Source organism: Canis lupus, chromosome 12, assembly GCF_011100685.1.
Source record: "Canis lupus familiaris isolate Mischka breed German Shepherd chromosome 12, alternate assembly UU_Cfam_GSD_1.0, whole genome shotgun sequence".
NCBI lineage: Eukaryota > Metazoa > Chordata > Mammalia > Carnivora > Canidae > Canis > Canis lupus.
This window is the reverse complement of record NC_049233.1, coordinates 44,057,134-44,297,648: the sequence shown is the minus strand read 5'-3', so window position 1 is coordinate 44,297,648 and position 240,515 is coordinate 44,057,134. Positions and strand designations below refer to the sequence as shown.

Sequence of the window (240,515 nt, the reverse complement as noted above, 5' to 3'; positions counted from 1 at the left end):
GATACTTCTCCTTAGTCCCTACAAGGTCTCCTCTATCAATTAATGCCACTCTTTATTTGTTTCTTACTATCAAAGAATTCCATGGGCAGTGCTTCAGGCTCTATAAGGACATGAGTGCATTTGTCTCCCTTGGATTACTGGCTATTCTGATCATTTAGACCTACATCTTCTTGGACTAATTTCCTACAGTCATCTGTTTCCTTTTTAAAGGACAATGTCAAGGCTCAAGGCCAGAAACACATGGCTGTCAGCCAAAACCAGAATTGGTCTATAGGGTAGAGCACTAGCAGTTGTTGATAGAAGGCATGTGTGGGTGTGTTTGTGTGTATTTGTGTATACTAAGGGCACCTGTTTATAAATCTCTGGTGAAAGGAATCTTATAATTGTTGGGCTCTACTTCCTTTACCTTGCATTTTGTCGATTATGAAGTATTTGTTCCGAGTGCTAATTATCTAGCCAGTGAGGGAGGGACAATAACAATCTAATAAATAAATATGCCATAATGTTCATATTAACCATTTATATTTGACTATGTGTTTATTTAGCAATGGGAACTTTCAAATGTTTTTGGGTACCAGCATGTTATATGCTTGAACCTAATTAACTCCCTTCATTCTAATTTACTTATGTCTGCTATCCTTAAAAGAAATGTCATTTGGCCTAGCAATCACTAAAGAAAATTAGATTTAAAATATAAATAACCTGTTTTGAGAAAAAAAATGTTTACAAGAGGGAATAATTTCTGAACTATTTCTTGAAATGACAAATAACATACACCTATATGTGATATATATACATACATATATGCATATATTTATATAATCTTTTCTATCAAAGATCCTAAAGTTTTAACCGAATCAAAGCTTCAAGATCTACAAAATTCCCAATGACAAAAAAAAACCAAACCAAAATAAAGCAAAACAAGGGCAGCCCTGGTGGCCCAGTGGTTTAGCACCACCTTCAGCCCAGGGTGTAATCCTGGAGACCCCAGATCGAGTCCCGCGTCAGGCTCCCTGCATGGAGCCTGCTTCTCCCTCTGCTTGTGTCTCTGCCTCTCTCTCTCTCTCTCTGTGTCTGTCATGAATGAATAAATAAAATCTTTAAAATAAAACAAAATAAAACAAAACAAAATCTCATTAGACAGGAAGGATAAAGCCAAATTGTCTTGAAATGAAATGTATGCTACATGGGTCATCTGCTCTAGGGTCACAAAATCAATTTGCCACAAGATAAAATAATTTCAATCAAGCATTTTTAATTAAACTAGTTTACTACAGCACCCCATTACCCTAATTAAAGAACTAAATCCGGTATTTATAGATACTTCTTAGGAACTTCAAAAATAGATAACAGCAATTATACTTAAAATCCCCTATTAAAACAAAATCTTAATACCCAACAGATTAAAGTAAGTTATTATAAGAAGGAACTCCACAATGTTCATTGTTTTTTGCTGCTTATGCTGTGCAACACTTCAAGGGTCATGAGAAGACAAACCAGTGATTCAGAACATTCCTTTGGCATAACATTCCTATATCCTTGTAGTTTGCCACAGATCATTCAATTAAAGCAAAAAGACTTGAAGGATTATAAAAATATCTGAATATCTCTGTTTATACTATTACTCCAAGGACGTGAGTGCTATCCTATGAAAATCGATGACATAGGAAGCAATAAATATGCTATAATTTTGGAAATTTTTGAAACTAGGTCTTTAATAGTCACAGAAAACTCCTAGTTCAGAAACCATCTTCGCAAGAATAAAAAAGTTCACTTTAAAATATGTCTGAAGTATATCTTTCATTCTCAAAGACCAGAAATTATGTGAGCCGATAACTATTTCTCCAGGTTCTGTAATGTTCCTTCAACATTCCTTCTGAGGATTTAAATGGATTTAATTTTTAGTGGAATGAAATTTAATAAAACCATTCCTCATTGCAAAATGTCAGTTACTGGAATAGTGACCATAACACAAGCTTTCAGCTTTTCATCCAACTTTTTATTACTACAGGATTTGATAGTAACACGTTTTTCAAGCTTCCCCTTTTCATCCTTAAAGAGCAACTTTCTTCATTTTAGCTGTCATTCTAACACCTCGCCCAGCCCTTTCTCATTCCTAAGCATAGCAGCCCAGTCAATCATAAGCATGATACGAAAGAGAAGTAACAAGTAGGTTCTGCAGGTTCGAAAGCATGCCAAGTTTTGGATTTCTTGAGACCGCAATTTGAGTTATTGACTTTCAAGATTGGGCTAGGTGTTAAAAGACATCAGTCCAAACTCTCACCTCCTATGTAATATCCCCACAGATCATATCAGCAAGCTAAACCAGTCGATTCCAAGGATTTCATCATCTTCCATGACAGACCATTTTGCTTTGAGTAGTACTAACGTGCATTATAAATTATAGTTAATTCTATAAATTTAGATCTGTTTTTCCACAATATTCACTGATAGGGACTCCTGGATCTGTCCACAGAAAAATCTAGTCTGTCTTCTCCAAGACAGCACTTAATATTTTTTAATATAAATATGCTATCTACCCATGTTGCCTTTTCGTTTCCGAATTAAACATTGGCACATTTTGCAATTCCATTCCCTCATCCTTTCTTATGTAAATGTACTCTAACTTGCCTATATCCATCTTAATAAATGTGGCTTCCAGAACAAACAAGTTTCAGATACAGTCTGATCAATGACAACTGACAGAGGCTATCACTTTCCTGTTATAAATCCTCTTCTTGTGTTTTTACTTTTTTTTTTTTTAAGATTTTACTTATTTATTCATCAGAGAGAGAGAGAGAGAGGCAGAGACACAGGTAGAGAGAGAAACAGGCTCCATGCAGGGAGCCCAAAGTGGGACACGATCCTTGGTCGGCAGGATCACACCCTGGGCTGAAGGTGGTGCTAAACTGCTGAGCCACCAGGGCTGCCCATTGTATTTTTACTCCTAATATGGGATTTGCTCTTTGAGGAGTAATATCAAATTGTTGTTTTATTTTGAATATACAGTTTATTCAACTCTCTGGGCTTTTTTATCTGATATATTGTCAGTACAGTCTCTTCAATCCAATAGTTATCTTTTTGGCCCTATATGAAGAAATTTTTATTTTCTTTTGTATTAAAATTAATAAAAAAGAATTGGAAAATGCTTAAATAGCCACAATTTCACCAATGTAAGCATGTCAAGTAAACTCGTTAAATTTTTCCCTAAGTCTTTCTTATATGCATAATAGTAATTACATCATAGATCTATCTTGAATTATTTCATTTTACATTATGTCATAAGCATATTTCCATATTTCTAAATGGATTCCAAAATTTTCATCTTTTTAAAGTTTTCTACAAATTTTTCATGAAGTTGATATGCCACAGTTCCATTAAGCATTTCTAGTTTTTATTATTATAAATAATTCTATTTATTTCATTAGAATTAACTCCCAGAATTATAAGGTTGGATGAATCCCTCTATGAATCTACATTACTATTGTCAAACTGGAAGGAGATGCTTCTACTAGTTTTCTCTAACTCTCCAGGAATGAGCATTTGAAGATATCTTTGTTCCTCTCAGATTACTCAAAGGATATTCTGGATATTGAGTTTAACTTCTTTTTTTTTTTTTTTTTAAAGATTTTACTTATTTATTTTAGAGCAAGAGAGAACAGGGGAAGGGGCAGAAGGAGAGGGCAAGGGAGAGGGAGAAAATCTCAAGCAGGGATCCCTGAGTGGCGCAGCGGTTTAGCGCCTGCCTTTGGCCCAGGGCGCAATCCTGGAGACCCGGGATCGAATCCCACGTCAGGCTCCCGGTGCATGGAGCCTGCTTCTCCCTCTGCCTGTGTCTCTGCCTCCCTCTCTCTCTCACTGTGTGCCTATCATAAATAAATAAAAATTTTAAAAAAAAGTTCTTTAAAAAAAAAAAATCTCAAGCAGACTCCCTGCTGAGTGCAGAGCCCCATAAGGGGCTGGATCCCATGACCCTGAGATCATAACCTGAGCCAAAATCAAGAGTCAGATGCTCAACTGAGTCACCCAGCTGCCCCCTGAGTTTAACTTCTTACTGTTGGAAAATAGAGAGCTATTATTGTCCTTGTCTAGTTTACAGGGAATTCCCTAGCAATGCTGTGTGAGTATCTGTTATAAATTGGCCTCAGGGATCCTGGCTCCCGGTGCATGGAGCCTGCTTCTCCCTCTGCCTGTGTCTCTGCCTCTCTCTCTCGATCTCTCTCTCTCTCTGTGACTATCATAAATAAATTAATTAATTTAAAAAATTTAAAAAAAAATAAATTGGCCTCAGATTACCTTTCCAGGGTCATTTCCTCCTAGCAGGAGTAATAACCTCTGCCTGCCTGTCCTGTGTCCTGGTTAGCCTCTTGTACATGCACCATGGGTGAGAGATCTTCAGTAAGCATGAGTAAGATACACAATTCACCACATTGTTTCATAATCATTGTCTACACATCTGTCTCTCACCTAGACTGTGACTAAGGTTTTCAAGGCAAGTCTGAGGTCTTCATTTTTCTAGCTCTGGTACCTACAAGTGTACCTAAATTGAAGAGTTAGTGTTTTATGACATAATAGAGGAAGATACCCATTCCATCGTGTCTACAATGGTATCTCGTTATTTTTAAAATAGTGGTATCTTGTTATTTTTTAAAGATGTATTTCATTGGTTATTATTAGGGATCCCTGGGTGGCGCAGCGGTTTGGCGCCTGCCTTTGGCGCGTTGGGCTCCCTGCATGGAGCTTGCTTCTCCCTCTGCCTGTGTCTCTACCTCTCTGTCTCTCTCTGTGTGACTATCATGAATAAATAAATAAAATCTTTAAAAAAATACTGAGTATTTTTCCATGCTTACTCAATCATTGAATCACCTGTTGTATGATTGACTAGGTTCTTTGCCCATTTATATGCTGAGATAGGCCTTTTGTATTTCTCTCATCAATCCAAATGTTCATTTAATTTATTTTTATTTAGCAGATAGTTATGCAGCATTGATTATTTTTCAGGTATTGTTCTAAGTGCTTTATAAACATTAGTTCATTTAATCATTGCAAAAAACCTTTGAGACTGCTACTATCAGAGGTGCAGAGAAATTAAATAGTTTGTCCACTAGTAAGTGGCCGACCCAGGATATGACTCTAGAGACTTCAGAGTAAGAAATACTCCAAAGTGGGCCCCAGACATCCTCTTACCCACTGACTCCTTCCCTCCCTCTCCCCACATGCAATCCTGATTGTGGAGATTTTGCTTTTGTTTCCAGAACGTAATTTATTTTCCCTGTTAGGACTGACATTCACTTATCTATAGGACTAACTTTCTGCACAGCTTTTCCAGCCTCCACTGCTGGGGATTATGCCACTCTTTCAGCCAGACTTCCTGCTCACCTCAGTCAGACCTCTTGGATGCTCCTAGGCAGACCGTAGGCTCCACTGAGAAACTCCTACTGCCTTGCCCCAACTATAAGACGGAACCCTTAGTGACAAGAAAAGGTTTCTTCTGATCCTGAGCTTACCTCCCCTTTTGAGTGTCATAATCTTAAACTGCTGTTTACACCCACAGAGATCATGGTATCCCTTAGTTAATGCAGAACCCTTCCTCTGAGGCACAGCACAGGTAGACAGCTGCTTAAACCCCCAGCTTTGCATCCTCTGCCACTTCCTGGTAGTTCCCATTGGCCACTGCCCCACGCAGAGATTCCAGCCTGCATTGCTGCATTGAGAAGATCTATTGGTCTTTTTCTTCATGTTCTGTTCTCTTAAAGTTTAGAAATTTGTCAAACTGTAAGAGACCGTGGGATTGGAAGGCAAGTGGTCATGCACTTTCTTTAAAGTTCAATTTCATTAATTTTGACCAATTAATCTACCTTTTGGCATTCTTCCAAATATGAATTCCCTTTCTTAATATATTCACATTAGCAAATTTATCATCTAAAACTTGATAAAAATGGCTCTAGTGTTTTCATCCAATTTGCTGGCTCAAAATTATTGTCAAATGTAAGATCCCTTACACATACCCAGAATCTCCTGTCTCACTTGAGCATGTACAAATCTATATAGGTGTCTTGTAACCCAACCCACTCTTCTCTCTCCCATCCATTATGTTGTCATAAGAGATTTTGGAAAATGTCTTCCTGAAATCCAGGTAGATTGTTTACACAAATGTGCCTGATAAAACAATTTATTTGCATTGAGAAAGGAAAAAATATCCCCAGGGATTTTGTGATATATATGTTTCATTGTTTTACCTTAACTGTATTTCTCTTCTGTATTTATTTGGAAGCTGTAAAGTTATGGGATATCCCTAAATGGCTATTGATCTTCATTTCATCCTAACAGTCCCTGTAGGCTTCAGAAGTAGGGCTATCTACTTACTAAGGTCCCTAGTTTTATAGTTTCCCTGAGGTTCCTCTAAGTCTGATAAATTTTCTCAGAGCCATAAATACTTCACAAGGTAGAATTGACCATTATTTTTTTTTAATTCATCAGCTGTTTCTTGATCACTAGATTTGCATAAAAATAGCTTTCCACTAAGTATCGTAAGTAGGTAGATTATTTCTTTAGAGGCATCAAGAAATAGTAGGAATTATTTTGAGAAGAATACCAGGGAGTCCTTTCCTTTTTGTAAAAAAATGGTTTTGCTCCTTTCACAACAACTGATTTCAGTTGTTTATAAAAATAGATCCCAGGTGGCTTCTGTCTTCCTATGAAAGACCCTCACCGTTTCCACTCCATCATTTCATTGACCTCTTTAAAAGTGATATCAAGTGAAACTGGAAGCACAAAGTTCCAGGTACATTTAACTAGCAGATCAGTGGTGTCATCCCTTACAGAATTCAATTCGGCCTCAGACACTATTTTGTATTGCAAAGTAATTTTTTTTTAAATATTTTATTTATTTATTCATGAGAGAGAGAGAGAGAGAGAGAGAGAGAGGGGCAGAGACACAGGCAGAGGGAGAAGCAGGCTCCATGCACCGGGAGCCCGACGTGGGATTCGATCCCGGGTCTCCAGGATCGCGCCCTGGGCCAAAGGCAGGCGCCAAACCGCTGCGCCACCCAGGGATCCCTACTAGAAAGTTTAAAATGAGAAAGCTAGTGAGGATTTTAGTTTCTTAAACGCAGTGTTGTTGTTGTTGTTGTTTTTCTTCACTAATTCACTAGCAGGACCAAGTGAACAACTGTTTGCTGGTATGAAAGGTATCCTTTTACTTTAATATGTCATCAAGAGTAACATGTTCAAAATGTACTCTCTCAGTTTTAATTGTCAAGTGCTATATCGTTTGTGTGTTTTCCTGTATCACGTATTGTATTGTAAAAGTAAACTAGCAAAATATACAACTAACTCGGTAGTCAAACCATTAGAGTTCAATTTAGTAATGCTTGTAAGTGGGCAATTAACACCTTTGTATACTTTGCTAGAGTCGGTTTCATTGTGGCGTTAATCAAAATTGTCATAATTTTATTTTAATGTAGGCATCAAGCAAAGAAATAAAATGAAAACATTGTCAAAAAGTTATTTGTGGACACTTTAGAAAGCATTAATGATTCCATTTATATGTATTACAGAGTAAGGAGTGCAGTGGAAAATGTTAAATTCCCACAGTGTAGTGGTGAGTAAATTTTACCCTGTGGCAATACTAATAGCTGGGTAAAACAAATGTGCCCTTTTGTTGTGTGCTAGCAGAATTACTGTGTGTTCATACATCAGAATTTGTGACACCTCACACTCTTGGGAAGCTTAGAATGTTGAAAGCTAGTGGATGAAAGAATATTATCTAATACACCAACAATTCAAATGCACACTTGATAAAATGGTTTCTAATAGCGTAACAACGCACAGAATGAGATCTTTAGAATTCCACAGTAGCAGGTGTTGGATATATAAATATACATCCCAAACTGGACATTTGGCTTCTCTCTAGTTGCTTCCCCTCTTCTGTTATTCCTTTTTTAAGGCACTGACCTTATTGCTTATTCAAGAACAAGTTACCTGAAGTGACTGTCATGTTCTTCAGATTAGAATAATAAATGCATATTATTTTGGGCTACTATGAAATCCACTTAGAATGCCTTTTAAGTAGATGAATGCTTTACTCTTAAATAGATGGCTTTTTCCACTGTAAGAGCTTCATCTATCTGATTATTTTAGTTGTAGAATCCATTGCCTACTATACAATCCTCTGATTAACAGTTCTATGAAAAATATATTTTGTGCAATTATACTTTTGACAAAATGGCTTATTGGCTCATGAGGGTCATCATCTGCTTCTAAACAGGATTTTTTTCAAGAGTTGAGAAATGTCATATGCCAGATAACCAAATAGACATCTCCTCATTCATTTCATTTTGAAGAATTGGAATATCACTTTATGGTCTGTACTTCTATCCTACATGCATAGTGTTTGATAAGACTCACTTCAAAGATTTAATAGTGTTCAGAAACTTCCAAATAAATTCTAGTTAACTAGCTCAAACTAGGCTGCAAGTGTAACAGAGCAGGGCCAGATCTACTTACTTACTATATATGCAACATTTAGGATAGAGTCTAGCACATTACAGGATATCAGGAAAGGCATTTGGTTTGCAAAAAATTATTTACTTGTGATTGTAAAAGGCAAAACTGCAGTGCAACAAGAATCTAAGAATACGGGATAGATACTTTGGTAAGTGGGATGTTGGGAAGTTAGTCAGCTAAAAAAAAAAAAAAAAGTCCAGGGAATTGTTACATGCTGAGAGAAATGCCTGTTGGAAGGCTTGAAAATGGGCAAGCCACTGGTACTTGAGAAGGAATTAAAATAAATCCAGCATGTCTGAAGCAGACTAAGCAAAAAGAGAAAGAGGCAGGGACTGAGGTTGAGGCAGGGGTGAGATCACAGAAGTTGAGGCAGGGGTGAGATCACAGAAGTCATAAAACATCCTAAAGAGATACATTATCCTAAAGCAATAGGAAGTCAATTGAAGGTTTAGGCAAGGGAATGACATCATCCATATAAATATATAAACATAATGAGGGCTGTTCAAAAGGACATTTACAAGAGTAATTATCAATGTATTGTATACCAGTGGGTCATTTACCTTCTTCAAGTCTTTACCCAAATGCCCTTTGTCCACGAACTTTCCACTTTTGACCACCCTAAGATTACATGACCATTCATCCCATACCAGTTCCCAGATCTTGCTTACTCATCTTTTTTCCTGTAGCACTGGAACCTTTTAACATTTTAGACAATTTATTTACTTATTAGTTTATTGCCTGTCTTCTCTTACTAGAGTATAAGATCCACAATGATTTTTTTTTTCCCTAGGAAGTACTTGGCAGATGAGCTTTCAACAAATATTTGTTGACTTAAAGCACATCACATTATTATTTAAAGCTATGTTGTAAGATGGTTTATCTATCAGTGTTTATGACTGAACACACTCGGTTTAAAAACACAGTTTCCTAACTATGTGGTCTGTAGGCAAAGCATATATTATAATTTAAATCTTAAACATGAAAATTGCTGCTGCAGCAGAAATTCATCATCTGCTTATTCGAGTTTATGAAAAAACATTTTTAGTTGGTTTTTAAAAATTGAACAGGTTTTAAGAAGAAAAGATTATGAAACTTGGGTCAGGAATCATGAGTCATAGAGACAGCTTAGCTATTTTACAAAGGTGTTGCATATTTCTATCAAAATTTACTGTTATGCTGACAAAATTATAGCTTTTTCACAACATAGCAGAGATTAACCCTTTGATCATTTACTTTTGAATAATTGTAACCTTACTTGAAGGTGTTTTAAGGACTAATAAGCAGTTGGCAAGTTACAGCTTGTGGCAATGTTTAGAATTCCTTGGAGAAAAGCCAGTTGATTTGTACAAAGTGCCAGGCAGCCTGCCTTGAATTTCCCTGTGTGTCTGACCTCATCTAATCAGAAGGACCCTTAGAGTTTCCTGGATTATTTCACAAATTAAAATTTTTCTGAAAAATCCATTCTTTTTGTCAATGTCATTATTACTCATAATTTCCCATTCATTCATTTATTAAACTCATTTGTTGAGCATCTACTACATTTTAGGCACTGTGTTAGTTATTGGTCCATTCATTTGTTAGCTCACTGGCCAAACATTTATTTATTTTTATTGAGGAGAGACAAAGATTTTAAGAAGTTACATGGGACAATTGCATAGTCTGGAAATTAGCTGTAAAAACGTGAAAAGAGTTAAATAGGTAGAAAAAGACAAATATGTCTTTTTATGAAAAGAATGAAAATGAAAGATTTTTATGAAAAGAATGCATCTCAAATTAGCTCCAGTTTAAAAAATTATTTTGGCTGTAAATAAGGTTGAAGGCAAGAAGGTGAGATTATTATTGAAAATCTTCTTTGTATTGAATGTACATAGATATATTAAGCCAAACATAGACACCAAAAAGTAATTATAATATTTCAATTGTATGAGGAAACATGTTCACGTATTATTAATAGTCTGCCTTCTAAACCATTTGAAGATAACTTATACATGAAACCACAGTGCAAGATAGTAAGACTAAAACAGGGCAGAGTTTTTGCTGAGCTTGATGTCTTGCCCCTATACCCATTTTTAGAAATTGGGCTACTTTGTTCATATTTGCAAAATCAGTGCTATTCCAAGTCTGAATCACGCCAGGTAGTATTTAAGAATGCATTTAATCCCTTTCCTATATTTCTCTTACCAGCTCTCCTACCAATGTTAGAATCCTGCCTCTAAAAAAAAAAAAAAAAAAGAAAGAATCCTGCCTCTACCCTTGGCCTACTCTACCCTTCACTGGGCTCTGCTCCCTCACAGAACACTTATCTGGGTACTGCCTGCTTAGTCCTTGGCTCACCATGGATAACAGATACCTAGCATTTTCTGGCACATTGTTAGCCTAGTATGTGCAATTTGGGCTTATGCACCTGTGTTTTGAACCCCAACATGGGATCAGGTCCTTATCCTATTTTTTTAAACTTTCTGTAGCTGAAGCAGCCTGAATAAGACATCAGAATACATGCTTTCAGCAACAGTTAAACAATATATTCTACATAAACTTGCTTGTAGTTAATAAAAATAGACATAGATTGTACCAGAACATTCTCCCACACCTGTAAGAAAATCTTTCATTCCATCAGCCCAGGATATCCTTCAGCATCATGAAGGTCATTCGTGTTCTTTTATTTCTCAAATAATCCTGCGAGGTGCTGTTCTTCTTGAAGTTTCCATGTAGAAAGAAATTTGGAATGAGCACATCTTTACTGACCTGATTTCACACAAGCCTCTGCGAGGTAGCCTTATCACAATCAGGACCTCACATCTATTCTGTGGGGCTGGAAGCCACAGTATTATTGTTTGATGATAGGTGACTTGGCTTTCTAAATTGAGGAGGCTGAGATGAAGCTGGTAAAGTTTAAAACTGGCGAGGTATCCAGCTTCAGAGGTAACTGTCTAAACTCCCAGATGACAGTAACAATTAAAATCATCTATCATAACGACACATAATGTCACATCAGGATTTGAGATGGCCACAATGGAGAACAAAGTGGTAACCGAGACTCTTGAGCAATGAGTTCCTTGACTGTAGACAGACTTGTATCATTAAGGTGATTCCTTATACACACAGCTATAGGAAGTGAAGCAAATGAGAATGAGGATACAGAAATGCCTCCACGGGGATCCCTGGGTGGCGCAGCGGTTTGGTGCCTGCCTTTGGCCCAGGGCGCGATCCTGGAGACCCGGGATCGAATCCCATGTCAGGCTCCCGGTGCATGGAGCCTGCTTCTCCCTCTGCCTGTGTCTCTGCCCCTCTCTCTCTCTGTGACTATCATAAATAAATAAAAATTAAAAAAAAAAAAGAAATGCCTCCATGATTGCTAGCAGAAGCTCAAACAACTGCAACTAGAGAAAGAACAGGAGATATGTTAAGGACTTACTGATGCCTGGTAAGTGGCAAGGCTGTAGGCTGCTGGGGGATGATAAACCTTGAAAGATGATGTGCTTGGGCAGATATAATTACCATCAAGGGTTTATGAGAAAGAGATTGTATATCTGAGGCAGGTCTCAAATGGAAGCAGCCACACCAACCATTATTATAGTTGGAAATCAATCAACAATATTTATATACACAGTTCAGAATGGACTATGGCTCCCTAATAGGGACCATGTGGTAATGATAATCAATAACATCTCCAAGTGCAAAGGACAGCACCCAGCAGTAAACCATGCAGCTGCCAGATAATGTCCCTCACTGGATATCACCAGGCCAAGGGCTAAAATCCCCAACAAAACTTCAAAGATACAAGCAGTATGTATATCTCTAGTATGTAATGAAATGTATACATCTTCAAAATTTTATGGTCTATTAATAAATATTTTTATGCTCCTAGGAAACAATGCTGCATAAATACTAAGTTTATTGACTTATTCATTTGACTCATATTTCATTGCTTTTGCCCTCAAAATGGAAGTTTTAGGATTTTCTTAATGTTCATTCTTTTTTAACAGCAAAATCCTGAGTGAAGTTGACAGGGGTTGTAGAATAATAAAGTCCGTGACAATAACAAATTGGCTGTCTCTTCATATCTAACAGATATAAGAGCTGCACCACTGACACTGATTCAGGTGTCATTAAACCAAATGCTCATCTTTTATAATGCCCATTTAGAAACATCAATACAGAGACATAACAAGCATCCAAGTCTGTAAGTGATGAGTGATGATGCCAGAGAATTTCCTGTGTTTTGTTTTTTATGACTACATCTAAAATCATTCACAATGACAGTAGAATTTAAACCAGTTTTAGGTCAAAAACAAAAATTTAAGGGGAAGTTTTCCATTGATCAAGTCAATAATGGCCATAAATTTGGAGAATTGCAACAATCCACTCATCTTTAGTTTCTCCATAGGAAATAATTGGCACTCTAGTATTTTTTTTTACCTACTTCCTACTTAAAAGTGAAAATGTGGGGGTGCCTCGTGGCTCAATCAGTAAAGCGTTTGACTCTCGCGTTAGCTCAGGTCATGATCTCTGGGTGGTGAGATGGTGCCCTGCATCAGGCCCTGCACTCAGCAGGGAATCTGCTTGAGATTTTTCTCCACTCCTTCTGCCCCTGCCCCCCTCTGCTTTTGCTCTTTTTCTAAAAAAGTAAATAAATAAATAAAATCTTTTTTTTTATGAAAATGTGATGCTGTGCTGATAATTTGGTTCTCCAAACTAACATTTCTTTAAAAAAGGAAATTATATATTTTGTTTCATTACACTTTTATTTGAGGGTTAATTTGGGAACATTCTAGGACGAGGCTAACAACTATTAGAACAAACTATATATGTAGAGTTCTCTAATTTGCTAAGCCTCCCATGACAATGTTCTGTCCATTATAATGACTCTCAAATGGCTAAAGTCTAAGTCGTTGGACAAAGAAGAATACTCAAGGCAAGTAGAAAAACAGTATCATTCAATGGATTATTCTCTAAAAAGCGTAAGGTCTTCCTTATTCCAGTGAAAATTAGTTTAAACAGTAACACAGCCATTCATTCTCATCTGGTTATACTGAACATCAAATAGCCTAAACTTTCCATTTCTCTTTAATGTTGTCTTTACTGGAGACACAGAAATGGTTGACTGATATAATTATAGTTGATAATTATATAATTATGATTATAGTTGATCTAAGTAATGATTTTTGCAAGAGAACTTTTAAAACCAGCCAGTAATGCATATGTTCCAGTTACACAATTTGATGAGTGTGAGACCAGGTCTTCACTCAGCACACTGCTGTGCCCCCAGAGCTTTACAGAGACAAATGCATGGCCTTCTATACACTAATGCAATGGATTATCAGATGGAGCCCAAGTCACTCACCCTAAGCAGCCCAGAATGTAAAGTGAGCTGTAGACAAATACAAACAAAAATAGAGGAGAAAATAAGATCGTGAGAGGAAATCTTAGGTTTTCTAAGGTGAGGCACACTGGCTCAGCCCTCACATGCTTTTAAGTTAGTTTATTTGTGAAAACTTCCTTCGCCAGACACACTTTTCTGATTAATCCTCTTATTTCTCAGAGAAAATTCTTCTCACTCCCAAAAATTTCCTTGACATTATCTCTCTAGATTGGGAAAAAAGACAGAAGGAATGGCTGTTTGTTATAGGATTATTGCATAATGATTATTTGTATATGCATATATTTTCTACTCTATTTTTCTGGGAAGAGTAGGAACTCAGTCCAACCCATGATGACATTTGAAGTTATCTGGGTTTACGTCTCAGGAGCTAGGTAAATTATTAGTTTATTTTCTCACTTTAGAAATGATATTAGTAGAGTAATATATCAGAGAACTGTATAAACTTGGATCATAGTTCCAAATAAGATAATAAAAATATAATATAACCATAAATTAACAAAATAATAACATCAATTACTCCATTAACAACTACTCACTGAGTACTATTAATCACACTTATTGGGCTTTCATTGTGTGCCACACACTGTGTTATTGGCTGTATATGTCATTATCACATTTGCTGATAATAACAATCCTTCAATGTAGATACTATAATTGTGCCCATTTTGTATATGAAGAAACTAAGCCTTAAAGGCTGCAGAATTTGCCCAAAGTCACACAGCTAGTAAGAGCGAATGCTAGGAACTGAAACCAGGGCTTGTCCAATTCCATAACCTAAGATATTAGCTACCATACTTTCCAGCGCACACATTTTAACAAGGACTTTTCTGACTAAGGGACAAATTAATATAATGAAATGACAGTCTAGCATAACACTATTATATCTTTATTAGAAGCAATAGGTTCAGTGCAAAGAATACTGGATTAGAAATTTGGCAACTATAGTTTAGGACTGGTTGTGCCATTTCTTCAGTGTGACAGAGGAAGTCACTTAAATTCTCTAGTCTTAAAGTTCCTCATCTGTAAAAAGGAGGCTAACATAGACAATTTGGGGAAGATTTGCAGGTCATGATATAACTTGCTATGAGGTCTTAAGGGGTGAGTAGTTTACCTGATATGGAAGAGAATATTCAAACTAGAGTAAATAATTCATTATGTTATCTTAATATATGCCCAAGTCATTTTCTAAATCAATTTCCAATTATTTTTCAGTAGTTCTCAATGAATATTAAGTGAATCACTTAACCTCAAACTTCTGAGAGAACAGGTTGCTCTTTACAGGTTCTTCACAAATGTTTACTTTTGTATATCACTATGACAGTTAGTCTCCCAATGAACTTCCCTTTAATAGTCTCCTCTCTCTAAATCTGGGCTGTCTCTGTGACTTGCTTTCAGCAAGGTTTCAGCTGAAAGAATATAACAGAACTGATGCTGTAGGACCTTGGACTTAGGTCATAAGAAACCTTAAACTTCTACCAAGGTATTTTGGAACATTCCACCTTGGGATGTTCTCTCTTAGAAGCCAGCCACTATGTAATAAATGTGACATCCCTGGACTCTCATATGAGGAGCCAAGTCACATAGAGATGCCCTATATTGGTGTTTTGGTCCAAACCTCAGCTGAGCTCAGTGAGCAGCCAGCATCAACTGCCAGACATGTGAATGAGTAAGTAAGTTATCTTGAGAGGTCCAGTAGAGACTTCCAATGATTACAGCCCTGGCTGTCATCTGATGGCAACCAAATGAAGGACTTCAAAGGAAAACCACCCAGCAGAGCCCTGTTAATTCACAAAACTGTGTGAGAGATAAACAATTATTTAAGACAAGATTTGTTATCAGTAACCAGAATATTAGGAAACCAGAATGGCCATATTAGATTTAAAACAGAACAGGGAAGCAAAATGAAGATACCAAATTATTTTCATTATTATATATATAAAATGTACATGTTCCTACAAATATGCTGGTTGCCATGGAATTTATTTGTTTGTTTATTTTAAAATTTAAGGGTTTTTTTGAGAGAGAGAGAGAGAGAGAGAGAGAGAGAATGCAGGTGCAAATGTGGCCAGAAGGGCAGAGGGAGAAGAAGAGAGAGAGAGTCTTAAGCAGGCTTCATGCCTAGCACAGAGCTCGATGCAGGGCTCAGTTTCACAACCTGGGCCAAAATCAAGGGTCAGATGCTTTACGAACTGAGCCACCCAGGCGCCAAGAATTTTAGCCCATTCTTCACTAAAATTTATTGGATGCCATTTATTGTGTTCCTGGGCCTTCAAAAGGAATACACTGATAAGGAATCATTTTTCTTCCTCTCAATGCATTTCTATCTTTTGATCAATTTTCTTTCTTTCAATTTCATATACAACATTTAAGGTTGTATTTCTAGGTTTTCCTAGATAGAAGAACCTGGCATTTCTTTTTTCTTTTTAAGAATTATTTTATTTATTTGAGAGAGAGAGAGAGAGCGCACATACAAGTGGGGAGAGAGAAAAGGAGAGGGAGAAAGAGAATCCTTAAGCTGACTACCTCCTAGGCATGGAGCCTGATGTGGAGCTCAATCCCAGGACATAAGATCATGACCTGAGCCAAAATCAAGAGTTGACTGCTTAATCAACTGAGCTACCGAGGTGCCCCAAGAACCTGGCATTTCTTAATCTTTGACACTGAAAATATTCTATTGTTTTCAAAGCTCAATAAGACCTTCTTCCAAAACATTTCAAAAGTTGGTTCTACACTTTACATAATTTACTAATTTGTATGTGACGCTTTTATAGTTTGCAGATTTTCAAATATTTTTCTACAACTATCCATGACAGAAGGATGTCCATGAATGGAATACCCTCCCGTGCATAGCACCAGCAACATGCGTCGTACATCAGAGACAGACTATGGCTTCCCATACTTCACAGTGCTGTACTTAAATAACTACATGTAATTTCACACTATTATAGGATTGACCATGAATCTACTCCAATTTAATTTTGAAAAGAAATTACTCACAGACTATATTATTTTGACCATTACTAGAAACATGTTACTTGCTCCAAACCTCTTAACTAATAGCAATATATGTGACATGGCATTACTTTTGGACTGCTGGAGAATCACTATTCTACACTATTTCCTTATTTCATGAAAATTGTCTAACTTATCTGCATAATGCTGTTCATAATGTTCTCTTATCCTCTTAATGTCTGTGGGATCTATTCTGCCTTTCATTCCTATCATTGAAAATTTATGTCATCTCCTTCTTTCTTTGATTAGTCTGGCTAATAATATTGTCCTTGATCAATTTCTTTTTTTTTTTTAACAGCTCTTGGTTTCATTGATTTATCTATTATTTATTTGTTTGTTCACTGATTTTTACTCTTATTTTTATTTTTTCCTTCTTTCTCCTCATGCTGAATTTCATTTGTTCTTTTTCTAGCTTTTTAAGATTGAAACTTACATAGTTACTTTTAGGTCTTTCTACATTCTGACTACAAGCATTTGCATCCTCTAAATTCCTTCTAATCACTTCTTTATCTGCATCCTACAAATTTTGATATGTTGCGTTTTCATTATCATTCACTTCCAAAGTAAATTTTCCCATGGGAAAGTTAGGCCCATGGATTATTTAGAATGTGTTGTTCAGTTATCAAATATTTAGGGATTCACAGGTATCTGTTATTTATTTTTAGTTGATTTCCACAGTAGTAAGAGAATATAGTTTGCATGACTGTAATTCTTTTAAGTTTATGAGACTAGCTTTGTGGCCCGGACTGTAGTCTATCCTGGTGAATGTTCCATATGTTCTTGAAAAGAATATATCCTACCGTTGTTGGGTGGAGTTCTTTATAAATGTCAATTAGGTCAAATGTTTATATGGTTATTTCAAGCCATCCATACTCTACTGATTTTCTATCTACCTGTTCTGTCAATTACTAGGAATGTTGAAATCCTCAAATATAATTGTAGATGCGTCTATTTCTCCTTTTAAAGCTCTTAGGTTTTTTTTTTTTTTTTTTTTTTTTTTTTAGCTTATTTTGAAGCTCTGTTCCTGGGTATATAAACATGTAGGATTGTTACATATGCTTGATGAAGTTTTATCATTATGAAATGTGCCTCTTTATCCCTACTAATATTCCTTACTCTGAAGTCTACTTTGTATGATGTTAATATTGCCAATGGAGCTCTTTTTATCAGATTTATTAAGATATAATTTACATACAATAAAATTCACCAATTTTAAGTGTAGAAATTGATAAGTTCTGAGAATATATGGGGTTGTGTAATCATCACTGTTATGATGTAGAACATTTGCATCACTCCAACAAGTTACCTTCTGTCCCTTTGTGGTCAGTCTCTTCCCTCCACTCCTGACATCTGATATGCTTTCTTACTCTATAGTTTATCCTTTTTTCAAAATATTATATAAATGGGATCACAACATGTAGCATTCGGTGTGTGGGCTTCTTTGATTTAGCAAAACGCATTTTCATCCACTGTTGTTAGTTTGTTCTTTGTTATTCCTTAGTAGCGTTCCATTGTGTGGACAGACCACATTTTGTTTACCCCTTGCCAGCAGAAGAGCAGTTGGGTTTCTTTCAATTTGGGGCCATTCAAATTTGGGTGCATTTTTTAAAAATGGAAATGTCTCTTTATTTGACTTAGATAAATATCTAGGTTTTCTACTGCTAGACCACGGTAAGAACAGTATCTGAAACCGAGGAATGGTGGTCTTAAGCTATCTTTCTTTACTCAGCCCACTTTTAATTAATGCTAGAATCAGTCCCCAAAGTTAGAAAATCATGACTTCATAACGAACACTCTAACAGGTAAAAGCAGTACACCACAAAACCTTGATACCTATAGGCAGACATTTTAAGCCCTTAAGGTCCAATAGAGGCCACCTGTAGCCAGAAAAAAGAATGTCAAGAAAATTCACAGCTTAAGTTCTGATCTTGATTCTACTCTGAGAATGTCAAAGTTTTTCAAGATTACAAGAAGTAAGTCTTCGAAAAGGTGAACACGTGAAACTATTAACCCTGTTTAGAAATTCATGTATGCAACTGAAATATACCCAAGACATTCAAACATTATATTTAACTGGTAGACGTTACTTTTCAAAGACACAAAGAGCTTTCCCTACACACCCAAATAATCACTGTGAATATAATCTGGGCCTTGACTGATTGATGGCTTTGTTCATTATTCGCGCTTGCGGCCGACCTCTGCATCCATTTAAGATCAAAGTGGCTGGAATTACCTGCCCACCCCGGCTTCCAAGCGTAACTGAAACAAGTAGAGGAGCTCCAAGGCCTCGAGGCGGAGGCACAGGTAACGGCGAGGTTGGCCCGAGGGGTCTGACGTTTAGATCGCCCTGCCCTTCCCGGCCGCCGCTGCCTCCGAGTCAGAGACAGAACGTCGAGGAGCGAGGGCTGCGCTTTGCCGGGCCGCGCGCGACGACGCCCTGGCCGCCCCGGGCCTTCCCCGCGGCCCCCGCGAGCCCGGGCAGCCGAGCTCCCACGCCCCCGCCGCCCTGCACGGAGCCCGCAGCAGCCGGGCAGGTGTGCTGGGTGCGCGCGCACGCACTGCGCGCCGGGTGCGGGTCTCGCCGGCGGAGGGTTGGCTGGTGGGCGTCGGCCTCCCTGCCAGCCCGCCTCCTCCTTCTCGTCTCGCGCCGGCCGGGGATGCTCGCGCGCGGCGCCCCCTTGCCTGTAAGCCGGCGGTCCCCGGGGCGGGGGGGGGGGGGGGGGCGCGGGTGAGTAGCTGGGAGGGGGCCGCGAGGCGCTCGGCGGAGAGCTCGCCCGGGTTAGTCCGCCGCCGTCACCTGACTCGTTGGAGCAGCCACAGCTGAGGTGGGGGCGGGGATGGGAACGCGGCGCGGATCGCTAGAGGGACGCGGCAGCGGCGGCGGCGGGCGGGTACAGGCTCCTGCGCTCACGAGCGGCGGGCGCGGGGACCCCGGAGCTGCGGGCGGGGGGGCCGGGCTGGGGCTGGAGGCATCTCGCCCCGGGGCACCGGGTCCGCGCGCGGCCGCACACACCCACCCGGCGCGGCTTCCTTGGGCGGCCGGGTCCGCGCATCCTGCGGCGGGAGGCGCCGCTCCTGGGGCGGGGTGAGTACCCGCGGCCGCGGCTCGGCCCCCTCCCCCGCGCCGGGGCAGCGCGCGGATCCGGGGAGGATAATCCTAGGGCGCCGAGAAGGGCAGCGGCCGGTGACAGCTCCGCGGCGCGCTCGGGTGCGGGCGGGGGGCTGGGCCGCGCTGTCAGCCCCGGGAAGGGCGAGGCGCCCGGAGACTCGGGCGCCTCCGCAGAGCCCCCGGGGCGGCCCCTGCGGCGGGGATCGGGGGCGCGGGGAGGGGACTCGGGCGGAGGGCCTCGGCGGCGGCGAGGCAGGAAGGGGAGGCGAGGGCAGAATATGGCGCAATGCTAGGCTAATCTCCACCGCGCCCGAGGGAGGACGAGCCCACTGCCGCAGCAGCGCGAGGAGGAGGACGAGGGAGACGCTCGGGGCTCGGGCGTCCGATCCTACCCCGCGGCGGCGGGCCCGCGAGAGGTGGGCACCGGGGGGCGCGGCGCCCGGGGAATAACCCCGACGCACCGCGGGGATCGGGTTGCGAGCGAAGTGCCGACTGCCCGGGGGGTGCGGCGGGGGCGGGGGCGGCTGGGCGCGTGGGACCTCCGGGACGGTGTCTCGAGCCTGGGGCCCTGACGGACCTGCTCTTGCGGGAGACCCCCCAGATCGCGTCCCGCCGGCGGGGCTTGGCGCGCCCCGGCTCCTGGAGGTGGTGCCAGGGCGGGGACGGAGGAGAAGGGAGCCGCCGTGCGGCTGGAGGAGGCAAGGCCGGGGTCCTCGCAGGGCAGGGTCTGCGGGTGTAAAGCAGGACCATCTCCCCTTCTTTCCCCGCAGAAGAGGAGGTGATAGACGTGGCCGGAGAAGATGTCGGGCCAAACGCTCACGGATCGGATCGCCGCCGCTCAGTACAGCGTGACAGGCTCCGCTGTTGCGAGAGCGGTCTGCAAAGCCACCACTCATGAAGTGATGGGCCCCAAGAAAAAGCACCTGGACTGTAAGCATCTTTTTATATAAGTGGGACATGCGCACGGCAGAGGCGCCCTGGATGCCGGCGTGCGGCCTGGGCTTGCTGTCGATAATGCTGCAGCTTGCAGAACTCCCAGCTGGGCTGCCCCTGAGCTCGAAATCTCCAGACGTGGAGGTGTTGCCTGGGGTCAACCCTGAAACCTTGTGTATGAGCCATTTTTTTTTCTCCTGTTGACCTCTAAGGTCTTGGTGGAAGAAAAAAAAAATATGTGTTAATATTATAAAATACTGAGAACATGTACATTCTGGATTAGGCACTTCTCACTTTTTTTTTTTTTTTTTTTTTTGCTCCTCACCCCACCCCTTTGTCCACGTTACAGGAAATTAGAGGTTATACAGTCATACACCCCTGCCCCCCCCCCCCAAAAAAAAAAGAATGAGAAAGATGAAATCATAAAAGGTCAAACTTGTCACCCTAGTTTTCCAAATGCATTTTTGGATAGTTTTAAAATAGTGTTTTCTTTTTCAGTGTGGCTGCTGAGATTTCATGTGTGAGTGTGGGTGTGTGAGTGTATGTTGTATGTAACCACAACAAACTAAAATAAATTCAAGCTATTGAGTGAGGAAATGGGACTTCAGAGATCATGGCGATTTCATTTTACACATCCTGGCACACTTCTTTGTCCCTTTCTCAGAAACTGCTGGGCAGAGTGACTATGCTGTGGTCACAAAATGGATGTGCTTTCTCAGCATTCGAGATGGTGCACTTTTACAAGAAAATATTTCATTCATGATGCTTTTTCTTTTTATTGGTTATTTGATGGAAAAGGGCTTTATTCCAGTTTGGAATCTATGTATTTCTGATGTAAATTTAGCATTTGATGAACATAGTAAATATTTTGTTGTTGAAGGAAAAATAGGGACTTAGAGAAAGGCTTTCCCTGGCTTTAGGTAGTGAGGTTCTTTATAGGGAAGGCTACATCAGAGTATGTTCCATAGTTGCTATGCAGTCTTTTTTGGCCTGGTTAGCACCTACTTTGTTTTATGATGCCTGTTGGTAAAGATCAGTGTTGGCATAAGAGACACAAAGTGTAGGGCACCTGGGTGGCTCAGTGGTTGAGCGTCTGCCTTTGGCTCAGGTAGTGATCCTGGGGTCTTGGGATCCAGTCCTGCGTCAGGCTCCCCACAGGGAGCCTGCTTCTCCCTCTTCCTATGTCTTTGTCTGTGTATGTGTCTCTCAGGAATAAATAAATAAAATCTTAAAAAAAAAAAAAAGAAGGTACACAAAGTATAGCCATACCTATTCCCCATCTGACTTCCCTTGCCCGTTTTCTGGGTTTCTTTTGCTTTGGGTCTTCCCCCCATGTGCAGCTGAGAAAATGGCACTAGTGTTAGAATTGACTTTAGTCCTATTGTCTGTGCAAGCATAGCTTGATGAAGCTTACAGCTGGACATTGTAAGGCTTATCCAGCCTTGTGAGGCTGTTGTGCCATAAAATTGAATAATTTTGCTTCTAGACGCTTGTCTGAGGGGAAAATACCATTACTCCTTTCCTGAGGGAATTTTTAACAAAATTTGTTGATTATGGTATCATGGGTTATATATGCAGTACAGGATGGAAGAGGCCATCAAGGCCAGGGCACCTAACAGAAGTGGAAATTATAAATTCATGACCAGCTCATTTTGCTGCAGCATGCTGAATCATTTAGCCATCTTTCCATCAGTTTCCCCAACTCTGGAAAGATGACTCATGTCTTAAAGGTATGTGTTAGTCTAGCAAATGCTTTTAATAAAAAAGCTATAGGTTATGGATTTGCTAAGTGCTATGAAAATCTTAGATCAACATATCGATACATTTCATAGAACATTCACAGGTTTGAGCATTTCATTAAAACATCATTCAGATAAAGACTCACTCTTCCATATCTAAATATTTAGTCGCTTTAATATTTTAGATCAGGATGGTCTTTTAAAAATTTTCAAGGTGGGAATCTCCAGAATGATTTAGTGAGTGGAGGAATTTGAAGATATGGAACATAAGGGGGAGATTCTGTGTTTAGCAAGCAGATGAAGCAGGAATTGGTATTGAATTATTAATGTGAATAAAAAATCATAACGGCTAAACATTTATTGAGCAGTTACTATATGCCAGGCACTGGGCTTTTACACTATTAATTTATTGCTGCTTAACAGGTTCAGGGAAGGTAATTAACTTTCACAGCTTTTAACCACTGCACTTACCTGTTGTCTGGTTTTTATTTAGTAATATTTTCTATTGGGTGTGGAAAAAAAGAAAAGTATTAGCCTGAATGGTTTAATCTCCAAAATACTCATCCTGTTTGTATGGCTTTGTGTGAAATCAAGCAACACAACCCATGACCTTATTGCAATCTCTGTAATATATATGGAGAATTTTAAATTTGGTCACTTAAAAAAATGAGCAAGAGACAAGCACTTTTCAGTATTAGTTTTTCTTTTTAACATTTTACTTTTTGAATAAGTAATAAATTAACTGCATTTAAAACCAACCTTAGGGCAGAATTTGGAAAGACAGCTATTTGCATTACTGATGCGTCCTATTTTAAGAAAAAAAATTATATGGAAAATTTGAAAATACAAGTATTGTTGTATTTATATGTGTTGTAAGAGGGCATCTTTCTTGGAATTCCTTGTGAAGTTCTTTTAAATAACAGTAGACTAACTTAGTAATTTATTCACAGGTTTTCAGTAACACACCAGTTATAAAAGTGAATCATACCTATTATTAGAACATGCAGACATATAACTAAGTTTCCCTATAGGCACTGAAGCATTCTTAAGTAATGTTTTAGTTTTAAAAATATTAAATAGTAGTTGAGAGGAAAAGAGCACAATGTAGAGTTGGGGATTTGAGACAAAAAAATTTAAACTTTTAATTTGATTGGTGTATAACTTTTTAGTTTGGAATTTACGTTGGAAGATTATAAGATTTGAGTTTATGGTTTTGTGATTTTTCAGATATTGAGTTAACTGAATGGTTAAAAGATAATTCTGGTTTAAAAGATAATTCTTTTTCTCTGTAGGTTGATAGACAAGGAAAATTACTTAATTCTTGGGATTTATGAAATTATGCTTAATGATATATGATTTAAATGTTTACAGGAATGATTTGGTAACATCTGGGGACAGAATTATATGCGGTGAAAGGTAGAGATAAACTCCAGACATACAGTCTCAGATTTTTTTTCCCCTTCTTTTCAATAACAGTAAGTTTCTTAGAGGAAAAATATATTCAGAAAAGCTTTACCACAATCGCCAGTTACATATTAAATTTAAAATAAATTTAAAATAAAATAGAATATTTTTAATATTCTAAATGATTATATATCTTAAGGTACTTTTGGATTATGTAAAACTTTTATTCCATACTTTGCTATAATAATGTTGCTGCTAGCACATGAAAATTAATAAACACCTGACCAAAGTTAATTTGACATTAATTTTTCTGGGGCCACCTGCACATCCTTGTTCCTTTTCCCTGTAACTTTGTGTACCTATTTGGTAACGCATAAAACATCCAGGATTCAGCAAGTATTTACCTTGGTTACAACTATCGTACATTTCAGTTGCTTTTCCTTTTCTGTTTTGTAGTTGATGGCCTAAAGGATAGCCCAAATCAAATAAAGGGGTAAGATCCAGTAAGGAACCTAATATCTACCCAAGTGCTGTGTCACAGTTACAGAGCAACCAAAAAATAGAGTCAATCCAATGTAATACCTGCAGGGAGAAACTTGGAAAGTTAGACAGTTCTAGTATAGGATTCGCTTCTGTTAAGAGCTTTTACCAACAATTTCTATATATGCTATGTTGTTAAACTAAAACATCTTTATCAAAATTCAGACATAGACATTACTGTTAATATCACACCAAACCTCATGAAAAGCCAAATTAGTTATCAGTAATGCAATTTTTCCCCATTCTAAATCTCTTGAGGGTTTTTAATAATGAACTTATGCCACATAATAAGCAAATGATTCAAGTTCTAAATCATATTTTGAGAGATACTGACTGGCATTTTATAAATGATTCCTATCCTCCCAAATATTTAGGGCACCTGAGTGGCTCAGTTGGTTGGGCAAAACTCTTGGTTTCAGCTCAGGTTGTGAACTCAGGGCAGTGAGATTGAGCCTGATGTCAGTCAGGCTCCGCACTCAGCAGGGAGTCAGCTCGACATTCTCTCTGTGCCCCTCCCCCTGTTCACTTGCTCTCTAAATAAATAAATAAATAAATAAATAAATATTTAAAAAATAAGATTCTATTTCTCATTAGAAATATTATGGTAAAAGAAATGGGAGATACGGTCTCTGTTTTGACTCAAGGCAAATATTGGCAAGTTACCACAAAATTCCTGCTGCTTTAATTTTATTCATAAAGTACCTGCAAATTAGCAAGACATTTTGTCAACAGAATGAAAATTTAACCCTAAATTTAAATAAATTAGTTAATTAAAATAAATATATTGGCTATAACTAAGCTTGCTTAGGATAAGTAAAATATATTTTGATTTATAGAAATGCAATTTGCACACTAATTCAGTTGATACCATATCTATATTTGTGATAACTTAATAAAGCTTTCTATATTACACAGATCCAGAAAGCAGGCAAAGATTATTGAATAAAATTAATTGGATCAATGTATAAAAGTTTGCTGACCACTAGAGTAAATTTCAGCATAAGAAGTGTGCTAATTTGTTGTAAATACATTTTGCTTTTATTCTAGTTCTCATTTCACTATTTGTTATCGACTAAATATACCCTCTCATTTTTCTATTCCAAGGCATGCTCTGTTCTTCTTAATGATTTCACCAGAAGACTGAGCCCAAGCATGGAGATAGAGATAGTATTTTTTAGGCAGTTTAGAAGAGCTGGGGGAAATACACTTTTGAAAAAGCATTCGAGTAGATGATCATTGATTGATAACAGCAAATCTTTAAGGGGTCCAGTCTGTATGGTCCTGTGACGTTCCCAGATGACACTCAGCATAATAGGAGGTGGGGCAGAGAGATCCTGTGAGGTTCAGGGGTTGGCAGGAGCAGATGAAGCAGAAGAGTGGCAAAGAGTCTCAGGTAAATAGCAGGGAGCATGCTTTAGAAATGACTTAAAATAATTAAACAGGCTTTATATCAGCTAGTGGAACAATAAGGATTTTTTTTCTGGATCTTTTTACTTCCATATTTTCAGGGATATCTTTTTATGTGGTATAATGTTAATTCTGTTTGGGTCACTTTAGATATTGGTGATCAGTGTGGTTAGCATATACTTTCTTAGAACTAGTATAAAATTGGTAATTCAAATCAATTTTTTACATATTGTAAAAATTGAATATATGGAAAAAATATAAAACTATGGGTAAATTCATATCTTAATTGCTATATTAGCTTATAGCATTTTAGATTAAAATCTTGATTTTTGGTACATTGCCATATGAGTTTTAATGTTTAATAAATGGCTGCTGAAGTCTTACTTGTAATTTAATCTGTGCACTTAGTTGCTATGGATCCATCTCTTAGCTTTTCACAAATAAATACCCTTTAAATATCTTACCTCCTCTTTTCAGATTGATTGATGCTAGGATAGGGTGTTCTTGGAGCTTATCTAGGTTTCAATAACTTGGTAAAGAAGGTCAGAAGTGACATATAACCCTCTTCCCCGAGGACCTAGGATGCTTTTCTTACAGAGTTGTATTTTAAGTGACTCAACTCCTGAGCCAGTTGCTACTGACTGAGCCTTTAAATATAATCATAGTTCAGTTAAATAATTTGAAAAGTCACATTTCTTGCCACATTCTTCAGTTCTGCCTTGTTGGCAATTTTTTCTCTTTATAGAGAAACATTGCTTATAAAGGGAAATGTTGGCTGTCTGTTTTTTCTTAGGTGTTTATGTAATGTGCTCTATGTTTTGTTCCTTGTAAAGGGGAGAATAGTAGAATGGCATACCCAGTGTCAATTGCATGATGACCTATGGGACGTGATGGAGTCTTCCTAGTAGCAGCTGGGTGAAAGAACAAGCCAGAGAGAGAATTGTGCCCTGAAGCCCACAGCCGTATTACAGCTGGGTTCTTGCTCATTCTTTATTTGTTCCAAATGTGTGAGGGTCTGCACATATATATATAAACGTCCTCTATTACACATCTTTAAGAAGGATCTAATGTTTCCCAAAGAATTTTGTGATATGCCACTCCTGGTTTCTCAAGAAAGAAAGATGCATCTTTGCTTCTTGTGGTTTTGCTTTTTGGCCTGATCATTATTCTCCCAGGGTTAGCACTTGTATTTTAAATTATAACTCTCTTCCTTTCTATATCAGTTATTTTGTCATCTGTATTTTAATCTCTTCTTCTCTCTCTCTTATAACCATTTTCACGTATCTCCATTTAAAACAAAGCCACCTATACGCAACTCTCCTTGGACTCTGACCTCTTCCAGCAACCAACCTGTTGTCCCTTGTTTTTCTTTCAGACCCAAGCTTATTGAGACAGAAGTTCACCACCCAAAGAAAACAAACACAAGTCTACCCTTCTTCAGATATTCTGTGTCTTTGGCTTAATATGTGCATGAAATAATAGGATTGCTATTAGGTGCCAAGCATTGCCAACCCAACTGGCCAAAGCCAGTACTTTAAGAGTTATCCCTCATCTCTCACATCCAGTGAGCGCTCAGTTGTTAAAAACTCTGAAATCTCCTTCTTAATTATTTATGCTTTGCTTTAGATCAGTGATGACCTCATTTGTGGGTTTTTTGTTGTTTGTTTTTTTCGGTTTTTGTTTTGTTTTTAAAGATTTTATTTGAAAGAGAATGCGTACACAAGTAGGATGGAGAGGAGTGGCAGAGAGAGAGAGAGAAAGAGACAGAGACAGAGAGAGAAAAGGAGGCTCCCCACTGAGCAGGGAGCTGGATGTAAGGCTCAATTCCAGGACCCTGGAATCATGACCTGAGTCGAAGACAGACAGTCGACTGAGCCACCCAGATGCCCCATAATAAACCTCATTTGTAAAATGAAGATTAGTAATAGTACCTCCCTTATCTTTGGTGAGGAATAAATGAGACAACACATGGAAAATACCTAGTCCAGAACTTGACACACAAATGTGCAAGGAACATAAGCTTATTACTATCACTGTTACTGTTAACCATTACTGGTACAATTGCACTAGTAGTTGGTGCTATTGTTGCCCCTACTAGTACCGTTACTGCTGTTACCACCACTGTAACAACAGATATGTTCATTAGTGATTTGCCCTTACCACTTCTCCATGCACGTTTTTTGCTTCCTGCTTTCAGTTGCTTCAGTCTTTACATTAATTCCAGCTTTCTCTGTCTATAGTTTGGAAGCTTAAAACATATTATTTCTGTTTTTTTAGTGATCACTTTTAAAAATTTAATCTGCCTACTTAAATTCTAAAGTAGAACAGTATCTTTTTATTTCCTCCCAAAGAAAAGAAACTTAGAAACTACTCCATTCACCCACTTCTTTCTTACATGCTATGTTGTCTGGTATTTTAATTCTAACATAATCTTAACCCCCCAAACTAGACGTTGTTCGATACAGGCAATGTTTATGTCAGTAAATCCTCCTCGACTTCTTTTTTCACCATTTCTTCATTATGCCTAGGGTTTTCCTGAACTGTATCCATTTGAAGCTCCTTCAGTGAGCCTCTTTAGTTGTCAACTTTGATTTTGTCTAAAAAAAAAAACTTTTTTGTGCATATTTTTGAAGAAGAGTTTATATACACAAATCTAGATTGACAATTATTTTTTCTTTGAAGATAATTTCACTCTTTTGGCTTCTGTTATTCCTTTTAAGACTTTATCTATGAGTCTACCTGCCTTTAGGTAATCCTATTTTGTGACAGCTTTTATAATCTTGTTTGTTTTGTCCTTCTGTAGTATATGAGTGTGTAGATGTAGCTTTCTGATTTTTTTAATTTTAATTTCAGTATAGTTAATATACTCGTGTTATATTAGTTTCACATGTACAAGATAGTGGTTCAACACTTGTAGACATTACTCAATGCTCATCATAAGTGTACTGTTAACCCTCTTCATCTATTTCATCCATCCCCCACGCCCATCTCCCCTCTGGTAACCACCAGTTTGTTCTCTATAGTTAAAAGCCTATTTTTTGGTTTATCTTTTATGTTGTTGTTCTTTGTTTTGTTTCTTAAATTCCATGTATAAGTGAAATCATATGATATTTGTCTTTCTCTGACTTATTTATTTTAGCATTATACCCTCTAGATCCATCCATGCATGTTGTTGCAAATGGCAAGATTTTGTTATTTTTTATGGCTGAGTAATTCCATTGTGTGTATATATACCACATCTTCTTTTCCATTTATCTATCAGTAGATACTTGGGCAATTTCCATAATTTGGCTATTGTAAATAATGCTGCAGTAAACATCGGGGTTCATATGTCTTTTGAATTAGTGTTTTCATATTCTTTGAATAATTACCCAGTAGTGGAATTACTAGATGATATGGTAGTTTACTTTTTATTTTTAGGGAATGTCCTTATTGTTTTGTATAGTGACTATACCAGTTTATATTCCCACCAACAGTGCAAGAGAGTTCCTTTTTCTCCACATCCTCACCAACACTTATTGTTTCTTGTGTTTTGGGCTTTAGTTGTTCTGACAGGCATGAGGTGATATCCACTATGGTTTTGATTTGCATTTCCCTAATGATAAGTGATGTTGAGCAGATTCTCACATATTTATTGGCCATCTGTATGTCTTCTTTAGAGAAATACCTGTTCATGTCTCTATTTCTTTAATTGGATTATTGGTCTTTTTTAGTGTTATGTAAATTCTTTATGTATTTTGGATACTAACCTTTTACTGGATATGTCATTTCCAAATATCTGCTCCCTTGCAGTAGGTTGTCTTTTAGTTTTGTTGTTTCCTTCACTGTGCAGAAGCTTTTTATTTTGATGTTCCAGTAGTTTATTTTTGCTTTTATTTCCTTTGCCTCAGGAGACACATTTAGAAAAATATCACTATGATTGATGGATGTCAGAGAAATTACTACCCATGCTTTCTTCTAGGATTTTTATGACCTCATGTCTCACATTTAGGTCTATTAATCCATTTTGAATTTATTTTTAGTGTATGGTGTAAGATAGCTTCATTCTTTTGCATGTAGCAGTCCAGTGTTCCCAACATCATTTATTGAAGAGACTGTCGTTTTCTTATTGCATATTCTTGCCTCCTTTGTTGATTAATTGGCGATATATTTGTGGGTTTATTTCTGGTTGATTCTGTTCCATTGATCTATGTGTCTGTTTTTGTACCTGTACCATACTGTTTAATTACTACAGCTTTGTAATATATCTTCATATCTGGGTTGTGATACCTTCAGTTTTATACTTGTTTTTCAAGATGCTTTGGCTATTTGGGTTTTTTTTAAATGGATCTATATATATTTTAGGATTGTTTGTTCTAGTTCTGTGAAAAATCCTGTTGGTATTTTGATAGGGATTACATTAAATCTATAGATTTCTCTGGGTAGTACAGAAATTTTAACAGTATTCTTCAAATCCATGAGCATGGAATGTCTTTCTAGTGCTTTGTGTCATCTTGAATTTCTTTCATCTGCATTTTATACTTTTCAGAGTACAGGTCTTTTACTTCCTTGGTTAAGTTTATTTCTAGGCACTTAATTATTTGTATAATTGCAAATGGAATTATTTTCTTAATTTCTCTTTCTGCTACTTCATTATTACTGCATAGAAATACAATAGATTTCAATATATTGATTTTGTATCCTGTGACCTTACTTAATTCATTTATCAGTTTTAGTAGTTTTTTGATGGAGTTTTTAGGGTTTTCTATATATAGTATCATGTCATCTTAAACTAGTGAAAGTTTTACTTCTTCCTTGCTGGTTTGGATGCTCGTATTGATTATTGCAGCTAGGACTTTCAGTACTATGCTAAATAAAGTGGTAAGAGTGGGGATGATCTTGTTCCTGATCGTAGGGGTAAAGTTCTCCATTTTTCGCCATTGAATATATTAGCTGTGACTTTCATATATGGCCTTTATTATGTTGAGGGATGTTCTCTCTAAAACTGCTTTGTTGAGAATTTTTATCATGAATGGATGCTGTACTTTGTCAAAGGCTTTTTTTGCATCTATTGAAATAATCATATGGTTTTTATACTTTTTGATGTGATATATCATATTGATTGATTTGTGAATATTGAACCACCTTTGCATCCCAGGAACAAATCCCACTTGATTGTAGTGAATGACTTTTTAATGTATTGTTAGATTTGGATTGGTAATATTTTGTTGAGGATTTTTGCATCTGTGTTCATCAGAGATACAGGCCTATAATTCTTTTCATTAGTAGTGTTTTTATCTGGTTTTCATATGAGAGTAATGCTGGCCTCATAGAATGAATTTGGAAGCTTTCCTTCCTCTTAGATATAGCTTTCTTTTATTTATCCTCTTTGGGACTTGTTGGGTTCCCTGAATCTGAAAATTCATTTCTTTTATCAGAGCTGGGAAATTCTCAGTCTGTTTTATTACTGATTGTGGCCTATACCCATTTTCTTTTTTGTTGCCTTCAAATATGATTATATATACACTAAACTTTCAGATCATATCCTTGTATCTCTAAATCTACTCTTTGTCATTTCAGATGCTTTATTCACTGTTTAGCATGCTTTGTTTTCCAGATATGTTCTAGTTAATTCTCTCTTTAGCCATGTCTTTTCTGCTTTTACTCATCCTTGGTTTTTAATTTCATTCCTTAATATTTTTCATTTTTGAAGTTTTTCAGATTTGCTCTTTTTTGGGGATGACCTATTTCTTACATTTTTTAGTTCCTCTTTTGTTTCTTCACCATTTGAAACACAACTCATTTCACGTTCTGTATTTCATAGATCCATTACATGAACCTCTTTGTTTGCTATGATCTTTGCCTGACCCTCAATCATGAAATGTTTCCTCGTGTGTTTGTCATTTTGGACTTCATCTGAGGTAGTCCTGAAAACTGAGGATAACCTAGAGAGACTTGTATTTGCTTCTATCAGATTCCACAAGTGCTACTGTCCTGGGGGCACCTTAAGTTGATTTCTGCTATTGGAGTTTCCCATCTAGGGCAGGTCTAGGTCCATAATTACAAAGTCTGAAAAGCTCAGAAGACCAAAATCCTTTTTTGTAAATCACTTGGTAGCAAAATCCGTACTACGTACCGTGAAAGTTTGTATGTTGAACTATAGAAATATTGTTGTATCATAGAATGCTGTCCAGATTAGACTGGGGTGTTACTTAATGTGTATGGTGTATGTACCATATTACTTTTGTAAAATCTGGAGTCGTTAATTCTGAAACACATATGGCTCTGAAAGTCTTGAATAGAAGAGTATTAATTTGTAGCCTAATATGAGTCACAAACTTGGGCAGGGGGATTTCTATGATTACAAAAGCCCTAAAGATTTCTTTTCTTCCCCTTCATTTCCCCAAAACCTAGACTAAGTGGGACAAGCCTTTCTGTTGACTTCCTTTGCAGCAAAGTGTTCTCTTTTGTTTTTGTTATTTCTCCTGGTTTTACAAAGGTAGTAACTCTTTGAGGGTCCCAGCTTTCTGTAAAGGTCTTTATTCCAACTTAACCACCTTGCTAGTCTCAAAGAACTTGTTTTCTGTTCCCCATAGGGCTCTTAAAATCTAAGCCTTCCGGCCACTCAGATTAACACTTGGCCTCAAGGAGTTTTCTCTTCCGTATCACTTTACCATGTGTTTTTCCACATCCTCTTTATGTTTTGGGCTGGAGCATCAGTTTTATTTTCTTGTGAGTTCACCCAGATAAATGGAAGGATGCCAGTAATATTTATCTAAATTATCAGATATGTTTTTTTCTGTATGCTAGAAATGGAAGCAACCTGCTTCCTATCCACCATTCTTTCCTCTTCTTCCACTCCCCATACACACCACAGTTCCTTTCTGAGAAACTTTGACATTCATTAGGTTCACTATCCTCTGTATTACTTCTGGGCTCTTATATTTTAAAAATCTCATTTCTAAAACTTAGCTTTAGTCATTCCTTCTCAGGACATGTATCCCTGTCATATCACACTCATGGGGTTGTAGTGGGATCTTGTTTAGTGGAATTTTTTTTCCTTTAGCCTGCAGTTTCATTGAGGTTGCCTTATCCCTGACACCAAACATAGCATGGCAGTATATTTGGGTAAACATTTGCTGAATGATTTTTTTATTACAGATTTCATATTTCCCAAATTTTAGACTTTTTTTTGGTTCTTAAAAACTTTTTCTTCAAAGATTTTACATTTACTTGCTAACCTTTCAGAAGAGCAAGGAGTTAAACTTGATCCATTTTCTCTCAAGGTTTTGAAAGCCATAGAAATGTAATATTGAAGGAAAACAAAAGAAACATTACATTGCTTAATGTACATAGCTATACATTTCCTGATAGTCTTTCAATGCTTGTATCCTCGTGACACGATAAAAATTTCACCAGGGGGTATGGTTCAGTTGGTTAAGTGTTCAACTCTTGATTTCAGCTCAGGTCTTGATCTCAGGGTTGGGGATCTGAGCCCCACATTGGGCTCCATGCTAGTTGTGGAGCCTACTTTAAAAAATTTCACTGGGGTAAAATTATGTCCTTGATATGAAAAGATTTTTTTGGTTGTGGATTTAAAGCATATGCATACTTCTCTTAGTGTATATCATCAATAATTAGGTAGTAGGTGATTATTAATATTAGAGAAAATTCTTCACTAGCCTTTATTGTGTGTATACGTGTGTACCCATTTGCTTTAGTTTGTTTTGAGTTAGAGTTAGGTAGCACTGTTTTTTAGTATCTGCTTTATCACAAGTACATACATTATGACAGGTAGGCATAGTTATGGAAGAAAAACATTATTTTAAAGTAGCTATATACCCTTAATTTCCTTTAAAATGATGTTCACTATATAGATGGTGATACTAACATGATAGTATTACCATTAGAAACATGAGGATTTTAGAAAAGCTCTGAAGAAAGGAGACAAGCTTTAGTTAAAATTTTGGGTAGTTTTGCTTTTGGAAAGAGAGCAATAACTGTTAGCATATTTAATTTGGCTTTTAATGACCTGTTTGTAGAAATTAGAAACTACTTTCAATATTGAGGCTTTCAGTAACTTATTTAGCACAATTTCATTATTTATTCATTTAACAAATATTTAGGTATTTACTAAATGTCAGGAATTGTTCCCGGAGGCAAGAGTACCATGGTAAACAATATAGACATAACTCTTAGCAACTTAGTATGGGAGACAGTCCTTTTACAAGTGACTCAAAAGGAATTAAGTGTTAACAGGGGAAGTGAAGACTCCAGTGGAGGTACCTTGCAGAAGTGGTGTTTAAGTCTAGACCTGAAAAATAAGTGGACTACCTAGGTGAGATGTGACCAGGAGCTGCTGAACACTCTTATCTAAGAAGAAGTTCAGAGGGAACAAGACACATTTTAGGAATTTAAAGTAGTGAAAGGTTACTGGAAAACTGAATTTAAGAAGGCCAAGAAGGTTAAAGAAGACCTGAGTTGTGAACCAGGATCACCTATGGAGGGCTTTCTAGGCTGGAGAGAATCTTCATTTTCACAGATGAGGAATCTAAGTTCCAAAGAGGCAAAAATCATACATTCTATATTGGTTAATTCTGAATAATTCTTATCTATCTTTCTTGAACAGGTGCCCTATTGGGTCATTGCCTTGTTCACCTAGTTCTGATTGCTGTTATTGGTGCCAGGAAATATCTGTGTGAATCATGTAAATGTAAACATATTTAAACATAAATGCATACACACACTTTAATAGTCTGAATTCAAACTCACCATAAATGCAAAACAAACTGAGGGCACTTCTGACAGAGTGAACAGTCATGAAGCAGTCCCTAATGGCACTCCAGGGCTCATCTTGCCAGCATTTCCTTTTTGTCTTTTCCCTCTTCTTGTCTGTTGCTTGGTTCTTGGGTCATGGTGCTAACACCAGAGAATGTTACCTATGCCATTAGTGATAGTGAAGACTAAAAAGATTACAGACTCATGTAACTTAGTTGAAAGTCTTCTAAAATCTGTTTCTTAAATGAGCTTTAGAGGCCATTTAGTTTGGTCTTAATTATTTGGTGACATAATTTATAACATTCCTTAACTATCACCACTGAAATAATGGAGTTTTATAATCAGGCTTAACTATTAATGCAAAACAAAAGTAACCCCCCTCATCACTATATATATTAAGTATATTTAAGTATGTTTATGCCATACTTCACTGGGTTTGTTAGTCTATTAATGCCCAAGAAAAAACTTAAGTTATTAAAATTGAGGTTAAGGAAATATCCAGGTGAAGAATTTTATCTTTTCCCTGTTCTCTCTAAAACTAATTGTTTTCACATTATCAACCTCTTAGAATTCTTTTCCTTAAGATAAGTATTAAAAATATCAGAAAATACTTTATTATTTTTCCTTAAAAGCTGAAAGAGAATATCAGAAAATTTATAATAGCTTCAAACTCTACACTTTACAGATTCCCCATCATCAGATTCAGTTAGACCATGGCTTAACAAAGTTTTGTTATTTTTGTCTCCCTAACTCAATAGGATTGCAGGGTGTTCATGTTTTTATGGGCTCTTCACTAAGCATTTTAACATTTAATATTCTGGTTTTTGCCTGCCTTGAGTGAGAATGAGTGCACCCTTGGAAGGTTCCACAGAAGGCTGATTTGAGGCAATGCCAAGAAACAGGCTGAACCCACTGTTTACCACCTGCATCTCCTCATGTCTTTGTGGTCCTATACTTCATTTTTATCCCCAACGGAGCTCATCATAGTTCCAAAGGAGTCACTTAGCTTTTAGTTATACTTTATTGCATTTTATGAAGAACTGTGTGCTGCAGTAACATTACTCTGTTTAGGGTAATGTCTGTTCTCTGCATTTCAGTGGAATACTGAAATTCTTTAGCCCTTCTATGGACTGTGCTAATCATTTCATGCAGTAATGCTGTGAATCTAAAAAGAAGTGCTTTGTAGTACAACCTGAAATCTGGCATTGTGTTGCCCCCAGCTATGGTTTTCTTTTTTAAAATTCCCCTGGCTATTCGGGGTCTTTTCTGATTCCACACAAATCTTAAAATAATTTGTTCTAACTCTCTGAAGAAAGTCCATGGTATTTTGATAGGGATTGCATTAAACGTGTATATTGCCTTGGGTAACATTGACATTTTCACTATATTAATTCTGCCAATCCATGAGCATGGAATATTTTTCCATCTCTCTGTGTCTTCCTCAATTTCTTTCAGAAGTATTCTATAGTTTTTAGGATATAGATCCTTTACCTCTTTGGTTAGGTTTATTCCTAGACAGCAAAGGATACAGTCAACAAAACTAAAAGACAACCTACAGAATGGGAGAAGATATTTGCAAATGATGTATCAGATAAAGGGCTAGTTTCCAAGATCTATAAAGAACTTATTAAACTCAACAGCAAAGAAACAAACAATCCAATCATGAAATGGGCAAAAGACATGAAGAGAAATCTCACAGAGGAAGACATAGACATGGCCAACAAGCACATGAGAAAATGCTCCGCATCACTTGCCATCAGGGAAATACAAATCAAAACCACAATGAGATACCACCTCACACCAGTGAGAATGGGGAACATTAACAAGGCAGGAAACCACAAATGTTGGAGAGGATGCGGAGAAAAGGGAACCCTCTTACACTGTTGGTGGGAATGTGAACTGGTGCAGCCACTCTGGAAAACTGTGTGGAGGTTCCTCAAAGAGTTAAAAGGAGACCTGCCCTACGACCCAGCAATTGCACTGCTGGGGATTTACCCCAAAGATTCAGCTGCAGTGAAACGCTGGGACACCTGCACCCCGATATTTATAGCAGCAATGCCCACAATAGCCAAACTGGAAGGAGCCTCGGTGTCCATCGAAAGATGAAGGGATAAAGAAGATGTGGTCTATGTATACAATGGAATATTACTCAGCCATTAGAAATGACAAATACCCACCATTTGCTTCGACGTGGATGAAACTGGAGGGTATTATGCTGAGTGAAATAAGTCAATCGGAGAAGGACAAACATTATATGTTCCGTTCATTTGGGGAATATAAATAATAGTGAAAGGGAATAGAGGGAAGGGAGAAGAAATGGGTAGGAAATATCAGAAAGGGAGACAGAACATAAAGACTCCTAACTCTGGGAAATGAACTAGGGGTGGTGGAAGGGGAGGTAGGGGGGATGGGGGTGGATGGGTGAAGGGCACTGAGGGGGGCACTTGACGGGATGAGCACTGGGTGTTATTCTGTATGTTGGCAAATTGAACACCAATAAAAAATAAATTTTTTATTGAAAAATAAATAAAAAGTGCTTCCTCAGTTGAGTTCAGCATTACTTTTTCAGATGGATAAAAAAGAGTATAAATTGGGCACTCAATTGGTAGGAGCGTAAATTGGTGCAAATTTTTGGGACGGAAAATTGGCAATATTACTCAAAACTCTTCAAAATTGATGGCTGTAAATTTATCTCAAATAACTGGCAAAATAGGCAAAAGTATGATTTCAAAGCTGTTTGTTGCAACATTGTATGTAGGAATACAAAATTGAATACACCTAAGTACTTTATTCAAGAATGGTGGTGTATCCAAACAATATAATACTGGGCAACCTTGAAAAATGATGTTGTTAAAGTATATCTGATATGTAAAGCCAATTTATTGGATACAATCTAATTTTCTTTTTTAAAAGTACCATGATACATATTTTAGTAGACTATATGCCAAAATGTTATCTGTGGGTTGAAGGATTTTCACTTCCTACTTTATACCCATATCCATGACTATTGTGATTATGGGTTACAGGAATATAGATCAAACTAGTTTGGGCAAAGGCAGGGCCATATTTTGGCCCTTATGACCAAGCTGAGGGAAAGGCAGGTTGAATTGGGCCTCTCTGGTTCTTATTCAGGATTCTCCTCCCACCTCATTTCTCTTGCCTCCGTTTCACAGAATAGTGATTGAGCACATCCTTCATTCTCACAAACTTAACTTTCTTAGTGAGCCTGGAAACATGATGGCTCACAGGCTTACATTACCACAGCCTTACCAAAAGAAAGGGATTCTCCTTTCTAGAGTTTTACAAATTCACAGGGAAGAGTTCTGATTTGCTTTATTCAGGTCATGATTTATCATTGTATGTGGCATGATACTGTGGTTGTCGATCTTAACCAGAACTACCTTGTTGGGAATCCCTAGAGCTAGTGGCTTGATACAAGTTTTATTTTTTACCCACATCTCAGTCTGCTATGGATGGTTCCTTCTATCTAGGGAGTCTCACCAAGGGATTTCAGAGGCCTCCACTACATTCTATGCATCTGTCTGACAGAGGAAGGAGACAGAAAGGGCGAGGTGTGAGAGGCTGTTATTGCAGGGGAAGATTTGCGTCCAGGCCTAGACATCATTTAGCCTATATTCCATTGGCAAGAACTCGGTGGCCTCACTAGGAGAAAGTGGGAGATGAAGACTGGCTGCAAATCCAGGGAAAGGAAATGGGATATGATCACATAGCGTTGATTCTACCATGTCCACGGAAAAAGAAAGTGTATTATGGCTTGTCACCTATATCTTAAAATACTTATTGCATGCCACCTAGATCTCTAGGGATTTTGCTGCTATAAGTAATGTGATCAGTAATAAGCTAGCTACTGTTAATTTTTCTTTCAGTGAGACCACATGAGTCTGGAAATGGATGACTAATGGCCAGCTAGTAGACTCATTGCATATTTCTCCATCCTTGGCAGACATTGCAGATTGATCCTGGCACAATTTTCTTCAAAGTTTGATTTTGCCTCCTAGTACATTCATAGACAATGCTCTGGATTTCTGCTATCAATGATATTTGGCACTTAAGATGGAACACATTTGCCATCCCTTGTCTAGGGAGTTTATCCATGCTAGACAGTAAGGCAAAGCATTTGCTGGATTTATCTAACACTATGGATTGGCACTCAGCTTGGATGGTTCCAAGGGCAGAATTCATCCGACAGTGACTTTGTCTTGGGATGCCTGGGTGGCTCAGCGGTTGAGCGTCTGCCTTCGGCTCAGGGCATGATCCCAGAGATTCCTGGTCTTTAAAATCAAGCAGTTTAGTGATTTGTGTGGGTAGGCTATGGGAGAAGTTCTTCCTTGCTCTGTTTAATTAGTTGCCTTAAATTATACAAAGCATATCTTACTTTTAGTACCAAGAAATTTTCTTTTAGTTGTTACTTAAGTACCTACATGGATATGGTTTCTTCTTTAATGTAAGATGCTTCTTTATTCACTTTTTTTTTTCTTTTTTCTTTTTTTTTTTTTTTTTTAAGCAGGCTCCATGCAGGGAGCCCGATGTGGGACTCGATCCCAGGACTCCAGGATCACGCCCTGGGCCAAAGGCAGGTGCTAAACCACTGAGCCACCCAGGGATCCCCTCACTTTTTTATGTATAAGTACATTAACTGTCTTTTCCTATAAGGTTTATTTTTTATTTTTAAAGATTTTATTCATATATTGTTGAGAGAGAGAGAGAGAGGCAGAGACACAGGCAGAGAAAGAAGCAGGCTCCATGCAGGGATCCTGATGTGGGACTCAATCCTGGGACTCCAGGATCACGCCCTGGGCCAAAGGCAGGTGCTAAAGTGCTGAGCCACCCAGGGATCCCCTTCCTGTAAGATTTTAATGAAGAAAAATGAAGGGGCTTTCTGGGGTGAAGGAGAGGCTCACCCATCAGCATCATATGCTCTTAATTGCTGCCATCCTCACAAACCCCTGTGAGCTCAATACTTGTATCCTTAACAGAGAAGGAAAACAAGGCCCGAACTGGTTAGGGAACTCATCCAAGGTCCCATAGATAATGAGGGGGAGAAGTCAGGATATTTTTTTTTTTTTTTTTTTGTGGTAGGGAAAAGCAATTACCTTTTTTTTATAATAAATTTATTTTTTATTGGTGTTCAATTTGCCAACATACAGAATAACACCCAGTGCTCATCCCATCAAGTTCCCCCCTCAGTGCCCGCCACCCAGTCACCCCCACCCCCCACCCTCCTCCCTTCCACCACACCTAGTTCGTTTCCTAGAGTTAGGAGTCTTCCATGTTCTGTCTCCCTTTCTGATATTTCCTACTCATTTCTTCTCCCTTCCCCTCTATTCCCTTTCACTATTATTTATCAGACGTTGTAACTATAAGACTTATGGGGGCATTTTCCTTTGCATTGTGTTTCTTGCTTGCTGTCTGTTATCTCAAGTGTCAGAGTAGCAATAGTCCAAAATAAAACCAGTTAAAGCACCATGTGATTGTTTTAGGGAGGAAAAAAAGAGGGTGAGATATAAAGGCAATTCATTAGTAAATTAGCTAGATAGGCAAAAGCCTTGCCAAAGACCCTTCTCTGGCTAATGGGAAAAAAGGTGGAGGGGGCTCAGTTCAAAGGAGCCCAGCCTCACCCCTCGTCACTTATGTCTTTTGATAACTTGCTGCTGAAGCCCTTACTATATCATATGTGTTAATTAAGGACCTTGGGAGGTGATGGAAGGTACAGCAGAAGGAACACTGATTTGTGATCAGAGGACCCAATGTAATTCCAGGCTCTGTTGCTTTCCAGCTATGACCTTGTCCAGATTAACTTCATTTCTTTGGGCCTCAATCTCTTTTTTCTAAGGCATCCTGGGGATACGGTAACACTTGAAAGAATAGATTTGTTAAAAACAGGAATAATGACAACAAACTTTGACCCTAAATTACTTTACAAATTATTGTTATTAGAGGCAAAAGCCTTTTGGGCCCCAACAATTATCTTCCTAGATACTTTTCAGGTCCTGTATGCAGCAGTAACTATGCAAAAGGAGCCCACCTTCAGCTGCTCTGTGCTGGTCTTGCATTACTTAAGAGATAATAGTTTATTCCTAGGAGGTTCAAAAAAGGAATGGGGCAGTTAAAACCTCACTATCTGGTTTCATGATCTTGTTTTGTTCTCTTGACAAATGTTAGTACTAATTATAAAAATATCAGTGTAACTTTGATTAAAATCATCTCTTAGCATTTTTTTCTATACTAAGCTTTTCAAATATACTTTTAGTAAAAGAGGGTATTTGCTTCTTAAAAATAATGATAGTTGTCCAAGGACATGTTTAAGACATAGGAAGTGACAGAACTGAAATATGTGGAGTGACTTTATTGTTGGACCTACATTCTTTATTGTTAGCATTTTGCACTGCTTTCAGGTTATAGTTGAAGATGTGAGTAGAAAAAAAAGAAATGGAGATACATAAGATAGACTGTTTTTGCATTAAGCATTAATGAATTGCTCTTAAGGAAAGTGTTTTGGTTTTTTTAAGATTTATTAATTTATTTTAGAGAGTGAGAGCGTGAGAGTGAATGGGGGCAGAGGCAGACGGAGAGGGGAAGAGGATCCCAAATTGACTCCGAGCTAAGTGCAAAGGCTGATGTGGGGCTCCATCCCGTGACACAGAGACCATAACCTAAGCCGAAATCAAGAGTCAGGTACTCAACAACTGAGCTACACACAGGTGCCCTAAGAAAAGAGTTTTTTTAAGATTTAGAAAAAAATTTTGAACTGGTAGTAAAATTGATTTAAAAGTAAGATTGTTTTTCACGGTGAATCTCAATTTATATTGTATATACTAATAGTGAAATATGTTTGAAAGACTTGGACAATTTTTAATACTATTAGAAACATGAACAATACTTAGTACTGTGTAACAAAGTTTAATAATGTTTAGGATATTATGTTTATTGTTTGAAGATATTTTGAAAAACTGCTAGCTGAGTAATTGAATTACTTTAAATTTTACATGTAAGAATTTCATCCTTCTAACTAACAGTAAGCTGTATGATTATGGTTAAGAATTTTTAACTATTAATAAATTAATGGACCAGATACAATATAATTTGAGGGAAGTTGTAATTATTAGAGTTTGTCAAAATCTCAAACAGGTTATAAATATGAGCTATTTTATTTTGAAACATTTTTTTTGCATTTGTTTAATTAATTAAACTGTTAAACTTGGCCAGCTGCTTTGAAAAGTGTGAAAGGGGCAAACATTTGCCTAGACTCAGGTGTACTATTCTTGAATTAAACCTTTAATCTTAAATCCAAAAATTAACTGTCAGTAGTAGAATATTGGAATTGAAACACATAAAAAAGAATATTAGCAGTTTCTGCATCATAGTATGATCTGTTATGTATGTCAAATCTTGGTTGTCTTATGTAAAACTTAGTTATTTTGTAGTTTAAATAGTTTTCTTTATTTTTTTATTTTTTTTTAAAGATTTTATTTATTTATTCATGATAGTCACACACAGAGAGAGAGAGGCAGAGACATAGGCAGAGGGAGAAGCAGGCTCCATGCAGGGAGCCCAACGTGGGATTCGATCCAGGTTCTCCAGGATCGTGCCCCGGGCCAAAGGCAGGCGCCAAACCGCTGCGCCACCCAGGGATCCCTAAATAGTTTTCTTTATATTATATGAAAGTTTTTAGAAAAATTAATGTCTGTTCCATACTCATTTAACAGTTATTTTTGGACTGTTAATATGGGAACCAAACTAATATTACACATCTCAGTTTTCTTACAGTGCATACAGAAGATATAAAACTGAGGGGTGTTAGGACAGAAGATGGAAAAGAGGAAATTGCCAAAGTTGTAAGACTTACTTGTCTCTCTTGAGTCAAAGATTCACTATTCCTGTCTCCAAACTTCTGTGAAAATACATAGGATTTTCTAATGTTGGCCCTCTCTTTCTTTGAAATTAATGTCAATCAATCTGGATAAAACCAGCCAAACAAAACATGTTCAGTGTAACTTTTGCTTTAATAAAGAATTGAGTATTTTATTAATAACGTGTAATTAGCTGAACAATGTTTTCTTAGACCTGCAAATCTTTATTCAACAAGTGCTTCCTAACTAAGTTTGAAATCTCAAAATATGTTATAGTTTCTTCTGAATTATACAGCAAAAGAAAGATGAAATGACAGATCTCTTAAAAAGCTGTACTGAAGGAGAAGTACTTCAGAAACATGTTACATTTGTTTTGAGTAATAGTATTGCTTGTTTCTCAAGGAGAGATATGTTCATGATGGCAGTATTAGGAACCAGTCCCTGGAAAAAATTAAAATTATCAAGTTATTGTTCTATGTCTATAATCATTAGGAAAATCCTCAATATATGATCATCTCTTTTCCCCTTATGTTTAAGAAAACTTATCTGAGAGTATTTTCTGTATTAATTACAAATGCAAAGAAAATTTTAATGAATTATTTGGAGATAGTGTAGAGGAAATAGGAGGAAACTATTGTTTAATTAAAAATGTTAATATATATAATGACAATAAGGTAAATGAAATGGAAAGGAAGTAAAAAGGGAAAAAATAAAGATAGTTATAGTAAATCACTGAAGATAAAATTCTATATCCTGAAGGAAAGGTGGGGAGTTAAGTATCAGAATGTATAGGACAGGGATCCCTGGGTGGCGCAGTGGTTTGGCGCCTGCCTTTGGCCCAGGGCGTGATCCTGGAGACCCTGGATCGAGTCCCACGTCGGGCTCCCGGTGCATGGAGCCTGCTTCTCCCTCTCCCTCTGCCTATGTCTCTGCCTCTCTCTCTCTCTCTCTCTCTCTCTCTCTCTCTCTCTATCATAAATAAGTAAAAAAAAAATTAAAAAAAAAAAAGAATGTATAGGACAGAAAATAGAGGTGAAGCACCTAATGTGAAGAAATAGGAGGTTTGGAGACAAACATTTGACATAGTTTAATAGAAAATCAAACATAATATTTATATCCATACTTTTTTTGAGGGTTGATGTCAAAAATTATTTTCTAAATTTGAAACCTCATTCTTTTTTTTCCTGTCTTTTCTCTTGATTATTAGATAACAGAGTGAAAGGAGCCCTATCATATGAAATAAGCTAATACTTACCAGATTTTTAAAAATATCTATCCCAAAGTTATTTGGAAATTTCCATTTTTAATGCTTGTTAATTTTTTTCTAGTAATCTTTTTTTTTTTACCATTTTTTTTTTATGTGAGCAAAATGTATCAAGGTTCATTTATCATTGCTATAAATGTTTATTGAAGACCATAGTATATCCACTAGGGTTGATTTTCTTGCTCTCATGGTTGTATAATTTGGTAGGAGAGCCAAAATGGAATTTTTAATTTCTAGGATTTAAGTGGATGATTATTTGAAAGCTGTGCCATGTAGTCTCGTATATACATCATAAAGACCACAATATATTCAAATATATTCAAATATGTAGGGCTGGCTTCAGCCATGATGGCTGCTTTGTCATCAAGCTGTTTTCTCTGCTACCAGCTTCTCTTTCTTCTGGTGGTTCTAAATGTCTTCACCCCTAATGTTGCAGACAGAAAGAGAGAGGATGTTCAAAGCCCCACCCCAGCCTTGAAGGGTGGCACACTTGAAGTTGAAAGATCTCGAATAGGTACCTTTGCTACATCTGAGCAACACTTAAGGCTTCCCTCAGGGCTTCAGTAAGCAGAGGGTGCAAATTAGTGAGGTGCTTTGGAAAACAGGTAAGACAAGCAGCCTCTACTGAGAGCCTCATAGAATAGATATATAGGCAAACTTGTAATGATTCATCATTATAAATGATACAGTGAAGGTATGGTGGATATATTGGGAGAGCACAGAGGAGGGAATGGCCAATTTTGCTTGAGCATTGTCGGGAGAGGCTTTTCTAAAGTATTAATGTTTGGCTGGATATTGGGGGATGAATAAGTTTGCCAGACAAAGAAGCATGATGGGCAGGACATATTTAGTGTGTAGTGAAAAGAAAAGAGAAGTAGAGTGGAGCAATATAGTAAAGGATCATAGAAGGGAACCCTAACTTTTATATAGTAGTAACAAGCCAGTGCTGAGTTTTAAATAGGAGTGTACCGTTATCAGATTTATTTTTTAGGAATATACATGTGGTTATGTAGAAGACAGGTTCCTTAGGGAGAATCAAGATCAGATCAAGAGACTGAAGTGAGTCAAGGGGTAATGAAGGCCTACACAAGGACATTACCAAGGGCATAAAATAGAGAGGCTGGATGGGAAAGGGATTCTGCTACAGAAGCAATGGGCTTGTATCTGAAGGGGAAGGAGAGCTAGGAGGCTACCTAACATTTTTAGCTGGGCGAACTATGGAGGCAAAATTATGCATTTGAAAACATTTTCAGACCCTTAGACTCAGCACATCCAAGACTGGACTCTTCATCTTGGCCCCAGACCTGATTAATCTCACGTCAGTCATCTGAATCTCAGTTGACAGCAGCTTCACCCATTCGGTCATTTGTCATTAAAGTCATTCTTGACTCTTATTTCCTACCCTGTATTTACTTAGAAAAACCAGTTGGCTCTATCTGCATAACATATATAGATCCAACCACTTGTCACCACCTCCACTGCCACCATCCATTCCCAGCCACCATTTTCTCTCACCAGGATTACTGCCATAGCTGCCCAATTCTGCTTCCATCTTCCCCTATCCCCAACAATGTATTCTCAACACAACAGCTAGGGTAATTCTTTTAAATCTAATTCCAGTCATGGCACTGCTTTGCTCAAAATCTCTACTTCACTCACCCGCAAATCTAAAAGCCATTGTAATGACCTTCAGGGCCCTGTAGGATCTGGCCTCTGCCCTCTTCACCACACACTGGGCTCCAGACACATTGGTGGCCTCTCAACTGTTTCTGAGCAAGTCAGGGAGGCCCTTTTATTGGTACCATCTCTTCCCTCTGGCTCAAATGCCCTTTCCCAAATATCTGCATGGATAAGCATGATGGTCTCTGCTTGAGATGAGTTAACAAAATAGTAGGAGAAAAAGAAATATATGTAGAAAGAACATTATTAACCATATCATTAATTATATTTAAGTTCTTGGTGATATTGGTATGATTTGGAAATTCTCAACACAGTTACATTGTAGTGGAATTTTAAGTGAACTTCATAACAAACGTGACTCATTTAGGATATTATTTCCTGAGGAGCATGGAATAACTTGGTATATATTTCTTAAAATGATGTCTTTCCTTGTCACAGTTTAGGTAAAAACAGTTAATCTATGACATAAACATGTTCACTTGAAGTAGCTGATATTTTATCACAGATCCTCTGAACACATCACTCTGTTTAAATTATGAGAGCTCATCAAATCCCAGTAGCAACTCAACAAGCTAAAGAGTTAACAGCTTCAGTGAAGCACAGACTACCTGGCTAAGTGCAATAAAGCAATAAATTCATTCTTCAGTATCAAAACTTGATAAACTTGGCCTTTATCAATGACTTAAGTATTTACATAAGAATTATTAGCCAAGAAAGCCAAAACCTAGTAACATACCTTATTATTAAAATGTACATTGTAAGTGCCTATTTGGACTTTCACGCCTATCAACAAAAGAAAAGGCATTATTGTTAATTAGCCAGACGTGCAGTTGTGAACATGTTGGTTAAGAGTGCCTCACGTTATTTCTAATCTCTATGCAAATTGGCTTTTATCTCATCCTTACTCAGTTGTATTCCATGTGCAACAGCACTAAAGAGAAGTTTGATTAAGCTCTACTAATTGAAATTAGAGTTGGGAAATTTAGTGTCAGCCATTGAATCATTCCATTAATCCAAATGGTTGTAGTCATTGTCCTAAAGGATGTTTAGGCTCTAATATATTACACCCGAAATTCAACCAAGCTATCTAAAGACAATATAAAAGTAAAGTATGAAAGTGATTTTATCCCCATTTAATGGCCTGGACCCAAATTGGGCTTTAAATTTAAGTTAACTTATTTGCTGGATTAGTCACTAAAGACCTACTAGCCACAATTTAAGCACAAAGCTTTGTCAGTGCTTTGAAGAAAAGAGATTCTTTAATATTAAAATTCTGATGAACTCATTACACTCTACTCCCTGTTGCTAAATACCTCTGGGGCCAGTAACTTTTTAAAAAGTAAATGGTGAATTTTATTATAAGCCATATAAATATGACCACCTTATTCAGAAGAACAATTGATATAATAAAAATAGTGGTTAACAAGTAGTCAGCTTCCACCTGAGAGACTTCATCTGATTTTGAAGAACTTGCATAGGCCTGATACAGGAAGAACCTAAGTAAAAGACATAAGAAAAAAAAAAATTAGTGCTGACTGTAGGATATGAAGGAAGGCTTGAGATCAAGGCAGAGTGTGTTCCAGTTACACAACAAATGCTTAATGAATAGGTCTCAACCTGTGTACCAGGTACCATTCTAAATGACTAGGGGTATGTCTGAACCAAGCAGATGAAAATGCTTCCTTCATAAGTTTATATTTGAGGTGGGAAGTAAGACAGTCCATGAGCAATACACACAAATAAATAGAGTAAGATGTTAAAGACAAAAAATTCTGTAGGAAAAAGAGATGAAAGCACAGGTGTCAGGGAGGTGTGGGGGGGAGTTGCCTAGGTGGCTCAGTTAGTTAAGTGTCTGACTCTTGATTTCAGCTCAGGTCATGATCTCAGGGTGGAGATATCAAGCCCTGCATGGGCTCTGTTCTCAGCGAGGAGTCTGCTCTAAGATGCTCTCCCTCTGCCCCTTACCCTACTGGCACACACACTCTTTATCTCTCTGAAATTAAAAAAAATATTTAAAAAAATCACAGATGTAAGAATTCATTAGGTGAGGCCTTGAGTATAAGATAAAAATGACTGGATTTTATGTGTAGGTGACAGGCCATTGATGTTTAGAGCAAGAGAATGATTGGCTCAATGAGATGTATTGGGGACATTGGTCTTCTCAAACGTAGAGGGAATTGGAGGGATGAAAATCCACGTGGTAAGACTATCTGAAAACACCAAAGCAGGTCTAAAGGCTTAGTAGGTGGCACGTACAGGGAAATTGGAAAGAATGGATAGAGTAAAAGACATGAAGCTTATAATAACTTAGTGTGGTGATAAGGAAAATGAAAGAGTGAAAGACGGCAGGTTGCCTGTTTAGATTTGCCCTACAGAATGGTTAAATAAGAAATTAAGCAATGTGTGATAGTCTTCGATCTGCTAAAAGAGGGATGGTACCTCTTTGTGTTGGACCTCACTTTAATTCTTTTTAATAACATTGAGATGAATGTTTTTGGACAAGGAAAATCAAAGTGTTTATGATTTCTTTGATTCTCTTTCTTCATCCGTGCCAAGCACGCATTAGGCATTGCTCCTACTGCTTATAGCCTCTGCCAGAAATAAGATGTCTTCCAGCATGGAATGAACTGATGCAATTCTCTGTATTTGGGGATAGCATAGAGGGGTTTCCTCCCTTCCAGTAGTCATGCTCTGAGGGCATGACCAAGCAACTCTGTCTGTGTGGGGTGTGTTCTGACCCTTATTATAGCTTTCTTGAAAGCATAAATTTTGGGCTTGTGGCATCCAATCATAATTTTTGTCTTGTTTACACAGCGAGGGACAAGTTTTGCTTCTTTTTGTAACAGGAACTTAGAGCAGCAAACAAGTATGATCTTTAAAAAGAATTCTAGCTAGCAAGGTCTATGCAGATATTACATGTCCTTCTCCCTTTTCTGCCACATGTTGATTATCTTCTGGAAAAAGAGACACAGATCTTGGTGTAACTCATTTTAAGAATAATTGTCATGATTTTCTCCCTCCATCTGTTCCTTTGAGAAAGAGGAATCATTACATGGTGACTCAGGGTTTCTTGCAACTGTTTTTAATGTCAGTGTGATATTAGTTTCTGATTTTTTAAAAAAAATAATGGATAGAGCTCCAGGAATTGAGTTACTAACACTAGTTTTGAGGATAAGGAGAAAAGAAGCATTATTATGTTTCTTTCAAAAAAAGTTTTACTTTATATCCACTATATTTCAGAAATTTTGCTAGTCATGTCTTCCAGAGCTCACATTCAATTTTTTTTAATTTATTTATTTATTCATGAGTGACACAGACTGAGAAAGCTAGGCAGAGGGAGAAGCAGGTTCCTCTCAGGGAGCCTAATGCAGGACTCAATCCCAGACCTTGGGATCACCACCTGAGCCAAAGGCAGGTGCCCAACCGCTGAACCACCCAGGTGTCCCATAGAGCTCACATTCTAGTAAGCACACAGATATGTGAATAAACCTGCATGATGTCGTAAGATGAGCTCTAAAGGTAAGTAAAAAGACCATGGAAAGGACTACTTGGCAAAGTCCAAGGAAGCTCCCAAAGAAAGTATTGTGTGAATATCCAGGATGAATGGGAGCCCTAGAGTGGACAGGAAGAAGAGAATGCCAGACCTGAACAACAGCATTTACAAATACAGATGTAAAGTTGCACACGGGACTCTCATTTTTGAAGGCAGGCTATTTGTGAAGAAGTAGCAGGATGTGATGGAGGTTGGGCAGCAGGAGCCTGTTGTCAGCCTTTCTCAATCAGGGCTCCTCATCTGAACTACAGTACATAGAACATGGAGTAGAACTCAGAGTCAAGAAAGGGATTTCATTCTTTGTCCTCAGAAATGGACTATGTTATTAAGCATGTGTTTAAAGGATACAGAAGGGGGGCTCTGTATCTTTTTTCAGTGGTTGAGCATCCGCCTTTGCCTCAGGTCGTGATCCAGAAGTCCTGGGATTGAGTCCCGCATCAGGCTCCCTGTAAGGAGCCTGCTTCTCCTTCTGCCTATGTGTCTCTGCCTCTCTCTGTGTGTCTCTCATGAATAAATAAAATCTTAAAAATAAAATAAACAGAAGCGAGGGTATAAGGAAAGAAGATAAAGATGTAGGGAGTAAGTAGGGAGAAAGGCCTAAGGGGGGTGGAAGCCCAGAATGAGCTGTGGCCAGAAAGGAGGGGAGGGTTCATCTTTCTCCAAGGTTGAAGAGAGAAAACAGTGGACTGTCATGTCACCAAATGGAAGGGAGATCTAGAGGGTGTTAGAGTTTAAGGGAGCTTTGGTTGTCCTGTAGCTTAAAAGCACATTGCAGTGTACTTGTTACTCCCACTTTTGTGACTCGATAATGTGAGTTCTGTGACCCATAGAGCTTCACATTTAAACTCCATATTTCAAGGATTTTTGAGTCCAGGATTCCTACCACCACTCTGAATTTCAGAACACTTGTGGGGAGTGGTAGACCATAATTAGTCATCCTTGGAACAAGTTATTGGTATCAGAGTTTATTGCTGACTAATAGGTAACTGTCTAATCTGTTTTGCAACCCTAGCTGTCATCTGGAATAGACAATTGCTGCTCAGAGTATATGCCCTTCATTATCTGCTTTCTGTAGAATTTTTCACCTCCAACAAGTGCAATTCTTTCTCTTTCCTCATCTGTGTTTCCTTTGATGCTGTGTGTGCATATGAGTTGTCTAGTCATCTTTGTTATATTGCCAACCATAGATGAGTCTTCTATCTTCTGTATATACAGAGACTCATCATTTGTCTTTATTTTGGGAATCTAAACAAATAGGAAAAAGGAGCTGAAGAGAAACGTGGGAAAATAGGCATCTCTCTCCTTGGACTGCAGGGTCAAAACAGCTCTGGGGCTGTGTGCATAGCCTCTACAGAAGCAGTGACTGCTCTTGAGGAAAATGAAAATGAAGTCAGTAGCACCCAGAGACCTTGGGAGAAAAAGGCAGCAGGAATAGAATACTTCAATAGGATTTTGTGAGAACCAACCATTGCTACAGAAAGAAATTACTAGGTTGAATTATATGAAATTGCTGATGATGTTAAGCCTTTTTTTTTTTAACTGAGACAACAATGGTAATTTTGGAGAGTTCAACTGAATATGTTCTTGATTCTAAATATACTTGTAAACTTTTGTATCATAACCCCTTCAAAAGCTGGGAACTGCTGCCCTTGATTAAGTGTGAGTCTCTTTTTCTATAAATATTAGTTATAACAGTAAATGTTGACAGTAAATGCTGTATATTCCATTCTTAGAGACTGTTACTCATACATCATGGTCATTTGCCCATAACTGAAACTGGAGAAAATACTGAATATAAGCTGGGACAGCCTCCCAGGGGCCCTACACTAACCTCATTTGAGCTCCTGAGATCTCCAAACTCTTATTCTAGGCAAGCGGTCCTCCACAGGGGGACGTTTTGCCCCAAAGGGGGAAGTTGACAATATCTGGAGATGGTTTTAACTGGAGGAGGGAAGGTGCTACTGCCAGCTCATGGGTAGAGAACAGGGGAACTGCTAACCATCCTGCAGTGCACAGGACAGCATGCTCCCTGCTACCACTCCAACCAAGAGTTATCTAGCCCAAAATGTCTTAGCTCTGAGTGTGAAAGAGATGTTAAGGTGTCTTTATAAAGAGCTATTAAGAATGAATAATAATAAAGCATTATCTGAGTAACAGGAAAGGTGGTTATATTTAAATTTATCTAAAGGAGTGGACATGAATAGTATATTCATATTAATAGTATTCTGATGCCAATTACAACATTGAAGCTTTGTAAATCTGAAATATCACTTTTCTCTAGGACAATGTTCTGATTAATATTTAAGTTCCCTAGGTGTCTTTCCAAAGCCTGTAGTAATCATAATGTACCTGAAGTATAGTGAAACTTAGGACTAATTCACCAATGAAACTAACCGTTGTTGCAATATTTTTAGGGTTAAAGACAGTGAATTCCATTATGAGTCATCAGAAAGATATTTCCCTCCTGGCCCCCTAATCTATTGTGGAACTAGGGACTTAATTCTTTCTTTCTGGCTCTTGAATGGAAGAGAGTCTCTGTTAGCCTGGTAGGGGTTCTCTGCTATTCAGGGCTGGGAGCAAAAGAAGAGAGAGAGAGAGGACCTGGTATTTCAGGGGTCAACCTACTGATTTACCTTGCTGCTGCTGCCACCTGTTATATCTGAATTTCTGATCATTCATTACTTTTCCCCCCTTCATCCACTTACCAGTAAATGTAGTCTCAGCAACTTCTGTTCAGTGCACCTAAAATAAATATAGAACCCTTTCTCAATTTTTCCTCTTATTTTTTTCTCTTAGGAATTAAGGATCTGTATGGAGGAGAGGCTTACATATTCTTTTCTTTTTTTATAATAAATTTATTTTTTATTGGTGTTCAATTTACCAACATACAGAATAACACCCAGTGCTCATCCTGTCAAGTGCCCCCCTCAGTGCCCATCACCCATTCACCCCCACCCCCCGCCCTCCTCCCCTTCCACCACCCCTAGTTCATTTCCCAGAGTTAGGAGTCTTTATGTTCTGTCTCCCTTTCTGATATTTCCCACACATTTCTTCTCTCTTCCCTTATATTCCCTTTCACTATTATTACATATTCTTTTCATTTCACTTTAATATTCTTTTTTTTTCTTTTACTGCAGATAAAGATAAGGTATATTTATATAATAAAAATGTGTTAGGGATCCCTGGGTGGCGCAGTGGTTTAGCGCCTGCCTTTGGCCCAGGGCGCGATCCTGGAGACCCGGGATCGAATCCCACGTCAGGCTCCCGGTGCATGGAGCCTGCTTCTCCCTCTGCCTGTGTCTCTGCCTTTCTCTCTCTCTCTCTGTGACTATCATAAATAAATAAAAATTTAAAAAAAATGTGTTAAAAACTAAAGTTGTCTTCCTTGCTATTACAGAAGGAAAATAGAATTAGATGTTTTTTGGACATTTCCTTCTCGGAAATTCCATAAAGTGTTCTGAAAAATAAAAATAAAACTTCAGTTAAGGTCAAGAAGATAGGATAACGTTGGAAAGTGTTGCCGAGGAATCCTGCCTAGGGGAGAGGCAGGAGTGGAAAGTAGGTAAAATCTAGCCCTGTACTAGCCTTGGAGTGAAAGATGGATATGATTTTGGGAGACATTCTAGAGATTAGGCTATAGCTACAGCAAAGGGGAGAAGTCCTGAGTGTCTGCAGCAGGAGTTGCCATTTTGGGATATTGTTTATTTTTAGGAAACATAAGCTGCACATATGTTGGTAGGGAGCTTGATTGGAACAGAAAACCAATGTCTTCTTTCTGCTGATGGGTCCTGACTATGAAATACTGCTTTTCTTTATAGCCTGGAGAACACTCTAAAAGGAGGTGTCGAATGTAAAGAGTTAACTGAGATTGAGGTGGCTAGTCCTTTCTGAGGACAGAATAGGAAGTGATGGGCTGTAGTCAGAGCATGAAGAATTTAGGTTAGGGGTTGATGAGTGTTGGGATATGGCACATTTACTAACGTGCCTAATTCTTCTTGAGACCCCTAGAATACTGTTTTGTAATAATTTAAATGTAAACCCCTTATGATTATTTTTAGACCTAGGCTCTGTGAAAAAACAAAATCAGAACTTTAAGATCATGAAGTAAATGGGACATGAGTGAATTTACCTGATGCACCTGAAGACTAGACACAAGTAGTTGATCATCGTGTGCAGTAGAAGGAAATCAGAAACCCAAACCACACGTATCTTCTAAAATCTTCCTGGCAACAAAGTCAGCAGAGGCCATCCTTCCAGCAATTACTGCCAACTTAGAGAACTGGCTCAACATTCTTTGTGGATTGCCCAGAACACCAAGATCTTCTGTTTCAGTGGCCTGTTACAAATGTCATCTTCCACATCTGTAGTACTACCTACTTTTTTTTATAGTACTACCTACATGTCCTTTTAAAGTTCTGTTCATATAAATTGTCATCTGCTTCTTAAAGCATGGAATTCTTTTGAGAACCAGGTGATGGTTTATAAGAAAACACTCAAGAGAATAAAACATAAAAGCAATGTAGTATTATGGTTAGTGGACATATATGATTATTTCTACCTCTTGGATGAAGACTCTAGGCTAAAGAAATCCAGTGACTTGCTTAAACGTTACATGGTTAATGCCAGAGCAGGCTGTGTATGAATCCTAAAAGACAAAAAGATAGACTTTCAGTTTTTGTCCTAGTGATTTTCTACCACCAGAGTCTTAACTAGAGTGAACTGAGGATGCAGTATTGGCACATGGATTGCGTACTTATTTCCCAGACCCTAATCTCACACAGTAGTGTATGGTACATGGCCCTGGACTCAGATTCATGCAGGCAGGTGGCTGGGCAATTAAGCTGGCTCCTTGAAGCTTTGTGACTTATGATGCTGCACTGAGGAGGCAGTATCTCCTTTACTCCAGTGGGTCAGAGGATTCATAGTAATTTTATAACATTCACTTTGAAAAGTTTCTGATGCCTGCCCCTCAAACTGACTCATATTTAGAACACTTTAGAGTATAGAGTGCCATGATGCCTTAAATGATTGACATAACTCTGAGGACATCCTTTTATGTGCCCCACAGACAACAGACATACCTTTGGGTGTAGTTCAAACATTACACAAGGCGTGGCATTCTCTGCGGCTAAGAGTGAAGTCCAAGAAGAGAATGACAGAGTAGGGTAAAGTGGGTAGAAAGAGAAACAACAAAAAAAAGCACATGCCTTCCTCTACACAGATTCTCTTTCTTTTCTTGCTGCATTTAGGTCTCTTTACATGTTATTTCCTTCAGGATGCCTTTTCTCGTCACCCTGTCTGAAATAGTACCCAGTATTATTCTCTACCCCTTATTTTTATTTTCTATCACAGTACTTATCTCTGCTGCACATGTGCTAAGCATTCAGTAAATATTTGTTAATGAATGAATGAAATTAATTAACAAAGTATGCCAAGTTATTTTGATACATGTGGCCAGACAGTGAATCTAATTAGAATTATGTGTATCCAACCCTTAGTGTGGATTATACTATGTGTATATCTATATATAAACATTTATTATTTATATACTGATGACTTTTACGTATATATGTAAATATATAGATAGATGCTTTGATGTCCATCCCTTAGGTATCAGGCTCTGCTAGATTTTGCTTGCCTTACCCACTTTAATAAAACAGCTGTCAGATAGGTGCCATTATTTTCTCTATCATAGTAATGCAGAAATGGAAGTTAAGAGAAGCAACTTTGCTCAAGGTCACACAGTTATTAAACAGATGGTAATTGAACTGGATGGATCTGGTCTCATTCCAAAACCTTAACTGAATGACTTAACTCTGCTGTATACTGCATCTCCTTATTTTGAACCTGCCAAAATCCTATAGAGGAACAAACAGTATAAGAAGGGTATTTTTGTAGTACAAAGGACTACAAAAAAGTCATAAAGTATACATAATTTTCTTTGAGATGAAAAAAAAATAGTTTACCTAGTTTAGAAAGTTCATATTGTAGTAATATAAAAATACAAATAAAGTTTTTATGTATCTATATTGACTAAATTAAGTGAAAAAAATTTAAAGCTCACATTTCATGCATTTTTATTTAAAGGAGTATTTATTTGAAGAAGGATACTGTTGTTAAGTTTTGTTCATCATATCAGGCAGATTTGCAAACTGCTCCGCATCAATTTCTGTAAAGCCACTAGTACTTATTCTTTTGGTTCCTGTTCCATTCAGCCTTGTTGTCTACAGTTAACAGGTGAGGGTCATCAGCTCTCACTCCTGCTGTCCCACCTTTGCTGTCATTTATGCAGCTCTCAGTGCTTCTCCGTTAGGCATTGCTCCCACCTCAACCCTCATGAGGCCATTTCATTCTACATGCCCAGCCCTGCCTAGAGTGGACATAATTCTCCCAGCACCTCTCCTCAATCTTTGGGATGTCTAACCACCTGCTTCATATTTTTGTTCTGATTATTTTCCATTCTTCCCCATGCTGCCTCAGAAGTTGTATATGCAAAATTTATATTTTATAAAATTATTTCACATTATTAGGTCTTCTTTCTGCATTGCAGAAGGATGTTATCTTTTTCTTTCCCAAAATGTGATCCTTTCATCTGTGCTTTTTCTCCTAGTTCCTATAACCAACTCACCTGAAACAGAGCTTCTACACAAAGGACCCCTTAATCTAAGGGAAGGCACTGCTGGGGGTTGTTGAACTTGTAAAAGAGCAGAAATAATGTGATTTTTAGAAGCAGGGAGATACTTAAATGATACTAAAGCTGGAAGACGCTGTAGAAGTCATGGGCCTCATTCCTTCTATTGTGTTTTGTTGCAGTTTGTATCACTTAGGATTGTTTGGCTGTAACAGAATATCCCAAGTCGGAAATTAATAAGCTAATTTACTATCTTCCTTAACAAGTCTGGAGGTGGGGCAGTTCCAGGGTTTGATTAGCAGCTCAACAGCACCAACACAGACCCAGGTGCTTTTCATGTTTCCCCACTGCTGTCTCCAGCTCACTCCCATCTCAAGATGACCATTATGTCTCATGCATACACATGATGTCCCATGCCTACACAACTGTATTCTTCAAGGAGAGGAGGCCTATTTCCACTCTGTTAATTACAAAACGCTGTTTATTTCTTTTTTCTTTTTAATTTTTTATTTATTTGTGATAGTCACAGAGAGAGAGAGAATGAGGCAGAGACACAGGCAGAGGGAGAAGCAGGCTCCATGCGCCGGGAGCCCGATGTGGGATTCGATCCCGGGTCTCCAGGATCGCGCCCTGGGCCAAAGGCAGGCGCTAAACCGCTGCGCCACCCAGGGATCCCAATGCTGTTTATTTCAAAGTAAAAAGTTTTCTATGGTGACCAAACAGACTGCCCCTCATATGTCCATGTCTAGCTACAAGGGAAAGAGGGATTGCATGTATCTGGCATATTTTTGCTTTTCTGATGTGTGGGCCAGGCAGGAGGAATGGGTGGCATTTGCTGCGAAGGAAGAAGAGAGAAGGAAATAGGTATTGATGAGGCAATCATTAATGTCTGCCTTTTATACTGAACCCAAACAACCTCAGACCATCTGCATCATTATCTTTTTGTATTGTTCAAATTTGAAAGATCGCCTTCTATTTTCAGATGTTTGAACACTCCAATGTTGTTAACTAGTAGGAGGAAAGGGAGAGAGTAGAGAAGAAGAAAAGATATAAATTTAAAAGAACATTTAATGAATTTACATCGAAGTTAGATCATGTGGCAAATACTCTGAGATGTTATTTCTGAAATCTATATTAGTGTATCACTGGACATTGTTCTGTAGCTTCTCATTTTCTTTTTTAGGGGGGTGAATTTAGAAGATGATTGTAAGATAAAGTAATGATCAATCTTTGTTCCCCTTTCTGACATTCAGTCTAAGGAAAATTGCAGTTCTGGTGGGGTGTGACAAGAATCTTGAAATTAAACTTAGAGATTTAAAAATGGAACATAAGTTCCCTTTCTAAATTTAGGCTGCTGATAAAAGTATATATAAATCCATGACATAGAAAGTAACTCTAATTTGGTGATCCAGTTGTATCCAGTAAGAATTGTGGAAAGAATTACACCTTTACCACCCACTATCAGTTTAGTATGAAAGTACACTGAGGCACAGAATGCTAAGCCAGTCATAGCCATGTCATTTACTGAGTGTCTTTTATATGCCAGAGCCTGTGTTAGGGACTAGGGATCAAGAGATATAGATATGACCTCATTCCTACCTTTTGGACCCTGAGCTCCAAGAGAGCAAAGACATGTAAATTAACAATTATAATTTTGTGTAATAAGGCCTATAATGAAGGTGTGTAAAGATTAGCACACATGACAGTGTCCTGTAAGGTAGTTCATATTACTCCAATTTCTAGTTAAAATATAGAGCCACAGAGTGGCCAAATTAACTTGTCCATAAGTTGCAGAGTTCAGTTGTAAACCAGGTCTCTGGCCCCAGGTCAGTGTTCTTTGCCCCACCCTGCATGAAAGAGAGAACTGAAGTCTCTTCTCCATTTGAGGGCGGTATCAGAAGAGATTTCCTGGAGATTATAGTATTTGAGATGACTTTAAAAGATGAGATCTCAAAAGAGTGAAGGCAGAGACATTCTAGGCAAGAAGAACACCATGAAAAGGTATTGATACAATGTTGCTGGTGTACAGATGGTAAAAAAAGGGTAGGAAAGTAACTGTGCCTTCTGATAGGAGCTCTTTAACTCAGGATTGAGGTAACTGTATTTAATTCAGTGGATAGCAGGAAGTGGGGGGTTGGTGAGTAGGTAACTGCCAAGATCATAAGTGTACACTTGGCCAGTTGTTTTTCCACAAGTTATCTAGTTGTAGACTGGAGGCTAGTTGTAGGCTAGAGAACAGTTTATAGAGAAGTCCAGGAAAGAGGTAACAAGGACCCTGTCATGTGCTACCTTTTGACATGCTGGAAGTGGTTGAGAGTCTCATGTAGTAGTGGAAAAAGAAGTAAGTGATCACAAATTTGAGAGCTATTCAGGTTTATCGCTATTTTCTTATTTTAGTGAGCAGTTCTTTACAGTTCTCCAAAGTTAAAGTCCTTTTTCCACTCATATCTATTTCTTTTATTCTCTTATTCTGTTGATTATCTTGCCTTAGAGGGATTTTCTAACATATTTTCAGTTACTTAAAACTATCAAAAAAGAAGACTTATACTTTGTGGCAAGATGGAGTAACAGGGTCTGTAACAGGGTCTGTACCCCCCTGCCTGAAACAACCGAGAAACTGGACAAAGCTTTATCAAATAACTGTTGGACATCAGGCATTAGGGCTCAGTGATCCCTGTGAGATGGAGAACAAAGTGAGTTCTAGGATTGTCCCAGCTTACTGTCAAGAGAGGGGGTCCAGACTGTAGCACAAGATGGAGGACCCCACCTAAATTGGGGCCTCCTCTGAATTGCAGAGATGGAGCTGAGTCTTTAGGAAGATTCATACAATTGAAATGACTTTACCCAGACTGATCAGAAAGAAAAAGACTTAAATTACCAATAACAGGCAATTATGAGATGACATCGCTACTGATTCTACAGACCTTAAAAGGGCAATATGGGGAATGCTACTAACAACTTGAAGCCAGTATAACAACTTATATGAAAAAGACAAATGTGTTGAAAAGCACAAGCTACCCAGACTCAGTGGTTAGAAACATTCTTTCAAAGATAACTCCAGGCCCAAAAGACTACCAAATATTTTAAAAAAGAAATAATCCCAATTCTATACAAACTCTTCTAGAAGATTGAAGATGAGAGAATTCTTACTTTAAGACCCCATTATTCTCATTGCAGAACCAGACAAAGGTATTACAAAAGAAACTATAGGCCAATATCCCCCATGAACATAGATATAAAAATTCTTTTTAAAACAAATTTTTATTTAATCTCTACACCCAGTGTGGGGCTCAAACTCACGATCCTGAGATCAAGAGTCACACATTGTGACTGAGCCAGCCAGGCACCCCGATCATAAAAATTCTTAACAAAATTTTAGCAAATTAATCCAATGGCAGAAAGATAAAATATCATGACCACAGGAGTTTATCCCAAGAATGCAAAGCTTGTTTCACATTTGAAAATACTCAATGTATGGCACCTGGGTGGCTCAATCGGTTAAGTGTCCGACTCTTGATCGGGCTCAGGTCATAATCACAAGGTCATGGGATCAGCCCCAAGTCGGACTGTGTGCTCTTTGCAGAGAGCTCTGTGTGCTTTTCCCTTTACTCCTCTGCCTTGCACTTTCTCTCTCTCTCTCAAATAAATAAATAAAATCTTTAGTAAAAGAATAAAATTAATTCACCATTGTAATAGAAAAATAAAAACAATGTGATCATCTCAGTAGATACAGAAAATATATTTGACAAAAATCCAATATCCATTTATAGCAAAAACTCTCAGAAAACTAGGAATAGATGGAAATTTCCTTAATGTGACACAGGATAGCTGTAAAAAACCTACTGCTAACATCACATTCACTAGTGAAAAACTGAATAAACTGAATTTTTTTTCTGATTAAGATCTGGAAAAAAGAAAGACATGTTCTTTCTCACCACTCTTCAAATTGCAATGGAGATTCTAGCCAGTACCAATACCATAAAGAAAAAAAAACAAGAGGAGGAGGAAAAGTTATCAAGGTTGCAAAGAAGTAAAAACTAACTTTATCAGAGATAATGTCATCTCTGTAGAATATATGATATAATCTGCAAAAAAGAACTGATGAGTTAAGCAAAGTTGTGGGATACAGTCAATATACAAAAGTAAGTTGTATTAATATTCACAATGAACAATTAGAAATTGAAATGAAAAAAGAAACAATACCATTTACCATATCATCAAAATGTGTGCAGTATTTACCTGACAAAATATATGTAAGATCTGTATACTGAATACTGCATGAGATTGCTGGGACAAATTAAAGCAGATCTAAATATACGGAGAGACAGACCATGTACATAGTGGGAAGACTCAGTATTGCTAAAGTGCCGAATCACCTCAGATCTATGTAATCAACACCATCCCCATCAAAATCCCAGCAGACATTTTTTTGTTAAAAGTGATAAGTTCATTATAAAACTTAATGGAAATACAAAGGACTTAAAAAAACAAAAACTACTTTGATAAAGAACAAAGTTAGAGGGCTAACACTACCTGATTTAAAGAATTATTAAAATTTACATTAACAAAGATAGTGTGGTGTTGGTATAAAAGCAGACAGATAGATCAAAAGAACAGAGTAAGTCCTGAAGTAGACCCCAAGATATGTGGTTAATTGATTTTTTTTTTAAGATTTTATTTATTTATTCATGACAGACACAGGGAGAGAGAGAGAGAGGCAGAGACACAGGCAGAGGGAGAAGCAGGCTCCATGCAGGGAGCCCGACATGGGACTTGATCCCGGGTCTCCAGGATCACGCCCTGGGCTCAAGGCGGCGCTAAACCACTGAGCCACCAGGGCTGCCCGGTTAATTGATTTTTGAGAAAGGTATAAAGTGGGAAAGAAGAGTAGGAGAGAATAATTTTTTCAACAAATGGTGCTGGAACAGTTTGATACGTGCAAAAAGAAAAACCCTATATCCATACTTCATACCATTTATTAAAATTAACAATGTATTATAGATTTAAACATACATAAACATACAACCCTAAAACTATAAAACCTCTAGAAGAAACACAGGAGAAAATATTTGTGACTTTGACTCAAGCAAAGATTTCTTAGATATGACACAAAAGCATTGAACCCTTAAAGAAAAACTTAGTAGATAAGACTTCATCATAACTGAGGATATCTCTTCTTTGAAAGACACTGTTAAGAGCATGAAATGGGAAGCCATAGACTTAGAGAAAATATTTGCAAATTATATATCTGATAGTGGACTTGATCCAAAATAGCTCAATAATTAGGAAACAGTCCAATAAAAATGGGCAAAGAATTTATGCCTACGACAAATAAAGTAACAAAAAATAGATGAAAAATATGTTCAACATTAGTACCATTACAGAAATGCAAAGAAAAACCATCATTAGATGCCATATCACACCTGTTAGAATGGCAAAAAAATAAACTGGACTGCCCATACACTGCTGGTGGGAGTGTAACATGATACAACCATTTTGGAAGTAGTTTGGCAGTATCTTAAATATTTACTTTGAAGTGATTTAAACAGTCTACTCCTAGGCAGTAACCCAAGGAATTGAAAACATATGTTCATGCAAATCCTCGTACACAAATGTTCATGGCAGCTTACTTGTAATAAGCAAAAACTGGAGTCATTCCAAATATCCATCAATAGGTGAATGAATAATTTGCTCTGTCCATATAACACAATATACCCAAGTAATAAGAAGGAATGAACTATTGGACCTATTGATACCTGCTAGATGAATCTCAAAATAATTATCCCGAGTGAAAGAAGCCAGAACGTCTCTTCTGCCTCCCCACCCCCCAAATGGACTATTCTCCTTATTAGAGAACTTTTATTGTATTAGAAAATACAAACTGATTGTGTATTGCTGACAGCAAATTGTTGGTTGCTAAGGTACAGCAGCAAAGAATGGTGAGGGGTAGGAAAGAAGAGTTATAGAAAGTATCCAGGAAAACTTTGGAGGTGATAGATATGTTCATTATTTTGATTTTGATGATAGTTTTATGGATGCATGTTTGTCAAAACTTAAAATATCCTTTAAACGTCTAGGTTTTTTTTTTTTTTTGTATGTCAGTTGTGCTTCAATAAAGCTATTTTAAAACCTATCTTTTAAAAGATATCAGATCTGTCTCCCCAAGTTCAGCTAACACTTTGAATTCTAAAGAACTCTAAGGACAGGTATTCAGCATTTAGATTCTTACAGTTTTAAGAACTTTTTTTCTGTGTTTCTCTCTATTCTTTGTTTTAATTTTTGAAATTCTTTAATAGAAACCCTTTATTTGGTGAGCAAGTAAAGCAGTAGATACTTCTATAAACTACTAGTGAGAATATAAATGTTGCAATGACTATGTAAAAACATCTTGTAAGGTTAAATATGTGGATACTCTACAACCTAGCAGTTCTCTTTTTAGATACATACTAAGAATAGCAACTCTCAAACTGGTCTCAGGATACCTTTGTACTTTTAAATTATTGAGGAATTCAAAGAACTTTCATTTATGTAAGTTACATCTTTAGATATTTAATGTATTAGAAATTGAAACTGAGGAAATTTTAAAATATTTTTTATTTTAAAATAGCAATAGTAAATCTATTGACATATTAATACAAATAATACTTTTAAGGAAAATATTTGTTTTCCAAAGCAAAAAAAATATGAAAGGAGTGGTATTATATCCTAATACTTCTCTTTCATGTCTTGCTCAATAGAAGACAGATGCTCATATCTGTTTCTTTCTTTTTTTTTTTTTTTTTAATGTATGATAGTCACAAAGAGAGACAGAGAGAGGCAGAGACACAGGCAGAGGGAGAAGCAGGCTCCATGCACCAGAAGCCCGATGTGGGATTCAATCCCAGGTCTCCAGGATCGCGCCCTGGGCCAAAGGCAGGCGCTAAACCGCTGCGCCACCCAGGGATCCCACTCATATTTGTTTCTGTATTCAATCTATTGGGATATTTGTGTTAGTTGAAGTATATAGGGAAAATCCATCCTCACACAGATACACAGTAGGAAAGGGGAGAACTATTTTAATAGCTTTTTCAGAAAATTGTGGATATCCTTTTTAAATACTTTTTAATACACTTTTTAATATTTTTTATACACCATAACTCTTTAAGTGATAGTTTCTTAAATTTAAATCACAGTATTGATTCTGAAACTACATCAGTGGATTTTTTTATGTACTCTGTTACATTAAGATCCATTAGTATTAGTTTGTCTTTACTTTGAATTAATCAAATGTATTGTTTTATAACTTTACATACTAGTCATTTAAAAAATACCAGTTCACTGAGATATGTCTTCCAAAATGTTGTTGTATTTCATTATATAATATCAACAAGTGATACTCATTAATGTCACCAACAGTCTTATCAGAAAACTGGAAAATTGTGAAGCTTACTGTAGCAGACACAAGTTTGCTAAAATTCCAATTTTTACTTGAAAGATTGAATTTTATCATTGGCAATCAGTACTGTCATTTGTTTTCTTTGATGTGACAGGCTCACTTTATTGTTGAGAGCTGAATACCAGGTCAGAACTACCATGGATTGAAGTCTATCAGTCATTCTTTCAAGTAAAAATAGTGGTCTATGTGAGTAGTTAGTTCAGCTTACAATTCGAACACACAATTGCTTTTTCTCGAGACAGCCATTAATCTATGTTATACATCAGAGGTGTTTCATGCACACTTCCCATTTAGTGACAGAACAAAATCAGCAAACTTTTTCTCTAAAGGGACAGAGAGTAAATGTTAGACTTCGTGGACCACTGAATTTAGTTTGAGTTGAGTGTTGTAACTGTTCATTTATGTCACTGTGGCATGAAAGCAGCCTTAGACAATATGCAAACAAATGGGCATGGCTGTGTTCCAATAAAACTTTATTTACAAAACAAGAAGCAAGCCAGATTGCCCAGCAAGTTGTAGTTTGCCAACCCTTGACACAGAATATTAAAAAGATGACTACTTTAAGGTCAAGATTGATTGATTGATTGATTGATTTTTAAAGATTTTATTTAGGGGATCCCTGGGTGGTTCAGTGGTTTAGTGCCTGCCTTCGGTCCAGGGCATGATCCTAGAATCCCGGGATCGAGTCCCATATTGGGCATGGAGCCTGCTTCTCCCTCTGCCTGGGTCTCTGCCTCTCTCTCTCTGTGTCTCTCATGAATAAATAAATTAAATCTTTATTCGTTAAATCTTTATTCATGAGAGACAACACAGAGAGAGAGAGGCAGAGACACAGGCAGAGGGAGAAGCAGGCTCCATGCCAGAAGCCTGATGTGGGACTCGATCCCGGGACTCCAGGATCACTCCCAGGACCATGTATTTATTCATGAGAGACACAGAGAGAGAGAGAGACAGAGACACAGGCAGAGGGAGAAGCAGACTCCATGCAGGGAGCCCGATGTGGGACTCGATCCCGAGTCTCCAGGATCAGGCCCTGGACCGAAGGCAGGTGCTAAACTGCTAGCCACTCAGGGATCCCAAGGTCAAGATTTAATACAATTTATATCTTCTGCTTCACCAAGAGTATACCTGTCAGTAGCATTGTATCTGGTCATTCTTCCGTCTCCACTCCAGCACCCGTCTTTACCTCTCCTTGTTGTATGACCCTCTTCTTTGAGGCTAACTCTGACATCTGAGCCTTGAATTCTAGAGCTCTTTCTGCCTCTAGACTTTCCCATAAGTGATCTCTACTCTCCTTTTACCCTCACTTCTTTTTGGCTTTTCCTGCTCAGTCCTGAACGTGCTTAAATGTCTCCCTTCGTTAAACCATATAAACAAAAACAAAAACCCTTTCTTTGAAACTCTCCCCTTTATATCTAGTCTATACTTGAGCTTTATTTCCTTCCCACGGGAGCAGTCCCATAGTTGTACATATTCTGTTCCTGGGGTTCAGCTTGTGAGGACCCTGTAGTATTTGACATTGGTGATTCCCTAATTGCGTCTTGAATTTTTCAAAGCTTGTTTCTTAATTGACTTTCACTATTTCACTTTCCTGGGCTTCTGTTTACCATCTGACTGTTATTTCACTCGTCTTCTATTCATCTCTTAAATGTTGGTCTTTCTTAGCTTTGATCCTTACATGTTTACTTATTTATTTCTATTGTTTCTTTGTAGGATCTTTGGGTTACCTCTTCTACTAACATGATTTCAGCTCCCATTTCATTTCTGATGACTCCCAAGTTTGTATCTAGGCTAAATGTTTGTCCTGAACTTTAGAACATGCTTCTAGTCCCCTATCAGACATCTCAACGTAGATCTGCAGCAGCTATTTCAAATATTTGTGTTCAAAATAGCTTGTCTCCTTTGAAACCAACTTCCCTCCCTTTTCAGTAAAAACAAAAAGCATTTACTGAACCCCAAACCAGAAATCTGAAATTGTTCGTGATTCATTTTCCCTTCCCCTCTAATACCATTTGCACACCCGGAAATCCCATCAGTTGAGCCTCCTGAACTGAATATCTTTCTGCTCCATTCATTATGTCCCTCTATTTCCACTCCTGTTCATTAGCCAGGTTCACCTCATCTAACTCTCACTGAGCTAACTTATTCTTTTTCCTGTCTTCTAGTATATCTTTCCAGGCAAAGGTAATTATTCGTTATTCTATGCCTCTGCTTACCTTGCAGATGGAATTTAGTAGTCGCTGAATGATGTGGTTGACTAGAAAAGTGAAAGTCTTCTACTTCTCTGCTAAAATACTTCCAAGGGTTCCTGTTGGTCCATAGGGTGCAGTCCAAACTCTTCAAGTCATGTGTGAAATCCCTCAGTGGTCATCCCTTAGCTTTTTAGTTATGTTCCTCCCACCCCCTGCCCACACATTCCTAGGCCCCAGACCACCACAGTTCTCCAAGAACACACCATGTCTTAGGGCTCTCCTTTTTGCACACTTGGTAAAAATGTCCTTCTCACTCCTCTCCTATAGCATAGCTGTGACATTAGGTTCCTCTCCCATGGAGCCTTTCCTACTACTCTGCTCTGTTTTCATAATGTAGTATGTGTATAACAGTATTTACAAACATTTACTTTAGGTGCCTACTATGCTCAGACACTTTGCAATCCTTATAATAGTCCTAAAAGGTAGTGATTATTACTTCCCGTTTTAAAGATAAGGGCCTAAGTCAAAGAGACATTTAATTTGCCAAGTTGTACATCTAGACAGGGGCTAAGCTAGTCCCTGGACCTGAGCTCTCTTTACTCTCTCTTGTTGCCTCTCTTTACTCATTTCTTATAGGGCTTTCTCTATTATCTGAACGGTATTTGTCTTCTCTGACCAGCAGTATGTTTCTGTATCCCGAGAGCCCAGTTCAATAAATGAATAGAAGAGTTTGTGATAGAAACAGAATTTCAAGTGTAAAGTAGTCCCATAATGTAGCCTTAGAAAACAATGTTACTGCTTAGTGATTTTTCCTTTTCAAAGAACTTTTTGCTATATTTTGGTTAAAGTATGGGAGGTTTCGAACATTTTCTCAACAGTTTATTGTGCACAGTGCTTTGCAAAGCTCTACACAGAAAACAGACATTGATGTGATTCTTTCCATTCTCAAGGAGCTTTGGTATGGTAGGAAGTTTTGATGGATACACATCTAACCTGAATACGCACCAGGAACAAAATGCCTCAGGTTTCAAAGCAGCAGGAGGCCACATGGGGCTGCATTTTAAAAAGGACCAGGAAAGATTTCCGGAAGGATGAGTAGAATTCTAATAAAGGAAAAATATTGAGGGAAGGATGTTAAAATGAATAGAGATGATGACTGGAATTTAAAATAAAGTAAAAAGTAAACCTAATCTGGTCCATTTATAATTCAGAACAGTTATTGATACCCTTTAGTCTAGAATTCATTTCAGAGATGCAGTATCAACTTTTTTAAACCTTATTTTTTTGTAAAATAGAGAAAAGTATAAAGCAAATATATAGTTTAATGATTACTGAGTGTACATTTTGAGTAAGGAAAAAGATAAGTCTGTCTCTCTGCATTTGTTGCATGGGATTCTCTTGTAACTGAGTATCATATGCTGTTCTCTGCAAGGTAGCTGTGGCCTGTAAGAGAAGTCTTGTCGTATTGTTCCAAGGAGGTCATACTGTGCTGTAGGAAGTACCAGTTGACCCTTGAGCAACCCCTCAGGGGTTAAGGTCATTGATCACCAGCACAGTCAAAAGTCTGAGCATAACTTTTGACTTCTCCAAAATCCTACTGTTGACCAAAAAGCTTTACTGGTAACATAATCAATTAATACATATTTTTTATGTTACATGTGTTATATACTATATTCCTTACAATAAAGTGAGAAAAAAGTTATTAAGAAAATCATAAGGCTATTGTGGACATTGCTGCTATAAACATCGGGGTGCAGGTGTCCCGGCGTTTCATTGCATCTGTATCTTTGGGGTAAATCCCCAACAGTGCAATTGCTGGGTCGTAGGGCAGGTCTATTTTTAACTCTTTGAGGAACCTCCACACAGTTTTCCAGAGTGGCTGCACCAGTTCACATTCCCACCAACAGTGCAGGAGGGTTCCCCTTTCTTGTTAATTTCTCCCATTCTCACTGGTGTGAGGTGGTATCTCATTGTGGTTTTGATTTATATTTCCCTGATGGCAAGTGATGCAGAGCATTTTCTTGTGTGCATGTTGGCCATGTCTATGTCTTCCTCTGTAAGATTTCTGTTCATGTCTTTTGCCCATTTCATGATTGGATTGTTTGTTTCTTTGGTGTTGAGTTTAAGAAGTTCTTTATAGATCTTGGAAACTAGCCCTTTATCTGATACGTCATTTGCAAATATCTTCTCCCATTCTGCGGGTTGTCTTTTAGTTTTGTTGACTGTATCCTTTGCTGTGCAAAAGCTTCTTATCTTGATGAAGTCCCAATAGTTCATTTTTGCTTTTGTTTCTCTTGCCTTCATGGATGTATCTTGCAAGAAGTTGCTGTGGCCAAGTTCAAAAAGGGTGTTGCCTGTGTTCTCCTCTAGGATTTTGATGGGATCTTGTCTCACATTTAGATCTTTCATCCATTTTGAGTTTATCTTTGTGTATGGTGAAAGAGAGTGGTCTAGTTTCATTCTTCTGCAGGTGGATGTCCAATTTTCCCAGCACCATTTGAAGATGCTGTCTTCAAAGAGACTGTCTTTCTTCCAGTGGATAGTCTTTCATTCTTTGTCAAATATTAGTTCACCATAAAGTTGACAGAATAGAGAATCCAGAAGTGGACCCTCAACTTTATGGTCAACTAATATTCGATAAAGGAGGAAAGACTATCCGTTAGAAGAAAGACAGTCTCTTCAATAAATGGTGCTGGGAAAATTGGACATCCACCTGCAGAAGAATGAAACTAGACCACTCTCTTGCACCATACACAAAGATAAACTCAAAATGGATGAAAGATCTAAATGTGAGACAAGATCCCATCAAAATCCTAGAGGAGAACACAGGCAACACCCTTTTTGAACTTGGCCTCAGATAACTTTTTGACAGCACTCACCAGTTATTCTGAATGCTGGCAGCCCACCCTGGCCACTATATAAACAAAACTTTTCCTCTGAGGTATAGCTGGAATTGTACATATTTGATACGTAAATGTGGACAGTGAATACATTATAAAGGTTTACTTTTATAGACTGATGTCACATAATAGTAATTTAATGCATTCATGGTATTCTTCGGAAGCTTAGGTAAGTGTAATAGAATTTTTTAAATTATTTGCTCTCATTCTGCCACTTGGGTGGCAAGTATATTTATTAGCACCCATCAAAATCCAAGTGAAGTATGTGTTTAGCTGTTTAATGTTTACAAAAATACACTTATGTTACTGCCTTCAAATGGTGTATAGAATAAGTGTCCACATGTTTGAGGAATTGTATGAGAAAAGAGAATTAACATGAGGCTTAGCTTTCCTGGAATTTGCAATTTTAAAGAATGACATTAGTACGAGAAAACATAAAATTCAGAAGACACAGAAGAGAATTCAATGGAAAAAAAATAAACTCAAGAAAAAATAAATGCATTGGGTAAATCATGTATATGTGTGCATGTGTAAAAATATTACCACTTATTTTTTTTTAATTTGGTAGCTATTGTGAAAGCAATTTGGGGACTCCTATTTTAGTAAACAGGTTTAAATGTTTAAAATTTGAAATGAAGTTTCATATGTAATGATTAATATCATTGTTGAATTTCTTGTACTTTCATAGATTTGATCCAGGCTACCAATGAGACCAATGTTAATATTCCTCAGATGGCTGACACACTCTTTGAGCGGGCAACAAACAGTAGCTGGGTGGTTGTATTTAAAGCTTTAGTCACAACACATCATCTCATGGTGCATGGAAATGAGGTAAATGGAGTAAACTTTTCCTTTTTTTGGTGAGGGAGGGAGGCATTTATGGAGGGCTCTTTTACTTTTCATTAAGTAGGAGAAGAGGAGATATATGGCTCAATATCGTCCAGAGTACAATTTTAATATTCTATTTTGCTATTTTTTTAAATGTTAAGTTAGACATTCTCTGGGAGACATTGAAATATTAAATATTACTAGTATCTAAAAGGCATATCTCATGTAAATGTATTAGTGGGCAAAAATGTTAGGAGAAAGGGACAATAAAATTATTCATCCCATTAGAAACAGTCTTTTGCACCTTTAAGTGAAAATTGCTTTCACAAAAATGCTTAATCTTGGAAAATATTAATGAAATAAAAATTACCCGTATTACATGGGGTACTTACTGAATCATATTAAATTGCAATCTTTGTTATATAAAAAATGAAAAATCATAAAACTTAATTCTAATTCAGCTAGTACTTTTTGGTCTTTTTTCCTTAGAGAAAGTCAGTAGACTAGGAAACTGTATAACTGAGTAAAAAAAAAAATCATAAAGAGAATTTGTAATATCGCTTAGTATCAGCAATTGTTTAAAGGGGTGATTTGGAAATACTGGTTTTAATTCTGATTTTTGTTTTTCAGAGATTTATTCAGTACTTGGCTTCTAGAAATACATTGTTCAATCTCAGCAATTTTTTGGATAAAAGTGGATCCCATGGTGAGAATATTTATGTTTTCTAATTTTTTGGATAATGCTTTTGATGCAAGGTTTTGTTTTTTTGTTTCTTTTTTTTTTTTTTTGAAGTGAGGTTAGGTTCTTAATCTATAATTAGTATAGCTGGTAGTTCTGTTGTATTTAAGAAAAAATGTAAAAGTAATTATATAGTTACTTTGTAGAGCATTAAAATATTTAACTGTTAGAGAACTCAGCATATAAATTGTGTTCTAATTTTGCTTTTTGTCTTTTTGAGTATTTACTGTAACAGTCAGTATTCTAGACCCATAGTCATTTGTTTATGAAAGTACAAAACGGGGGATCCCTGGGTGGCGCAGTGGTTTAGCACCTGCCTTTGGCCCAGAGCGCGATCCTGGAGACCCGGGATCGAATCCCACATCGGGCTCCCGGTGCATGGAGCCTGCTTCTCCCTCTGCCTGTGTCTCTGCCTCTCTCTCTCTCTCTCTGTGACTATCATAAATTAATTAATTAATTAATTAATTAATTAATTAATTAATTAATTAAAAAATAAAAAAAAGGTAATGAAATGAAAAATACTTTCCCAATGAAACATTCTTTGTTTCTTTAATATTGGATTTTTTTTAATACAGTCATATATGTTCATTTATCATCCTTATTGGTTGCAAGTACACCAAGCAAGTGGATAGTTCTCAGATAGCTACATGTATTAAGCCTAAAACAGCCTGTTATTTGAAATGGTGAACAAAAATGCAAGGAAAAATCAGAAAAGAGATTCTGTACAAGGATTGTAGCATAACGAAATTGAAGTGTCTTGGAATGTCTCATGCCTAAAGTTTTTCTTGCAGTAGGATTTTTTTTTCAGTAGGCTTTTAAATGAGACCTTTCTGGTACATTTATTGACCTCATCCTAGCATTATTTACAGTTGGGGAGTTTAAAAAAAATGGTACTAAGCAAAGCACAATTGAAGGTATTTTATTGATTAGTTTTATTTCTTCTGCCCTTCCTTCCAGGTTATGATATGTCTACCTTCATAAGGCGCTATAGTAGATATTTGAATGAAAAGGCTTTCTCTTACAGACAGATGGCATTTGATTTTGCCAGAGTGAAGAAAGGGTATGTTTTTTTCTTTCTCATATTTATTTGAGCAGAGTAAGTCTTTGAGGCATACTTGACTTATCTTAACTAAGCTTAAATACCAAAAATTTTGGTCATGAAGGCCCAGTTTACAATCACCTGAAAAAAGAGACCCAATAGTATTATTGAAGTTAGGCTGGATATTGTAATATGCATTACTTTATATTTTCATGCAGAAAATCTGATTAGCTGCCTAGAGTTGATGTGGTATAACATTTTATTTGTTAAAATCAATTCATAATTGTTAACATGTATATTCCTTTAAATAATTTTAAAGAGAGAGAATTTAAAGTTCTTTCAAAGTTTAAAGAACAGTGGCTTCAGTTCACAATAGTTATTTCTTTGTGTTTTGATTGAGGTAAAACTAAACTGTGTATGTGGTAGAGATCTGTTCTTGAGAAGTAATAATGCCCTAGCATTACACACACTCTCACACTCACAGAGACACCATAATTGAACTGATTATTAATACTAACCATGGATTAAGAAAACCCCTTTGAAACAGAAACATCGTTATCATTTATTTCCCTCTAAATAGATACTGAATTTAATCAGAAGTGTCCAGCCATAAATCTTATAATGTTCCTGACTTGAAATAATGGCAGGGTATTGCAGAATGTTTAATATTTTACTCTCAAGAATTCACACAAAAAGACAACGCTATTTTTCTAAGACTGACCCAGCCTTAGCTTTGAACTACTTTTTTTATCATGGTGCTGAACAATATAAACTTGCCTGTTCAAAATAAATTAGTTTCTTGTGGGTGAACATTTTATAAAATTAAGATTTTTACTTCATCCCTTTCACATTATAGATGATTCTAGTTTACATGTCTTCCTCTGACCCTGGGTAACCAATGTTGACATGCCCAGCTGCATTGTGGCCTTTCTGCAGTGGGTCCATAGCCTTTGTAGAAACCTCTGCACTCTTTTATGGGTATATAAAGATACTTTGGGATGCTTTCCCCACCCTTGAAATGGGAGAGACCCTGGAAGTTGGCATTTTTTAGCCTGTTGACATGAGCTGGGTATTTTCCTCAACTATTTCAATAATGCCACACTGAACCATCCCTGGATGCGAGGGCTCCATAAGAGGCCTGTAGGTGGGCACTCGCTTCAGTGCCCTGTGGGATGCACCCTCAGGCATGGACCTCCAGTTGTGTCCTCCACAGCTAGTTAAACTCTACCTCCTTTTGTCCAAATTGTGCATATCATCTTGCATTTTTCTTCCCTTGATAGTTATTAGCATATACCACTCTGCACTTTTAAGACATGTGCTCTCTTTCTCAAAAACAAACAAGCTGGCATTCACAAAACTTACGCCTCTATTATAGATATGGAAAAACCCATCCAGTAATTCAACTGATCTCTTTTTATCCATACCACACTGCTTTCTTCCTGAGGTCAGTGCAGAAAGAAAGAAAGCACTGCCCATGTGATTGAGGAACAAGAATCGATGAGAGGAAGTAATGTAGAGGGGAATCAACTACAGCCTTTTAATAGCTCAATCATCCCACGAGATTAACAGGGAAATGGAAGGGGCACAGCTTGGAAGAATGCATGTGGTCTTAAATTTCCATATACAAGGAAGTTGCATCTATTTCTTTTTTTAAAACAATTGTAGGGCGGATGGTGTAATGAGGACAATGGCTCCTGAAAAGCTCCTGAAGAGTATGCCAATACTGCAGGGACAAATTGATGCACTGCTTGAATTTGATGTATGTATCGTACTAGAAAATGTGTCCTACATGATTAGTACTGTCTTCTGTTTGAAGGGCTACAGATAAAGCTGGGAATCTACTCACGAAGCAGATTGAGGTCTCCCTCATTTCGATGACCTACTTGAACACTTCATGTCGGCTTTTAGCATGGTAAAGATGACTGGTTATCCAGGTTGCCTGAGTGGTTTCCCAGGCATTTACTTAGGTCATGGAAAGATATGAATGGGACATTCTTGGAACCTCGTGTTCAGAGCAGGATGATGTTCTCCTTTGGTGTTTGACAGGGTGAAATAGCTGCAAGATGTATCTTTAGCCTAAATAAATAGTTAAATACCTTATCCTGCTATTAGAAGCCATTTTATATAGACTGCTTAAATGACACCATCCACTGAAGAGCATTATTTTTGTTTGGTCATGGTCCTTCCTCCTGGCAATACCAATATGACATGTTTCTTAAAACCATACCCTTATCTTGAGTGTGGTGATAAATACATTAGGCTACCCATGTGGTAAAATTATATTTAGCCCTCCTACACACATACACACAGACACACAGACACACACACACGAGTACCAGTTAAACTGGGAAAACCTGAACAAGACTGGTGGTTTGTACCAATTTCAATATCCTGGTTGTGATATTGTACAGTAGTGTTGTAAGATGTTACCATTGGGAGAAACTGGTTAAATGGTTCTTAGAATCTCTGTATTTTTTACAAGTGCATGTGGATTTACAGTTATTTCAAAATGAAAAGTTCAAATAAACATATCTGATTCATGAAAATAAAATATTCTGACATGTAAGAAGATTCTTAACTCACAATGTTAGCTTTCCTCTGTTTTGGTGGTTGCCTGGAACAAAGATTTCCATCTATTAGTGACTTAAAATTTCTGTTAAGATCATACGGTTTAATCTATAACTGAGTCCTAGTTACAACATCCATCTCTTTTTGAAATTTCAGTAAAAGCAGCAAAGCATCTTGTTTTTTGATGGATTTTATAGTAAGGACTTACTAGATATTTATGCAATTGCTTTTCTTAACTTTTTTTCCTCTTTATTCATTTGTTTTTCTTTGCTTTTCTTGCCCTTAAAAACAGTTCTGTCTTAAGGGAGAAAAGTCCTAGAGGGAAAAAGAACAGCGCTTGTGTGTGTGTATATATATATATATATATATATATATATATATATATATATATATATATATATATATCATGATAAAAGTAACAAAGACTAGATGTTCAGAAGTTAGATTTGATTGACCTATGAATCATTGATCAAATAGAATGTATATATATCTTAAAATTGATAGAAGTAACTTCCTTGACTGAAATTGAAGTAAAAAAAAATTGCAGTCCATCTTTTGACATTGGTAGAGTTACTACTAAAAGAGTTATACAACATTTGTAGACTATAGATTAATTTCTCAGTAATCATTTTAGACATTTTCACATGCTCTGAGAAAAATTATCATTTGATGACATGTAATTAACATATTAAATTTTTATCTTTTTCTAGGTGCATCCAAATGAGCTAACAAATGGTGTCATAAATGCTGCATTTATGCTTCTTTTCAAAGATCTTATCAAACTTTTTGCTTGCTACAATGATGGCGTTATTAACTTACTTGGTAGGTAGAACTTCAAAATGGTATCTTTGTATAAAGACTGGATCAGAATGCAAAAATTTGGATGCCATAGACTTAATAGATAAAGTCAGTTTTTATGTCAGTCAAAGATTAAGTGCAAGAAACAGAAAGCACTCTAGAAATTTCAAGCAGAAGGGATTTCATACAAGGATTTTGGTGCTTAGAAAGTACCGGAATGACTGAAGGTTCTAGGCTTTGCCTTTTATAATAAGTCCCAATAACCCCTGGTCATTGTGCTAATGGCTACCTCTGATGCCACCCCTAGAAACATATAGGAATAAGAAGCCACTGCCACCTCATTAAGTATTATAGAAGAGCCACTCCAGCTCCTAGGTTTCTGGACCCATATACTCTAGCTGTGGTGAACAATGTACCATAGACTGGCCAGTGGTGCAGAATCTCTAACTCTTAAGGTATCTTCTTAGAGTAGGTTTAAAATAGCGTGTTCTGTAGAGCCATTCCATCATTATGTAAGATCAGCTATTTCTGGGCTAAAGGGATTCGTGCTAAGACTGACAAATCCTGTGGGGTACGTCTGTTGTCTCACTTCTTGTGTAGCAGAATAGTATTGTGTGAGATACCATAATGGGGAGTAATTCCCCAGATGGTGGTACTGGCAAAGCAATATGGGCAGAGGTGATAAATCCATATCCAAGATAAACTATCTATTCTAGAATAGAGAGATCACTGCTCTTTTCCTTGGTAAAAGGAATTAATCTTTAACTTGTTACTTGGCGGATGACTCTACACTCCCTGGGTTATGATGCCAGAGTAGAAGCTCAGAGTTGATCTCAGGTATTGACAGACTGAAGACTTAGCAATGATACAGATATATCAGACTATGTTGTTGGACCTATTCATAACCTCCACTTATAATAGGCAATATGTTCATCAGCATACAGAGTCCTTTTATCCCTTGATCATTGAGAATCTTTTTGTGGTAATTACCCTTTAATCTATATTTGCATAAAATGAAAATAGCTTCATGCTCTTTATCCATTCTAAGAGGTCCATCCACTACCTTTTCTCTAGACCTTGTCACCAATCTTCCAATTTTATTTTTTCCAAGTTTTTGGTCATCTAGGCCAGCAGTTAGTAACTGCTCATCTTTTGGTGTAGTTCCATTTGTCTTACCATTTTTTTTAAAGATTTTATTCATTTACTTATTTTAGAGAGCAAATGAGCATGCATGGAGAAAGGGGCAGAGGGAGAGGGAGAGAAAGAATCTCAAGCAGACTATGGACTGGGCCCAGAGTCCAGTGCAGGGCTTGATCCCACAACCCTGAGATCATGACCTGAGCTGAAATCAACAGTTGGATGCTTAACCAACTGAGCCATCCAGGCGCCCCAACTCATCATCTTAACTTTGACATAAAGTGAAAATCAGATAGATACACTGCTTGAAGTTTGGATTATAGTAAGATTTCTTTCTGCTCTCAAGGAGGGGATATAATGACTTAGCAAACCAATTTTAACTAGTGCCAGCATGAAAAACCATCTCTAAACCAACCTTGAATTCTTTTTCTCCTCAGTCCGCTGGTCATGGGGAATTCCCCAAAGGCCATAGGTATGATTGGAGGGAAAAACACAGCCCAGAAGAGTAGGTGCAGTGGGAATATGAGCCATCTGTTTGTACAACCCACATGGGTATTCAGGATTCACTTGAGGCTGACTGCTTCAATACCACTTTCATTTGATGATAGAGTGTTCTTACACTTGTCCAACTTATGGGTATGTATATTAGATAACACTTGAGGTCTTATGATCACTTGATATTCTGTGGTTAGAATCTCAGTCTCTATAAGCAAGCCAAGAACAGTTTTTCCAAAGGAGATTAGTTACTGTCTGAAGAAGACATGGCTCTGCTCCAAAGCTCCACTGTATTTTCCTGTTGGAGTGTGCCAGATGCATTCTACAACATTTGGATCTACTGCAGGCACTTTGAGTACTTTTAAGTCCATAGGAACAAAGGCCCATGTGGTTCCATTTTGGAGCAGTTTCAGAGCCTTCCCCTGATCTGGATCCTACTTAAATCTGACACCATACCTGATACTCTTTATAGAGTAGAACACACACATGTTGTATATGTTACCTCTAAAACTAAAAAAGCTCAGCAAACTTCGGCCTACATTTTAGTTATAGAGGTTATAAGGTGAAGCAATTTGTTCTTCACATGCAGGGGACTTTTGGACCCAAAGAAAATTTGTTAATGTAACAAGTCTCTGAACTTTCATAAATTCTCTCTCCCACTCCATGACATACATGTGACTTATCAAGGTACCTAGCATAACTGAAATTCTTGACCACTGGGTACAATCAACCTGATGTCATTAATGTGACAACCGGTGGAATTGTGATAGCCAGAGAGGTTTATATCTTTGAAATAAGACAGCAAGCATATACTATCATCCCTGCCAGATGAAAGCAAATTACTTCTGGTGGGCTCTGTTTTTGGGGATAGGGATAAAAAGAGTTTTCTAGTTTGATAGCTGCCTATCAAGTGTCAAGAATGATGCTGATTTTATGCTGGTATGCTGGTAACAGGGACATGTCTGGAAATCTACAAGTAAGGGTCATCACCTGATTAGGTTCACAGTAATTTACTGTAAATCTCTACCTACAACCCATTTCACAAACCAGATATGCAAGTTAATCGAGGAAATTGATGTAATTGCTACCCCTAAAAAAAAAAAAAATTGCTACCCCTGTATCTTTCAAGAGTTCAGGAAACTAGTGTGGGGACTCTGCTATTTTCAAAGTATTTCTATTCCAAACATATATTCCAGTAACTGGGGAAACTTCAACTACAGATAGTTGCGTACATCCACTGGATCTAATTTTCTTTTATTGCCAAATCCCTAAAAAGCTTCCCCTCAAGTTGGTAGAATGTAGAGTAACATTTTGGGTTCCCGGGGAGTAACATTAGTTTAGAGTTAGTGTTCCTGGAAAGTCTGGGTATATCCCCTTTCCCTGGGCTTAGTCACCCAGATAAAGGTCTCTGACAGAAGAGGAAAAAAAGTCTTTTGGCTGTGTGCTTCAAGGACATTTCTTAAGAATATTTGGGGAGCTTATTAAAATTCAAATTGCTAAACCTCAACCCTTAGTTCCTAATTCAGTAGATCTGGGGTTGAGCCTGAGAATTTGCATTCCTAATAAGGTCCTGAGTGGTGCTGTTGATACTGGTTTGGGATATTGGTTTGGGAATCACTATATTAGAGCTAATTCCAGATGTTCAGGCTAGCATCTGAATCCATGTTTTTTTTTAGCATGTTCACCCAAATTGACACATTATCAATTATATCACGAAATCTAATGTGATATGCCTTCCTGCCTATTCAGAACCTTTAGAATCTGTACCCAACTCTCTACATTTTTATCAATGATGGTTGTCAGATTTCAGAAGGGAAAATGTAAGATGCCCAGTTAAATTTGTGTTCAGACCAACATGAATATTTTTATATTAATAAATACTGTTCAATATTTGGGACATACTTATGCTAAAAAGTTACCTATTTACAATTAAGATTTAATCAGTATCTTGTATTTTATCTAGCAACCCTACTGCCAACAGAATTTGCAAGGACTTGCACTTCTATTTTTTTGTCCTGGGTCAGACTTTGTACTTGTCTCCCTGGGACATTCAGGGATTGCTGCCTTCTAAATCTCATTCTAGGTACTGAGGCAGTTGGCAAGGGGAAAGGGGTAAGAAATAGATGGATTGAATATAAGAAAAATTTTCATTCTTTCATGAAAGGTGATTTCATTATAGGATCACCAGGCAAGACAGGACCAGCCTCTTCAGACTGAGGAAAAGCTTCTTCAGGCAAGAGTAGCTCACTTTGGTTTGAATCTACTGAAGCACTCTCCTTTCTAGTTTTTCTTCTCCATAAACATCCTAACTTTCACAGAGGAGACAGTGGTGAGGCTGGGAATTTAACTTAACCACATACATTGTAATTCAGCAACTTAACAAGATTAGACTCTCTGACTTTCAGCGATGACAGCCCTATGTCTGCAAGAGATAAGACTATTTGAAGGCAGTTTTGGAGTACCACTGTCTGACTGGTGCCTCGAGCCAATAATTTAAAATCCTGTGTTGTCATTTTCCTTTGGAGTCAGGAGCAGCCATCCACTCTACCTTCTATTTGTCTTATTCCCATCATGGCGGTCTCTCCCAGTAAGCTTCATTTTAGCTATTCATTTCAGAAAACCATAGGTGACAATTTAAGTAATCATTTTGCTCCTGTATAGCACAGACTGTGAGAATCCAATTTTCTGTTAGTTGTGGGTAGGTCATCACTGCCTTCAGATCCAGCCAGTTACTTATCTAGTCCCAGATACCCATCTTTGACTATTATGAGGGTCTGATTTCTACAAGTACTTCAAATACCAAATACTGTGCTTATTCAAGAAACAGAAACCACTCCACATACTCTAAATTAAAAGGGATCTAATATAGGAAGTTGGGTGCTTAAGTAATTATCAGAAGTGGTTCTAGGCTTAGCCTCCTGAATGACTTCTGAAATGATAAATTCTTACACACCAGGAAAGCTACTACTTCTGAGCCCACCACTTTATGGTACACTAAAAATGAGAAACTTCTGCCACCACCTCAGCTGCCTTGCAGCCTCAGGAACCTAGAGAATAGACACCTGAAGCTATAATCCAGGAAGTAGGGAGTCATATCAAATAGGTGTGACTATAACCACTACTCCTCAGAACCTTGGAGGGTGGAGGGTAGACAGTGGAATGCTGCGGAAGGATAATCTTACATTTCTAGGGACTTTCTTGTCACAGAAATAGCTAATAACGTACAGGAAGATGGCTTCTACCTCAGTTTCACCTTCCAGATCTCTCACAGGTCTGTCTAATTTACAGAACTGAATTTGTATCCGACATCCTAGCTTCTCCTAAGTCTAGAAAGAGAGAGCATGGAGGTTGGGTAAGGCAATCAAACACAGTGCTCTTAGAGATTTTGCCCTATTGGGGAAAGATACCTGTTAATATGTAATTCAACACCGTATTACCTTTATTTCAAGTGGGAGGGTTTACCAGTAAAACAAATAACAGATCTTCCCATTCCCTTTTATGGGCATATCTTTCTCTTCCTTACCACTCATAAATGTGAGTTTTTGCTATGATTCATTTCTAGCCAGTTATTTTCCTGCTTTCTTATATATTTTTCTTTGGGAACCCTATGGTTTCCTATGGAGATATCCTTATGATGAGTCCCAGATTTATTCTTTCAGTCTGTAATCTTTCTTCTGAGCATCAGTTTTGCAAGTCTTATTTGTAGACACTTAAATTTAGATATTGTGTTTTTAAAACTCAGCAATCTTCAAAACAGAACTCTTGAATTTGCCCTTCCTAATCTCATTTCTATTGATACATAGTCTTTTAAACCTAAAACCTCAGTTATTTTGGAGTTGCTTATCTTATTCAACTCCATAAACAGTCAGAAATGAAGTTCCGATTTGTTCTCATGCCCTCTCACTAGTGTGTACCCTTGTTGGTTTCCTACTTCTGCTTCAAAAACATTGATTGGACTTACTGCCTTTACAATTCATTGAGCAGTTAAACACGTTAAGCCATGTGTTTCTCCTCTATTGTCTTGAACACCTGCTTAAATGCTGCTCTGTTTTACTTTCTCTTTATGTTGACTTCAGAGATAAGATTGTAGTAAGTGCATTTTCTCTGTATTTTAAAATAATAACCATGCGATATATATTTTTATTTCATCTAATTTGAAAAGAATAGTCTGTTGTCTAACAGTAGGAGCAGAAAAGGAGTTGTATCTTCATATTAAAGACTTGACCTCAAAAGTGGTAGAGGTATGTGTTCTTGCCTTATCACATTCTGGTGTTGAGTAGCCTTCATTCAGCATTGCTGTTAAATTGCTCTTACAAAAATAACACTCTAGAAGGTAGATACGCTTACTATATCCTGTGTGTTTTAAGACAGGTATGTGTTTTGCTTGTTTACTAAATAGTGCTAGGAATTAACTTTATAAATAAATTATGGGTTAGTTTTAATCAAGGACTTCATGAGCAGTTTTCTGCAGCTAATGTTGGAATCCATGTTGGTGCCGCAAATCTTTGCAAACATTTTATCACTTATAATGAAACTCCGACGTGCAAGTAAGAAGATGCTTTCCTTTTGACTAATGGGCATTAGTCATAGTCCATGTGCAAAAGCCTTAGTTTATTTCACAGGAATGAGATTCCTTTTTGTCTGATTCTTTTCCTTAGGACAGTTGTTCTGTGAAAATTAATAGTAATATGACAAGGAAATTTATCAACACGTTATAAAGATTCACATAAAAAGGCCAAATTTGAAATTTCATTTCAAATACTGAAAATCAACATATGTTATCTTTAGTATGAAATAAAGACAGAAGCTTATTTCTGGATAACCCATCCCTTCTGTTAAAAGTATGAATTGCTCCTGGCCCTACCATAGTCTCTTAGGGGACAGGGGAATCTCACAGCTTCCCCTATATCAGTACATGTTGCTTTTCTGTATCATTACCACTGTTACAGAAACAATTTGGAAATTATAACCTAAAGCCATAATAATTTTTTTACTTTGTTCCTGAATCCTAAATTACCGTGAAAGATATGAACAATTTAAAAAGCATCCAGAGGAGACAGATTGCTTAAGGTTCTGATGCATTTGTTCTAAAAGGAAATTAAAATTATTAAGTTGATTTCTTTTTTTGTGTTACTGCTGAAGATCTGATGTAAACTTAGATTATAGTAAAGAAAAGTAATTTAGATGTTTGGAAGAAATTATTTATGTGAAGATTGCTTAGAAAGAAAGAAAGAATTATATTTTGCCAGGATAAGTCCTTTTTTAAAAAAGTTTAAACTGTAAAAGATTTATTATTCCCTTATAGCACCGTAATTCTACCTGTAGCATTAGAAAACAGGATAGAGTGGATAAAGAAGAGATTTGGCCACTTTTAGATACTGAAGTGTAGTTGACAATGTTATATTAGTTTCAGATGTACAACAAACTGATTTGACTATTCTGTACATTATCATGCAGTGCTCACTGTAAGTGTAGTCACCATCTGTCACCATAACAATGTTATTACAGTATTATTGACTGTGTTCCCTATGCTTTGCTATTCATCTCTGTGACTTTATTTATTTTATAACTGGAAGTTTATACCTCTTAATTCCCTTCATCTATTTCACCCATCCCCCCACCCACCTCCCCTCTGGCAACCACCAGTTTGTTCTTTGTATTTAAGAGTCCGTTTTTTGTTTTGCTTTATAAATTCTACATGTAAGTGAAATCATATGGTATTTGTTTTTCTCTGACTTGCTTCACTTAGCATAATACCTTTTAGGTTAGATATGGCCATATTTTAAAAGACTTACTTCCCTCTCAACTCTTAAGTGCAAAACAGTATGTGTTTGTTTTCTTGATCTTTTTGCCTCCCTTGAATACCCTACAGGGGAGGTCCATGTTAAATGTAAAATTACCCAGACTGTCAACAGAAGGTAATGAGTAGCTACCCTCAATAATTAGTTCTTTGTGTAATTATATATTATTAAACCTTTCTTGAGAAAATTAAAAATACTTTTAAGGTAGTAAAATTACATGCTGAATGAAATTAAGAACCTTAAAGTATGAGAGAATATAAAAATAGCATGTGTGTTACCATGTGAAAATATAAAATAATGAAGAATACAGAATCATCTTCAGTTATGATCCAGAGTGGCCTGGAAGCTGTTGCACACCCTGGCCTTCTCTGTCTTCATTCACAATGTCAATAATTATTGACTGAATGAATTGATAAATGACTGGCTGGCAAAAATACTGATAAAATGCTGGTTTTCTTCCAAACACTTTTGTAGAAAATACACTTGTGTAGTGTAATTATAATGGAGCTATAGTACCCTTGTGATTGTGAATTCCAGTTTTGGGAGTGCAAGAGAGAGCGGCAAAAGGATCCTCTGTTTTTCTGTCTGGAAAGTTGAAAGTTAAAGGAGGATACAATTATAGACTAGGAAGCCATGATGAGTTTGGTAAACCAAATATTTTTCACAAAACACCACTACTGTCTAGCAAGAGACACATTATAATGTTTGAAAGAACCATTTATGGCCAATAAAAGTTTCAATTTATACAGAGTGTAGACAAAGAATTAAAGAATGTTTTAATTTGGAGAAACGTATTGCTTTATAGGTTATTGGTTTATGGTGAGCTAATAAGAAAATGAAGATGCTGTAAAACTTGTGAGATTATAAGCAAGTATTTGATTCTATTTTCTAAAGCAGGGTACTGGGATATATATATGGATCATGAATTTAACTTGTTGCGACACTTCATATGTTCTTCTACTTTAATTGTGCTTTCATTATTTAAATGCTTCCATTTGAGACACCTAGAACATAACTCTGTTCTTAAACTTTGTGAGTCCCCCTTCTTTTAGGTACTTTAGAACCTCATACAGGTTGAAGTGCCTATTGTTTTGATCCAAATGCTCATTTAAGTTTTAATTAATAGTATTAACATAAACTTAGAAGAAAATTGAAATAATAGTCTTTTCAAAATGCTTATCTATCTCTTCCAGAAAAGTTTTTTGAAATGAAGAAAGGACAATGTAAAGATGCCCTAGAAATTTACAAACGATTTCTAACTAGAATGACAAGAGTATCTGAATTTCTCAAAGTTGCAGAGGTAAGTAATATTAAGCTGTGTTGGGAATATAATTTAAGAATATAAATTTATGTATCTAGAGTCAGTAATGGGGTTTATAATCTGGCAAGGCATTCTGTCCCAGAACTCCAGTGTATTAGGGCTAAAAGTGGCCTCAAATGTCCTCTCCTTCAACTTCTCACTGAGAACTGTACACTCCTGCATCCCAATTAAATGATCATTCTGTGTTCAAATACAAGTTTCATGGATACTGAGCAGATTCAGAGCTTTAAAAGGTGGTTTATCCCTCCTCTCCACTTATGGCTATCTTTGATTGTAAGGAAGAGCTTCCTTTTTATTAAACCCTGAACAAAAAAAAGTCCATGGGACCCCTGGGTGACTCAGTGGTTGAGCGTCTACCTTCGGCTCAGGTCATGATCCCAGGGTCCTGGGATCAAGTTCCACATTGGGCTCATCACAGGGAGCCTGCTTCTCCCTCTACCTTTGTCTCTGCCTCTCTCTCTGGGTCTCTCATGGATAAATAAAATATTTTTAAAAAGCCCTTAAGAAAGTCCATTTATTGTTCTTAGTGTGTAGAAATCATACATATGACCTTCTTACTTTGTCAGTATTTAAATACAAGGAAAAAAATTAAAGTACATTAATTTTATGAAGTTTATAAATTGTTTCTTAAGGATGTCTGTTTGTACTTAATCACAATAACTGTGTAACCATACAATTGGTGTTCCTGAGGAGGTGATACTTGTAAGTTAGTGTTTTCTCTCATGAAATCCAGTTATTGATTCATACTGATATTGGAAGTTACAACATTGTTATCACAGTCGTTTGGCAGGATGACTAGTTGGGTCTTATCTTACGTGTGGGTGAACAAATTGTATTGACTGGAGTGCCATGTGCGAGGCATTCAGAAGGTGAACAGCAAAGCATACAAGGCTGTGGCCATGGAACAGTTGTGCCATGCTTTTTCAGTTTTTGTCATTTTGAGAATATAGCACAAGAACAAGCATTTTATACACACAATTCCAAAAGCACTGTAGTCCATGCATTATCTTTCAAATTTCACTTATTCACAGGAATAATAATTGTCAAATTCAAATTAGGGGACTGATAACTGCAAAAGACAGTCTCTTGACCTTGGTCCATATAGTTTGTAATCAGAACAAAAGTATTTTTTAATATCTAATATGAGAAACAAAGGGCAAAGACTAGTTTACAGGAATTACATATACATGAAGGCATGTGTATTTCTCAAGGGCTTATTGATGATGGTTGTCTTTAAGAAAGGATAGACTTGCTTGAAAGTTTTGCTTTTCCTGCTATACAGTTTTGCTTTTTGTATTTGATAAGATTTTCCTCTGGTTTAACCTTAGTTATCAATATAATCTAGTAAAATTTGCCTGACTTTTTTCTGTGGAAATATCAATTATGCCTAAGCATCCAGAGCAGAAGATCCTTTCATTGTTCCATTGAGTCTTGGTACATGTGCTGCCCAGCTCCCCCATTCTTTATTGTATATGTTAGATAGGTAAGGAGCTGGACGTGTGACAATCTAGGGTATACATTTCTCTAATCAACACTGTAAGGCTGGATTCAAGGTCTTTGTGAGAAAGGGGGCACTTATTTATTAATTCATTCTCTTTTTAGGTGTAACATTTTATTTCATATATCTTGATAATTTCATGTTAGCACAGGCCCATTTCAGGCTGTTGAGAAGAAAGTATACAGAAATTAGTCTAAATAACTGAATATAAATATTATACTTTTATTTGAACTTTAGGACTATGACTTTTTTATACAATGATACTAATTTACAAAATTATTTTAATAGAATAAATACTAACCCGCAATGGGCTAACAACCATTTGTGTTTTCTTTACTTAAATTACATTATTCATAATTTAGGTATTAATTGTTTGAATACCAATGTTGAGTGGTTCAGCTATGATTGGTAAATACAGAAATTTCTTAACAAATGTACAAAGCTTCTCTCTCTACCAAACAACCCTTGTGTGATGTACATATGTATGGACCATATCCAGTAGCTACCCTGTAGTTGGTACCATTTTACTGAAGAATGTGTAGAAGACTTCTAGAATGCCATTTTTAAAATAGAACTATTTATATAGGCTATTGGCAAATATTAACAAATTGTCTGCCATGTTAAAAGGAACATAGAGTAGTTGAACAACATCTATGGAAACATTCAAATATCCCAGAGGAATGGCTTGGAATGTAGAAAACTTTGCATGTTTTGAATTTTTACTATGAAGTCTCCTAAAGCAGGCAACTGAAACTTTGTAAAATGGTTGTTTTATAACTAATAGGCATTTCTTCTAAACACACTTCCCTTTTTATAGAACTAAGTTATTCTTAGTTTGCTATTCTAAGATAAATACCAAGTCGTAGGAGTTATGTCTCCCAGAATATTTGCAGACAGAAAGTGATGAGATTTCTGGAATACAGTTACACCTCAGCTCAAGCCTCCAATTACATTATGGTTCAGAAGTTCAGGTTAGTGAAAATAGCAGTGTCAAGGAAGAATTCCTAAATTATGTCTTCTGTTCAAAAAAGTTCTGTTAACTATCTATTTAAGAGAAACATATCACCTTTTATCAAGATGATCCTAATATTAAAGATGCATGATACTTTAATTTCAAAAATGCTGACTTCATTCATATTAATATTTTTAATGGATCACTTAAAGATGTATTAAAATATGGAAATAAATGGAATGAAGTTACCTAACTTTATAATTTCCATAATTTGTGATAGTTAACTGAGTTTCGGGAAGCAACAATAGCTTCCCTAAAGCCAGAGTTCAGTCATTGGCAGGTAATGTCTATACCTTCAGGAGGAATCTGCAGCCTAAGTTGCTCTAGGAGAATGAGAGTCAATGCTCTACATCAGTAGTTCTCCACAATGGGTGATTTTGCTCCCCTCTTCTCCCCAGCAACCAGTGTCTTGAGACATTTTTGGTTGTCACAACTGGAGGAAAGGGAAGTATTGGCATCCAGTAGGTAGAGAAGGATGTTGCTAATATCCTACAGTGCAAAAGACAGACCTGAAAAATTATCATCCTAAAATGTGAATGGTGCCATGCCTGAGAAACCCTGCTATAGACTAGAGAAAGCAAAATAAAGAACTTAGCTAAGAGCATTTGTCAAACAAGTGGTTTTTCCGATCTCTAGTTTATTTTATTGTCTTTGTAGGAACCCAGTACTTATGCTTGCTTCATGCATTTGCTTCTGCATTTCCATCAACATAATCAAGGCAGTTCATGTCTCAAAGGGAGAGATTGATTTAACCTACTTTGTTTCTTTGAGCCTACATTTTATCATTTACATAATGAGAGAATTGAAGTTATGATTTGTATTTTTCCCCAGGTTTTTATTTTGAATAATTTTTAAACCCACAAAAGAGTTGATAGAGCAGTATAGTTAACTTGTATATATACTCTTTTCATTGATTCACTTTCATTTGTATATTCCCATATTTGTGCTCTTTCGTGCTATTTCTCCTTTCTGTTCTTCCTCCCTCCCCTGCTTCTCTTCCCTAAGCTACCAACACTAACATTTCACATGTGCTTTTACCTAATAACTCCAGTTCTACAGGTATGTTCACATACTTACAAAATGCTGTGTGCAGCATTGCTCCCAATGGCCAGAGATTAGAAGCAATTTCAATGTTCGTTAATATGTGACTTATTAAATAAAAATAAATCATAGGGAAAGACGCTGTTTAAAAAAATAAGTAAACTGTGTGTTAATGCGGATATCTGTCTGAGATGTATTGTTAAATGAAAAATATAAGCCCAGTGTATATAATACACTGTTATTGCATAATAATGAAGGAAATAAATATGTATTTATATATTTCTGATTTCCTTAGATATACATAAAGAAACTCTGGAAGGATACATAAGAAAAAAACAATGGTTCTCTCTGTGGGAAGAGAGGTGGATCCTACACCTTGAACAAGTTATTAAACCTAAATGACCATTCCCTGTCAGAGGATTTACTGAGCATTTATAACAATTTAAATTTAGTCTAAGAATTTTTTTTTTTTTACTTTTAGCTGTCATTAGCTGTGGAGGAAACCTTTAAATTTTATACTTCAATATCTTGTGTCTTTTTTTGGGTTCTAGTGAAATTCTGTACATTTGTTATATCTAACTACATTAAGAAAATCATTGCTCTATTATGTTGAGTTGACAGTTCTTTTATACCAGGATTCAGCTTGGTTTTAACTATTCTGTGGATTGTCTTCTGTTAAATGCAAAGAAATTAATTTTAAAAATTCCCATTAAGAACCTTATCTTTTTTAATCTGCAGCAAGTTGGCATTGATAAAGGTGACATTCCTGACCTCACACAGGTAAGTGATTCTCTGAGTGAAAAGTGTGGTAGGCATGAAATTATTACTCCATAGTTTGCCATAAAAGATAATACCTAGAGCATAGTCTTATAAGCATTTAATGCATTTTGAATTTTTGAATTTAGGCCAACCAACTTTCTTGGAAATTATTCTAGCTTGCATATTTTTTCTAGCTACTGAATATATTTCTGGAGTTAATATGAAGATTTACCTGCCCTTATAACATAGCTTCTTCTTTTAAAGGCATCCAAATTTACTGTTTGAGGACCATCTTTTCATTCTTGAACTTGATTCAAAAAGAAGCCTTGAATAATGTTTGAAAAGCACTTTGTCTCTGAACAGTGACTATTGGTGGGCATGTAGTTGGAACATTGAAATGTTCTTTCTGCTTGTTCTCCTAGTTTTCAACATTTCCCAGGTAAAAAGGAGGGGCATGGAAGAGGAGCACTCTGATCCTATAGTTCTACTACACTGATTCTTGTCTTCCCTATCAAGTAGAGGAATTTCTACCATAATTAACCTTTAAAAAAAATTTCATAGTAGTAGATAAGTGATTTCTCTGGGGATCATCTAGTAAGCAAAAATAATAGTAGTGCCTTCTTATGGATCCTTTCATCTGTCAAGAGGGTACACTATAGGGCTCCTAAGATGTAGAATCAAGAACCATTAACATGTCCAGAATTACTGTGTGACTTTTCTCATAATTGGCAGGAACTGTTTTCATTTAATCAACTCTTTACCGTGTTATGGTAAATTTCTGTCCCAAACATGTCCTTTAACTAGAGATTGTGAGATATTAAGAGAGAATATAGAGCTTCTATCTTACATACCAGTAGTGAATGTATGAGTTTTCTATCTTTGTAAATAAAGAGTCATCATAATAGAAGAAAACTGTCATAATAAAAGATGACCCACTTTTTAATAATAACAAAATGACTATCTTTATAATCCTTTGAAATGTTTCTATATTTAAAATAATAACAAATAAATATTTATATTGTAGTTTGGTAAAATAGCCAAGTAATACATATTAACCTAAAAAAAAGGTAGATATTAAAATATATTGCTCAATGAATAGCTTTTAGAAATGGTAAATAATCTTTAATTCAACTGTATAGATGCTCTTACTATGGAATAAAAGTAAAACTAAATATATTATCATAGAGGCTCTCAGTTAAGAAGAAAATAGGTCCTCATTTGTCTCAGTTTGTATAACATCTGAGACAAAAGTTTAAAAGAATATTTAAATATCTTTTTGTTTGGGGGCATTTGGGTGGCTTAGTTAGGTAAGTGTCCAACTGTTGATTTCAGCTCACGTCTTGATCTCAGGGTCTTGAGTTCAGGCCCGGCTTGGTTCTTTTTTTTTTTTTTTTAATTAGAAAATTGTAATACGTCATTGGAAGAAGGATTCACAAACCTGGGTTTAATTTTGAATGTTGCTATAATATTCATTATAATTTATAGAATCTCCTTCTCTGAAATAGTAGTCCAGAGACATACTACTTAATGGTGTACATTGTGTTACCGTAATATGGGGAACAGAGATCTTATCCTTAAAAAGGGTAAAATCTTGCCCTGAGTATTTTGTGATATTTATTAGAATCTGATATCATTCTTTCCTCTGCATTTTTTATGACCTTAAGAGCCACATAAATTTCCATAGTGACATCTATTTTAAAATTACCTCATCATACATGCAAAAATTCTCTGGTTCATTTCTTGAGCATATATTTAAATCTCAATACAAGAGTATTGTGTGCTTTTGAAATTTCTTAATAAGTAACCAAATTATGATTTCTGTTGGGATTATGAGTGACAGGACTAAACACTCTCCCTAATTCTTATTTAGAGCCCCTTCCAAAGGTCTAGTGGAGGCTTCTAATTGATCTGGCAATTTAGACCCACTGTGACAGTATGATCAGGTCTGAGTTGGAATGTGAGCTGCTCTAGAGTTAGTCCAACTTTACACAGTGTTAGACCAAGATTAATCTGGTAATGGGTCAGAGATGCAAGGTTGTGTGGACTCGTTTAACATCTTTGAGATTAAAGAATCAGTGGCCTCTGTAGCCACCAAGGCCACTGATTCTAGCTGTGGCAGTGAGCCAAAATACCCAACATGGATGAGGGTTATAAAGGCGATAGATGTGGGGAAGCTACCTAGCAACTGGGAGTAAGAATAGGCTGCTTATATCTGGAAAAAAAAAAAATTAGAATTCTTATTGCAGCAAGGTGGAGAAGAGGAATGTAATAGATGTCATTTTGGTTGGAAAATGCAAAATAAATACCAGTGTGGTCATTTATAGCCCTTTTTAGATAATTGTGCATATCATCATGATTGCATTTAAATGATTTATGAACATCAATTAAATGATATTTTGAAAATCCTTTTCTTGGAACAAATTCAAAGCTGACTGTGAGTCCAGGATCCAAAAGGAAGCAACCATTGACAATTCAGATACTTTAGGTTCTAAAGCATTTTCTGTTTGGCGTGTATGTGCGCGTTCCAAATTTAAAGTATCTCCATTTGTGAAAAACATCTTAGGTTTTGGTGTTGGGAATTCTGGTTGATCTGAAAACTACTAGTAAAGGGAAGATTTTTTGGTTTTGTTTTTGTTTTTGTTTTTGTTTTTTAAAAAAAAAACATACCACTGATCAGTTCTGGAACAGTGATACATTATTGTTACCTGTTAGCTTCCACAGAATGACTCTTGATTTTTGGGTTGGTGTTTCCATCTGATTGGTCTATTGACTGTGGCATTTTTAAAAATAAGCAACTAAGATCCTGCTATTTATAGTTTGTTCTTTTAGATTCCTTTTACAACAGCAGGGGCATTCTCAAAGTTTTGCTGCTTGGAAATTTGAGACACTTTTTATTTCTCTGCTATACTGCCAAGATAGACTCCGTGCCATAGGTAGAGTTAAGAAGGCAGCCAATATTCCTATATTTGTGAACATTACTATCAAAATAGATGTTTTTCTTCCAAAAACATTTGAGGAATTTGTTTCTATTAGATTTCACATGTCTTTGTAAAAAATGTAAATAATGAAGCATTTTTAAACCTTTAAGGTAAAATGCTCCAAACTTAATTTTATGTGCAATTTATCACAGAATAACTCCCCTTAAAGACAAAAGTTAGTTTTGTAATCTGTGCTCTTGGTAAGATTTTTTTTAAACTAGTAATTTTTGTGACTGCCACTTTCTTTTGAATGTTTCATCCAAAAATTATTAAGAAACTTTGCAAAAAAGAATGAAGTTGCAAACTGTCTTCCCAGTTTTTGGCTTGTTTGTTCTTAAGGTAACCAAGGAAGTTTATAGGAGAAAACACCACCTCCTTTTTTGTTATCCCATATTGTTCTGTTCTGTGACTATAAGTAGCATTTGTCTTTTTAAGCCGTTTTAACATGGAATCACATTTTCTTTACGTTGCATTGAACATTTAGAGGACCTATGTCTTGTAACTGGAGAGGAGTTCTGTGGCTTGATATTTTTTTTCCTTACTATGATCCCAGTAGAAAAAAATAGAAATATGTAAATTTTGAAATTATATGCCCAGGCTTCCTAGGTCCCATTATTCTGACAATTATAGTAATTGTTATTATGACATTTAGCACGATAATTTTGAAGTTATCGGGTATTAATTCACCTAAAAATTATGAAGCATTTTTTCTTGCTTTTAAAAATACAGTGCATATTCTATGTATTAAATGAATACATCTTTATAGTATACTGTTAGTTCTATGGAGCAAAATTTTCCTTATCTCTTAAAAATTTATTTTTTTACAACTTATGGGTATAGTCTTAGTTTCAGTTTCTTGGAATTTGCTAAGTAAGTCTACTTTCACCTGAATTATATTTTTAAATTCTAATTTTTACAACTTTCTAAATTTATTATATCCCCCATAATCTTACTTTTTCTATTGTATAGGCCATAATATTTTAGATAATGCTCATAGGACTGACTCTTTCTACCCTACCTCCATCACTTTGATCAAGTTAATATTTTTATTCACTTAGTAATTTATATTTATAATAATCATATAATTACATATATAATAATCACTTAATTCTTAAAATGGCTCATGAATCTATTAGTGAAGTAAAAATGAGATTAAATAACCTGAACTTTTAAAATTAAAAATTTTTAATAAGAATTCCACTTGATTTTGTCATTACAGGTACAATGTAAAATGTACAGTTATATGAATTTCCTTGCATTATGTGAGCTATTTTAGCAGTTAGCATAGTGAAAGGTCTTCAAAATTAATTTCATATGAATTTGAAGGATAATTGTTAGAATTAAATGTATCTGTAAATGTAGCTCCATATTTCATTCATGGAATGCTTACACTGCTGTTAAGGACTAATTTAGGTTAAAATTATTTAAGGATGACCTTAAATTCCTAATGCTTGAGGAATAAATGGGGTGGAATATATGTATGAACTTATTATTTCTCTTTCTAATATACAGTAAAATGCCATTGCTTTGTATTGCCTAAAATGTTAGTATGAAAACAAACATTCAGGTACCTTTTAATAAAAGAGTTGAAATATATTAAATCTTCTAAAATACAGTAGTTTAACATTATCATATTGCTAAAGTTTTTATTATATATGTAAATTAAGTAGCTCAATAAGAAAATCTTAATTCTTGACTACTAAAGATGTATCATTTTCTCCATAACTATCACTTACACCCCTCAACTTTTATTTACTAAAGTAGCAGTTTTTCCTGACATTTCAGTCACATGTAGATAAGTGAGATTTTACTGTAGTTTCAGACTTCTATAAGTTTATATTTGGGCACTTATATTTTTTAATTGGATATAAATACCTATTATTTTCTCATGTGATCTTATGGAACCATATGGTGGACTTGATTTGAGTTTATTTCATATAAGTAATATCATAGAAAAGTCTATCCAATGCAATCTCTACACTGAAACCACACTGTAGTGCCATTTGTTGTGCAGTGGAGTTAACTATATGTAAGATGGGCCCGTCTGAGATTCTCTGGAATCTATAAATCTTTAAGTACCAAAAGAACCTGAGATGAAATTACCTCCCATATGCAGTGGGCTCCACACACAGAGCTCCACCATACAAAATTACAGTGATGTTGCAGTGTATTTACTGTGAAAGAAAGCAATGCAGACATTTATTTTTACTTTCTTATTGTAGGCTCCCAGCAGTCTTATGGAGACCCTTGAACAGCATCTAAACACATTAGAAGGAAAGAAACCCGGAAACAAGTATGCATTAGTTGTATATTCTAAATAAAATGAAAAATGTTAACAGTCGTTCTTTATAAGAATGAGATGTATCATGGTACTATTATACCACCACAGCTTTAGGGTATGCTTTATTGTAATTCTTCAAGGTTTCCGCAAAGATCCCATCCATCCAATTTACTTATGGCAGTGTGACCCCGGGCATAAGCAATCTATCTGCAGGTTAATGCAGCAGATTAGTAGGTTGTACTTCAGTTGCCTGAACTTGATGACGTATATACTTACCCTTACAGGGGGATTTACAATATACAGAAAAAGAGTTATTCGTGTTTAAAAACTGAGGCTGTTATCATTGGGCAGAAGTAAAACGCACAGTTTCACAGGTAGCCTTGAATATTCTACTACATTACCTACCCTTTTGTGAAAAAAAGCAGAGCTCGCAGGTATAGTTTTCTGCATTTTAGACTCTCCCCACTTGAAGCCTTCAGAATGGCATGCTGCTGATATTTTGCTCAGGGATCTTTTTTATAGAGTGGATAGCAATCAGTCAGCAATAAGTACAATTTTACTGGATTTTCATACCTTTGTGTTTGGGCACATACATTTTTTACTATTTTTTCCACATTGCATGCAAAAATGTGCAGGTTCCAATTCTTTTTTTTCTCTCTAGCAAGTATCAAACTTGTCTATTCACGGTACGCAATGCTTTCCAGTCTTTGTACCTTGCTCAAATTATAATTCTGCTAGTCTTGGCTGTCTACCCTCCTTGTCTCTGTGTGTGTGTAAATCTTACCCATCCTGGGAGGGCTGTCTCGTTAAACCTTCTTTAATCATGCACTACCTTGTGTTGTGGCCTTTTTTTCCCCACATATGTAGTTTAAATAGGTTTTCTGATTCTAAAGTTCAGGGACAATTTTATACTTCATTATCTCCACCTGTAGCTATGTCTACAGAGTCAGCTTGAAATCTGTCTGTTGGTCCCAGCTTTATGTTTATTTCATTTAGATTGACAGGAGGAGTTCATAGAGACAACATTGCAGGGCTATATGTTGCTCATGGGTTTTGCCTATAATGCAGCTATCAAAATGCAACTCCTTTCTGTTTTCTTCTCTCTCAGCATTTGCACAGAATCTAGATTCATGTCCTGTTCTTACTTGTTGCTTGTTGTTTCATTAGCTAAGTGTAATTTCTATCATCTTTTCCAAGTTAGCGTAAAAATCATTGCATATTTTATATTTTCAATGATGAACAACAGTGTAGGAATCTCTCAGGCAGTTATGGCAGAAGTATTTGGTATGATGCATGACAGGACCTTGTAGAGACTCTGTTAAGATTGTCACCACAGTGCAAGAGCAAGGTCTTTCTCCACTTCATTGTAGCCATGGATGATCAGAGTTTTGTGGATAGATTGATGCCAGCTAAAAAGACATGAGAGTGCATCTGGTGACTTGAGAGTACATTAAGTTGCCCACTTCCAGTTATTGGTGGGCTACCCTGTATTAGAGTGTCTAAGAAGCCAAAAGAGTTGTGTAAGAATTAAGCAAAAGGAAGCAAGAAGCCTAAGAACTGTCCCTGCTCCTGTGGTAGAAGGACCTCTTTGGCTAAGGAAACATGTATATCCTCAGGACTTAAAGCCTCTCCATGGCAAGGCACCTCAGAAGGCTCGATGAAAAGTCGGCTTCTCTGTATTCTTTTCCCTTCAGGGTCCCCCCAACACCCTGCACAGAGCCACACTTTTCCCATGTTAAACCTGCCAGTACTGCAGTCAGCAAAAAAAAGCAGTCTTTTCAGGTGAATTTCGTTAGCCTTAATTTCAAGTCTAAATTCGCCCCCTTGTGGCTGCTGTAAACTATTTTTGCAAAACTTAGCTATGTACACATAGTTACATTTCTAAGTGTAGAGAAATAGAAATTCAATGATCTCCTGATTTGAATTACCTTTGACTGAGGGTAATGTTTCTCTCTCCTTAAAATCATTTTATGCTTGTCCTGTTTCTCTTCTGAATTGGCTGAGACCACATATGAACTTGTCTTTTGCTTATTCCCTATTTTTAATATAAATGAACTATATAGTAGTTAACTGTTTTCTTCTTTGTATGTTTGTGCTTACCTGGGAACTTAAGTGAAGGGTGAGTACTACATTGAGTGACTTTTTTTGCATTTGTTATTACTAAAAATGCAAAAATCACTCTTAAGGCTCCACATTTGGTATTTAGAGCATTTAAAACTCATTTCTGTCAATTTTACACATCTGTGTTTTCATTATCCTTTTTTATTTGTCTCCCAATGTGACTGGCATAAATGGTTTTACTTTATCTTGGTCTCTTTAGATCAAGACTAAAAAAAAAATCTCTTTTAGGTGTATGCACAGTCCTCTTAGATTGTGGAAATCAAAGTTTTTTTATTTGATTAGTAAACAAGATTTTCCCATGATATATAGCAAAAGTACCAAAAGACAATATTAGAAAATTAAAGTTGTTTGTCTTTAAGTAGCAGTATAAAATGATTCTAATCTCAGAGACAAGCGTTTTCAAATGTCTACTATAAATATATATATATACTCTTTATATGTAATAGATTTTATCCACCAATACTCATTTTTGAAGTTTTATGCAATACTGTGTGATATATTTGTATATGTGTGATTCTGTGATACCATAGAACAAAAGAGAAATTGATTTTATTTTATATGTGCATTTACTAAGTGCTGAGGGTACAGTAAACTTGATAAGTCTATTGTAATTAAAGTTATTTGGAAGACATAGATAGGGTTTCACATCTGTATTTTTTGTTTGTCTTCTGGCTAACATTTATAGCCAAAATTATGTAGAGATTATTATTGTGGATAAGACATAACATTTCCTCTTTCGATGATTTACTATTAACATCATAGAAGTAAACCTTGGTGTATTCTATATTCATCATAAAAACCCATTGATCTGTTTGTAGCATTTCACAGAATTTAGGATAGGACTACATGGGTCATTCATTCTCTTTTAAAATTATATTCATGCCTTATTCTTCCCAACACAGTTTACCATGTACTAGATTTCTGGATATTTGCTGAAATCATTAAAATAAGTATTGATTTTTAGTGTCATTATGTATATATAAAAGATTGTAGTATTTTCTTTTATAAAGGGCAAATGACCAATGGTAGAGAAGTAAATCAATGAAGAAACGTGAAAGGAAGCAGCCTGTGTGTTGTGTAAGAGAGGAACTCATGTGCCGGGCTCATCTGTATTTGAGTCAGGACAGGCTGGAATGTGAAATGAGCACAGGCTCTGGGCATCAGACAGACTTGGACTAAAGTCTTAAATCACTATTAAAGAATGATGAGGCTTGGGCAAGTTATTTACTTCTCTAAGCCTCTGAGCCCTCAGATTTTAATCAGTGATTAGTGATACTTTTTAAGGCTATGGCCCCAAATGGGAGCACACCTCTGGTTCTGTCTGACCTCTTAGATGAAAAATCATGGCAAAGGCTGGGTGCAGTCCATAGGAACAGAGGTCACTCATTCTGACAGTTTAGGTTTTACACAAAATAATTTTTAAGACTTATGATTAATCTGTTTTTGCACAAAGCACATGAATGCATTCTTTTTTTTTTTACATGAATGCATTCTTATTCTAAAATTCAAATAATACAGAAATATCACTGCCTGGAAGATGTCAGGTGCTGTGTAAAGTGCTAGGGGTATAAAACAATGGGATAGATTCCCTTTCTTCAAAAGAATTTAGCTTCTAGTGGAAAAGACAGATAATTAAAGAGACAAGATACAATGTGGTAAGTGGGATGATGGTTTTTCATTTATTTGCTTACTCTTTGGGGTAACTAGAAGTGTCATTTAGTAATGGTGCTCATGTGGGAGCTTGGCAAACTGATTCTTGTGCCAATTATGATATTTGTACTTAGGTTTGAGGATGATAATCTTTAATAGCAGGTATTTGCAAATAAGGTTGAACATAAAATGTATTAATGTGATATATGTTATTAAATCCGCTTTGCTACACTCAATAAAACAAAAATTCATGATACTGTACAAAATTTCAGTTACTTAATTTCTGCTAATTTTGTTTTACTAGTGCTACTTGTGCTAGTTTCTCTGTAGATGAATAGAAAGCCATGCCTGCCATTCTTTAAGACGCTGACAGTAGGCTTCCTATTGAAATGTTTTTTCTTCATTTTGTTTTATCATTAATTTGTTTTCCATTAACTTGGGTTGGTAAAGTGTAACCTGTTTAGACAGTCGTTTCTGAAGCACTGTGCTAAAAATGATGTACAAGGCAGTGGTAGCAATTATCTCACTAAAAAAAATTTACTCCTTTCTAATTTTCCCTCACTCCTTTAGAAACAAGCATGAGGTTACTGTTCTTTTTCAATCTCCTAATAGTTCTAACAGGATACTGGGAATATTTCCCATAGATTTTATTACAGCCATGAAAAAAAACAAACCAGGAATATGCATGTGGAAATTGAGACGCATTTCAGGCACGTGCTCATAGGGATATTTTAAATTCTGATGTTCCTCTAATGCATCACAATTATGATTAAATGAATCACAGTGTACCTTAAGGAGTTTTCTAGCTTTTTAAAATAATACACCAGAGGGTTTTTTTTAATTCTGTAAAACATTATTTTCCCCAAGTCTAGGAAATATTTTTAAAATTCCAATTTTATTTTTGTTGGATACAGGCAATAATGGTCAACTTGAAAAATTGAGTTGCTAGAGATATAGAAAAGAACTTGGATTTAAGAATTTCTAGTAGTAGAAATTAAGTGAATGGAAAATACTGCAAAAGGATGTCCTAATTGAGTGAAGAATATATTATTTTTTAAAAAAATAGTTTACCCATTACTAAAACATATGTATGTAAACAGGTTAATATTTCTCCAAGTGATTTCAAACTTAAATGCTTACAAATGCATTCATGTATATTCAGTTTTAATTTTTTTTTGTTGCCTTTTAGATCTGGTGCTCCCTCTCCATTAAGTAAGGTAAGTTTGCTGCTTGTTTTGTTTTGACCATTTTAGGAATTTTTGAGTGTACAGTTCAGTGGCATTGAATACATAGTGTTGTGCAGCCATCACTGTCATCCATTTCCAGAACTTTTGCCATCAAAACTGAAACTCTGTATCCTTTCAACACTAATTCCACATCCTTCTCCTCAGCCCCAGGCAACCATCATTCTACTTCCTGTCTCTATGAATTTGACTACTCTAGGTACCTCAAATAAGTGGAATCATCTAGTATCTGTCCTTTTTTGACTGGCTTATTTTACTTAGTGTAATATTTTGGGGGGATTTATTTATGCTGCAGCATATGTCAGAATTTCCTTCTTTTTTAAGTCTGAATAATATTCCATTGTATGTATGTACATTTTCTTTTTCCGTCTGTCAGTTGGTCAGTTGGGTTACCGCCACCATTTGGCTGTTGTGAACACTGCTGCTGGGTGAACATGTAAATGTTCAAGTATGTAAATACCTGTTATTTCTGGATCTTAATCGTAATTTTTTTAGGTTTTTAAGGAAAAGTAAGGTAAAGTTCGTGTATTCTACTTTATTAGTTTCTCAATCCACTGTAGTAATAGCAATGTCTTCTTAGTCTTTTATTTGGACTAAGTTTTTAAGTAGGAGAAATTTTCTTACATTTATATTGCAACTGAAAACAGACTAGTTACAAAGCACATACATACTCTGAATCCCAGCCCTGTGAGATATATAATTTTATATGTGATTGAATGATAAAGAAGTCAGTTGTGATGGAGTGTCTTTCTGCAAGCATGCCTTTTAGATATTCTACTGTAATAATTTTAATAACTCTTTCTACTCCCTCTTTTTTATCATTTTGAATGACAGGATCTGGGTTATCAGTGACAATAATAGTACTTATTTCCCTAGGTCTGTAGCTTACATTTGCCATTGTATTTTTCAGACAAAAATGTAATAAATGTGCTCTTTCCTCTATGACAAATTTCCTTTATGTGATTGCTGTTATTACAGATGTGAAGGATGTCATTATGACTGCACTGGTGGCTCCCAGACACCCTGTACTATGTCAATACCTGGCTGGCTGCCTGCCTAAGATTCCCACAGGCACCCCAAGCAAACAAAAAGCTCCCTGGTGATTCTGATAGAAAACCAGGTTTAAAATCATTACATCTATGTGAAAAATTCCGACATATGACTGTAGAGTAGAGTGTGATAAAAATTATGGCATCATTTGGAGTGGTCTGTCTCTACATTTTGGCCAAATCGAATTTTATTGACATTTTCTTTTTCTTAATAACAGGATTATTCTGGTTCTGTTTCCCTAGCTGTCTCATTTCTCCAGAGCTTATTGTTAGAAGGCATTTTTAATGAGGCTCTGAAGACCTTCATTTCTGCATTTATGTTGGTAGATTCATTGTTGTCTTTAAGTTCTCGGTGGCATTTTCATAAACATTACTTATTTACATGTATTGGTTTAAAAAATACTAATTTCTTTTAGAGGAGTTGTCAGTGTCCACTGTGGATAACATACAAATTAAATTTTGTTGGTCCTTTCTATTCCCTTAATAAACTGTCACATCCCACCTGAAAATTTTGACATTTTGGTGGAGAGAAAGGCTTGAATTGATGTTTTTCTGAGCAACGTTATCCATATTGCTCATGTGTTTGTCTTTCCTGATGTGCTGAATGTTTAGCGATTATGTATCTATTGAATTTTGACTTCTCGATTCTGGGACAAATAGGTATTAAACAAATACCATTTCACTCTGAAGACCCCTGAACACTATCTCTTCAGTCCTTTTTCTTAATTTATTATTTTAAAAACTTTCCTTCATTTGGTCTGTTTAAAATTAGATGTCCATTTATAGCAATATCTGATAGCGTTTGGCTGCTCTTATTCTTTCATATCTTACTTGCTATTATATCACACTTCCACTTACAGTAAGTATTGGTGGACTGGTTTGAGATGTTTCATTAATCTTTCTCTTGTAAATGTATGGAGAATTAAATATACCAAATAAAGGAAAATAGGATAGTTTCCTCAACAAAAACCTTAATTTTTAATATATTAACTATTAAGTTCTCTTTTTAAAAATAAACCAGTGGGACAATAAATGTTAGATTTTGTTTCATTTTTTTAGTTTTATCTATTTCATATTAGTGATGGGATATAGTCATGGTACCTTTAAGCTGTAAGTGACTTGTATCTTCTTTATAAATTTTTCTCTGCCACCTGTAAACTATTTTGAAAGTTAGATTTCTAGAATTTAAAGATACCTGAGAAGGCTTTATATGAATTCTAGCTAGAATGCAGAGGAAAAAAATGGCCTTGGTTTTATAGCAGTTATTCCAATTGATAATTGTTTTCATTTTTAGCAGTTAGTAAGATCTCTCCTGATAATTCTATTTAGGAAATAACTATTTAACCTTGATTTTAAATACATGAGTAGAAGTCATTGCCATGTTAAGCCAAATATTTTAAACATAATTTTATATAGTTTGTATTTAATTTTTAAAGTTTAAAACCTGTTTTGGCCAATATTGATTACTTATTACAGTTCTCCATTTCAAATTTTTTTGAGTTTTTTCCTCTCCCACAAGGAGTTACCAAAAAATTGCTGCGAATGCCAGAGGTCTGCAAAGTGGAGGTCCTGTTGCTCTGTGTCCTTTAGATTCACATTTGACTAGAGTGTGTTGTGCATCTTCACTTTCAGTCTTCTCCAGCCACAACTGTTACGTCTCCTAATTCTACACCAGCTAAAACTATCGACACATCCCCACCGGTTGATTTATTTGCAACTGCGTCTGCGGCTGTCCCTGTCAGGTTAGTTCATGAGTATGTTCTAAACCATGTATTAATATTTTGATTAGGTTTTTGTTTTATTTTTATGTATTGAACCCAGATGTTTTCACAAAATGAAATCCAGTCCTAGTAACATGTAATAGTTTGGGCTATCTTTAGGTTCACAAAGTAAGTTTTTTTGCTTTTTCTACAGTTCTTGGGCCTGTATTCTCAAAGCATCAGAAGACCCAAGCTGTAGAAACCTTGGGTCACCTTCTTGCTCACACATTTAGAGAAGGAGGTGGAAGAATGGTACAGATGCTTTGGGTTCTTCTGAAATTGTGAAGAAATGGAAAGTGATTTCGAAATTAGCCTCTTCTTGTGTGAAATTTAAAGGGTGTCTTACGGCACTTAAAAAACAAAACAAAACAAAAAACCTTCGCAGTTGTGCTTATGAGGAACTCAGACTCTGGTGGTAGGAAGAGACCATCAAGATGTTTCTAATCAGCTTTTATAGCACCTAGAGGTGAGAACAATAGTGAAAAAGTTGGAGATAACTGTGCATTGTGTAAAATCTCAGGGCTGCCTCAGATGAAATGCCAGCTCAAAGAGGCTTCCTCAGACAATAATTTTAGGTCACGTTTTGTTTGCTTCTTTTGTCATGAGAGGATTTATAGTATCCATAACTGATTATGAATGCCCTATATTTGGAGATCTGAATTTTAACTTGAGTGATAAATCCATGTAATGTACCCATGTTAACTATTGTGTGTTACCTCTTACTTGCCTGTAATCACAAATTTGGTAAAGCCAAGTCCTTTTTACCTCTATACTAAGATAAATTGCTTCTTCTAAAAACTTTGATTCAGGTCTTAATCATATGTTTCCTATCCTGGCACTTTGAGAAGTTATATTTATGAAATGGAAATCAAAACTAGGCAAGTTTCAAGTGTTTTTAAATTAAAAAAGAAACTAGAATTCTTCTTCAAAAGAATATTACTTGGAAATCTAATATTTAAAAAAGGTTAAAGATGGAACTGCTATTTATGAAGAAGGGTGGGGACTCTGGGACCCTGGTGGTTTGGTACCTGGCCTGGTAACCTGTAGATTAGTGTGTTTCAAACCTGAATGAAATTCCTGGGGCCATGTTAAAATGAAGATTCTGATATAGAAGATATGAGGTATACCTAATATCCTGTACTTTATGCCATGTCTCAGAATGTTACTAGTTTAAAGACCACACTTTGAATAGCAAAGCTCTAGGCCCCTCCTTGGAACTTTTGCAGATGGAGGAGCTTTGAAAAGCATAGCCCTAACTGAATGAGAATAAAAAATACAGAAGTATTTCAGATGAGGCCTCTATAGGCAAACTTGATGTGTTATAGTTTAACTTAGAAAAAAGGTATATAGTGACTATTCATTTTAGTATTCTTTGCTTCATAAATAAATTCTTAAAGCAAGAATTTTTTTTCTTGCAAAAAAACTTAGAAAATAGAAAAAAAGGAAAAATTACCCATGACTCTCTTACTCCGATACTTTAATATTTGGAGTATGCTTCCTTTTATCACAGTCCTCAAAACCAGCCCTTCAGATTCTACCCAGTGGACATTAATATATGTGATAAAATTCCCCCTTAATTTGAGGCATTTAGGTGTGTTCCCCCCTTTAATTTCTGCCTTATGATTGGTTGAGTGGCCCATTGCTTGCAGTATGGTTTACCTATGTTATTGTGTATAGAACAAGAGGTGGCAAACTATGGCCTATGGACAAAACTAGCCCGCTGTCTGTTTTTATAAATAAAGTTTTATTGGAACAAAAGCACGGTCATTTGTTTATATATTGTCTATGTCTTACTTAATACTACACTGGCAGAGTTGAATAGTGTTAGACTATCTAGCCTACAAACCTCAAATATTTAGCTTCTTACCATTTACAAAGTAGTTTGCCAACCCTCAGTATAGAAGGATATATGCTATACTTTCCAAAGTATTATTCTCTTATTGGATTTAAAATATTGAAAATCTTTGTTTTCTGCATCACTCTTTATTTAAAGCATCTTTACATTATAAAATTTTTAAATCTGATTTTAAAATTGTAATTTCCTTTCAGCGCTTCTAAACCATCTAGTGATCTCCTGGACCTCCAGCCAGACTTTCCTTCTGGAGGGGCGGCAGCAGCCGCAGCACCAGCACCACCACCACCTTCTGGAGGAGCCACTGCATGGGGAGGTGAGTGAAACCAGACAGTTGTGCCATTTTCCTATTCAGTTGTTTTTATTCAGGCTACTTACCTTCACATTGTCCAAAATATTGCTAGAAACTTGGAGAGAAAATGCTGAGAATGGCATCTATTGATTTCAATACATATTGAGAGAGAGGTAGAGAGCCTCTCTGTAGTAGTCATATAGTTTTTAAAAGTTGAAGCAAAGGCAATATTTTTCATTGCTATTCTGAAAATCTGATTATTTTTAGTAATTGGTCTCTAGAGATTCAGACATTAGAGGATTGGGTATTCCTGTGAACTTCTGAAATTACTCAAAGGCAGCACTTCTAATTTTTTTTTAAGATTTTATTTATTTATTCATGAGAGAGACACAGAGAGAGAGAGAGGCAGAGACACAGGCAGAGGGAGAAGCAGGTACCATGCAGGGAGCCCAATGTGGAACTCGATCCCGGGACTCCAGGATCATGCCCTGGGCTGAAGGCAGGCGCTAAACCACTGAGCCACCCAGGGATCCCCAGCATTTCTAATTTGATTTGTTCACATGTAGCCTCCTTCCTGGATTCCTTTAAGCCTAAGCTGGTTTTAATTCATATTGTATTTGACTTCAGGCAGTTTAAATATGGGATAGATTCTTGTTTGTGCCAGAAAAGATCCATACTAAACTAACCAGAAGATTCACACCTAAGTGCTTGATGCCCATTTTTATTCATGGATCTTGAAAAAACTTAAACTTTTATAAATATTTTATTAAAAAGTAAATCAAATACAAATATAAAAATAGGTTAATTACTGCATCATTTTCAGTGCTGCACTGAGTTGGTTTTAAATACCTTGCCCTATTGTGCCAAACTATCAAGATACATTTTTTAAGTTTAAAAAGTGATTCATACAACTATAGAAAAACACAGAGGGAATAACATAAGCAATGGGTTGAAATAGGAGGTGCCCCATCATAGCTCCCCAGAGCAAAAATAATTTGGTTGCCATTCATGAGCAAAGTGCCTTTGTGAGAGCTTTGGGATCCAGGTAGGAGGTTGCAAAATGGTAATGGAGCCTAAGATCAGGGAAGGTTGTTTTGAGAGAGCAAGCCTATGCACAGATGAGAGGCTCACCAACCTTGGTCCTGGCTACAGATCCGGAAACACCACCATGCCCCTATGGGTGCATTTATGGTCCTGTTTGGCCCTGGTCCCGCCATCAGGCAACATCTGCCAAGGGACCTAGGAGGATCCATGCTTGCCTTTGCCTTGGGTAATAGGTCTCCTGACCTTGGTCTCAGCTGTGGATTCTGAAATGGCCTGTGACCCAGCTCCATCCTCTCTCAGTCATGGTCTGGGAGCAGTCCTGCCTGCCCAGGAATCCAGCAAGAGATACACCTGCCCATGCCCCCAGAGGTAGGCCCATTGACCTTGGTCCCAACCATGGCCTTTAAGACAACCCTCTGATTGGCTCCAGTTCCACTTAGCTATGGTCCAGGACGATATCTGCCTACTCAGGGACCTAGTGAGAGCCACACGCATCCATGTACTTGCTAACAAGCCCACCATCTGTGGACTCAACTGCAGACCCTGAAAGGACCCTTGTCCCAGTTCCAGCCCTACTAACCAAGGTCCTGAAGGTCCACCCAGGGATAAGGCAGGATACAAACCCATCCAAGCCCCTCGCAAGAGGCCCACCAACCATGGACATCACAGCATATCCAGCTGGTAGCCATATGACCCAGATCCAACCCCACTCAGCTGTGATTCTGTTCTGATGCTCTGGGCAATGTCATTAGCACAGAGCAGGTGAAAGTCTTTACCTACCAAGATAAGTCTTTAAAGACTAGAAGAGCTGTTTACTTCCTCAGATGCACAGACACCAACACAAGGATACATGGATTACAGAGAATCAGGGAATCAAACATGATACCACCAAAGGAAACTAATAACACTAATAACCATTCCCAAAGAAATGGATATCTATGAATTGCCTGACAAAGAATTCAAAATAATCATCTTAAAGAAATTCAGTGAGATGCAAGAGAACACAGACAATAAACAAAGTCAAGAAAATAGTACATGAACAAAATGAATCTAATAAAGAAATAGAGGCCATAAGAAATCCTAGAGCTGTAGAATATAGTGACTGAACTGAAGAACTCAATAGAAAGCTTCAATAGCACACTTAATCAGACAGAATAAAGAAGCAGCAAACTCAAAGATGGATCATTAAGGGATACCAGTGAGGGAAACAAAAAAGAGTGAAGAAAGCATATGGGACCTGTGGATGCTATCAGATGAATATATGCATGAAGGGAATCCCAGAAGAAGACTGAAAAAGATGTACAGAAAGCTTATTTAAAGAAATAATGACTGAAAATGTCCCAAATTATATGGACATGGATATGGATATTCATATTCATGATGTTCAAAAGTCCTCAAGCAAGATCAACCCAAATGAGATACAGTATAATCAAATTGACAAAGGTCAAAGACAAAAAGAAAATTTTGAGAACAAGAGAAAATCCAGTTGTTATATAGAAAGGAACCCTGATAAGGCTATCAGCACATTTCTCAGCAGAAACCTCACAGATCAGGATGATACACTCAGAGTGTGGAAGGAAAAGAAAAGAAAAACTTCAACTAAGAGCACTATACCCAGCAGAGTTGTCCTTTAGAAATGGAAAGATGAAGACATTCCTCTATAAGTAAAAGCTAAGGAAATTCATGACCACTAGACATGCCTTATAAGAAATGTAAAAGGGAGTTATTCAGATTAAAAGCATGTTAAGTAACAACATGAAAACATATGAAAAAGCTGACTGGTAAAGGTAAATCTATGGTCAAATAGTGGGTGGCGGTAGTTAAATCACTTTTAACTATAGTATAAAAGTTAAAAGACAAAAGAATTCAAAATAACTAAAGCTACCATAACTTGTTAATATAAACACAATATTAAAAGATATGACATAAAAGCATAGAAAGTCAGGAGCGGGGAGGAGGAGCAAAAGTATAAGACTTTTGGTTTATTATTGGAGTTTATTATTGAAGCTCAAAATACACTGTTATAACTATAAGCTGTTTTATATAAGACTCATGATAAAGGAAAAAGCCTCTAGTAGATACTCAGAGAGGAAGGAATGAAAGCATATCACTATGGAAGATCAACAAGTCACAAAAGAAAAGAGGAAGAAAGGAAAAAAGGAACTACAAAATGGTCAGAAAACAGTAAATAAAATGACAATAATAAGTCTTTACTTATCAGTAGTTACTTTCAATGTAAATGGATTAAAGTCCCCAAATCAAAGGACACAGATGGTTCAATGTATATTTTTAAAAAGTGAAAACACAGGATCCAACAATATGCTACCTATAGGAAACTCACTTTAACATTCAGGACACACATTGAAAGATGAATGGATAAAGAAGATGTGGTTTATGTATACAATGGAATATTACTCAGCCATTAGAAATGACAAATACCCACCATTTGCTTCAATGTGGATGGAACTGGAAGGTATTATGCTGAGTGAAACTAGTCAATCGGAGAAGGACAAACATTATATGTTCTCATTCATTTGGGGAATATAAATAATAGTGAAAGGGAATAGAAGGGAAGGGAGAAGAAATGGGTAGGAAATATCAGAAAGGGAGACAGAACATAAAGACTCCTAACTCTGGCAAACGAACTAGGGTTGGTAGAAGGGGAGGTGGGCGGGGGGTGGGTGTGAACGGGTGACGGGCACTGAGGGGGGCACTTGACGGGATGAGCCCTGGGTGTTATTCTGTATGTTGGCAAATTGAACACCAATAAAAAATAAATGTATTATTAAAAAATTATTTAGCAGAGAGGGTGAATACTGTATAAAGAAAGGTTGGAGAAAAAAAAAAGAAACAGATGAAAACAGAAACATAATATACCAAAACCTATAGGATGCTGCAAAAGCAGCTCTAAGAGGGAATAATGGTAAATGCTGACATTAAGAAGAAAGATTTCAAATAAGCAATCTAGCTTTATACCTCAAGGAACTAAAAAAGAACAAACTAATCCCAAAGTTAGCAGAAGGAAGGAAGTAATAAAGATTAGAACAGAAATAAATGAAATAGAAACTATGAAGAGAATAGAAAATATCAGTGAAACTAAGAATTGGTTTTTTGAATAAACAAAATGGCAAGCCATTAGCTAGACTAAACAAGAAAAAAAAGCAAAACTCAGAAAATTATAAATGAAAGAGGAAACATTATACCCCGATATTATAAAATACAAAAGGCTATAAAGAGACTACTATGAACAATTATATGCCATCATATTGGATAACCCAGAAAAATGGATAAATACCTAGAAACATACAACTGACTGAGACAGAACCATGAAGAAATAGAAAATCTCCACAGACCCATAATGAGTAAGGAAATTGTAACATGAATCAAAAACAAAGAAAAACCATGACTAAATGGCTTCACAAGTGAATTCTACCAAATATTTAAACAAGAATTAATGCCAGTCCTTCTCTAATTCAAAAAATTGAAAAGGAGGAAACGCTTCTAAACTCATTATCTGGGCCAGTATTACCCTCAGACCAAAGCCACATAGGTCCCCCCCACATGAGGGGGGGACCCTGCAAGAAAAGGAAATGATAGACCAATAACCTCAGTGAACAAAAAGGCAAAAATGCTCTATGAAATATTAGCAAACCAAATTGATCATGCACAATGATCAAGTGGAATTTATCCCCGGGATACAAGCATGGTTCAATATACACAAATCAGTAAATATGATACATGATATCATAGAATGAAGGATAAAAATTGTATGATCTCAGTGTGCCTGGGTGGCTCAATTGGTTACATGTCAACTCTTGATCTCAGCTCAGGTCTTGATCTCAGGGTCATGAGTTCAAGCCCCGTATTGGTCTCCATGCTGGGCATGGAGCCTACTTCAAAAAAAAAGAAATCATATGATCTCAATAGATGCAGAAAAAGCATCTAACAAATTTCAACATTTGTTCATGATAAAATTCTTAACAGATTATATGCAAAAAGAATCACCATCATAAAGGCCATATATGATGAGCCTGCATCATACTCAATGGTGAAAAGCTGAAACCTTTTTCTCTTAAGATTCAGGACAAGACAAGGATGCCCACTCTCCACTTCCATTCAGCCTAGTGCTAGAAGTCTTAGCCAGAACAACTAGGCAAGGAAAGGAAATAAAAGGCATCTGAATAGGAAAGGAAGAAGCAAAATTATCTCTGCAGATGACATCATTTTGTATGTGTAAAACTGTAAAGACTCTACCAAAAAAAACTATTAGAACTAATAAATGAATTCAGTAGAGTTGCAGGATACACAATTAACATACAAAAATCAGTTGCATTTCTATACACTAACAACAAATTATCTGAAAAAAATGAAAACAATTCTGTTTACAGTAGCATCAAAAGGAATGAAATACTTAGGAATAAATTTTCATTGAAGACATGAAAGATCTGTACACTGAACTGTTAAACACTGATGAGAGGAATTGAAGAAAACAAAGAGAAAAATATTCTGTATTCATGGATTGGAAAAATCAATACTGTCAAAATGTCCGTATTACTTAAAGTGATCTATATATTCAGTGAAATCTCTAGAAAAGTTGTAATGGCATTTTCCCATAAATAGAAAAATAATCCTATCCTTTGTACAGATCACAAAAGACCCCAAGCAGCCAAAGCAATCTTGAGAAAGAAGAACGAAACTGAAGACATGACACTTCCTGATTTCAAACTATAGTACAAAGCTATAGTAAAATAGTATGGTACTGGTATGATAACAGACCAACAGAACAGAGAGCCCAAAAATAAATCCACACACATATGATCAACTAACTTTTGACAAGAACACCAAAAATACAGGGAAATGATAGTCTGTTTAATAACTGGTTTTGGGAAAACTATATCCACATGCAAAAGAATAAAATGGGAACCTTATACCATACACAAAAAGTAACTTTAATGAATTAAAGACTTAAATATAATACCTGAAACCATAAAAACTCCTACAAGAAAACAGAGAAACTAATCTTTTTAGACATTGGTCTTAGCAGTGATTTTTTTGGATAGACACCAAAAGCATGGGCAACAAAAGTGAAAATAAACAAATAGGACTATATCAAGCTAAGAAACTTCTGCACAGTAAAAGGAACAATAAAATTCAAATACAACCAACAGAAAGGGAGAAAATATTTGCAAACCTTGTATCTCGTATGGAGTTAATATCCAAAATATGTAAGGACTGAATTCAATAGCCAAAAAAAAAACAAAAAACAAAAAACAAATAACTTGATTTAAAAATGGGCAATGGATCTGAATAGACTTTTTTCCAAAGAAAACATACAGATGGCCAATAGATACATGGAAAAGTGTTCAGGATCATTTATCATGGAAATGCAAATCAAAACCATAATACCATATCACCTCATACATGTTGGAATGGCTATACCAAAAAGAAAAGAGATAGCAAGTACCGATGAGGGTATGGAAAAAAGGGAACCCTGTACACTGTTGGTGGGAGTGGAAATTAGTATAGCTATTATGGAAAACAGTATAGAGATTCCTCAAATTAAAAATAGGACTACCACATGATTTACTAATCTTACTTCTGAATGGATACACACACACAAACACACATATCAGAGATATCTGTACTCCCATATTCACTGCAGCATTATACACAATAGCCAATATATGAAAATAACCTAAATGTCTTTCAGAGGGCAAATAGAGAAGGAAAATATGTTTTATATATATGTAAATTCAGTGGAATATTATTCAGCCCTTAAAAAGAAGGAAATCTTCCCATTTTCAAAAGCAGGGTGAACATGTAAGACCTTATGCTAAGGGAATAAGCCAGACATAGACAAATATGTATGATCTCACTTGTATTCTGGAATCTAAAAAAGTCAAATTCACAGAAGCAGAAAGTATATTGATGGTTGGCAGGGGATGGAAAGTAAGGCACAGGATGGGGAGACATTGATCAAAAGGCACAAATTGTCAATTATAAGATGAGTAAGTTCAGGAGATCTAATGTATGGCTTGTGACTGTAGTTAATAATACTGTCGTTTACTTGAAATTTGCTGAAATCTTAAGAATTCTCACCATAAGAATAAAGATAGTAACTAAGTAACTATGTGAGGTGATGGCTGTGTTAGGTTGGTTGTAATAATCATTTCACAATGTACATGTATGTCAGATCATCACATTGTACATCTTTTTTTTTCTTCCCATTGTACATCTTAAATACATACCTCAGTAAAGCTAAGGTAGGGAAAAGAAACAACACAGGTGAAAAGACAATAATTTGCTGATGAGAAAATCAGTAAGATTATAAAGATGGTTCAGATAATGTTTTGAGGGACTTGGTATTTATCCATGTTTGAAAAGGAGTGCTAGAATAACTTAACTAGGTTAAATACAAAACTAGTTAATGTTCAATAGGGCAATAAAGATCGTATCTTGAGGTTATCTTCTCCCAGACAGAATATTACTTGAGTCACTAGTAGGCAAGATCTGTAGCTTTTAATATGTCATTTTGGAATCAGAATCCTTAATTAACTTTAAATTTCCAAAGTCATATAAGGTTGCATTCCCATAGATAATTAAATAATCCTAGCTTGCTAAACAGTGTGTCAGTAGGACATCAGAGCACAAACTATGACCTCTTGATTTTATTTCCAAGTTGTTTTGACAACAAAATAAACAACAGGTAACCAGTCCTGCAATAAATTGCTAATTATAAATATGAGCATTTTAAGTAATAGTGGTTTTCCACTTTAAATATTTAAACCTTCTGTGTTGAACTCCCATGCCTATAGCTATCAGTTTTTTTAAATAAAACTGCTCTTTCAACTTCACTTAACTTTATTAAATTTTATTTGGTAGAAGGAAAGTATTGCTGCTGAGATTTTATAAGTACACTTCTTCTGGCTCTCATATTTTCATTCTGAGTTTCATCTTTCCGAAGTGTTTATTTCAATTTAATAATTTATTTTCATTACCACAGTATCTTACTACAATTAATTGTATTCTCTGGTTCATTTAAAATGCTTCAAATCCATATCTTTAAATCAGCCTTCTTCGGTCATAATTTCATATAAATGACTTTCAGAGAACTTTTATAATTTAAAACTTAGTGTTAATTATAATTTGTGGGGCCATACAAAAATATTTTCAGTTTTATATGAGTGTATTAAGTCCTTAATTCTGTCAACTATTTCAGTCAATATGTATTCACACTAATTTTTAGAACTTACCGAACATTTAGTGATTTACCTAGAACTTTAATGAATAAACAAACAGTGAAACTGTAAACAATCCCCTTTCACCTTATTCTTTGGCATGAAATCAAAGAGGAATACTTCTTCTTTTCTTTTATTTTCTTTTTTAATTATGTACCAAAAGACTGCCAAGTAAAAAGATAAAGCTAGGTGAAATCTTTTAAAATTTCAGTGAAACATTTCTATTCATTTCCATCTTCAGGCACTTTTTGCCAAGTTACAGTACTCTACAGGATAAGTTATAATAACCAATTTCATTAGAATACATTTCAATCTTGTTAGAAATAAGTATTGGTGATTGAGGCATTAAGATAGCAGTGGATATATAGGAAAGCAGAATAGTGTGGTTTTAGTCAGGGCTGTTCAACAGGGACATGCAGTTTATGGCTTGCTCAAAGGCTGGACAAGAGGAACTAAACTCCAGCCTGCTTTCTGAGAGTCAAGCTGTGAGCCTTTTCTTCCTTAAGAAAGAAGTACTTTTCTTTTCCTAATCTGCCGTTGCTGAGACAGCACTTTTTTATATAGTACAAAGCTCCTGATAGACTAGCAGAACCTTGGCTCAGGGCCTTATGGTCACTTTTTGATAATTAGAGAATGTTAGTATTCTGTCTCAAGAAGATATCTGTAACTGCAGTATTTCATAGTAGTAGAAAGTCAGGTAGAGAGAAAAATACTAATACATTCTCTAATTCCTAAGCAAAATAGTAAAAACTATAAGCCTTAAGAAATTGAAGTAAACTTGTATAATATGAAATTCAGAAATATTAGTTACCTTCAGCTTGCATTTCTCCTATAGATATCCAGTAGTAATTGAATGTGATGCTAAATTGTAACAGATATGTTTTGGCTCATTTGACTAAGCAAAAATAAATAAAATCACTTTCTCAATCTTGTTTGATAAAATCAAGCTGCTTCTATTATTGAAGCGCATTTTAATTTTGTATAACCTGACAGCAAAATATAAACCTTAAAACTCTTCAGACCTATTTGGATATTCTTATCTGACCATAATGCTAGTAAGAAGATTCATTTTACAGCAACCATTGGCCACTTCAGGTGTTCATAAATTTCTTTTAAGGGTTAGAGGCATTGAAAAATATTGCCATTTTAAGGGACAAATTGTAAATGATATTTTCCTGTTGGTATAAGACAAACCAAATTTTAGCAAATTCATATTTTAGTAAACCTAAGGTAAATAATGTATATATGAGTTGCATTCTGTGGGCTGATAATGAACATGTTTGAAGAAGACAGAGCATTTTTTAAATCCCTACCTTTGGGCTCATAATAAGGAGAGTGTTTTTCTCTTCATAGTAAATTCATCTCTCCGCACAAACAAGTGAGTATGTGATGTATTTCTACATATCTTAGAAGTGGGAAACAGATAATTTCTCATTATAAATACTTGAGGTGAAATTTCTATTTTCTGAGAAATACAGAATTCCTCTTAGAGTTTTACTATAATTAGTTGACCTAATTAGGGTTTATTAGAATTAAGAGACCTAATAGAAAGTAATAACCAAAGTGCATGTGAAGGCTCATCATTATTATGTAATCATATGACTTTAATAGTTTACATAGGGAATATTACCCACAATACAAGCAATTTTAGTGACCTATATTACCATTTGGTTGTTAATTAAATTTGGGGGGATATCTATGAGGTGTTTTGGAAACATGCATATGTTACACACACATATAGAAAGATTTATAGAAGCTTTGAAATGCATAGTTCTATAATGAAAATTATAACTTGACTTAAATGTTACCTATTGCTATTATTACGATTAGCGAGCATCTGATATACTCCAGATATGGTGAGCACTGAAAATTATATTAACACATTTAATCTTTATAATAACCTAAGAAGTTTAGCTTCGTATCACTGTAAAATTAGATATCCTTATTAATTCAGTGTAGTTTTGTTTCTTCAATTACAGTGAATATTTTCTAGAATTTCCATAATGCAAAAAAATATTTCTAATTATGTACTACCTGCCAGTGAATTGAACTCTACTGCTGTGGGTGTTGGGCAGGGGGAGGGCTTATATAGTTTAATTCTTTATAAAAAGTGTTGGCTTTGAGAATAATAACTGTTCCCATCATCCTGAAGTCGGGCTTTCTTTTATAGTAGGGAAAATTCTGCATAAAGCAAGACATAAGTAACATAAATTATATTTCATCCAGAAAATTAAGATTTCAGAGACTAAATCCTGTGGCAAAAGTTTCCAACAACAGTTATGCACCAGTATGTTTAATCATACTAATACGTTTCCCTAGGAAATTATACTTCCCATCTTTCATCATATTGCAGCAAGTTTTAGAACTCTCCATCTGAATAGAACACTAGTCAGAAACATGTGTTTTTAAAAGCATTTTCATCTTTTATACTTTTAAAAAATATTTGTTTCTCTCTCCTTCTAGTATGTGTGAATAGTCTTCTTTCTCACTTACCAAATGTATGAAATAAATTGTCCATTCGCTGTCAAAGACAATAGCAGGTTTGAAAACTGTTAAATCACATGGCTCTTAGCTCTTCTGCTAAGTCACATTGCATCTTGAATTAGCCACTGATAAAGCAAGGCTAGACTCTCTCTCTCTGTGTCAGAGAATAGAGAAACCAAGTCTGTCTGGCTTTTGATCATCCACTTTGGTTTCTAATTAATATTTTAGGATGGATGACTATAGTTAACAGTTGTATTGGGCCTGAAACTGTTGGTTTGAGGAATTATTGGAAGGACCTTCTGTTTCTCAGGATTTGGGACCTGATCAGCTAATAGCTCCAAATCAACATAGCTCCTTTTGCCTGGTGTTGATTAGGCATACATTCTAAAATTTAAAAAAAAAAAAACTGTTTCTAATGTGAAGTACCCTGTGTGCCAGAATTTTTTAATGTTGTTATGAAATATATGATTTGGTTCGGAAGAGCCTTATCTTAGTGTATCTATAGAATGCTTTATCTAATATTTATCGGGTTTGCAAATTGCATAAATGAATGTGGCCATATTTTATGTCAAATTTATGGGTCTCAGTTTTTTAAATGTCTTCTAGAACTTTTAATTTCCTGAGTTCTCATAATTGTTTTTAAGGCTCTTTAAAAAAATAGCTCCCTAATGAGTTCTGATGAAATTTAATTTCCAGTAATATTCATGAATCCAAATATGAGCCCTGGAGTCTATCACAGGACTGGGAATACAAGAATGCTCTTGGACACTCAAAATGTTTCACCTAAAGTCATAGTTCAGTTAAGAATTACCCTTCCTAGGCTTTTTTTTTTTTTTTTGTATATTTTTTATTGGTCCTAGGCTTTTTATTTAGGATGCCAACTGTAATCCCATGTTGAACCTTAAGAAAGTATGCATCTCCAAAAGGAATGCAGACTTCAGAAGGCCTGAAAAGTTTGGATGCTACACAATCTATCACATTCATCTTAAAAATAATTATCATATGTTGTCACAAAATGTTTATAAACAGAAAGATTACCTATCAAATTGAAAAGCATCCAGTAATGTGAAATTTGTGAAGACAAAAATCATGTAGGTTAGGGTTTCTTTTCCCCCTACCCTCTACACTTGCACTCAGGGTTGTTGTTTTTTTTTTAAGATTTTATTTATTTATTCATGAGAGAGAGAGAGAGAGAGAGAAGCAGGCTCCATGCAGGAAGCCCGACGGCTGGACTCGATCCCGGGTCTCCAGGATCATGCCCTGGGCTGAAGGTGGCGCTAAACCGCTGAGTCACCTGGGCTGCCCTGCACTCAGGTTTTTTACTACATTTGGCATGTTCTATATGATTAGACTATAGTTATCATAAGGCCTGTATTTATTCTGTGGTATTCTGGACTGAAGTAACACATCAAGTATATGATTATAATAAAGTTTAATCAACTGCAGTTTCTTATGAATTCATATTATAGTACAGAGTGAAACCAATCAAAGCAGATGAAATGGTAAATCTGGCAAGAAATAAATTGAGTTTGTCAAAGTCATTTAGAGCTGACTTCAGGTAAGTCTCTTGACCTTGCTTGCTCGCCATTTTCCTATGTATAATATAATAAGAAGCTTGGTCTAGAGGATCCCTGTGGTCCCTTCCAGCTCAAACATTCCATAATAATAATAGGTAATACATTATTTTGTAATTGCAAGTGGTCCAGAAAGGTGCATAAAGCTAAAATGTCTTCAGTTAGTACCTCGCCTTGGACATTAGTGTGGTTGCATGTTTCAGCTTTCTCTCTTATTTCTTCATATGCTGACATATAATGGACATCAATAGACCTCTTGGGAGAGGGTGAGTAAAGCTTTATTTTAAACTTGTGTTTTTGAGAGCCTTCTGTCTCTTAATGACTGTCCTTATTTGATCATTTGGAGCCTGGTATATCTTTGTCCTTTCCTCTTCTTGTCTCTTGTTTGTTCTTTGTCTATGGTGCAACATAGATTCTCTGGCTGCACTTTCCTCTGTTCCCTCTGAAGCACAAATTTCAGATCCATTTGCACCAGAACCTACCCCTCCTACTACAACTTCTGAAATTGCAACTGCTTCAGCCTCTGCCTCAACTACTACAACTGTCACTGCTGTCACTGCTGACGTGGATCTTTTTGGAGGTTAGTCAGTCACATCACTGTTTTGTCCTTTTCCTGCCAGGTTTGCTAAAATCACCTTAGAGTTAAGGTGCTTAAAAATGTTTATATTACATAACAGCATGTCAGTGTTTAACAACTTTTTACATGTTTCTTCATATATATTTATCTTCACTTAACTTTATCAACTTTATCTTCACTTAATTTTAGTGATTTTAGAGTAAAGATTGTAATGCATTAGGCCCATTTGATTTTTCCATTACTTAAAAGTGAGGATTTAAGTTGCTATTAGAACCCTTACCCCATATATGCTCCTGCCCCACAGTATCAATATAAAGGTGATACCCGATCTCTGTATCATATTTAGGTTTGACTTTTTGACCATAATCAAACTGGCTGAATGAATAATACTTGGAGAATATGGAATGAGAAGTCCTGGCTTAAGTTACTTTTTAAGATGTAAGACAAAAAAAATCATCTAAGAGTAGTTCAGATTTGGATGTCTCTGAAGAGAGTTTAGGGATATGCCCATTTTTGTAACTGTAAGCTTGTTCTGTACAAGCAAAAACTTGGATCATCTTTGGCATTGGAACTCTGAGAGATCATTTGATACAACGCTCAAAATGCTGATTGAAAACAGGTTTAGATCAGGATTTGAAATGATTGCCTGAAAATATACTTCACATGCAAATATAAATTCTGACAGTGTTGACTTACAGCTGTGAAGTTAAGTCAGGTATCCTAGACTCTGGCAGTATTCTATGCCTGGACCTGATGAACCATCTGAAGCGAGTGTATTTACATATTCCCATCTGAGTGGTACTAATGTCCACACCTGGAGAAGTGCTCATATCAAATATATACATCGAGTAGTGTTATAGTCATCATAGTCTTGTATTTCTCCATTACCATATAACATCTTTCCCAGGGCATTTTGAGAATATGGTAAAGAAATTGGAGGAGGCAAATGATGGGGAGAGCAGGAGAGATTTGGCAAGCTCTGGTGGAGTTAATATATTCCCCTGGGAGCATATACTTACACACTGCCACATACCACTGTGCTACCTGCCTTGCCCCAGTCTCTGAGCTTTGCCAACATTGTCTAAGACAAGGAGCACTCAGCTGGACATGACATTGTTGCCACTCATTCACAGGAGGAAATTGCTGCTGCCCTGCTGCACTGCCATTCCTATTATAGGAGAAAAGTGTTTTTTTTTTAAAGGAGAAAGGGGTTTGCAGGCTCCTCAGTATTTTGTTAAAAATAGTGAACCACTAGCAAAAGTTAGTTTTTCAGTTATGCATCTGTAACTTCTGAGACCAAAAATCAAATTTTTAGCTTAAGTTTGTAAAATCAACTTCTTTACCTCCTCTCCGCCATCCCCTCCATTTGTATTGAGGATGGGTGGTTTCTCATAGGCTTATATTGACAGAAAAACTTCAAGGAAAATATGAACAGAATGGATAACTATTTCATGCTTAAACATTTCTAGATCTTTAGCTATTTAGATTTTTGTTTTTCAGTCTATTTGTAAGAAACTTTTAATTGCCTTTAAGAAATCAGTCAACTCCATCTTGCTTCCCTCATGGCTCTCTAGATTAATAACACCCAATATATTGCTTTGAAATAGTCTTTGTGCCATCATGCTGTTTGTGTTGATCACTCATTACAGATGTTTCTACATTCATCACGCAGAAAAATCCATATGTTTGTGAACATTTTTTTTCTATCCTGAAATACAAATTTAAAAGACTAATACTAAAGAAAACAATATAACTTAATACCAAAGAATGGAGCTCTCCTTGTGATTTTACCAATATCCTTTCTAGTCATCTGGCTATAGGTAAAGTGAGTACATCTATAAATCTTGTCACAGTTATTTTTATTGATATGGATAGTCCCATAAACTGTCTTCTAACCTCTGACAGCTATAAAATCTCTATCATTTATGGTCAAGAGTCTATATATGTCACTTCCTGTTATGTAGTTTTCAATGATATTCCCTAATTTATTTCATGCTCTTTATTGATTTATATGGAATCATTTAGAGATGGGCCATGCTGTGTGGCCATTTTTTTTTCTTATTTTTTGTCACTGAAATCAGTAAGTGATAGAACTCTTAAATACAGTAAGGGCACCGCATATTTTGTTTCCATGACTTCAAAACATGTGCTTTTGAGGTTTTATCTAGTTTGTACAGCAGTACTAAATAGATATCTTTAGAAATAAGTTAAAGATACTTAATTTCTGAAAAGTCACTGATTAATTTCATGAATATTAAATATAGAAACATTGAAATTTTCTGTGTATTCTCATTACAAATTTGAAAAATAGGAAATATTATTTTTAAATATTCAGATTGATACCCCACATAACATTTTAGTTCAATGTAAGTTATTAAAAACTTTTTTTTCAGAAACATTATATTTATTAAATGCTTTATCTGTTAAAGTGAACTTTTAAGAAAAAATCTATTTTCTGTGGTCAGGCAAACCACCTGCAAGATAGTATTATGTTTTTAAAAAATCAATAAAATGTACAGATATTGATAAAAGATAAACTTCCTTAAAATATCCTATTTTTCACTTATGAAAACTATACTAATGGCAGTATATTAGTTTGCAACAACATAGGTTTTTTTTAAGTACTAGAAATGCTAAATTGATACTAATTCCTCTACACATTCACCAGGTTACCCTTTTAACCACCTGAATCAATTTGTGAACAAGCTTTCATGAGGACATAGTTGGTGAGCATGAAACCACGTGGCTCAAAAAACCAGAGAACGTTAACTCACAAGCCTTTCATTTGCACAAGGTGGTTGACAAACTAAGTTAATCTTCCTTGTAACCAGTACTTAAACATAAGCACTTAAAAGTAGATTTCATGTAAGAGTCTTATAATCTGGGAACTTTGAGGAAGACTAGAAGGTTGACTTTCAGGCTATTGACAATGATTGAAACCTTTGTGCCAAATACATAATTTAAAGATGGTTTGTGCCTGGGGAAGATGGAGAGCATTCAGGCTGGGGAAAAATCACAGCTATTTGAAATTTTTGGAAAGGTAGTCACATGTTTAAAAAATTTAAGAGAAAATTCTTCCTAGATTGCTAGAGGGGAAAAAAAGACTGGTTTGTAGCAATGTCAGGGAGACTGTTTTGCTGGGGAAGGTCTGGACTGGGTTTATAATTGTAGTACAGCAGGAATGTGCATTTCCAGGAAATAGCACTGGTCGAAAACAGGCAGAATGTAAAAATGAATTGCAAATGGGAAACAAGGGAAAGAGAACTTGATTGGAAAGAGCTTAAGTCTTCAAAACTGGAAGGATAATGCTGCCTTTGATAATGAAAGAAAGCTAAACAAGTTCTGTTAAACAAGTTCTGTTTTTATTAATAAAAAAAAAAAAATGTATTCCCTCTCACAGTTCTGAGGCAACTGAGCTCTTCTAGACAGTTCTCATTCCAGGCCTTCTTCCTGGCTAGTCAGGCAGTGACTGGGGCTGGGGTATTCTGCAGTCTCACTTATGCAAATCTCTCCCTCCTGGCCTGAGAAGACTTAGCAGATAAAACCTGGAGCAGCTAGGCTCCTGTTTTTAAGAGAAGTTTTGATGGGACTAGATAAGTTTATAATGTTTAGTTTTAAGTAACAGGAGAAGCATTAAAAGGAGATGTCTTGCTGACAGGGAAGGAAAAAACCTCTTCTGAGGACATGGTTACAAATTTGGGTTTCACTCACTAAAACATGGATAATCGAAGAGGCTAGCCCATGGATATTTATTTGACCCCCCAACACTGATGTAACTGGTGTTTATTCCATCCTACAAAGACGAAATAGTATAGTGTGCCATGGTTCATGACAATGTGGCATGGTAGTTAAACACACAAACCTCCACCAAATCCTGACTCCACCATTTGCCTGTTTTGTGACCTTGGTCAAGTCACTTAGACTTTGTTCTCTTTTCCACAAGGTGGAGATAATAGAACCTATATTGTGAGATACTTACAGGAATTAAATTTAATAATGTACATAAAATATATACCCAGTGACTGGCACATAAATACTAGTGACCGCTCTTCCTGTTTTTACTAGTTCTAGTATTATTAGCCTCGGTTCTAGGTTTTACGGGAATCAAAAGAAAGAAAACAGACCTGACTTGTGGCAAAATACTTTCAAGCCCTACCAGCTTCCTCTTATGGTCTCTTGTGTACTGCCACAGCTCTTAGGGTTTTCAGATTGCTCTAAGCCCTCTATTACAGTCTTTCGCATTGCATCTGGGGAAGCAAGCCTGGCCTATCCACACTCCAGTTTTATGTGGCCTCTCCCCGGACAGATCTTTACTTTTCAGGAATCATACTCCCTTGTGTAGCTGAGAGCTGAGAGAGGCAAGCAGATCAAATAAATCTGTAAGATAAGAACAACTAACTGTCTCGTATCTTCTAAAGATATTTGTGTTTTTGTAAAGGACCTTTTAACCCAAGTGTCCAATTAGTGTTTGTTGTTCCACTTAGTGCTGGGCCTCAGGACAAGAAAGCAGGAAAGTCTGTTTCATACTCAGATCAGTTTGGAACATGCTGGGTTAAATTCAGAAACAAGTGCCTTGACTGTAGAACCACCTACAGCCTAATGTATATTATATAAATCTCCAATAAAGGGGATATACTGTGTAGAATTTTACAAGCATACTTGAAAAATTATTTTTAACGACCCGAGGAACAGTGTTGTAGGGGGCACTTGTAGATATTGTGGAAGGCGGCAGTATTTTAGAATGAGAAGTCTAGCAGGTAAGTGGCAAATTCTAGGTGGGTATTTCCAGGAGTTTCTTCTGAGCAAATAATACTAATGATATCTTCATTCTTTTGTACTTTTGAACTATAGAATCTCTTTGAAAACTCCAGGAGTTTTTACCAAATTAACGTGGTTTACTGGCAAAAACACATTGGGTGTTGTTTGTACACATCAGCCATTTATATATTGGGCATTTATAAACTGGGGCTGCCTATATGTTAATGGATTTTCTGCTTAAAAATAGTAATATGCTTATAGTCTTAAAGCACGGAACTATGTTTTTAGTCTGTTGAAAATAGATCATTTTCCAAATAATGAGAGCAATGCAATATTTGAAAACAGTGATAAATTTAAGTTGAAATGAAGGCATTACAGTGTCATTCCCTAATTTTGTTATCTATTTCCTTAAATCCTTGGTGTATATGAAAATGTTTTTCAAGGATAGCAAAGACTTAACTTTTATAAATACTTAGTAAACCTTTCATGTTAACAGTGTAATTTTGCCTGTACTAGCCCATAAAAATTTTTTTAACTCTAATTACTTGTTTACATTACCATCATATGTTTAATTTTCTTGACATTAAACAAGACATCTATATTTGGTAGAAACCACAGTCAGAGACATCATAGTAACATAGTGAATGAGTATTAGCTGTACATGAAAGATTAATGTCTTAAATCACATAATAAGGTTATTTTTGTGTTTTAATTTTCACATCCATTAATTTTTAATGTTACATAAAACATGCTTCTCAGAGCCCTTATACAATAAGACTTTTGTTACCCGATGGATCCTAATAGGCTTCAGCAGTATAAACACCGTACCCCTTGCATGTAACTAACACGAAGGAGCGCAAAGTATTATGATTTTGTGACTGCCAACAGTGCATGGGCCATAAGAATGCATTTGAAAAAAATCATGTTGTATAAGGGAGCCTTTTTCGCAATTTAACTTGGTTCTTTTACTATATTTTCTTCTCTTTTTATTCCTTTAATTTCTGTTATTTTAAAAACTGCACACAAGATGCCTTTGCAGCTTCTCCCGGGGAGGCCCCTGCAGCATCCGAAGGGGCCGCCGCACCAGCTACCCCAGCCCCCGTAGCCGCAGCACTTGATGCATGTTCAGGAAATGGTGGGTTGACAGTCATGAGCAAGTCTGTTGTTTTTCTGTCCTGATGTGAAACTCCTATAGTGAGATGTGGCAATATGTTTTTCTAACTTTCATTTCTTCTTGAGTATAAAGTATCATTCATCATAACTGAATAAATAGTACCGGCACTTAAAACATTAAGACAATGAAGTGCATACTTATCAAAATTGACAATTTCTCAAGATTGACAATTTTTGTCAGTGCAAGTATGCTCTCTTAATGTTTTTTGTCCTCTGCTTTTGTATCGTACTCTTTTGTAGCACTGAGTTCTAATAAATAGGCATATTTTAATAAATTTTCAAAGCTACCAAATTTCCCAGATTGAGGATTTGAAGAATAACAGTCTCTGATCCCAGATCATAGGCTAATCTTTACAGTAATTCATAGCATTTCAGTTTCTTAACTTGTGTTACCTACTAAATTTTCTTTTTTTTTTTTCTTTAGAAAAACATCCTAATCACTGACCCTTGCTAATAAAACAGTAGTTCAACCCAAGCAGCTTAATGCCTAGCTAGTGTGTGAATATCTTGTGTCAGGTGTCTCTTACCCATAGATACGACGCGTCTCTCTTGTCTCTTTCCTTACTGATGCTGTATGTGTGTCTCCACTTTCCTTTCCACAAGACCCCTTTGCCCCATCTGAAGGTAGTGCAGAGGCTGCACCCGAGTTGGACCTCTTTGCAATGAAGCCACCTGAGACCAGTGTTCCTGTAGTTACCCCTACAGCTAGCACAGCCCCTCCGGTTCCCGCCACTGCTCCTTCTCCTGCTCCCGCTGTTGCAGCTGCCACTGCTGCCACTACCGCCGCCGCCGCTGCCACCACCGCCACCGCCACCACCTCTGCCACCACCACCGCCGCTCCTCCTGCTCTAGATATCTTTGGTGGTAATTTTTTGTTGTTGTTGAACTCTGTCCATCTGGTAGATTGAATTCTGGTACTTGAGATGCCCTGCATACACAACTGTTACTGCATGACAACTGTGTAACGACGTGCTTCTCTAGAAACCATTTGCTACTCCTTACTTCAGAATTCTCCCCAGTGCTAATTCAGAACTGGAAAGCTATGCTATGTCAGGCTGGTTTGTCAAGTTGAGTAAAGGCATGTGTGTTCTTGGTCTTAGATTTGTTTGAGTCTCCTCCTGAAGTTGCTGCGGCGCCTAAGCCAGATGCTGCTCCTAGCATAGACCTGTTTGGTACAGGTAAAACTAAATCAACCCTTTTTTACATTAGTTTCCCCAGATGTTTTCATGATTGAACTCTTTGTGCTCACCTGTGATAATGCATTTGTTAGATATTTAACTTTGATTTCAGCTTTCTACTTACCTCTGCTTGGTTTTGGTTTGTTTCACTTTTGGAAGATGCTTTCTCCTCTCCACCACAAGGGGCCTCTCCTGTGCCTGAGAGTTCTCTCACTGCTGACCTCTTATCCGGTGAGTGCTTCTGCCAAGGCCAAGCCTTCTGACATGTGTGATGGGGGTTATGTGTGGAGAGGTGGATACGGAAACATGCAGATTTGCCTTGAGTCATTTTAAACTCAAATTTCACTTGAAAAAAAAAATCTCAGTTTGGCCCATCACCAACTAAAGAGGTTAATAATTTCAAATCTACTGCTGGTGAAGAGACAACTCTCCCCCACCCCCCATGCTAAAACCTCTGAGTTCAAGAAGTCAAATTTTATTTTCTTCTGGAAAGTCTATATTTTTAAATCTATTTGCTTTCTCTTAACTTGTAAGATTGTCTGCAATCTTACTGCCTGCCGTTAAATATGAAATCCCAAGAAGCCATCTGTCAAGGTTCATGGTTTTATTTTACTTGGGTGACATGCAATTTTTCCTGTTGTGTGCTTCACTGCAGTGGATGCATTTGCAGCACCATCTCCTGCAACCACTGCCTCTCCAGCAAAGGTGGATTCTTCAGGTGTGATAGACCTTTTTGGGGGTGCGTATCTCTCCTCCTTCAACATCTAAAGAGTCTTCCCTCCCCTATTCAGAAGAGTTTTTACATCTTCTATTTCATTATATTCTATCATTTTTTCTTTAGACTCTAAAGTTACTTACATCTCTTAACTATAAATTTAAGTTTTTAAGATCTTTTCCATCATTATCTTCATTCTCATCAGTTTGTCATAATTTTCAATGCATGGCCTAATAGAATCAAATCATTTTTCATTTGAAGTCTTTGTGTTTTTAACTTTCTGTTCATCCTAATGTAGAATCAGCTGGTTGGAATTTCCTTCTACTGTTCTTCCTTGGTGATCCTGATCTGTTGGCTAAATCAACATTTCTAAGTTCTTAAAAGTATTGTAAACATTAGATAACTTAGAGTTGAAAACAAATAAGCCAGTCCAAACTGAAAACTTAAGATGTAGAGCCATACATTATTCTGTGGGGTTCATTTAGTATTTTAAAATCCTTCCAGAGAATTAGATGCTGCACTGATTTAAATGTATTTTGCCCTTACTTTGTATATTATCTGAAGGCAGGGAGATGTACTGAATTAACTCTTGCACTAATTTGGGTGATGCATTTAAAGTCTTTTATTAGCAGTAAATTTATAGGGAAAAGTACTGGTTTGAAGTGATTTCTTCATGAATGTCCATAAATGTTATGCCACAGGCTAAAATACCATTCTTAGCAAATTAAAACCACATTGAGTACCGTACATTGAAGCATCATGGTATATGCCATGATGGGTACATGAGGAGTACAATTGTGTCAATAGTCTCGGACATTTAGGAGCTCAAAACTTGTGGCAAATAAACACTGAACTTTAATAAAAGGGTACAAGTAGGGCTGCTGCTGCTTGAATTAGGTTTGTTAATTTTTTTTTCTAAGTTTAATAGAGTTCTAAATGGGGAAATTCTGTTGTATTGTCTTTGGGCAAAATTTTTTAAACCTCAGTCCTATTTTAAGAGATGACAGGATTTCATCTAAAACTTTTATTTTTAAAAACAAAAATTGCCTTACTTTTACAAAGAGGTGTTAATCTGAAATATTCTAGAAATCTTTTTTGAGAGAATAAACTGGTTAGAGCATAATTCAGTTTACTCAGTCATTTGACATATCCACAGGCAACACGCTCATCACAGAAAGTGTCACGTCTATGCATTTCTTGGCAAAACACTTAATTTTCTTACTGTACTTACTGTTTACACTCTTTTACTTTTTTGCTGCACAATGGATAATGGGTAGATGCATTTGGAAGTAGTGCTTCTGAACCCCAACCTGCACCTCAGGCTGCTTCTAGTTCATCAGCATCGGCAGACCTACTAGCTGGTAATTAATTAAATTAAAATAAAATGGTATTTTGTGAAAGTTAAGTTTGGATATATCTTTATGAGTAACAGATATGTAAATTTCAAGGTGCATGTTTTCTTTCCCTTTTGAGACATAAAATTGAAAAACAAAACACTGTGTAATAAAAAGTTATTTCTCAGGATTTTATGAAATGAGTATTTAAAATCACAATTGTATACAAGTCACCCCTGTGGTTCCTTGGATGCTCCTTAATGCCTTACTTTTCAGTACATTTCTTTTTGTTTACTAAAGAAATATTATGCTTATGTAGCAAATTTTATCTTGTATTGACTCTGCCCATTTTTTAAAGGAATTTTTGTGGAAAGATACCATTATGCTTGACAATTGATTCTGTAACATGAATCACTCTAAAAGAAACTGTCATAGATTTCCACCAGGGTTGAAGCTGCCACTATCTATGCCACTTTTTTAACTAGTTGATTTTTTTTTATCTGAAAACCTCTTCAAAGATCACAGTTAACAGAGAGTTGAAGTGTGAAGTAGACTGGTACAAGATGCCTAGGATTATTACTTATTACCAGAATGATATAGATAAAATAAAAGAGGACATTTCAAATACTTATAGATAGTAAAAGTCAACTATCAGTCTTCATTGGAGGCAGGGCAAAGTGTGCTTAATGATAGCCAGATCTAGAAATTACTATTTTTATAAGCAAAGCATCTGCCATATGCAAGACCACAATAGTAAGCTTCAGGCTCAAGTTATCAAACTCATAAGACACTGGCAGCTTACCTCACTCTGACTTGACTTAGAAGGGTATATATAACAGGAAGTGCAGCAGTAGCATCACAGAAGCCTCAGATACTCAGATGCAGCTTCCAGTGCCCCTCCCCAGGCACCACAAGGGATGCATTTTGGTCATAATGTTGGCAGGGGATTGATGAGAGTGTGGGTCACATCAGCACAAGGAAGTTGCCATGTTCAGAGTCTCTCAAGTTAACTTTCCTGCTGATCATGTTACCCTTGAAAAGAGTGACTAGGTTTTACTGTTTCATGTAATGAACAGACCTGGCCAGGTACAGCAGGCACAACACATTCATTCTTGGATTAGTAATGAGTAATGACCTCATGAAAGGACCCTGGTCACCTTTCAGTATTATAGGAAGTTTGGTATGAGGTCCAGTCTTTTCTCAAGAGGCCAGAAAGGGTAAGCACAGCCCAGCTGCTACCCTTTCTTTCCATCAGTCATTCAGACTAGCTAGTTAGCCATCTTTCTTGGGAGTGATAGCAGTTCATTTGTGTCTGTCCTCTCCTCTTCAGACTCAGACTACCTTGATTAAGTATGATCCTCCTGGTTGCTGAATCCCCTTCATACCAGTGACTGCCAGCTGGTATTTTTCTGAATAGTGAAGAACCAGAGTTACACTGTGATGTCACTGTGGACTTTGGAAGCTGCAGATATGATAAAAGGCAGTGCACTTAACGCAAAACATAGTTGGTTATTTGGGGAAAAAATACTAGCTTACTTGGCTTTTCTTCTGCCCTGGGTATTCTTCCTAGAGTCTTCAAATTGGTCATAAAACCTTCAAGCTCTTATAAAACCAATAACCTTAATTCAGGTTTTCAAGGTTCAGTAATGGGTTTTTAACAGGCCACAGAAATAGCATAGTTTTAAATGGTTATTTAGGGAAGATGACCTTGTCAATTTCAAACTGAGTGTACTGATTATAAGCCTTTGGCTTTGCAGTTGTAATTGAGGTTGAGATGGCACATGAAATCAAATGCTCTCGCTTTTCGGAGAGTTCTAAGAAGTCTTTCGTTCTTGGGGTTACCTCCTTTCTTGCCACAGACCCTAATGAGGAGTTGTAAGACTATCAGATAGGAGCCTGGCAGGAGCCTGGTCCGTCATGTTAAGCACCTCCAGACTGCAGAGCCACATTGTCCTCAATCCATTTAACCCCCTTGTGCTTCCAGGGCTGAAACCTGAGATCTTTTGTTTCCTAGAGCCAGGAACACTGGAAGTAGGTGCAGAGAGTCTGGTCAAAGCCTGTGGGAAAAAACAATGTTCTCTTCCAATTCAAAGTCAGAAGTCAGCGGCAGAGCCAAGAGATTTGATTCTGGAAGTGAGATAGGGTCTAAAACACACCTGAAACAAACAGGAAGTTTCATCAGCTACTGCCAAATGCAGCATCAAGGACCTCCGTCTCAGCTGCACAGCTCTGTGTATGAGGATATCTCAAAAGGAAAGTACATGAAAAGTGCATGTTAGAACACTTCACCAAAAGCAATCTTAAAATGTCCATCCTGAAATCTTAGTAAAATCGGATAGAAAAGGAAAAATCAGTGATGAAAGTGACCATGTCACTTACATAGGTTTTATTGACTGTACACGTCCCATTTTTTCCACTGCATCATCTTGTGACTTATTTAGTGATGGGAAAGTATTTCGTGCATCTTTTCTTCTTTCTCTGTTTTTTTAAATCTGAATAGATTAATTTTTAATGTAAGTAGGTGGGAATGAGTTTTAATGTCTGGCTTGCTTTACAAACAATTCTTATAATTTAATTTGTACATATTTGAGTCTGATTTACCTGGCATGAGGCCTACTATTCTTTTACCTTATATCCTGATATAAGAGATTTTAAATTCTAATTTTTCTAGGTCTTAATTGTTTGGGCTTGTTTTCTATAGTTTTTCTGTTTTGCTTATAGAAAAAATGTTTCTCATACTTGTTCAGGTAACAAAACAGCAAGAATCCATGTTCTCATTAAAGAATATCATAGAATATTAATGTAATATTATACTATGAACTAGAAGCAACTTTCCTAGCCAAAAAAAAAAAAAAAAAACCCTGCTAATGTACACAGTATAAAACCCCAGTCACATTTGTATATTTAATCTAGCTGACCTTGGCTATTTCAGAGTTTTCAAATTGCCCAGACATTTATGTTAAATGAATATCAATGGTAGAACAAATATTTGGGGCACTGTGTTATGGTAATTTACAGTGAAGCTTAACATGTGTTAGTTATACTTGTATGTGTATCTATGGGGAGAGAACAGTTAAGTCCACAAGCTGTTGAAATAAAAAGGAACTTTTTTTGTTGTTGTTTTAGGATAAATGAACCCAATCATAGATAATAAGTCTACAAATATCAGATTGAAAGTAAGAATTTGAACCAAAAAAGAGAAAAAGTTGTATTTTGTGAGTATTTAGAATCTTCTATTATTCACTTTCAGCAATAAAACTATTTTGTGAGAATAAAAGAAAAATAATACACATATATTGTAATGGAAAGTGTACTCTCTAAAAGTAGCATTGGTTGCTGAACAAGGGCTCTTGCTCCTCCAACTTTTTTTTGAGGGAATAAATTTACATATATGTAACAAGGAAATAAATAAATAAATAAATAAATAAATAAATAAATAAGTAGTATAATTAAATGTTTAAAATGATTTTTAGAGATTTTAAACCAAAAATTAAGAATCATCTCAAAATTGGGGAGGAAAGCTTTGCCAAAAATTTGTATATAATTTAAAACTAGAAAACAAAGACTAAATGGATAGTCTTTTAAATTGGGCATATCTTTCATAAAAACTGGTTATTCTTCTTTATTCAAATTTACCACTAGAACTTTCAAATAATACCAATTCCAGAATTAAATTGTGCATGAAATATCATCTGAGTCATCTTCTACCCTGTAAGTAAAAATTTCAAGTTCTGTTGGTGTATCCAAAGTGGTTAAACTAGAGACTATTCTAGAAAAGACAGCTGTTTTGACCAATAAGAACAGGCTTGAAGAATCTCCAAATCATTGAGATTATTGGTAGGATGCAAATATTATCCAGATCTGGGATAGTCTTACTGGAAACATGAAAGTTTGTATCAAATAAAAGGAAATATTGTTTCATGCAGTGAACAATAAAGCTCTTAAATTCCTCTTAAGATACACCACCTGAAAACTTAGATGTCTGAAATATATAGATTACTGGATGACAGATGTAAAAATGGATTCTTAAGGGAGATTAGATGTTTTATGCCTGACTTCTCAGGTTGACAGCAAGCAGGAAAACCATGTTCATCCATAATAGACACAATTCTAGAGTGACCGCACCATAAATTTGTACTAGTGTAGGAATGTGCCACATCCTATCTTTAATTCCAAAGGCAGAGAATAATATGGGCCAGTCTTATGAGACCCTTTGTAGTTTTGCATTCTCTGTTAACCATGACTTTTTAGCAGAACCAAAGAGGTCTTTGAACTGATTTAAAATATAAAAATGTTCAGGGTGGAGTTAATAACATAATATCCACTGAATGGGAAGATGTACAGAGAACCAACTATTTCATACTCTAAGGGGGTGGGGGAAGCTGTCTGAAACACGTCAGACAAAGGCTATTATTCCTAGAAATATTGACTATCTCAGATTGATCTTAGAAAATGGAATTTGTTAACAGCTGACTATATTACAGGGTAAGTGAGATGACATCATCTTTAACATATTTGAGTGTGGGGGTGGTATGTGGGAGTGTGTATCTACCAGTAGGTTTAAAATTTCACTCTCCTGACCCAAGTGATATATCAACTGTGACTGTCAGTTTTGATATGTCTGTTAATAGAACGTCCTTAAGTGTGTAGGCTGTTCCCTTTAGAAAGATAGATTCATAAGATCAACTATCTGTGACAAAAGAGTGTGTCTGTAGATGGTTGAGCACTTGAAGAGAGATGGAGATTCAGTTATAGCGTAAGACAGTCCAAATATGCCTGCAGGATATCTGGAAGCCTATGATTGTTACCTTCAACTCCATAGAATATCTTTCTTAATATAATTTAGAACCATATAGAAAGATTAGTGATTTGGGTTTTCTTGTTACGTCTATTCCAGGGCTCTAAAACTTTTCACTTAACAGAAGGAGTTTCCCTTGTTAATATCTATAATTTTCCTGTTTAACCCTTCATTTAGAATATAGCAGATTTTTTTTCTTTGATATAATCAGTTGGTTATCTTATATCACTTTATAGCTTTTTAAGTAGTTCAGATTTATAAGGGCACCTACTTCATAAGAACTGAATTTAATGGGGAAAAGTCTTATCTTTCTAGATCTCTCTCAAGTTCATAATCCTGCAGGAAAGAGTATAACCCTGGAGTTACTCCCCACTATGGAAAAGAGGCCATGAGTAATGTGGTAAAGAGCCCAACCTCTGGATGATTCCTGTGTGGAATCCTGGCTTTTATTTGCTGTTATTTGACCTTAGGCAGATTACTTAACTTCTCTGGCCTCAGTGTCTTCTTCTGTGAAACTTCACAGATTTGTTGTGAGGATTAAATGAGCTAATGTATGTTTTGGTTTGAACAAATAAACCTGTTTTTGTAGGACCAAAATGATTAAATATTTATTAGCGATCCATATGGTTCATATGGTTCAATCTAAAAAAAAAAAAAATGCTTAGAATAGTAACCCTGCTGGTATTTAGTGAGCCTCATGCCAGTGTTGGCTTTTACCCTTCACTTTCTTAGAGAAGTCATTAATTTTTTTTCATTATTCACCTATGAATGTGATCTACTTATCTCATGAAACTCAGTAGCACTAAGCAGATGAGCCTAGTGTAAATGCTCATTTTTCTTTTTCTACTACTGAATCTTGGGTGGCATCCTTTCTTCCACTCGCAGAAAGACAGGCTTTAAACAGATGATCAAAAGGCTTTTTCCAACACTAATATGCTGCAGTTGTAGAATAAATTGTCTCTTCTTGGTCCAGTTTTAAGAAACCGAGAGTCAAGAACAGTTGTTTGCACATTCACCTATTACAAAGAGAACCACACCACAGAAAAATTACCTCAAGTAAGCACAGCCATATTCGAACTTGAGGTGTGTGATGTTTCCAAGAAGTCAGCATCAGCATAACCATCAATCTCCTTAAAACCAATCTCATCCACAGAAATAATTACTTCTAGCCTATCTTTGCTTCATAGTATTAGTTCTTAAAGATCTAGAGAATGTCTTTTGTTCATTTAGGAAATTTACATAATGCCTATGTCACTAAAATACTAAAATCAGTTCAGGTAGCCACTAGGAGCTTTAAAGACCATCCTCTATTAGATAACAGTTTTCAAATTGCATTTTTAATACATATGCAAGAAAAGCCTAAACTTGTGCCATTATCAATGTCTGGGAGTAATACGACTGTTATTGCCTGCTTTAGAAAATAGCCGGAGAATTTCAGTGGAAGTCATTTTCCAAATTACAAACTAGTTCTATAGAATGAAATTTAAGGATTTTTTAAAGCATTCTTTGTTTTTGCAAGAAGTTTGTAAAAAAGAGGAGATGTGACTAGATTAGAAGGAATATTTATACCCAAACAATATAGAAGAGACTTTGGAAATAAATTCTTTGATAATAGAATATCTTTCAGTGTCTTATTAAGAAACCACTGCCTTCACTGGTTGCTTGTTTTGTACAGAAGCAGTACAGAGTGAACTTTGTTTCTGCTTCTATCTGATGTTTGAGAGAAATTACTTGCTTCCAGCCTTCAAAAGGTAAATAATTTGAAGTCTGGTTACCTTACAGTGGCCTTTGATTCCTCTGTACCTTTTATATTCAGAAGTGTCTGTATGCAGTAAAGAGTAATTCCATGTCTTAGGCATTGTGCTGAATATTGGTGAAAAACAGAAGACACAGTTCCTGACACCAAAAAGCCATCCCCAGAGTGGGAGCTTGCGGATGGAAATAAAGACATGTGATGGGAATGAGATGGAGAGATGTATCCAATACGGAGGACACAGAGGCAGAGCATGTAACTCAAGCATACTTGGAGTCAGGGGTGGCATAGCTGTGGGTGACAGTATCAGTCCAAGAGGCCCTCCTGGAGTGGGCATCTGACTCCTCATGAGGTGTTAGGGAGGGAGAGGGGGACAGAGACAAAAGAGCTTGATTGCTATGCAAAGGAATCTGCATTATATGAATCTGAAAGTTATGGTAGTAAAGGACTTTAGACAAGTAACTTTATCAGTGTTTTCCATCCATCCATCAGTCTAGTTGCACAGCAGAGATTAGATTGGGGGAGGTCCAGGGTAGAGGCAGGAAGCCCCTCTGGGTGGCTGTTTATAAATCCTGAGAGCTAATGTGAAGGAGCCCAAATTTAGCAGCAGTGGGACTAGAACATGTAGGAAAGATATTAAGGAGGATTTGGTGGCAGAGTTCCTGCATATTTGTCTGATTTTTTTTATTATACTGAGCCAATGCGTACAACTAAGCATTTTCTAGCTTACTTGGTATTGTGACTTGAAGAAACAAAATTTTAATATAATAGGATTATCTCAGTTTTAACCCTCCTGAGATTTTTTTAAGTTTTATGTAGTTCTGTTGTAATAATAGGTTTGGTTGCCACAGGTTCTCTTAACAAGGGTATATATTCTTAAGTGCTATCTTATTTCTAATTAACTTTAGTCTCATTAATACATGACAAAACTGGCAGTTCCCAGAGAGGAGGTTCGGAGGGGAGGGGTTGTGAAATAGGTGATAGGGATTAAAGAGTACTTATGATGAGCACTGACTAATGTATAGAATTGTTGATTCACTATATGGTACCCCTGAAACCCTAGTGTAATATTGAATGTTGTACTTGAATTTAAAAAATAAATGAAAATCTTTAAAAAATATATGATAGATACCAAGATACATGAAAAACTTTTTAAAAACTAATTTCCCAGGTTTTACTGACTTCTCGTCTATCTATATTGATTCAGTCTCCTATGACTCTTCCTGTCTGTTTTTCTGGCCTTTAACTACCTTTAGTTATTTCCATTTATATTTTTCTGGGACTGTTTTTTTCCTCAGGATTTGGGGGTTCTTTTATGGCCCCTTCTCCATCACCAGTGACTCCAGCTCAGAATAACCTGCTACAGCCCAATTTTGAGGCAGCTTTTGGAACAACGCCTTCAACTTCTAGCAGCAGCTCCTTTGATCCATCAGGTGAGGCAGTGATTTTCAAATGTTCTTTTCATTTATTCTGATTGTAAAATAGCCCACCTAAGGTTAGTATGATATCAGGAAACTTATAAGCAGATATTGAGTGACGACCTGGTTTTAAAACTTTAATGAATCTCTTATTCTGTATTTTAAGTATATATTTTCAGTACATTTTGGAAGATTTAAGGATAACCTGTAATCCTTTTCTGTGTTTCTGTTTCAATTTTTAGCAGAAATCTAACAACACACACACCATCTGTTTGCATGAGCTTACATGCACGTGGTTTAGAGATGGTTAAGGGAAAACAAACACTTTATGCAGTATCTGAATGTGTGGACACTCCCACTGCCATTGCTTACACCCTCTGAAGCTTGCATGGCCCTCGGTTTTATGAAGTTGGGACACAACTAGTATTCTCTGCCTGCCTTTAATCTTTCATCCTGCTGTCATTTTGTTTGTATTTTCTTCCATTCTACTCTTCCCATGCTGGGTCCTTACTACAAATTTTCAATTGGTGAGTTTTTGGCAATTAAATGTGTTTCAGAAAACACCCTAAATATACCCCTGCCTGACAATTTAGTTGCTTCTCTTGCCAGTGCCTAGTTGAATGCTATCCTTTTTCCACTTTAGAATTATTGTACAGTAGTGCTGATGGTAAATATTCATACTTTTTAAAGGAAAATTAACCACAAAAATTTTGACATAAGTATTAGCAACAATTCATGCAAATCCTCTGAGTCTATATTTTGAATGGTCTTTCTGTATTTTAGGAACTAAACAAGTGGTAATTGGTTACATAGTGACCAGGAACCATCAATAATAGCATGATTCCTAATAGTTAAAATAGTTTTTCCTCTAAACATTCCTTTAAAATTAGAACCAAAAATTACTGCTTATAATGAGAGGGAGGATCAAAACTTTTACTTCTAAAATATGGTCAGCTGTTTTTCAGATACTTACTACTAAGTACTGCCCATTAGATCAGGTTTTATTCTAACACTAACTTCTTAGGAAACTAGGGGATCCAGCCTTCTTTTCTCATGAAAGAATTGTTTTAAAGATAAGCATTGTAGAGGGAAAAAAAGATAAGCATTGTAGGATTTGAGAGTAAATTATTTAGACTTTGCTGTTAATTACTATCATTTTCAATAAAGTATTTTAGTGATTGTGTTTAATAAGAGTATCAGTGGCTACCACTTAACTGAGTCCCTATATAGAGCAATCATTATTATAAAGACATACTATTATCTAATTTAATCTTCACAACAAAACTATGTGATAGCAGTACCCTCCACATTTACAGATGAGGAAACTAAAGCTCAGATAGTCACTTTCTCAAAATCACACAGCTAGTGAAGCATGCAACTAAATTTGAGCCTAATGCCAACTGCAAAATCTGTGCTCTTTCTTGTACATTACACAGATTTTTTTCTCATCTTTGTTTATGTTGACTAGTATTTCTGTACTTTATGAGTAGACATATGTTGAAATGTTCTTCTTGGTGTTAGAGTAATAAAAAGTGTGATTCCATGCCTTCCTTTGTAAGATTGTATATTCACTTGTTTTATAGTTTTTCAGAAGATAATTTCCCTTTAATTTTGCATATGGCCTTTTTATTTTTCAATCATTCTGAACCTGGTCTATTTGATTTCCAGTGTTTGATGGTTTAGGCGATCTACTGATGCCAACCATGGCACCAGCCGGGCAGCCTGCACCCATTTCAATGGTTCCACCTAGTCCAGCAATGGCAGCAAGCAAAGCCCTTGGGAGTGACCTTGACTCATCTCTTGCCAGCTTAGTAGGCAGTGAGTAATACAGTTTTTGTTTGTTTTTTACTGTGTCATATGTGAATTTTTTCTCTATCTTTTTTATATATGTACTTTTTTTCTGGATTCACTAATGGTTAAGTATATCAAGGAGTAGATGGAAATTCTTAGTGCGTTACCCAGTACAGTTCCTTGGAAGATAAACAGTTGCGGTGCCATTCATTGTCTCACATGTAGTACCTATGCCATTTTTAATCTAAATTACTAAAGTTATAATTAGAGAGCATATTCAAGTATGAAACCAAGTACATTATGTATAGTAAGTACTTGATTTTTCATTTCACTTGGAAATAAGAACATAGGGTAACTTAAATGTTTAAATATTGACAATTGGGAGACACTGGGTGGCTCAGCAGTTGAGCATCTGTGTCTCTCATGAATAAATAAATAAAGTCTTTAAAAAAATATTTAAATTAATATTGACAGATGAATGTCCATGTGAATTTAAGTTACTCACTGAACAAATATTTATTGAGTACCAAGCACTCTTCCAGGCTCTAAAGATAAATCAGCAAACAAAACAGGTATAAATTTCTGTTCTTATGGTGCTCAGGAAGGGGAGAAATAAATATTTACAAATAAGTTCTATTGTATGCTAGGTCATAAGCATTATGGAGGAAGAAACAGACCAAGCAAGGAGGAATGGGAATGCTGCAGAGTGGGAGTTAGAGCAGGTCTCACTGAGAAGGTACAATTTGAGCAAAGATTTGAAGGAAAGAAATGAACGACATGGATATCTGAAGGAGAATATTTGCTTGCAAAGGGGAGGTAGTCAGTGCAAAAGCACTGGGACAGAAAACTGCCTGGCATATTTAAGGAACAACAAGGAGACCAAAGACTGGAGATGGACAAGTGAAGGAGAGAGTCCTAAGAGATGAGGGCAGCTGGTATAAAGACTGATCTTTTCTTTTAACTCTGAATCTGATTTTTCATTAAGGTGACTGGGTTCACCATTGCAGATACCTTTGACTTTTCTCAAGGCTTTAGAAGGTCCTTTATAGAGACTTTTTTTTTTTCCTATGCATTATCCAACGGATATATTTTTGTTTCCTATTCATTGTCCCTGATCTGGGCATCCATGAAAATACTTTGATGACACCCATGGAGAGGTTACTTGAGTATTTCTTCCTACTCTAAAATTTCATGTCACTGAAGGATAGTTGGCAGTGGTAACTGCTTTTGCTGGCACTACAGTGTATCATCCAGATTCTCCTTCAGAAATAAAGGATTTATACCTCTAGCTGCCAAGAGTGTATTTTTTATTGTAAAAAGTAGCAAGAGAGAATATTTTTGAGTAATTAAATTGCTCTGTGTCCTGATTATAGTAATGATTACATTAGTTCATGTATTTATCAAAATTTATAGAAATGTAAAAACCTACACCCCCCAAAAAAACCACTGATTTTTACTATAGGTAAACATTTTTTTTAATTAAAATATTTCCCAGGGTGCCTGGGTAGCTCAGTTAAGTGTCTGACTCTTGATTTCAGCTCAGGTCATGACTTCAGGGTCATGGGATCAAGCCCAATGTCAGGCTCCACACTGGGCATGGAGCCTCCTTAGGATTCTCCCTCCCCTTCTCCCTACCACTTCTCCCCACCACTTCATTTAGAGAGAGAAAGCATTTTCTCTCTCTAAAAATAATAATAATATATTTCCTAAAAAATAAATAAATAAATAAATAAATAAAAATAATAATATAATAAATAAAATATTTAAAATATCTTACAAAACTGAAAAAAAATTAAGTACTCCCTACCAATATTCTAGTTTGCTTTTTTACAGAAAATGACAGGCTGAACCTAAAATTCATGTAGAAATACAAGGAGGCCAGAATAGCCAAAATTCTAAATAAAAGAATAACCTTGGAAGATTCACACTTAGTCATTTTAAAACTTAATACAAAGCTATAGTAATTAAGATAAGTGGTACTGCTGCATAGGGGTGGGCATATATCTCAATGGAATAGAATGATAGTCTAGAAATAAACTTATACTTCTGTGGTCAATTGATTATCATCGAAAATGCCAAGATTGTTCAATGGGAAAAGAGTTGTCTTTTCAACAAATGGTGCCGGGACAGCTATTAGATATCCACATGCAAAAGGGTGGAGTTACATATCTTACCTACTCCAAAATAATTAATTTACAGTGGATGAGAACTAAATGTAGGAGCCCAAACTTTAAAACTCTAAGAAGAAAATGTATTAGTAAATAAATCTTCATGACCTTGGATTGGGTAATGTTCTTAGATATGACACCAAATCTTAGGTGTGAGTAATAATCTTATAATCTGTACAAAGCACAAGCAACAATAGATAAAAATAGATAAATAGAACTACATTGAAATTTAAAAGTTTTGTGCTACAAATTACACTATCTAGAAAATGAGAACCCACAGAATGGGAGAAGGTATTTGTAGAACATATATCTGTTAAGGAACTTATACCCAGAATAAATAGAGAATGAATACAACTCAATAATGAAAAGACAATAACCCAATTTTAAAATAGATGATTTAGATAGACATTTCTCCAAATAATATAGCTGTGGCCAGTATGCACATGAAGATACTCTACAGCAGTCATCTGGGAAATGGGTATCAAAACCGCATGAGATATCACTTCTCACCTATGAGGATGGGTATAATTGGAAAAGACAACCAGCATTGATGAGAATGTGGAGAAATTGAAATTCTCTAACATTGCTGGTGAAAATGTAACTGTGGAAAGCAGTTCGGCAATTTCATCTAACGTACCCGTAGGCAGAGAGTATACCAGGTGACTAATCTAAAATGCTCTTCCCCCATCTCTGTCCAGCTTTGCGCAAATCATACCTTCTTCATGAGGCCTTCTCGAGTGTCCTGTTTAATGCTGCCTCTCACCCTCATCCTACTCAACCAGAACCCCCATACCTTGCTCTTCCTTTGCTTTTTCCTATGGGCTTTCTTATTACCTTCTAGTGACTTACATAATTTACTTTATTATTTTGTTGTTTTACCATCTAGCTCACCCTATTAGAATGCAAATTTATCTAGGAATCAGTTCTTTGTTTTCTTCACTAATATATCCCAAGTGCTTGGAACATTGCCTGACATCTGTAAAGGTTCAACAAATACTTACTGAAGTATTAAATGAATTGAGATTAAAGTAGAATGAGTAAGCCAGTTGTGTCAGGAGTCCCCAAGACCACCTTCCCATTCAGAGATTCACTAGGACCCAGAAGACTCAGCACATAGTTATACTCACACCTAAGATTTATTACAGCAACATAGTAAGGACACACAGCTGAATCATCAGGGAGAAAGACATGGGCCAAGTTAAGAAGAATCCACATACCGACTTCTTTATGCTCTCCCCTTCCCATGAGGGGAAGAGCATAAGGAAATGCAGCAACACGTGTGATGTTTCTGCCCTGTAGAGACTCCACACCCAGGGATTTTTTTGAATGCTGATCATGTAGGCAGTCTGTGCCTAATGTGTCCCAGAATTTCAGTCTCGCAGAAGGAAAAAAGCAGGTGTTCAACATGAACCACATTGTTTGTACAAACAGTTTAGACAGAGTAAGCCACCCTTATCATTAGGAAAAGTATTATCTCAGTATAGAGAACAGTTTATTAAGCGAGGTTCTCAGATGTCAGGCACATAGGCCTTTCTAAGAGAACAGTCTCAAGTCTGTTATGTTTACTCTTTCCTAGACACCAGTTGACATTAAAATGTGATCCTTAAGTATAACGTGAAGTAAAAGAAAATGTTAGGATTTCTGAACGTGTTTCCTAACATAGTTTCTCCTTTGTAAAATTGAATACAGTCATTCTTAGGCAAAATATGGACTTTTTCTAGGCCTCTGACTCTTTGATCTCTTAAATGTCATATCATTTAAGCTGAGTATAGAGGTTTGAATTCTGTTTTCTTTTATCCTTTTATAGATCTTGGAATTTCTGGTACCACATCCAAAAAGTAAGTGTTTTTGAAACTATCTAGTTTCCTCATGACAGTGTATTTACATTTATTTGAGACTAGTAAACTCATTGGAGTAATAACTCACTCTCAGGCTAAGCAGTTTCAAAATTGGTTTTTATTACATTCTGGATTTTTGTTTTTGTTGTTATTCTACTGGAACCTTCAAACTGTTGACTCTGCAATGAAAAGGGGCAATCTATTTCAGTCTCCAAGACTGTCACTAAGTTATAGCTAGAACTACTTGGGAATTATGGTTTGAGTGCTTTAATAGATTTAAATTCTAGAATCATTACACTATTCCTAGCTTTTAAAAAGTCTCCCATGGAGGATCAGCTTCAAGGAAGGATAGTAAGAATCATCAACAATGTGCCCTTTTTTTAGATGCACATTTTAACATTTCTAAAATTGGGATGCATTTTACAACAGATGTATCTTACAGTCACTGTAAGGCAGGTTATAGTCATGATGTAAAACCTTCTGATGGGCCCTCTCATGCTTAGAAGTGTCATTATGAGTGAAACAAAATAGAGATATTTGACAAAGTATAGGTTTACAGTATTTATGATACACTGTTTGGAATTTTTAATAACCAGTGACTAATTCAGTTGAATTTTGCGGCACATTCTTTCATTGGAAGTGATAGGAAATTCCTGTTACCATTGAGATCCAAACTCTAAATGATTTTTTTCCAAATGCTTTTACACTTTCTTAAATACAATATGATGAGACTTTTATAATTTTTAGCCTATTCTCTTAACAACTCAGACTGCTTCTAGCCCCACATTAAAGTATCTAATGAGCCACACACACTCTTTTCTTATTAGTGTGTTAATACTTGTCTTTGTTTTTGCATGCTTGATTTTAGGGGAGATCTTCAGTGGAATGCAGGAGAGAAAAAGTTGACTGGTGGAGCCAACTGGCAGCCGAAAGTAGCCCCCGCAACCTGGTCAGCAAGTGTCCCACCAAGTGCACCTTTGGTATGTAGCTACCAAGGGCCAGCCAGGGCAAGTTTGCCAGTTTCTAAGTATATAGAACAGAGCGTGCTTTAATTTTGCTACTGACGTATTTTGTCACCCACATGAAAGGAACCTGAGCAAGATACAATATTTATCAAAATGCAATTTTCATTGACTTTCTGTTTTAATAAAGATTGTGACCTATTCTTTATTTTCATTGTTTTAAAATGGTATTTATGCTTCTTTATATATCAATTCTGTATTTGCACATAGAAACAACTTTTCAAAAGTCTTGACCATCACTGATCATTACCTATGTTTTTATCTCATTTCTTGTCCAAGTTATCTGATTGTCTTAATAAGTAGGGAAAACATTTTTTCTAATCAGAAAGATTGGGCAGTTTGCTATTGTGTAAGTGGACTTTGATTTTAAAGTCCACTTCTGCTTATCATTTTTTTAAATTGAAACTACCAACACCATCTTTTCTATAAAAATTAAATAGATTTCATTTTTGTGTATTATATCTCAACTAATACCATCATTCACTCTGTGAAAGAGCCTATCACTGATAATAAAGACTAATTATTTTGTGAGATTTGCTACCACAAAAAGGACATTTTCAGGGATGCCTGGGTGGCTCAAAGGTTGGGCATCTGCCTTCGGCCCAGGGAGTGATCCTGGAATTCTGGGATCAAGTCCCACATCGGGCTCCCTGCATGGAGCCTGCTTCTCTCTCTGCCCATGTCTCTCCCTCTCTCTCTGTGTCTCTCATGAATAAATAAATAAAAAATTTTTTTTTTTTAAAAAGGACATTTCCAGGATAGGAAAATTTACTGGTTTTTTTTTTTTTTTTTTTTTTTTTTGTATGTGCCCCACTTTTTGCAAAAACGTGGTCATCACTGTTTTCCAAGCTTATTTGTGATTTTTCACCTTACTCCCTCCAACTGTCTAAACCACAGTCTCCTCTAAGGCTCTCTTGAAGCCATCCTCTCCTTGTTGCCTGAATTAATTCCTAACCATCACCCACCAACCCCAGCCAAATAAACATGAATGGTAGTGAATTAATATGAATTAGAATATAAACATTATAGATGCGATTAAAAATAATTATGATCCATAAATTAATTTGAATGCTTGAATTTTAGAATTTAAAACATGTTTTCTTTTAAATAACCTGATAAATAGTAATATTTTTATATATAAACAGTTTTATTACAGTTTTATAAATAAAATGTTTAAGCCAATCAGAAAAAGGCCTTCTGAACTAAAATTTACTGCTAAACAATACTAGCAGTATTAATCAAATTACAATTTATACCACAGTTTCTATAAGAAAAAACATTTTGTGCTCAGTCTTAAGTTCTCAAAACCTGTTCTCAAAACCTGTAGTCTCCCCATCCAACCCCATGTTGTTAGTAAGAAAGAGGGAGATTTAAGGACTAATATTCTCTGCCTTTGGTGAGCTCAAAGTCTGAAAGATCTTAATTTTAAGGAGTAATTTCTAACAAATAACAATGAGAAAATCGCCTATCTTATCTAGGTATTTATCTCTTTAAATATTTCTTTGCATTATTTTAAAGCAGTGTTTAAGAGGACCATATTTAGCTATAAAATAAGGAGTTCCGTTTTAATTTTACAAAGGATACTTTGTAGAAAACTATATCTCTCTTAAACTGACCTATGCCGACCATATATTGTCCAAGCTAGAACTCATTTTGAGAGTGAAAGGGAGCATATAATTATTACACTGGACCTCAATCGTTTACTTGTAGCTGGTAGCCCAGATAGATCCTGGGACCATAAGCAGATAGTTGTCTGTCTTAGGGAGCCACACTCCATTCTCAGAAACAGAAACCTTTGTTGGGGATAGAGGGAGAGAGATTCAATAAATGTAATAGGATCCCTAAAGAAAGAAAGAGGGGATCCCTGGGTGGCTCAGCGGTTTGGTGCCTGCCTTCAGCCCAGGGCATGATCCTGGAGTCCTGGGATTGAGTCCCACATCAGACTTCCTGCATGGAGCTTGCTTCTCCCTCTGCCTGTGTCTGCCTCTCTCTCTCTCTCTCTCTCTCTCTCTCTCTTTCTCTCTCTCTCTCTCTGTCTCATGGATAAATAAATAAAATGAATGAATGAATGAATGAAAGAAAGAAAGAAAGAAAGAAAGAAAGAAAGAAGAGAAAGAGGGAGGAAGAAAGAGAGAAGAGGGAGGGAGGAATGAAGAAGAAGAAGAAGAAGAAGAAGAAGAAAGAAAGAAAGAAAGAAAGAAAGAAAGAAAGAAAGAAAGAAAGAAAGAAAGAAAGAAAGAAAGAAAGGAGAGAGAGAGAAAGAAAAGAGAAAAAGCTTCTTTAGAACCGATCTTATAAATCTATGAAAACCACATGTTGACATTAAATCTCACAGTTTATATTATCATTACCAAATTAAAAGAACTAATTTTTCTATTCTCTTTTATGCAAAATTAAAGAAGCGCCATGTGTTCCTCTTATCACCCCACGTTGGCCTCCTCACTGGGAGTGGAGCCTGCTTAAGAGTCTCTCCTTCTCACTCTGTCCTCCCTCCTCTTTCTCTCTCTCTCTCTCTCTAAAAAAAATATATATATATATATATATATATATACACACATATATATATATTAAAGTTGGAAAATTTTAAGTTGGATACAATTTTAAGTTGGAAACCTTCCTTGGTCTACGCGTCTCCTGAGATCAAGACTTTAACCATACAAGGTTAAGAATTCATCAAATACTTAATTAACAGCTGTTTTGCTTCTTCAGGACAACAGGGCTACTAATTATCTGATGGGCAAGCACCATCACTGAGAAAGAGATTCATATTCTCATTGTTTTTAAAACTCTGAAACTCCTTATTTTTATTTATGAAGAAGACCTTAAGTTGTTAGTAATTAACAACAACTCCAGAAAGTAAAAGACAGCATGCTTTCGCATAAAGTATCTTTTCTGTGGAAAGAGAAACTAGAACAACAGAAATAATTTATCAGGAGGGCAGAGTTACCGGGTAGTTCTGTTTCTTTTATTTTCCTTGACATTATAGGCGACAATATAAAGGCGGTCAAATGCAGAGTTATTTTATCTGTATCAACTCTCAGTCTTAGATGCAGCCTATGTAAATTCACTGCCCTTTATTTATCCCATTTCCTGTGAAGTTCTTTTTTTTTACAAAACTCTGGCTTTGCTTTTAATTTAAGAGATTATTCCGGTTTATTATGTAAGAAGGTCTCTGGCTTCTTCCCTCCAGTCAGTTCTTTCATAAAACATCTCTTCCACTTTCCTATTACTTAAAACATGTTTGAGTCTCTTTTTCTAAGAATATTCAAGAAAAAGAAGAGGGACGACTAAAATAAAACTTATGCCTCAGAAGCAGCAAAGCAGTGTTTCCGTATTTCCTGGTAATCTGCAAACTTCTTTCAAATAGGAGATGAAAGGGCAGATGGGAGAGTGAGCATCCTTCTATTGACTTTTAAAGTTTCTACTGATAGACAAGAGCTAAGGTTACTCCTCCCAGTTTGTTTCAAATTTCTCACAGTTGCTGCTTGGAGGTGCAGCTTTAAAATTTGTCAAGAGTACAGAGCTCAAATTAGATCTAAAAATCTTAACAGGACTTGAGCACTTGAAATATGTCTGCTGGCAGGGTTCTGTCTTCATAGCCATCAAGAGCCCTGTGTTTCCAGGGCTACTTCTACCTATTTTCGTATGCAAACAGACCTCTTTAAGTTTTCATCACACAAACTGGGAAGGTACTAGCAATTCAGAAATACATGCATTTGACAAGAGACCTCAGAATCCACAGTTCTTTCCCTAAAAAACAACCAACCTTTATATGCCTACAGAGATGAAACATTCAGTTGAATGAATTCAGTTGAATTCAGTTGAATGAATATAATACCTGTAGTATAGGGGAGGAAAAATAACTTTCCCTCTCACTTTCTGAATTCTTGGCTGAGACTCCTGTAATAAAAGACAGGTTAGCAAGAGAAAAACAGAAGTTTATTAACATGTATACCTCATGTATAGAGGAGATGCCCAGGGAAAAACGAGTAACTCCCCAAGGTCATCTAAGCCATTGGCTTCAACACCATCTGCAGCTGCAGACAAGAGGAAGCAAGCTGTTCAGTGGCCAGTCTGGGGGAAGTTACCAGGAAAAGCAGGGTAATCTAGAGGTAAGATTTGTTGTGTAGATTTCAGGCAGCGTCTTCTCCATTGGTATAATCCTCTTGTGATGTAGTCAACCTTCTCTTCCTGGTACAGTGGGAGAGACCCTTACGAATGGAGATTTCCTTTGTAATATAAATGCCCCTTAACAGAAGTTTAACTTCTACTCTGTTTTCAGAGCTTCTCCTGCATCTGCTGTTTCTCAAAATAATATTTTGCCAGAGAGGCATACTTAGGGATGGCATATTCTGCTACACTTCAGTATTTTCTTTTTTTAATTTTATAGGTAAAATTTGCATAAACATTGTATCTACCATCTTCACAATTTTAAAGTGTACCGTTTAATGATTTTCAGTATATTTACACTGTTAAAAAAAATCACTATTATCTAATTCCAGAGTATCTCCATCACCCCAAAAAGAAACAGTCACTTTCCAGTTTCCTCATCTCCCTATCCCCGGGCATCTAATAATTTACCCTGTTTCTATAGATTTGTCTATTCTGGGTATTCCATATCATCAGACTCCTATAATATGGAGAGGTTTGTGACTGGCTTCTTTCACTTAGCACATTTTCAAGGGTCATCCAAGTTGTGGTATGTATCAGTACTTCATTCCTCTTTATGGATGAATAATCCATGTTTTAGATATGCCAAACTCATCAACTGATAGGCAATTGTGTCATTTCCACTTTTTGGCTGTGATGAAAAATACTTGTATTATTTGTCTAGAAGTTTTTATGTGAATGTATATCCTCAGTTCTCTTGGGCATATACCTAGGAAAAGAATTGCTGGCTCATGCCTAACTCTGTTGAGCTTTTTGAGGACCTGCCAAACTTTCCCACAGCAGCTACTTCATTTTACATTCCCAACAGCAATATGTAAGGTTTCATTTTTGGATTGACAAATGATGTTGAGCATTTTTGCATGTGCTTCTTGGCCACTGGTATATCTTTTTTTTTTTTTTTTTTTTTTTTTTGAGATGTCTTCACATCCTTTACCCATTTTATGATTGGGTTGGCTTTTTATTGTGAGTTCTAAGAGATATATATGTATTCTGGATACTAGATCCTTATTAAATATATGACTTGCAAATATTTTCTTACATTCTCTGAGTTGTCTTTTTATTTTCTTGATAGAGTGTCTTTTGATAAATTTGATAAATTTTGATAAACCCCAACTTATCTATTTTTGCTTTTGTTGTTTGTGCTCATAGTATCATATTTAAGAAACTAAATCCACGGTCTCGAAGATTGACACTTACATTTCTTTCCAAGAGTTGTACAGTTTCATCTCTAACATTAGCTCTCTCACTATTTTAGACTTATTTTCATGTATGGTGTGACATAGGGGTCCAGATTCATTATTTTGCATGTGGAAATCCAGTTTTCCCAAAACCATTTATTTAAAAAAATGTTCATTTATTGATCTTGGCATCCTTGTCACAAATCAGTTAACCATAGATATAAGAATTTATTTCCAGACTCTTTATTCTGTTGTATTGATTTCTATGTCTGTCTTTATGCCAGTACTATCATGTTTCGATACAGCTTTGTAGTAAGTTTTGAATCCAGGAAGTATGAGTCCTCCAAATTTATTCTTCTTTTCCAAGATTGTTTTGGCTATTTTGGATCTCTTGCATTTCCATGAAAGTTTTAAGTTCTGACTGTCCATTTTTCCAAAAGTTGAAATTTTGAAAGGGGTTGCACTAAATCTATAAAGCCATTAGGAAATATTTACCACTTTAATATTAAGTTTTCTAATCCTTGGACATGTCTATTTAAGTTTTTTTATTTCAACAGTGCTTCAACAAATTGTTTGGCAGTGTTTCAACAAGTCTTGTCCTTTGTCCTTTTTTTTTTTAATTTAATTTTATTTTTTTAGTAATCTATATCCAGCATGGGCTCAAGCCCACAACCTTGATTGACATCCAGAGTCTCACACTCTTCCAACTGAGCCAGCCAGGTGCCCCCAGTCTTGTATTTATTTTCTTAATTTTATTTCTAAGTTCTTTATTTTTAACACTACTGTAAATGAGTTGTCTTGGTAATTGTATTTTTTGATTATTCATTGAGTGTACAGTGATCACTGAGTTTTGTATATTGATGTTGTATCATGTAACTTTGCTGAACTTGTTTATTAGTTCTGATGGTTTATTTTGTATATAGATTCCTAAGGATTTTCTGTATGTAAGGTAATGCCATCTACAAATAGAGATTGTTTACTTTCTTTTTTTCTTTCTAGATGTTCTTTCTTTCTTACCTGATTGCCACAACTAGAACTTCCAATACATTTTATCTTATTCTTAAGGAGAAAGCTTTTAGTCATTCAGCATTAAGTATGATAGCCATGTGTTCTTTGCAGATACCCTTATTCAGGTTGAGGAGTTTCCCTTATATTTTTAGTATGTTGAGTGGTGTTTGTTCGTTTTGTCCTGAATGGGTGTTGGATTTTGTTGAATGCTTTTTCTGCATCTAACGACATGATTATGTCGGGATTTCTTACATTATGATGTATTATTACATTGAGCCAACCTTACATTTCTGAGATAAATCTCACTTGGTCATGAGACGAAGTATAATAATTTTTCCAACATCCTGCTAGCTTTGGTATGCTAGTATTTTGTCAAGAATTTTTGCAACAGTGTTCACAAAGGATATTGGTCTATAGTCTTCTAATGTCTTTGTCTGGCTTTGGTATCAGGGCAATACTGGCATCCAAGAATAATTAGAAAGTATTCCCCCACTTTTTTTCTTTTTATATGCTTCAGAAGGATTGATATTAATTCTTCCTAATACATTTAATAGGATTCATCAGTGAAGCCATCTGGTTTTGGGCTTTTCTGTGGTGGAAGTTTTTTATTGTTGGCTATAATCCCTATGCTGCACCTTTTTTTTAAAGATTTTTTTTTTTTTAATTTTTAATTTGAGAGAGAGAGCGTGCTCAAGAGAGCACAAGGAGGTGAAGGCAAAGGAAGAGGTAGAAGCAGACTCCTGGCTGAGCAGGAAACCCAACACAGGACCCAATCCCGGGACCCTGGGATCATGACCTAGCCAACAGCAGGCATTTAACCAACTGGCCACCCAGGTGCCCCTGCTGCACTTTTTTTTTATAATTAGAAGTTTGTACCTCCTGATCTCCTTTATGTATTTTGCCTCTCCCCTCCCACCTCTCCTCTAGCAGCTACCAGTTTTTCATATGTAAGAATCTGTGTTTTTATTCATTTGGCTTGCTTTTTAGATTCCACATTTAAGTGAAATCTTATAGTATTTGTCTTTCTCTGTCTGATTTATTTCATTTAACAGATACTCTGTAGGTCCATCCATGTTGTCACAGATGGCAAGATCTTTTTTTTATGGCTAATATTCCACTTCATATTATCATCTGTCAGTGGACATTTTAGGATGCTTCTATATCTTGGCTATTGTAAATAACTTTGCAGTAAACATAGGGGTACATGTATCTCTTTGAATTAGTGTTTTCATTTTTTTTGGATAAATAGTAGTAGGATCACTGGATCATATGCTATTTCTACTTTTAATTTTCTGAGGAACATATATACTGTTTTCCACAGTGTTTGCACCCATTTATAGTCCCACCAACAGCACATGAGAGTTCCCTTTTCTCCACATCCTAAGCAACATTTCTTATCTCTTGTCTTTTTGGTATTAGCCATTCTGACAGATAGGAAGTGGTATCTCATTATGGTTTTAATTTGCATTTTCCTGGTAGTAAGTGATTTCGAGCATCTTTTCACGTATCTGTTCACTATCTGTAGATCTTCTTTGGAAAAATGTCTATTCAGGGCCTCTGCCCATTTTTGATCAAATTAGTTTTTTTGGTGCTGAGTTGTATAAGGTCTTTATATATTTTGAATATTAACCCCTTATTGGATATATTATTTGCAAATATCTTCTCTCATTCATTAGGTTGCCTTTTTGTTTTATTGATTTTCATTTAGTTTCCTTTGCTGTGTAAAAGCCTTTTATTTTGGTGTAGTCTCAAGCTTATTTTTGCTTTTGTTTCTCTTGCCTGAGAAGACATATCCATAAAAATGTTGCTAACAAGGCCAATATCCAAGAGATTGCTGCCTGTGATTTCTTTTAGGAGTTTTATGGTCTCAGGTCTCACATTTAGGTCTTTAATTCATTTGAGTTTATTTTTGTGTATGACATAGGACAGCGGTCCAGTTTCATTCTTTTGCATGTAGCTGTCCAGTTTTCCCAATACCATTTATTGAAAAGACTGTCTTTTCTCCCTTTGTATATTCTTGCCTCTTTTGTCATAGATTAATTGACAAAATAGGCATGGGTTTATTTCTGGGCTCTCTATTCTGTTCATTGATCTGTGTATCTGGTTTTGTGTCAGTGTCATACTGTTTTGATTATCATAGCTTTGTAGTTAATCTTCTAATCTGGAATTATAGTACTTCTAGCTTTGTTTTTCTTTTTCAAGATTCCTTTGCCTATTTGAGGTCTTTTTGTAGTTCCATATAAATTTTAATATTATTTGTTCCTGTTCTGTGAAAAATACTATTAGTTTTTTTATAGAAATTGCATTAAATCTATAGATAGCTTTGAGTAATATGAACATTTTAATAATACTAGTTCTTCCAGTCCATGAGCCAGGGTCTGTCTTTCCATGTGTTTGTGTCTTTTTCATCAGTGTCTTATTGCTTTCAGAGTATAGATCTTTCATTTCCTTGGTTAAATTTATTCCTAGGTGTTTTATTCTTTCTGGTACAATTGTTTTCTTAATTTTTCCTTCTGCTACTTCATTATTAGTTTAGAGAAATGCAACAGATTTCTGTTTATTCAGTTTGTATCCTTTGACTTTACTAAATTCATTTATCAGTCTTAATGATGTTTTGGATGTGGTCTTTAGGGTTTTCTATATGTAGTATCATATTTTCTGCAAATGTAAGAGTTTTGCTTCTCCCTTACCAATCTGGACACCTTCTATTTCTTTTTCTTGTATGATTGCTGCAGCTAGGATGTTTAGTACTATGTTGAATAAAAGTGATGAGAGTGGACATCTTTGTCTGGTTCCTGATCTTAGAGAAAAAGCCTTCAGTTTTTCACCATTGAGTGTGATGTCAACTGTGGTTTTTTATAGATGGCCTTTATATATATATACACACACACACACACGTATATATACACACACACCCATATATATATGTTCCCTCTAAACTTAAGTCTATTGAGAGCTTTTATCATCAACAGATACTGTATTTTATTATATGCTTTTTCTACAGTTATTGAAATCATCATATGGTTCAGGGCCTTTTTGATTACCGATGCAAGTTTTTTTTGATGACTGATAGTCTTTTTCTTACACGTCTGTTTAGATTTTTTATGACTTCTTCAATCAGTTTTTATTTGTCGATACTCCCATATTTATTAGTTCCTTCCTCTGCTTACTTTGGGTTTAGTTTGTTTCCTTTTTTTCTAGTTCTTCAATGTGGAAGTTTAGGTTATTGATTTGAAATCTTTTTCCTGCATATGGACTGTATGTTCTTGTTTTTTTTTGTTTTTTTTTTTTGTTTTTTTTTTTAATGCCTCAGAATTTTTTTGTTGAAACTTAGACATTTTTAAATGTGGCAGCTTTGGAAATCAAATTCTACCTCTTCCCCACAGGCTTGTTGTGGTTACTTTTTTGTGGTTGGTTGTTTTTCTGTTGAGTGACTATTCTGAACTAATTCTGTAGTCTCTGTTCTTTATTATGTGTGGCCATTAAAGTCTCTGCTTCTTTTGCTATGTGGTCAACTAATGATTAGATAACTATTACTGAAATTCCTTAAACCAGAATATTTCCCAGTCTTTGCAGAGGGTCTTGAGTTGTGTTGGGGCATGCCCTAAGAATCAACCAGGCAGTTTGCCACACTGCCTTAGCAATCAGTCACTTACTGCTTGTTCAAAGCCTCAGGGTCAGCTAGAGGCCTTCTCACGTCTTTCCTGAGCTTGCACACAGCCCTGGGCATGTGCATGAACTTCTAAATTCCCAGAGGCATGGCTGAGCTTTTGAACCCATAATCCCCCAAACATTCCCTTCTCCAGACTTCCCTCCAAGCTTTTTGTTTAGTCTACTATTTGCCCTGTTACCCATTGCTTTAGACAGCAACAATTAAAACATTTGCCTGTAAACGTTTTCCACAAATGGCCTCAGGTAACAACGTTAGCACTAGATGCATCCCCAGTTTCATGAGACAAAGATGAGCCTTTTGATCCAGTCTTTCGAGGGAGCCACCCAAGGAGACAAAATAAATAATTAGATATACTCTGCTCCCTTTGGTACTATTACTGAGAATGTAAGCTGTTATTTTCAAGACTACAGATGAGCTGAAGAATAGTGGATGAAACTAGGGTAAGTTAAGATGCCATAAAGCTTAATCTTCTTGCCGAGATCCAGCTGATTGTCTTGAATAAGTACTTTCTTGGTTGCTGCAAACTTTTAGTTAGTTTCCAGAGTTCTAAAATAGTTGATTTGATTCTAATAGTTTTTGCCTGTTTTTCTACTGGTTTTATGGATTGAGGAAAATTTCAGATTTCCTTACTTCACCATTTTTGCTGACATCACTGTAGTATTTTCTTTTTTCACTAGGATTTTGCTTTAATGATTAAGTTAAATTTAAGAGATTTCAGTAGGGTTAGTTTTAAACTAAGGGAAATATTAGGGGGCCTTGTTGTATGACTGAAAACCGTCAAGTCTATACCTGAAATGGGATAATTGTGCTTTATTATGCGTAGTCTTCTAAATGCTTCATAAAACTTGGAATTAATTTTGGCCCTTGTGCAAATGTATAGCGGTCAAAAGTCAGAGAGAAGTATAACACAAAAAGGAGAATCTAAAACTGAAGGGCAAGGGGCACCTGGGTGCCACAGTTGGTTAATTGTCTGACTCTTGATTTCAGCTCAGGTCATGCATGACTCAGGGTTGTAAGATCAAGCCCTACCCATACTCACCACCACCCCCAACCTCCCATGCTGGGCATGGAGCCTGCTTAAGATTCTCTATTCCTCTCCTGCCCCTCCCCCCCTTACACACACACACACACACACACACACACACACACTAAAAATGGGCAAATGGAAACCACGCATTGATATGTAAATGAGGACACATTCTTCAGATGTCTAACCCAGTACCTTTAGGAGGATATAATGATAGGAAAAGACAAGGTTAGAGAAATTTGACACATTTACAGTGAGGGTAGAGGAGAAGCATATAAGGAGGTAGAAAGGAAGCCCAGTGTTGTCAGTAGGCTGCAAGCCAGTGAGCCCAAATAACACCACAACAATAAACATTAAGCTAGTAACTTTGTTCATATCATGGCATGGTGTGAGAGCCATTTTTTTAATTTAAAATGGAAATCTGATATTTCTTTACATAACCACACATATTTAAAGGGGCATGCATTTTTAAAATTATATTCTGTCATTTTAAAACCAAATTATGTTGGTTCTTTTGTTTATTGTTGGTGTTTGTGTGTGTGTTTTGTGGGGTTTTTTTGGTAGCAAGGAGCTGTACCTCCAACCAGTTCGGTTCCTCCTGTTGCCGGGGCCCCATCTGTTGGACAGCCTGGAGCAGGATTTGGAATGGTGAGTGGCAACCTGTGCTAGAAATTGTAATTGACATGTCTGAGGCCTTTGCCAAATACCAGATTAACAAATACAGCTGTAGAATATGATTCTTCCCCAAATGCAGTAATGTAAGACTTAATAAATTAAGTCATCTGTGTTAGACATTAAGAAGTCTACACACGATATGATAAAGCCAGCTATAAAATACTTAAATTCTGTAATCAAAATAATTCCTGTAGTATATAGTTATATCATTTTTGGAGTACTATTTACCAATCACATTCTTTACTCAATCATCAAAATCAACTCTTAATCATTATACTTGGACTTTTCACTTATCACTTTTATCACTCGCAAATTTTAGGGCTAGGGTCCATAAATAAGTGAGGTTTTGTCTCTTAAAAATTATGCTTACAGAAGACAAATAATCACCAACAAAGCCTGGTTGGGAGAAGGGTGCCATGTGGCCAGCTAGGCTTCTACTGTACCTCAGTGATTTTCTGCCATCTGCCAGCCTCACAGCACCCATTGTTCAAAGTCACAAGTTATACTTCCTCACAGGCCTGCATTCCTCAAAACTTTTCAGAAACGTTAAAGAATAAATGTCAGGGCATTACCATAGGGGGTGGATTCCACTCATGCTATGAACCACTCTTCCTCTTCAGCCTCCTGCTGGGACGGGCATGCCCATGATGCCTCAGCAGCCGGTCATGTTTGCACAACCCATGATGAGGCCACCCTTTGGAGCTGCAGCTGTACCTGGCACACAGGTCAGTTTTTTAATGTCCTTAAAATAATGACATTAATTTATAAGTATTAAACTGCCACATGGCAAACTGTTAAAAATATTTTTACCTAATATATATCCTCATATCTGTTGCTTCACAAGTAAAGGGGGAACATGGAAGACATATGAGCAATAGTGTGAGATTTGGAGGAAAATGCTAGAAGTAACTCACTATCCTAAGTCCTTCCATTCCTCTACTTAATTCAGAATAGTTCCTGAGAACAACTAGACATTTAAAGTATCTGGGCATTTATTCCAGAAAAATGAGTACTTCTGATCCATCGTTTTCTCACATGTTCCCAGAACTAGCTAAACTCAAGGTTAGGGACACAGTCCTCCAGGCTACCAGTTTTTCCCAAGAATTGTGACTTTTCGTACAGTTAGTAAGAGCAATGAGTCCACCAAACTGAAGAGTCTCAGGGAGTGGTCCCTACAAGACTATCCTCACTTAAGACACCAGCCATAAGTTTGGGAGTCCTGAGGGCTACCCTCTCACTTCAGACCAGCTGCCTACAAATTTGAAGGTTCTCAATTTCCTAGAACAACTTATAGAACTCAGGAAAGCATGAAATGTATTATAGTTTTATTACAGTGAAAGGATACAAATTAGATCTAGTCAAAAGAAGAGATGCATAGGGTGAAGTCTGGAACTGGGAGGGTTCCAAGCATGAAGCTTTGTCCTGGAGGATGTATTACTCACCTGACATCAATATGTAAGAGTATATATGTGGTATTGCCAACGCAGGAAGCTCACCTGCAGTTCAGTGTGCAGGGTTTTTATTGAAGTTTCCTTATATAGGAATTATTGATTGAATTATTCCCCTGTGGTTGAGTTCAATCTCCAAGCCCTGCCCAACTTCACTGAAAGGCTGGTATCATGAGACCCCAAGACCTAACACTCTCATCACATTCTTCATCTTTCTGGTTGGCTAGTCCCTACCCTGAGTCCTCTTGTTAGCATAAACTATCAGGTGTGGTTCTAAGAAGCCACCCTGAATAACAAAGACATTCCGATTACTCAGGAAATTCCAAGGAATTAGAGGTCACCTACCAGGATCCAGGAAAAAGAGCAAACCTCCCTTTAGATGAGGCCAAATTTGTTTCTACACAAAGTGCTACCTTTGTTTACCAAGATGGTAAAACACATACACTTTGTTGAACTGCTTTGCTGCTGATAGTGATAATAATGCTGATGAGGAACCAGTTCTTGATTCCTTTTGTAAGTTGCCTGGCTAAGGTGGAGGTATAGGTAGAAAACCAAAGAGGTTATCATGAGAAATTGACATTGATGGAGTCAGAACACCACATTATGACTTTACTAGCACCATGCCCAGCAAACCAAGACAAAAAGCTGAAATATATTATAATGGCATCAGTAAATAATTTCACTTCTATATATTTTTTGAATATTTATTTTTTTATTTCGAGGGACAGTGGGAGGGGCAGAGGAAAAGAATCTCAAACAGACTCCCTGCTGCATAGGACTCAATCTCACAATGCCAAAATCATGATCTGAGCCAAAATCAACAGTCAGTTACTCAACTGACTGAGCCACCCAGGCGCCCCACTTCTATGATATTTTTAACTCACCAAATGGACGTTTATATTGTTATCCATAGGATTCCTACTTTGAACTTCCTGAGTAGACTTTAATCCCTTTTGCTTCCTTTAACCATCTCTAAAATCTATTGTCTACTTGTTCCCAAATTTTACTTTCAGCCTCTTTCACCCCTCAAAAGCCACAGGGACCAGAAGAGAGAATGGTGGGTGTTTAAAGAGATAAATTTAGGATATGAGAAACCCTAACCTTCAAGGCTATACTCAAAGCCCTGGCTTCATGAGAAATTTTCTAGTCTGTTCTGAGACTGATGAACTCTGCTTCATATTGTTTCTGAAGGGAGTGAGGAAGGTTTTGAGGATGATAGTTTGGGTTAAATTTAATCTAGATATATTTAAATTCTAAAAAGGATCTTATTTTTTTTAATGTTTTCTTGATGGTTGAATATATCTATGATTATTTAACATACTTTTGAAAAAAGGCAGGACATTTCTATTTTTATTAACTTGGAAGAATATTATTGAGGTTTTTAAAATCTTTATTTGGTGTACTAAAAGCTTTAAAAATAAATTAACACAATTTTATTAAAGTAGATATTTTTCTTCATGATTCCAGTATTATACAGCATGAGTTTATTTACTTAATTCAAAGAATGAAAATGAAAAATAGATAATAAGATGAAAACAGTATTTTAGTCATTTAATTGAATTTATAGTGATTTAGGAAATGGAATGGCATATTTATAAAAGTTATAGATTGTAGCAGTGCCTGGATGGCTCAGTCAGTTAAGTATTCAACTCTTGATTTTGGCTCAGGTCCTGATCTCAGGGTTGTAAGATCAAGCCCTGCATCCCGTTGGACTCTGCATTGGGTGTGGAGCCTACTTAAGATTCTCTCTCTCCCTCTCTCTCTCTGTCCCTCCCCCCTTCTAAAAAAAAGTTTTAAATTATATTTCCTATATCAGAGAAGCAGCAGAGGTGATTATAATAAATAGTAAATATGATTTTATAACTTCGGAAAACAAAATAATGTTTTTCATTACCAGTGTGACAACATTACTGATGTTTCTCATTACTGACTGTTCCACTCTCTCTCAGTCAGTTGATATCCATCCTTCATGATGTCATCTCACCAAATTATTAATGATGAATCAACTCTTGAATTTCTTACCTTCCAAACAACTTCAACCCTTGCATTTATCTTTTTCTGATCTTTCTATGAAGAATGATTCCTGTTTTAAGTAATGGAAATTTGACTAATAGGTAGTGCAATAAGGAAATAGTTTCTGGACATGGGAACAAATCTGAAAATCTCTATTTCTGGAGCTCTATTTACTGAACCAATAAAAACATACATTGCTACCTCATCACCCCAGATTTCTGAGATTTCTCTCAGGTTACAAACATAGAAGAAGAATTAAACTCAAAGGACACATTATTCTATACAGATTACATGACCTCTTTCAGGGTTTCAAACCTTAACACTCCTGCAAAGGCTGCTTCCAAAGCTTATGTCTGTCACACAATGAAATAATTTAGGGATTAAGCAGAAACAAGGTAAGTTAATTCTTTGTTGCTTTTGCTAGCAAGTGCAATATAATTCTTTCCATAGCATTTAATTAATCTTCTCTGCGAGCTGGACAGGCAATTATTGGAAGTTAATGATATTCATACCTGGGCAATTCTTTTCTCATCTGAAATAAACAGTGCCCCCAAACTTGACTGTTTTTCATTTAAAACACTTTAAGTGAAATTCTAGTATATTTAATAATTTAAAGTAATTTCTTTAGTGACTTTCTGCAAATTATTTCCTTTCAGTTTTTCCCTTAAACTCACTCTCACTATAAGGAAAAGTCATTAAAATTCCTTCATTAGTTTAGTAGTACTAATAACTCAAAGTAAAAATGCTTTTGTTTAGAGCAAGTGATTGTTGTGTTACTGTACTCTATATTCATAATATCTGTATGTGACGAGTTTTCTGCATCTTCCCTAACTCATACCCATATGGTTCTGCCAGAGTCCTCTAAATCTGATATCAAAGAATTTCAGCAAAGCCAAATATAATTTGAAGTGTACTTTATGAAACCAAAATTAAACAACACTGTGGCTAAGTAAAATTAAGTATATTTTGTAATCCCTTAGCCATCTGATCTTCTGCATGTTTGTTTTCTGTGTCATGTGCTCTGCCTAATGCTTACCTGTCTCTCTGTTTGATTTCTGTTTCTGCTATCCTGGGCTGGCTTTTCCCCATTAGCTTTCTCCAAGCCCTACACCTGCCACTCAGAGTCCCAAGAAACCTCCAGCAAAGGACCCATTAGCGGATCTTAACATCAAGGATTTCTTGTAAACAATTTAAGGTATCTAATATTGAGCTTTTCCTGTGGGCTTGTAATAATGACTTATGCAATGCTTAGCTATTTCAAGTATGATATTTGTACTTTTGTGCTTTGAACACATGTAAATAATAATAATAATAATTTGAGTATTTATACTTTTTTAAATCAATATTCAAAGCCGCCAATGAATTATCAATAAATTTTTTAATCTTAATTAATTTACAAAACTAAGAGGGAGAAAGGCCTCCAAGTTGTCCTGAAAAGCACAAAGATTTTATTGATAAAGCAAAAAACTGCCCAAGCTACTTGGTAAATTAGAAAATTACCACTTTATTACCTGATGACAGGAATTTATAGAAAGCTAACATCTATTATATTGCATTAGAAAACATCTAAGAATATACTTGGCTACAAAATTGTATTTTTTGTTTATCCTTACTTGGCTTCCTCAAAGCTTAGATTGTTAGTTACCCTTAGCAATTTCTGCACTCAAGCAGAATTTTAAATTTCTAACATTCTGTTTTTAAATTTCTAACATGATTTATGACATAATTAATAATGGACATACGGAAAGAAACTGATAAAGGAAAAAAGTTTACTGCTAACCCCAGCACCTAACACAATGAGTAGATTCTCAACAAGTACTTGCAGAAAGTGGAGAAACAGTAATACTGCTTTTCCTTTAGACAGTACTTTTCATACCCACTTCCTAGTCATGAACTCCTTTGGTTGTCCCTGTGGGAAATGAAACCCTGTGATCTATACTAGCCAGATATTTTCTGTCTCCATTTCACAGCTAAAGGAACTGATCCTTGTCATTGAGTGAGTTGCTCAAGGTTGCACACTGGAGGGAGGTATAAGAGTGTCAAAGTTTTGAGACCACTGTCCAGTGTAATTTGTATAATGCAGCTTACAACCTATATATACACACACACACATATATTTAAACTTTCTCTAATGCATACTAAGATTTTTGTGGATTCCTACTTTATGATTTTTTGTTTTCTTATACAAGGTTGATGAGTTTATCATTTTGAGGCATTGACATCTTAGTCAAGTAATTCCTCCTTGTGTCTGACTTTTCTGTTCCATTTTGGGCTGGGCTGGTGTAGGCATAAGTGAGGCAATGAGCACTTACTTCTTAGCCGTTATAGGTTCAGGACTGACGAAGGATGCTGCAGGGAGCAGCCTTTTATCCAGCTATCTTTCTGTAAATATTGCTCTCATCCTGCGCCAGGAGCTCTGATGAGCACCTGAAACAGAGATGCTTGAGATAGCCCCTGCTCTCAGAGGTTCATGGTCACAAGGGAGACAGACACAGACTAATTTATGAAAAAGAGTTACCCACGTAACTCGTAAGCCTTCAACCCCAGGAAGATTCCCAGGCAGAGATGACTGGTGAAGCATGGGCTGGCGGTCCTGGGGACAGAGGAGGGGGAGCCGCATTTGCAAAGGCGCTGAGTCACCTTGATACCTCCCTCCTCCTCTGTTCTGTTACTTGTTCAGCTGTTGAGTAAACTACTGAATGCCATAACTGAAAAGAGGCCAAAATAATGAAAATCACTGCCATTCCTTTTTTTTTTCCATCTGCCCTTTTTTAAGGGTGAACTGTTCTTATTTAATAGTAAATGTCTCACTACTGAAATTTATCCTAAGTATCCATGTTTTCAAAATTTTGCTGATACAATTTTTACCTAGAATGAAACTATACATTAAAATATTTTCTAAAAATTTCTTCCTGGCTGAAACTTTAAGCAAAGAATTGTGGAAAGTATGTAAATGTGAATTTGTTATAAAGACATCCTTTGCATGAAGATTTTTCCTAGTAACTGTGAGGTAAAATTGCCAGGAAGGCAATATGTTTGAGGAGTGTATAATGTTATTTTCTAATTCAAGTGCTTTTTATCTTTACAGCTGCAATTTTTGTGACTGAATAGGAAAAAAATAATGAGTTTGGAGACTTCAAATAAAATTGATGCTCAGAGTTTCAAAGTGAGCCACCAGTACCAAACCCAATGCTTACTCGTAACTTCTCTTCCAAAACGTGTAGCACAGCTGTGAAAGTGAACATTAGGAATGTGTACTACCTTAGCTGTTATCCCTACTCTCAAAATTGTAGTGTATTTGGGTTATTTGTGTGTTGTACGATGTAAAAACAATGAATGGATGTTTCTGATGCCTTTAGTGCTTTTCTGGACCTCGCCCATGGACGGATGATGCAGCTGTTGTGTGGTGAGCCATTTGGAAAGATGTGTCTGTGTTTTTGAGGGTTTTGATGTATATATGACTTTTGGACAAACCTAAACTCTTCCCATAAATTCTCTTTTTCTCTGTATCTCTGTTACAAACATAGTGTGATAATATCAAATAGTAAGGAAAACACTCTTAAATATACAAAACTTTTTCGGTGTGGAGTACATTTTTCCAATCACAGGAACTTCAACTGTTGTGAGAAATGTTTATTTTTGTGGCACTGTATATGTTAAGAAATTTTGTTTTAAAAAAAAATATAAGGGTTAACGTCCATAATAAATATTTCTCCTTGAAGCTACCTTATCAAGAATGAAAAAATCATATGGAAAGAATTCCATATTTAATCACTGCTACATTAAAATGTATATTTTGATTATATTTGACAGGTTTTGCATCTAAATTGACCTATTTATTCATTCTTGATTAAATGCACTGAAAAGTAAAGGGTCCATTTCTATCCTGTCCGTGAAAATGCAATTAGAAATGTACTATTCAAATGATTATGAAGGCACCCCAAAGTATATGTGTAATTTAAAGATTACTGCAAATATTTTTATTTTATTGTGGGTTTTCTGTACATCTGTTAATTTACTATTTCTTTGTGTGTTCTGTAGACTAGTGTTCTTTCATCCTTCAATTGAGCTCAGAGTAGGTTTTGTTGTACCATTGTGATTAGGATTTAAACTAATTCAGAGAATTGTATCCTTTACTGTACATACTGTATTCTTTAATTTTTAATTTGTTGTCATACTGTATGTGCTGATGGCTTGGCTTAAGATTTTGACGCATAAATGAGGTCACTGTTGATCAGTGTTGCTAGTGGCTTGGCAGCTCTTCGTAAAAGCATATTGGGTTGGAAAGGTGTTTGCCTATTTTTCAAATTATTTAATAGATGTATGGTACCATTTAAAAGTGGTTGTATCTGAATTTACTGTGGGGATAACATACACTGTAATGGGGAAAAAATTACCTAAAACCAATTTCAAAATGGCATTTCTTTCTATTTCAGTTTAAAAACCCAGTGCATGTACGCCCTCTGAGATGCAATAAACACCTTGAACAAAGAAAATGCAAACACAATCTTTCTCTTTTCGATTATTTTTTAGAGAAAACGTCTGTTTCAAATGACACACAGCATATATAAAATATTGAAAATTTAAAAACATTCACAGTGAAAAATGTTGTCCATACCAACATAGTTCTTATTATTTTACAATAAATTTAAAATGAGGGAAAAAACATTTTATCAGTTGTCATTAAACTTGGGACTCATGGCTGCTGCCAAATAAGCTGAAATTCCATATTTCAAAAAAGAAAAGGATGAACTTTTTTTTTTAATTACACAGCTCTTATATTAGTTTTGTGAGAATTCTCCATGGAAGTTGAAGAATAATAAGACGCCCATAAACTCAGAGAAATCTAGAAAACTGACTTTATGCCTATAACTAGATTGTGACAATGACTCAAAAAGTAGTGCAATCTCAAATAGAAGTATTTCTTAGCTAGAAGTATATCCTTATTTATTTTTTTAAGATTTTGTTTTATTTATTCATGAGAGATGTAGAGACATAGGCAGAGGGAGAAGCAGGCACCCTGTGGGGAGCCTTGATGAGGGACTCAATCCCAGGAACCCGGGATCACGACCAGAGCCCAAGGCAGAAGCTCAACTACTGAACCACACAGGTGCTCCCATATCCTTATTTCTAAAACTATCTTTCCCTAACTAGGGTTTATATCCTGAGAACTAACTTTCAAAAGCTAGTATCTGATTATGTATTATGAATTTTTATAGATTACATTTTGGTCATATATTACTGTGTAGGCATATTGTAATAGAAATGTGTTTTAGACTTTAAGTACTTTTAAGTTTAATATTGTATTTTTTTAATATTGCATTTTTTAATAAGCTTTCTCTCTTCATTGAATGGCTCACATGGTATAAATTCTTAATAGATGAAACTTCAAGAGCATTATTTTTAAATCAGACACTCGAACCTTGCCGCAGTGAGGCTCTGGGTGATCCTTATAGAATTGTCATATAGATGAGATGCTGAACGAGGTGCTCTGGGTACTTAAAAAGTGAACCTCTCTGGATAATTTTCAACACAGGTCCAGTGTACCCATGACGTTCTTCCACATGGAGAGCATGCCCTTCTAGCCTCACCTCTGGCTCAACCCCATCCTCTGCGTGCAGAGAGTACATGTGGGTACATGCCCCTTGTTCTCTGCATAACCATTCCTCTCCTGAGGCAGCAGAACACCAAGCACTTTGCTGGGCTCACGCAGGACCCTCTTCCTGGAATTACCTCACCAATTCCAGCAGTTCTGTTAAATCCCACTTGTCTATCATGGCTCCCCACCCTACTCTACTCAGCACAGTTTTTATCAAACTTTGTGGGACTTAACATATTATAATCATCTGTGACAGTGGCATCTGCTATGGCCAGTTGTGAGCCTCACAGGCAAGAAACCTCTCCTGTTCGTACCCTCAGGAACTAGCACTTTAGTAGGTGCTGGTGTCTGTGAGATGAATACAAGTATACTAGTTCTTAGACATGTCCTCACTTACCTGGGTACTGCTGAGCTAATACCATATTTCCAACTACTGAAGAATAACTCTCCTATGGCACGTTTGTCAGATGTCATTAGAGTTTTAATAGCTCTCTGTCAGCTCATTGTAACAGAACTAACATCAATTAAAACTCATCTTTAGTTGAAGATTTTGAGTCCCTTTTTGTATAGTATAATGATTGCAAGTAGTTCTTTCCATATTAAAGTGCCTCCTTTGTTCTTTTTTATGTAATTTATTGTACTTAAAAAGGATAAAGACCAAAGACTTTAGGAGGGGTTTGTGAGAGGAGGAAAGGAGAACACATAAAAAGAGAAATGGAAAGTCACAGAAAGATAAATTGTGTGAAGGCCTCCTTCTCCCTCTTAGGTAGACACCTTTAATAATATATCCCCAGACTTTTGTTGGTGGAAAAGGGGCATGTTCTTGCAGCAGTGATTATCATAGGGTTTCTTGTGTGGAAAAACTGGTTCAAAATAAAAATCGATGTTATCTTAGTTGAGAAGCCACATTGCTTTATATTTTCCAAGCAACAGGTTTTGTGGTAGTTTATTGTTCATCCTCTTGGGCTGTAAGAAAATCTCAATTTCTCGGAGCCTTGCTGACAGAAGATTTCACTAGTGAGCACATTATTTGGATCCCTTCTGTAAACAGAAACAGAGAGCTGTGATTGCGATTTAGTGATATGGTAATTAACCTTAGCTAAACTCTCAGAGCTGCAGTGCATCTGAGTTCATTTCCATGTATGCATGTTCAAACAATTCTGAAACATAAAGGAATTCTATAATTGACTCTGTAGTAGGTACTCTATAACTCCTGTACAAAGGGTTTTCAAACTCTGGTTTCACTCTGCACCTTTGCACTTTTTATTGATGCCCCCAAAAAGCTTTCATTTATATGGGTTCTGTCTGTCAATGCTTACTATGTGTAAGAATTTAAAACTGAGGAACTTTTAAATGTCTTTAATTCATTTAAAAATAAAAATATTTAGACACTGGAGTGGCTAAGTCGGTTGAGCATCCGACTTGACTTCAGCCCATGTCACAATCTCAGGGTTGTTAGATTGAGCCCCTATGGGGCTCTGCACTGGGCATAGAGCCTGCTTAAGATTCTCTCTCCCTATCTCTCTGCCCCTCCCTTTCTTCCCTCCCCTCTCTTCCTCTCTAAAAAATAAATAAAAGTATTAAAATCATTACATATTAACATAAATAAAAAATATTTATGAAAATTACAATTTCAAAAAATTTTAAAGAGTAGCATTGTTTTGCCATCTCTACAAATCTCTTTAATATTAGTCTTAACAGAAGACAGCCTCCTCCTTACACCTGTTTTTGCTTTCACTGTGGCTGTCAGTATCCCATGTCAAACAGTCATTGGAAAATCTACCATGAGCACATTTGTGAGAAAATAAGTATCTTGGTGTTATTATAAAATCAGTTTTGACCTCACAGTATTATTATAAAAATAATTTTGATCACACAGACCACTTGAAAGAGTCTCTGAAGCCCTTGGGCATCCCCCAACTATACTTTGAAAACAGCTTCTTTAGATCTAAAAGAATTGTTCTCAGGGCACCTGGGTGGCTCAGTCATTTAAGTGTCTGCATTTGGCTCAGGTCATGATCTCAGGGTCCTGGAATCTAGTCCCATATCTAGCTCCCTGCTCAGTGAGGAATCTGCTTCACCCTCTACTCTTCCTGGCTGCTAGTGCTCTCACTCTCTCAAATAAAATCTTCAAAAAATAATAAAGAATTGTTCTCATCTTTGAAAGATGAAATTTACTAGTTACATTTTATCAGATTATATTTTTTGTGTGTGAATAAAAGAACCCCAGCACCACCTTTTTTTGTTCAGTCTCTCCAAATGCCTACTTCCGCCACCCTGACATTACTTTGTAGGTGATGCTGGACTCGTGCAAGGATGAGAATTTTGCATCAGTCTCCATGGAAGAGGGTTTCTGCTCACACTCCCTGTTACCTTAGGCAAGTTAACTAACTTCTCTAAACTTTAGTTTTCTTGTCTGTGGAATGAAGAAAATTTCCATCTATGTACATACCATTAAATGAGATAAGGTATGGAAAATCCGTGGCACAGAGTAATGCTTCATGCATATTGCTGTTGTTACTTTTTCAAATTATTACAGTTACTATAAACTTTGCCAGTTGTCTACAGTTGTAAGAACACTAAAGGACAAAGTAGAGAGAGGTATAAAAATAGTCAATAAAAGGAATATTCTTTAATGTAAAGTATGGTCACCGGAAGTACTAAATGTGTTTAAAAATTGGTAAGTGCAAAAAAAATTGATAAGTGCAAGTGCCTGTTATACATAAAAATACAGTTCGTGGGGCACCTGGGTGCCTCAGTCAGTTAAGCATCTGACTCTTGATTTCAGCAGCTCAAGTCATAATCTCAGGGTTGTGAGAACTAGCTCTACGTTAGGCTCTGCACTGAACATGGAGCCTTCCTAAAATCCTCTCTCTCCTTCCTCCTCCCCCCCCAACATTCTCTTTCTCTCCCTCTCTCTCTCTCCCTCCCTCTCTCTCTCTCTCTCTCTCCTCTCAAAAAAAAAAAATACAACTCAATTCAACACAGCACTGGGGGGTGAGTGGGCAGAGAGGACACAGCACCCACCAGAGTTTGACTCGGTTTCTTAGAGACTCCTTCTTAATTTTCCAATACCTAATGATACTTTTTAAGAACGTGAATGGAAGATACTGACATGATAAATGTTTTATAATAGAATTAAATCTTTCTACCTGGAGATCAAAAAGTTTAATAAATATACTTTAACAGTGATTTTTTAAAAATATTTAGTGATGATTGGAGATGGAAGATACAGATGAAGTTAAATATATCCAGCAGAATGGACATCGTGTGTGCAGGTTGTAGCCATCAGAGCTGCAGGAGCAAGATAATTTTGAATAAAAGCCTATGACTAAAGAGACTAGCCTGGAACAGAACCCAGGCCTGCGGACAGCAGCACGCAGAAGGGTCAGGACCAAGAAGGGTCCCTTCCCAGCCAGGCGAGGGGGAGACAGTCATCTCTCCCTGATGATGCCCTCTGCTGTTAACCCAGTCTTGAATACTAGATGCATCTCCACACATCCAAACATCCCATGGTTCATTTCTTTCAGAGTAGAGAACATCTCTGGGGTAACTCAACTGATTTTATAATTTGTAATTGTCTTTTTAATATCTAAACTAGGAAGTAAACTTTACAGCCTGAAAAGCCTTATAAGTATGTCCCAAGGAAATTTGGAATTATTTTTTTCAAAACTGCTATTTTGGATCACATGGATTTCGTACTCTATTGAAAACAGGAAATAGAGTTGTGACCATGTATGCAATATTTCAGATGTAAATTTAGGACCAGGTTTTTAAAAAACCTATCCCTTCTCAGAAAAACAAAACTATGGCTTCAAAGCTAAATTTAAAAGAGCATTTAGTTTAGAACAGAGGCAAAGATACAGTTGCTATTTGATTGGGTTCAGAACAAAATATAGTTAAATAACTTACCAGGGTGGTTATGTGTTAACTAAAGGTTAGTTCACTAAAAAAGCCAGATATGCTTGTTACATAACTTTCTTGGCATTGCATTCTTTGTGTATGGATGTTATCAGCCTTACTGATAAATAGTCTACAAAAATGTTACACACACATGTCTGAAAATGTATTCATTTTTTTCCTCAAGCCTAGTTTTTCTGTCTTGCTTGGTGGTCCCACAATCTACCTGGTCTCCTGTCTCCCACTTGGGGGACATGACACCCTCAATTCTCTCCTGCATCCAGTGGGCTACTGAATATGCTGAGCATCCTGCCTCAGGATGTCTCCCAAACGGCCCTCTTCTGCCATTCCCACTACTACTTCCTTACCACAGTGGCTCCAGCAGCCTCTTCACTGGGCTTTTTGCCTCTAACCTAATCCCTACGCAAACCCACCTCAATCCAGCCTAAAGGGTACCTACCGCCAGGTTTCCTTCCCCAAATGCCCATCTAATCACATTTCTCTAACTTAAAAACCTACGTCGGTTCCTGGTCATCTAAAGGTTAAAGTCAAAACTCTAGCATTACGGTCAAGCCCAGAAATCTTTCCAAGGCTTGAAGTCTAGCTTGGAAACCTCATTTCTTGTCATTCCTCACCAGTAGGAGGTGTGCTAATCTCCGATAGCAACAATCCTTAAATACTGTAGCCTAAACACACGCCAGAGTGTCACACTTCCAGACTTGTGCACAGGCTGTTTCTCCTGCCATGGATGCCCTCCTCCTCCAAGTTCCCCATTGAGAGGTTGACAAACTTCAGCTCATCCTTCAAAACCCAACCTAGGTGTCACCTCCTCTAAGAAGCATGTCTTGTATAATATCTGCCCACTCTGAGAGAGTCAAGCCTTCTCAAATGTGTTCCCTCCTCACCTTATACTAAACCTTTTCCACACTATTTTTTAAAATATATGTCTGGCTTCTTTAGTATGTTATGAATTCTCTAAGGAAGGGTAGACTCTAAGACTTAACTATATCCCATGTGCCTAAGATTGGGCTCAATAAAAGCTTGTGGAATTACATTAAATTGATCTAACCTACATTGTGAAGTGGATTATAAATTAAAAATATATAGTATCTAATTTTCAAGAAATACATAAAATTGGATTCTCTCACAGATTGTAAAACGATTGTATGTTCAACATATGTTCAAGAGTTTGGTAAATTTGATTCATTTCTTACCATCATAAAACAGGATTATAGCAATATGATTGCTAAAATGTATTTCCACTTTATAAAAATAATACTATACGGGTAGTTGACAGTTTACCATGACTTCCATTACCAAAGTCCTTGAGGTAGCTTCCAAGAAAATGTATAAAGGCAGGTAAAACTAAGAAAACATTTAACCTGGAAGAAAAAGACAGACATCATCGTTGTGCACGGCGGGAGAGCTATGAAAGGTGGAAGAACTGTTTAGGAAACACATTATGATAGTGGTTACCAAACCTGGATGATCATCATCAGTCCTTGGAGAGCTCTATCAAGTATAGATCTCTGGGCCCTGCTCTGAAGGATTCCAGGGTAGATATACATGAGGCCTGAAAACAGGCTTTCTAAAATTCCCTAGGGCATTCCGATGAGCACCCAAGCTAAGGAAAACCACTGAAAACCCAGAGATCCCGTGGAATCACAGTGAGTAGCTCTATTTAAAAGTTATAGATGGTGCCAGCAAAAGAAATTTTCTGAATACTTCAAAATAGGAAAACCACAAAGAGCATTTTGTTTCATCTAGTCTAAAAATGGAGGCATTTAGTTACCAATCATAAAAAAAGGTAGTCCATATTGCATTATGATACAGCAGTTTCCACCAAAACCCAAGCTTTAATTAGGGGGTATGTGCAGGAGGGAGATGCTGCCATCTGTGGGCCAATGGCTGCCCAGGATGTCCTTTCATGGAGCCACATTGGTCTACACAAAGTGGCGCAGCTGCCCATTTGGTGGGTACAATAGCGTCACTTCTTTTCCCAGGCCACAAAGAAAGCCTTTTAAAGTAAATTTCCTAAGTGCAGTGGCAAAATACTAAATTCAGGTCTGTCTCAAAAACAGCATGCTTTTATTTTTAGGCAATTGCTTTGATAAGGTGGTACTTTTGTTTGGCAGTAGAATGGCACCAAGCCCATACTAATTTGTAAAAGAAAAAATAAACAGTATGTTTCTAGGTATCACAAGGAAAAAATTTTGAGAAATTTAAAGTTGTGTCTTTTAAGATGGTTAGCTCCAAGTGTTTCTAACAGCTGATCCATTTAAAGTGGTTTTGAGGGGGTGGGGGGAATTAATGAGTCCTCCCAGATCGCTCTATTATGTACTATTACATTTTTTTTCCTATGCCCTGAAATTCATGCTATTTCGTGATCAGGTGTCTGAGTCATTTGCAGTAGTTTAAACTGTAAACTCTAAATAAAACAAAAATTGCAAAGTCTGACTCCTACCAATTAATGGGAAGAGAAGGGCTGATAAGGGGAAGATGCTTGGAGCCCAAAGGAACTTGTCCTCCTTACCATCCAGAAGACTCAGTACTATAAGGATTGCTTTTAGGAAATCCCTTAATTGTTTATCTAGTTTATAAGCTCCTTGATGGTCAGTTTTTAGAAAAACATTGTATTGTTAGCTAAACAGCAGTAAGCTGGAAGCTTAGAAGTAAATAATGCAGGGGGGTGGGCAGGCAGGGAGTACTAGTTTCAGAGAACAAGAGGTACATTACCCTAATCCTCCCAGCTCATGCACTATATACAAACATACTCACTTGTTCTTCAGGATAAATGATTGCTGGCCTCTCTGCTTTTAGGATATGTCAGTCTTTCTTTCAATTATATAAGGTAATTTCTATAATCTTATACTAATTAGCTATTATATTTGCTGAACACTTATTTTATAAAGGCAGTCTACTGTGGTCAGACAATTAAAGGTATTTTATTCCATATCCTGAATTATTTCCATTACTCCAGAGTTGCTGTATCTATATGCCATAGTGCTAAATGTATGCATAAGTAGGGTGCAACTGTATCAGATTCTAAACTTGGAATAACACACATTAATATTCAAAATGCACATATATTTTAACAGTTAAGGATGTTGGGAATTTGATGGGTGACTGGGCTGGCTCAGTTGGTTAAGCATCTGCCTTCGTTCAGCTCATGAGCCCAGGGTTCTGGGATCAAATCCTGCATCAGGCTCCCTGCTCAGTGGGGACCCTGCTTCTCCCTCTCCCTTTACCTGCTGTTCTGCTTCCTCGTGCTGTCAAATAAATTCTTTAAAAGAAAAAATAGGATGTTGGAGGCTTGATAAAATATTTAGGAAAGGTATTTTTCTTGATTTTTCAGATTAGAATTTCACTTGAGTATAAAAACAAATCAATTATGTAGACCACTGATGTTTCTCTTTTTTAAACAAGACTTTAAAAAAATATATGTTAATGGGGTGTCTGGATGGCTCAGTCAGTTAAGTATCCTAGTCTTGGTTTTGGCTCAGATCATGATCTCAGGGTTGTGAGATTGAGCCCCCACGATTCGCTCTGTGCTGGGCCTGGAGACTGCTTTAGATTCTCTCTCTCTCTCTTCCTCTGCCCCTCCCCACATGCCCCCACCCCCACTCTCGTGCACATGCACCCACACTCATTCTCTGTCCCTCAAAAAACCAAAAATTTTAAAATATATATATCTATAAATACATATATATTAAACTTTTCAAATAAAAATTTTTCTATGATATAATGCCTTCCAGACTCATACTGAACATACTAAATTTAAAATTGATCATGTAATCATCTTTATAAATATGACATATATTGATATGCCTCCATAGGCCAGTGCAGTTCACATAACTAACTGCACCAATACAATAGCTCCAAATGACTATAGTTTTATGGTCTTTATACTTTTTTAAAAGTAATTTAGTACTTTGCTGGCATCCTTCTTTTTTGTCGCTGTCACTTCGTGGGGCTATTGTAGACTTGCCTTTGCAGCTGCCTTCTAATTGTAACTTGAGAAATCAGATTACCAAATTTGTTAAGATTATATCTAGAGTAAAAGTAATTTCATGTCACTCATTTTTGGGCTAATATTTTTTATATTTTGGACACTTCAAATTTTATTCACAAAGGAAATTCTAGATAACATGTTAATTGCATGGCATATTACAAATTACTGATGAAATTAAAAGTAAAATATTTAGAAGAGTAAGGAAATGGGTGGTCATCAGACTAAGAGCCTAGAGGAAGCTTCCAAATTCTATATTTAGTTGTGTGAGCAGTTTCTGAAGTACTCACTTTATCTATGCCACGTGGGTGAAAGTATGCACACTTTTTCAGTTTATGAATTGATACATACAGGATTTCAATAACATAAATGGGAGTTTCAGTATTAGTAAAATGTTTACAAACACAGATGTTACAGCCTCAGTTTGGTAACTCCATACTGGAATGAATGCAGCAATGGATCATATGCTCACGTGGACTGCCATGTAGCAGTCCCAGTGCTTGACGAAAGTAAGTGGATTTTAAGATGTTTTCGGAAAATTTTATTTTTTTTAAATTTTAAATGATACTAAAGCAAAAAGAACTTAGGGACAAATTTTGATGCAGAGATTATCTGATTAAATCTTTATATGGCAGCTGGAGAGGATGAGCAGTACTTCGGCAGCCTGGCTCCTGTCAGTTTGTAGGCATTTTTATCAGAAACACACACATGAGTCAGGAGGGAATATGGGAAATATCTGACACCTTAAGTGCCATGCTACAGTATTTCAGTAATAAAATTCTCATTACAAATAAATATTCCTATTATTTAAATATAGCTGTATCTTAAGTGCAATATACAATTAAGACAATACCTCTAGTATTTTGAAGCCTTGTCATATAGCACAGAATAAGTAATGCCCTGAAAGAGTAAGCCTCAAGCTATACTTGGTGGTATTTTTTAGCATGCATTTGTCACCTCCTCTATGCCAGGTACAAGCACTTGACGTAATGATGAAAGTGGTGAGAAGGAGATCAGTTGCCTCGAGCTACCATTCAGACCCTCTGACTAGTTCCTCTGGTGGCTGCTGTGTTTGTGAGGTTTCCTGGGGCTGGCACAAGGTGCAACTTGTGGCTTTTTAATGGACACCTGTTGTGGACTATGCCCCCAAAGTTCATGCCCCCAAAGTAATGCTATTCAGAAGTGGGGTCTTAGCAAGGTAATTGGGGTTAGGTGAGGTCATGAAGGTGGGGCCCTTATAATGAGACTATCCCATTATAAGAAGAGACACCAGGGCTCCTGGTTGGCTCAGTTGGTTAAGCATCTGCCTTCGGCTTAGGTCATGATCCCAGGGTCGTGAGATCAGCCCCACATTGAGCTCCCTGCTCAGCGTGGAGTCTGCTTCTCCCTCTCCCTCTCCCCCTCCCTCCTGCTCATGCTCTTTCTCCCTCTCTCAAATAAATAAAATCTTTTAAAAATTAAAAAAAAATAAGAAAAGACACCAAAAAGCTCGTTTGCGTTTTCTCTGAATGTTCACAAAGAAGAGGTCATGTGAGTCCACAGCAAGATGGTACCTAGCAAAATTTCAGTTGTTTAAGCCATCCAGTCTGTGGTATTTTCTTATGGCAGCCAAAACTAAGACACCACCTTACCTGGAGGTAAAGCAAACTAGCCTAGATTTGAATTGCAAGTTAAGTTGGCCACCATGCTCTGGACAGTTGGACTAACTGAATCAAACTGCCAGTTATCAAATGTAGAAAGAAGTAGACAAGGAATTTCCCTCCCTAGGCTTTATTTATAAGTAGAAAAGAAAACCATCTAAGAGGTTTATTCCCCTCAGTTAAATAGTGAATCAATAAAGAGTCATGAATCCATCCATACACTGACCTCATCTGATGAGAACATGATTTCATGATCAATTAGACCATATCTGCTAAGTATCTTTGAGCCTTATGAGTAGGGCATTAAAGAAAAAACAATTCTAGCCGGAAAAAAATCAATTTATTAAAAATATTTTTCCATTAATTAATTGGAGATGTTTACTAAGCATTAAAACTATTTTTTAAGCCTTAGCAGGTAATCTTAAAATCAGTAGCGAAAATATATTTGTTATAGTGATACCATGTAAAAGAATAATGATGCTATTTCTAGGCTATTTGCAGCTAGAGATCCACATTTTTGTAATGCTCTGTACTTCATTCAATTGCCTTACCCCAGTATTCTTAATTAAGGATCACAGTTCATTTTTGATAAGAATAAACATCCAATTTGCTAGCATAAGGCCAAAGAAGTATGAGTAATTGAAATGTGGAGATTGGGATAAAATACAAGATGAACATATAATTTCTGCAGAATGTAACAAATTGAACTAATAATTTAAACTAAAACAGTTAAGTTATATTCCTGAATTAATTTTAATAACCAATAAATATTTAAGTAGTGAAGTTTTTATTACTAGACAACTGCTTGAATGGAATGTGATGGAGGAGATTAAAATCTAAATCTTGAGGTAAGCTAAATGATCTTTATGGTCTCTTCTAATCCTGAGATTCTATCTAGGAAAAGAAGAATTTCGAAGAATTCTTTGATCTACAAATAAAAAGGCCAATGATTTGTCTGGAACTCTGATCTTAGTCAAATATGCATTTAAATATTTTTTCAAAAAGAATATTTGGTTTTTGTTTTGTTTTGTTTTTTATGACAGGCACACAGTGAGAGAGAGAGAGGTAGAGACACAGGCAGAGGGAGAAGCAGGCTCCATGCACCGGGAGCCTTACGTAGGATTCGATCCCGGGTCTCCAGGATCGCGCCCTGGGCCAAAGGCAGGCGCTAAGAACATTTGGGATTTAAATAAGCACATCGAAAAAGCAAAAAAATGTTGTCTCTTCTGCCCACACACCAATTTGAACAAGAAAAAAACAAGATGAAATACATTATTTGGGTAAAATAAAAACCATATAATTCTAAATTTCAGCTGTTTTGTAAATATTTATAAGGAGTTACTTGAATTCAAATCACTGTTAAGTTTCTTCAGACAAAAAGTCACTATAGTTCTTTGCACACAGTAGACATCATGTGTGTGCATGAGTGTATCTCCTTCAGCTAAGTGAAGTCAATTTCTATTTCAAATCTGGTAAGTATAACAGGAAAAGTATGTGAAGTAAAACTTTCTGAATAATGTAAGTATACTTTAGTGGCCCTAAGTTATAAATGGTTCATGATTCACTTGGAAAAGAGAATGGCAAAATAAAATAAACCTTTGCAAAAAAAATAGGCTAAATTTTATATTTTTCAAAGTACAATGATTTTAAGGAAATCATATGGATTTAGAATTTAAGCTTAGGCTACAAACTATCAACACCAAGAATATCATAAGTTATTCTGAACTTACACAAATCCCAGGAATTATTTTCTAAGAATCTAAGATGAAGATTTTGTGTGTTTCCAAGCTTATAAGTGTGCAAAATTCACATTGAAATTTGTGTTTCTTTCTGTTGGAATGATCATAGAGATGTTCCCCAAAATGATTTGATCAAAATCTTTTGAGTCAATAGCCCTATCCCACTAGCACCAAGGATAAAATACTGCTTAGTGAAATGCATTTGGAGTTAAATAAAATCATTTTTTAGTAAATGACACAGTTAATTTAATATTCACTAAGATCCTGATTATAAAACATATTTACAGATACAGTAAAAGTTATGATTTATTTTTAATTTTTTATTGAATGGTTTTTTAAACAGAATTGCAGTAAAGAATGTATACTTGTATTGAATTCCAGCTATTTTGGACAAGATTTATAAAACCACCTTTTATCACAATCTTATCAAATATTCTTTTGCATACTAAACAAGGGTATACTCCCCTTTCTCTTAAAAAAATAACATGTAAAATAAATTTGAACTCTGGCAGAATCAGTGACTCAGGTGAATCACAAGAGAAAAGAATGTGTGCTGTAGGAACTGCCAAAAACAGGAGACCAGAAATTAGGCCGCAATTCCTGAATTTTATGGTGCTCTCACTTGTAAATCACTAAAACCCTTTAAACATAATAGCCTGAGCGAAACTCCTTTTACAACCATTCAGCAAATACCTGTTCGTTCATTCAAGAAATACGTAACTACTCTGTGTTTTGCCTGAAAGCAGACCCGGGATTCTGATTCTGTCGCTGGGGCTGCCATGATGGCCAGCGCGACAGCACAGCCTTGGTCTGAAATAATAATAATGAAAATAATCAGACCCTTCTTTTAAATGTATATGTGTCAATTATATTCATTTTTAGAGATTTATCTAAAAACACTAGTCAGAGAAATCACCCAAATAATATGTGTATGGCCCTATTAAGAAAGCTGAAATCTGTCAAGGGGAAAGGCTCTTTCTTGAGAAAGACTAAAATTCCTGCTCCTCAAACTCTAACACCTCACACACAGGAAGACTAGTATTAAATGATGAGGCTTTCAAAATCATTTATAACTTGTGAACTGTCTTCCCTCTGCATTCATGAAAAATCCATGTTTTGAACTTCAGTTAAATAATAACTTGAGATCCTAAAATACCTCAGCTTCCCTACTTTTAAACTAGATTCATTTCATAGAACAAAGTATTTCTCCCATTTTTAAATAATACACACTTCAGTCGATATTTTTTAAAGCAGTAAAATAGTTGATAGTTTTGTTTATAAAGCTTGCTGTACCTTATAATTCTTAAAAAAAAAAAAAAAAAAAAAACTAAACCAAAGTTTCTCAGACCCAACAGAATATACTATATAAACACAGAGGGCATGAGCCGAATGGGTCCATCTCCAGGCGGTACAAACTGTTGTAAATTACTGTCTCTATCCTTCCTCTAATCATGTTACTGTCTACATCTGTATATGTGGTTTCACATTTAATATGCACCAGCACCCTATTAGATTCTTAGAGTAGGACCCTGAGAATAAGTCCTTTAAGAAATCACATAATTATAGTACCAGTTTGAAGTTTTAAACAAGTTTTAAACAAGTTTTAAAGTGTCTAATTTGAAGAAGGCAGATAGAAACAAAAGACTTCCCACAAATACTTATCACCATGTAAAGAAGAATATATCCTTGACATTGAGGTGCCCATCTAGTTTCAGCATTTGTACCTAAGGATTTTTTAAACATATGAAAAGCTCCTAATTTTGAAAAGATAAATTTATAAAAATGTTGAATGCTATTATTGATAGGGTTCAAGTCCAGGCATAGCCTATGAAGTGATCTTGCTACAATAATTGTAACTAGTGTGCTCTGCGATTTAGAAAATCTATGGACTCTGTACGGATTTCTGTTAGCCGTAAGTACAGTTGGCATTATCTCCATGAATCCAGAGGCAAATCTGGGCGTACTTGAGGGGAGTGATGCGCACAGCCACATTGTAGTCCTTCTGAACACCGTGGACATCCACCCATTGATGGCCTGAATAGACTGCAATGATTTTGCGCTTCCAGTTCTTTTTATCTGGCTCTTTCAGACGTAGATAGACCCCAGAACCAGTGGAGCCCGATTCAGCATCACAATATTGATAGAGCAGATCACTGGATTCATCGGACACACTACAAAACCGGTAGACTAACTGGTCAGCCCTATCATGATCAAATCCTGAGAAGTGGATCATTCCCCCAGGCAGCTTCTTGATGGTTGGACTGATTCCTAGTTCCATGTATTTCTTTTTGTGAGCGCGCTTCAACTCCAGAAGAGCATAGTCATAGTCCAAGGCAGCATCCCCCTTCCCTCCTCTAGCCCAGCCTTTGGGGATGTGGGTATTCTTAACCCGGGTCCACTGGAAGGAGGGCCTTCCCTCAGCGACTCTCTGACCCCGACCAGATTCCTTTCTTCTTCTTCCACCCTTGGCTCTCTCCAGATTGTCTTTGGCACCCTCTCGCTGGTCACCACCATTCACTTCTCTCCTGCTCCTCTTAGAACCCCTACGTTTCTTGCCACCACCCTTATTTCTCATCTTCAACAGCCCTACCCTTAGCTTTTTACTCCCTTTGATATAGTCCTTTCCATCATGCACACAGTGGGCAGCTGTTAGAACGTGGCTGGGGGAAATGAGAATGCCACTGCAGCCCGTGGACAGCTTCACAGCTGTATTGAAAGGGAAATTGGTTAAGAACTTTTTGTCCAAGATGCTGAACCTGCTGTCTGTGCCATAGACCTGTCTCTTTCTCCTAACAGATACTCCTTTCATGCTGATATTTTGAGTTGGCTCAAGGACCACATCTTGAATTTTCACTCTGGTCAAGGTTCGGGTGCCATTCTCAAAGACGGTCTCATAGGAAAGAGAATCTTCCAGATCAGAAAGGCTGGGAGCTGGGAGTTCTTTCTGGCATTCAATGCCACACACTCTGTTGAGCACCATCTTAGCATCTGCCTCAAAGGTGGGGCTGGTGAGATGGAAAGTCCTGTCACTGACAACCCTGGGTATTTTTCTCAAGTGCCACATAAAATCCTGTTCCATTTCAGATCCATCAATGAGGGTCCACCCGAGGGTGAAAAACATCCAACAAAATAGCATATTTTCCATTTTGTTCTCCTTTTTCTCCTTTGTCCTTAAAAATATAAAAACAAAGAGAGGCTTTATAATGTTCCCCTTTTAAGTATATTACTTATCCCTTTCATTTAGAAATGTACCATCACCACAAATAGGAGTCCTTATTTGCACTGTACTTAGATTTTACTGAGATTAGATAAAACACCTTGTTCAGTAGGCTCACAGACTTCCAAAATTAGTAAATTGTATTTCACCCAACCTTCCTTCCACCCCTACCCCACCTTCCCCCACCCCCACCTGCCATATCTGCCTCTACTTCCCCAGACAGCCCAACACATGGGAGGGTAAGATGGAGTGGAGAACTGGGGTTCTCTATTGCCTGAGGATTCCTTCCTACGTCTCCTACAACCTTATTTCCAGGTGATTTAGAAAAAAGCCACAGATGTCCCGTACTTTCCCCTACACTTAGCTTTTTAAGAGCAGGGATCATAAATTCCTCATTCCTAGAGTATATATAAATGCCTAGTACAGAGCTCAGAAAATGTTCATTATAATACAGTGAATTTCCTTAAACCATGGTTTGCAGACCTGGCTGACCGATGGTGCAATGTACCATGCACTTTTCTTAAAACCAAGTTGTGCCTGGAACTACCACCTAAGCAAAGCAACATACAAAAATGCCTCACAGTAGAACTTTACCATGTATTAAAATTAGCTGTAAGAATTTAAGATCGTGGTTCTGAATTTGCCACTTGGGGAAATATGATCATGATTAAATATAGTCCCCTTTCATATTAGTCTCATCATCTAAGAGCAGTGCTTTTGTTAAATATTTTTTAAGTTGCCAATGTTTAATAAATTATATAATACCTCTTCTATTTACATCTTCTTGCCTTTTTTCCTGCTTCTCTAGGCTCACTAGTATGTAAATCTGTTTCGTAGAATCGATGTTTATCAGTTTTTGCTTTGTGTAGGTAGGGGACAGTGGTAACATTCTTTAGAGCAGCAATTTTGAACTTCCAGGTCGCTACTGTTTGTGAGCTATGCTCCAAGTCATTTTTGACCAATAGCTAAAATATCAAGGCTTATCATATGCTATTCATTTTATAGAAAGCTGGGACAATTCAAGGTCAGATTATTCCTACAGTACCATTACTCTTAATGTTTTCTGATAAGGTTGCTTTTTGTTTGGGGATTTTTTGGGGGGGTTTTGGCATGGAAAAAAAGCTAATGAGAAATCTTAGGAATGGCCCACAACCCATGGCACACCTGCAAGATCCTATGCACTGTCATGAAAAGCAAAAGTTATCTCTGAGGCAGAGTTGAATATGGGCATCTTTTGACATAAGAGAGTTCATCTGGCCATATACAAGTAGAGAAGTTTGTTAACACACTGATAGCATTCTTTTGATAAAACAAAAACATATACTACATGAACCACTTTACTGTTTAAACATGATGTATTCACTGAAACATGACATAATTAATTTGTATCATCATATATTTGGACATATTGAGCAAATTTAGAATAATTTTTTTTAGATTTTATTTATTTATTAATGAGAGATACAGAGAGAGAGAGGCAGAGACAAAGGCAGAGAGAGAAGTAGGCTCCATGCAGGGAGCCCGACGTGGGACTCGATCCTGGGTCTCCAGGATCAGGCCCTGGGCTGAAGGCGGTGCTAAACCATTGAGCCATCTGGGCTGCCCTAGAATAATCTTTACCATGATTTGGCATCAGCAAAATTACATAGAAGTTTTGCAATTTCCATTTTTTTTTATCTACTCATACTTGAAGGCGGAGCAATGGTGATTCTGATTAATATTAGACTGTCTTATTTGCTAAATAGCTTGTAATTTTATTTTGGAGACAGGGCACTCTTCTGTACAGAGTGATGGATATCATCAAAAAATCAATAAAGAACCTAATTCAGAAAAAAATCCACACTCATATCACAATATTTTCTAATCATCACCATGACAAATGTCACTTTATACAAAGCAAGAATTATATTGGTAATGATTTTGTTGAGCTAGTTAGTATTTTGTTTTGTCATCTCCTATGCAATTTTCACAATGAACTATTTTGTCAGTTTTATTTAACTGAATTATAGTGAAAAAGACTAAAAACTCAGTTAACTATTGAGGCCTTTAAATCATGTTTAAGTGGGTAGTTCTCAAGATGAAAAATTATGTCTTTGCCTAAAATAAAGCTAAAATCATAGTTATTTGCTGCCTCTTAGCCTAACAACAAAGCAAAATGGATTATTTTTTTAATGTGTGTGTATTTGATATATCTACTTGATTCTTAGCAAAATTTCAATCAGGAAAAACTTTTAGTGTAGGCAACAAAATCTATAAAAATCAATTTTATTAATTTAGTTCTTTATGACAACAGCTATCCATTGTGAACTTAATATAAGAATACACTACAGGGCACCTGGGTGGCTTAATCAGCTAAGCATCTGCCTTTGGGTGAGGCCATGATCTTAGGGTCCTGGGATCAAGCCCTACTTCGGGCTCCCTGCTCAATGGAGAGTCTGCTTCTCCCTCTCCCTCTCCTCCTTCCCCCTTGCACTCTCTCCCTCTCTCCCTCTTTCTCTCTTAACCAATAAGAATAAAGAAAAGAGAATTCTTTATTCTCAAATAAAGAGAATTTATTTCTTTATTTCTAATTATTTCTTTATTTGAGAATAAAGAGAATTTCTTTATTTGAGAATAAAGAAATAAAATAAAGAAGAAGAAGAATACACCAAAGAGGGGTGCCTGGGTGGCTCAGTCGGTTGGGCGACTGGCTTTTCATTTTGGCTTGTGTTGTGATCTCAGGGTCCTGGGATTGAGTTCTGCAATGGGCTCACCACTCAGTGGGGAGTCTGCTTCTGTCCTTCTCCCTCTCCCTTTGCCCCTGCCCCCACTCTTACACACGCTCTCTCTCTCAAATGAATAAGTAAATCTTAAAAAAATATATACACCAAAGACTGAAAGTCAGCCAAATATCCACGGTGAGAAATACAAAAATCACACCGTACATGTTAAGACTTCATACTAATGATCCGTGGAGTAGTAAATGTGTGAAAGGCATTCCCAGGCAAAACGGAGGATATCTAAATCATGGTACTGTGATATCGTTTCCCCAGTTAGGTTTTTTTTTTTTTTCTCACTACTATTTAATTTAGCCTTACAACTAAGACTATTTAGGGATTAGAAAGGCAGAATGCAAATATTATATGGTAATGATCTTTTGCTACACAAATCACTGAACATGAATCTCAAATATAGAAATTCCCTTACTCTTTACCAATAATACATGGACTCTGTGCCATAATTCTCTAGGCAGACTTTTAAGAAAGCCCCGTGTAATGATGAATTTTATGTGTCAACTTGACTAGGCCAAAGAGTACCCAGATATTTGGCCAAACATTATTCTGAGTGCATCTATGAGGGTGTTTCTGGAAGAGAGTAGCATTGGAATTGGTAGATTGACTAATGCCGGCTTCCCTCTTGAACGTGAGTGACCCTCATCTAATCAGTGGAAGGCCTACATAGAATGAAAAAGCTGACCCTACTGTGAGGAAGAGGAAAGTCCTCCTGCCTGCTTTGAGCTGGGACATTGGTTTTTATTTTCCTGCCTTTGGACTCAAAATAGGAACAACTCAAAATAATGTTATTAGTTAACAAAAGTCCATAGTTGTATGGCAAAATAACTCTACCATATTTAAGGATGCCAGGACTGCAGTCCTAGACCTGGCAGCAGTGTCAGCATCACCCAGGATCTTGTTTAAAATGCTAATTCTCAGGGCCCAACCCAGAGCTACTTCCCAAAACTCTCCACAATGGCAGGGAAGGGGATGGGTGGTGGGATTCCCAGCTATCCGTGTTTTGACTATAGCCCTCCAGGTAATTCAGATACTCAGTACAGTTTGAGAACCACTGCCATAGTAAAGGCCCTGGGGCAGCATCTTGAGCCATAGCCCAGAAGGCAATTTATCCAGGGATAATTGCTTAACCAAGTTCCAAATGACCTCTGCTTCATCTTTGGGTACAAATCTATTCTAAGCTTTGCTCTTTTACTGTGTTAGCAACTGCTAATATCAAATGGTTCAGCTATTAATAAAGAAAAAACATACTTTTATATAAGTAAGTTAATAACACATCTGAAAAGACTCAAATTCAGTAGGCTGGGGGGAAGGGGAAGAATGAGCAAAATGGGTGAGGCGGAGTGGGAGCTATAGGCTTCCAGTCATGGTTAAGTCATGGGAATAAAAGGGACAGATGAGGGAATTCAGTCAATGGTATTATAATAGCGCTGTAGGGTGACCCACTGTAGCGACATGCATGGTGAGCACAGACAATATAACCTACAGAATTGTCAAATCACTATGTTACATGCCTGGAACTAATGTAACATCGCATGTCAACTATACTTCAATTTAAAAAATTCAGTAGGCTTGCATGTAATGCTTCCAACATCTGATGCTACAAATTATGCAAGAGCATGGAGTTGCCAGCCCTGTCTGGAGTCCTTTGAGGGAGCTCTGTTGCTCTGTTACAGTGTACCACAGGAAAAAAAGCTATGCCCACATCTATCCTTGGGCATGGGAAGGGCAGAGCCTTATAATATGACTTCAGAATCACAGTAATAAGAGGACATGAATTTAGTTAGCCTAATTTGGCCTGTAATTTAAAATTGGACAAATGTTTAAGGATACTTCTTTTGGAAAAATCTAAGTTTGCCTTGTGGTAAAATGTCAGTGTAAGGTAAATGATAGCTCTTACCGATAGAGCAATCCATGGTTCAGTGGACACATCTACATGTGCCCATCATCCAAAAAGCACCAACTCATTGATCTAAAGAGACACAGTCCCAATTGGCGGGGCAGCCATAATATTTTGAAAGCTTTAATGTCCCGTGTCTTCCTTCATCCTCCTTTTTCCTGTTTTCCGTCATAATTGTGACCTTCACTGTCACTTTCCAGATGCCTTGGATTTGGGGCTTCAAATTCCAATTTTGGTTAACAAAAGTGAGGTTATGGGTCTCCGCCATGAGTCAGTGTACACACAGTTGATTATAGGTTGGATCATGAGGACAAATGGAGTAGAAAGAAATTAGGGAGGAAGCAAGAATCAGGATTTGTAGAATTCATCTACGAATTACCAATGGAGCAGACTTACTCCACATTTGTACTTGGTCTATATTAATAGAAATAACCACACAAAACTACAAGAGATAACTTACTATTCCTCTGTTTGTTCATGCTTTCTTAGAGGTGTGATTGCTGATAGTATTTAGAATATTGGACCATCTGTACCAGTGTTGTGGTTATGGGTATTGACCGAGGAGTTAAGAACACTTGGACTAAGTCTCCTCTTTACCACTTACTGGGTGAATGAATTTGGACAATTCATTAAGTTTGGTTTCAGCGTCCTCGTCTGCAAAGTGGGGAAAATAGTAATCTCTACCCTAGAACAAAACCGTGGGGATTAAGTAAAATGATACAGCCAGAGAATTATCTCTGAGCCCAGAGCATAGTAAGCAGTCAATAATAGGTCCTTTTATAATTATTATTCTACTTTAATGGGTGAATTAATATCACTTTAAAATAGTTTATTACTTAAGCCAAAGCTATAGCACTTAGTTTTCTAAAACTAAACAAATATTTTTATTTCAGGATAGTTTTAGACACACTCGCAAACTCCCCTTTTCTTTGTTTTGTGATTTTTTTGCTCAAGAACAGCTACATTTTAGAGACTTCCCAATGAATGCTTTCCTAATTACTCACGTCTGTGAATATCTGTGGCTTTGAAATATATTTTTCTCAGAGCTTTTAAACTTAAGTGTGATTAAACATTACCCAGCCACAGAACACTTGAATTGCATTTCCTGTGTCTTATTTATAGCCTGGATCTACATTAGGAATTCTAGAACTGCATCAGGCCTTCAGCCTAAAAAGAAACAGAGTCAATGTCAAAATAATTATTTCAAGGGAGTGGTTTACAGTGAAATAAAAATCTACATTTTCGAGTGAGTCTATTCTAGAGTGTGTAGAACTTTACTATAGCACAACATAATTATAAGACTCAATGCCCCTTCTGTTTTGGGTTTTTTTTTTTACCCCAAGAACTGTATAGTTAAGCTTAAGTAGGACAGGTGGACTAATGAAAGATTAGATGATTGTTCACTATACTAAATATTTCAAATGAATTATTTTTCCTTTATATGAAAATAAGAATGCTGACTTACCATAAATATCATGATGTACACCTTAAATATGCATCGTTTATTTTGTCAATTATACTTCAATAAAGCCAGAGAAAAAAAGAAAAGAATTTGCAGGGAAGGAGTTGCTCTCCCTCACCAGGTATTGATTTGTACTTACTCAGGCCTGTCTCTGCATCTGGTCCCTTGCTCTGTATAATTAGGTACTTGTCCAAATTCGTGTGTATACTGCGCTCCCATAGAACATAATTTTACATGAACCTGTCAAAGATTTTGTAGGGGTGGTGTGGGTCAGGGACTGCTCACATCAATGACCTTGGAGAGCCAACACCTACTTCTACCTAATGTGTATGTTATGACACAGAAACTATTGCATAGCCACTTTTAATAACACGCCTGTGTTTTATTTAGCCTTTTATGTTTCCAGCCATCTGCCCCTCCCGACAACTCCCACATGCACACACTACATACATGCAGAAATATGCACAGCTGCCTTCACTTCTGCTCCACTTTCGTCTTCCACCCGCCCGCGAAAGATTGACACACAACAGGTAGACACCAGGGCCTGGCCCAGATACTCTCCATCCTGAAGGCAGGAGTGCTGGTTTAGGCAAACAGCCACAGTGGGAGAGGAGGAGCATTAACAGGGAGAGTAAGCAGGTGTGCAACGGGCATCACATGCATTCGGTTGCAGAGGTCACTTGCAGGAGCTTTAATAGTCACCCTCACACAAGGGGCGCTGATGTGGGGGAGAATGGGTATTTTGCAAAGTCTAATTCCCCTTGAGGCCCTCACCTAATGTCAGTCACTGACTGGAGAGCTGCCTGGAGACAGCGGTTCGGTTACCCTGTGTCTGGAAGCATGGTGAGGAGAAAGCAGCAGTGTCAGTGATTATAACAGAAGGCGTTTCAGTGATGACGGAGGCAGCGGGCTTTGCGGGCATATGATCTCATGAGGGTTACTAACCTCTCCCAGCAGGATTTCCAACACTGGTTAAACACGAATAGTATTTTAGAGTATTTCTGAGAGAAACGAATATGCTGTATCTTAGGGCACAGCAAGCACCCACAAATGACAGCAATCATTATTAATATCAAACAAAAGGAATCAAAACATAGGTAGATATTTAGAAGGGATCTCAAACATCTCTAACGGCCATGCACCTCATTGTGGCAAGCCCAATAATGGCTCCCGAAGAAAGCCCCATCTGAATCTCCGGCACCTGTGAATATGTTCTTTCCAGGGTAAGGGAGACTGCACGTGTGCTTTAGTGAATTCTTACAAGAGGAGATTAGCTGGGATTATCCAGGTGAGGCCCATGCAATCACTGGTATCCTTATATGAAGGAGGGTCATTGTAGGCGGCCTCTAGAGCCTGCAGAGGGCAAGGAAACAAATTCTCTCCTCAAATTCCCAGAAGGAATGCAATCCCGTGGACCCTCTTGACACTTCTGGATTCCAGAACTGTGAGATAACATGTTGTTTTAAATCTCTATGCTTTTGATCATTTTTACAGCAGCAGCAGCAGATACATTAAGAGCCTAGTTTTTACAACTGTCTGCCCTGGATGTTTAGAAAGGCAGAACAGTAGGGAGTGACATAAAGTGGAAAAGAAAGTTTGGTTCAGACACTTTGACATAAAGGAAGATTTTCATTTTAAGGAAAATTAAACAGTCATGCAGTTTTCCAACTAAAAAGAGAAGATCAAGTTAAAACCTTTTGGTGGCGTGGAGCAATATTGCCAGAGACAAGAACTAGAACGGGGTAGATAAATGTGTTTATTCAACATACACATACTGAGTTCTATGTTATGCACCATTTCAGAGTTTCTTTCCTTAAGAACCTCTGCTGATAGGGGCGTCTGGGTGGCTCAGTCGGTTAAGCATCTGCCTTTGGCTCAGGTCAGGATCCCGCCATCCTGGAATCAAGCCTGTAATCCAGCTCCCTGCTCTGCGGGGAGTCTGCTTCTCCCTCTCCCTCTGCCCCTCTCCCCTCTGCTCGTTCTCTCCCTCTCCCTCTCTCTCTCCCCTCTTTCTTCCTCTCACTTTCTCTCCCTCAAATAAATAAATAAAATCTTTAAAAATATAAATTAAATTAAGAAAGAACCTCTGTGATAATCCTCCCAACCTGTGGAGCTGGAGTGGAACACGTCCAACATACCTCTCAGCTCTAAAGTCTCAGACTAAGGGATGCTTGGGTGGCTCAGGGGTCAAGTGGCTCAGGGCATGATCCTAGGGTCCTAGGATTGAGTCCCGCACTGGGCTCCCCGCAAGGAGCTGGCTTCTTCATCTACCTATGTCTCTGCCTCTCTCTGTGTGTCTCTCATGAATAAATACAATGTTTAAAAAAAATTTTAAGTCTGGGCAGCCCCAGTGGCTCAGTGGTTTAGTGCTGCCTTCAGCCCAGGGTGTGATCCTGGAGACCTGGGATCGAGTCCCACATCGGGCTCCCTGCATGGAGCCTGCTTCTCCCTCTGCCTGTGTCTCTGCCTCTATTTCTCTCTCTGTGTCTCAGGAATAAATAAATAAAATCTTTAAAAAAAATTTAAGTCTCAGACTAAGCCACAAATGAGAAAACACAAGTAACTTACCCATCAGTGATCCTCAAGAAGCTTAAAAGCACTGATCGCTGGAGCAACCTGCCTGCTGTCTGTACTGCCACCACTAGATGGCAGGGCTGGCCTGCTGATAGCAAATCTGAAGTCGCGTTTAAATTGTTTACATTCCCTGAGCTATGATACAGAATTTATTTTTAAAGCATGTAAGATTCAACAGGGGGATACATCCCACTGGCTAATAATATACTAAATGGTCGTTACATATGGAATTTATCACATTTAGAAAGCCCATCTACGGGCTACAAAGCCTATCCTGATGAACTGAAGGCTGATGATGCTGTCTACAGCCAGACAATTTTCTGGCAGGTGGGTTTTCCAAAAACCATTGTAGTGCCAACACACTTCCACTCTGACCTACAGCACTGCTAAATAGTCCCCGAAATGTGCTGCAAGGCCTTTCAACACAAAGGAAAATCTTCAACTTGCCAAATATTCCACATATGTTTATCAAATACTTTATAATCCATTACCAGAGGATAAGCTGTCCACTGACTCAATGCTGAAAAGAAACGGCAAGAAAGTTCATTGTCAATGTGCCAATTTCTTTTCAAAATACCATACCATAGCACTATTTTCAAGTTTAGTTTCAGGAATGGAGACAAAGTAATGTCTGCTTTAAAAATTTGGCAGTACTTGAGGGTAGGAAGATGGTAAAGTTACACAGTTGATTATTTTACAGTAACCCACAACTTCTGTTTCTCATCACAATAAAAAATAAAACCCCCTTTGTTTTTTAGCTCTTTTTCCAGGGCATGGACATTTCAATTTATGCAATGGATATGCTGTGTGTAAATCAACTTTGGGGTGAAAGCCCCAAGGGAACCTTGTACTGACTCTCTCATCCACTGAGATAGGAAGCACGCAGCATATGGCTCCTGACTTATTTTATATCTTGCAAGTTGGCCTTTCAGAGCCAAGAATATATATGAATGTATTAGGCTGGCTACTCTGCAGGCTTTAAAGCATCTGAGGATCACAATGTTGTTGGCCAATTGTGTATCAGTTTAACTTATTTGAAGCTTTTGGGGAAAAAATGGGGTTAAGTGAAGTTATAACTTTTCTCCCACTAATTTGACTGTGCTGTTTCCCAACCTCTCATCTCAGATTTCTCATCTGCAAAGTTAACTCAACGCCAGCTGAGGTGGCTTCAGCCTCCAGAATTCCAAGTCTGATTCTATTGTTAAAATGCAATATGCTGGCCTTGGATATTTGAGCGCTGGGCAGAGAAAGATAAATAATTTACTTGATAGGGTATATTAACTCACATTAGCAATTGTTTATCTTAACATATAATGTGCACAACCTATGTGCCAAGCACTAAGCTAAACAATCTCACATTTAAAAACATGAAAAAGGGAACTCTGGGTGGCTCAGTGGTTGAGCGTCTGCCTTTAGCTCAGGGCGTGATCCTGGAGTCCCGGGATCGAGTCCCACGTCAGGCTCCATGCATGGAGCCTGCTTCTCCCTCTGCCTATGTCTCTGCCTCTCTCTGTGTGTGTCTCTCATGAATAAATAAATAAAATCTTAAAAAAAAAAACACGAAAAAGATTCTTAAGAATGTACAGGTTTGAGTTGTCTGCAAGAAAATATGGGCCGAGTATCCATGCTCAACCTCCTCTCACACTAAAGGGGTTCCTCTAATATTTCCTAATATAAATGAAATTCCATATACTTGGCCACTACTTTCAAGCCTCGATGTCTTATTTGGCTGGAACTTGAACATTCTCTCTTCTAAATTATAAACCAGATTCTAAGCATAGCATAATTCTCCAGGATTATAGGACTCTTATAATCCGCTGTAGAGAGGAGTGTATGGGGATAAAATGAGAATTAATTTTAGAAGTGAGCAGTGTTAATAAAAGGGGAGGAAATACCTAGATAGGACAAGCAGCTTCTTTTCAAATCAGTGACAGTGTAAAAAGGTCAAAGGAAGCTGGTGGGAGTGTTTCTACAACTTTTCAAAAAACTTTTTTATTGTGGAAAATTTCCCAACTGCACAAAAGGAGAGGGAAAAGTTAAAAAGAAAAAAGAAGTAGAGAAAATAATACAACCCCATGTGCCCATCACCCAGCTTCAACAATGACCAATACTTGGCCAATCTTGCTTTGTCTATCTACCCCGCCCCCGCCCCTGCCTTTTTTGGGGGGGATTTTTAAAGCAAGTACAAGACTTTTCCATTTCATGTCACCTTCTCATTTTAAAAATGTTTTTCACTGCTCCTTTTGCTGACCTGTGCAGCCAAGTTGATGAAAGACAGACAGACAAAAAAGTCTGAGACAGACAATTGTTCCTAGCTTTCATAGTAACCCTGCCAACGAGGCTTTCCACCGGAGTAGACTTTCCAAGAACGTTTTTAACACCTCTTTCAAATGGCATCTGTTAATAATCATAAAAATCAAGAGGGTCCCCTCTGGTACTGCTGAAGTAGAAAGAATTCCATTTATAGTCCAATGCAAACACCGTTACTGTTCACATTAAACTGCGCCGAGGCGGGCACACACACTTGCCTGCTGGGAGGGTGGTTTCTTTGAGGTCTCTAAGTGCTAAGTTGGAGCCCTACCTTCGGAGCCCTGCAGAGCAGCTCCACTCGGGCGGGTCTGCCTTTCTCGGGAAACTTCCAGATTCTTGGGTCTTGCCCTGTCCGGGGTGGGGGGTGGGGTGGGGGGGCTGCTGCGTCCTTACCTGCGAAGCCTGTTGGGTGCTCGGGCGCTGCCCAGCTGGGATCCAAGGCCCCCGGGCGGTGCCGGCGCGGGCGGGGCGGCCGGGCTGCAGCCACGAGCCTCGCGGACCCGCAGCACCGCCGGCGGCTCGTGGCGGAGACTGCGGAGGAGGCCGGAGCCGAGCTGCGCGCCGCGGGGGAGATGGGAGGGGAAAGGGGGCGATGACGCCGGGCGGACGCGGGGCGGGGGGGCGAAGGAGGGAAGGAGGGGGCTCGCGGAGCGGAGGGGCGGCGTGGGGGATGGGGGGTCCTCGGACGAGCGGAGCAGACCTCACGCCCCAGCATCTCCGTCCCCAGGGGGGAAATAACGAAGCACTGGGAAAAGTCCCCGAGTCGATTCACCAGAGATGTGCGTCCCCGTGACAGCGTGCATCCTCAGGAGGGGGCTTGAGAGTTGGGGAGGAGGGGTGACGGGAGCATGTGGGGATGTTCACTGGGTGCCCCCCACCCCCGAGTCTAGACCCCAGCCGTCTAGAAGAACCAGGGCTGCTTCCCCAACCCCATCCCAAGCTGTCTCTGTCGGGCGTCTCGCTTCCAGGGCCGCCCCCCCCCCCCCCACGGGCCCATCCGACCAGAGCCCACGCGCGGGGCGCGGGCTGCCTCTGGGCCCAAGTCCCCGCGGGCGCCCACGGGTCCCCCCAGCATCCTGGGCCGCCGCCAGGGGGAGAGCGTCGCTTTCCGTCCGCCCCAGGGCTACTTGGCCTTTTCTGTAAGAGTTCCTGATGCTCGCCCCGCTCTGTCCCACCAGCACGCTACTACCCTCCCTTGTCCTTTCTCACTCTCGCCCCTTCGGAGTGGCCGCTACGTGCAGATCACTGATGCAACGTCCCCTGAGCTGCTACCGGGCGGCAGGTCTGCGGCAAGATGCACCCATAACAAGTACAAAAACTGGGTCCTGGACCTCAAAGAAGGGCGGTCAAATGAAGTGCACGGGTATTTAGAACACAAGGTCTTCGCATATTCCAGAACACTTGGCTCATTATGGCTCATTATGCGTTTCTCAAGTTTCTATGTTTTTTTTTTTTTTTAACAAAAGGCGAACAGAATATACATATAATTTTGTTTGCTGTTTTTTTTCACTTACCATTTTTGTATATGCACTTACGCATATAATGAAACTATTAATAATTTTTATCTGGTATAAAATAATTCTTTCTGAAGCTCTCTGTCTCACTGTTTAGGTCATAACCTTCATAGGCATCTTTGAATCCCCGCCCTCTGCCACAGAACCTGGGATATGATAGGTGTTGATTATGTATTCAACTAAGCAAGTTTGCCAGTGAAACGGAGTGTGGTGTAGCCCTAAAGAAAGCCTAGAACTCAGAGTGGAAAGTCCTCTCTCACACTAAGTATCTGTGCGCTGGGCCTTATTTTCTTCAGCTATACATCAAGAAGATTGAGCTGGGGGTCCCTGAGGTCTGCAGTCTGCGCTTCTCATTAGGGGATTCCAACACTGCATAAACCCAAGAGGATTGACTGCAGGCCCAGGTCTGATTCCTTGAATTCAGTCATCATCCCAGGTAAAACTGACTCCAAGTGCTCTCCAAAAGTCCTCTTTTCCACACACGCCCCCCCCCCCCCCCAGGGTACTGAGATACAATTGACATATGTAGGTTTAAGGCATGCAGTGTGATGGTTTGTTACACACATACATTGCAAAATATTTACCACCATAAGGTTAGTTACCACATCCTTCACTCCACCTCACTGTCATTTTTAAATTGTTATGGTGAGAACATTAAAGCTTTATTCTCATAGTAACTTTCAAAATTACAATATTGTTAACTATAGTCACTGTGCTGTCCACTAGATCCCTGAAACTTACCCATTTTTAAAAATTTTTTAAAGATTTTATTTATTTATGATAGAGAGAGAGACAGAGACAGAGACACAGGCAGAGGGAGAGGCAGGCTCCATGCCAGGAGCCCGACGTGAGACTCGATCCTGGGGATCCAGGATCGCGCCCTGGGCCAAAGACAGGCGCTAAACCGCTGAGCCACCCAGGAATCCCCACTTATCCATTTTATAACTGAAGATTTGTACCCTTTGACCAACATCTCCCCATATTCCCCCACCCTTTGGCAACTACGCCATTCTACTCTGTTTGTATGAATTCGATGTTTTTAGATTCTGATGCCCTCAAGTCTACCCATGTTGTCTCAAATGGCAGGATTTCTTGTTTACAGCTGAATAATAGTCCATTAAATATGTAAGCATATACAATTTTTATGTATATTTATATATACATAAAACCTTTTCTTTATCCATTCATCTGTCAAAGGACACTTGGGTTGTTTCCATGCCTTGGCTACTGGGAATAATGCTGCAATGAATATGAGTGTGCAGATAATCTCTTTTAAATAGACCTAGAGTAGAATCACTGGATCATATGGTAGCTCCATTTTTAATTTTTTGAGGACTTCCATACTGTTTTCCAGAGTAACTGCACCAATTTGCCTTCCTACCATCAGTGAACTAGGATTCCCTATTCTCCATATCATCCCCAGTATTAGTTATCTTGTTTCTTTTTGATAACAGCCATTCTAATGGGTGTGAGATGATATTTATTTCATGTGGTTTTGATTGCGTTCCTCTGATAATTAGTGATACTGAATTCATTTTCACATACATTTTCTATCTTTTTGGGAAAATGTCCTTTCAAGTCCACTACCTATTTTTCAATCAAATTATTTGGGGTATTTTGCTATTGGATTGTATGAGCTCCTTATACATTTTGGATGTTAACCCCTTATCAGATACATGGCTTGCAAATATTTTCTCCCATTCAATAGGTTGCCTTTTTTCCCTAAGATTTTATTTATTTATTTGAGAGAGAGATAGGGATAGCAAGAGAGAGCACAAGCCAGGGGCAGGGAGAGGGAGAAGTGGGTACCCTGCTGGGCAAGGATCCCACCCCATGCCAGACTGGATCCCAGGACACTGGGATCATGACCTGAGCAGAAGGCAGACACTTAACCAACTGAGCCACCCAGATGTCCCAATTGGTTGCCTTTTCATTCTGCTAATAGTTTCCTTTGCTGTGCAGAAACATTTAGTTGGATGTTGTTCTACTTATTATTTTTGGTTTTATTGCTAGTACTTTTGGTGTCAAATCTGAAAAATGTTAAGGAGCATTTTGCCTGTGTTTTCTTCTAGGATTTTTATGGTTTCAAAGTTTACTTTTAAGTCCTGACCCCCTTTTGATTTAATTTTTGTGTGTGATGTAAGATAAGGGATATCCAGTTTTCCTAACACCATTGCTTGAAAAGACCATTCTTTCTTGAGTATTCTTGGCTTCCTTGTTAAATACTAATTGACTGTATAAATTTATTATTTATTTATTTATTTATTTATTTATTTATTTCTGGGCTCTCGATTCTGTTCCATTGATAATTATATGTTTTTTTTAATTTTTATTTATTTATGATAGTCACAGAGAGAGAGAGAGAGAGAGAGAGAGAGAGAGGCAGAGACACAGGCAGAGGGAGAAGCAGGCTCCATGCACCGGGAGCCCGACGTGGGATTCGATCCCGGGTCTCCGGGATCCCGCCCTGAGCCAAAGGCAGGCGCTAAACCGCTGCGCCACCCAGGGATCCCTATATCTGTTTTTATGCTAGTACCATACTGTTTTGATTACTATAGCTTTGTATTATAGTTTGAAATCAGGAAGTGTGATATCTCCAGCCCTGTTCTTCCAGACTACTTTGGCTATTTGCTTTGGTTGAATTTTGGTAGTCTTTGGTTTTTTGTGGTTTCATAAGAATTTTAGGATTTTGTTTCTATTTCTGTGAGAAATGGCCTTGAAAACATCATATGAACTACATCGAATCTATAGATGCCTTTAGGTACTATGGACATTTTAACAATATTAACTTCTCTGATCCATGAACACAAGATATCATCTCATTTATTTTTATCTTAGTTTTCTTTCCTCAATGTTTTATAGTTTTTGGTATATAGATATTTAACCTGATTGGTTACATTTATACCTAAGTATTTTATTGCTTTTGTTATTGTAAATGGAATTATTTTGTTTTCAGATACTTTGTTAGTCTTTAGAAATGCAACTGATTTGTGTACGTTGATTTTTTTTTTTATTCATTTGTTTCAAGTTTTTATTTAAGTTCTAGTTAACATATAGGGTATATTGGTTTCAGGAGTAGAATTTAGTGATTCATCACAAGTGCCCTCCTTAATCCCCATCGCCCATCTTGTCCATCCCTTACCCACCTCCCATCCATCAATCCTTAGTTTGCTCTCTATTGTACTTTGTGTATCCTGAAACTTCACTGACTTGCTCTATTAGGTCTAATAGTTTTTTGGTGGAGTCTTTAGGGTTTTTTATATACAAAATTATGTCATTAGCACACAGAGACCATTTTACTTCTTCCTTTCTGATTTAGGTGCTTTTATAATTTTTTTCTTGTTTAATTGCTCAGTCTGAAATGTCCAGTAATATGATGAATAGTGTGGTGAGAGTAGACATCCTTGTCTTGTTTCTGATCTTAGAGGGAAAATTTTCTACCCCTGAGTATGATGTCAGCTATGGGCCTGTCATATATGACCTTTTATTATATTGAGGTGTATTCATTCTATAAGCAATTTTTAAAGAATTTTTATCAGGAAAGAATGTTGAATTTTGGTAAATGCTTTTTCTGCATCTACTGAAAAGATCATTTGATTTTTGTCTTTCATTCTATTAATGTGGTATATCACACATTTATTGATATGCATATATTGAACCATCCTTGCCTTATCAGGATAAATCCCGCTTGAATATGGTGTATGATCCTTTTACTGTGATGTTGAGGGGTGCCTGGATGGCTCAACTGGCTCAACTTGATTTCAGCTCAGGTCATGATCTTCAGATCATGGGATCAAGTCCTCAGTAGGGCTCTGGGTTCATCAGGGAGTCTACTTGGGATTCTCTCTCTCCCTCTCCATTTAACCCTCTCCCTCCTATTTCTCTAAAATGAATGAATAAAATCTTTTTAAAAAAAACAATGTGATGTTGAATTCAGTTTGCTAGTTGTTGTTTTTCTTCTAGAAGTTTTTCATGTATATTCATTAGAGATCATCCTCTGTAGTTTTCCTATAGTATCCTTGTCTGGCTTTGGTATGGGGTGATGTTAGCCTTGGAAAACAAATTTGAGAGTATTCCCTCTCTTCAGTGGTTTTGAAGAGTTTGAGAAGAATTGACATTAATTCTTTTTTTACATGTTTGGTAAAATTCACCTATGAAGCCATCTGGTCCTAGGTTTCTTTTGTTAGGAAGATTTTAATTACTGATTCAGTCTTCTTACTTGTTATTTGTTTGTTCAGATTTTCTATTTCCTCATGATTCAGACTTGGTAGGCTGTATTTTCTAGGGATTTATCATTTCTTCTAGGTTGCCCACTTTGTTGGCATATAACCATTTATAGTAGTCTCCTATGATCTTTTGTATTTCTGTGGTATCAGTTGTAATATCTCCCTTTTAATTTCTGATTTTGTTCTCTCTCTCTCTCTCTCTCCTCTCTCTCTCATAAGTCTAGCTAAAAGTTTGTGAGTTTTATTACCACCTAAGAAAACCAACTCAAAATGTTGTTGACCTTTTCTATGTTTTTGTATTCTATATTACATTTGTTTCTACTCTGATCTTTGCTCTTTCCTTTTTTTCTACTAACATTAGGCTAAGCTTCTTCTTGTTTTTATAGTTCCATGAGGTGTAAAGTTAGATTGTTTGAGATATTTCTTTTTTCTTAATGTAGGCATTTATTGCTATTAACATTCCTCTTAGCACTGATTTTGCTGTATCCCATAGGTTTGGGTATGTTATGTTTCCATTCTCATTTGCTTTAACATATTTTATTTCCCTTTTAATTTCATCTGTGATCCATTTGTTGCTCAGGAGTGTGATGTTTAATTTCCACATATTTGTGAATTTTCCAGTTTTCCTCCTGTTACTGATTTTCAATTTCATACCATTGTGGTCAGAAAACATACTTGATATGGTTTCAACCTTAAATTTGCTAAGACTTGTTTTGTAAGTAACATATGATCTATTCTAGAGAGTGTTCTGTGTGTTCCTAAGAATGTGTATTCAGCTGCTATTGAATGGAATGTTTTACATATGGCTGTTAGGTCCATTTTATCTAACATGTAGTTCTAACATGTAGTCTATTTTTCCACTTATTGATTTTATGTCTGGATGATTTGTGAATTGTTAAAAGTAAGGCAGAAGTTCCCAGCTCTTACTGTGTACTGTTTTCTATGACTTTCTTCAGATCTCTTAGTATTTTCTCAATATATTTAGGTAACCCTATGTTGGATGCTTATATATTTACAATTGTTATATCCTCTTGATGCATTTACCCCTTTCTCAGTACATAATGACCTTCTTTATTTCTTACTACAGTTTTTGACTTGAAGTCTGATATGAGTGTAGCTACCCATGCTATTTGGTTTCCATTTGCATGGAATATTTTTTTCCATCTCTTCACTTTGTGCCTATGTGTGCCTTTGAAGCTGAACTGAGTCTCTTGTAGGCAGTATGTAGTTGGGTCTTGTTTTTTTTATGTATTCAGCCACTAGAGGTCTTTGGATTGGAACATTTAAATCCATTTACTTTTTTTTTTAAGATTTTATTTATTTATTCATGAGAGACACAGAGAGAGAGAGAGAGAGAGGCAGAGACAGACTCAGAGGGAGAAGCAGGCTCCATGCAGGGAGCCTGATGTGGGACTCGATCCCAGGACTCCAGGATCACACCCTGAGCCAAAGGCAGCTGCTAAACCACTGAGCCACCCAGGGATCCCCTAAATCTATTTACATTTAAAGTAATTATTAGTAGATAAGGACTTACCATTGCCATCTTGTTCATTGTTTTCTGGCTATTTTGTAGTTTCTTGTTGCTTTTATTCCTCTTGCTGTCTTCTTTTGTGTTGAATTTTCTGTAGTGGGTATACTTTGATTCCCTTCTTCTTATTTTTTATGTATCTACTATAGGTTTTCATTTGTGATTACTCGAAGACTTACCTGAAACATCTTGTAAACATAATAGTCATTTTTAAGCTGATAACAACTTAACTTCAATCACATACAAAAACCCTATTCTTTTATCACCCCCCACCACTTTTTAAGTTTTTGAGACGACATTTACATCTTTTCTTCATTGATCTATTTTGCAGTTTATTTTATTGAATTCATAGAGCACATTCCTTCACGAAAAATTTAAAAACCTAGAGTTGTACAGGCATGCTTTGTGAGACAAACCAGTGAGATGAAGCCTGCTCAGATGAAACTGGAGCAGACGGCAGCCCACACCACAGCCCACATGACAATGTTTTTATTCAATATGAACAGCAACAACGGTAATAGGATGAGACCATAAATGCACTGAAACTTTCTGGGAGTCCTGGCTAGGCTGTGACCAATCTATCATTTTCTGACCAGCCAGGTAAACAACAGAACTCATCTGCTAATGCCAAAAATTTTAAAGCTCTTAATCCAGTTAGAAATGACTATAACTGAGGACCTTATCTCTACTTAGCTGCTTCCTCAATTCAGAGTTGTCTAACAGGTTAATTTCAACATAAGAGAAAGTGTCATCTGGCTGCCTGTACCATGAACTTTGATGGTACAGCTTTGATGTGTTTTGTGCTCAGGCTGCTGGGCCTCCTGATTAGTTGTGTCCTTCTGTGTACCTTGGTCCTGAACATTCTGAGACTCGGTCAGCTAAGGATAAAAGGGACCTACCAGCCAGTTGAGAGGCATGTTATTAACAAGATAATCCATCACAACATCTAAAGACTCCTTCATGTTCTGCAGCTGCCCCTTGTTGGAAGTGAACAGGCCATCAGACACTTCCTTAAAGGAGGCAGCATTGTGGAACACCCAGAAGATGTCACCAGCCATCACCCCCAAGTGACTTGCCTGATCCTGGATGTTCTGCAGTAACCCTCAGATTTTGAACAGCAGGGTGTGGCGCATGGTCTGTAGCTGCTGAGTCAAGTTTCAGGCAATAGCAAGAGTGCATGACTCAATGTGCTCAGCACAGTGGGATTCGTCTGTATCATCATGGCCAATGCTTCTCTTCCACTCCACCCTGGAGAGAGAGAACTTACCCTGAGCACCATGAATTTTCTGGTTGGCACTATGCACATCCTTCCTGGCAAATTCAATCAAATTAATAGTGGAATGGAGCTGAGAAATGATCTCTTGGCTTTTTTGCTTGGCTTCTTTAACCCAGCTGATAGCCTGCTGGTAGGCATGTGAGCAGAGCTTCATAGACAGTGATCCCAGTCTAATATAATAACTTGGCTTCTGAACTGTATCAAACCCTTCAACTTTTTTTTTTTTTTTTTTTTTTTTTTTGCTTCTTTTTCTAGTTTTTTCTCAGTGAAAGGGAGGTTACTGGTCCACTAGCAACTCTGATTTGGTAAGTGCATTTTCCATTCCACTGCTCACCAGCTGCATCATCCGACAACCCAAGACTGTTTTAATGCTGCCATTGATCATAGACTTGGTCTTCTCCACACTGCCAGTCTTGTTCTTTGGTCTTGTCTATCACCTAAGTGATGGTTCTGGCCATGGAATCCTTGGCTCTAGTTACAATAGTTGTCACAGCATCTTTTGCCCTGGTCATAGCACCTCTAGCATTGGCAACAATCTGGTTTATTGGCTGATTCAGAATAGGCAGTTTCTTCTCTATCCTGTCTAGCCCCTAACAAGCAAGTATTTTGGCAACTACAATTTGTGGTTCTAGCTTTTGAATGATGGGCAAAGCACTCGTCACAGCCACGGAAGTGATGGTCTTCACACCCTTCTCTGCCATCACACACACAGACTTCACGCATGGATACTGATCCTTTGTACAGCGACTTCCATGCAGTGTTCCACATTTACACCTTTTTACATTGTGTATCCATCCATAAACATAGTATGATAGCTATAGAAATTTTTATTACTTGTGTCCTCCAACCTTTATACTAGAATTAAGTAGTCAACAGACCACTGATACTACAGTATTACAGTGTTCTGAATCTGACTACATATTTATTTTAACCAGTGTGTTAATTTCATATATTTTCATGTTTCTAGTTATCATCCTTTCAGCATTTCTTGTAAGGCAGGTCTAGTGGTAATAAACTGTCTCAGCTTTTGTTTGTTGGGGAAACTTTATCTTGCCTTCACTTCTGAAGGGCATCTTTGCTGAGTAAAGTATTCTCAATTGGCAGTTCCTTTCTTTTAATGCTTAGACTATGAACCAATTTCCTTCTGGTCTTCAAAGTCTGTGCTGAAAAATCCACTGAGAGCCAAGTATAGAGGTGTGTGGCAGCACCAGGTCCAAGGGGGCATTGCCTCGGGCCATTGCCTCAATGTCCACGGCATTGACAACTGCATGGTCCTGGGTGAGCACAACAGAGTGTCTGCTGAGGGTGCAAGAGATGTTTGAGTCCTCAGCAGCACCTCTAGGTCGAATAGCTAAGGACTAGGGCAAGCACTGGTAGTGGCCTGAGCCTGTGGTATGCACAGCTCTGCTGTGGAGACAAGTGCAGGCGCCTGTATAGTGGCAGGGTCTGGTTTCAGAAATACATACAGTGGTGAAGGCCAACGCAGGTGACAAGAGCCAAGGCCCACTACTGATGTGCCGGCAGCTTCAGGGGCCCTAGCTATTGGCACTGACTACTATGGCTGCTGTGTCTTGCCATGGGCACACAGTGGTAGAGGCTGGTGATGGAGGTTGGGCTGGGGCATGCACATGTAAGCTGGAGGGGCAAGTGGCAGGGAAGCACGGTGATGCAGGCTTATGACAGAAGACGGCCTGATCAGAGCCCATAAGCTGCTGCAGAGATTCTGGCTGTTGGCATGCTTTCCCACGGCTGCAGTTTCCTCCCTGGGCACATGCACATCAGTGAAGGCCAGTGAGGGGCGTCAGGCTAGTAATATGCAAATGCGCAGCTGGAGGAGCTAGCCTTGACCTGGCCCACAGTGGTAGAGGTCAGCCACTGGCGTCTAGGCCAATGTCCTGCACTCGTGCAGCTGCGGAGGCCTACGCTGGCTGCCTGTGTGGTGCTTGGGCTCTGGCAGAGTTTGGGGGAGGGAACAGGGAGAGATTCAGGTGGCTGGTGTCAGCAAACATGAACACCTGTGAGATGAAAGCTGGTAAAAATCGATGGAGGATCTGTGGCTTTGCGGGCCATTGTTTTGTTTCTCCTTTCCAGTGGCCAAAGCTGTTGGGTCTGTCCACAGAGCAGGTCACTGAAAGCCACGGTCACTCCCACTGCCTGATTGCTCCTAGCAAGCCCCTGCTACTTTGCCTTGTTTCTCACATCCCTCTCCATGTGTCTCAGCTTTGCCTGTCAGCGGGTGAAGTGAAACTGAAGTGGGACCTTCATGTACTGCCCTGAAAGGCAGAGGAAGCTCTCTGCTCACCCTGTTCTTCCTTTCCCTGCAAGAGGAAGTCTATTTATTTATTTATTTATTTATTTATTTATTTATTATTTATTTATTTATTTATTTATTTAAGAGAAGGAGAAAGAGATTGAGAGAGCAAGGGGAGGGGCAGAGGGAGAGAATCCCCAAGGAGACTCCCTGCCATGAGATCATGACCTGAGTGGAAACCAAGAGTGTCCCAGATGCCCCACCGCCCCACTGACTGAACCACCTAGGCGCCCCAGGGGGGACTTCTTTTCTAGCCCGGAAGTCACTTCTTAGGGTAGAGCCATGCTGGCTTGGGGGATGGGGTGACGCAGGCAAAGCCAAGCAGTCTTCCTTCCCTTTTTGTGCTGTTTTTGTTTCAGTGTATGCTAAAGTTTCTTAACTGGCTTCCAGAGCTCTTAGGTCTGTTTTATTCATCAAGAGCCATTAGTTGTTGATCTTTGTGGGGAGAACAGAGGCTGGGGGTCTCCTACTCTGCGGCCTCGGTGACATCACTCTTCAATCTACCCAAAGCCCTGCTTGCACTTTATTTCTGCATCTATTTGAGGTTGTCTTAGCATCAACTTGACTTTTTAAGAATAAATTAACTAATTCATTTCTAGCATTACCTCCTCTGGTCCTGATGCTTGATAATTCCTGCTTCTCTGGTTCAGGATTCTGGCTTAACAAAGATTCTATCTCCCAGCCTAGCACAATCCCTCAGCTTTTCTGTAGCCTTGCATGAGCAAGTTAGCACCCATATCCAACTATATCAAAAGCAGCCCCTTCCTAATGCCTTAAGTTCCCCAATCTGGTCCTGTTATGATGATCCTACAATTTTCCACCACTCTACAACCAGTCTTCTACATGAGAATGGACACTTTGTACAATGTGACTCCTACTATTTTAGTAAACAATGCATTGTAAGGAATGTTATCAGTTTTTTAAAAAACAAATATTGAGGTTGCTAGCTTTTTCCCCCAACCTTCCTAGACTTGATGTTCTAATATTGTGACTATCATGACCAAAGATTTTATTAAAATACTTATAATACAACCCAGTCTCTCCATTTACACACCAATAGAATTAAAAACTATCCATCTTTTGTGGGGCCCCTCGCCTAATGGGGGCTTTAGTATAAACTCTCCAGAAATGAACCAGAGTGCCTGGATGCATCTCTTGTCACATTTCAGGGCATTGGGGATACTGTGATCTAAGGAGAAGTGGTGATCCCTATCATTCCTAGCCATGATTAAGGCTATGCCGCTTAGCTTTTTTTTTTTTTTCCCTAGACTTGATTTCCCAAGAGACCTAGACCAAAAAAGAACAGCTCCCTTCCCAAAGCTAAATCTTATTTGTTATGGAAATGTACTTGGAAAGTTTTAGCAATGGAAAGACAGGAAGAGGAGATGCTTCATGGTCTATGGTCAAGGTCTAAGTGATGACTCAGCCTTGTAGAAGGGGCATGACTTGCTGTGGCTGGAATCTTTTCTGTTAACTTTTAATCCCAAAATTTGGTCAAAACCCTTTACGCATTAGAGAGTATGGATCGGCATGCTTAAAAAAAAAAAAAACCTAGGGCCTTTTGGTTAAGACAGACTTCGTAAATTAAGCAAATCTAATGACAAGGCAAAGTAAAAGATAAGATGGCATTTGTATTCAGATTAGATGTACTCTGGCAGGAGCGACCCACAATCCGCTATTGGAGCTATTGCGGGCTTTCCACTCACCTGAAGAATCCCTGACTTTCCCATCCTTGTGGGTGACCGGAGGAGAAACAATGGTGTGTTCCCAAGTGAAATCTGAAGATTGAGTCCTTTCCTGCAGCCATGGTGTAGCCTTGCCTCCGTGTGGGGCCTGCTCTCTCAGATAGGCCAAGCTGCTTTCTTCCTCCTTTGTGCTGGCCCTGGACCTGTGTACTTACCACACTTCTTTGGAATTCCTTGTTCCTGTGTCTGCCGCCCTAACTGGACTGTGAGAACCTCAAGGGCAGCAAAACTTTTCTATCTCCAGCACTAAGGGCAGTATCTGGAAATCAGATGTTTAATGAATGTTACTGAGAAAATGCAAATGTCTCCAGAAAGAGACTTGAAGGAGTCTCTGCCCCTCTCTTCTATAATTTAGAGAATAGAGAAGATTCTCTGAATAGAGAAGAAACTGAATTTCCTACAGAAATCACTGAGACTTAACCTAGAACCATCAAAAATATATATGAATATAAAACCTGAAGAGGACATGAACTCTAGGCAATACCGCGAGGGTACAAACATCAGGTCCCAACCAGAAAGTACCAGAAAGTCTCTCAGAGACAGGATTTCATAGGACATTGCTGGAACATAGAGACTCTTGTAAAGCTGAATTCATAGGAATGTAAACTGAAGCTGATGAAGCGCCATCATTTATGCTCCAAACTTGGAAGCTTATGGTAGGTAGCATTTTTCTATTATCACATGTGTTTTCATTCTGGAAATAGCGATAGATAACAAATGGACACGAACAAGCTTTCAGTAAAGATCTTTATTAGGGTCAGATGGTCCTGGGCAAACCACACTCTTCATCATGTATCCAATCAGAAAGAGTAAAGCTCCCCCTCCTTCTACATGGCCCCTGAATATGGCACTGAATCCATCTTGGGCTTGTAACAACAATGCACTCAATGGAAATGTATTTGAAGTTGGAAGACTAAGGTTTGAAACCGAACACTACCACTTCTTAGCTATGTGATTTGAGGCAAGCCACTTAATCTCTCATTGCCCATGTTCCCCATTTGAAAAGTTGGCATGATAAAACTTGCCTGGTTGTGAGGCATAAATGTGGGAAGGTATGTGAATCTCTTGAACTGTGGCCTGGCACATAATGGGCATGCAATAAATAAAGCTAGAATTCCAACTCTGTAGATCCAGAGAAGTGGTCCTTGGAACAGTGTGTGGTTGACATCTGGCAGTGGTCACTACTTCACTCCCAGGGGCCAGCAAAAGCTGATTTCTATGCCTCTACATGACTCCCAGGAGAGATAATGAACCAGGGATCTCTAATGTCAGCTCTTCTCTTTGTCATGCTTCCCATTCTGTTCTCATGCCCCAAGACTCTGACTAGATCCAAGGGCAAAGCTTCAATTAAATCAAACAGCCTTCACTACATTTAAGTTACATCCCAGAGAATGAACAAACAAGGAGTGACCACCAGAGGTCAGAGTGAAAAGGGCATGAGGAGCTGAGCAGTGGGAGATGGGAATAACAGACGGAGCCCCACGTGATTCTCAGGATCAGTGTAGGTAAACCTGTACTCTGGGACATTATGCCATCAGGAATAAGCCAGGTCCAAACCAGTTTTATTGGAGTGGGTTCCTCAAAGTCTAAGTGAAATGCACTAAAGAATATAAACTCCATTAATATAAAAGCAACAACCAAAAAACCTACATGTGTAAGGATATGCAGATTTGTGTACATTTATAAACATGTACGTCGGGATCCCTGGGTGGCGCAGTGGTTTGGCACCTGCCTTTGGCCCAGGGCGCGATCCTGGAGACCCGGGATCGAATCCCATGTCAGGCTCCCGGTGCATGGAGCCTGCTTCTCCCTCTGCCTGTGTCTCTGCCTCTCTCTCTCTCTCTTTGTGTGACTATCATAAATAAAAAAAAAAAATAAATAAAAATAAACATGTACGTGGAGGGGGGATTATGTGAACGAAGCGGGGGAGACAGGGAGACAAAAGCAAAAATATATCATAAAACGTCTTTGAATTGTTAAAGAATGAATATGATTCCATTCTTGTCAAATTGCATAGGTATGTATAACTGTACAAAAAATGCGTGAAATGGTTACATGGAGTTTGAGGGACTCCAACTGATTTTAATTTTCTTGTATGGTTATAGATTATTTCTAAAATTGGCATTGCAAGCCCTTGACATATGAACATAAAACTGCTTAAAAACAAAGTTTATTAATTTTTCACAAATCCACAATAGACCTATTTTCATCATAGGTATGCACAAATCGAGGCACAAATTCCAGTCGTTCAGCATCCCTCTCATATTAGGTGTTAATCCCAGAGCAACTGCTCAGCATCTAGATGTCTCAGGCTGTTTGTAGGATCGAATAAAAGAATATTCAAAAGCGCCTGGCCCACAGTAGGCTCTCCTCAGATGGCAGCTAGGCTCCCCAGGGCTCTTAGAAAACACTCTCTACTCTGCTCATAAGGGTAACAGGACTGATTTCAGCCACGGTCTTGAGTTCCTCCCTAATCTCCACTAATGTTTTTCTGTCCATTTCCAGGGGTAATGGTTCCCCCTTTTCCCGTAGACTTTAGTCAGTGACTTGCAGCCAAGGAAGGATTTCCAGGCCGACGGCCAGCCAGCAGGCATCAGGGATCACGCTAGTTTCTTCATCGTCCGATTTTTAGTTGATCTGACTTCTTAGTTTAAAACTTACCATTAGGGATGCCTGGGTGGCTCAGTGGTTGAGGACCTGCCTTGGGCTCAGGTCGTGATCCCAGGGTCCTGGGATTAAGTCCCATTTTGGGATCCCTGTGAGGAGCCCTGCTTCTTCCTCTGCCTCTCTCTGTGTGTCTCTCATGAATGAGTAAATAAATCTTTAAAAAATAAATACAAAATAAAAAAACAAAACTTACCATTAAATTCAAAGTAATTTTTGAAACTCCTGTCTGCATTTAACAACAACAAAAAAAACAAAAAACAAAAAACCTGTTTTTGCAGGTTTTGCAAGTTTTATTTTTTTGTGCCAGTTTTGCCACAATCTAAAGAAAAAGACTAAAAACAAATGTGGGACTTAGAGTGACAGCGTTACTAAGTGCTCAAGAACTAACTAATGGGCTTACAGCTTTGGCCTCCTTCCCAGTCCCATCCAAATAGAATAGAAATAATAGAACTTTTGATGCAAATATGGTCAAATCAGTATGGAAGAATTAAAATTGCCTTATTTTTGCATATTTGTTCAGTGTCTGCACTCACAGAAACCAGAGGTAGTGAGATATTCCAGGTAAAGTTGTACTGTGCTGGTTCTGAAGTTGCTTAAGAATTTCAGTTTGGGGCAGCCCCGGTGGATCAGCGGTTTAGCGCCACCTTCGGCTCAGAACATGATCCTGGAGACCTGGGATCTAGTCCCTCATCGGGCTTCATGCAGGGAGCCTGCTTCTCCCTCTGCCTGTGTCTCTGCCTCTCTCTGTGTCTCTCATGAATAAATAAAATTTATATATAAAAAAGAATTTCAGTTTGGTTTTTAGCGAAAAGTTACACATAAAGTTGGACAAAACCTAACTATTCAATTTGCTGGGTTCTCTGTTTTATTTCTAAAATATATCATTTATATAGGAAAATGTATAAACAATATATAAATGTAAATCCCAGTCAACTAAAAGTTTCCCTCAAAGTTTGGTTCTGTAGCACATGATATATTAGAATGAGTCTGTCCTGGCCCAGGGCAACAGGACCCTTTATAAACAGAAGTTAGACTTCTGATATTTCTTGAATTTGTTAATTTCTTTCACATTTTATTTGTGAGAGAATTTTATTTCTGAACGGAGTTTCCTTCTTTTTGTCTCTAAATTGCCTATTAGTCTTCTTTACAGCAGAATATTTTAAGTGTTTTAGAAAAAAAACCCTTCAGTTGTGGCCACTTACAGGTAAAAATTCTACTCCATTTGGTTTACCATGATTAATATAAAGACAGAAACCAAGATTTACTGTTTTTGTAATGCCTTGGACATTGTTCTAGACCAGGATTTCTCAACCTTGTCACTATGACATTCTGGACTGGATAGTTCTTTGTTGGTGGGGAAGGGTCCTGTCTTATACATTGCATAAGTATCATCATTCCTGACTTCTGCCAATAACACCGCCCCACCACCAGTTATGACAACCAAAAAAATGTCTCCAGCTATTGCCAAACGTCCTTTGAGGAGCAAGATCACCCTCAGTTAAGTAACTACTCCCTGTTCCAGACACTTATACACAAATAATTTTATTTACTTTTTACAGCAGAGACTAATTTTCACATAATTTTCCCAAGGTCACATAGTGGGTTAGTGAGTGGGTTTCTAGGACTCACATTTCAGTTGGTATGATTCCACAGCTTTTCCTCTTTTAGAAACCATGCTGAAGGGAAAAAAAAAAAGAGAGAGAGAGAGAGAAATCTGACTTAGGTTCAACATTGCTTCAAACATAAAGGTTATTCTGAGTGCTATTCCTAAAGCTTTTCTCATCTCTAAATCCCATCCTTGTCCCCAGAGTGTGCTTTCAATGGCTATCAACCCTCAGCCTTCCTTCCAACAAATCCCTCATTTTTCTCTGAGAGATCAATATTATCTGACATGAAGATTTTTTTTTTTAACTTTTTCCTCTTCACCTTAGAATTCTTTTGTGATGGCTAATTTTCTATGTCAACTTGATGATGACCAGATATTTGGTCAAACATTCTAGATATTTCTATGAAAACATTTTTTAGATGAGATGGACACTCAAATCAGTAGACTTGCCGTAAAGCATAGTGCCCTCCATGATGTGGGTGGGCCTCTGGAAGAAGACAGCATTATTTCAGCAGATCATGTTAGGGCTTGAAATGCAATTCTTGACTGGGTCTCCAGCCTGCCAGCCTACCCTGAAGATTTTGGATTTGCCAAGTCTCCACAATCCCATAAGCCCATTCCTTAAAGTAAATCTTCCTCTCTTCAGCACATCCTATTAGTTCTGTTTCTCTGGGGACCCTAATACATGCCCTGTTCTGCAAAGCCCTTCCTCTGAAGCTGCTTTGCATCTAAGGCCAAATACCCCTTTCACCACAAAGTCAGCACCACTATCCTCTCTCCCACTCCTGCTGGTATTGTTCTTACCATATGATGTTTGACATGCTGGGATTTCTGTATTGTGAAAGAGGGACCTTCTCTATTTCATTGTTACATTTCCAAAATATGTCAGCACAAGAATTTGAATATTGTGGATAATTAAGCTTATTCATTTGAAATGTCAAAGTGTTTCTCTAAGGTTGAAAAAGACTGAAAAAATGCAACAATAAACATTTCCTTTTGATATTGCTGGGCTTAGATATTTGAATTTGAAATCTGTTTATTAGAAATATCCTTTCTGGATGCCTTGCTAGCTCAGTTGGAAGAACATACAACTCTTGATCCCGGGGTCCTCCTGAGTTTGAGCCCCATAGTGGGTGGAAAGATTACTTAAATAAAAAATCTTAAAAAAATTTTTTTAAATGCACAAAACATCCTTTTTGGTTAATTTAGTCCTCTTTTCTCTTAAAAAAGTTTTTCAGAATTGCAATAAAAGAACAACCTAAATGCAGAAACATGTAGTTCTGTTTATGGAACACCAAGATCAGAGAAATCATTTCCCAACTCCAAGTGGTTATGAATAGACATGTGGTGAGTGGCTGGCTGACCCTTTTTTATTGCAACTTTAACTACTTCAGTCTTGTTCATAATGCCTAGTATGTCCTTATAAAATTTAGGACATCAGAAAAAAATGAATGAATTATGTGTTTAGTTAGATTTTTTTAAGTCAATAAGGAAAAAAAAGGCACCAGGGTGCAAGAGAAGGAATATTTCTGCTGTTGTTGAAAGTTATACTGGATAGAATTTTGACCTTTAAGGCTAAAAACCAGAAAGTGAGTTTTAAAACAAACATTTTTACAGAATTAAAAGGAACTTTTAAAAACTCAGTGTGGGGGGGTGCCTGGGTGACTCAGTTAAACATCTGACTGTTGATTTCAGCTCAGGTCATGATCTCAGGGTCATGAGATCAAGTTCTGTGTTGGGCTCTGGCTCAGCGTGGAGTCTGCTTGAGATTCTTTCCCTCTGCCCCTCCTCCTGCTTGTGTGAGCTCTCTCTCTCTTTCTCAAAATAAATAAATAAATATTTTTTAAAAACTCAGTGTAGATTTGCCAATGATGCTTTAAAAAAGTTTTTAGCAACACTCAGACTGCCCTAAATTAAAGAGAAAAATAAATTACACTAACACAAACACCACAAATCACATCACTTTCATTTTTATATTTGTCTTTGGTTCTGTATTTCTTGTCTATTATAGATTTTTTTATAGATTTATAATTTTTTCTAACATTTTGTTATGAAACCTATCTCTTTCCATCTTATTTTTAAAAAGACATTATAATTAAGTTGCAGACTAAGTTAAGTTATATAAGTTGCAGACTTCAGTATACGTCATCAAGAACAAATGGGATTTATTCCAAGTATGCAAGACTGGACTGGTTGGTTCAACATTTAAAAACCAGCTAGTGTAATTTGTCACACAAACAGTTAAAAAAGAAGTCATGGCTCCTGGGTGGCTACATCTGTTGGGTGTCTGCCTTTGTTTGGCTCCTGAGGGAGGTTTGAACAGAGCACAGGGCATTCTCAGGGCTATGAAACTATCATGTAGGACACTGTAATGATGGATGCGTGGCATTACCCGTTTGTCAAAACCCATAGGATATACAACAAAGAGTGAATCCTAACTATGGACTTTAATTAATAATAATGTATCACTATTGCCTCATCAATGATAATGTATCACACTAATGAAGGCGTTAATGACAAGGGAAACTGTACAGAAGTACTTTATGATTTTTCTGTGAGCCTCCTCTAGAACATAAAATCTATTAAAACTTTTTTTGAAGTCAATATTTTTTGTAGGATTTAACAAAATTTTATAGTATTACCAGAAATACAATCAACTTACTGATTGTTAAAGCTTAAAGTCAGTATTCTCATTGTAGATAGAAACCATTTTTTCCTACAATAAATACCTACCTTCTCCACTTGTCTATCATATTCTTGAAAATGTTTTTGCAGTTTGCTATTGACATTTTAAGATTGAGTTTTTGTTGTTGTTGTTTCATTTTACATACGACTTGTCACAAATCAACTGAAGTATAGCATGTTTGTGACCTAATGACTTCACTTTTTTAAAATTTTTAAAATGATTTTATTTATTCATTTGAGACAGACAGAGAGAGAGAGACAGAGAGAGAGACATAGAGAGCACAAGCAGAGGGAAGAGGCAGAGGGAGAAGCAGACTCCCCAGTGAGCAGGGAACCCGATGTAGGGCTCTCAATCCCAAGACCCAGAGATCATGGCCCAAGCCGAAGGCAGAGCTTAACATCTGAGCCACCTAGGCATCCTGGGTGGTTCACTTTTTAAAGAAAAGTAATGTTCCTCTGGTGCACCCGTTAATGCTGCAAATTTTGCTATTTTCACATTGGCTCTTGGTCCACCAAATGGTGGGGTTGAAGATGAGGAGGGATGCCAGTGTTGTCCAGATCCACTTCCCAGGTAGTTGCACTTCACTAAGATGGGGTACTCTTCCCTGCCAACTAGGACCTTGCTTTAAGTGATGGTGGTTGCCATGGAAGAATGTCCCCTTTTTTTAGGGACATTAAGGAATAAATCTGAATCTGTCTGGTTGAGTATTTGCACAGGCAAAAACCAAAACCTACATTATCCTTCCAGGTAAATTCCCAGGAGCTCTCAGCTTATACTGACCCCCCCCCCCCCTTATTTTCTCTCTCCTTGTATCACTGCTCCTATGCTCCAGCATTCAGCACAAACTCTGGTCTCTCAGCTTCCTTTTCTCCTCCTCTCTCTTGCACTCTGTATAAGTTTTCTCCAGTACATCTTCCAGTTTGTTTTGTATCCTTTATTGTTATACCTATCTATTGATGTTTTGGTTTCCCAAAACCTTTTTATTTTGGAGAATTTCTAAATTCTCCAAACATGCACATGTACAAAAATAGCAGACTAGAAGAAATGCCCACATCCCATCACCCACTTCACTATTGTCTTTTTTATCTATACTCTCATGCATATTTGGAAGCAAATCTGCTAATCTTTCAAGACTACATTTGCACGTGTTGCCATCTATTCTCAGTTGTCGTTCCCTGGCCCCCCACTCATTTGTTCAACCTCTAGGAGATTCTATCAGAGCGCCAGGGTATAAGAGGAAAAGAACAGGAAAGTATAACATGCCCAGGCAGAGAGAAGCTGACATTAGAGGTCTCCGGGCCTTTCCTGAGAGTCATGTGATACCACGATCAGCTTGCGAATACAGTGCAGTAATGACATCTGTCATATTGCCACCTGTTTTACTCTGCTCCTGTGGCCATTCCTCTGGATCCGTGGCTTGTGGCTCAAGAAATTGAGAGTTCTGAATCTCTTTAATTTATTTACATTGAACTACTTTCAAGACAGGCCTCAAATAATCATTTCAGACACATTTCTGAGGAATGTGAGCTCACAAAGTTACAAGACACATGAGCAAAATTCAGGAGAACCAGCTCCACAGAGATTGCAGATACTGGAATTAAAAGGCATAAATTTTAAACAAATTTGTTTCATACACTTAAAGAAATAAAAAAGAGCATTGAAAGTATGCATAAGGATGAAGAGATTGGTTTTTTAAAGACCAAACATTTTTGAAAAAAAGAACCAAAGAGAATTATTCAAAATAAGATTATGATAACTGAAATTAAAAGCTCAACAGATACTTTCAAAGATGAGATAGTCATGTTAAAAACATTGAACCTGAATGCGTTAAACCTCTAATTTTAACTGTCAGTTGACAGGCACTAGAACTAAAGCAAGATATGTGACTGGCAAAATCTGAACTCTAAAAAGTTCTATGGAACTAATAGCCCATTTTCTTAAAAAAAAAAAAAGATTGCAAGGAAAAAATAAATTGATTGATTAAATGGCAACTGGTAGATATTTGCCTATTGCAATATTCATACTTTATTTGGATTTTGATTCAAACAACTTATTTAAAATATGACTTTTTTGATACAATTAGGAATTTGAACTGTTACTGGGTATTGAGCCTACCATCAATGCGTTAACTTACTGCACAAATCTGAGTGGAATCAACCACTTAACACCCAAAATTCAAGTTTGAGTGGAATATAGCTTCAGTGTATTTCTCACACTACAAGTTGAATACCTGTATGTTTCTTTTTCTTTTTGTGTTTTAGGTAACAATCTGTCAAAATTTTACAAATTTATATAGCTTAAAGATTATTTTTATTAACATGTAAGTTACGTATTAAGGTATAGTTTACATATAGTAAAATACATAAATCTTAACACAACTTGATAAACTTTGAATACTTACAAACCCATGTAACTAGCACATGCAGAACATGCCTGTCTCCCCAAAAGAGTTTCCATGGCATCTTTCCAGACAATAAAACCAACCTCAAAGGAGCCACCATACTAACTTCTATCACTGTGGAAGAGCTTTGTCTATCTTAGCATTTCATATACACAGAACCATACAGTATGCACTACTTTGTATCTGCCCTCTTTTGCTCTCAACATGTTTTTCAGCTTCATGGATGTTTTTGTATGTTTCTTTTTTATTATTGTGTAGCATTCCATTGTATGAATATACCATGACCTGTTTGTTCATCCTTCTTGTGCTGAACAGTTGGATGCTTCCTAACTTTTGACTCTTATAAATGAATATGCAATTGAATAGTCTGGCATAAGTCTTTTTATGGACATAGTTGTCATAGAAAAGGCATTTGTTTAACTTTGAATAGAAACAGCCGAAGAGCAGTGTATGAGAGTCTTAATTACTCCACATCTTGCCAACACAAGTAACGGTCTGTCTTCTTAATTGTAAAACTTCGGTGGGCACATAAAAAGATCTCATTGTGGGGCAGCCCCGGTGGCGCAGCGGTTTGGCGCCGCCTGCAGCCTGGGGTGTGATCCTGGAGACCCGGGATCGAGTCCCACGTCGGGCTCCCTGCATGGAGCCTGCTTCTCCCTCTGTCTGTGTCTCTGCCTCTCTCTCTGTGTCTATGAATAAATAAATAAAATATTAAAAAAAAAGATCTCATTGTGTTTTTAATCTGCATTTCCCTGATAAAGATAATTGTTAAATATTTTTCTAAAGCTTATTGGCTATTTATATATCTTCTTTAGTTAATTATCTCCCTAAATGTTTGCCTTTTAAAAAATTGAGTTGTTTGCTTTATTATTATTGAATTGTAAAAGTCTTTCATGTATTCTGGATACAAATCTTTTGTCAGATATATATACTGTGAACACATTCTTCCAGCAGCTGGCGTGCCTTTTTCACTACCTAAATAGTGTCTTTTGATGAGAAAAATTTTAAATTTTGAGGAAGACTAATTTATAACTTAAAATTTTTAATGGTTTCTGCTGTGTCCTATTTAAAAACTCTCTCTCAAGGTAGTTTTAGCTTTCAAGTTGACATTTTGATATCCTTAGAATTGATTTTTGTGTATGGCATGAGACAAGAATCAAATTTTATTTCTTTTTCATATGAATGTCCAGTTGCTCTAGCATCACTTATTAATAACACCATTATTTCTCTTTGAAGAACATGAATGTCTTTTTAGTAAATCAAGTGAACACATTTACCTGGCTTTATTTCCAGACTCTCTTCAGTTCTACTGATCTGTTTGTCTATCTTTATGCTAATATTACACTGTCTTAATTACCAAAGATTTAGGGTGAGTTTAAAATCTGTTGGCATGGGTCTTCCAATGTGGTTTGTTTATTTTTTTAAATTTTATTTATTTATTTGAGAGAAGGAGTACACACACACACCAGCAGAAAGGGCCTGGGTGGGAGGGAAAAGAATCTGAAGCAGACTTCACACTGAACACCAAGCCTGATGCAGGGCTTTATCCTACTACTGTAAAATTATGACCGGAGCCAAAACCAAGAGTTCCACTCTTGACCAACTGAGCCACCCATGTACCCCTCTTCTCTTTTCTAAGATTGTATTTGCTAGTCTAGGTCCTTTGCATTGCCAAATAAATTATAGATTCAGATTACTGTTTCATACAAATTCAAAAATTAAGCCTGCTAGGATCTTGTTTAGGATTGTGTTGAATCAATTTAGAAATAATCAATTTTAAAAAAGGAATAATAAATTTAGGAAGATTTGTTACCTTAATATCACATCAGTGATGTGTCTCTTCATTCATTTACGTGTTCTTTAATTTTTCTGAACAATAGTTTTCCCTGTATAGATCTTGCACACTTTTTAATGTTAATTTTCTTTTTTAGCTTCTTGAAGTAGAAGCTTAGATCTTTGATTTTAAAACTTTCTTCTTTCCAACATATGTGTTTAAACATATAAATTCTGGGGTGCCTGGGTGGCTCAGTCAGTTGGGTGTCTTCCTTTGGCTCAGGTCATGATCTCACAGTTCTGGGATTGAGCCCAGCCTTGGGCTTCCTGCTTGGCAGGGGATCTGCTCCTCCTTCTCCCCCTCCTCACTGCTCATGCTCACTCTCTCTCTCAAATAAATGGATAATGTCCTTTAAAAATATATAAATTCCTATAAACCTTGTTCTAGTTGTATCTCACAAGTCTTGCTAATTTGTATTATTATTATTCATTCAAAATAGTTGAACCTGATTTCCCTGGTGACTTCTTCTTTGGCCAGTAGATAATTGAGAAATGTGTTGCTTAATTTCCAACACGTTTGGAAGATTTCTATATTTTTGTTACTGACTTCTAGTTTAATACCATTGTGGTCACAAAACATATTCTGTGAGACTTTGGTCCTTCGAAAATCATCAAGACTTCCTTTATAGGCCAAAATATGGTCTACTTTGGTAAACAATCTATGTGCACTTAAATAGTATGTATTCTTTCTTCTTTTTTATAGTTGTTGGCTGTAATAATCTATAAGCACTGTACAAATGTCTGTTTAGGTCAGATTGTTCATATCTTATATATTGTTAATAATTTTCATCTGTCTTTTCTGCCCATTATAGAAATAAATATTTTAAAACTCCAATTCTAATTGTGGATTTGTCTATTTATTTCTGTCAATTTTTACTTTCTATTTGAAGGTATGCTATCAGGCCCACACACATTAAGGAGTATTCTATCTTCTTATTAAATTGACCCTTTTATCAATATTATATGTCCCTCTTAATATCTGGTAATACATTTTTCCTTAGAGTCTACTTTGATATTATATCCACAGTTATAATTTTTATAAATGTAACCTTAATTTTTAAGCTTTCTTATGGTTAGTGTTTACGTGGTATATGGTATTTATGTTTCCATCATTTTACTTTCAATTGTTCTGTGTCATAATATTTAAAGTTTGTGTCTTATAAAAATATTGAGAATATTGAGTCTGTTTTTTAAATTAATCTAATAAGATCTGCCTTGGGGTTGGAATGTTCAGTCTTCTCATATTTAATGTAATTGCTGATATGATTTAAAGTCTACCATCAGTATTTGTTTTCATTTTTTCTTTTGTCTTTGCTCTTCCTTTGCTGCCTTCTTTTGGAGTAGTCAAAATTTCTTCCCCCTATTTTGTTTATTCTATTAACTTGGGATGTTTTGGTGATTTAGGGAATGAATTACTAACTCAAAGGCTTTGTGCACCAAAATTCACAGTCATACTTCTTGCCTTTATACTTTTGCATTGTAATTATAATTTTTGCAATGTGAAATTGTTGGTTTCCCATTACAAAGTGTGTGGTATGTATATATAGATGTGTATGCGTGAATGAGTGAGTGTTTGCATTTATGTAGGTGTATGTGTGCATATGTGTGTACAAACACATATGCATGTACATGTGCCTGTATTTATCATGTGCCCTGTGAATGTTGCCTGTAATTCCTAAGTATATAAGTGGTGAATTTTTAGAGCCTATTTCATAATTTAATTATATCTCTTTATTAATTTCTGAGTACAATGAAGTAATCAGTTAAATGACAATGGTCTATCAGAATAAATGGTTCTGGGGCATCTGAGTAGCTCAAATGATTACGTGTCTGCCTTTGGCTCAGGTCATAAAATCGAGCCCCAATGTCAGGCTCTCTGCTCAGTGGGGAGCCTGTTTTTCTCTCTCCTTCTGCTGCTGCTCCCTTTTGCTTGTCCACATTCTCTCTCTCTCTCTCTCTCTCACTCTCTCTTTCTCTCTCTCTGTCAAATAAACTAATTAAATCTTAAAAAAAAAAAAGAATAAGTGGTTCTGTCAAACCGTTTTAACTTGTAAGCCAAAATTTAACTCAAATGTTTGAAGAAAAAGGTTGTATGTTCATAAAATATCTCATGGGGCAGATATGAGTGATCTAATTTAATTCAGTATTTATTTCCATCAAATCTTATGACAATGAAATTCATGAAAACCGTAGGAGGGTGACATGTCATCCACTTCTGTCACAAGAGAAACAGATACTGTTTCATTTTCTTGTTGACATTTTCTTTTTTCACTGATTTAAGAAAAAAACCTTCCTCTCCCCCCAGTAATGTGGTCAAACTTTGTTTGGAAAGCTTCAGGGGAAGAAAGAGTTTATGAAGGATTTGGGGCAATCGGTCTAGAGGAACTTACTTCTTTTGGTGTTTGACATGATCGAGGCTTGCAGCATACAGGTATGATGCAAATCTGTGCATGTGCGGAGATTGTGTTCTACTGAGGGTTTGTTTGCTGAAATGGGGAAATTAAAACTTTGGGGAATTTTAAGAAATAATTTGTGAAATATAATTGTGACTAAGGTCTAGCTGATGTGGCTAAGGTCTTCTCTAGAGCAAGAATTACATTAATTTCTTTTACCTTGATTTGGCACAGTGATAGAGGCATTCAATAGATAATCCCACAGTTTTTAAATACTTGTAGTGCGAGGTATTTTGCCAGGCTCATGAGTAATCTGAAATGAAAGAGTCCAAATTACTACTGCACAAGGACACAGTCAGGTAGAGGGTGCTACAATAGGAACACAAAAACCACAGGGTAAGGTAGGAAGTGACAGGAAACTTAATTTTGAATGAAGTGCTAAAGGAGTTCAGATGGAAAAGATTATTTTTACCAAAGGCTGGGATATAGATCAAAGAATGTTTCACCAAGGAGGCAACATTTGAGATGGTCCCGAAAGGACCAGTAGAATCTAACAAATTCAGGATGTCTGGGTGGCTCAGCGGTTGAGCGTCTGCCTTTGGCTCAGGGCATGATCCTAGGGTCCAGGATTGAGTCCCACATGTGGCTCCTTGCAGGGAGTCTGCTTCTCCCTCTGCCTATGTCTCTGCATCTCTGTGTCTCTCATGAATAAATAAAAATAAAATATTTTTAAAAAGAGAATCTGACAAGTTTAATAGAATTTGATGGCATCAAAGGTATTATCGGAGGTAGACACATGGGTTTAGGGAAAAAGGAACAATTCTGTTTTGTTGCTACATGAGATAGTACAAGTAAGAAAGTAGTAAAAGAGAACTCGGAAAAGATAAGATGGGACCATACCAAAGATTGTTAAATGACAAGCTATCATTATTGCTAATTAAACCATCAACTTTTTATAATTTCCCCTACTCTGTGTTTAAAATAGGAATAGCTGCTATACAAAAATATGGAAGAATGAGCATTACATGGCCTATATGTGTATAGGAAATGAAATACAGTTCCCCTCAATTTTAATTCCTTTCCATTTTATAAATATTTTGGTTTTATTTATTTTTTAATATTCTGGTTTTAAAAATGCTTTGTTTATAACTATATTCAGTTATATTTATATTTAACTTTGTATTTACATTAGATTTATTTTTATGTGTCATTTACAATGGCATTAATTGGAAAGCTGGCTCAAATAGCAAAGTAGTTTTCCACTGATCTGCCTGCGGCTACCTTGATCAGGAACACCTGCCTGTGGTTCCTCTTCTTGATTGATCACAGTCTGCCAAGATCACAGAGATTTCCATGTCCTTTGTTTTCTTCCCCTAAGTTTTAAGCATTCAGGATTTCATGAGCTAGATATAGGAGCCCATTTTTAACATTAAACATCTAGGACATATATGGCCACTACTTAGGAAATCCCCTGGTGTTGACTTTCTCTGCCATATTCTCTCTAGTTCTAGTCTGTGGTAGGTGGAATTTGGTTTTCTAAATTCCTGACTCCTGGTATACACAGTCTTCTAGTTATTCCATAAAGCACTAATCTAGATGTCACTGTAAAAGAATTCTGCAGACGTAATTTAAGGTCACAAATCAGCTGACCCTAAGATGGAAAGATTGTCTGAGTGGGCATGACCTAATCATATTCATCCTTTAAATTTGGCTCTATAGGTAAGAAAGGAAGTCAGATTTAAAAAAAAAATTATTTATTCATGATAGTCACACAGAATGAGAGAGAGAGGCAGAGACACAGGCAGAGGGAGAAGCAGGCTCCATGCACCGGGAGCCCGATGTGGGATTCGATCCCAGGTCTCCAGGATCGCGCCCTGGGCCAAAGGCAGGTGCCAAACCGCTGTGCCACCCAGGGATCCCAGGAAGTCAGATTTTAAATATGAGAGGAATTTGTGATGCTTGGGTGGCTCAGTTGGTTAAGCATCTGCTTTTGGGTCAGGTCGTGATTCCTGGGTTCTGGGATCAAGCCCCACATTGGGCTCCCTGCTTGGTGGGGAGTGTGCGTCTCCTTCTCCCTCTGCCTCCCACTCCCCCTACTTGCTCTCTCTCTCTCTCTCTCTAATAAATAAATAAAATCTTGAATAAGTAAATAAGAAAGGAATTTAATAAAGGAGAAAAAAATCTCAGTTGCTGAGATTTTTGAAAATAGAGGGTGTCATGTGGCATGGTTATAGGTGGCCCCTAGGACCTAAGTGAAGCCTCTGGCTGGTGGCCTGCAAGGGAAAAGGGGACCTATGTCCTACAAACCTGAATGAGCTTAGAAGAGAATTCTTCCCCAGAGACTCTAGAAATGAACTCAGTCTAGCCAATACTTTGATGTTAGCCTCTGAGATCCTGAGCTGAGAACCCAGCCACACTGTGCCTGGACTTCTGACCCAGAGGACTGTGAGATATGGGTGTTGTTTAATTCAATGGATGTTTAATGAAATGAGTATTGTCTAATTTGGGGGGCTTTTATTTTTAAATATACATTTTATTGAAGTATAATTAACATACAATGTTATATTAGTTTTGGGTGTACAATGTAATGATTCAACAATTCTATATTTTACTCATTGCTTCCCACAAGCATAGTCATCACCTGTCACCAAACAATGTTCTTACAATGTTATTGACCATATTCCCTATGCTGTATTTTTCATCCCTGTGACTTATTTAATTTATAAGTGGAAATTTGTATTTCTTAATCCCCCTAATCTATTTCTTTCATCCCCCACCCACCTTCCCTCTGGCAACAACCAGTCTGTTCTTCACATTAAAAAAAAAGGATTTTTTTTTTGTTTATTGTTTGTTTGTTCATTTGTTTTATTTTTTAGATGCCACATATAAGTAAAATCATATGGTATTTGTCTTTCTCTGTCCGACTTATTTCACTCAGCACAATATCCTTTAGATCCACCCATGTTGCAAATGGTAAGATCTCATCCTTTTGGGGCACTGGGTGGCTCAGTGGTTGAGCATCTGCCTTTGGGTCAAGTGTGATCCTGGGGTCCTGGGATCAAGTCCTGCATTGGGGTCCCCACGGGGAGCCTGCTTCTCCCTCTGCCTATGTCTCTGCCTCTGTCTGTGTGTATCTCTCATGAATGAATAAAATCTTTAAAAAAAACCCTCATCCTTTTTAATGGCTGAGTAATATTCCATCATGTATCTATACCAATCTTTTTTTATCCATTCATCTATCGATGAACACTCAGGTTGCTTCTATTATCTTGGCTATTGTAAATAATGCTGCAATAAACTCCTATAAAAATAGAAGTGCAAAAGCTTTGCGCAGTGGCAGTATCGTAGCCAACGAGGTTTATCCAAGGTGCAATTATTGCTAATTGAAAATAGAAGTGCAAATATTTTTTGAACTAGTATTTTTGTTTTCTTTGGGTAAATTACTGGATTGTACTGTAATTTCATTTTTAATTTTTTGAAGAACTTCTATACTGCGTTCCACAACGGTTGCACCAATATACATTCCCACCAACAATGCACAAGGGTTTTTTTCTCTCCACATCCTCTCCAACACTTGTTATTTCTTCTCTTATTGATTCTAGCCATTCTGACAGGTATAAAGTGATATCTCATTGTATTCTGACCTGTAGAACTGGGAACTAATAAATGGGTGTTGTTTTAAACTGCTTTATGGTAATTTATTATGCAGAAAAGTGGCCCATTTCTCCTATATCTCCATCTTCTTCTCTACATTCAACACTGACTATTGCATGCAAATGGTAAGGCACGATTCTCAGAGAAAAACAACTTGCTTACAGAGATACGCATTTTTACTGGGAGTATTTTACTGGTATATTTTTCAACTAGTGCACCCCAGCAAGGTATACCCAGGTTTCTAAATTTTTCTTTTTTATCTCTTTTTTAAAAGTTAACAAATATTTTATGCATAAGAAAAAATCTAGGGCAGCCCAGGTGGCTCAGTGGTTTAGTGCCGCCTTCAGTCCAGGGCGTGATCCCGGAGACCCAGGATGGAGTCCCACGTTGGGCTCCCTGCATGGAGCCTGCTTCTCCCTCTGCCTGTGTCTCTGTCCCCCACCCTTCTGTGTGTCTCTATGAATAAATAAATAAATAAATAAATAAATAAATAAATAAATCTTTTAAAAAAAAGAAAAAATCTAGAGAACATAAGAAACCACTTTATACACATTATCAGGGTTAAGAAGTAAAATATTACTGACCCATATCGAACTCCTGTGTACTCTTACCCAGTCCTATTCTTACTTCAGAGATAATCACTATCTCAAATTTGTTGTTTCTCATTCCACATGTTTTTATACTTTTTAAAAACATTTATGTATCTATAAATAATATATAATAGTTTGCATGTCTTTTAATATAAGCATAAATGGCATCATACTGTCTGTGACTTTCTGCAAACTGTTTTGATTTTTTACTCAATTTTATGTTTTTGTTAACAGTTTTATTTTATTTGAGTACCTAATATTCCTGGATGAATACTAGACAGTCTCTCACCCAGAAATTTATGAAGACACTGAGAGGAATGACACATAGGCACCAACAGATACAACATAAAGTTTATTACTCACACAGAAAGGGTAAAAGAAGTCCTTAGGGAGAAGGGGTCAGATTCAGTCAGATGTGAATAATGAAACCAAAAGAAGTTTGGGTCCTTATGTCGGGTAGGAGATGAGACTAGGGAAGAGTTCTTTTTTTTTTTTTTTTTTTTTTTACGATTTTATGCATTAATGTGAGTGAGTGTGAAGAAGTGGGAGAGTAGAGGAGAGGGGCCTACAACCCTGAGATCGTGACCTGAGCCAGAAGCAGACACTTAATTGGCTGAGACACCCAGTTGCTCCTAGGGAAGAGTTCTTTTGCACAGGCTGGGTCTGAGTTGCCCACTGGTGCCAGAGGGTGAGTGGTGTGTACTAGCTATCTTATCAAGGTTGCCCAGATGTGGGACGGACAAAGAAGGGTGAGGATCTAAGAGCTGTCAGTAGTCAACTATCAACAATAGAGAAAGCCTCGGGCATCTGGGTGGCTCAGTTGGTTGGGCATCTGACTCGATGTCAGCTGTGGTTGTGATCTCAGGGTCATGGGACTGAACCCTGCACCAAGCCCCTCGTTGGGCTCCACACTCAGCATAGAATATGCTTGTTGTTCTTCCTCTGCTCCTTCCCCCATTCATGTTCTCTCTCTAAAATAAACAAATGAATAAAGTCTAAAAAAAAATAGGATAAGACTCTTTCTTCCAGCAATGTTGGGAAATACAGTTCTAGTTAGCTCATTTTCACTATGTATTTTGTGATTAAAGCACTATAAGTTCCTCTATTAATAAATATTTAGTTTTTTCTTTTTTTTAATGATTGTTTATTTATTTATTTGAGAGAGAGGTAGGGAGAGAAAGCATGAGAAGGGGCAAGAGGCAGAAGGAGAAGGACAAGCGGACTCCCTATCTAGCAGGGAGCCAGATGTGGAGGTCTATCCCAGGACCCTGGGATGGTGACCTGAGCCAAAGGCAGACACTTAACCAACTGAGCCACCCAGGTACCCTGGTGTGTAATTTCTAAATCTTGTCTAAAACCATCCTTTCCTAACCCAGCGTCATAAAGACATTTTTCTATATTTTCTTCTAAAATTTTTTAAGTTTCTCTGTCAACATTTACATTTTTATTCACCTGAAACTTATTTTGGGGAAAAAAGAGATTTTTTATCTCAGTATGGAAAACTAGCTTTTCCCATCCTATTTCCACTCATTTGCGACGCCTCCTCTATAACATAACAAGCTTCCATATGGAGGTAGAACTATTTATAGGCCTTCTATCAATCTATTTGTTCTATCCCTGAGCTAGTGTTACTGTGTCTTAAACTATACTGTCCTAATTACTATAGGACAGAAGATGCATGATATTTTGAAGAGTGAATCCTCCTTGTTCTTCTTCAAAATCATTTTGGCAATTCCTGGTCCTTTGCTCATTGAAATGGACTTAAGGATAATACTGGTTAACTTTTATCAAAAAACCTTTGGACTTTGGATTTTAGGAGAACAGATGTCTTCATGTTATTGAGGTTTTCCATCTGTGTACATTTGTTTCTTTAATATCTTTCAAGCCTTACACACTTGTTAAAAATTTCTATTTTTAGTTACCATTTGTGTTTTGTTGCTATTATAAATGACATTTTAAAAATCATTTGAACTATTTGTTACTGGTTTTTGGGAATGTAGTTGGTTTGCATAACCATTTATCTGTTTTTTTTTTAATATGTTTATGTAGAAAAGTATATAAGTTGAAAATAATGACAGTTTTGTGACTTTTTTGAATCCTTACATCCCCCTTAACTATATAATATTACTACAAACAATATAGTATATGATATAGTATATTACATGGGATATCAGTGTATATATACAGTTGGTGCTTAAACAACATGGATTTGAACTGCATGGGTCCACTTATGTGCAGATTTTTTCTACACTATAATACTGTTAACGTAGTTTCTCTTGCTTATGGTTATCTTAATATTTTCTTTTCTCTAGCTTTATTGTTAAGAATATAGTATATAATGCACATAACATACAAAATATGTGTTAATTGACTATGTATGTTATTGGTAATGCTTCCAGTCAACAGGTTATTAGTATGTAAGTTTCAAGGGAGTCATAAGTTACATGCAGATTTTCAATTACATGGGTGTCAACACCCCTAACCTCCATGTTGTTCAAGGGTCAACTGCATGTAGTATATGATACAGTATACCTATATATATGCGGTATTACTGTAGCTATATTATATAATAATTTGCCAGTTATATAATTATATATACTAATCATGTAATATACTTATATAATGTAGTTATAGTAACACCCTGACAGTCTTGCTAATAGATACTACAGGAAGAAAATATATCTAACCAATAAAGGGCTCTCTGTGATTATTTTCTAGTGATAAGCCTAAGAGCTGATTTAAGTAGCTACACTCAATAGTTCACTACTAGAATGAGGTCTGTAAATACATTCCAATATGAAACTGAATAGACTATTTATCAGGATCCATTAGCTCAGGCTCTGCACTTTAAGTCAGTTCTCCAGAAATGGTAATAATTTTGTGTTTAATCAATGAACTTTACTGCTAAGTGTTCCTCAGAACCAAAGACATAGTATTTAGTGTAAAAGGATAGTACATTAATCTGCTCAGACTTGCATAACAAAATACCACAGACTGGGTGAACAATGGAAATTTGTATTCCCACAGTTTTGGAGGGTAGAAGTCCTACATCCAGGTCCACATGGTCAGTTTCTGGTGAGGGCCCTCTCCCTGGCCTGTGGATGGCCACATTCTTGCTGCATCTTTGCACAGGGGAGAGTAAGCTCTAGCATCTCTTCTCATAAGCATGCTAATCTTTTCAGATCAGGGCCCCAGCCTTAAGATCTTAACTTCTAATTTAACATTTAACTTTTAATTACTTCCTTCCTCAAAATGCAGTCACATGGGGGTTAGGCCTTCCACAAATTTTAGGGGGATACACACATTCAGTATAACAGATAATTATTTCAATAACCATACTTAACTTACTTTTCAGGTTGATTGGTCATCTCCATTCCCTTTGTAAAAGGTGTACATACTTATGGCCTGACAACTGCCTGTGGCTAGAAGACTCCTGGCTAGTCTGGCCCCTACTACTATTCCTACATGTTGAGTGGTGAATGTCTTAAGAGTCAGCAGTGTTGATTCTCAAACTTGTTCATACCTGTTGAACCTGTTATTGTGATTATATGACTTAACAAACTAGCAAGTACAAGTGAGAAAAGAAAAAGTTACTGTTTCTATGAAAACTAAATTGTTAATTTATGGAAAAGATTCAATAATTTTAAATATTGTTGTGAAAATACCTGACAAGACATTTATAAAAGATTAGAAAACACTAACAGCCCAGGATTTGCACCGAGGTTGTTCCAGAAGTGGCTTTAGTTCTTATTCCACTTTTAAGAAACTGAGAGTGGATAATGTGACAAATGCATTAGGCACATTGTTTATGTAAACATGTGGTCATGGAATCCCTCAACTCAGCAGATTCAAAGAATAGATTTCAGTAAAGGCTCACAAACCATGTTCATTGACACGTTTTATGATAAAATGAAAAGGCATATTTTCATTATTTTAAACTGCTTTCGCAACCAACTGCTTTTCCTAATGATTCTAATAAAACTTCTCTTACACTCAGGCTATAGGCTAAAATGAGGCATAATTAGTACACTATTAACTGACATAGAGTCTAAGCCACAGACAGAATCCCAGTCTTCAGCACTGTCTCCTTTGTTTGCATATCAGAATGGCCAGCCACTATATAAATAGAGGAGGCATGTGTGTGCATCAACCATCAGAAGGCTGTGCTTGTCATTCATGCCATTAATTTTTTGAAGCAAGAAGGTAATGTGGTGAGTACACTAACAGAAACTGCTCCATAGAACCTCAGGACAAATAATCCCAGGGGGAAAAATCTCCTCTAGTATATTGTTTTTCCTTTAGCTGTAATGATTGAAAGGACCTTATTTTTGTAACCTTTGCACCTGTAGTGTGTCAAGCACAGCATGATGATAAATACCAACAGCACTTTAGAGGCACATAGTACCTTTCATCCAAGAAGTTCACGTTTTTCAAAAGATTCTTTTGTCCTCACAGCACTACAATGGGGTACATAGGAGCGAATTCACATTTTCATTTTCAAAAGAGACATCACACTTAAGGGAAGCTCAATTGTTTACTCAGATTCTCTTATGATTCATTCTATCAGTTCAATCTGTCTTCATCTCCTCCACTAGGCCCACAGATTCAGAAAATTCTCAGCATGCTCAGATTCACCAGGCTCTGCTTATGACCCTCCACGTGTTTGCTGCCTGTGTTCTCTCTTCAGAGACAATGCTAAACAGCTGTTGGAGATTGCATCTCGGCCAGTGTCCCTATTCCCATGCCACCCCAGCAGGACCTGCAGTTAATCCAAACAGGACAGAGGTTGTGGGAGTGGGGAGAGCCGCTTTAGCTCAAATCTGACAGGGCAATGATTGCCTTGAACTGCTAACTGGTAAAATATTTTGCTGACCATAATGTTTCCAGACTTGTCAGTGTTATCAGCATCACAGCGACAAATTCATTAAGTTGACTGAAAGGGCCCTTTGAATTCTCACCAGAATGGTCAGGTTGTATGTAATAGGGAATAATATGAATTTACGTTCATTAAGATTAATCTCTTGTGACTGGCTCCATTGGATTGTCTAACTGAAAATGACATGGGCTTACAGCAGGCATAATTAGAAGGAGGGGAAGATAGCACTGAGAACTTTCTAAACTGGTGTGAAGCCAGTGGTAGAACAAAAGATTCTTGGAGCTGGGATAAACATTGGAATCTATGTAGTCCAAGTGCTTATGTTATAGATTAAGAAATAACCAACACGTTTCTCATCAGGAACCCACTGGCATTTGGGTGGGACAGTTCTTTGCTCTGAGGGACCATTCCCACACATTGCAGGATGTTTAGCATCCTTGGAACCTGTCCACTAAATTCCAGTCACCCCTATAGTCCTTATGACAACCAAAAGCCCCCACAAACTTCCCAGTGTGAGGGAGTCATACCTCTCCCTATTGAAAACCTCTGAGCCAAAGCTCTCAGAAACAACCAGGAAGCATGTGGTAATACAAATGATTCACTGATAACACTCTTTAAAATTTAATAAGCATGAGAATCAACCAGAAATCTGGTTAAAAATGACCAGAATTCAGACCCTGAATTCAATAGGTCTGGAATGGAGCTAAGATTCTGCATTTCTAACCACCTCATAGGTGATCCCAGGATCATTAATTCCTGGATCCCACTTTGAGTAGCAAGGAACCAGGGACCTAATTAAGAGGATGTCTAAACTGTCTTGGTGTCCTTACTGGTTCATTTCCCACCCAGAATTGTGGCTAAGGAATGCCACAAAAGGGTACCTGTTCTTTGTATGGGTTTCTCCCATCCAAATACTAACCAGGTCAGGCCCTGCTTAGCTTCCAAGATCAGACAAGTATCAGAAACATTCAGGGTGTATGGCTGCAGACTGTATGGGCTTTTCAGGAGATCTGCTCTGGGGCTTTGTCTCAGAGACTCTAGTTTGCTCCTGCTCCTGGGTGACCTGATGGCAGATTGTCTGCCACTCTGCAGAGCAGCCATCAGATTGCCTTTTTGTTTCCAGAGCTTGACTTTGTGTAAGACCATACCTTATAATCACATGTCCTCATCCATCCAGCTGCAGCTCCTGGTAGCCCATATGAAATAAAAACCAAGGCCCCTGCTTACTGAGTTGGCAAAGGAGGATGGGGCCTGGGAGAGCCTCTGAGCTGTCACTTATCTTGGTGACAGAGCTGGCCAGAGCCAGTATTTCCTAACTCCCTGCTCAGAGATCCTCCCCAGTGGCCTATGTCCTTGTTTCCTTCTAATCCTATCATTACATGAAACTATGTGTCACACAGTACCTACTTAATTTACCAGGAACTGCCACCCATTGCAGTAAGAGTTTACCAGTCACCTTCCTGGTTGAAGCTCAATGTAGGGAAACACTCTTGCAACGTGTAGCAAATGATATACTGAAAAATAAGTTCCTCCAGGCATGGTTGTCATTCCCCACACCCCCACTCCTACCACGTCTCTGCATCAAAGGGCAATCAACATGGCATATTAGAGAAAATGGCATGGAGAAAACATTTGTAAGTCATATCTTATAAAGGATTGACACCCAGAATATGTAAGGAATTCCAGCAACTCAACGACAAAGAAATCAACAACTCAATTTGAAAATGGGCAAAGGTCTTGAATAGATATTTCTCAAAAGATATACAAATGGCCAACAAGCACATGAAAAGATGCTGCTAGCAAACCATTAAGGTCATACAAATCAGAACTGCAATGAGTTCCCACCTCACACCCATGAGGATGACAACTGTGTTAGTTTACTGAGGCTGCCATAACAAAATGTCACAGCCTGGGTGGCTTAGACAGCAGAAATGTATTTTCTCACAGTTTTGGAGGCTGGAAGTCCCCAGGGGTGGGCAGGTTTTCTTTCTTCTAAGGCCTCTTCTCTTGGCTTGCAGGTGGCAGCCTTTTCACTGTGTGCTCACATGGCCTTTCTTCTGTGTGCACACATCCCTGGAATAACCTAATCTCCTCTTATAAGGATGCTAGTCAGATCGGATTAGGGCTAACCCTTATGGCCTCATTTTAATTTAATTACCCTGTAAAGGCCTTATCTAAAAATACAGCTACATTGTGATTTACTGGGAGTTGGAACTTAAACATATGAATTTTAGGAGGACATAATTCAGTCAATAAACAGCTACTATCAGAAAAACAGAAAGTAACAAGTATTGGTGAGGATGTAGGGAAATTGGAGCCCTTGTGCACAGCTGATAAAAATATAAAATGATGAAAGTGCTGTGGGAAGCAGTATGGCAGTCTTCAAAAAATTGAAAATAGAATTATCCTAGGACTCGAGCAAGTCCATTTCTGGGTATATATCCCAAAGAATTGAAAGCATGACCTTAAAGAGATACTTGTACACACACATTCACAGTAGCACTATTCACAATAGTCAAAAGGTAGAAGCTGCCCAAGTGTCCAATGAGGGATGAATGGACAAAGAAAATGTGGTATATATGCAGTGGAATATTATTTGGTCTTAAAAAACATTATTCAGAAAGAAATTCTGACACATGTTACAACATGGATGAAACTTGAGGACATTATGCCAGTCACAGAAAAGATACATGCTGTATAATTCCATTTATATAAGGCAGTCAAATTCCTAGCTACAGAAACTAAAGTGTAGTTGCCAGGGGTGGGGGCGGGGCACAGACTGAGCATGTATATGGGTATAGAGTTTCAAGTCTACACGTTGAAAAGAGTTCTGGAGAGTGGCTGCACAACATTGTGGATGTACTTAATACTGTTGAAATGTACACTGGTTAAGATGGTAAATTTTATGTAGTGTATTTTACTTCAGTTAAAAATAAAACAAAAAATAGTTATGGGGGTGATGGATGAGGAAAGCCATCGGAAAATGGGTGAGGGGGTGCCTGGCTGTCTCAGTTGGTGGAGCATGCAATCCTTGATCTCAGGGTTATGAGTGCAAGTCACACATTGGGTATAGAGATTACTTAAAAATAAAAAATATCTTTTGAAAAAAGAGGGGCACCTGGGTGGCACAGTCAGCTAAGCATCCAACTCTTGGTTTTGGCTCAGGTCATGTTCTCAGGGTCGTGAGGTCCAGCCCCACATCGGACTCCATGCTCAGTGTAGAGTATGCTTGAGATTCTCTCTCCCTGTCCCTCTGCCACTCCTGCTCACTCTCTCTCTCTCTCTCTCTCTCTCTCTCTCTCTTTCTCTCTCTCCCCTTAAATAAATAAGTAAATCTTCTAAAAAATAAAAAGAAAATGGTTGAGGAGCTAAATAAGTGGATGAATGCAAATGAGAAAGTGGAAAATTTTAAATCCTTATAAAACTGTTTCATTACTAAATGGAGATGTTTTAAACTCCTAAATTCTGCTAATACAAATATATCTGTTCTTTTTTGATTACCCAGAAATCTGCTGCAAGGCAGGAATGGACTTCGTTAATCTTGACCTCTTCCCCAGGCTTTACTCAGCAGGCCAGGCAGCATAATGCCTAGAATTAGACACTGCATTTGATGAGCAGTGACAAAGAAGCATCCCTAGGGGCTCCCGAGCTTCTCTAGCTACTGCTGCACATCTGCATGATTCTCTTTGGGAGCTACTAGCACAGGATCCTAAAGAGCTTTGTCCAGCTGTACTTAAATTAGTAATGAGAATAGCACAGAGATGTCAGCTTGCAAGCTATTCAGTCTGGAGATGGTTACACTGGTGGTGGTTGTTAATACAGTAGGTCATACCTCTAATGCTATAAATATATTTGTTGCCTGACAAGCCATCAACTTTGACATCCACCAGAAACTAAAGTCATTGCTTGTGTAAGGCCATGAGGAAGTAGGAAATACAAAACCCTTACAAAATTGTTTTGCATTCTAATTAGACAAATTTTTCACTTGGATTTGGCTGATATTCATACCATCTGCCATTAACCCATACCATATTATGGACACTCTGTAATCTTCTCTAAGATATAAATAAGAGAGTATGGAATTCGCTTTAATTGAATATTATTAACTTTTAATTAATTAATTAATTGAAATTTATAGATATGATCAGTAAGGTGTTTCTTTCTTTTTTCTAAAGATTTATTTATTTATTTATGATAGACATAGAGAGAGAGACAGAGGCAGAGACACAGGAGGAGGGAGAAGCAGGCTCCATGCCGGGAGCCCGACGTGGGACTGGATCCCGGGACTCCAGGATTGCGCCCTGGGCCAAAGGCAGGCGCCAAACCGCTGAGCCACCCAGGGATCCCCAGTAAGGGTGTTTCTTAGTTACAAAGTTATTTTATAAAATCACAATAAATGCTAGCATTTATGGAGAGTCTAAAAGAGATGACCAAGCTCAGAATGAGGAAAAGAGAAATTTATTTAAATGACAAAAACTTGAGTTCCTACTACACCCATATAGTTGTTGCTATGTTTTAAAACAGTTATTCCCATTACTTTAAATGTTCATTAGCAATTTAGTGTCGATAAAGATTAATTCCATTTAGCAGAATAAAATTTTTATCAAAAATACAAAACCCAATTCAATCACTGATCTTTAAGAGAGACAAATAAATATGCTTGACCACATACAGATAACAGTAACTATAATGGAAGGGTCTAGAATCATTTTATGTGATAACTGATTAATGAACTTAAGAATGGTAACTTAGAGAAAATATGAGAGATACAGGATTTCTATTTTAAAATATTTGCAGAATTACTGGGTAAAAGATAGTTATATTTAGGGCACCTGGGCGGTTAAGCATCCAACTCTTGATTCAGCTCAGGTCATGATCTCAGAGTCAGGAAATGGAGCCCTGTATTGGGCTCCACACTCAGTGGGGAGTCTGCTTGGGATTCACTCTATCCCTGTGCTCCTCTCTCCACTCGCACACTCTCTCTTATGCTCTCTCACTCTCTCAAAATAAATAAATAAATACATCTTTAAATTTAAATAAAATGTAAGTTATATTACCATGGCACCAGTGGGTAGAAATATGACCACTGGATAATAAAAAGGAGAGTGTTTTTATTAAGTGTTTTAGTATCTTGGTTGATAGAAAGCTAAAAGTTCCTATGGCCAGGAGAATTTGTAAGTCATATACTTACATCTGCAAAATGTAATTTTGTTTTTTTTTTAAGTCTATCAGATTTTATCTAAAGCCTCCAATTGCAGGGGAAAAGACATTTTAGGGTAAATGAGGTCAGTTCAAGATCCCCAGAAGGGGGCCTTTTTCTCTCCAGAAGCACACCAAGGTGCAAAGAGCACGGGCTTAGAAAGTGACAAGCTGGCTGTGCAAAACTGCCCTATATGACAGCTGCTGGTGGAACAGGGAAGCCAGATGGGCAGGGTCTGGGGACATTTATCCACACAATCTTTCTTCTTCTCTAATGTCCCTCTTGCTTCCAGAGGACTATTATATATTCAGAGGATGGGAGGAATTGGGTCACTTATTCATTCAGATCCTTCTTGAAGAATTCGACATTTTGCAGTGTTGTTTTATTTGAAGCCACTTGTTTTATTTGAGGCAATGGAAGCTTCAGACTGCATTTCTAGTGGCCATATGGGTGAGAGTCATGGGGTGAGAGGGATGAGAGGAGAGGCTTTCACGTACAGCAATAGCATTTCACCTTACTACCATTTATAGATGTTTAGCATTGCCGAACATTGCTCTAAGCACTTGACATTTAATACTCATAACAGAGAAAGAGATATACATTTTAACTGCATTTTATAGAGGCTGAAAGTGAAGTCTGCAAGATTTACATCTCCAATAACAGTTTAAAAGAATAAGAACTGATATCTGAAACCATAATTGATCCAAAGCCTGTGAGTTATTATTTTTAGTTCTCATCTGTGCCAACCACTGCTGTGTGTATCAGGAATACATCAGCTTTAAGCCACCACTGTGCTACCTTAGAATAGAGTGAGTCAGAAAATTGATAATTTTGTTTACCAGAGGCGTTCAGACAAGACTAGAAGACCATGTTGCTGAGATAGTTTCTATTGGACAGTAATCTATAGCATTCATTTCAAATCAATAGAACATAAACCTTGAAGAAAATAATTATTGGGGAAGCCCAGGTGGCTCAGCGGTTTAGCTCTACCTTCGGCCTGGGGTGTGATCCTGGAGATGTGGGATCGAGTCCCACGTCGGGCTCCCTGCATGGGGCCTGCTTCTCCCTCTGCCTGTGTCTCTGCCTGTCTCTGTGTCTCTCATGAATAAGTAAAGTCTTTAAAACAAAAGAAAATAATTATTTATTCCAACCACCCCAGGAATTAAAAAAGCATAATTTTTCCCTTCTAATTCCACAAAATGCTTGTTAAACTTTGGGTGCACCATAATATTTATGGTTAGCCTGCCACAGAAACTGGATGTGGTTATGCTGAGGCTGAACCCAAAGCCAAGGAGAAAGATACCCTTCCCAAGGAACATCTTCAATATGTGAATGGTGTTGATGGAACTCTAGAGTGGTTGGACCTGCTGTTGGACTGTGTACAACCTCATAAAAAGAATTGGGACATATGAGCGATGGGGATTAGGCATAAGCAAACCATGCCAGAACTGCCTACTGGTTGTGAGAGGCCCGACCTGACACACTTTGGGGACATGTCATGAAAGGCATGCTTCAATCACACAGTAATCCTGAATGACACCATGAGCCATAGCCTCAGATGGGCCATTGGAGCAATTCTGTTTGGAGCTCTTCTGCTCCACCCTCCTATTTCCAGAAGTGAGGGATGGCTCAGACTCATTGCATTTACTACCCTTGATGCATAATAACACAGGAATGCATCAGGAGATAATGACTGGCATTTCTGCTCTCTGCCTTTATACCAGGGAGTACACTGTTTTAATTATTAGCATGTGGAGGACTGTCAACTTGCAAAACTGATATATGCTTTGAGGATTACAACACCATAAAACCTAATGGTAAAGTCTCTCTCCTTTCCCTCATGATATTTTTTAATATGTCTATGGGTACATTTAACATAAAGCATACCACATGCACATTTGCAAGACATAGTAACAACTACTATTAAATGTAATAAATAACATTGACAACTGATTTGCTTCATCTGCCCATTTGACTAAAATGTTCCCATTTTGTGTTCTGTTTTGTGTTCCTCAAATCCTAAAGGGAATGTTTAAATAGATGACTCCTAAATGTAACTTCGCGAGCTTGAACACTTACCTGAATCCTAGATTCATATATGCAGTGCCTGATTGACATTTCCTTTAAAGTTAACTCTTGCCCACTTCCCCAAATCTATTTTTCCCCAATATTTCCCTCAAGACATAAATCTAAGTGTTCTCCTTGATTTCTCCTTTCCCTGCAATTAATCTATTCATAAATCAGTTCCCCTCTCAAATATATCCTTAATCTATTTGTGTCTTTTTTGCTCTCTGCTGCTGCCATCATCCCAGCCTAGTACAAACTACCATCACATATGCTCCAGGTTTTTCTAACACCTTCAAAATTGCTCTTCTACTTCTACTCTTGCTCCCTACCATTCTTTTTTCACAACCAAAACTATTGAAGAAAATAAATATAACATAATATGAAATGTTCTCATGATCACCCCCTACTTAAAATCTTTCATGAGTTTCCATTATACTTAGTATAAATCAAAACTCCTCACCACTCCCTGTAAGATCCTATATAACCTGGCTTTCCTCCAGCCACATTTCAGATCATTCATTATGCTCCAGTACTTCCTTCTTTTCTGTAAACCCACCAAAACTATTTTCACATCAGGGCATTTGCACATGTGCCCTCTGTCCAGAATGCTCTTTCCTCAGTTCTTTGTATGACCTTAGGACCACTCAGGTCTCAATTTAAATGCCTGCTCAGAGGGGTTCCCTGATTCTCAGAGAGGTTCTCCTTCGGTCCATCACACTCTATCACATTACCCTGTATGGATTATCCTATAGCAATTTCCTATAAAATGTTTCAACTAAATTGGACTTGTTTATTAACATTTATCTGTCTCCTACTATTAAAAAATGAACCCTCTAAGGGTAGTGATCTGTTTATCTTATTCACCAATGTATTCTCAGTGCCTGGGACAGAACCTAATATACAGTAAGCACACAATAAATATTTGTTGAAAGATCCGGATTTTCCGTGGAGCACAAAGCATGTTTCAAGGCAAGATATCTAGGTGGGGTACAGAGTCCATTTGCTTACTTATGATAAAAGGTGCAACCCAAAGATTCAGAGGCCACCTAGTTTGTTTTTCCAATAAATTCCTCTCTCAGTCTCATTAATATAAATTAAATGTCTGCCTCTTGAACATTAGTGATAATAGACATTGCAAGTTCATTGAGTCTGACTCCTGCTTTTCACAAAATACATAATCTGGACTATTAGGTATTTTTAAAATAGTGAAAAATTAACACCTATCAGGTTATTCTTTGGGAACACTAGTGTCATGGGAGAAACTTTATATTAATTCTTACGGTCACTGACAAAGACTCTTTCCTTGACTAAACTTTTGTTACACTCCTCTGAGTCCTTCCTAACCTGGCCTCAACCTTTGCTTCTAGAGAACTTATACCTTTCAGCACAAATGACTTCACCTACCTCCCACACTAAGACTTAAACAAACACAAATATAGTTTTTATCAGCTTAAATCTATGTTCCTAGCATAAGTACCTGAGTCTCCTCAAAATGCTATGCCTGAGAAAACTCAACATTGCTGAAAGAATTTATAGTCAGATGAAATCTGACTATAGACCCCTGACCACTCTTTCCTCGGAGCATTGACTTTAGAAAACATGATTGTTAATCTTTTCTCTGTCTTTGGGATTGTATATTCTACAATCCAGGAATGCCTTTCTCAAGAATATAGGACCATCCTCTTGAAATGTTATCATCAAGGATAGGAATAGGAGCCTAAATTTGACACCCGTTAGCAGACACAGATGGGTTCACCACATTGGCCACCCACCCCCCAACACACAGTATCCTTCAGTACTTTTTTTGTTTTTAACACACCCAGAACTTAAAAGCCTCCTGCTTTCTGTTTTGCAGAATTTACCTACTTTACCTCAGTTCTATACTGAAATCTCTTTCCCATGCTGCAGTAGCTCAGGTAAAATCTGTCTTGCCACTTTTTTTTTTTTTAAGATTTATTTATTTATTTATTCATGATAGTCATAGAGAGAGAAGAAAGAGAGAGAGAGGCAGAGACACAGGCAGAGGGAGAAGCAGGCTCCATGCAAGGAGCCGGATGCAGGACTTGATCCCGGCACTCCGGGATCGTGCCCTGGGCCAAAGGCAGGCGCCAAACCACTGAGCCACCCAGGGATCCCCTGTCTTGCCACTTTTAATAATGTATTGTCCCAGTTCTGGAGGCTTGAAGTCCAAAATCAAGATAAGGCAGAGCTGTTTTCCTTTGGAAACCCATAAGGGAAACGCTTCCTCTTCCTCACTTCTTGTGGTTTGCCAGCAATCTTTGGCCTGAAATGGTGTAACTCTAGTATCTGCCTTTGTCATTAGATAGCATTTTCCCCGTGAATCTCTCTGTCTTCACATGACCATCTTCTTGCAAGGACATGGGTCATATTGGATCAGAGGATCCACCCTATTCCAGTATGACCTCATCTTAATTAATTGCATCTGCAATGACCCTATTTCCCAATAAGATCATAAGCTGAGGCACTGGTGATTGGGACTTCAATGTATCTTTTTGAGGGGCAACACAATTCAATCCATAATAATTTCTTTTTATTCCAAAAGTATAACAAGGAAATAAAATAAGAAATATGAGTGCTAAATATTGAATTTATATAGTATTTCAGCTGACTTTTAATAGCAGATTTTATGTTTGCAATGAAATGGATATGCTTTCTAATAATGTATAGTCCCTTCAGGGCTTTTTTCCTCTTCCAAATTGATTTTAATTTATTTTTTATTGGTGTTCAATTTGCCAACATATAGAATAACACCCAGTGCTCATCCCATCAAGTGCCCACCTCAGTGCCCATCACCCAGTCACCCCCACTCCCCATCCACCTCCCTCTCCACCTCCCCTTGTTTGTTTCCCAGAGTTAGGAGTCTCTCATGTTCTGTCTCCCTTTCTGATATTTCCCACTCATTTTTTCTCCTTTTCCCTTCATTCCCCTTCACTATTTTTTATATTCCCCAAATGAATGAGACCATATAATGTTTGTCCTTCTCCGATTGACTTATTTCATTCAACATAATACCCTCCAGTTCTATCCACGTCGAAGCAAATGGTGGGTATTTGTTGTTTCTAATGGCTGAGTAATATTCCATTGTATACATAGATCACATCTTCTTTATCCATTCATCTTTCGATGGATACCGAGGCTCCTTCCACAGTTTCGCTATTGTGGACATTGCTGCTATAAACATCGGGGTGCACATGTCCCGGCGTTTCACTGCATCTGTATCTTTGGGTAAATCCCCAGCAGTGCAATTGCTGGGTCGTAGGGCAGATCTAGGAAACTCCACACAGTTTTCCAGAGTGGCAGCACCAGTTCACATTCCCACAACAGTGCAAGAGGGTTCGTTCCCCTTTCTCCGCATCCTCTCCAACATTTGTTGTTTCCTGCCTTATTAATTTTCCCCATTCTCACTGGTGTGAGGTGGTATCTCATTGTGGTTTTGATTCGTATTTCCCTGATGGCCAGTGATGCGGAGCATTTTCTCATGTGCTTATTGGCCACGTCTATGTCTTCCTCTGTGATATTTCTGTTCATGTCTTTTGCATGATTGGATTGCTTTTAATGAAGCCATGGGCAGCAGAATATGCAACATGACTTAGAACATAGCATAGCAGGACGTAAATAGGAAGATAATTTTCCCGATGTCTCAGGGAAAGAGGTGATCTGTATTTCTTTATAAACACTAAAGATGTAACTCTTCACAACATTCTCCAGGAGCTGGAGCCCAAGAGAACACACTGGGGACCCATGTCATCTGAGGGGATGTCAGAGGCAGTCTCTAGGGAGAAGTAGGGTGTTTCCTCATGACTAGCAGAGGCTACAGTAGCCCCTGCCTCTGCCATGAATGTCAGGCAGTGACAAGCAGCAGTGAGGGGACAGAGGAAATGGCAGCAATGCCTGGTAGCTCTTTTAGCATCTTCATCACAAATATTCGGTAGGATCCAGTTGGGGGCATTGTCACTGGGGCCAGAGAAGCAGAGGGAGCCTTCTCCTTCATGGGGCAGAGAGTGTACCTCTATGCATGAAAATGGAGAGGAAGTGCAATGAGGAGCAAGGAGTGTGGGAACACAGGGCTCTCACAGTCTTGGTGACCTCAGCTGGGCCACAGCTGGGCATCATGAGCAGGTTAAACCCAGCCACTTTCAGGAGGAGGATGTGGGGCCTTGTCACTGACAGGTTTTGGAAGTTTAGGTTCCTATCCGTTTCAAAGTTTTTCCCTACCAACTTAGCATTCCAGGAAATTTCTGAGATGGAGTAGAAGGTCTGGTTGAAAGTGCTTTTGCAACCAATTTAGTACTGCTGCTGTAGGTCAGGACTCTCTTGCTTTTGATATCTGTAATCCTTGTGACCAGCATAGTTTTGTTGGAGCTAAACACTGTGGTGCCATTTTTTGTGGCACACTGGCTTAAGAATCAGAGCAATGAGTAGGCAGATAGAGGTGTTACAGGTTTTAAGGCCTCTCAGCTGGTACATGGGGATTCCAGATTCTGGATATCCACATGCCCTGTCACCTTAAAACAGATGTGGTCAGTCAGTTTAGTGTCTGACTCTTGATTTCAACTCAGGTCATAATCTCAGGGAATCTGCTTCTCTCCCTCTTCTTATCTCTCTGCCCTTCCCCTGCTCACAAGTGCTCACTCTCTCTCTTTATCGCTCTCTCTCCCTCAAGTAAATAAATAATCTTTTTTAAAAAGCAAGAACATTTTTATATCACTCAAAAATTTATGACAGTTGAAATTATATTTGAAAATGCTATCAGTTCATTTTTTTTAAAAAAAATATTTTATTTATTTAGAGAGAACAAGAGAGAGTGCACAAGCAGAAGGAGGAGCAGAGGGAGAGGGAGAAGCAGACTCTCCAGCTGAGCAGGGAGCCCAACAGGGGGCTTGATCCCCAGACCTTGGGATCATGACCTGAGCCAAAGGCAGATACAACTGACTGAGTCACCCAGATGCCCAATCAGCTTATTTTTTAAATTGACAAACGTAATAGTAAATTTCTTACAGAGAATGGATTTTGAATCCAACCAAATTTTCTCTTCTGTTTTAAAGATTTATTTATTTATTTTAGAGAAAGAGGGAGAGAGAGACAGATCAGGTGGGAGGGGCAGAGGAAGACGGAGAGAGAATCTCAAGCCAACTCCCAGCTGAGCATGAAGCCTGACTTGGGGGCCCCATCTCATAACCCCACAATCATGACCTGAGCTGAAATCAGGAGTTGGTTGCTTAACCAGATGAGCCTCTCAAGAACCACTCAAATTTTCTCTTGATGAACAAGTATATAGTAAGGATAGTCATCCTGCAACTACCTTAGTGACTACTCAAAGTGTAGTTGATGCTATATATTTGAAGACAGAATTTGGTCCTCTGATTGCTGCTCCAATAGGAGGGAATTACTTCTAATTTTCCTCCCACCACCAGCTCTATCTTTTGCTATATACAACCCCTTTTGGCCTTGTCAACCCAAATAAAGTGATAAACTGAGGCAAGCTCAAAAGTGTCAGAAAGATAAGTTTTCAGAAAATAGCAGAGGAATTGCAACTCAGGACATGTACGTAGTAAAAGTAAGCTGCAGGCAAGTCCCTTGAGGATTTGGGGAGGACTGTATTTATGGGCAAGGAATATAAAGAGAAGAGAGCTCAGTTAGAGTCTGGGAAAATCAAAAACAAGTGGAGACCAGCGTTGAAAATTCCTGAGCAGACAGACAAACCAGTTCAGTTATAGAGACAAAGCTCAAGTCAGCCTGTTTTGTGAGACCAGCCTGATCTGGGTCATTTCTTGTTCATGCCTCTTGTAGCCAAAACTAAGACTTCCTAAGGTTGACATGAGGCAGCCCCTGACCAACTTCTTGTCATTTAAGAAAATGCCAATATTATCCATTTTCTGTGAATCAGGCGTTTACCAGAAATCAGTCTTCCAGTACTTCAGTTTTATTTTCCTGAGGACACTGAGATTTTTCCTGTTTTATATCCTCCAGTTCTGTGTTAGACTGAAATTCTTTCTCGGGCTACTAGAATTGATGTGCAGCTTGGCCTCTACCAGAACAACTCAATAGAGCAGTGAGTTCCATGTGTGGTGGGAGGGAGAGAGGCACACTTTCTGATCCACTCTTCTTATGTGGCCCTCATAGGGGCACAGAATAAAAACGTTTTCAGTGGTGGCTATCAGTGAGGAGGTCCTGTACTTCCAGGCCCTGCCTGGGTAAAGCAATCAATGTTTCTTTGCTTCCTGTCTATTGGGAAGCTCTAAGGTAAAAGAAGTTGAGTCCTTTAAAAGGCAACTGGGGAAGCCATGGAAAAAATGAAAGAGAGTGATGTCTGGGAATCGAGTAAGGTGTAGTTGCAAAGTCAAGAGCTGATGATACTCTGGGTAGACAGGCATTGAAAAGTTTTTACAAAGAGGTTGGGGAAGAGGGAGACCTTAGTAGGAGTAGTGTTAGTCAAGTGGTAGGAACCCAAGCACAAATTTGCCATGGTTTAGTGAGAAGTGGGCACAATAGAGGTACACAACTTTTGTTGAAGCTTATTGCCTCAAGGTGTCTCTAAGCTTCCTGGATTTTTGTTTTGTATTGTCTTGGTAAAATGGGCAAAGAGTAAAACCCACCCGAATGGATTGTTAAAAGGATTAAAAGAATTGACATGAAAACTTTCTAAAAGTTATAAAGCACCTGAAATTTATAAATATATCTGTATATTGTTAAGTATTTTTAGTTCTACAGAAAGTCTGTGATTCCTTCCCTGCCATCCCCAACACCCCCATGAGGCATCACTTTTCAAATCTGGTCAAAAAAAAGTAGTGAATCAGAAGCAAGAGCTGGATGAAGCCAACATTTCTTGATTTTCTGTAGTGCTTAAATGGTTATGGAAGTAAAGGCCCTATAATGCCCATAAGAAAAGAAAGAAAATCACCCCAAAGCCTATCTCTCAACAAACCATCAAATTTATTCTCTGAGAAGAAAATATTTTTTATTAATAGTGATTCAAATTTGGCAAAATGCTGTAAAGGGGCACCTGGTGGCTCAGTTCGTTGAGTATCTAACTCTTACTTTTGGCTCAGATCATGGTATCAGGGTCATGAGATCAAGCCCCATGTCAGGCTCCACACTCAGCTGGGAGTCTGCTTGAGATACTCTCTCTCCCTCTCCCTCTGCCCCTCTGCCGTTCATGCTTTCTCTCTCCAAAAATAAACAGAACTTTCAAAATGCTGAAAAGAAGCCAAAAGACATGATAATTAATTCCCTGAAATTTTCAGAAAATATAAATTCTAGGCAAAATATTTTTTAGATATGTGTGTATATATGTGTGTGTGTGTGTGTGTGTGTGTGTGTGTGTGTGTAATAATACATATATTCAGTAATCTACTGAGGGTCTTGGAACATATCCTTCATGGATAAGTGGGGGCACCACTGTAGATTGCTGGAAGTTTCCCCCAGTGAACCCAGATCTACCATTTTAAGCCTATGTGAGATTTAAGCCTATGATGAAATGATGTCAGGCCCAGCTACATGTAATTGCGATTCTCTATCCTTAAATCCTGGATTTGGATCTACCTTTGAAATCAAACCATTTCACTTCAGCCGTATAACTCTGATTACAACTATGTAGACCATTTAATAGTTGGTTTATCTTAAGAAAACATCAAAACTATTTTCAGTATAATGAGACAGTATTTTTTTAAAAATATTTTATTTATTTATTCATGAGAAACACAAAGAGAGAGAGAGAGAGAGAGACACAGGCAGAGGGAGAAGCAGGCTCCATGCAGGGTGCCCAATATGGGACTCAATCCCGGGACTCCAGGATCATGCCCCAAGTCAAAGGCAGGCGCTAAACTGCTGAGCCACCCAGGTGTCCCAATAAGACAGTATTTTGAATGACTATTTCCAACTTTTTGAAAACTTATGTTAAAGCAAAAATTGCACTAAAGTTAAGTAGGCAAAAAAGACTTTATTCAAGGCTGTTGCAATAGGGGAGAGGATATGTCAGAACTAACTGGGAACTTAACTTCACTCAGGCAGAAAGGCAGGGCTTTTAAAGGGCTGGGCTGAAGTAGTGGAAAAGTACTGGGAAATACTGGGGGGAAGCCATAGGCCATCAGTGTTTGCTAATTGGCTTTATCCAAAGGAATAATAAGCTCCTATCTTTATGACAGGAGATAGTTTTGTAACCTGGAGCAAGGGCCCCAGGGAAGTTAGGCTCCAAGACCCTCCCACAGGAACTGAAAGACAGGAGTGCTATCTCCTTTGATGATTACATTTCAAAGAGATGGGTCCCAAGTCATTGTGAAAGATATTTCTGGGCTGTAAAACCAGCAAGATGCTTTTAAAAGACTCCATATATCCCAAAGCTTCAAACAAATGATTTACAATTACCAGTTTTCCGAAGAAAATGACCTAAGAAAAAGGAAGTCAGGGGCCCCAGTGTAAGGAAGAAGCCTGTCTAAAGATTAGTCAGGTGGAGGGGAAAGATTAAGGCCATCTTTGTTGTTGGTCACATAATAATTTTCATTTAATATTGAAATAATTTTTGCTCAATCTTACTCAGTTGAATGGCAAGCTCTATTTTTTGTTTTCTGCAATGAAAATGCCGTCTCTTTTGATTTTTGCAAACTTAAAATTAGCACCGCCCAATAGAACATTCTGTGATGAGGGGAATGTTCTATTCTGTCCAATCCAAGAGCCACTAGCCACATGTACCTACTGAGTGCTTGAAACATAGTTAGTGACCCTTTGGAACCAAATTTTTAATTTTAATTGATTAAATTTGAATAATCACATGTGGCTAGTGGCTGCCATATTGGACAATGCAGCCTCCAAATCTATCTCACTATCATTTTATCTGAAGAAAAATTGTTACTACTATTGGGACACCTGGGTGACTCAATCAGTTAAGTGTCTGCCTTCGGCTCAGGTCGTGATCCCAGAGTTCTGGGATCTAGCCCCCCACTAAGACCCTATCAGCCCTCCATTGAGCCCTAACATCGGGGACTCCCTGCTCAGTGGAGAGCCTGTTTCTCCCTCTCCCTCTGCCTGCTGCTCCCCCTGCTTGTGCTCTCCCTCTCTCTGTCAAATAAATAAATAAATTTTTAAAAAGAATATTTTAAACAAAATAAAATAAAAATTGCTACTACCATATGTTGTATCTATGACCGGGGTCATTCTTCAAGGAGGAGCTATCAGTGGAGCATGGGAATACTTATATTCACTTTGCAGGATGGTGGTGAGAATCAAGTGAGATATTGTATGTAAAGCGTCTACCAAAATGCCTTCTACAAAATAGATACCCAACAATGTTAGTTTCCTTTTCAGTCTCCTTCAGAGGGGCACATAATCCATGTGGCCTGGTCTTTACAATTTAGAACACAATGAACAGTAGGGCCACGGTTACATGGATGTTTAGGAACAGATGTGTTAATGTTTCCTTGTCACAAGGCACAGATGCTCTTGCTCTTTTGTGATATACAGGAAGTTAGTTAATCTTAGACACAATCACCTTTATACTGACTCAAATAAAAATGCCAAATTTTAAAATCAGAAATTGCAAGCATTTAGGTTACTCTCAATATTAATTTAATATTAATAATCTATTGATGATATTATGGCACTCCTTCCCATGGAAGAGTTAAAATAAACAAAAGCTATGTAAAGATTAAATGAGAACATGCATCCTCTGAAGATTCCTCTGATCTAAAGATGTGAATTTATATTGTATAAAAATATGTGTGTGTGTGTGTTTTTAAAAGAACTTTTCTACTGACAGTGAATTATATATTTAGAAATGTGGGGTACACAAAGGAGGAGAGAAAAAAATAGCATATATAATAGAGGAAAGAGAATAATTTTGACAAATGTGTTTCAGCAGAATATGAGGATCTTAACATACTGAAATTAACTTTAACTGCTGTAGCCTAAGACATCAAGAATTCCACATTATTAAGCTATAGATACACATCTGGCTTCTCCTAGATACTGTTCTCTCCTATGTCTGACTTTTTCTCCTCTTTTGATTACTATCATGTATTTTTTTTTTAAGATTTTATTTATTTATTTGAGAGACAGAGAGAGAACATGAGTAAGAGGGGAAAGGGGGAGATGGGAGGGAGGAGGGGCAAGCACCCCCTGTCAGGTATTTTCACTTGTATTCAATAGGGCCATCCCAATCTTCCCTTGGGAATTGTACAGTGATAAGTTGCCTCAAGAGTTGGTAATATTTTTATAACTTGATTAGTGTGTTTATATAAAAGAATAATTATTTTGAATGAACTACATTTACCCTTCTGATTCAAAAGTTTGGAATGTTGCATTCAGCCAAAAGCAGAGTAATGTAGCATCTGATCTCAGATCACACCACATTGATGCTTAAGAATAAATCAATTTAGGGGTGCCTGGATGGCTCAGCTGGTTGAGCATCTCATCTGCCTTCAGCTTGGGTCATGATATCTGGGTTCTGAGATCAAGCCCCTGTTGGACTCCTGCTCAGCAGGGAGCCTGCTTCTCCTTCCTCTGCTGCTCCCCCTACTTGTGCTTTCTCTCTCTCTCTCTAATAAATAAATAATTAAAATATTTTTTAAAAAGAATAAATCAATTAGCAGTTTATTTCATTGATCTAAGTATGGAGATGTCATATACTGCCTTGTTATCCTGAATCTTATGCCAAGTAGATATGACCCATTACTCAATAGCTTAAAAGGTTTCTTTTGTTTAAGCAAAACTGACTTAAAACAATACAATTTTACACAATGTAGAAATTATAAGGTTATCATTTGCTACATACCACTAAAATAAATGCTAATAATCCATTTGAGATATTTAGTTTACAAAATAAAGATATTTAGTTCACAGAATAAAATAAGACACAACTACAGATATTCCTCAATTTATAATAGGATTACATCCCGATAAACCTATCATCAATTGAAAATACCATAATTTGAAAATGCATTTAATACACCTAAGCTACTGAACATCATCCCTTAGCCTCGCCTCCCTTAAATATGCTCAAAACTTACATTTTTACACTACATTAGCCTACAGTTGGGCAAAATCATCTAACACAAACCCTATTTTTTAATAAGATGTTGAATATCTCATGTAATTTATTGAATATTGTACTGAAAGTGAAAAAGAACCCACATGGTTGTGTGGGTTCAAAATGTTTGTCAATTTATTGGTTATTTACCCTTGTGATCTAATGACTGACTGCACAGCATCATAACAGAAGATGTAGCACGTATCACTAGCCCAGGAAAAGATCAAAATTCGGGATTCAAAGTAGTTTTTACTGAGTGTGTATTGCTTTTGCATCATTGTAAATGATGTAGGAATGAGTTAGGGGCAGACAGGGCTAGGCAGGGGAAGATAAGGGAAAGGCCCCAAAGTCAGGCTCTTACCCATCCCTAGGGAACAGAGATAAGACAGTAAAAACAGAAAAACTCCAAATTGTTAGGGAGTATTCCCCTTTAAAGGCTATTAGGCTCACAGAAACCCCAGATGTAAAAAAATTATGGAGAAGCTATTAACCGGAGAGAAGGGAACATCTTGTTTGGGCTCATGATATTTAAAAAAAAAAAAACCTCTTGTTTGTTACAAGTTCACTATGTTTGTTCTTAATATCTATGCTGATATATATTTTTTAAAGGTTTTATTTATTTATTCATGAGAGACAGAGAGACAGAGAGAGAGAGAGGCAGAGACACAGGCAGAGGATGAAGCAGACTCCATGCAGGGAGCCTGATGCGGGACTTGATCCCAGGTCCCCAAGATCATGACCCAGGTCGAAGGCGGCACTAAGCTGCTAAGCCACCAGGGCTGCCCTCTACGCTGATATTGATAAGAAATTTACCAAGTACCCGGTCATCTTCTTATTAAAGACCATAAAAGCCCTCGGTGGCAGCCCTCAATATTGATACAGCTCACTTTTGAGGACTTTCTTTGTATCTCTGCGTAATAAACTTCTATCGCTTTGCTCATCTGTGAAATTCATTCTTCAACTCCATGAGACAAGAACCAAACTCTCCCGTATCATAAAGACAAAAAATTGGAAGTCAAACCATCATAAGTCGGGACCCCTGTGGACAGAACAACTCCTTTGCCAGAGTTGAACATAGAAACAGTAAGTAAGGAAACAATTTGCCTGGTAACTTTTATGTGCCAGATGCACATATGAAAAAGGG

General features: G+C 37.3%; 2 protein-coding genes, 2 long non-coding RNA genes and 2 pseudogenes across 6 annotated transcripts; 2 read left to right on the top strand and 4 right to left on the bottom strand.

Moving 5' to 3' along the window:
- The first annotated feature begins 20,812 nt into the window (after positions 1 to 20,812).
- Positions 20,813 to 159,138, top strand: SNAP91 (synaptosome associated protein 91). Its single transcript, NM_001194957.1, is given in 24 exon segments — positions 20,813 to 20,942; positions 69,007 to 69,149; positions 69,777 to 69,852; positions 70,843 to 70,945; positions 72,590 to 72,683; positions 74,203 to 74,314; positions 82,917 to 83,023; positions 87,334 to 87,375; positions 92,555 to 92,625; positions 97,574 to 97,601; positions 100,310 to 100,419; positions 102,487 to 102,605; positions 122,530 to 122,607; positions 122,767 to 122,838; positions 123,263 to 123,346; positions 124,600 to 124,683; positions 132,506 to 132,640; positions 134,294 to 134,443; positions 138,392 to 138,422; positions 139,291 to 139,402; positions 151,065 to 151,148; positions 151,796 to 151,900; positions 155,729 to 155,831; positions 157,725 to 159,138. Coding segments are annotated over 23 exon segments (2,163 nt in total). The 3' UTR covers positions 155,822 to 155,831; positions 157,725 to 159,138.
- LOC119874210 lies at positions 150,753 to 152,896 on the bottom strand. Its single transcript, XR_005367975.1, has 3 exons — positions 152,618 to 152,896; positions 151,748 to 151,917; positions 150,753 to 151,165 (listed from the first exon to the last, which is right to left on the bottom strand). It is a non-coding gene; the product is annotated as an uncharacterized LOC119874210 (long non-coding RNA).
- A 44-nt stretch (positions 159,139 to 159,182) lies between the features above and the next one.
- On the bottom strand, positions 159,183 to 166,736 carry LOC111098342. The gene is made up of 3 exons (XR_005367974.1): positions 165,350 to 166,736; positions 162,688 to 162,814; positions 159,183 to 161,276 (listed from the first exon to the last, which is right to left on the bottom strand). It is a non-coding gene; the product is annotated as an uncharacterized LOC111098342 (long non-coding RNA).
- Positions 166,737 to 171,828: 5,092 nt separating this feature from the next.
- PRSS35 (serine protease 35) lies at positions 171,829 to 186,273 on the bottom strand. Of its 3 annotated transcripts, XM_038554641.1 has the most exons (4): positions 181,648 to 181,665; positions 181,324 to 181,438; positions 181,013 to 181,113; positions 171,829 to 174,693 (listed from the first exon to the last, which is right to left on the bottom strand). In XM_038554641.1, the coding sequence occupies exons 3-4, from the start codon at positions 181,090 to 181,092 to the stop codon at positions 173,430 to 173,432; spliced, it is 1,344 nt and encodes a 447-aa protein (XP_038410569.1). In that variant the 5' UTR covers positions 181,093 to 181,113; positions 181,324 to 181,438; positions 181,648 to 181,665; the 3' UTR covers positions 171,829 to 173,429. The 3 variants fall into 3 exon arrangements, with proteins under 3 accessions (XP_038410569.1, XP_038410571.1, XP_038410572.1); XM_038554643.1 differs by lacking the exons at positions 181,324 to 181,438; positions 181,648 to 181,665 and adding an exon at positions 179,412 to 179,628 and having other exon boundaries at positions 181,013 to 181,068; XM_038554644.1 differs by lacking the exons at positions 181,013 to 181,113; positions 181,324 to 181,438; positions 181,648 to 181,665 and adding an exon at positions 186,151 to 186,273.
- Positions 186,274 to 193,773: 7,500 nt separating this feature from the next.
- On the bottom strand, positions 193,774 to 198,419 carry LOC119876892 (annotated as a pseudogene).
- Positions 198,420 to 215,265: 16,846 nt separating this feature from the next.
- LOC119874368 lies at positions 215,266 to 215,384 on the top strand (annotated as a pseudogene).
- Positions 215,385 to 240,515: the final 25,131 nt, after the last annotated feature.

Bases quoted from the DNA above. Each gene is read 5' to 3' on its own strand.
- PRSS35 (XM_038554641.1), bottom strand. From the start codon at position 181,092: ATGGGAGCGCAGTATACACACGAATTTGGACAAGTACCTAATTATACA. The intron at 174,694-181,012 runs GTAAGTACAAAT...TATATTTTTAAG, and splicing joins AGATGCAGAGACAGGCCTGA to GACAAAGGAGAAAAAGGAGA.